This window comes from Armigeres subalbatus, chromosome 2 (assembly GCF_024139115.2).
Source record: "Armigeres subalbatus isolate Guangzhou_Male chromosome 2, GZ_Asu_2, whole genome shotgun sequence".
NCBI lineage: Eukaryota > Metazoa > Arthropoda > Insecta > Diptera > Culicidae > Armigeres > Armigeres subalbatus.
This window is the reverse complement of record NC_085140.1, coordinates 402,631,327-402,919,684: the sequence shown is the minus strand read 5'-3', so window position 1 is coordinate 402,919,684 and position 288,358 is coordinate 402,631,327. Positions and strand designations below refer to the sequence as shown.

Here is a 288,358-nt window from a genome sequence, read left to right as displayed (position 1 = left end):
TTGTTTGCTTGATTTTTGTCAGCGTCAAGGCGCTTAATTTAAATATTTTCAAAACCGACGCCCCCGACGCTGTGACTCTGTTGATTTAAAACATTGAGTGCAATAACGCGTAACTAGGGGTTCCATTCCCGGAAACGAATTCCCGGGAAATCAATTTTCCCGGGATCCCCGATTCCCGGGATGCACACTTTAGTTTTCCGAATATCCCGGGAAATTATTATGTTAAAGTATTAACCAATTTTTGGAGACGACTGTGATCTATGGTAAAAGTATTCTGAAATCCTTTGCTTGTTTGCAAATTTGATTAGGGAGCATCAATTATCTCACTGTATCCATAATGAAATTTCTATTTAATAGCATATGTATTTCATTTTCAAAGTAGATTGCTCCCCGGGCATTACAAAATCGAAATAAAAATCTAGTATTTAATGAAATTTCTCAATAGCAAGAACAAAGTTATTTAATTGTGCAGAGCGACAAATTTTCTCCAGATCGCAAATATTTAAGCAAGGGCAGTGACGGCTTTGGTAGGTATATTGTCAGAGGTTTATGTTAAAGACTTTCAATACTTTTGGATTCAAACCAAAACCAAACAGTTCCAAACAGACTCATATTCCGAACACTCGTTTTTTTTGTTTTGATATATGTCTTTCTTTTTTTCTAAATTATAATGAACTATTGGGAATTTACTGTCTGGATATGTCAGAGTACAAAAGTTAACATATTTTATGTCTTTACTATAAGGTTATTACAACAGTTTGAAAACTCGCCAAACTTATGCAATTTTATGCGTTCCTGGTGCTTGATTTCAAGCAAAGTTTGATAGAAAGAATCATTTAATATTGATTTGTAAGGTACGACCATAAAACGCTCGTCTGAAAGTATTTTTTCGCTTCAAATTCAAAGGCGAAATGTGCTCAAGTGTTCGTATTATAAATAATTTGTCCAGAATAAAGTCCCAGAATGGTTGATGTTGGAACCTTCCGGCAATAAGAGAACAAATCCTGTCAAAGCCGTCTTCTCCTCCATATCAAGGCAGAATCAAGGAATCGTCTAGATACAGCAGATCTTACTCTCTAGCGAGAGCAGATGCTGAAACTTTGCCATCTGATGCTCTTGATATAGTGAACGTTTTGCAGACAAAGCTAACGCTTATCGAAGTAAACAGAGAAAATTTTTCAGACTTTTCAACAACTCTTTAATCATTTTTGCGCTTTGCCACATTGTATCAATCCCTTGAGGTCGAGAATATATTTTTATCCTAAGTTATTATTTCACGCTACGATTTTGGGTTTCGCATATTTGTTTTATTTCCCGGGATCCCGGGAAATCCCGTCTATTATGCATTCATTTATTCGCATAAATCATAAAACTAAGACGATGGAACCTCAATGCCCAGAGAAATTGAGAATATTTCCAACCCAATAATTTTCTAAATTGAACCGGATTGAAGAGGAGTTTCTCACGTTGATAGACGATTTCCTATTTTAAAGTTTTTTTTGTCTGTTATACCACGAATTCCAAGGTTTTTCTGAATTCGTTCCATAATCACTGGGTGGCCAAATGATATCAGTTAGAGCAGTGGTGCTCAGCATTTTGTGCGTTTTTCCCTTTAATTTGCTTGTCACACAATGAAAAAGAGCTTTCTTCTGTCAAGTTAGTACTTGTACGAAAGCTTTCAAATATATCTGTCAGCTGAGGGTATTAAAACGAATATTGGTGTTGAAATCGCTCCGTATGACTTGAACGAAGTAAAATTACACTGCGGCCCGCGGGCCGCACCTTTATTTTGCTTTGATCGTTTCGTACGGAGTGAATTTAACACCAATATCCGGTTTATTACCCTCAGCAGATAGATATATTTGAAAGCTTTCGGCCAAGTGCTAATTTGTATGGTCAAAGCTCATTTTTATTGTGTGAGAAGCAAATTGAGGAAAAAAACGCCCAAAGTGCTGAGCACCACTGAGTTAGAGCATTTCTATTGTGAATCCCTAATTTGCTTGAATTGGTATATATTAAAATCAATTGCATGAACCTGTAAACATATATAACGAGTTATAGTGATATTATTCAGAATTTGAATCGAAAACTTTTCAGGTGACAATCCTGAAGCCATAACAGAAAAATATTCCCCTTTTAGCTGAATAAAATTAAATGTTACTGCAGAATTATCAACCACCACACAAAGGTGACAAACGCATTGCGCACTTTTTTACTGCATATGATCGGCTGACCAGTAACAAATCTTCCTTATTCCATCGGTCCAGCTGGCTTTCGGTGTCCGTGAACAATTTTTGATTTACACTTTCCGTCATGGCCCTGCTACCCAATTTAGGTTCCTAATTTAGATGTTATTTACCTCCCGCCCTTCCCTGATCCGCGTATAGTTCTGCTTCTTCACATGAGCAAAGGTGGCTACTTGCCAACCAAATGCCCTTGAAATGTGTGCCGGTCGCTTTTCGTTGTTCCCGCTTCCGAAGCGCATTGAAGGTAAATCTACCAACTTGAGCAACGGGATGCATCTGCCACGATGCACTTCAATTGGTAAAGTGGTTCGCTATCTAAATGTGCATGGTAAATAGGTCGGAGATAGGGAAATGTTGTTTTCGACCTTTAATGCGTGTCGAACATTCGTTCTCGGTGTCGTCCTTATTCATTCCCCTTCCGAAGTCGAGCGGACAGACACAGATACAGAAGCGCATTTTAGTGGTTTTGTAGCAGATATTTCGGAAGTGTAGACGAGCGGTTGACAGTAAGTTGATACCCCAGTTGTTTCGGTTGGGATGGGCACGTGGTGATGTTGTGCGCGTCGTTGCTTCGAGTGGGTCCTACCAAAGTGATGAGGCTAATTTTCACGACTCAATTGGGCTGCGCTGCGTCATCCGAGATGCATCAGAGTAGTAAAAAAAAAATACAAACATTCTGAAGTACGTAATTCAATGCCTCGATTGTATTTCTACGACCGTGAGATTGTTCAGGCAAAAACGCTCGATTGATGACTTAATTATCCGCATACAAGACACGAGTATTGCTAGAGATGTTATTTTTTATGATTTTGCCACAAATGTAACAAAACCCTGTTGATCTCTTAAGTGTTTCATTAGCTGGGATAATGATTGTTTTCAACGCATGATTTAAGCTATCTATTTAGCATTACAACCTTTGTCAAATACCGCACATCACCCAACCAGAGGATGTAAGATATTTTAAAACTCTGCACTATTCACAGCTACTGTATAAGAATTTGGTATATACAAGAATTGTATAAAAATGAACCTTTTTATTACTTTGGAAGAATTGAAAAGAGTAACTACACTTGTATTGGTGTAATTCAGCACGAAGCAAATTCAAACAATTAAAAGCTCAAAAGAAAACAAACTCAGGTTCCCTAAGTAAAGTACAAATTTTTACCTCCAGAAAAAAAACTAGTTAACAAGAAATAGGGAATACTGCTCAAGTAAATAATCGCTATATTTGAGTACAGTAACATAACCAACGTTTATAATTAACATGAATCAAAGTTATAGATTGACAAATGGGTTGATTTATAAATTTTTCATTCATGATAAAGAGATTGAATTTCAGAAGCTGAAAATTTTTCTAGATTTTTAAGCCTTTGAAAATGTCTTAAAATCATCATCTTCGTTTTTAACCTTTCAATATGCATAACTTCATACCTTTAACCACCCTCGATTCGGTAGTCCACAGTATCCGTACAAAGAAAGGTACCGTCAACTGGGGGGAAGATGATCATTGAGGTGAAGATGATCATTTGATGTGTCAATCAAAAGTGCCAAATTTTTTTATGATAAGGTAGTCAACAATATTCTCCGTTCAAGTAATGTTACCACTAGGTAGAAATCCGAGTTTTTCGATTGTAATCATGAAAATGTATTTTGTGGAAGAAAGAGAGATATAGTCATAAATGATGCTTTTTTCGTTTTAAATATTGACTTCGTAGACTTCTTTACGTAGTAAATTCAACATTCATACAAATAACCTAGTGTATTTTGACTACTAGGTCATACAGATTTTAGTAGAGCTGTCTTGATCAACTTCACCCCAAACCCCATTACTCAAAAAATGTGTGATAATTTAATTTATTTTAATAAATGCGAATGTATTTCAGAAAACTTAAGTTGTTGATTATTGCAACGTATAGCAGTACATGTTTTGAACATATTTGTTTCGATTTAAAATGTAAACACACATTGTTATTGCATGTTTTGTCTTAAAAAGGATCATCTTCCCCCCAGTTGACGGTACTTAGCACATTCCCAATGGAAAACAACACTTTATGACCTTCAATTTCGAGCATCAATGAGAACAAAGAGACCCCACTAAGGAAAATGGTAGCCCATCGAAGCGGAACGCAGCTAAACTTCGGTTGTTTTTAGTTCTGTTGTTCCACCCGAAGACCGACGACATATCGGCAATAAAATCGTAAACCTGCCCGGGGTCCTCCGAGTGCCCACAGGTTCCACGTCCACAGAAGGAGCAAAAACAACAAATCATAGCTATTTACCTGACTGCAATCGCTGACTGCCACGGCTACTACTTCCATGGGAACCTGGACCGCCGAGAAAAAATTAGCACATCGATATTAATTTTATTGTGTTTGCTTATTAATAAATACTGCAAGGTTCGTTTACATCTTGGAAGTCTAAACTGCGTCCGATATATTTTTTTTCTGTTTGCTCATTAGCTCATTCGGTGCTGTGTGTGATGCGATACGACTGCTGCTGTCCACCGATGGATGAGTCGTGATCTCAAACTCGGACCCCGGCTATTGTGCTAATCACACGGGAAGTGGAAAAGACAAGCACAACAAAAAGACTAAAACCTTTGGTCCGACCCTCCTACATGTCTACTTAAGTGTTATTAAAAATTCTTTCGTTTTTATGCTTCTTAACTTTATTGCATCCCATGTGTAAAGAGTGCTTCGGAGCTGTCAGATATGGAAAGGATTTACCTGTGTTAATTCACAATCCGCACCAAAACGAAATCCTGGGAGCAGGTCCTTGCAAGGTTGCGCACGTTGTGCGCCGGGTTTTTTCCTCCGTCTCTTTGAATGGGGATTTGCTGTAAAAACCAGTCCCCAGGATGAATTGGTTAAGGATGGGTATGATGAGGCGGTCACACCAATAATAAAGTAGGTAAGACCGTGCGGTAATGATGATTATTATCCGAGCCAATAAAATCATCTTCTTGAAGGGGTGCGATCGAGAGAACAAAAAGAAATCCCCAAGACATCCGCTAGGAGTGCGTTGGAAGTGCAAAAAGTGGGATTTGAATATATCAATCTCGTGCCTCGTATGGGGATAATTAAGACATTCATCAACCTTTTTTCCTTGCTTCAATAATCGTACGGTCATAAGAAGACGATCAAGTTTTTGCTACATGATTAGCTATAATTGAGAATTTAAATAGCATAGTTGGTAAAGGCACAGTACTATGAAAAAGAAGGTAGTGGTTTCATAAAAAGGAAGAAAATTGGCTTATTACGAACAGGAGATTCTGATAAAACCTCAAGAAGAGCTTGCTGTATTTGATAACAATTATTAGGTATTCCGTCTTACTATTTTCCACAAATGACAACCTGATTGGTTGGCCTTAAAGTCCACAAGGTGTTGATAGTTAAAAAACAGCTTCAAAGATGCATAAGTACTTTCAAAGAATTGAGATACAGTGAGCTTGTTGGATGTTCTGTAACTCGATGTATTCTCTAACTTGATGAAAATCTTGGCTACTCTGAGCGGGTTGTAAATACAAATTTGGATTGGAAGCTCGGGTCGTGGAACTGCAAGTCGCTCATCGACAACTCAACGTGAGTACGACAGCTGTCCAAGTCATCATGTCAAAGTCATCACGACTATTGGAAAGTTCACCGTACAACCGCTGATGAACGAAAACAGTCTACGACTTATTCATTTCGCCGCCTTCAATAACATGGACATTCGCAGCATATACAGTGCAACATCTAGCAGAGCCTTCCGCATCCTACACTTCCTAAACTTGGAGATAACCGCTGCAAACAGAATCACAAATCGACCAAGTGCTGATTGATGGACAGCACTTTTCCGACATTATCGACGACGTCAGGACCAATCGTAGCGGTAGTATCGACTCTGACCACTATCTGGTGATGGCTTAACTGTCCCCAAAACTATCCGTCATCAACAACATTCCATACCGACGTACTAAGGAGCTGGGTTCGTATACTTGTTGTTTCGATGAGCGAAATCAAGCGACTTTCGGGTCGAATGAGAATGTTTTTTCGGAGTTTCTTATGAAAAACATCTTTCTTTCACCGCTCTTGATAAATTCCTTTTTTCGTTTTATCACTTTTACGCCTCACTCACTTTTCGCGAAAATTTTCGGTAAGCAATTAACAAAAAATGTATGACCAAAACGGGATTCGAACCTAGAACATCTACAAAAACGGCAATGAGATGCGGTCTCTATAGCACCACATCGACCACATGTAGAGATTAGATTGTTTGTTCCATAAAGACTACTCTATTTGCAATCGATAATGGCACAAAAAGGAAGAATTTCTAGAATGGAATCTTGAATTCTGCCATCTTGAATATCAATATTTCGCCAAATATCGATTTCCGGCTTCCACTTATCGAACCCGTACCGACTGACTATATTGCATGGGCTTGTAGTCATTTGAGTAAACTGAGAGTAGGTCATGTTGAATTCCAAAATGGCGTTAAACACTGATTTTCGGATTTCACTCATCGAGAGCCCGTTCTGTCAAAACAGGGGAAGCGGATACGAGCCAGCCTAGAGCTAAAAGTCTTCCTAATTAAATAAATAAAAAAATACCGGGGAAGGGTCGTTTGGCAAAGTCATTTGGCCGAATGCCACTAGGCCGAAAACATTAGGCCGAAAGTCATTTGATCGAACGGGTCATCTGGCCGAATAGAACATTTCACATTTGGCCGAACATGACATTTGGCAAAATTGTTCAGCCAAATGTCCTATTTGGCCAAATGAGAAGTGAGACGTCTCACTACTCACTTCTCACAGTGATAAGTGAGAAATGAGGAGTAAGACGTGAAACGTCTCAATTCTCACTCCTCATTTCTTACTGCTCACTGTAAAAAGTGAGAATTGAAAAGTGAGTAGTAAGACGTCTCACCATTGCTACTACTTACTTTTCACAGCGAGAAGTGGGAAATGTGAGAAAATGGAGTGAGAAGTGAGACGTCTCACATTTGGCCACAGTGATAAGTGAGAAATGAGGAGTAAGACGTAAAACTTCTCACTTCTCACTCCTCATTTCTCACTACTCACTGTAAAAAGTGAGAATTGAAAAGTGAGTAGTAAGACGTCTCACCATTGCTACTTACTTACTTTTCACAGCGAGAAATGTGATAAAATGGAGTGAGAAGTGAGACGTCTCACTTCTCAGTCCTCATTGATCACCTCTCATTGTTGAAGTGAGTAGTGAGACGTCTCGCTACCCACTTCACAGTAAAAAGTGAGAAGCGCGAAATGAGACGTCTCACTACTCTCTTCGCACTGCTTACTTTTTACAGTGAAAAGTGAGAAATGAGGAGTGAGAAGTGAGACGTCTCACTATTCGGCCTTTCCTACTCGGCCAAATGTTACTATTGTACTATTCCATCCCATTTGTACTATTCCATTTAATTCCACTACTTCATGGTACCTTTGACAGATACGTATTTCGACCTCAACAGCAAGGCCGTCTTCAGTGTCTCATGCTTGACTGAGCAAGTACGAGACACTGATAACGGCCATACTGTTGAGCTCTCAATACGAATTAAATGAAATAATATAAACTCGTCTTATGACATGTGAATATATTCAACTAGAAGCTTAAAAAAAAATCATTTTAAACTTTCCACGAAAAAATCAATAAAAAGCAATAAAAAAATATAAAAATTTTCATAAAAAAAAAAAGCCATTAAACTGAGAATTTTTCTATAGATGACCCTTTTCTCCAATTTTTTTATAATTCATGGAAAATTTTATCAATTTTATAGCTTTTATGTATTTTTGCCTCTATCGTACAACAAAGTTGTACTGATAGGCTATCATTTTACTCCAAGAACGAACTTTTTATAGAACGCCCGGAGACCCAATCGACTCAGCTCGATGAACTAAGCACATGTCTGTCTCTCCGTGTTTATGTGTGTGCACAAAAGCTAAGAAAAACATTAGACAATTTTTCATATAGTAATCTTTACCCGATTTTCTCGCAACAAGTTTTATTCGACAGACAGCAAATCCTAGTTGCTAACGATCGATCGTTGTGTTTAAAAGTTATAAAGAAAATGTTACATCAAACCGACCCATATAAGGTTGGTGTCTTGACTAAATACGAGAAAGGCAGTATCACTACTCGGTGAATTAAGTTGGTTTTTTTATGAAAATTTTCTTATTTTCTATTGCTGTTTATTGATTATTTTGCGATATTTATAAATTAAGCCGATACAAATATTTAAAAACTATTTTGACACCCACCCTCGGATTTTTTTTTGCCACAAAATTATATTTTGAGGGGGGAACAAAATAAAATTCGGATAATTTTGAGGAATTTCAAAACATTCTTTAACAAATCCGAGGAGTTTTTGATTTTTTTCATTTTAATACCCCCTTTGACCTTTCGGAGTCCAGTAGGACAAAGTGTTAATTAAATATTTGTAACGGCCTTATTTGTGGAAAAAATATGTTTTTGAATTTGTTTTAACTGTTTATGTCTAATATTGATTCATTTATATAAATTTTGTATTTTTCCCGTGAAAAATTTTGATTTCTTTATGGAAAATTCTTTTTTGCTAATTTATTTTTGTTTTGTGGAAAATTTTCATTGATATATGGAAATTTCGCATTACCTATCTGTGGAAATTTTATATTTTTAAATAATTTTGGCAAGGGCCTAATAATACGTAAGATTGGAAGTTATTTAGCCGAATTGAATGTTAGGTAGAATTGGTTATTAGGCCGAAAACTGGTTTGACCGAAAGTGACATATGGTAAGGGACCTTCTGCCGAAATTGTTGTTTGGCCGATCAGGTCATATGGAAGAAAATGTCGATTGACATAAAAAAAAACGTTTGGACGAATACGTCATTTGGCCGAAATTGGTCGTTTGGTAGAAAGGGCCATTTGGCTTAAAATTACTTTTGCCCGAAAGGGTCATACGTCAAAAATGTCGTTTAGCAGAACAGGTCACATGGCCAAAAATGTCGCTCATCCGAGCAATAGTGAATTAGAAAAGTGTGAAGTATTAATGACAATTTTGAAGTGAGAAGTAATAAATGAAGTGAGAAGTGGAGGAGTGAGAGTGTAAATTGAAACGTCTCATTTCTCATTCCTTCTTTCTAACTGTGAGAAGTGAGAAGAGAGATAATGAATGAAAAATCACCCAGTCAACATTTTGTTACCTATAACTCTTGATATAGGTTATTATATAAGAATAATATGATTTATTATACGATAAAATAAACTGCACAGATTCGCTTTTTATGTTCCATCTCCCTAGTGCCTAGGGTGTCCCAAAATTGCACAAAGTTAGGAAAGTGGCTTAGAGCGTAACAAAAGAAAAAATGTTCTATGACAACTCTAGGAAATGACGTTTGGGGGCGGCCCCGACGCTTTTGGTTAATGCAAGAATGTTTATTTGGTTCTGGAAAACACCTTCGTGGGGGTAATTCCTCACTTCGACTTGTTCACTGCAGATAATTAGTTGGATATAGTGTTTGTTTCTTGGTTAATGATGGCCTGTTGTTTATTGAGTTCTATTACAGGTTTTTATAGAGTACACCTGAAAGGTATTTGATACATTTTGAGATGAACACAAATTCTATTGTAAGGTACACCGGGGCAAGTTGAAATGCGGGGTAAGTTGAAACGGAAGCTGTAATTTAGATCAGCAATGACCGAATGCCCCGATTATTTTTTTCAACAAATTACTCCCCTAAACGCACCTTCTGACTGCCGTTCCCGAAAAATTGCAGCTACAAAAAGCAATCCCCGCCATTGTTTATTTTTCGCCCTTTGCAAAATTCGAATCAACTTTTTGACGTGCCAATGAAACAGGTCTTAAAATGATGTTTAAAAGTGTTTTTCCATCAAATTTTCACGGTAGGTAATCATTTAATGTTGAATAAACATAATGATTATGAAAAATCGATGGAAGATACGTTTTAATTTTTGTATTTTGGTAGTTTGATATTGCTCCGCATTTTAAACCCATCGGGGCAAATAGAAATGCGTGGTGCGGGGCAAGTTGAAACAACGATTCAAAACGTCACCCTCGCAATTAAAATTTCCAGAATTCAACATGGTCCGTAAATACATTCGGAAAACAAAAATTAATAGAAAGGTCCAAAACTCTGAAAATTAATTTAATAAATTTCTGCCCATTCCGTCGTGAATGCAACCCTCCTACAATCTCAACTGAAGAATAGAAGTTTTGAGATTCTTAATCTACTTTGCCTCGCTGTGAGCACTGGCTCTCAAAAAGTAAATCATAGAGCATGTAAACATTTCGTTAACTCCATCTTCCACTTCCCCAGCCCCGCTTTATCCAATCGAGGGTCTATGAAAGATACGCTGGTTAATTAATGTGAATTTAGGCCGATACAAATATTTAAAATCCATTTTGTCTCCCCCCCCTCGGATTTTTTTTTGCCAAAAAATGATATTTTGAGGGGGCAACAAAATAAAATTCGGATAATTTTGGGGATTTTCAAAACATTCTTTAACAAATCCGAGGAGTTTTTTTGATTTTTTTCATTTTAATATTTACTTTTTATTATCCCCCCCCCCTTGATCTTTCGGAGACTAGTAGGACAAAAAGTCAATTAAATATTTGTAACGGCCTTATGAAGAAACAACAACCGATTTAATCAAGCGTACAATTCAAAGAAAATAGTATAGAGTATCAAAATATGGAATGTGACTTTTATGCGAGTAAATATCAAGATGAGACAAGTGGGATTTGATTTTCAAATTTCTAGTACAAAGCCTACTATTTTATCAGGGTTTTAGGAGACAATTTTAAGCTAATTTCTGAAAGATAATCAAAATCGTCAAAAATATACATGGGACTATTATGCGAATTTTGGCAGTATAGTCACCTTTACAACCTCGTGCATCTTGAGTAACACTTCGTACATATATTTTGTTTTTGATACGGTACAGTTAGTTTATGTTTGTATACAGCGCAGTATTTCAACTTACCCCAATATGCGGGGCAAGTTGAAACAGAGCATATACAAAAATAATTTTAGTATGCAAAATATTTATAAAAAAGTTTGGTACGGTTGCTTATTTTTTATGTATAATCTTTGGCCCGAACTAGCAAACACCGCAAACGGATTCAAAATTTATCAAAGGGTGATTTTTTTTACAACACTTCAAAGTTCAACTTTGAAAAAACTTGCTCCGGTGTACCTTACACTATTGTTTACTTATACTATATTACAATAATAGATGAAGTAATGAAATGTTCACTATAGAATGATGGCGCAGATATACATGTGTACACTAAAGTGGTTTCAAATTGCTTATGGTTTGCCCGTTATGTTGGGATATGGTTACTCGGAAGTAGTGCGTAACGGTGTAAATTCGGCCATATCGTCAGGCTCGGTACACCACTGAAGCTGACAATATGGCGTTCCTAACCCCGAATCCAAGTGGTGCCACTCTGTTGCAGGACGGGGTGAACACCATACTGAATGAGGATTGTGTTGTGAGATGGCAGCATGGGGTACCTCCTGCAGAGTACCTGTAAATATCGTATAATCTGCATTGCTTGCTTACTTCATATCACCTACTGGGTCACTACAACAGCGTTGGTGAGCAGTATCACTGGAAACTTTCGATGACATTCAGAACTTCTGGTTGATATATTCGTTGCTTTTGAGGATGATAACTCAGGAATACTGTTCGGCAACGTATAGGCAGCATCAATGATCATGCGTAGGATGGAAAACAACAAGATAACTCTGGTTGTTGGTAAGTTGGTTTGGATAGTGGACCTTGCTGCAACAAAGATGTTCGCTGGTTGCTTGGTAGCTCTCATAGTTGGTTGAGGTTTAGTGCTACTTCTGTTGGACGTTGTTAACTGGATCCCTTCTAAATGAGTGAACTGTATATTGCAATGCGATTCATTTGCCTCTTATGCGCTCCTGTGGTTTTCCAAAGTAGCCGAAGACGTTTTCTACCCATTCATACTGGATGGACGGTTGCTACTTTGGAACAATTGGAATTGTTCTTCATTGTTGAACAAACATCACAAATCCTTTCTCGCGAGCGCTTAAGAAAATTATGTCCCTTTGTTTTAGCAGTTAGGCGGTCCACTTGGAAGTGGATGGAACTCCTGGGCGAAGAAGCGATAATAAATCCTACTACTAAACGGCAAAAGGACGAATTCCACCGATTATGGTGGAAGGAACTCTCAGTTGGTGGCGATATCGGTGGTGGAGATATAATGATTACGTAGTCCAAAACAGTAACATTAGTTGCATAGATTCCAAGACTTGACTTTCACATGATGATGATCATAGTTTGGTTGCGGTCCATGATAAAGATTAGGCCAACAATTTGATGAACGAAAATAAATTTATTTCTTATCGAAGGAAATTCTCAACAAAATGGCAGATTGGCAAATATTCAAAGGTTTGGTCAACCTGGTTTTAGTTCTCCAAACTTATAGCACTAGAATAGCATGGGCCCATAGACACAATTTGGAAAATGTTTGATATCCACGGAAAATGTTTGGTATCTTCAGCAGTCTCTCCGACCACTTTCATGACGTCATGAACTGGCGATTGCCACACAAATCACTCGAAAGCCTGCTTCTGCAATTGATCCTACTATACACGGACTGGAGACACACGAAACATAGGCAATTGTTCTTCATGAAAATACGCTTCTCTTGGGATTTCATTTGTTTGAACTCCGTACACTGGAGAAGGTTGTGGAAGCTAGTGCACACTAGACACTTGAGGATAACTTCCACTTTTAAGTCGCACCTTGCGATGTTTGTTTTCACCGACTCATCTTGCTGGTTTTATCGATATCTCGAACTACTACTCTGATGAGCTTGTTGGCTTCCGGATTGAAGGCAACTTCTGCTGATAGCAATTCCCGTTGCATGTTGGTGGCCACCTGTGACCAAAGCCGCAAAAACTCCGTTTTAATTAGTACTGTCTTTGTGCTCGGTTAGTAGCACAAGATGGCGTCTAGGAAACGCCACCGATAGTCTTCACATCGTTGAGTTTGGGACGCCTGATCCACTTTCGACAAGCATCTTCGGAACTTGGTTTCTGCACAGACGACTTGAAAGTGACGACTAATGTCCGGTGGCAACGTTTGTTCTAGTTTGCTCACTGGTGGTGCCCTTTCCATTTTGGATGAAGTAGAAAATTCATTAAGCATGTTTGCAATAGGGTGGGTGTACCAACTGTCGCCATACATAAGAACAACTATTTAAAAAAATAAGTAAAAGGCATGTGGGTGGACTTTATATATCAAGCGAAAGGTTTTACTCCCTGTTCCTTAGAACAGCTGTGAAAACCACAATAAAATTTGTTATAATCCTCAAAATTGATTAATCCATAATAGGAATCACGCATACCAGGAATGACAATATTATGAAACTAAGATGAACCTCCGATCTGTTTTCACAGGGTTCTAGTACCAATCATCCCATTTCAGGAAATCATTCGATCAAAATATTCTATCGGTGAAAACTTAAGAAAATTAGGTTTTAGGATTTTATAGGGGTTAGACATAAAGGTTGAGATAGGAACAAAATTGTCGTAATTCAAACTAGCATAACTTTTCGTAAAATAATTCACTTTTGATAAAAATGAAACCATTGGATGTTAAATGTTTTCTAGGTTTTACTTTAGATAAAATTTCATATCGGTCTGAAGATAGCGGAGATATTCCGGAATTCCGAGGTTGGCGGAAAATGCATTTATTCCACTAATACTCTTCATTATTTGAGACGTAAGCTTTGAATATTGTTTATGCCTTCTTCAGGAACTAGCACTAGTCCAATGCGGGCTATATGTCGATAATCCGCAAGAAATTCTCAGATGCCTATATGGTTGTTTCCGTGGAATTGATTAAGGGAATATGAACGAATTGATAATCGAAATCATGGAAAGTCGTTGTTCAAGACGATTATTACAGAGATCTTAAGGATCTTAATGTGTACTGACTTTCTTAGAATATGTTGGGGGAATTAATTAGTTTTAGAATCAATCGGAACCATGCAAATGTGGATTAGGTATCGTATTTTTGATTTTGTGCAATTTGACGACAGTGCAATTTGACTGCTGATTGATAATGCTGGTTATTCTTTTATGTAAGTCGCGTCGCATCACATTTACTTTGGCTTGCCCCTAAGACAATGACTACGTAGAGATTTTCTAGACCGTGAGATTTAATAGCCACTCTGTAACAGGTTTTCGGTGCTCCAGAATTGTGACAATTGAACCAAGGAAATATGACCAAATTGCTGACGAACGGAATTATGTTAATATGGGTATCAAACTTTCTATTTATGCGATTCGATGACTATTTAGACTTTTCGTTTTAGATTTTTCAAGATAATAATTATATCTGACTATCCATTAGTTGATTCCAGATTCGACAAGATTGCTATTTTATGTTTTTTAAACTCAAGTTGCATTCAAAACAGAAATATTATGACCGTTGTTGCTTATATGTTTTTCATTTGGTAAGCAAACTTGGCAATTACTGATTTTACATTTCTGTGGCACCTGGCAACTGATAAAGATTAGTCAGTGAGTTTTACAGTCGTGAAAATCAAAAACCAGAGCAGAGGTAATAACATACATACATATATCATAACTTGATATTAATAAATGATACTCTTCATAGATAAGTTACAATGACTGTGACACGGACTTTATTAATTTATATGTAAGTTGCTGTGGCCAAATCGGTCTGAATTGTGTTGATAAGATGATAAATATCTCAACCATGTTGTTATTGTGTACTATACTGCCGTCATACGCATATTTATCCCATGTTTGCTGGGATTTCCTATTTACATGGGACAATTATGCGTAGAACGGCAATATATCCGTATTATGATAACTGCATTTGATATTCGTAGAACATGGTTACTATTTCTGGTTATTTCCGTTCTATGCAAAGCTCTCGCAACCCATAGATCATTGCAGTAGAAAGTATTGGATATTAAAGTGTTTTAAATGTATTCCCTCTTGCTCTAGTAGTTATCGTTTTCAAAATATGAAAGCTAATATTATATATGCATGGTCTCGGTCAGTGTAAAGCTCTCCACATAGCGGTGATGATGCCTTTCTTGTGCCTTTGTAAGAGTTAAAAAGCATTCAAGAAAGGTCCAAAATATTACTGATAGGTGGATAGGTCCTTATTTTTGAATCCGTTTATTTCCATTTTAAAATTTCACGTCGAGCGCAATTTGTTTCGGGTACTTCGGATGAGTTCAGATGCCAGAAAAGTGAATTTTCTATACATTATTATTTTGGCCATAACTTTCAAGCCCATAGTCCGAAGTATGGCGTATTTTCAATAGGAAATAATGGGGATGATGAATACCACCCTTTTCAAGCCAATCGGATAACACAACACTGAGTCATTTCACGAAAAATTATGCTAAATTGAATTTCGACCATTTTTCCTACCTCAACCTATATATCTAAACCCCTGCAAAATCTTGAAATCTAATTTTCTTAAATTTTCACCGATAGAATATTTGGATCGCATGCTTTCCTGAAAGGGGATGATTAGTACTAGAACCCTGTGAAAACACATCGGAGGTTCATCTCAGTTTCATAATATTGTCATTCCTGGTATGCGTGGGAACGCATGCACCAGTTGCGGCACTATTTCTAATTTTTCCATTGTTTTCTTATGGGATTGGCCAAATTGGGACCACTAGTGCGACAACTGGTGCAAAGGACGTCAAAAATTAAGCAAAATCATTTTTTACAATTATGGTGTGCTTTTTTGGAGGAGATCAAAGGTGTTATCATATCATATGAATATGCTTTATCGATATGAAATTGGTTTGCGGTGATTTGATTGGCCATTTGGTATATAAAGCACTAGTGCGACAACTGGTGCTAGAGCTATGACTGGTACATCTAGCCTAGTCCGTTTCGCGCGCCGTGAAGATCAAAACTATCAAAACCATTCTTTACATTTTGTCGAATACACTCACAGGTACTCACTCGCACGGCTCACTCGTTTTGTGATCTTGTTCGTTCGTATTAAACACATTCGAAAAAGTTTCTCTTTCACTTTACATCCCTAGTAACATTTTGGTTTTATGCTGGTTTTATAAAACTCTTGAAGAGTAAATTATTCTTACAGTTCTTACAGTTTACATTTTTTTTATAGAGCATAATTACCTGGAAGGTATTAGATACATTTTGAGATGAACACAAAATCTATTGTACACTATTGTTCACTTATACTATATTAAAATAATAGATAAAGTGGATGGATTGTTCACTATAAATATACATGTCTACACTAAGATGGTTTACGGTGATACAAATGAGGGAAAAACGGCGCAAACAACTTTGATACAGCATGTTTCACGTTTGCATATTTTTTCCTGATGTTCTAAATTACCTGGACTTATAAATTTTTCTACACATTCTGTTATTTAATCATAAAAAATCATTTAATCATAAAAATGCGTATTCATTATTATGCTTTTGAAAATTTACACATATAGAAAGATGAGAGTTTTTTATAACAAACAACTTAGCTGAAAACAGCAACCTTCTATCTCTATTCGTTTCTCAGTTATTCACGATTCAATGCAGATTGGATGAAGCATTTCTGCCATTCTGGATCAAAATACCTTGACGGCCGCTCGTCAACGGACCAGATCTTTACTGTACGGCAAATCCTTCAAAAATGCCGTGAATACCAGGTCTCAACGCGCCATCTGCTCGTTGATTTCAAGGCGACATACGACAGTGGATGGTGTGCAAAACTGTGTGAAGATTTCGGGCGAACACTCCAGTTCGTTCGAATCGCACCGGGGACTAAGACAAGGTGATGGACTTTCGTGCCTGTTAATCAGCATTGTGCTAGAAGGTGTCATGCGGAGAGCTGGGTGTAGCAGCCAGGGTACGATTTTCAACAGATCCAGTCAATTTATTTGTTTCGCAGATGACATGGACATTGTCGGCCGAACATTTGCAAAGGTGGCAGAACTGTACACCCGTCTGAAACGTGAAGCAACAAAAGTTGGACTGGTGGTGAATGCGTGAAAGACAAAGTATATGCTTGTGGGCGGAACTGAGCGCGACAGGGCCCGCCTGGGAAGCAGTGTTACGATAGACGGGGATACCTTCGAGATGGTTGAGGAATTTGTCTACCTCGTATCCTTGCAAACGGCTGATAACAATGAAGAAATACGAAGACGCATCATCTGTGTAAGTTGAGCCTACTACGGGCTCCAGAAGAAACTGCGGTCAAAAAAGATTTGCCACCGCACCAAATGTGTCATGTACAAGACACTAATAAGACCGCTTGTCCTCTACGGACATGAAACATGGACAATCCTCGAGGAGGACTTGCAAGCACTCGGAGTATTCAAGAGACGGGTGCTTAGGACCATTTTTGGCGGTGTACAAGAAAACGGTGTGTGGCGGCGAAAAATGAACCACGAGCTCGCCCAGCTCTACGGCGAACCCAGTATCCAGAAGGTAGCTGAAGCCGGAAGGGTACGATGGGCAGGGCATGTTGCAAGAATGCCGGACAGCAACCCTGCAAAGATGGTGTTTGCTTTCGATCCTTCCTCGATTGGAATCGAGTGAAGTATGAGATCAGTAAAAGTTTCAAAATGATCCAATTATATGGGATCGAACTACCTTGGCTTAGGGGTCGTCAGGCTTCGGAATTTTCACTCATATGAATAAAAACCTGCGATTAGTCCATTAAGCGGAGTGTGATTTTTCATGGTCCCCCTGTGAGGAAGTATTCTCACACAACATTTTTATCCGGATAGAATGGCGGGTGATAAATTCGTGAGCGCCGGATCGCCGGATAATTTAATTTTAATCCACAAATTTTCCTTCTCGTCGCCTCACCAGATAAATTTTACAAGCATATTTACAAAAATTTAGGACCGCAACGGGATTCGAACCCAAAACAATTTTAAAATGTTCAGAGCGCCCACTAAAACCACGCCACCACATGAATTGATTGAAAGCGAGGGGAAAAACTGCTGTATTGAACCTTCTGCTTATCGTGGCGCATCGTCAGATTCAATCAGCTTGGAGAGGCAAAGTAAGCAGCATTTGATTTTCGCGAAACATGGGAAGAAGGATAACAATTTTTCGCACCATCGCTTGTGCCGGAGTTTATCGCACTGTAATTTATCCGGATAAAATGCATGGTGGAGTGATCAGTTATCGCGTGAGTGAGTTAGAAATCCGAACTCTGGGGGTCATACACTAATTACGTAAGCATTTATGGGGGGAGGGAGGTCTGCCGGTTTCTTACGCTTCATATCACTGGCGGAGACAGAGGTGGGGCAACACACGTTTCAATCACATTATTGTTTTCATAGACTATTCTGCCCATGATCGCATATTTGTAACATTTGCATTTTCGGCTATTTTGAGTTAAGCTTAGGGATCGTCCCCAAATTGTTAGTTATTTAAGCTGACTAAGTGAAATCAGAAAGTTTGTTCTAGAAAACCTAGAAAAACCATCAAGTTGTTTTGTAACATTGAGCGAAGTGACCGCATATCGGTAACACTGGGAAATTCTATCGCCGGTATGCCGTATTCCTTGATCAAAAAAATTCGCAATTAATTTGTACTCAAATAGCAAGTAATGTAAATGATGCTATGGGAAATTTCACCTGAAAAAAGTGTTTCTCTAATTTTTGATGATTTTTAGAAATTTAATTAGATTTCCATACTGATGCATATCACAAACTTAAACGTTCAATTTCTCCCATGCCTACTTTTGTCGATTGTTACAAATATGCGATCATGGGCAGTATTGTTCTTGCGCCAAATGGTGCCATATCAAATAACAATAGCAGTGCTCCATATAAATAAAAAAAATATTTGAATGGGTGAAATTTAACATGGGGGGGGGGTGTCTGAAAAAACCAGAAGAATTGCTTACGTAATTAGTGTACGGCCCCTTATGACAAGAGTGATTTTCTGTTTTTCGGGAAAGGCAAAACTTTGAATGCCATCGTGTTTTTCAATCATTAGTCTAAACAGTACACAATGATATGCTAATGGCAATGTTTACATGTAGTTGACTGACACATTCAATCAAATCAACCATCAAATCTGTGATATCTGATGAAATTTTTGAAGGCTTAATGCTGATTCAGCGCTAATCGCAGTTTGATGTTGGTCACTATGACTCAAACAAGCTTTTTTCTGATTTCATGGAAACGTTCGTCATAATTCATCTGAACATTGTTGCAAGCGATTCTGAGTTAACCCTTTTGTCGGCACTAAAAACTCATTTCAGTTGCGTAATCAAACTCATAAAGAAAATCAACCTAGAAATTAGTGCTCTATGCCAGAGACAGATAGTGAAACGTTCTGTAGAGCATCGTTTGAGATAAATCGTACTCCCATAAAAGCAGGTGGAGCAAAAAATGACAACAGTTTCCCAGCGGGCACTTGGCTGGACGGAATCGTTCTCATTAAAGAAACGACGCCTATTAGGGGCGCGTTGGGCTTCAGAACGAATTCGACGGCGACGGTCGTCAGGCGTTCCACCCCACACGCCAACAGCCGGATGGCCGCACAGAGGACGAGTTGCTAACTAACCGACTCACTCACCGTTTTTATCGGCCTAGATAGCGAGTGATCACTCGCGCGCTCACACACGATGAGGACAACCAAGACGGCCCCGGACGGTGAGTAAATTAACTGAAGCAGAAGTAATGGCTAGCAATAACATAACATTTCCGTCTTATCAGCACAAGTCCATTAGGTTTGACCACTGGATGACAGTTTTATACGATATTTCATGGTGGATTAAAAATAACGTCCCGGGAGCGTTCCCTGCGTCTACGTGGCAACTACTCTGCTGCATAACGACGGCGCGATGTGGTGTGGATCGTGGGATGGCAGGACCCGCGGGCACCTTGCAGTAAGCTCATACTTTCAGTTAGAGAGCAAACCGAAGGAATTGCAACCTAATGAGCTACCTTGTGCTGCAGTTGTGTGTTTTACACGCACCCGTTTTCGAATTTCTCTGACTAAAGAAATGCAATACGAAGAACAAACTGTGTCGTCAGATTTGCTTGTTTATTAAATTTCCTATCTAGACACTGCATTGGCATTGTCATACTGTATCCATTGATCATTTTTGGCTGGATTTCCATTGTTTTCTTCAAATTACATACTCATTATATAACACGAATCATTACAATAAAATTATACACTACTAAATAAATGGTTGTACATATACATTAAAATATGTAAAACTGGCATCTCTGGGACCGAGGCAGGCACTATCACTTGTTGCCTCCACTCGTTCTCCGTGATCCGCTTAATTGGCTCTACATGCCACCAAGAGGATGCCATATAGGCAAATCCCCGGTGATGATAAGAGCGTCGTCGCCGTCTTCAGTGAACAGAGGATAACACCAAATGAGTGCGTCTTCGTTTTGTAATAATTTCTGTATTTATTAAAAATTACAAATTAATGATAATATACAGCGGGAGAATTAAGTGATAACATGTGAATGGAAGCTTGATTCGTGGGCCTGTGGTAGCCAAATGACTGTTCGGTGGGGCTTGCGCTATCGTAAAATTGCAATTTAATAGACCGGATTTGTGGTTGGTTGTGGCCCATAGCAGCTGGCCCGGCTACGGATTGGCATCCGTGTGGTCCTGGAAATCAGGTTCTTAAGCCGCAAGCGAGTGTCTTCATCATCGGCTTCTTTCGGAACGGTGGAGAAAGAGATGCATGCCATCATTTGCAAGAAGCCATCGTTTTCGTTGTCTTCTGGGAGGTGTTGGCGAAACAGGAGAATCAATTAAAGATTGAAAAGCAGTTCCCGTGGCAAGGCAGTGCCGGGGTAGCTACAATACACCATAATCGCGTGTGGGCGTTCGATAAAGTGGTTCGACTACTTCGCGGTTGGTCCATCACTGACTGCATTGACCGTGATGGTGGTGGCTTATGGTAATGCCGCATTCGCTTCGGTGATAAAACATGGTGTTGAAACGATGAAAACAGCACGAATGGAGGTTTATAATAGTGCAAAACTGGATTGTATCAGGGTGCTTTGAATAGATGCATAAGTGTATTCATGTGGCTGTGTGCCATTTTGGTACGCCATGTGTTGACGCACTTGTAGATTTTCTATGCTGAAATCTTAAACTTTTTATCTTGCAGGATGGGGCGGTGAAACGAACAAAGACATCTTTTGAACTTAACATCTGTTCAAAATTATTAGTACGACATGTTTTACAATATTTAAATAACATAAACTGCTGTTTATGAATAATTTAATGCCAACTTCCTTTGTTAAGGTCACTCCTGAAGGAATCCAAGTTTCAAAGTGCTCGCGTTTTCGGGGGCACACCACTCGATACGGAAGCAACGTACAACTGTCAGCTTTAGCTACCTTCTGGAAACTGAGCTCGCCGTAGAGCTGAGAGAGCTCGTGGTTCATCCACGGCACGGTGTAAAAAAATGGATTATTATCGAAGTTTCATGTACCTCTGATTTTTTTTCACAGAAAGTTAGCCAAGGTCATTAGAAATGAGGTACGGGGTGTTTTAAAATAATTCATCGGCGATTTTTTGAAAAAAGTGATTTTTATTATTTTTTTTTTCTTTAATACACCGTACAAAAAGTCAATTAATAACCCAACACAGGATCAATCATTGTAATTAATCCTTAAAATTGAAAATGAACACATTTGTAGACTTTTTCAGTAGAAAACCTATCTTGAAATAGATCAAAATATTTGAAAAATATCAATTTCTGTAATTCAAGCCTTCCTAAACTATGTTTTTATTATTTATTTTTTATATTTTTGCGTTATTTTTTTTTAGCAATTATCATCTTTTTCCAGCCCAAATATGGATCTCTATTGAATGTTGTACTCACATTTCTTTCATTCGACATTCGCACTATGAGACCAGCCCATTGTCAGTCTGCCATATTTTAAAGGGTTCATATTTTCCTCTAGATACAGTGTCTCATCATTTGTGGGGTACATACCATGTACAATAACCTAATATTGTTCGCAGCACATTTTGCTTGAAAACCTCAAAACCTTACTGGCCTGCTTCTTATAATTACCACGCTTCATGTCCGAAATAGACTATTGGATGGAGTTATACAGAGCAAACTCCATATCCGGTTGCATGTTACGTAAGCTATATTGTTGCTACAAGCACTTGATTGATTCCATATTTGTGTAAGTCATTCATACTTTTATGAGCAGTAATCTGGTAAGCTGTAAAAAACCGTTTTTGCATCCAAGTAATAATTATGATTTTATAATGTTTTTGAAGATAGCGATTTACTCTTCAGGTGTGCTATGAAACCATTATACATAAGTAGCTACAACAATGTTACTAGGGACCCCATTTCACAAGCATTCCAATGTGAAATATTTTTTCAACGCCTCCAATCACCTCCTGTACATCCTCTTATTTTTATTTCTATCCGTAACAATGTACTTCTTACTGGTAGTGTGAATAGATATGTCCTTTCTCATCTTCCATCTCAATCTTCAGTGAGACAAAAGTCTCCGCCACTACTCTGCGATCGTTTCATAAGGAGCTTAATTTCATCTGCAAAACCTAGGAGCATATGCATAAGCTCTGCCAAGATGAAGTACATGGTTACATGCAGAGACAGAGATAAGCTTAGTGTTGTTTGTGCTAAGAAAGTAAAGGGGATATGTTTAAAGCTGTATAAACAAAATTAACCTTCGAAATGCTGACAAACATTGACAAACACTAACAATGCTGTAAACACGGGCAATGACGTTTTCTATGAAGAATGTCTGCTTTAAATAGGGTTAGCTCTGGCGTACATAACCAGTTTTAAGTCAAGACAAAATTTTCAAAACGACTTATCTGCTTTTGTAAACAAAGATTCAAACGACGATTTGACGAATCTGATAGCTCTCCCACGCAAACCAACACCATCAATAGGTAGGTGAAGGATTCCGCTATCTGTTGGTGGTGTTGGTTTGCGTGGGAGAGCTATCAGATTCGTCAAATCGTCGTTTGAATCTTTGTTTACAAAAGCAGATAAGTCGTTTTGAAAATTTTGTCTTGAAGTCTAAGTTTGGTCTCGTCAGAGAATAATATAGATGTCATAGATAGATTATTGTTTCAGCAAAGATTTCAAAACAAAAAATAACACTAAAAATAGGGTTTCTTACCCCATTCCCGGCCTAACATGCATGCGACTGCATTATTTAATTGATATTTATGACAGGAAGCAACTTTTCCTAAATTTCGTGTGCCGTGCAATACTGCAATGGGGTTCACTTCTGCTTAAAAATAGCTTTTCTTGGTAAACATCGTTTGAAAAAGCTTTTATTTGATTTAAATTAACGAGGTCCAGCACTAATTTCAGTCATAGCGATTTCATTTCCGGCCCACTTCCAAACCGGTTCCCGGCCTAATCAAAATTTCGCTCAATCTCTCAACACCTTACTCTCATTCTCTTTCGGGACGGTAGAAAATGCGACGAAAACAAAAATAAGCACGTTCAACGCCGACATGATGCCAGATGGTAATATTTATAATAATTTTTATTTGGTTGAAAAGATATATTCACTCATCCAAATTACTTCCAAACGCTTAAAAACTATATTTTTGTCACTTTTTAAAATCGAGAGCATTACAAATAACATGATACGGTCAACTATTGAATAGTTTTCCTATGAACGTTGAAGGATTTTGTTCATACTAAAAAAGACTCCTGGCCTGCTGGCAGCACGGTGCGGCTAGAAGTTCTTAGGCCGAGGTGAATTTTTGTTCGGTTTGAGGATATATTTTTAAATGTATTCTAATATGTTTATATTAGTTCTAGTGAAACAAACAAATAGAAAAGAATAAAGTGCGTGAGTTTGGAATTATTGTGTGGTGATTAACAGTTTCAAGCAATGATTATATCGAGAACTGTGACGATTTTCAGGTAGGTGTTTATATGAAAATACCGTTTTGTAAAAGTGGAAAGATTCACTCCGGCTCAGTGGTGTAGCAACGGAGAGTGATTGTTCGGAATGCACATTTTTATTTTCTATAATTGGACCAATTAGGAGTGAAATAAATGGTTGAAAAATATTGAGTATTGTGCGAAATAAATGGGAGACTTTTTTAAAATTATCAACCATAAACCTACGGCTTCCAAAAAGTGTAAATCCTTAGTTTTCTGTGCAGTGAGCCGGGAATCGGGTCCAGAGGCCCAAGTAGTGATTTACCCTACTTTAGGAACGCTTGAACTTTAAAAATGTTTTTTAAAATTTTATACCCGTGTCAAGATAGGTTAACTATATAGATACGAGAGCGGCAAAAAGGCTTCAAATGTGTATATAATCAATTTTGAGGGGTAAATTAAAATGATTGATCCATTGTTGGGTTATCAATTGACTTTTTGTACGGTATATTAGAGAAGAAAAGAATAAAAATCACTTCTTTTTTTCAAAAAATCGCCGGTGAAATATTTTGAAACACCCCGTATCTCATTTCTAATGACCTTGCCTAACTTTCTAACCTTGCCTAACTTCGATAATAATCCATTTTTTTACACCGTGCACCGTCACATATTGTATTCTTGTATACTGTCAAAGATGGTCCTAAGCATCAGTCTCTCGAATACTCCAAGTGCTTGCAAGTCCTCCTCGAGCACTGTCCATGTTTCATGGACTACCGGTCTTATCAGCGTCTTGTATATGACACATTTCCCGGGTAGAAGTCGTGATATTGATAACAAAACATGATATTAACTTGTTTGAAATAAGAGTAAAAATAACAAGCGGAAATAACAAAAATTTGCACCGAAATATCATAAAAATATCAGGTTTTGCTATTAACAAGAACAAACTAATAGCTCAAGATATTGTTAAGTTCTTGTTAATGACAAAACCTGATATTTTATGATATTTCGGTGCAAATTTTTGTTATTTTCGCTTGTTATTTTTACTCTTATTTCAAACAAGTTAATATCATGTTTTGTTATCAATATCACGTTTTACTGTTAATGAGCAATTATCGTCTACCCGTGTTGGTGCGGTGGTGAATCCTTCTTGACCGCAGTTTCTTCTGGAGCCCGTAGTATGCCCGACTTCCACATTTCACGATTAACATTATTATCAGTCATTAACAAGGATCCAAGGTAGACGAATTCCTCGACCACCTTGAAGGTATCCCCGTCTATCGTAACACTGCTTCCCAGGCGGGCCCTGTCGCGCTCGGTTCCGCTCACTAGCATGTACTTTGTCTTTGAGGCATTCACCACCAGTTCAACTTTTGTTGCTTCACGTTTCAGGCGGGTGTACAGTTCTACCACCTTTGCAAATGTTCGGCCGACAATATTCATGTCATCCGCGAAACAAATAAATTGACTGGATCGGTTGAAAATCGTACCCCAGCTATTACATCCGGCTCTCCACATGACACCTTCTAACAGACGGTGCGTTGGGACCTGGTATCCACAGCATTTTTGAAGGATTTGCCGTACAGTAAAGATGTAATCCGTTGTCAAGCTGCCGTCAACTAAGCCGGCTTGATAACTTCCCATGAATTCATTCACTAATGGCGATGGATGACGGACGATGATCTGGGATATCACTATGTAGCCGACATTAAAGATGATGATCGCTTAAAGTTCTCACACTCCAGCTTGACGCCTTTCTTGTAGATGTAACCCCTTCCTTCCACTCCTACGGTAGCTGTTCAGTATCCCAGATTATGACTATCAATTTATACAGGCAAGTGGCCAGCTTTTCCGGGCCTGTCTTGATGAGCTCCGATACCATCCTTACCAGCTGCTTTAGCTGTTGGATGGCATCCTTAACTTCCCTCAAGGTGGGGCTGGTTGGCTTCCATCGTCCAATGAACTGACGTAGTCATCATCTCCGCTGACGTTTAAATGTTCCTCGTAGTGCTGCTTCCACCTTTCGATCACCACACGTTCGTCCGTCAAGATGTTCCCGTCCTTATCCCTGCACATTTTGGCTCGCGGGGCGAAGCCTTTGCGGGATGCGTTGAGCTTCTGATATGACTTGCGTGTTTCTTGAGAACGGCACAGCTGTTCCATCTCCTCGCACTCTGCTCTAGGTCGTACCGCGGCGGTCGTCGGTACCGAACATTGTTGATGACGGATAGTTTTGGGCGAAAATTAGTCCGTGTCGATTTTAGCGCCTGACGTCGATAATATCGGAGAAGTGCCATCCATCAATCAGAACGTGGTCGATTAGTGATTCTGTCTGCAGAGTGGAACTCCAGGTGCACCGATACGGAAGGCTGTGTTGGAAGTAGCTGCGAATAGCTATATTCTTGGAGGCGGCGAAATCAGTTAGTTGTAGGCCGTTTTCGTTCGTCAGCCGATGAAAGGTGAACTTCTCAATAGTCGGTCTAAACTCCTCCTCTTGGCCAAACTGAGCGTTCAAATCTCCTATGATGATTTTGACGTCGTGGCTTGGGCAGCTGTCCAACTCACGTTCCAGCTGCGCGTAGAGTGCGTCCTTATCATCATCAGTGCTTCCGGAGTGTGGACTATGGACGTTGATTATGCTGAAGTTGAAGAACCAGCTTTTGATCGTCACCTGCACATTCCCTCATTGATCGGCCACCACTCGATCTTGCGCCTTTGCCTATCTCCCATCACTAAATATGAAAGCTGTTCAGTGTTCCCAGCTCGTGTGCGTTGCCGCAGCTCTGGTAGATGGTATGATTACCTCTAATCGTTCGCACCACTATTGATCCTTTCCAACAATCCTCCTGCAGCACTACGATGCCGAATCAACAGTCCTTGAGTACATCGAGATGTATGCGCTGCATCGGCGAGTATGCGTGTGCCGAGTTTCCAATCGCTAGTCCCTTTTCGTCTCAGTGATCTTGGCCGATGGTTCTGGTCCGTACTCTCTTGTTGATTATTCGTAAGTTTTTTAGAGGCTGGCTTGCAGGGCATGATGCCACACCCCCTAATTTCCGGAGGACCATACCTCCTTTTTCCGGTGGACCATTGTGCACAGTTTCACTGTTTCACTGGCACTCGGACGATGATCAGCTCTCAAAAATCCCGGCAGTGTACATCACGCGTAGTCGAACGCTACTGCTTAACATTGGGCGGCTGGACGGCTAACAAGAGACCAGGACTATGCACAGCCGATGGAAGTTGTACTTCCAAAGTTACCTTTGTTTGGGTCCCATCTCACTGCTCAATCTACGGCAATGAGAAGACTCGCTGGCAAAGGTGGGCACTAGGGTGGTTCAAAAAATCGATTTTGCTCCACAGTGCTCATCTGATTCTTTACCATGTTCTGAGTGTCCTCTGAAAATTTTAGCTCATTTGGATTAAAACTGATTTAGCACAAGCCGTTTCAAGTTTGCATGCAAATTAGTATGGGGAAATTTGTTTTTTCATTATACTGTTAATGACGTTTCCCCATTAAACGCAGGTTCAAAGAAAACCTACAAAGCTAAAATGGATACTCAACAGCTTTCACCCAACGAAAACCGCATGTTGATTAATCGTCCCAATAATTAGTAATCGATTTTAAGACAGCTTGCAAATCTTTAGTCATGATCGTTAAATTACTTTGAGGGCATCACTGAAATGTGCAGTGCAACATAGTAGCCTGAATTTGTGTGTGCTATCTTTCGCGCCATGAGCAGCAATGTTGCCTGTTGATGAGTTATGCAATTAGCTCCAGAAAACCACGGTATAGATTAAATTCGATTACTAATTATTGGAATGATTAATTGAGATGCGGTTTTCACTGAGTGAAAGGTGTTGAGTATTCCTTTTAGCTATGTAGGTTTTCTTTCAACATGCGCTTGATGGGGAAGCGTCATTAACAGTTTAATGAAAAAATAAATTTTCCCATAATAATTTGCATGCAAACTTGAAACGGCTTGTGCTAAATCAATTTTAATCCAAATGAGCTCAAATTTTCAGAGGACACTCAGAACATGGTAAAGAATCAGATGAGCACTGTGGAGAAAAATCGATTTTTTGAACCACCCTAGTGGGCACACAGGAAGGTAAAGTTTATGATAGACAATACTCGAGCAACGAGTTTTTCCCATTAGTCATTAGAGGCTTCATTCGCGTGATGTCGAGACTTATGTCTAATCACTATTCACTAAACGCACGTCTGTACAGAATAAACCTTGTCGATAGCAACTTATGTAGGTGCGGAGCCGGTTATGATGACATCGATCACGTAGTTTGATTCTGCTCGGAAAACGACGTCTCCAGAGAGCAATTATTGGATACCCTAGTGGCCCAAGGTTAACAACCCTTCCAGAAGATAAGATGTGTTTTGGGGGACCGTGATGTGGTATATATGCAAGCCATTTATAGTTTTCTTTGTTCCTCTGACATAAAAGTCTAATACCTTTGTTTTTTTTCCTTTTTCTTCAAAGTTTTTTTTTGTTTTTCTCTGTCTTTCTGTACCGTAGAGCACCGTAGCTCCGGCCATCCGGAAGATGCTACCAGTCGAACCATTCGTCCCCGACGCCAAATGACCGGATGAGCTGCTGAAATACCTTGATTATGATGATTCCCTGATTCCCTGATTCCCGAATCCTAATCCCCGTCGATCCTTAAACATTGTAAACCTAACCTCGAGTCACCACGAGTACGTTGGCTTATTTCCCTCTTTTACTAGTTTAATAATAAGATTATGTCGATTGTACATATCACAAAGAAACGTGGCTCCGTAAAGTGTTATACACGCCTGAGACTACCAAATAAACGAACTTGGAAAAAAAATTACCCAGGTTTCGGAGAAAAAGGTTCTGCCGCAGGTGTGGATGGAAGGGCGATAAGCTGGATTGCAGCAACCGCTGCGCAATCACATTGCTGAACGCCGCCTACAAGATACTCTCCCAAATGTTATGCAGCCGTATAACAGCAAGAGAGTTCGTGGGGCAGTTCCAGGTGGGATTCATGAGCAAACGCTCTACCACAGACCAGGTGTTTGCCGTACGCCAGATATTGCAGAAATGCAGCGAATACAACGTACCCACACATCATCTATTCATCAACTTCAAAGCCGTATATGATACAATCAATCGGAACCAGCTATGGCAAATAATGCACGAATACCGATTCCAGATAAACTGATACGGTTGATCAAGGCGACGGTAGATCCGGGTGATGTTCGTGGTTCGAATTTCAGGGGCATTCTCGAGTCGCTTTGAAGCCCGCAGATGGTTACGGCAAGGTGATGGTCTTTTGTGCCTGCTATTCATCATCGCTTTGGAGGGAGTAATATGAAGAGCAGGGATTAAATTTGGGAAGATGGAGGAAGCCTACATCAGACTGGTAAACGGATTGGACTATAGTCACAACACGTCGAAGACGAAGTACATGATAGGAAGAGGTTCAAGTAAAGTCTATATAAGTCACACACCACGAATTTGAATCGCTGGTGAAGATATCGAGGTGGTTGAGGAATTCGTATACTTGGGCACTGGTGACCTCCGATAACGATAACCAGTAGAGAAATTCTGAGTCGCATCATGGCAGGAAATCGTACGTACTTTGGACTCCGCAAAACGCTTCGATCGAATAGAGCTCGCCACGGACAATCAACGGACACGAGACTCTGGCATTGCTCGTGTAGGATCAACGCGCACTTAGAGTTTTCGACAGTGTTGCGTTCCGTCCATCTAGGATGGGCATGCAGAAGGAAGACATGGAGGAGGCGAATGAACTAGGAGTTGCAACAGCTTTTGGGAGAACCATCCATAGTTCACATCTGCGGTGGGCCGGGCACGTAGCCAGAATGTCGGACAATAACCCAGTGCAAATGTTTCTCGACAACGGTTCGACGGGCACAAGAAGACGAGGTGCGCAGCAAGCAAGGTGGCTGGATCAGGTGGAAGATGATTTGCTGACCCTCCGCAGACTGCGTGGCTGGCGACGTGCAGCCTTGGGCCGAGTGGAATGGAGAAGACTCTTATTTTCTGCACAAGCCACTCCGGCCTTAGTCTTAGAAATAAAAAAAATAAAATTAAAAATTGTAAAATTGAATTAAAACTTACAAAAGGGAAATGACTCCAAATTTAATAAAGTTTAAAAAAAAACTTTTGACCTGGAGTGTCATACAGGTATCTAATAAAATCATTTTTATTATTTGAGAATATCGTAATTTGGACTGTTCGAAGGTTTAGACAGCTGAAGGAAAAATGTTAATTAAAATTTGCTCGAGCCTTCTTTGTACGAAACATTCTGCGGCAGCTTTATATGTCGCATGGCACGTTCAATTGTGTCTCACAAACCCATTCTTATCTCTTGTAAATACGCATTACCCCATTCCATTTTGTGTGATTTTTCATCCCTTAACTTCCAAGGGCTACATAGTCGACATCTACCACAAAGCACACGAAACTAGCAGTGTAAGCTTTTTCTTCTCGTCACGTAGCACATCCTTGATGGGTGAATCACAGCACACTCTCACTTTTACGGACATGCAACTCTCTTTCAAGGGGTAATGGACCAAAATGCACCTTTACTTTTACCTCGCTCCCAGGCTGGCGGATTTCCACATATTTTTAAACCACCCGAGCCTACGGACTGAGGCCTTTTGTTTAACACAAAAAACCTGGCTAATTGTACACAGTATACGCGAGGTTAGATTTGTAACTAAGGAATGCGTACGTGTTGTCCATATAGTACCTCACATAGAGATGATGATTTCGTCCCACTCACCACAGTGCATTTTGAACCATTGTTCCTTTACTGGGAATCTGAGTCGCGTGGCATATCTTCTCCGTTGATGTTGATGATGGATGCGGCGGGTGGTGGTGCTATGATTGATGCGTGCGCTATTCGATGAAAAGTTTGTCACTCTGGTCGTGTATCAGCTGGGTGAGGTTTTGTTTCGATGTTTATTTTAACGTTTTGAAAGCGGCACAGAACAAAGGTTCAGACCTGGCGTGCTTGTAGGTATACCGTCACACAGTAAAGCTCGGTTTCGAAGGCATATTATTGCTTAATTTATTTGATGGATGCGGTGGCGGTGTGCCCATTATATAAAGAGTAGTAAACAGTTACAAAACTTGAGTGAAACAAATTTTCCTTATCAAAAATGCAGTGTTGGGAAAAATTTAAAATCTCAAAACTCATGAACGATTCAAATCAATCGCGAGTTGAAACGCATCCAACTCAGCACCTAAAAGTCATGCTTGAGTTGAATCATCGTAGTGGCGTTTGTCGCATGTCGCATTTCACCAAAATTTTAAACTCTTTTTGGAGCGAAATGATTTTTGGCAAATGACTCAAACGATGCAATTTGTCATGAAAATCTCTGGAGTGAGTGAGGACTCGATGATTGATGAGGATGGACGAATATCATTATTGTACATATTCTAATACTTATGAAACATACCATATTAACATTATAAATAAACTAAAAATTTAATCAAGGCTTCAGTTATTTCCAACTTTAAATGCACGATATAATAAAATTTGAGCACATTTGAATAAATTTTCAATAAATCATAAATCGAAATAGCATCAATCGATTGAATAAACCATCTTCATGGATCCCTTGCCCACAAGATTCATTCCCATCGAAAAGATTTTGAATATGAGGATCGAATGCTTGTTTCTCGGATTGGCAAAAAATATATAAATTTTCCTATAAATATTACTTTCAAGTCGATGGCAATCTGGAAAGTTGCATAAGAAACCATACGATTACTCGACCATATTGCATTCCAGCAATTTTATTTGCCTCGCAAACTGTTTGGTAAACACTAACAATTAATCTCACCTCACCGCACTCGAAGAGTTGGCCACCAGAGATGGAAGGACTGTTAATGTGTTATGATTCAATTAACCAGAAAAATTCAAATATTGATAGAAAATATATCGACACCATGCGCTCGTATGATCGACCGGTCGGAGCCAGCACAATCTCAACAATGAGGGAAAAATGGTGAAAGGGAGAAGTTTGTTTATAGAAAACACTTAAGAAATTAAATATGACTGTGTTCTATCGCTTACTTTCATCTCCATAAATAACAATTTTATTAACTTAGCATCGCCTTAGACTGGATTGCTGTCGCAACACTTCTGTGTGTTTACCTCTTTTCGTTTTGTGTGTGTTGAAGATACACCTCACTTGTGCATGTCTGTAAAAACAGATAAACAAGCATAATGCTCAGATTTGATGCCTCGCCTAGCATTACTACCATTTTTCGTAAATATGAATAAATGAAAAGAATGGGTGATGTTTGATATAATATCATTCAAAATTCAGAATACCAAGTTAATAATAATAATAATTCAATTGATACGACGTACATACAACTCAAATAAATAAACTTAACACGGTTTATTATATATAAGTGAATTTATATTCGTATTGAACTGTAAGTAAAGTTGTTTCATTGATAGTTTGCTCTCTAGGTTAAAATTGTTAATTTTGGATAATCATCCAATTAAAACTTTATTCTTATTGGATGGGCTGCAGCTCTTTATCGACAAGCCTACGCTAAATACGTTTTCCACTGGACTCGCGTTTTAAAATGTCTTCAAAAGTAATATCATCGCCAGTTCATCCAACGACTGCTTGACAGAACGAATCATCGATTATGCTTGCCTAAATTTCCCCAAATTACAATCTAACGATCAGCGTCTGGCGCTATCGCCCATCGTCATCCCAATAAACTTCTAAATCGAATGAATAGTTAAGCGATAGATAACACATGTGCCCACACGGTGTGATCAATTTCCAGAATGGGGTGGAATTTTTTTCCAAAATTAATAACACCGAAAAAATGCTTATCGCTCCTGACTTGGTGCCGGAGGCGGGCAGGTGCCCGCACGATCAGATCCAGTCTCCCAGCTGGAGTCACACTAATGGCTGCCAGAATAGGTTTTCGTCGGATAGACAGGAAGCGCGAGATAATTAGGTTAGCGCCACCACTTTCGTTCGGCAGAGAAACCGTCTAGTCGGTAGATCATCATCAACAAGCGGCTCGATTAGCGTAAACTGTGAACAAATTCGGGCGGCGAAGGTGGTCGTCCAATGATCGTCGTATCTCCATCTAGAAGCTGATAAAATTGTCTCATAATTTAGTGATTTTATTGAGATAACTGAATGCGGGAAATGTCTGTCCTCACCGACGCTTCTAGCTTCAGTTTCTGAATATGGTGAAATCGAAAGTGTTTCAAAGTCATTTGAATTTTCTCACATCAACCATTTTTATTGTACTTGCCAAGCTCTACTGATAACGGCTGGTGTGCTTCTTGGAAGTAAAACGTATCCTCAGGTATTAGACTTTATTCATATCCATATTGGTTTTTGATGTGCCTCTGAGAACCGGTTCCTTGGAACATGTGACTTTGTTTTGTGTGAGTTACGAATTAGTCAAAAATGTCAATAAGCAAAACATTCCCATGACGCTGAAAAGTCGGATGTCTACACGGTCCCTATAGGCCGCGACAAGTGTTCGTTCGTTCACACTTGGTGATGCATTTATGGTTGGTAAACAATGCCGCGATGGAGGCAATGATCTCATTTCCCTTTTGTCAAATAAGGCACACGCACTCCATGTAACCGGTCGGAGCGGAGGACGGGCGTGACATTGAGAAACAGGAAGTGCTCACCTCGATTTGTTAGCGCAGAGGAATCCTAGCGTTTCGTGGAATTTCTCAGATGGAGACTAGACACAACTTACGGATAGGAAAACGATTACGGTGACAAATAGTTTAAGCAGCAACGCGGTGAGTAAAATAGTAGTTTGCATCATAGATTGATGAATGAAAATGAGGTTATATTAAAAGTAAAGGTAAACTGCCTACAAAAGCATAACTGTCTCATATAAATAGCAACGATGAGGCAGTTATGCTTGCAGCGGCGGTAAAGATTGTAACTTCTTAATAATGACTCCATGGCTATTACATTTTTCAGTCAAGTATTTGGAAGCTATTCGCTTCTGAGTGAAGAACTGATTCAATACCACGTAAATGAAGATGGGTCATTCCATACCAAGTTACCGAACCACTTGTAATCGACTTTCACCGATTTTAATTAAATTTCGTGGATTTGTTTATCTATCTATTATATGTAAAAATCCAAATTTATTTGATGATTGGACAACCCCTCGACAAATGGGAGCACCCCCCGTTTTTGACGATTTGTGAAAACCATATTTTTGAACAACTCATATCTCGGACAGTTTTTAAGCCACAAATAACTTCTTTTTATGCATTTTGAAGAGAATTCTTCAAACTTTTTGAGAAAAATATCGATTTTGAGTAGAAGTGTTGCCAACTCTATTGTTTTTGCGTTTTAAGTATAAAATCGTATTTTTCTGCCAATGAGTATATTTTTATTTGGAAAATAACACCAGCATCGTGTTCTCCAGAAAATTTTGTGTAAGAAACACTCGAAACCCCAAGGTACTATGAGCCGTTCTCGAGTTATGGAGTTCTGAATATTATATGATTCATATGGAACTTATCAATCACATAAGATTTTGTTATGCATACCAACCTTTGCCTTTTATGGAATTGCCAAGAATTTGAAGATATTGTTTTCTTCAAATAAATTGTAAAACATGTAGCTTGAGCCTTTGAATAGAAAATAATGTACTTGGCAACGTAGTCACTTTGGAAGGAATAGCTTTTCTGTATTGTTGTAGAGCGTACTATTAAACTATTACTCACATAGATACTATATTATTTCACCTGCTAAATTTAATAAAACATTTATTAGTTTCGAATGCTCTCGGCTCATATGCCGTTGAGCGTTACGGAGCCGAAATCTTTATACATAGAGTAGAGTGGGGCAAGAGTACGCACTTAGTTTTCAATCGATCATGTGGCCCTTATGAAACAAGCTTCTGCATATCAAATCAGTGTCGTTGATTCATATACTCTTCCTTTATGTTACCCAGTGGAAAAAATATTGAAATTATTGAGATTCGTTTTAGTAGAACCCTTATTGCAAGACAAGTGAAAAACGCACTCTTGCCCCATCGGTGGGGTAAAAGTGCGCATCGGGAGGGGTAAGAGTACACATATATCCAATCATGTGCTTTAAGTATATATTAACACAAATAAGAGTTAATAACATTTAATTGATGTTTAATGAGCATATATTAGAGAATGTTTAAAGATTACGTAACTCTTAAAGGGGGAGGGGTTCCTAAAAATGTGCACTTTCATACGAAAAACCATTGTTTTTTATATATACAAAAAACTACAGAGCCAAAAACATATATCAGGTTTCGCGTGGCGTATACAAAGGCATTTTCCTTAAAGAAAGTCCACCAATCACGTAACGTGAAATTTGGCTATTTCATCACCCCTCCCCCCCTATCTTACACTATTTGTATGAATCCTCTAAAAATTATATGGATCGTCGCACATCTCACAACCCCTCCCAGCTAAACGTTGCGTAATTTATGAATGTTTCTTTTGATTAAATGAAATTATCATTTAGATGAAATTGTGTTTTCGTACTATGTTCAGGTGTACAACAAGTCCTAATACAATTTCATTATTTCGCTTCAGTGCTTTGTGCTAACAGTGCTAACAGCAAATTACTTCAACTTATTTCAAATTCTGTCCCTTTTTTCTTAGTTGTGGATCTTTATGCTTTGGAAGAAGTCTTATTTTGGCCGAAGATACGGGTTTGACATCATAACTTGAAGATTTATATGCGTACTCTTGCCCCACCGGTTCCTGCGTACTTTTACCCCACAGTCCCAAAAATTATTCAAGTAATGGTTTTGACTTCTTGGAAAACAAACCGGATTGGTATTCTGTACCATAAACAACTCTATACAATAGGTTATCGAAATGGTATAATGTTCACCTGATTGAACGTATATATGGCAATGAAAAACTAGTTGCGGAAATCCAATTATTTTTAGCAAAATGACCAAAAAGTTATCTAACTCCATATCTCTCTTGTTGTTTATTCAAATCGTTTACAATTACACATGATGATAGTTGGCCAGAATACCTGTCAAACTGATGCAGTGCTGCTAGTTTATCTTTTTTTATTACTTCAAAAAATCGAAAACGTACTCTTACCCCACGCGCACTCTTGCCCCACTCTACTCTACTATTTTATTCTTACAAAATAACGTTAGATTAAGTGAACCGAAAGACTCGTGTTTCAATCTGGATTAGGGAATACAGTATCACAGTAGGGGAGGAGGAAACGAATAATACTAAATTTATGACGATGATGAAAACATTGATGAAGTTCTTGTTTCATTACTGTTACGGGACATAGAAATGAAACAAGAATTTCATCACCGTTAACCAAACATTTTCTTAAAAACAACAAAGGAATAAAATATGAGAGGCAATTACGACCAAAAAAAAAGATATGGTTATCTAAAAAACCCTGATTAATTTACCTAGCGGAAATGGTGCCTTTCTCGTGCATTATGGAAATAGTATTTTGACCATAACTTTCGAGCCCATAATCCCAACCAGTAAAATTTTAATAGGAAACAATGGACCAAATGCAACAATGCAATGAAACAATGCAATTTTCAAACGTATTTTGTAGCTATATAAAAGGGAGAAGAAGACCTTAATGTCAATACTAGTCCACTAGAGCATTATCCACGAAAAGTTTTTATCTTACTACTACTTTATTAAACCCACACTTCACAGCACGCAAATGTGATTTGACGATAGCCATGAGCTCTCTCACTCACCATGTAATCAAAAATTGTCAACTGTGTGTGTATATTATCAGAGTATGAAAATAGTAGACCAATAACAACCATCATAAAAATGGTCTTCTTTGAGATAATGATTTTATTTGCTGAATTTTGAAAATAAATGGATAATATTTGCTGTTTAACGGCCAATATACTTCCGTTATATTTTTTGCATTTTTTACTCCTAGAGAATTCAGATTTTCGTAAACCATGTGACATATTGTTTTAATTTTTAAAAATTGACCCTAAGGATGCCGAAAATCTTTGCAGAAGAAGACGACGCCTTGCTGGAACGACGACCAAAATTGTTTATTCTACCAGATCTGCCAAACTACGTGTACCAATAATTCAACTAAGTGTTATTTCAAAAAATTTAATCTATTAGTGCTGGGGAACAAATTGTAGTTATTCAGATTAATTTTTAATGGAAAATTCCGGAAAGAGAAATGGTTTTTCCATCTAACAAGAACAGTGGGATCAAAGCCCACTGAAGGGGCGGTTACCCTCCAATACCTTTTCCGAACTAAATCTATCACATGTTGTACATACGCATAATCAAGTTTCAGACATAGTAAGGACAGTTGACCAGATAGTGCTGGCTGAAACATTGATTTCTTGCATATGATCTCAACAATCAATCTTCAAAGCGTTGTAATATTTCCAGCAATGCTTATTCTTCAGCAAACTCTTTCAGCATCTCTCAGTATTGAGTCAGATGATTGAATTAACGATAAAATAAAGCCGCTAGGAGCAAAAATGCAAAACATACATTTTTCCATACTAATCTCCATATAAATTTCAAACGCGATGCTGTAAGTGGGGAAGCAACCAATCGAGCTGTGTATGTGTGTTATGTATGTGTCATTGCGTATATGTGTGTACCGTCAACTGGGGGGAAGATGATCATTTTTAACATAAAACATGCAATAACAATGTGTGTTTACATTTTAAATCGAAACAAATATTTTCAAAACATGTACTGCTATACGTTGCAATAATCAACAACTTTAGATTTCTGAAATGCGTTCGCATTTATTAAAATAAATTAAATTATCACACATTTTTTGAATAATCTGGTTTGGGGTGAAGTTGATCAAGACAGCTCTACTAAAATCAGTATGACCTAGTAGTCAAAATACACTAGGTTATTTGTATGAATGTTGAATTTCTTACGTAAAGAAGTCTAAGAAGTCAATATTTGAAACGAAAATAGCGTCATTTATGACTATCTCTCTCTTTCTTCCACAAAATACATTTTCATGATTATAATCGAAAAACTCGGATTTCTACCTAGCGGTAACATTACTTGAACGGAGAATATTGTTGACTACAGTTTCATAAAAAAAATTGGCACTTTTGACTGACACATCAATTGATCATCTTCACCTCAATGATCATCTTCCCCCCAGTTGACGGTATGTTCGGAAATAAGTAAAAAAAATCTACAATGTTCACAGTGAAAAAAGGACTTTCCATTTTTAAAATCCTGTATCTCAAAATCGGAACATAGTACCTCGGGGTTTTAAGCGTTTCCAATGTAAAAATGGTCAAAGAACACGTTGGTGAGGTTATTTCTTGAATAAAAATATACTCATTGGGTAAAAAAAGCATTTTTCACACAAAAACTTAAAAATTGTTCATTTGGCAACACTGCACATCAACATTATTTTTTTTTATAAATTCCTTGAAAAATCTTCTTTCGAATGGTTAGATTCATTATAGACCTCATAGTTCCAGAGATATGTACAAAACAATATGATGAGTTTCATACATTTGTCCGAAAAGGGGGATGGTCTTATTAATCGTGTGGAGGTCCAATTACCATGAAATTTTGGTTTTTGGGGTATAACCCATACATAAACAATTGGTCAAAATTTCATTCAATTCTAAGAAAGTCGATAGCACGTTTGCATTTTTTCTCGGTCACTTCATATGGAATGACCCAGATTTAATAAAATATTCGGAATGTCATCACTTGTCATGAGACGCGTTTATAGATCCCATTCATACCATTGGTACTTCTCGTACCTGAAGGAATAAAAAAGAACCAATCTCGCGGTCCTTAGCCTCTTGCCCACCAACTTCTATCCCTACCTCCTCGTTGTGCTGGCTGGGATACGAGCAACCTTAGGGAAGATCGGGTAACCAATCCCGGCGGGAGCTATGGTCGTATACTAGCAAATGGGTTTCCTAATCCAGCGTCTGTTCTTAAAATTAGGAGCGGCTCCGAGTGCCAACGAGTGCCAGTGTCAGTGTGCATTGTGTTCGAGGAACTGCAAATCTCTCAACTTCATCGGGAGCACACGCGTATTTGATTATAAAAATCATGACGTTTGAGGTGCACACGACATATTTAGACTCAATTTAGGTAATGGCCATTTCGAAGGTCCCCCGGGTTGAGCCCGAGTGGCCTCGGAACGCTGGAAATATTATTCCCAGCATTACTTTTTGAAATCATGAAGTTTGAGGTGTTTCATGAACTGTTTTAACTTGACTTTGCAAATGACCACTTTTTCCGGGGACACTGACCCTAACGGATTTTGGAATAATTCTGGAACTGTACTGAGGATTACCGAAAAATTGGGATCCAACCAGTATGAATCGAAAATTGAAATCAATCCGGATGAGATGCAAGTTGTTGCGAAGGAATCGGTTGATAAATGTGATTTTTACTGCAGTTTTAATTTGGCAGCCAAAATAAAATTTCCCTAAAAAATTAAAAAATTTCCATAAAAATAAGGAAATTGCCAATAAAGAAATATAAGGTATAAACAACAAATAAATATAAAGTTTCGACAAATAATGCAAAATTTCCATAAGCAATTAAGAATTCTCCACAAAACAAAAATAAATATAAGAAAATTATTTTGAGCTTTTTAGTGGAATGTCTTCACTTGTCATAAGACGAGTTTATACAATCCCATTGAATTCCACCACTTAATTGTATCTTGACAGATACGTATTTCGACCTCAACAGTAAGGCCGTCTTCAGTGTCTTGTACTTGACCACAATTAAGTGGTGGAATTCAATGGGATTGTATAAACTCGTCTTATGACAAGGGAAAAATAAATAATCACTTTTAAAAGCAAAAATTGCAATTATAAAAAAAGAAATTTTCCATAAAGAAATCAATATTGGCAATGAACAATATCCAAACATATCCACGTTCATTATAGATTCTGCCACAATCTACAATTAGGTGGGCCCGATTTTCTCCACACACCTGGCTACGTTCTTAGAAGTGTTTTTATGTTATAATTGTCCTATCATCTGCTCGTATATCATGAGGCTAGCACGATGATACTGATCGAAGTGTGCCGCGCTCAAGATAGGTTGCGAAATTGATTCCCCTGTCAAATTATACTTTCCCCAGTAGATTTTTTGTGTGAACTAAAATTCTTTTTTTAACCATTTCATTTATTTGGTAGGCTCAGTCGTGTGTGACACTTTGCGGAGCCGCAATTCTTAAGTATGATATCTTTATAATTTGTATCATCTTATCATTAACAGTTAGTAGGGAAGGGACATAGACCATAATACTCGTGGTGACTCAAGGTTATATTTCACTTAATTCAGGATGGACGGGGTAAGGATTTGGATTTAGGTTATTCCAGCTGCTCATCCGGGCGTTTGCGTTGAAGACGGTTTTGCATGGCGTCGTGCTCGATTTTGATTCAGCAGGGAGCATCTTCCGGATGGCCAGGGCTTCGTGGTACACGGAACAGAAAAACAGAATCGAACAAGAGAAAAAAACTGAGAAAGAGATAAACACGGGCATTAGACTTTGATATCAGCCGAGCAAAGAAAGGCATAGATGGACTGCATATAAACCACATCGCGATCTCCCAAAACACCTCTTATTTCCCTGTAGGGTTGTTTACCTCGGGCCCCAAGGGTATCCAATAGTTGCTCTCTGGAGGCGTCATTCAACGAGCAGAACCAAACTACGTGATCGATGTCATCGTAACCGGCTCCGCACCTACATAAGTTGCTATCGACAAGGTTTATTCTGTAGAGATGTGCGTTTAGTGAATAGTGATTGGACATAAGCCTTGACATCACGCGAATGAAGCCTCGACTCAAGTCCTCACCTCTGAACCACGCTCGCGCAGAAACTTTAGGAACTATAGAAAATAGCCACCGTCCAAGTTCGTTGTGTGACCAATTCATTTGCCAATTTTGAAGAGTACTCTGACGGACTAATGGGAAAAACTCGTTATTCGAGATTTGTCTATCATAAACTTCACCTTCCTGTGCGCCCACCTTTGCTAGCGTGTCCGCTTTCTCATTGCCATAGATTAGGCAATGGGATGGGACCCATACAAAGGTAATCTTGAATGATCTTTCGACCAAATTACGCATCTGCTCTCTTATTTTTGTAAGAAAGTAAGATGCGTGCTTAACTGGTTTCATCGACCGGAGTGCCTCGATAGAACTAAGACTATCCGAGAAGATGAAATAATGGTCTACGGGCTGATCGGAAATAATCCCCAAAGCGAAGTTAATTGCTGCCAGCTCAGCAACATAAACCGAACACGGTTCCTGAAGTTTTCGGAAGGTGGTTGAATTTACATTGAAGACACCGAAGCCAGTGGATCCGTTGATGCGAGAACCATCAGTGAAATATCTGTTGTTGCAATTGACATGTTCATATTTTTCAGAAAAAAATGGAGAGAATAGATATTTGTCGAAGATGATCTGGTATTCCTTGAAAAGCGTGTTTCATGGACAGATCGTATTCAATGGAGGAACTGTCGTTGATGAAGTTAACTCGAGGTGGATTATAACATGGAAGACAAAGATCTGACGATATGTAGTTGAGGTAGACCCTCAGGAATCTTGACTGACGAATCAGTTCAAGCATATTATCGAAATTTTCTAAGACAAGTGTGTTACTTGTCCCACATTTGATCAGTATTCTAAGTGAGAGTTCCCAGTAACGGTGCTTTAAAGGAGTGACCCCAGCAAGCACCTCCAGGCTCATGTTATGCGTTGAATGCATACAGCCGAGAGCAATACGCAAACAACGATATTGAATACGTTCCAATTTAATTAGGTGGCAATCAGCTGCTGAGAGGAAGCAGAAAGAGCCGTACTCTAAAACAGAGAGAATAGTCGTTCTATAGAGTTTGATGAGGTCTTCCGGGTGAGCACCCCCACGTTCCGGATATAGAACGTAGAAAATGTATTCTTTTCCGGCATTTATCTATCAAATAATCAATATGGGTTTTCCAGGTACATTTGGAATCAAACCAGACCCCAAGGTATTTAGAAGATAAAGATTGGTTGATGTCATCATTCAACAGCTTTAGTTTCAGTTGAGCTGGGTTCCGCTTTCTAGTAAACACAACCAATTGAGTTTTTTGCGGTGAAAACTCGATCCCTAAATGTCTGGCCCAAACAGTCAGATTATCTAGGGTACTTTGCAATGGTCCTTGCAAGACAGCTGCACATGGACCTCGTAGAGAGATCACGGCATCATCTGCAAGTTGTCTGAGCGTGCATTGTCCTTCCAAACAATTGTCAATATCTTTAACATAAAAATTATAAAGCAAGGGACTTAAACATGATCCTTGGGGAAGGCCCATGTAGCTATTTCTGGAAGTTGTCAGGGTGCCGAGAGTAAAATTCATATGTTTAACTGACAACAAATTGTACAAAAAATTATTTAAAATGACTGGTATTCCACTACTGTGCAGGTTTTCCGACAGTACTTCTATGGAAACTGAATCAAAAGCGCCCTTAATATCCAAGAATACTGAAGCCAGTTGTTCCTTGTGCGCATAGGCCAGCTGTATATCTGAAGAGAGCAACGCTAGGCAATCATTTGTTCCTTTACCTTTTCGAAAACCAAACTGAGTATTTGAAAGCAATGCATTTTTTTCGACCCAATGGTCGATTCTTGAAAGAATCATTTTCTCCAATAATTTTCTCATGCATGATAGCATGGCAATCGGTCGGTACGAATTGTGATCAGACGCTGGTTTCCCAGGCTTTTGAATAGCTATTACTTTCACCTGTCGCCATTCTGGCGGTACGCTGTTGTACTCCCTGAAACAGTTGTACAGGTCAAGTAATCGTCTTTTTGCGATATCAGGAAGGTTTTTCAGAAGCTTGAATTTAATGTTATCGCATCTCGGAGAAGAATTTTTCAATAAAAGAAGAGACATAGATAGTACCAGAATTGAAAATGACCCACCCAAAGAACCGGGATCAGATGATGATTCTGTAAATAGCGGTTGAGTTGGTACGGAATCTGGGCAGATCTTTTTTGCGAAGTTGAATATCCATCGATTGGAGTATTCTTCACTCTCGTTGGTGGAAATGCGGTTCCGCATGTTGCGGGCCGTTTTCCAAAGTGTTGTCATTGAGGTTTCTCGTGATAGTCCCTCGACAAAACGTCGCCAGTAGCTACGTTTTTTAGCCTTGAGAAGATTTTTGAGCTTTCTTTCAAGCCTCAAATACTCTTCGAAAAGCTCAGACCTTCCGTGTTTACGGAAAGCCTTGAAGGCATCAGATTTCTCGGAATACAACTTAGTACATTCATCATCCCATCCAGGAGTGGCTGGTCTTCTTATGACAGATGTACTTGGAACGCGTCGTTTCTGAGCTTCTAGTGCGCTTTTATGAATCAATTCGGTAAGGAATCGATACTCATCCAGTGGAGGAAGAATATCAGTTGATTCAATACCAATTTTTACGATGCAAATTTTTGCCAGTCAATGTTTTTCGTGAGGTCGAAAGGAACATTAACTGGCTCAGATTGTTGATAGCCACTCTTAATTGTGGTGACTATCGGCATATGGTCACTACCATGGGGATCTTGAATTACCTTCCACGTGCAATCTAATGATAGTGAATTTGAACATAAAGACAGATCAATACGGCTTTGTTGACCATTTGGTCCTATTCGAGTTACTTCACCAGTGTTCAAAATATTCAAATTAAAATCGTCACACAAATCATAGAAAATAGGCGCTCTATAATCGTCATATCTTTCGCCCCATCCAATACCATGTGCGTTCATATCACCCAATATCTATACTGGAGATGATAGGAGGGAGACTGCGCTCCAAAAATGTCGACGATTAATAGAGGCATTTGGAGGAATGTACACTGAAGCTATGCAAAGATCTTTATTCTTTACATTTATTTGGCAAGCGACGATCTCTTTAACGAGGCCATTAACAGTCGGAATGGGAATTCTGTAGAAGGAGTAGCACTTTTTGATCCCCAAAAGAACGCCACCATAATGATCATCCCGATCTTGGCGAATAATATTAAAATCGTGGAAGTTGATTTCATCTTCAGAAGAAAGCCATGTTTCACAGAGTGCAAATATATCGCAATCGGAATTGCGAATCAAAAACTTGAACACGTCTAATTTATTTTTCAGACTATGACAGTTCCACTGCAGCACAGTGATTGTATCTTGCAAGGCCGTATTATCCATCGAAAGATACAATTTCTGCAAGAAGGGGCCATGAAACAGTCAATTGCTTCAGATAACTTTCTACTGTTGGTATAAAGAGGTCAATGAGTGGCCTCAATGAATTCGGAATATTGAACAAATTCAGAAAACGGTCCACGAGGTCCTTAAAGGAGATCAATCCTCGCTTGGACGGAATATTTTTTCTGGAAGTGCGAATTGCATTTTTTCTTTCATTGATTCTCCTAACCGGATGTTTCTTGGAAACATCGGTTTTAGGCAATGGCGGGAATGTCTTGCTGCAACTAGGATCCAAAGGAGCAGTTAAGACAGATTGCTTCGGGATTTTAAATAATCCCCCATTACCTTCAGATTTTGGCAAGCTTTTATGGATGACTTTTGTTCTCTTACGGCGCGATCCAGGGAAGACGGTTGCTTCCTCTTTTCGGGCACGTGTACCTCGAAGAATCATCCATATCAGCTACGTCGGAGTCAATTCATCAGTGGCAATAGACTCGTAGTCATCACCTACCCGAACGGCAGCTGAAATAGCAGCCGTGGCGGTGGTTGTGGCGGATGTGTCTTGCGACTTAACCATTTCCGCATACGACTGCTTGGAGCGCTGTACCAACGAGCGCTTCACTTTTTGGGTGCGCTTTTTGTACACCGGGCATTCTTGCAAACCATGGGGAGGATCCATGCCACAATAAGCGCACTTTGTAGCTTGTTGTTGACAGGACTCCTCCCTGTGCTTTTCAAAACATTTGCCACAACGGGGCTTGTTGTCGCAAAACTCGGCAGTGTGCCCCAACTGTTTGCAGTTGGTACAATTGAACACCCTCGGCACAAAAAGACGCACCGGAAATAACATATTTTCAATATCTACATATTTTGGGAGAATCGAACCGGCGAACGTCACCCGAAGCGAGCCTGACTTAGAATACACTTTCTTACCATCTACCATGGCTGCTGAATGCAACTCTTTCCAGAATATCCACAGTAGATTGCAGGGCGTTCTTAATACGACCTTTTCCTGCAAGTACATCCTTGCAGGTCAGGCTCGCTGCGTTTATCACACCTTCGATTTCGACCTCCCGCGAGGGGACATAAACCAAATATTCAACATTGTAGGCCTTGTCTTTAGCGATTTCGTTTGCATCCTTGTATGTAGGTGCGGTTATGCGTAGTTTGTTCCGATTTACCTGATGGAAATCAGTTTTCGGAAAACGACGCGTCAAATCTCGCTTAATGCCGAGAAAATCTAGGCCTTTCACTTTCTGCCGAAAGTAAACAACCCAAGGCCCAGGAGAAGATGCATGGTAGAATCGTGTGCGACCACCATCTTTGGGAGGCCCACTGCCCTCCGCAGTCTCCGCCTCCATTATCACCTCGCAAGGTGTTGGAAGTATAGTTATTACAAGCTAAGAACTAATAACTATTAACTAATTAGAAAAAAAACTAATAAAAAAAAAACTAATTCAAACTATTCTAATCAGACCCACTCTGTGGGAGAACAATACAACAATCTTTGCCACTTATCTGCGGCTGCTGCTGTAGGTAGCAGCAGTAACAATAGCCTGCTTCACTGGCGTCGCCAGAAGCAGCTACTTCCCCTCGCCGACAGTGATCGCCTTGGATCCGTAGGTAGGATACGCACCACACAATAGCACTCGCACTACCGAACACAATCCGCGATGAGACACAGCACACACGTCTGGCTCGTTCGAACTATCGGCACGGAATGTATGAATGGGGTTCCAGTTAATTGGTCTAGCGAAGCTAATTATTTAGGACTTCTGCTAGATCAAAAATTAACTTTCAAAAATTACATTGAAGGTCTTCAAGCCAAATGTAACAAATATATTTAGTATCTATATCCACTTATAAACAGAAAATCAAAACTTTGTCTTAAGAACAAACTTTTGATTTACAAACAAATTTTTAGACCTGCCATGTTGTATGCTGTGCCAATATGGACTAGTTTCTGCAATACCAGAAAGAAGGCACTTCAGAGGATTCAAAATAAAATTTTGAAAATGATTCTGAAGTTGCATCGCCCTGAAATATTAGGTAACTCATTTAAATCTTGCAATTAAGTTGGGGTTCAAACACATTCTAATGATCATTCATTCAATTTCACAGATAGTCTTGGTTTTTCATAATAAAGAATCGTATTTCTTATGTTTGAATCACAAAACATCTATTTTGGAGATCCGGAGAGCCTACATGTATAACATAATTATGGTTATTTTATGATTCAGAGAGTAGATTAACCGAGTCGTGCTCAATTCATCAAGGAGGGTATTTTCACTGGGTACACTGATCCCACATACATGGGTCACTTTGTAACAATAATTAGTCACTCCATTTTGCATGTTGATCAAATGGAAGTGACCCATATTAGTGTGTGACCCATGATTGTGGGGTCAGTGTACCTATGCCTGACATGAAATACTAAAAATCTTAAGCAGTTGAAACCCAATTCTAAATCCCCAAGTATTCCGATTCCAGCTACATCTTCTTGATTATCCGATGAAGATTGTCTAAGAAAAAATCATCATGCGTTATCAATAGATATGTCTCCATCTCAAAGCAAGTCTGTCTGGTTAGCACAAATATCTGCGTTGTATTTGTAGCCAGTGCCATATATTCCAAACACTTATGTAGTGATTAATAGTCCATCAAGCCAATGACAAAACACTTGGTTTTTCTTCGTTTCGCGCCTATACGCCATTGAGCATTTTTCTAGAAAGTCCCGCTCTCAATCAAAATAATCTCTGGTCAACCCGCTACAATGAGGGTCATCATTGAGAAATTTTGGAAAAGATCAGTTTACATAATTCTCGCCTTCTGTCAAAATGATACATAACTTTTTTCTCGTAATCTAGTAACCAGTACAGTAAATTATCGAGTTAACTTACGTTAAATTAACGTTGAATTATCGAACTCCGATAATTACTGAGTTGATGCATCTTTATCGTAGCAACCGATAACGTTGAACACAATTAACTTTATCGGCGATAACGATAAATTAACGATTAACAACCCTGCAACAAATGTCCAACAAAATAATTTCCAATTTTAGACAAAAATCGTTGCAATCTTCTATTGCAACGATTAACTCCTTGTACACTTAGTATAAAATAGGTTAAGTTTAGTTTAAGTTGAAAACATTGTAATTCCTACATGGTTCAATTCAACCAGAGGAAAAATTCTAACTGCCAGAGGCAATTGAAATGTATTAATAATAACTAAAAAGTAACATAGCAAATAAGGATGATAGTTTTATGGAAACACGGAACACCTAGTCTAAGAGTTGAATGCATGTATAAGATAATTAGCAAATAAAATTAGTTTAAAAAAAAGCTTTTCATTATCGAACGTTGAGTAACAAATAAAACTCATCATAAAAGAGCACAGTTTCTTCCTTGCTCTTCATTATCGTACTCTGAATAATAAAATACCCAATTTTTGAACAATCAGTGGGGACTTCCACATGATTCGGAACATCCACAAAAGTTATCAATTCAAAAAAAAATTATCCCAAAAAAGAGTATGTAAAAAATCTTTCAATTATCGTATTCTGAGCAAGACGCGAAACAATGTCGTATAGGTTTTACTTAATTTTCAGGTATTGACAATTAGGGGTGGAAATTAATTGCTATGTTTGAAAACTCGATATGAGTAAATACTAATTATTAGTACTAACTCATCTTATAATAAACAAGTCGGTATTATCGGCAATTGTGGAATATTAAAATCATCATTTCATTCAAAATGGTAGGTATTTGGTCCTATTTTCTTTGTCTCAGAAGCCTACAGCGCAGAGAAGCAACGCATCTAATTGATCACGCATTCGACTTCAAGAATCCATTCGATCCGTCTATACAGACGGCCATAGCAACATAACTGTTCATAGTTCATAATGAACCATCGTTCCTCCGGGCTCATGGAGGAACGAAATATTTCTCACGACCACCAAAGGTTGTCAATCTTTTCAGTATGTCAACATAGCTTTATAGACGACCGACACCGCGCTGCTGGGCAAGCAATTGTCCACCACTCCCACAAGGTGCGAGCTTATGGTTGGCCTACGGACTCGAAAGAGCTTCACAAATTTATCAACAAGTACATATTGACACGTTCACGTGTTAGTCTTATGGTTGGGATGCACTTTTGCTTTCCCCGTATGTTAAAGTACGCTGAAAGGCTGTATAGTCTGATAGGATTTTGGTTTTCGATAAAGTAAGGAGGGCCCATCATCAACTGTTCATTGCTATAACATCCCCTAGCTGCAACATTATCACTGCATACCTTTAGTTCTTTAAGTTGTTTAAGTTTAAATATGAAAGCGCTTTATTAACATGTTTTTAACAGTTTTCAACCTCAATAAGCCTTAGATACCAAAACAGTGTCTCAGAGCAGTCCCACTTCAATTGTACAAATTATGTGACACGATGAAAATGTTGAACTAGAATCTGGCATCACTCATATAAAATTTGCATTTGCTTGAAATGCGTCATGGATATTGGGTGGATTGATTCAGATGGTTTATTTAGTTTTATGGCCCCAATAGACTTAATATCCGAGAAATTGTGAACGGCGTATACAAAACATGGTAGGTATAAAGTGTGGAAAACTACGAGTTAATTCCTTGCGCGACGTTAAAAAAAACAAACGGGAAATAACTCTTTCGGGACGAAAAGATATGTTTACATAACGGAAGGCAATGGAAAAGTTTAATTAAAGTTTTTATGCACTTTTCATCATCGACTGGAATTGTTATGTGGCTAATGCCGCTGAGAGCGACTTTAATGAATCGGCGTGAACGAAGAGGTGTACCCATCCAACAGCTGATTTGATTGCGTAAGCAGTCATAATTTTTGCGTTAAACTTGCAACCGCCTGTCATCAGCAGATCTGGATCGGAAGCAACAATCAGAGTCTGCCATCGGATGGCAGAACTACATTTCGGCCATCGAGGGGACGCGTGGTTGGACGATGCTGGAACAAAGAACCATAAACGTTTATTTCGTCCCAGAGGGCCGAGCATCGTCGTGGTCCATCATCCGTCTGCACCGGTAGTCAAGGAGTTTGAAGGCAATTAAAATTTAATGTCTCACATGATTCGGAAATGCGCTTTGTCGGGTGACAGGGATGTGAACACCATAAAAAGAAACATTCCGCGTTGGTAGGAGTGAGCGAAAAACTGCGTTTATTTTCGTATTTGGTTGGTATAGGAATGGCAGCTTAGATCGAAGTGTAGTCTACGCTAGGTGAAGTCTATGAATACAGAAGGGTCCTGGACTGGACGGTAGACCATCGTTACCGTGGTCGAATGTTACAGAAGATGTAAGCGCTTCGTCGCAATTTAATTTTGATTTTCATTCGGGATGGTTACGATAAAAATAATCGGAAAATGGACGCGCCACAGTTTTATGTCAAAAGGCGAAACGGTGGTATAAAATTACGGATTTAATGATGGAAACACATCTGTGAATGGTATTTGACAGGAATTTTGATTTGGCTTGATGGTATCAACGATTTTATTAGTATTTAAGGTATATCTGATAGAAAAAATATCGGTTAGATTCCTACCTTCAAGGATATATTTATTGAAACATTTCTCCATGTTTTGCTCGTTTATTGAAAGCTTGGCGGATTCAGATTTTGTGTTAATCTTTATTACCTTTTTTAATTTGAAAAAAATACTAACTTCCTCTTCTTATTGGCATTACATCCCCCACAGGGACATTGCTGTCTCGCAGCTTACTGTTTATTTAGCACTTACACAATTGTTAACTGCGACGTTTCCAAGCCGAGTAACCATTTTTGCATTCGTGAGGCAAATCACATTTATACATTTATGCCCAGGTAGGTCGAGTAAATTCCCTAACCGAAAATTTCCGACACCGGACCGGGAATCGAGGCCAGCTACCTTCAGAATGGTCTTGCTTTGTAGCCGCCATCATACCGCGCGGCGAGGGATGGCTCCTAACTAATACATAATATTCTTCTTTTCTTCTTATTGGCATTAACATCCCCACACTGGGACATAGCCGCCTCGCAGCTTAGTGTTCATTAAGCACTTCCACAGTTATTAACTGCGAGGTTTCTAAGCCAGGTTACCATTTTTGCATTCGTATATCATGAGGCTAACACGATGATACTTTTATGCCCAGGGAAGTCGAGACAATTTCCAATCCGAAAATTGCCTAGACCGGCACCGGGAATCGAACCCAGCCACCCTCAGCATGGTCTTGCTTTGTAGCCACGCGTCTTACCGCACGGCTAAGGAGGGCCCCTAATACATAATATTAGTTCTTCATAATAAAGTAAAACAATTGTTGGGAAAATGAGGCTGTGGAATGTGTGTAGAATACATGAGAGTTGTAAATATGTACTAGTTTATTTCGACAAGCTTTCTATGCTATACGTTCTTTGAATTGTAGTTAAAATTCTCGAACTTTTTCTTTTACAATGTATATCAGCACTTTATTACAAAATATCACTTTTGTTTTATGGTATTAGTAGATCGCGATAATAATGCCGCAGGTATTTACCACCTGACTTCTCCACGTGGATCTTCTGTCGAGATGTCACACAGCAATCACGCATCAATAATTTCTCCCTCTTTTGTCGCACAAAGAGTTCCACATGCAGCATCGCAACATTTATATCTGATGAGGGTAAAGAATAAAATGCACGTTCCATTACAATTTGTGAATATGTAAAAATTAAATGATCTGTGTTCGAATCCACATAACTTGAAGACGGCTAGATCGATTTTTTTCATTCCTTCATCAAAATGCAGGACAACGTCTGCCGGGTCAACTAGTCAAGAATAAACATATAAAGCAAGGTTGGCAGAGGTGCTTGAAAATTGTGATAAAATAAATTAGAAAAATCTTTTAAAAACTTTCAGGCTGTTTTGACGTAGGACTTCTTATGTCTTTTCTATATTGAGGTACACTTTACGAATGCAAAAATCGGAGACCGTCAAGAAGATATGATAGACTTTGAACTTGAATATCTCAGCCGTTTCTCGATGGATTTCCAATTTTGTTGGACCATTCGATCAAGTCAACGCTTCTTTCTATTTACATGAAAAAAATATTTTTTTTCAATTTATTATCGATAATAAATAAAAAGTTTGAAAAAAGGTAAAGCAACTAATCACGTACATGCATCACAAGCACAGACATCAAAATCAAGTAACTTGAGGGTTTGGATCTAATCCTCAGTTTGAACAAGATTTCACGCAAAGCGGACGCATCAAAGCGATCGCAGCGGAGCGGACACAGCAGCACGAAGGCGCTGGTAACATTTGCAACGGAAAACCACCGCATTGGTGGTGATCGTCGGCGTGTTGCTGCAGATCATGAACCCGCTGTTTATATGAAGAAAGGGTTGACTTCAAAAATAGCACTGTTGCGATCCCGCTCCACCAGTGGCGATGCTGAAAATTTATTACAAATTTTGACGTCAGTTATTTATTGGAAAGGAAATTGGTTCTACACAGGACCAGTATTTTATGGAAAGAAAGGGTCAATTGCGAAAATGGGCTGTTTCTGTGGCATCGGCGTCTGGCATGGTAGCTTGGTTTCTGTTAGTGATTCCATCCATCTTATGACAAGTGGTGGCTTTTGTATAAAATCGAAGAAGATGCCAACTTAGTGGAAAATATTTACATTAATCTCCCATCGGCGAACGTAGCTCGGACCAGTGTTGTAAAATGTCATTTGCATTCGTTTGTATAATTTTCCCAGAACTTTTTTCAGAAGGTAGCTATCAATTCATGTTGTATGACGGACTTATAGCGGTTAAATGGGCCTACAACTTTGTCTAACGAGACTTTGCTGTAAATATGTAATCTGGGGCGTGGGAGGCAAAATGTCATTCAAATGACATTATGTCAAATGACACGTGACATTTTGGAGAGTTTTCACTCTCCAGCCTTTGATGTTATACTTAGAGCAATGTACCCTTGGACAAAAATATAACCCTACTCAAGCGTTATGAGTACATTCAAAATTATGGAAGAAATTTTGCTTCTAAAGAAAGTTATGAACAAATTAGTCAAATGACATGCATATGACATTTTACAAGCCTGGCTCGGACATACAGATACAAAGAGATAATGTTTTGTAATACGAAAAAACTTCGTCTTCAGTCAAATTTGTTGTTCTTCTCAGCAATACTTACTTACTTGATGGGCTACAGCTCTTCGATAAACCTACGCCGAATGGAGTATCCTTCTCCATTGGACTCGATCCTGGGTCAATCGCTTCATGCTGCGCCGCCAGATACCGTTATCCTATTTACCGCCGAGTATTGTCCGCAGCGCCTTACGCTCAAAAACTCCGAAAGCTCTCCAATCAACCTCCTTTAACGTCCATGTTTCATGGCCGTATAAAGCCACCGGAAGAATCAGAGTAGTATACAGCGCGAGTTTTGTTTTCGTTTGCAGACTACGGGACTTAAGCTGGTTACGAAGTCCGTAACAAGCCCTATTTGCAGCTGCAATACGCCTTTTCACCTCGCGGGTAACATCATTATCACACGTCACTAATGTTCCAAGATACACAAATTCTTCTACCTCTTCAAACTTTTCACCATCCAGCACCTTTTCGCTACCACCACCACTAATGAACCCACGTTGATTGCCAGCAACCATATCGTCGTTTTGCTGGAATTGATCGTGAGTCCAATCCTCGCTGCCTCTCTCTTAAAAGGGCCAAAAGCCTCTTCCACGGCACGGCGATCAATCCCGATAATATCGATATCGTCCGCAAATCCCAGGAGCATATGCGATTTTGTGATAATGGTACCGCTTCTTTGCACAGTTATTAAACAGTAGATTCGAGAGTGCATCACCCTGCTTTAATCCATCTAAGGTAACAAATGACGTCGATATTTCATCCGCAACCCTTACACTTGATTTCGATCCGTCCAACGTTATACGAATCAGCCGTATCAGTTTCGCCGGAAAACCATGGTCAAGCATAATTTGCCATAATTCATTCCGTTTCACTGAATCGTACGCCGCCTTGAAATAAATAAACAGATGATGTGTCTGCAAGTTGCACTCCCGGAATTTATCAAGGATCTGTCTCAGGGTAAACATTTGATCCGTCGTTGATCGGCCCTCACGAAAACCTGCTTGGTATTCGCCGACGAAGGACTCTTCAAGCGGTCTCAATCTGTTGAACAGAATACGGGACATAATTTTGTACGCCGAATTAAGGAGGGTTATTCCTCGGTAATTGGCGCACTCCAGTCTGTGCACTTTCTTAAAGAGAGAGAGCAAATAAGGCCGTCCAACCAGCTAGCAGGCATTTCCTCGTCTTCCCATATTTTTGACATAATATGATACAGAACTTCATAAAGCTGCTCAATGCCACGTTTGAAAAGTTCAGCCGGGATCTGGTCCTTCCCCGCAGCCTTATTGTTTTGCAGCTCTTTAACAGCTTTTTTAATCTCATCTAGTGTAGGCGACTCCACAGCTTGTCCATCGGTTAGCGAATTTATTCTGCTCACCGATGCACCGTCTTCCACTCTTCCACTCAGCAAGTCTCGAAGTGTTGCTTCCACCTAGCAGCCACTTCGGTTTTATCTGTCAGCAAATTCCCTTGTAGGTCGTTGCACATGACGGGAGATGGCGCTGTCTTTCTCCGCACGCCATTGACAGACTCATAGAACCTCCGCATATCGTTCTGCTCCATTTTTTCCTGCGCCTCGCTAATCACTTGTTCTTCATATTCTTTCTTCTTCTTGCGGTGGGTTCGTTTTTCGGCTGCTCTTGCTTCCTTGTACCGATCTCTATTCGATCGGGTACCCGACACCAACATCCGGCTTCTGGCAACGTTCTTCTCGTCTGTCACTCTCTGACACTCCACATCGAACCAACCCGCCCTGGGTTGCCTCTGTGCAGCGCCTACCACTTCTCGTGCTGTTGTGCTCACAGCTCCATGGATCGACTCCCATAGATCGTTGATGTTGTCGCTAACGTTGATTGCACTTATCCGTTCGTCGAGCTTCTGGCGGTACACAGCCGATACTCCTTCCGCCGACAATCGCTGGATATTGTAACGCATTGTTCGTTGTGATCTTTCGTTCGATACAGTTGACAACCGTGATCGAATTCTACTGACAACGAGGTAGTGATCAGAGTCAATGTTCGGACCTCTGAATGTCCGCACATCGATAACATCCGAGAAATGGCACCCATCCACCAGAATAGCAATACGCATCTTAAATAACCAACAGCTCATAACAAATCTCACGCACAGGATCATTTCATTCATTCATTTATTTAGTTAACATCTAAACAGATAACACTGAATCAACAATTTGACGCCACAATGCACGGTTCGAGGCCGCATCTCTCCATCCTCGGATACGCCCCACGCTCGCCAAGTCGTTCTGCACCTGGTCTGCCCATCTCGCTCGCTGCGCTCCACGCCGCCTCGTATCTGCCGGATCGGAAGCGAACACCATCTTTGCAGGGTTGCTGTCCGGCCTTCTTGCAACATGTCCTGCCCATCGTACCCTTCCGGCTTTAGCTACCTTCTGGATACTGGGTTCGCCGTAGAGTTGGGCGAGCTCATGGTTCATTCTTCGCCGCCACACACCGTCTTCTTGCACACCGCCAAAGATGGTCCTAAGCACCCGTCTCTCGAATACTCCGAGTGCTTGCAAGTCCTCCTCGAGCATTGTCCATGTTTCATGTCCGTAGAGGACTACCGGTCTTATTAACGTCTTGTACACGACACATTTGGTGCGGTGGCGAATCTTTTTCGACCGCAGTTTCTTCTGGAGCCCGTAGTAGGCCCGACTTCCACAGATGATGCGCCTTCGTATTTCACGACTAACGTTGTTGTCAGCCGTTAGCAAGGATCCGAGGTAGACGAATTCCTCGACCACCTCGAAGGTATCCCCGTCTATCGTAACACTGCTTCCCAGGCGGGCCCCGTCGCGCTCGGATCCGCCCACAAGCATGTACTTTGTCTTTGACGCATTCACCACCAGTCCAACTTTTGTTGCTTCACGTTTCAGGCGGATGTACAGTTCTGCCACCTTTGCAAATGTTCGGCCGACAATGTCCATGTCATCCGCGAAGCAAATTAATTGACTGGATCTGTTGAAAATCGTACCCCGGCTGTTACATCCGGCTCTCCGCATGACACCTTCTAGCGCAATGTTGAACAACAGGCACGAAAGTCCATCACCTTGTCTTAGTCCCCGGCGCGATTCGAACGAACTGGAGTGTTCGCACTCCGCTTCTTCCAGGCGGCGTTTCTTCTCCTGAAAAAGGCGGGTCTGCTGTCTCCGCTTCCGTCTATAACGTTCCACGTTCTGCCGGGTACCTTGCTGCAGCGCGACCGCCCGCGCTGCGTCCTTCTCCTCCTGAATCTGTCTGCACTCTTCGTCGAACCAATCGTTCCGTCGACTTCGACCCATATACCCGACGTTGTTCTCCGCTGCGTCGTTAATGGCTGCTTTAACTGTACTCCAGCAGTCTTCAAGAGGGGCCCCATCGAGCTCACCCTCTTCCGGCAACGCTGCCTCGAGATGCTGCGCGTATGCAGTGGCGACATTAGGTTGCTTCAGTCGCTCTAGGTCGTACCGCGGCGGTCGTCGGTACCGAACATTGTTGATGACGGATAGTTTTGGGCGCAGTTTAACCATCACCAGATAGTGGTCAGAGTCGATGTTAGCGCCACGATATGTCCTGACGTCGATAATGTCGGAGAAGTGCCGTCCATCAATCAGGTCGATTTGTGATTCTGTCTGCAGTGGTGATCTCCAGGTGTACCGATACGGGAGGCTGTGTTGGAAGTAGGTGCTACGAATGGCCATATTCTTGGAGGCGGCGAAATCAATTAGTCGTAGGCCGTTTTCGTTCATCAGCCGGTGAGCGCTGAACTTTCCTCCTCCTCTTGGCCAACCTGAGCGTTCAAATCTCCTATGATGATTTTGACGTCGTGTCTTGGGCAGCTGTCGTACTCACGTTCCAGCTGCGCGTAGAATGCGTCCTTATCATCATCAGTGCTTCCGGAGTGTGGGCTATGGACGTTGATTATGCTGAAGTTGAAGAACCGGCCTTTGATCCTCAAACTGCACATTCTTTCATTGATCGGCCACCACCCGATCACGCGCCTTTGCATATCGCCCATCACTATGAAAGCTGTTCCCAGCTCGTGTGTGTTGCCGCAGCTCTGGTAGATGGTATGATTACCTCTAAACGTTCGCACCATTGATCCCTTCCAACAAACCTCCCGCAGCGCTACGATGCCGAATCCACGGTCCTTGAGCACATCGGCGAGTATGCGTGTGCTCCCGATGAAGTTGAGAGATTTGCAGTTCCACGAACCGAGTTTCCAATTGCTAGTCCCTTTTCGTCGCAGTGGTCTTCGCCGATGGTTCCGGTCCGTACTCTCTTGTTGATTGTTCGTTGCTTATGATTTTTTAAAGGCTGGCTTGCAGGGCCTGACACCAAACCCCCTAAATTTCCGGTGGACCATGGTGCACAGTTTCACTTAGAGTCCCTCGCTGGCACTCGGACGATGATCAGCCGCCCCTAACATGGAGAACAGACGCTGTTGTGAGCCGATCCTGACATGGAGAACAGACGCTCAATAAGATTTGCACCTCCGGAGAGGAGCAAACCCCCCCTTCCCTGTCAGCATACGACCATAGTTCCCACCGGGGTTGGTTACCCGATCTTCCCTAAGGTTGCTCGTATCCCGGCCAGCACCGCGGGGAGGTAGGGATAGGAGTTGCTGGGTAAGAGGCTAAGGACCGCAAGATGGGGTCTATTTTATTCCTTCAGGTACGCGAAGTACCAATGGTACGCTTTACCCAGCATTTGCCGTGCCGGGATCATTTCACAGGATGCTTAGAATTTGTCATTCTCTCCGATGCTTCGAGAGAGCGGTCTGCTTTCTGCGGAATCCCGATCAAAATAACTCGCGCGCGCCGGAAAGCAGCTTTTTTATATCTAATGAAATAATCCTATTAGCTACGCCCTTTCATTAATTGTTATGAGTGCACATTATATTACCACCCATATCAGATCACAATGGGGCGGGGCTAACGGGCTTTATTTATTGAATACAAGAAAGCTGCTTTCCGGCGCGCGCGAGCCATTTTTATCAGGATTCCGCAAAGAGCGTCCACTCCGGACACAGCAGCACAAAGGCGTGGGTAGCACCAGTGGCAATGCTGAAAATTTATTCCAAAGGGTGGAGACTTAGCGAAAAATCATCGAGTGGCTGTCGGACAATTTCAACGCAAGGTTCCGACAAGCGTTTGGATGCAGTTAGTTATTGGAAAGGCGCATTGGAAAAAGATTAGGGTAGATTGCAAAAATGGACTGTATCGGTGGCAGCGGCGATTGGCGTGGTAGCTTGGTTGCTGTGAGTGATTCCATCCATTCAAACAAATTATTGCATAATCCCTTCTGTCGAGCGCTTGTGATTCTGCTATCGAAGGGTAACTTTCTGTCGTCGCCAATCGTTTTGCACTTACAAGCAAGTATGTAAACGATCATTAAGTAACTTGCGTTCGATCATTTAGTAGTTTGTCAATAACACATTCCAGAAGCTTAAATTCGAAATATGTTGTATGGTGGACTCCTAGTGCGAAGGTTTTTCTACAACTTTACCTAATGGTTCGTTATTAGAATTCAACTAATAACGGAGTTAGAGCGCTAGTTGCAGTAACTTAAACTAAATGATTGGAATTTTGTTATCATTTAGTCCAAGATACTGAAACTATAGCTCTAACTCCGTTATTAGTGGAATTCAAGCAACGAACCATTAGGAAGAGTTGTAGAAAAACCTTCGCACTAGAAGTCCACCATACAACATATTTTGAATTTAAGCTTCTGGAATGTGTTGTTGACAAACTACTAAATGATCGAACGCAAATTACTGAATGATCGTTAACATCTTTGCTTACAAGAAAATTTATCTCGGATTGACCTTTTTGACGTAAACTACGTCTAAGGGGAAGACTCGGATACAGGGTGACAAATGAAAATTTCCAAATTCGAGACCGTCACGAAATCATGTAAGATTTTGAACGTTAATAGCGCATTCATCTTTCGATGGATTTTTGAGATTAATATATCAATCGACTCGGAAACTCTCCACGAATTTTCCAGTAATATTGAAACATTTGATTATCAACGTTAAAGTAGGGTATTGGACCATTTTGGCAGCACCACTTTTTCCCGTTCGCAACGTGAGTCTCATTCGGCCGTCGTTCAGTGTAGTTGATTTTTGGGCTATTCTTTTCGTGCGGTACTTCGCACCAGTTTGCCACAAAAAGTAGGACCACAGCAGTGACTGCAGTCGGCGATATACATAGGGGAACTGGGGGTAGGACGCCCACGTTAAGGAAAATGCCATTTTTATCAATGAAAACCACCATTTCAGCCAGTTTTCATCAGCGCATACTGAAGAACAGCATATCTGCGACTGACTACCGATAACAGATATCTAATTGTCCATTTTATTGCACAGAAATTTGATTTTTAAAAAGCACCCGAAAAAAAATGATTTTGAAACCATGCGGGGTGAGATGCGCCAGTGGATGGGTTAAAACGCGCATGTGCTTATCGTACTGATTTTCATTTTAATTGCCTACATTAAGGCAATTAACCGAATGTTTCAGCTGTTTCGGTCATACGAAATTAGCATGGGCGTAATGCCCCACACCGACCTCAGAAGTTTGAAGGCCCATAAAATCGTTTTAAACCCATTTTTGACGACGATTTCGTGTGGAACATAAAGAACACGAGTAAGCAGCATGGCTCATGGCTCAATTATTAATTTATCAATGTATAACAGCGACAGAAAGACTGAATTCCACCGAGCTAGAATTGCATCAAAACACGCAAAAATCGTTTTTTCGAGCTTTTCATGTATAACTAGAGAAAAATCATGAAATATATGTATCCAATGGCAATATTTTTCATTGCTTTATCGTATAGACTATTGAAAATAATCAAAATGGGGATATTTAACCTTATTCAGTGGTGGCGCGTTTTAACCCCTATGGGCGTGCTACCCCCACTTCCCCTACAAGCGCATGTTTGTGCAAGGATAGGATGATCGATTGTTAGCAACGGCAATGCAATGTCATAATGCGATAGGGGAAGGGGGGGCAATATGCCCTAGCTAAGCAAACACTGATTTATTGTCTTATTTATAACGCTATTCATGGGTATTTTTACATTATGCAACAGTTAAACAAGATAGCTAGTTGATGCCATTCAAAAATTGTCAAAATTCTCAATCATATTGATAATATGTATTCACATTTCAAAAATGTGGGGATATTCTGTTGCCGGAAAACTCATGAGGCAAAACGCCTTTTAGCGGCAGCTCCTAGGGAACAAAGCACCATGCGTCGGCGAATCAGCATTCTGGTATGGATAGTGCATGGAGACGCATGTACATTGTAGGTTAGTGCCACTAGGGCGTTTTGCCTCGCCAAAATGTTAGATGTTTCTCCAAAATGTGGAAATTTCCGGTTTTTCCGACATTCCCATACACTATTTTGAAACTTTTTTCGCCTAACCTACATAATTTTAGATCTAGTTTTGTTACGGCCATCTAAATGACGGTAAATATGATGGAAACCACAAAAGGCGTTTTGCCTCGGGGGGGCGTTTTGGGGTCTCTTCCCCTAATCGCAATGCAAATGAATGTAGTGTTGGCAAGTAAGTCTTAGAAAAATAAATAAATAAAGTTAAACAGTATATTCCGATATGTATTAGAGAAATAATAAATATATAATTATTATTTTCTACTTGAAATTATAAATGGAAAATCGACTAATTATTTCATAGCGCCCATTGCTATTTGGTAAACATAATTGAATGACGAGACGTCATACGAACGAAAGGAATGATACAAATCCGAATGATTGATTCGTCAGCCATGCATCACTAGTGCTACATGTTCATGATAGGCATAGTTGTGAGTGCATACAATGAGAAGGCTTCAGTTATACAACGGATGTGTAGAAACGCATCGACCTGGGCATCCCGCAGCCAGAGCCTACAGGAGTAGGCCCGAGAGGAGTTCCCAGTGACAGTAGTAGACAGTGAGTAAGCGGGTGGCACCGCCCTCTGCTGGTTGAAATGTCACTGGAGGAAGCAGATTACCAACATCAATTCAAGTAGAGAGCAGTGCTCTTACTTGAATTGTCGTTCGGTGGAGAAAGCATCAGCTCCGATGGCGAGTAACGGGTACACCGCTCTCTGCTAATCGGAGCGAGGATGCTTCGATCGCGACATGGCGCAGCCGGTAGCAAAAAGAAGGAAAAATGTCCGAGTGGCGTACGACATGAGCTCTCACTCTGCGGACCATAGCTCGGTTCCTCCAGATCCAGAAAGAAAGTGAAAAAATAAGAAAGAAGCATGTAAAAAAAAAGAGAAGCATGAAAAAAAAGAAAGACTGAGTGATTAAAGGCCATGTTAGAAGCTCCGGTGGAGATAGACGGAGCTTCAAAGAATTAAAAAAAAAAAAAAAGAAATGCAAGACAAAATGTACTTTGACGGAGATGGGCGAAGTACTAAAAAAAAAAGATATGAAAGGCAAAATGTACTTCGACGGAGATGGGCGAAGTACTAAAAAAAAATAGACGGCCGAAAGTATGTTCTTCGACGGAGATGGGCGAAGTACTTAAAAAAAAAGATAGCTAAAACAAAATAGATTGTTGATTTGCATAAAGATTTTGCATTATGGTTTTCGATCCGAGTTCAACATTTGTATTGGAGATTTAAAAATCGGAGTGAAAGTAGTGGTTGAATTGCAAACTGATTGAAACTTTGCGAGGAATGTAGAACGAGAAGTTGAGCTTTAAATAAATTTGAAATAATTATAAGAATTGGAGAAATTAATTGGAAATTTGAACATGAAAAAAAAATAAATAATAAGAAATTGTGTTGCATTTGCATTTGTATTGATTTTGCAAAGCATTCATGTTTATGATTACAGGTAATACATAGACGATTAGTAGATATTTGGGTTATAGTTTGAATACCTTTCATATTGAAGAATGCGATTGAAAATTTGAACAAAAAAAAATATTGACAATGTAATTGGAAACATGAGATAAACATTTAAATTTGAGATTTGTTTTAAAGAATTGGCGTCAAAAAAAAACACGCAGGGAATTTCTCGATCGAGTGTTCAAATTGGATGATTAGATACGGATAAGAACTATGGATTAATGATGTTTTGAGATGTGGAATGAAATGGATTAGCACCAAGATTAGCGCCGATAAGAAATTTTATATTGAGATTCGAATTAAAGATAAAGATTATAGATTTGAGTTGGAGATTTAGACTACAGATTTCGTATGAGTATTTCCAATGTTGACGATTTGATTTACGATTTTCATGTGGTATTTAGACTGATAGCTGTATATCGCAAATGTGTTTGAGGTGAATCTTAATAAGAAAACACGATATTCATTAAGGGATTAGATTTAAAAGGTATCCGAGGTACCCATCCGAGTTTTGGATGGAAATTCGAATTTTTGATTCGAGTTCCAAGTTTAAAAGCAAAAAATTAATTGGAGATTTATTTCAACTTGGACATTCGAAGAATTGAGTCAGATATTGAAAACTTTTATTGAATTCTAAAAACGTAAATTTGTGTTTAAGGCTTCAGATTTGCATAGTTGAGCTTGACTTTGACATCTGGATTATATTTTGAAGAAATGGATTGTAGATTTAATACTTCATAAAGTTTAGTTGGATCTGTATTTCAGATTTAAATTGAGGAAAATGGTTTGAAATTTGGATACAAAATTACTGGAATCAGTGCTGTTAGTAGAGATTCGTAACTAAGATTCGGATTGAATTATTGGAAACAGATGCAGATAAGCATATCAGATAAGAAAATTAGGTCGGAAGAAGATTTGGTTCATAGTGGTAATTGGTTTGTGAATCAACGGATCGAATGCAATAGTATGACCATAGTCTAAGATCGAAAGTTTGGATGCGAAATTCAGATTATAGATTGATATGCACGTGCTTAATTCACTATACGGATTTGAGATATGGATCGGGAATTCATAACAAAGATTTGGATTGAAGAATTAAACTGGAGATAAAAAACTGTATAATTGGCAAAATATTTTCGAAGTTGATGTTGACGTTCTATGTTTTTAAATTGAAGATTTCCATTATAGATCAATAAGCCTGCAAAAACAAAGAAAGAAACGATCTGAACATGAATTAAATTGCTAAAGCTGATGAAACATCAGATGAATTATATATTAAATTCAAAGACTCGTTTTGGATTCAAAAACGAATAAAACTTGACTTCTGTTTTGGATTGGATTACAATGTGGAATGGAATCAGAGACTTTTAATCGTAGAACTAATTTTGTGTTTATAATTAGATTTGCATACGATGATAAAATTTAACATTTGAATAAGGTATTGGATTTGCCAATTGAATTTGTAGATAAGAATTGAAGCCACGATTTCACTGGTTACACTTGCAGATTGAATTATATTTTTTTATTTTAGATTTTGAAATACGTAGATAAAATAATAACTCCATTATTGATTGGTTTTGGAGGAATTTGTGAAAAAGAGAAATCAATATGAGAATTTGGTAATAGGAATCAAAGATACATTCATATTTTTTTTGGAAAATTTGATGTTACATTATAGATTGAATTCAATTCTTGAATTAGATGTTAGATCCAAAGATTATTTCTGAATGTACAAATATTAGGATAAAATTCGAATTCTGTTTTGAGTTGTTATGGAGATTGCATATCATGGTATCAGCTCATATTCACATCAGCTATCTGAATCGAAACTTGGATATGTGGAGTGGCGTTGGAGATTCAAACAAGAGAATTAATTTAAAAATTAGATTTCGTTCTTTTACGAAAACAAGATTTGTAGATTAGATTTACAAATTAAAATTTCCATTGAATTGGGATTGTATATGGATTGGATTTTGTTTGGTTTTGGATTTTCATTACATTTGGATTGGATTTGGACTGATTTTGGATTTGATTTGAATAAGACTTGGATTTAAATTGAATTTCGATTGAATTTGGGACAGATAGGATTCGAATTAGACTTAGATTGAATTGGATTTGGATTAGATTTGGAACGGATTGGATTTTCATTAGATTTGGATTGTATATTAATTGAATTTGGTTTAGATTTGGAACGGATTTGGATTGAATTTTGTTTGGTTTTGGTTTTTTGGATCTGGACTGGATTTGAACTGATGTAAACGATTTAATCTAGATTTAATTTAGATTGGATTTCTAAATATCACATTAGATTTGATTTGGATTGGGTTCTTCTTCTTCATTGGCATTACATCCCCACACTGGGACATTGCCGCCTCGCAGCTTAGTGTTCATTAAGCACTTCCACAGTTATTAACTGCGAGGTTTCTAAGCCAGGATACCATTTCTGCATTCGTATATCATGAGGCTAACACGATGATACTTTTATGCCCAGGGTAGTCGAGACAATTTCCAATCCGAAAATTGCCTAGACCGGCACCGGGAATCGAACCCAGCTACCCTCAGCATGGTCTTGTTTTGTAGCCGCGCATCTTACCGCACGGCTAAGGAGGGCCCCTTGCATTGGGTTGATTGCATTTGAATTAGACTTGAATTAGATTTGGGCCGGATTTGAATTGGATTCACATTAGATTCGAATTAGACTTATATTGAATTGAACTGGATTTGGATTAGATGTGGAACGGATTTAGATTGTTTTTTTATTGGATTTGGATTGAATTTGGTTTGGCTATTAAAAGAATTTTAATTGAATCTGGACTGGATTTGGATTTATGTAATCGATTTAATCTAGATTTAATTTAGATTGGATTTCTATTACATTTGATTTGGACTTGGATCGGGTTGGATTCGAATTGAACTAAGACAGGATTTGAATTAGACTTGGATTAGATTTGGGCCGGATTTGAATTGGATTCGAATTGGACTAAGATTGGATTTGAATTGGATTTAAATTGCATTTGATTTGGGTTGGAATTAATTTGGATTGGATTTGGATTTAATTGGATTGGATTGAATTAGAATTGGATTTTGAATGGATTTGAATTGTATTTGGATAGGAGTCGATTTGGATTTTCACTTGATTTTGATTGGGTTTGTGTTGGATTTGCATTGGATTTCCATTTGATTTGAATGGGATATTAATTGAATTTGGATTAGTTTTGAAATGGATTTGGCTTCGATTTCGTTTGGTTTTGGATTTTCACTACATTTGTATTGGATCTGGATGGGATTTGGACTGATTTTGGATTGGATTTGTATAAGACTTGGATTTGAATTAAATTTCGCTTGGATTTGGATTGGATTTGAATTCGATTTGAGACAGATTGGATTCGAATTAGGCTTATATTTAATTGAACTGGATTTGGATTAGATGTGGAACGGATTTGAATTGTTTTTTTTATTGGAATTGGATTGAATTTGGATTGGATATTAAATAAATTTTAATTGGATCTGGACTGGATTTGGACTGATTTAATTAAGGTTGGATTTAGATTGGATTTGGATTGTATTGAATCGGATTGGTTTTGAATTGGATTTGGAACGAATTTGTATTTAAATTGCATTTAATTTGGTTTGAATTTGATTAATTGATAAAATTAAATTGAATTGGATTTAGATACGGTTGTACTGGGTTTGTGTCGGATTTGCATAGGATTGGATTTGGATTTTAATTGGATTTAAATAAAACTAGAATTGGATTGTTATTGCATTTGTATAGGATGTCAATAAGATTTAGACTGGATTGATTTAGATTTGGATTGGATTGAATTTTGATTGCATATCCTTTAAATTTATGTTTGCTTTGAATCGATGTTGTATTGTTTTTTGATGTTCAATTTGGAATTAAGCTGCTATTAAAGAAATTGGAAAAATAAATGATTGAATTGATAGAATTTAAAAAAAATAGAATAAAAAAAGAAATTGAAATAGAATTAAAACAAATGTGGAAAAAGTAAATACACAAGAACATGATATTTTTTAAATAATGTATAACTAAATCAAAAATAAGATATAACGCCACGTGTTAGAGAGTAGAGGTGAGCGGGATTGTAGTGTTGGCAAGTAAGTCTTAGAAAAATAAATAAATAAAGTTAAACAGTATATTCCGATATGTATTAGAGAAATAATAAATATATAATTATTATTTTCTACTTGAAATTATAAATGGAAAATCGACTAATTATTTCATAGCGCCCATTGCTATTTGGTAAACATAATTGAATGACGAGACGTCATACGAACGAAAGGAATGATACAAATCCGAATGATTGATTCGTCAGCCATGCATCACTAGTGCTACATGTTCATGATAGGCATAGTTGTGAGTGCATACAATGAGAAGGCTTCAGTTATACAACGGATGTGTAGAAACGCATCGACCTGGGCATCCCGCAGCCAGAGCCTACAGGAGTAGGCCCGAGAGGAGTTCCCAGTGACAGTAGTAGACAGTGAGTAAGCGGGTGGCACCGCCCTCTGCTGGTTGAAATGTCACTGGAGGAAGCAGATTACCAACATCAATTCAAGTAGAGAGCAGTACTCTTACTTGAATTGTCGTTCGGTGGAGAAAGCATCAGCTCCGATGGCGAGTAACGGGTACACCGCTCTCTGCTAATCGGAGCGAGGATACTTCGATCGCGACAATGAAGAAACATTTTCGATTCAAAGATAACTTAGGAAAATGGTGAGCCATTTTATGATAAACTGCAAATTGTTAATTATATTTTTATTATGAAATATGCGCCAAAATCAAAAGAATTCAATTTTAATTCAGGAAGTTTGAATGCACTTCAGATACTCTGTGGGTACAATCATGCGGGGCTTATTGTAGTAAACGGCTATAGCTTCGGAACGCATACTTTACTGAAACGAACTATAGGTTACAATAGAACTATTACTTTCTAGCTCCCGGATCTAAGATTCTTGCAATTATATTAAAAATATGGTTGCACGAGTATATTATCCATAATGCCACTGCCAGATAATGGGAGTTAGATTGTAATAAAATAGCACAAATACCCTATTCTCGTCCGCAGCGTTTACTATACTCTGGCGCATCTCAACCGAATGGCTTGGTTTTTGGTACCGTTCTGACTCAAATCCCGAATATGACTCATATTCCGAACACTGGCGTTTTAGCGCCCTAAAACTAAAACTGTCATTGATTTTCCGCACTGAGGATCAAGATAACAAACTCCTGTGGAGAAAATTACACGAATAAAGTTAAAATGGGCATTTAAAAGCTAAAGTTCGGAATATGAGTCATGTTCGGAATTTGAGTCAAAACTGTACATGGCTAGTATTTGTTGATTTCTAGTTGGCGCAACCGGGTTTTATCGACTCGCGCTTCTTTGTCGGACTCAACAATACGACTATCCCTTCTCTGCCAACTATTCCTCGTCACTCCAAATAACAGAAGGCGGAGATTCTGCCAAAGGTCCAAGGCTCGTATTCTTCCACCAGTGATGACTCGATGCTCTGACTACCATTGGACAGAGGCACCTGTTTGTCCGTAGCCAGAGCATAGATTCTTTGCAAGGTCCAGGGCCGATGCGTATCGTCTCGCATCTGTCGTAAAATCGCTAAATCGTGGTACACACACTCACCGGTCACCCCCAGCAACAAACATATAGCACAGTAACTTATATATGCCCGAATTCTCTCACAATATGGTTACTGCAACAAGATTGGCTCAACGTGTGCTGCTTGGGATATCGTAACCATGTAACGCTAGTGAGTTATTTTTATTTCAGAATAGTACTATTTAACAGAGTGTAAAATAATCGAAAATTTTTGGTGAAGTCCATTTTTCTTCATTTGTCAGTTCACTTCCGACACATTCATAGTCGGCTCTGGACAGTCAATATTCAGTTGAATATTAGTCATTGAATATTTATGCACATTTTACAAATTGATAAATTATCTGAAATCTGAGCATGTTTCAAATGAGTAAAGTAATGTATCACATAGAACTGAATCCGATTTTCATCCGCGAGGCACTTTCGACGGTAAACATCAACATAAACAATGCTAATTATGTTTTTTTCTGCACATAGTAAACACACTCAGTGACAGTCGAATGAATGAGTTCGTGGAGTAGTCGTCTGACTATGTCATTCTATGTTTTGAATATTCATGCGATGTTTGTCAATATTCGGACTGAAGTTGCTTCATGAAGATGAATATTTTAAGCTCTGCTATTTAATAATCATACTCCACTATTTCCACCTATATACTACTACAAATAAACTAGAATTGTGGTCTAAAATTTGGAATGAAACTGAATCCCTACTAATTTTACTCTAAGTCGAATGCAACAGTTGGAATTGCGAAAAGCATTATTACCACTTGGGGTTTTAAAGTTAAAATTTTAAGTTATCGTACCGTCGTCGGGGAGACAACGGGTCAAATGGGGGTGAGAATGGGTCACTGCTTCAACTACATATAATGCTTGTAGAATAGATTTAATGTATCTGAGAACAATAAAACTGAATTATAAGTGACCTTTTTGAAGGGTTTTGTTATCCGAGCTCCAGACTGTCGGTGAGGGCTCGGACGTCACCCCTGACTACAGTATCCAACACTTTTTTATATTTTAAGTTATTGTAATTTTGTTCTAAACCAGTGACATAAGTAATCAAATGAGTTATCTTAAAATATGACTACATTCCTCAATGCACCAAACTGTTCTACGTAGTTTACGTTGGGCGGTCGTGTCTTGTACATAACCCTTCAGATTTTTTTGTATGAAATGGTGGCCCGCAAAAAATTCAATTCTTGTGACTAACATAAACAAAACCAAATAATTTACCCAGCCAGATATCCGATGACAGCCTAATCGATGAAGACGCCAATACCTCTTCTTGGATAAAAAGTTCGAGTCCTAAAAAGGACTGTGTGTAATTAATTCTTGAAGTTCTCCTTAATATGCCAGGTACGCTTCCATTGCGGGCGAAAACCAAACGTTGCACATAAATATATTTGCGTTTGGTTTCACGCCATTTCTGATTCTGCTTATTTCTTATTTATTTCGGACATTTTGAGGACACCATCCTCAAAAATGGCCGAAATGAAGGAGAAATAGCCACAATCAGAAGTGGCGTGGAACCAAACGCAAATATATTTATTTGCAACGATTGCTTTTCGCCCGCGATGGAAGCATACGTGGCAAAGTAAAGATTGCGATGTCCCCAACTGAAATCCAGTCGAGTGGCTTCAGCGGCCGATGAGTCATGTTAATTCCACGGTTAGGGACTCAAAGTCCATCCAACTGGGAGCAACTATTCGACTTCTTGATTCAGTTGACCTCCGAGCAGTTTGTTAATAAATGTTAATAATGTTAATAAAGAGACACAAATTATTATGGCAAATACCATCAATTTCGAATAGATACGTAGTCCTATGTCGCCTCTGCGTACAACCCGATTGGGCTGCACCTTTACTTAATGACGTGCTATCATCAGTGGCGAAAGGTTTGAATATGAAGAAAGCTCCGGGTCCGAATGGAATTCCAAATGAGGCTCTAAAATCCGCGATTTTGGCGTTTTCGGACCTGTTCAGGATGGTGCGGCAGAAGTGTTTAGCAGATGGTAATTTTACGGATACGTGGAAGATCCAGAAACTGGTGCTGCTGCCGGAACCAGGAAAACCGCCGGGGAATCCAGAATGGTATAGGCCCAATGTAAATAAATACTAAGGTATGGAAATCCATATATTGTGTGCATGCCTTTTGTGTATGGCGAAAAATCTTTCACTACTACATTCGAACGAGCTCCCATAAGAAGCCGTGCAAATATGTACGTCACCATTTGTTGTTTACATTTTTCATCATCCACTAATACACTTGCATTTGGTCTTCTTCCTCACCTTCTATTTATTCTCATTGGTATAGGCCCATATGTCTGCTGGATATACTGGGGAAGCTTCTGGAAAGGGTTATCGTTTCCTTAATAGACTTACACAGTTCACGGAGATTGAGACTGGCTTATCGGAAAAACAGTTCGGATTCCGTAAAGGCTGATCGACTGTGGATGCAATTAGGACAGTCATTGAAGATGCAGAGAGGGTATCCAAGAAGAAGAGGAGCGCCAATCGGTTCTGTGCGGTAGAGACGATTGACGTCAAAAACGCGTTCAATTGTGCCAGATGGGAGGCCATCGCCGCAGCGCTGCATGGAATGCGAATCTCCGACTTCCTGTGTAAGATCCTTGTGGAGCTATGTCCCCCACTTTCTGAACCGGATTCTGGTTCACGACACGAACTTGGGGCAGAAGTCGATCTTACACGAGGTTTACGGCGGGCGTTCCACAATGGTCCATACTAGGCCCAACGTTATGGAATGTGATGTACAACGGGGTACTGACGCTGAAGTTGCCCAAAGGTGTGAAGAATTACGCATTCGTGGATGATGTCATCCTAACGATAACCGGTGAGTCACTGGAGGAGGTGGAAATGCTGGTGGCGGAAGCGAACGACGCAATAGAAACCTGGATGAAGGGAGTTAAGCTGCAGCTGGCTCCCCACAAAACGGAAGTGATGCTGGTCAGCAACTACAAAGTAATTCAGCGGATGCAGTTTACCATCGGAGGGCACGACATCCCGTCGGTGCGGCCTTCAACACCCACGCAGACTATTCCTGTGAAAAGGCGGCTAAAATTATCAGTGCGTTTGCAAGGATCATGCCGAATGTCGGCGGTTTGAAAGGCAGCAGTAGGCGTCTTCTGGCGACAGTTTCATCCTGGATACTAAGGTATGCAGTTCCAGCTTGGGGAGCTGCGCTCAAGACAAAACGTAACCGGAGGAAGCTGAATAGCGTGTTTCGTCTAATGGCAATTCGAGTCGCGAGTGCGTACCGAACCATTTTGTCGGAGGCAGTTTGCGTTATTGTAGGGATGATTCCAATCTACATAACCCTAGCAGAGGATATCGGGTGCTACCAATGGAGAGATACCAGAAATGTGAGGAAGGAGGTGAAACTGGACTCTATGGTAAAGTGGCAGCAGTAGCGGGACAATGCGGATAATGGAAGGTGGACCCATCGGCTCATCTCCAATGTGTCGACGTGGGTGAACTTTTGCCTTACACAATTCCTGTCCGAACACGGATGTTTCCGCCAATATTTGCATCGGTATGTCCATGCGTCATCGCCATTCTGTCCGGCGTGTATCAACGTAGAGGAGACTCCAGATCACGAATGCCAGCCATAAGGGCGGACAACATCGCAGAGCGAATGTGTTGCGATGAAGGTACGTGGAATGCGGTAAGCAGAGTCTGTTTTTGGATGATTCTGCATACATGTTTGCATATAAACTACCAACGAGTTTAGCACTGCCCAAACGTTGACCGATTTGGCTGAAATTTTGTCCATAGCATCAGGGCATCAAATAGAACCGAATAAGAGGGTCCATCGAAAAATTTGGAAAAAGTTTTTTTAAATACTAATTTGAGCCACCCTACTCATGATATACGAATGCAAAAATGGTAACTTGGCTTAGAAACCTCGCAGCTAATAACTGTGGAAGTGCTTAATGAACACTAAGCTGAGAGGCAGCTCTGTCCCATTATGGGGATGTAATGCCAATAAGAAGAAGAAAAAGAAGAAAAAGTGTCTCCGGTTCTCATTTAAAAAGTTTGTTTTTGGAGCGATCATATAGCCTTTACGTATATTTAGTATACGTTAAAGGTTTAAAATGTGTATGTACCCAGTTGCTACCATTTGCATATAATAACTGAAAATATTAAAACTACATCAATTCAGGTATAAGGCTTCGAAAACCATCTGCCTAAAATATGTTTAATTAGTTCTGCCAACTCGCCATTCATGTTTTGATTTATCCTCATTGTATCATTCTATATCTTTCTCCCCTACCAAGAGCTTTACCATCCCTTGGCTAGTACCGCCACATCTAGCACACGCGCGTGCTCATTCATTGTTGCGTGTAACTTGTTGGTAGACATCTCCGTACCTACAACCGGTGTTTCAAAATCAGCTTCAAAGCTGTGCGATGTTTTCCCGCTCCTTGCAGCACTATAGCGCGCGCTTCGAATTGCGCCCCGTTTGTTGTGCCGTCGTCCCTCGAATCGATGCACTCGCCACATGCTGGCTGCTCACCCGCACATGTCGCTAGCGTAGCGGTCATCATCAGACGCTAACAAGCAACGGTCCAAGCGAGAACAGTCGCCCCCAGTGGCCACCATCAAAAGAAGCAACGAGGGTGGCATGCTGTGCTGCCGTTGTTAGACCACGATAGGCGAAGACCGTTCGGTTCGGTAGGACATTCTGCTTCCGACACAGGTTGCTCGCGAGTGATTCCCATTGACTGAAGCTCCCGTAGCTGGGGGTGTTTCGGAGTGAAAATAAAAGTGAAATTAATTGCGGAACTTTGAGCGTAGAACCGGTTTTTCCGAATCGGGAGGGATGCAATATTCCTCGCATGTTTTGAGAAGCTAATTTTCCAGCTCATTCGCTTCCCAGAAGATGGGCCATTAGCATTTTCGCAAATCGAAGCACGGATTCCGGTGGAGTGTTGAAAAGTGAGTTTGAACTGTTTCCTATCAAGGATGCTGAGTCGGCGTGTTTTGTGAAAGCATTTCCATTCGACGAGTGCATAACGATAAACTCGTGCGTGAGGTAGCTGTGAATTAGGTGCTACTGCCGATAAGTCGCGTGGAAGACAATAAACAGTTAGTGCAAGGAATGTGAGGAAAAGCCATCAGTAGCTAGCCTTTTTCAACAGTTGGTGCTGCAAAGAATTCGTCTTACGAGCATGTACAATGGGTTGATGTAGCTGAAAATCACCATCGAAAGATTCTGTGCAAGGAAACGAAATGTGAACTGTGGGGAGCTCGGTGTTTTAGCCCTTGCACATTATCCTGGCAGTTGGAGCACGGTGTGGCGCTGAAACTGATTCCGTTCTGTTGCAACATTGCTCGACACATGAGCGCAGGGTAATATGAATTCCATGGCAATAATCATGCCATTACGCGATCATCGACAGCAAAATGACAAAATCGCCAAGGGAAGATTATTCGACGCTGGCGTACGGTCGAGAATAGACAGTGTTTCGTCGGTGCGTCGTTCCAGTGACGGTGATAATCGCTAGGTCCGCAAACGAGCGCATTAGTTTTCGTTTCAAGTTGTGCTTTGAATTGTTGGATTTTCAGAAGGCAACTGTGTACGGATATCTTGTGTCCATGGAAGGCTTCAGGAGGAAGATGATTTTGTATGGTGTGCTTTTGTTCAGTGTTATGTGGTGCATTAGTGAGTGCAATGATATCATTATTTCGAATGGGTAAGTTTATTCAAGCATCAAAAACATCAGTGTTTATTAAATTTGATAACATGTAACAAATTGAGCTGTTTTTAATTTAATAATCATGAGCTATTATAACAAATATTGAATTGAATAGATTTTAATACCAAAACTACGACAGCTATTCCAAATTTGCGTTTTTATGACTATCCTACACACGTTGTTACCTTCACTGTGGAGCGTATCCCAAACGTGTCTATGAGAAAAAAATGTTTTGATTATTATGAAAATGGCTTTAATTAAGTTTAAGACACCATCCAATAATAACGTTAAAGCACTATTTTCTCAATTATTTTATTTCTACACCATTATTGGTTGAAATTGTCACCAAATTGCGTACATTAATGTGTCCTTCAACATTATAACATGTTGGCAATTAATTCAAAAGAATTAATCTCTCAACATTAAAAAAAATGTCAAATATAAATTTTGTTTGAAATATCAGGTATTGAAAAGTGGGGAAAATGTACATGGACCAAAATGCCAAAACTTTAACCGATTACTGGCACACCTAACTTGTGAGCAATTTGCTTTCTTGTAATTGTTTGTGGTATTCAAAAGAGATTACTTTCTCATAGTGTTTTATTAAAAGGGCCAGCTGCTAGAATTACGAGCCTCAAAGTTATGATCAAAATGTATTTTATACGTAAAACACAGTTAAAGAAACTCTCTTACATTTTTGGACATATATTCTTAACAAATTTGCTCGCTACAAGAACAAGTAGCATATAACAAGGAATCCAACAATTAATATACATCAAATAAATAAGTCGTATCTACTCATCGTTATTAATGCTAACTCAAACTAAGGCTGAAATGCCCTTTGCAGTACAAAAGCTCTGTACCCCGCCTTCTTGTTCCCGTCGGATCGTTGTCAAGAACATGTTTTACCGGATTACTGTCTGAAATTCTGGCTACGTGTCGGTGCTCCGCAATCGCCGGATTTTCACGGAGTGAGCGATGAATGGTTCACCCAACAGCTAATGCAACTCGCGGTATATTCACCTCCAACACTAACCGTCCGCCATCGGCAATCCACCATAGATGGTATGCAGAACTTTCTTTCCAAAAAAGCCAAATGCGCGTTGGTCCTGCACTAGCATCGCCCGGGTCTCGTGTCCGAGGAGGACTACCGGTATAATGAGCGTTTTGCAGACAGTCAGTTTGTTACACGAATTCTTCAACCAGCTAGGTTTCGTCACCACCGATACAAATTCGTTGTGGATTGCTGACGTTGTCCCCTCTTGAACCTCTTTCTATCAGGTACTTCGTCTTCGGCGTGTTGATGACTAATCTGTCCGCCTTGCTTCCTCCATAAGACTGATATAAGGTTCTGTCATCTTTTCAAAGTCATCGGCGGAACAAAAAGGCTGAACGGACTTCGTGAAAATCGTGCCACTCGTGTCAATCCCTGCCCTTTGTATTACTCCCTCTAACGCGATATTGAATAGCAAGCACGAAAGATCATCACCTTGCCGTAACCGTCTGCGCGTACTGAAAGAACTTGAGAATATCCCTGAAGCTCGAACTACGCACATCACCCAATCCATCGTCGTCTTGACCAATCGTATCAGATTATCCGTTCGTGCATTAGCTGCCATAACTGATCTCGATCGATTGTATCATATGCGGCTTTGAAGTCGATGAACAGAAGATGTGTGAGCACGTTGTTCGCGCGGCATTCCTGCAATATTTGGCGTCGAACACCTGGTCCGTGGTACAGCGTCCGCCAGGAATACCACCTGGTATTGCCGCACGAACTCACTTTTAATTGGTGCTAGTGGATGACATAAAACTTGGGAGAGTACCTTGTAGGCGGTGTTCAGCAATATGATTGTATGGTAGTTGCCACAATCCAGCTTACCGCCCATTTTGTAGATGGGACACACGACACCCTTCATCCACTCCTGTGGCAGAACCTTCTCCTCACATATCTTAGTGACAGCGCTTTAACCAGTGCCTCACCAGCATATTTAAATAGCTCTCCTGGTCAACTCCTGGGGATCCAAGATTTCGTGGAGATCTGGATCTAGAAAACGTATGTCTTGCGCGCGTGCTCCAAGGTTCGTTACTATACCGCCATTGATGGGGCCACATTGCCATTCAGGTATTCTTCGTGGTACTGCCATCTCCTCTGGATCTTTTCACGCTCTTTCGTAGTCTTGCAGAGTAGCGCTGCCTCCGGAAGTTCCTCCTGGAATTCCTTCGGAAGTTCCTCCTGGAATTCCTCCGAAAGTTCCTCCTGGAATTCCTCCGAAAGTTCCTCCTGGAATTCCTCCGAAAGTTCCTCCTGGAATTCCTCCGAAAGTTCCTCCTGGAATTCCTCCGGAAGTTCCTCCTGGAATTCCTCCGGAAGTTCCTCCTGGAATTCCTCCGGAAGTTCCTCCTGGAATTCCTCCGGAAGTTCCACCAGGAATTCCTCCGGAAGTTCCACCAGGAATTCCTCCGGAAGTTCCACCAGGAATTCCTCCGGAAGTTCCACCAGGAATTCCTCCGGAAGTTCCACCAAGAATTCCTCCGGATATTCCATCAGGAATTCCTCCGGATATTCCATCAGGAATTCCTCCGGAAGTTCCACCAGGAATACCTCCGGCATTTCCACCAGGAATTGCTCCGGAAGTTCCTCCAGGAATACCTCCGGAAGTTCCTCCAGGAATTCCTCCGGAAGTTCCTCCAGTAATTCCTCCAGAAGTTCCTCCAGGAATTCCTCCGGAAGCTCCTCCCGGAATTCCTCCGGAAGTTCCTCCAGGAATTCCTCCGGAAGTTCCTCCAGGAATTCCTCCGGAAGTTCCTCCAGGAATTCCTCCGGAAGTTCCTCCAGGAATTCCTCCGGAAGTTCCTCCAGGAATTCCTCCGGAAGTTCCTCCAGGAATTCCTCCGGAAGTTCCTCCAGAATTCCTCCGGAAGTTCCTCCAGGAATTCCTCCGGAAGTTCCTCCAGGAATTCCTCCGGAAGTTCCTTCAGGAATTCCTCCGGAAGTTCCTCCAGGAATTCCTCCGGAAGTTCCTCCAGGAATTCCTCCGGAAGTTCCTCCAGGAATTCCTCCGGAAGTTCCTCCAGGAATTCCTCCGAAGTTCCTCCAGGAATTCCTCCGGAAGTTCCTCCAGGAATTCCTCCGGAAGTTCCTCCAGGAATTCCTCCGGAAGTTCCTCCAGGAATTCCTCCGGAAGTTCCTCCAGGAATTCCTCCGGAAGTTCCTCCAGGAATTCCTCCGGAAGTTCCTCCAGGAATTCCTCCGGAAGTTCCTCCAGGAATTCCTCCGGAAGTTCCTCCAGGAATTCCTCCGGAAGTTCCTCCAGGAATTCCTCCGGAAGTTCCTCCAGGAATTCCTCCGGAAGTTCCTCCAGGAATTCCTCCGGAAGTTCCTCCAGGAATTCCTCCGGAAGTTCCTCCAGGAATTCCTCCGGAAGTTCCTCCAGGAATTCCTCCGGAAGTTCCTCCAGGAATTCCTCCGGAAGTTCCTCCAGGAATTCCTCCAGGAATTCCTCCGGAAGTTCCTCCGGAAGTTCCTCCAGGAATTCCTCCGGAAGTTCCTCCAGGAATTCCTCCGAAGTTCCTCCAGGAATTCCTCCGGAAGTTCCTCCAGGAATTCCTCCGGAAGTTCCTCCAGGAATTCCTCCGGGAGTTCCTCCAGGACTTCCTCCGGAAGTTCCTCCAGGAATTCCTCCGGAAGTTCCTCCAGGAATTCCTCCGGAAGTTCCTCCAGGAATTCCTCCGGAAGTTCCTCCAGGAATTCCTCCGGAAGTTCCTCCAGGAATTCCTCCGGAAGTTCCTCCAGGAATTCCTCCGGAAGTTCCTCCAGGAATTCCTCCGGAAGTTCCTCCAGGAATTCCTCCGGAAGTTCCTCCAGGAATTCCTCCGGAAGTTCCTCCAGGAATTCCTCCGGAAGTTCCTCCAGGAATTCCTCCGGAAGTTCCTCCAGGAATTCCTTAAGGAATTCCTCCGGAAGTTCCTCCAGGAATTCCTCCGGAAGTTCCTCCAGGAATTCCTCCGGAAGTTCCTCCAGGAATTCCTCCGGAAGTTCCTTCAGGAATTCCTCCGGAAGTTCCTCCAGGAATTCCTCCGGAAGTTCCTCCAGGAATTCCTCCGGAAGTTCCTCCAGGAATTCCTCCGGAAGTTCCTCCAGGAATTCCTCCGGAAGTTCCTCCAGGAATTCCTCCGGAAGTTCCTCCAGGAATTCCTCCGGAAGTTCCTCCAGGAATTCCTCCGGAAGTTCCTCCAGGAATTCCTCCGGAAGTTCCTCCAGGAATTCCTCCGGAAGTTCCTCCAGGAATTCCTCCGGAAGTTCCTCCAGGAATTCCTCGGAAGTTCCTCCAGGAATTCCTCCGGAAGTTCCTCCAGGAATTCCTCCGGAAGTTCCTCCAGGAATTCCTCCGGAAGTTCCTCCAGGAATTCCTCCGGAAGTTCCTCCAGGAATTCCTCCGGAAGTTCCTCCGGGAATTCCTTAAGGAATTCCTCCGAAGTTCCTCCAGGAATTCCTCCGGAAGTTCCTCCAGGAATTCCTCCGAAGTTCCTCCAGGAATTCCTCCGGAAGTTCCTCCAGGAATTCCTCCGGAAGTTCCTCCAGGAATTCCTCCGGAAGTTCCTCCAGGAATTCCTCCGGAAGTTCCTCCAGGAATTCCTCCGAAGTTCCTCCAGGAATTCCTCCGGAAGTTCCTCCAGGAATTCCTCCGGAAGTTCCTCCAGGAATTCCTCCGGAAGTTCCTCCAGGAATTCCTCCGGAAGTTCCTCCAGGAATTCCTCCGGAAGTTCCTCCAGGAATTCCTCCGGAAGTTCCTCCAGGAATTCCTCCGGAAGTTCCTCCAGGAATTCCTCCGGAAGTTCCTCCAGGAATTCCTCCGGAAGTTCCTCCAGGAATTCCTCGGAAGTTCCTCCAGGAATTCCTCCGGAAGTTCCTCCAGGAATTCCTCCGGAAGTTCCTCCAGGAATTCCTCCGGAAGTTCCTCCAGGAATTCCTCCGGAAGTTCCTCCAGGAATTCCTCCGGAAGTTCCTCCAGGAATTCCTCCGGAAGTTCCTCCAGGAATACCTCCGAAGTTCCTCCAGGAATTCCTCCGGAAGTTCCTCCAGGAATTCCTCAGGAAGTTCCTCCAGGAATTCCTCCGGAAGTTCCTCCAGGAATTCCTCCGGAAGTTCCTCCAGGAATTCCTCCGGAAGTTCCTCCAGGAATTCCTCCGGAAGTTCCTCCAGGAATTCCTCTGGAAGTTCTTCCAGGAATTCCTCCGGAAGTTCTTCCAGGAATTCCTCCGGAAGTTCTTCCAGGAATTCCTCCGGAAGTTCCTCCAGGAATTCCTCCGGAAGTTCCTCCAGGAATTCCTCCGGAAGTTCCTCCAGGAATTCCTCCGGGAGTTCCTCCAGGAATTCCTCCGGAAGTTCCTCCAGGAATTCCTCCGGAAGTTCCTCCAGGAATTCCTCCGGAAGTTCCTCCAGGAATTCCTCCGGAAGTTCCTCCAGGAATTCCTCCGGAAGTTCCTCCAGGAATTCCTCCGGAAGTTCCTCCAGGAATTCCTCCGGAAGTTCCTCCAGGAATTCCTCCGGAAGTTCCTCCAGGAATTCCTCCGGAAGTTCCTCCAGGAATTCCTCCGGAAGTTCCTCCAGGAATTCCTCCGGAAGTTCCTCCAGGAATTCCTCCGGAAGCTCCTTCAGGAATTCCTCCGGAAGCTCCTTCAGGAATTCCTCCGGAAGTTCCTCCAGGAATTCCTCCGGAAGTTCCTCCAGGAATTCCTCCGGAAGTTCTTCCAGGAATTTCTTTGGAAGTTGCTCCAGGAATTCTTCCGCAACTTTCTCCAGGACTTCCTCCGGAAGTTCCTCCAGGAATTCCTCCGGAAGTTTCTCCAGAAATTCCTACTGGAGTTTATCTAGGAATTCCTCCGGCACCGGGAATCAAACCCAGCCACCCTCAGCATGATCTTGCTTGGTAGCCGCGCATCTTGCCGCACGACTAAGGATGGCCCCACTTCCACATGTGTATATTACACGTTGTGGAAGTGTTAGCATGACACATGGATTGCGGGTCATTTGACTATGTGTCCAATTTGGGAATCTCAAGCTCATTCAGTAGCCGCTAGGTTGCGAAGGCCGACGGAGGTCCTTCGTAGCTTAGTTGATTTAAACAACTGTCTAGCGAGGGTCGTGGGTTCGAGTACCATCGAAGGGAAAGTGGTTACCTCCAATACATTTTTCAAATCATTATCTTCCACATAATGTACATAGTCACATATGAGTGTTTAGAATATTGTAAATTATTTGTTTTTTTACGTAAGGTATTTTTTCCACAACATCATACCTTGAAAATAATCATCCACTGCTCCAATACTAGCATTTGTCAATAAATATCAATGACTCCGTAAAATTCTGATTCTAGGTATAGGAATAGAATCGAAAAACATTAGAAAACGACTGAAAATTTAAAAAATCGGTATATTTTATCTTATAACTGCTGTATATTAGAAATGGTAGCACTCTGAAAAAATACTGTACACCTTTTCCATTGGAAATTTAACACACTTTCATAAAATCGGGTCGATAAAAACGAAAAACAAAATATTTCCACCATTTTTGAGAAACCAATCAGTTTTAAATAAATATTACTTTTTTGTCCATAATTTCTCCATTATGACTTATAGTGCAAAAAAATAAATATATTATATGCTACAACATATCAAAAAATTAAAAAAAACTTGAGAAATTCGTTTTTGAGAAAATCGACTTTTAAGTTTGTTTTGGAAAAAAAACCCTGTAGGTATTTTCTGGAGGAATCTGCAATTGAATTCCCGTAAGTATTCCTAGAAAACATTCTGGAGATCTTCCCGAGAGAAAGGTGGGAGTTGGGTAAGGGATTCTTTATAACATTCGAAGTGAGTTCAGTGGAAATTTCTTAGGAGTTCTCCAAGTAATTCATGAAGAGTTCTGGTGCACTGGTGGCAACTGGTGCACATCCGTAAACATCTAAATAATCCCCAAGTAAACTTCTGGAGGAGTTCACGGGGAAATTTCGTAATCGCTCCTATGGAATTTCCGGACCCCAGAGAAAATTTTAAAAGGAATTTGGAGGAATTGCTTCAAGAACTTCCGAAAAATTTCCTGCATGAATCTCCAGAGTAATTACCTGAGAGACTTCCGGAAAAAACTCCTGGAGGAACTTCCGAAGAAATTCTTGAAAAAACTTCCGGAGGAATTTTGATGGTACTTTTGTAGGAATTCCAGGAAAATTCTTCGAGAAGCTTACCGAAGAGCTACTGGAGAAGCTTCCCAAAATAAATCATGGAAGAATTTCCTAACAAATTTTTGTTGGAATCTTCGGAAGAATTTCTGCGAGAAATTTCGGAGGAATTCCTGGTGGAATTTCGAGAGAAAATCTTGGAGGAATTGATGACCTTTCCCGTCAAATTTTTTTATTCGTTCGATCGATTCTTTGACTTATTTAAGGACAACTTTCCCAAAGAGCCAATATTTTTTGACGCCTCTATGTATTTTTAAAATTTAAAACAAAATTCGAAAAATGCTGTTTTTTTTTTAAATTGGCCCGATTTTGAACGAACATTGGGTGAATTTTTCAGGCCGGTTCACACGTAGAGCACTTTTTCGGTTTTTGTTTTCGATTTCAATTTCGATTTCATTAAGCCAAAGAATCGACTGAGACAATAAAACGATATAAAATTTTTGACGGGAAAGGTCAATTCCTGGAGGAATTACTGAAGAGCAATTCTCTGTCAAATCATGATTTTTTTTGAGATTTCAATTTTGTATTTTTTGATTTCTCTGAAATTTTGCATATACATTCTTTGTGATCAAAAAACATAATTTCTTCCATCTTCCTGCTTTTCTTTTTCTTCCTTCTTCCTTCTTCATTTTTCAATCTACTTTCCTTCTTCCTTCTTTCTTCTTCATTTTTCAATCTTCTTTCCTTCTTTCTTCTTTCTTCCTTCTTTCTTTCTTCTTCCTCTTCCTTCTCCCGTTTTTCTCTTATTTCTTCCTTCTTCCTTCTTCGTTTTTCCTTCTTCCTTCCTCTTTCTTTCTTCTTCAATCTTCCTTCTTGACGACGTTTACAAGAGAAGGGACTGCATGAGTATTTATTGTCTGAGTGAGGTTAAGAGATAAATGCAATTTTAGATCAATATCATAAATATGAAATATCGTAAAATATGGAAAATCGTGTTATAAGAAACAAAACAAGTACCTTAACTACATGCAGAAGTGGTATCCATTATTTTCTATATTTGAAATTGGTTTTGCCAATGACCGCTAGCTGTATTCTTCTACGCATGATGTGTGCAATTATTCGACAAACATTCATAGAACTCAGCTCTACTCATCTAATGCCCAACATTATCCATCAACGTTGACCATCGAATGTCGACAAACATACAGTTATTCCCCATATTTGCCCATCGGCACTTACTCCCCTCATTCTCCATCACCTCATCCGTGCTGCTCATTGTTTTCTCAATGAGTCAATTAGCTGCCATCTCTGGCTCCACAGCGATGAATTAATTAGCAAAACAAAACTGCATTTTGCAACACCACATTTCAAGGTTGCTGATCCTTCTCTGTCGTTCACTACGTTAATTGGAAATGCCGTTGTAGCTATCAACCGTACAACATACAAAAGTACCTTTACTCATTGTGGCTTTTCGCTATTGGCAAATTGAGCAATCCTTTCCATTCATCCCTATGCGTGGTAACCGTGAATGATGAATGAGTTCAAACAGACTTGTTACAGAAGAGGAAGAAAGCTATGTTAATCAATGATATTCTTCGGTTTGGAGGCACGTTCAAGTGAATAGTACTGCCGCAGACTTTGGTAAACATTTACCCACCGGTAAAATGCTTCTCATTCACTTGATGGCCTCAGAGCAAAGAAAGAGAAGCCATATTGTTCATACAACGTTCTAAATTTTATAAAATAAACTGGCTACAGGTATAACATTTTTTATAACTTAAAAAAATGGTTGTGAAACGAAGCTTTTCCCCCTTTATATTTGAATCAATTGTAAATAATTCCATAATTGGCTCAAACAATTTCTCAATGCAGCTTCATATAAGACTTGAACAAGCCATCATCTAGCCATTCATGCCAAGCCGCTTGAGTAACTGCTATACACCATTTGGTCATGTGATATCATATCTGATGTGCAGGATGTGATGGTTCTTCAGCGTGTATGCGGCAAGTTTTTTCTATAAATATTTTCACTTGACTTGTTCTTGTTGTGATTTTTTCCCTACATTCTCAATAGGATAGACGCATTCCAATGAATGTAGCCTTCGCGTACGTACGTAGCGCGATGTATTTTCCGACAATAGAAGCATATGGAGCATATTAATGCAAATGGGGCTTATTATTCCTGAGATTTAAACGGTAGGTGAATCCTTACCAGTCAGCATTCCATGGCAATGGCAACCGATGCACGGTAGGTACCCGGCTGACCAAAAATAAAAACTAGCGATTCAATCGGATATTATTTTAAATTTGTAAACCAAAAATAAACATTTTTTACATGTAACAACATGCATAAAAAGTCCATGCAACCATAATATTTACAGTAATAAAATATTATTGCTGAAGGTATAATTTCCTTTGGGGCTTTATCAGGAATAGCCAAATGAAGTTCTTTGCTTTCCTGCTATAGCCCAATATTAATGTAAATTTCGTAATCGAAGATCTACGTGTATTGCATGCTGACTACCAAATCCATTCCGTCGACGATTACTATTTCCTGCAACGCCAACTGGAACATTAAACCGTATGATAGTCAATCTAGCCTAATGTACATACGACGATCACTTTTTCTCAATATATAAATTTAATTAGATTCGAGTAAACGCTGTATGTATGTACGTAAGACTTTCAAAATCCAGGGCTTAATCTTCCAGACGGCTGATGAGTTTTCTTTCATTTGCTGCCTGAAGATCCTCTTTTGCCGCTGTCGGTACTGGAATACGCGCTGTTTGGAACCTCACCCTAGTATCACACATGTTACTGGGTTACATAGGTTACTGCAACTCCTTTATGACTAGATTTAGTCACAATCAAGTTGCTGTGACCTGTTTTGTCTGTCTTTTGCACCTCGGGCAATTATATAAATGGTGCAAAACAAACTGAGTAGAACGAAGAACGATGCGCACTACTAATAACTCTGCGTAGGCTATCGTGCCGTAGTGGGGGGATCACTTTATCATGTCTTATTTTTATTATGCAAGAAAATTTTTTATTTTAGTAAAAAACGGCTACTCAGTCTAAATTTAGTAAAACGAGTATGTTAATTACCCAACGTTTCGACACGGGGATTGTGTCTTCCTCAGGGGGAACTGTAAATTTTTACTATTACTATTTGTTTTACATGTTTGTCAAGTGGAACTTACAATATTGTCGTTTTTTGTCTATTGTTTGGTCTTGTTTGGTTTTTACTTAAATACAAAAGAAACAGTCGTCACACAAACAGAAAAATTTTTAGTAAGAAAAATATTCCGAAAATTCTTTGGATCATTGCATTAGGCTATCAATGAGCTCCCAATCAGTACTTCATTTAAAAACAAAAAATAAACCTTTGATTCAATCAATTTAAGAAATCGTTATAATAATTTTAAAGAATGTTCAAAAGTCTTAATGTCTTTATTAGAAGCTTCACATAATACAGCAATAAAAATCTTTTGAAAAAACTATTTTTAACCAGCTCTTTCCATTAAATGGCCCTATAGTGTACTAGCGGTGGAACATTCAGCTCTCCGTACGACGTGCGATTGTCATCTAGGTTAAATGAAACAAAAACAAAAATATTTCTATTGGAGTCACTTGTTGAATTAAAATCCCTCTCATGAACCGAAACCACCACATTAGCCGCACACAAAAGGAGACATCATAATAGAAGAAACCTTGCTCCAACTCAGACAAAACCCATAAAATAAATAGCGGCAATTTTTCGGTTATTTTCTCAAATATGAGAACTGTAACCTCGGACCATGGCGTTTTGCGAGGGAAACAGCACACTGAACGATGAAGAGTTCTAGCAGCGAGTGTCCTGTAGCCACCCGAAAGCCAACCGCTAATTAAAAGCATTCCAAATATGGATACATACCGATCGGTGGTGTTGTCGTTAAAGAGGGATTATCATTCCTCAAACCGAGTAAAAATCAATTTAAATTCCACCAAACCGTCGTCATTACTGATTTAAATATTCATAAATTAATTAAAATATTTGTCATAAAAGTCGCCCACATTTTTTTCATTCAGTCGCTACTGGAACGATACAGTTTAAATTGTTTTCGGTATACACAAATACAGGAGCCTATTTGATTCAATGAATGAGGTGTATCAAACTCTCTTGAGTTAATGCAATAACTATATGCTGGCGATGTTAAGATTAATTCAGGAACAGTCATTTACAAAATCATGTGATTTGTTCAATATGTTATCTTTCCTTCATGAGTATAAAACCTATTCCTAGTGCATTTCTCAAGCGAAGCGATGGTCCCTTCAATATCGAGTAAGGGAGTTATCGAGATAAGGAACACATTTATATTATTTTGGAGTACTTTTCAAAGCATGTGGAAATATGGTTTAAGGTTATTTGGCCGAATGGGTCATTTTTGGAAGAAAGGGTCATTTTGCCGAACTCTATTTGGCCGAATGCCGCTTGGCCAAAGAGTTAAAATTGTTTCCTAATTAAGTGAAGAAATGAGAAAGGAAGGAAGGAAGTGAGAAATGAGATGCTAGAACTCAGTTCAAGGTAGTGAGAAATAAGCAGTGAGAAGTGTGCAATAGCAAATGATAAGAAAGTAATGGGAAGGGAGAAAAAAGAAATGAGAAGTGAGTGGCAGCGAGATGCGATAGTTGCGAAGCAAAAATTTAGTAGAGAAGTGAGTGGAAAGAAATAAGACAGAAGGATAGAAGAATAAATTAGAAGGAAAAAGAAAGAAGGAAGAAGAAGAAATAAGAAGGAAGAGGAAAGAGTTAGAACAGCGGTTCTCAACCTTTTTCTTGGGAGGTATCCCTTAGTACTTTTGCATTAATTAAGGTACACCCTATTTTTTTCTCGCGAAAATAAGCGTTATTTTGTTATTCCGTGTAAGTTTTCAATTCAAATTAAGTTCATACATCAAGCTTCTTACAAGACTTTGATGATTTCAAAGGCTTTCGAGCCTCTTGAAAGGATGCCATTGAGCTGTTTGATCTGAGCCGATAGAAGAAGGCTTCTGAGCCCCTTGAAAGAAGGCTTCCGAGACTCTTGGAAGGAGGCTTCCGAACCTCTTGGAAGAAGACTGCCGAGCCCTTGAGAGGATCTCCCGAGCATCCTAAAAGGAGGCTTTCGAGCCTCTTGAAAGGAGGCTTTCGAGCCTCTTGAAAAGAGGAACGAGGCTTCTGAACCTATTCAAATAAAGCTCCCGAACCTCTTGGAAGGAGGCTTCCGAGCCTCTTGGAAGGAGGCTTCCGAGCCTCTTGGAAGGAGGCTTCCGAGCCTCTTGGAAGGAGGCTTCCGAGCCTCTTGGAAGGAGGCTTCCGAGCCTCTTGGAAGGAGGCTTCTGAGCCTCTTGGAAGGAGGCTTCCAGAGCCTCTTGGAAGGAGGCTTCCAGGCCTCTTGGAAGGAGGCTTCCGAGCCTCTTGGAAGGAGGCTTCCAGGCCTCTTGGAAGGAGGCTTCCTGAGGCCTCTTGGAAGGAGGCTTCCGAGGCCTCTTGGAAGGAGGCTGAGCCTCTTGGAAGGAGGCTTCCGAGCCTCTTGGAAGGAGGCTTCTGAGGCCTCTTGGAAGGAGGCTTCCAGGCCTCTTGGAAGGAGGCTTCCAGGCCTCTTGGAGGAGGCTTCCGAGGCCTCTTGGAAGGAGGCTTCCGAGCCTCTTGGAAGGAGGCTCTGAGGCCTCTTGGAAGGAGGCTTCTGAGCCTCTTGGAAGGAGGCTTCTGAGCCTCTTGGAAGGAGGCTCTGAGCCTCTTGGAAGGAGGCTTCCAGGCCTCTTGGAAGGAGGCTTGAGCCTCTTGGAAGGAGGCTTGAGCCTCTTGGAAGGAGGCTTCCAGGCCTCTTGGAAGGAGGCTTCGAGCCTCTTGGAAGGAGGCCTGAGCCTCTTGGAAGGAGGCTTCTGAGGCCTCTTGGAAGGAGGCTTCCAGGCCTCTTGGAGGAGGCTTCCAGGCCTCTTGGAAGGAGGCTTCCAGGCCTCTTGGAAGGAGGCTTCCGAGCCTCTTGGAGGAGGCTTCTGAGGCCTCTTGGAAGGAGGCTTCCGAGGCCTCTTGGAAGGAGGCTTCCAGGCCTCTTGGAAGGAGGCTTCCAGGCCTCTTGGAAGGAGGCTTGAGGCCTCTTGGAAGGAGGCTTCCTGAGCCTCTTGGAAGGAGGCTGAGCCTCTTGGAAGGAGGCTTCCAGGCCTCTTGGAAGGAGGCTTGAGCCTCTTGGAAGGAGGCTTCCAGGCCTCTTGGAGGAGGCTCTGAGCCTCTTGGAAGGAGGCTCTGAGCCTCTTGGAAGGAGGCTTCCAGGCCTCTTGGAAGGAGGCTTCTGAGCCTCTTGGAAGGAGGCTTCTGAGCCTCTTGGAGGAGGCTTCCGAGGCCTCTTGGAAGGAGGCTTCCGAGCCTCTTGGAAGGAGGCTTCCAGGCCTCTTGGAAGGAGGCTTCCAGGCCTCTTGGAAGGAGGCTCTGAGCCTCTTGGAAGGAGGCTTGAGCCTCTTGGAAGGAGGCTTCTGAGGCCTCTTGGAAGGAGGCTTCCAGGCCTCTTGGAAGGAGGCTTCCAGGCCTCTTGGAAGGAGGCTTCTGAGCCTCTTGGAAGGAGGCTTCCGAGCCTCTTGGAAGGAGGCTTGAGGCCTCTTGGAAGGAGGCTCTGAGCCTCTTGGAAGGAGGCTTCTGAGCCTCTTGGAAGGAGGCTCTGAGCCTCTTGAAGGAGGCTTCCTGAGGCCTCTTGGAAGGAGGCTTCCGAGCCTCTTGGAAGGAGGCTTCCGGGCCTCTTGGAAGGAGGCTCTGAGCCTCTTGGAGGAGGCTTCTGAGCCTCTCTTGGAAGGAGGCTTGAGCCTCTTGGAAGGAGGCTTCCGAGCCTCTTGGAAGGAGGCTCTGAGCCTCTTGGAAGGAGGCTTCCTGAGCCTCTTGGAAGGAGGCTCTGAGCCTCTTGAAGGAGGCTTCCAGGCCTCTTGGAAGGAGGCTTCCAGGCCTCTTGGAAGGAGGCTTCCGAGGCCTCTTGGAAGGAGGCTCTGAGCCTCTTGGAAGGAGGCTTCCGGGCCTCTTGGAGGAGGCTTCTGAGGCCTCTTGGAAGGAGGCTTCTGAGGCCTCTTGGAGGAGGCTTCCAGGCCTGAGCCTCTTGGAAGGAGGCTTCCGAGCCTCTTGGAAGGAGGCTTCTGAGCCTCTTGGAAGGAGGCTTCCAGGCCTCTTGGAAGGAGGCTTCTGAGGCCTCTTGGAAGGAGGCTTCCTGAGCTCTTGGAAGGAGGCTTGAGCCTCTTGGAAGGAGGCCTGAGCCTCTTGGAAGGAGGCTTCCGAGCCTGCCTCTTGGAAGGAGGCTTCCGAGCCTCTTGGAAGGAGGCTTCCGAGCCTCTTGGAAGGAGGCCTGAGCCTCTTGGAGGAGGCTTCCTGAGCCTCTTGGAAGGAGGCTTCCAGGCCTCTTGGAAGGAGGCTTCCGAGGCCTCTTGGAAGGAGGCTTCCAGGCCTCTTGGAAGGAGGCTTCCGAGCCTCTTGGAAGGAGGCTCTGAGCCTCTTGGAAGGAGGCTTCCAGGCCTCTTGGAGGAGGCTTCCGGGCCTCTTGGAAGGAGGCTTCCAGGCCTCTTGGAAGGAGGCCTGAGCCTCTTGGAAGGAGGCTTCTGAGCCTCTTGGAAGGAGGCCTGAGCCTCTTGGAAGGAGGCCTGAGCCTCTTGGAAGGAGGCTCTGAGCCTCTTGGAGGAGGCTTCCTGAGGCCTCTTGGAAGGAGGCCTGAGCCTCTTGGAAGGAGGCCTGAGCCTCTTGGAAGGAGGCTTCGAGCCTCTTGGAAGGAGGCTTCCGAGCCTCTTGGAAGGAGGCTTCCTGAGCCTCTTGGAAGGAGGCTTCCAGGCCTCTTGGAGGAGGCTTCCAGGCCTCTTGGAAGGAGGCTTCTGAGGCCTCTTGAAGGAGGCTTCTGAGGCCTCTTGGAAGGAGGCTTCCTGGAGCCTCTTGGAAGGAGGCTTCTGAGCCTCTTGGAAGGAGGCTTCCGAGCCTCTTGGAAGGAGGCTTCCAAGCGTCTTGGGAGGAGCCTTCCAGGCCGCTTGGAAGGAGGCTGCCGAGCCTCTTGGAAGGAGGCTTCCGAGCCTCATGGAAGGAGGCTTCTGAGGCCTCTTGGAAGGAGGCTCTGAGCCTCTTGGAAGGAGGCTCTGAGCCTCTTGGAGGAGGCTTCCGAGCCTCTTGGAAGGAGGCTTCCGAGCCTCTTGGAAGGAGGCTTCCGAGCCTCTTGGAAGGAGGCTTCCGAGCCTCTTGGAAGGAGGCTTCCGAGCCTCTTGGAAGGAGGCTTCCGAGCCTCTTGGAAGGAGGCTTCCGAGCCTGAAAGAATAAGGAAAATAGGAGAAAGGTGGATGAAAACGGGATAAATTACAACCCACTTCTCATTTCTTACTTCTCACTTCTTATTTATTACTTCTCGCTTTTTTCTTTTCATATCTCACCTCTCAACCCTTACTCCTAAATTTTCACCTCTCACTTCTTGCTGCTCCCTACTTACTTATCACTTAGCACTTTTTACTTCTTACTTCTGACATATCATTTCTTACTTCCCCTTTCTCCCTTTCTTCTTCTCACTTTTCATTTCCCACTCTCATTTTTCATTCCTCGTTTCTCGCTTAGAATTTCTCATTTCTCATCTATGAATTTTCACTTCTCTCTTCTCACTAATCACTAATCACTACTCACTTTTCCCTTCTCAATTCTTAATACCTACTCCTCACTTGTTTCTTTTCACTTCCCACTTGTTTCTAGCGAGGATAGAAGGAAGAATGTGGAAGTAAGTAGAAGGAAGAGGGAAGAAAGAAGAAGAAATAAGGAAAAATGTTAAGAAAAAAGAAACGAAGTAGAAGGAAGAGGGAATAAGGAAGATAAAAGTAAACTTAGCACTCCTAATTTTTTTAATTTTTCTTCTCCTTCTTACTTCTCTGTGAAAGTGTGAAGTAAGTAGAAGGAGTTACTTACTTCTCACTTTTGATTTTTCGCTTCGAATTTCTCATTTATCATTCCCATCCCAGTTTGCATGGTTTGCTCGTTCCGAGTCGAGGTGCGCAATGCCAGCCCAGGGTAAATATAGTTCGAACCCTATCTAACCAAGCAAGACCAACAATAGAGCGCTCCGCCTGTGAATAGGTCAGATTATCGCTTATAGCCGCCTTCTCTTCGGCTTGGAACTAACCTACCTTGCGCACCGCAACCTCAACGTTACCATGCCACCGACCAGTACTTGTGAGTTGCTTCTGCTCTAGTACACACCTGCCGATGCCGTCTGTGCCAAAGTAGCCATCCTAGCATTCTGTCATTGTGAACTGGCACTCCTATTCAGCCACCATGAACAGCTCCAAACGCAACGTTTTCGAAGAGAAGCCAATTCAGAGGCACTTAGAAAGTCAGTGACAGAACTCTTATATGGCGAAAACAGAAACACAGGTTTATGGTTGAGCCTGTTTAATGTCGTGGAGTTGGAATCGGTGGCATCGATCCCAACATCGTCATCTCTGTCAGGTTACCCAGTGTTTGCAATATCTTTTCCGCCAAAGCTGCAGTGGTTTTCATCGCAACCATGTACATATCGAAGAAGCCGCTTTTGGTCTAAAGCTACTTAGACAGCTTAGGTATCCCTGGAACCAGAGCATTCCCGCCAACCAGCTAGCTCTGGTACAGTACACAACGATAACTGCAACTAGGTCCTCCCCAACCAATAAATAGTAACTTGTGAACTATCCGTTTTAGCTCATTTCTTCGAGACCATGACGTCCATGAATATTATGGTTCGAATATTATGAATATTATGGTTACCATGAATATTATGGTTCGAGTTGAAGTCGCTCATACAGATCTTGATATGACCATTTGGAATTCTATCTACGACGGCATTGAGTTGGCTGTAGAAGCTCTCTTTGGTTGGCGCATAACATTGGATTATAGGCCTGGGCAGTAAGTCTGAATCTAACTCCACGATGCCTGGGAGCGTGTTCACATCGTTAATCAGAGTATAGCGAAATTTGTCCCGACGGCATTCTGTGTTCTGAAAATTTTGTCCAACGTACTTCACTCAGTCCCAGGATCTCAAGCTTCATGTGGAGTGTCTCATTGGCAATTTATGCCAATTTACCCTGCTGGGCTAGGGTTAAAACGATCCACGATCCTATTCATGTCCGTAGTTTTGCGCTAAGAGTAGTTGCCGTAAAATCAGTCCGTATTCTTTCATTATCGGATTCTCGAACAAATTGTTGTTTCAGGGACAGCAGGTTGTTTGTCCAAGGTTCCCTATCTACCGCCCAGTCAACACAACATCGCATGTTGTATGGGAACAACCTATATCGCCTCCACTTTAGCATCTAATACTGCATCATATACGATCTTGTGGCGGGATGGAGCTGCTATCTTAGATAAAGCTTTCGCTGGACGCCTGAGACACTGAGACACAGACACTGTTGGAGCCGCATCTCCTTGTTGAACAGATGCTCGATCGGTCGGGTCAAATTTGTTTTAAGTTCCACCCAACACCAGGACTTTGCTAGTGTAATTTGAGTGGCACTCGGTCGCTTTGAAAGTATCTGCTTGTGGATACATGCAGATTTTTATAGAAGTTCAAGAGCCCATTGTAAAACTCCACCACTTTCTAGGCAGACCTTACAGGACGCACTCTCTCACTCTAGCTAATGTCAGAAGGCCTACAGTGCCCAGGTTACACTACCAGCTAAGTACCCAATCCTTAACTGGGGGTCAATTGTCATCGCAAGTCCCGTGAAAGCGTAAATATTGGAACATGTGAGGACCAGAGTTATGTTAAACACTCCTTCCCGAATATCAACTCACCATTTCGTAAGCCTGACGGATGGAAAAATATTTTTTTGTCAATAAGGTATGTAAAAATTACTATAGTCGATGAATTTTAAATCGGTTCATGAGAAATACAATCCGTTACTCAAACATGTTCCATTAATACGAAAAACATTTTTGCTTCTGAACCGGTTTCCGTCCCACTTGAAGTCAGGCAAAAAGATTACCTAATATGTTCGAGAATAAATATTTATTTTCTTAGAATTTTATTTCAAAACCGAAAATGAAGAAAGTTAGGGCTATTAGTTCGATTGCACGTTATCTCTTTTTTACGATCGCTTTCTAGTTTCCTATGCTTCTGCGGCGGAAGATAATAAAGACAATCGTGGGTGTAACTTGTAAAATCGCGGTTCAATCACACATATTTGAAAACGACAATTCGGCTAGAGCGGCGAGATGTTAATTAATATAATTGATGGCAAGTAGGAAGCTCGCTTGACTTCTGCTGGACCATGATGGATGCCCTATGATGGGGAGATATCTATATTGCTGTGGGAAACTGTGTGAATTGGATAAACAGTTAATGTTTGGTAGGCAGTTAATATTTGCCCGGACACACAAACCGTCATATGATAGAATAATATATGCATTCCGATTGATATGTACTCAACGAGGTTTACCTAATCCGTAATTGTGTTGATCAATTTATTATCCATGATATAAGATTGAAATAAACATAGACTATTGCCTTTTTTGTTATGCTGGTTTTGTGAGCATCATTACAAACAAGTGTTTTAGTAAGGGAGTGAATATTATATAATGGAAATGAAAAATCATTTAGAGCTGTTTCGCAAAATACCTTTACTGGTCATTAGATGAAATAGTACTATACCATTTAAGTCTATCAATTCCGTCAAATGATGAGTTGAAATGGGATACTGCATGATAGTACTAACACGCCTGAGCCTGAGGGGCCATCATACGTAAGGTGAGTGTACCGGTTTTGGCCACTTTAGTACCTAATTTGGCCTACCCTGAAAATGCATACTCTCCGAGAATTATAGGTCAGTTTCAACAGCGTATGAAAAACATATCTTCTAAAAAAACTAATAAAATTATCGTAATTTTTTCTCGGATTTATTCGCAAAATTTGCCAAATTAGGAGATCTGGCTTAAACATTCTATGGTTACCTTAAGATTGTTTATTTAAATTACATACTTTATTCAAGTGATTGTTCTTCACCGTAAGATTTTTTCAAACAAATTATTTATTATAGAGCATAAAAAAAGACTGATCCCTCTTCCCCCATACATAATAAGTGCACGCAAAAAAAACGTTCCCGAATTCGTGAACCAGCAAAAATACACCGTGATTTAAATCATGGATTCAGGAACACTGCGAAATGGTGAGTTGACATCCGGGAAGGGGCGCCTAACATAGCTCTGGTCCTCACAAGTTCCAATACTCACGCTTCCACGGGTCTTCCGATGACAATTGACCGCCAGCTAAGGGTTGCGTACTTAGCTGGTAGTGCAGCCTGGTCACTGTTGTCCTTCTGACATCAGCTAGAGTGAGAGGGTGCGTCCTTTGGGGTCTGCCTAGGATGTGGTGGGGTTCGACAGTGGGCTCTGTTGAACTTCTATAAAAAGCTGCATGTGTCCCAAGCAGGCCCTATCAAAGCGACCGTGTGCCGCTCAAAGCGCACTAGCCTAGTCCTGGTGTTGGGTGGGACTTTAAACAAATTTGACCCGACTGACCGAGCGTCTGTTCACCAAGGAGGTGCGGCTCCAACAGCGTCTGTTCTGGCATCCAGCGGCTGAGTATGAAATGCTATTCCCCGGAAGCTATACCTAAGATGGCAGCCCCATCCCGGTGGATAGGGAACCTTGGGCCAACAACCTACTGTTCTCGAAACATCAATTTGTTCGATAATCCGACAATGAAAGAATACGGACTGATTTTACGGCGACGACTCTTAGCGCGAAACAAAGGAACATGGAACGTTTTAACCCTAGCCCAGCAGGGTAAATTGGCACAACTTGCCAATGAGGCACGCCGCATGAAGCTTGAGATCCTGGGACCTAGTGAAGTCCGTTGGCCAAACTTTGGAGAACACAGAACGCCGTCGGGACAAGTTCTGCTATACTCTGGTTTACGAGGTGAACACGCTCCCCGACATCGAGGAGTTGGCTTCCTACTAAGCGCTCAGGCACACTCTGCGCTTATGAAGTGGGAACCTATAAGTGAAAGGATAATCGTTGCCAGATTTAGAACACGGGTCCGAAACCTTACCATAATCCAATGTTATGCGCCAACCGATGCTGCCGACCTGCAAGACAAAGAGAACTTCTACAGTCAACTCAATGCCGACGTAGATAGAACTCCGAAGGGTGATATCAAGACCTGTTTGGGCGACTTCAATGCGAAGATCGGATCCGACAACTCGATCCATGAGCGCATTATGGGACGCCATGGTCTCGGAGAAATGAGCGAAAACGGAGAGCTGTTCGCAGATGTTTGTGGTAATAACGACATGGTGATCGGGGGATTGCTCTTCCCTCATCGACCGGTTCACAATGTCACGTGGGTCTCCCGTGACGGCTTTACATAAAAAACCAAATCGACCACATCTGCATCAGCCGAAAATGGAAACGGAGCCTTCTTGATGTACGGAATAAACGTAGTGCCGATATCGCATCTGATCATCACCTCCTCATCGGCGAAATACGCCTGCGCATTGCGAGGATTCGTCGGCAGGAGGAAAGAGTTGGACGACGATTCAAGACACGCCGACTGGAAGATGCCTCGGTGAAACGGTCCTTCGTTGAAGAACTGGAGACGCGTGCTGCAGATATTCCGGAAGGTGGCAGCGTGGAAGACCAATGGACCGCCATCAAGAATGCCTTCTTCGCCACCAGCGAGAACAATCTGGGCGAACTACGCACCCAGAGAAAACAATGGATCACCGATGGGACCTGGAGAAAGATAAAGAAGCGAAGGGAAGCCAAAGCCGCGATAGAGCGATCGAAAACCAGAGGAGCCATCCAGAGACATCCGCTCAACTACTGCATCGTTTATTTCGTAATATCTGGGACACCGCAACTTTCCCGGTCGACTGGATGCAAGGTATCTTAGTGAAGGTGCCCAAAAAGGGTCACCTGACTGTATGCGATAACTGGCGAGGCATTATGTTGCTGTGTACCGTTCTCAAAGTTCTGTGCAAAATTAGAGAAGATCGATTCAGGAGAAGATCGATGCGACTCTCCGGCGGCAGTAAGCCGGATTCCGTGCCGGAAGATCCTGTGTGGACCACATTGTCACGCTCCGCATCATTTTGGAGCAGGTCAACGAATTCCAAGAGTCCCTTTACTTGGTATTCATTGACTACGAAAAAGCTTTCGACCGTCTCAATCACGAGAATATATGGGGCGCCCTGAGACGCAAGGGAGTTCCTAAGAAAATCATCGGCCTCATCGAGGCACAATACGAGGCCTTCTCGTGTAGAGTGCTGCACAATGGGGTCTTGTCCGACCCCGGGTCGTAGCTGGTGTGAGGCAAGGATGTATTCTATCACCGTTACTGTTCCTCATCGTAATCGACGAGATTCTGGTAGATGCGATTGACCGTGAACCAAACCGCGGGCTGTTATGGCAGCCTATAACCATGGAGCACCTAAACGACATCGAATTGGCTGATGACGTTGCACTCCTCGCACAACGGCGCTCTGATATGCAGAGTAAGCTCAACGACCTTGCCGAGCGCTCCTCTTCGGCAGGTTTAGTCATCAACGTCAACAAAATCAAATCGTTGGATGTAAACACGGTGACTCCTTCCAGTTTCACAGCAGCCGGGCAACCAGTGGAGAATGTTGAAAGCTTCTAATATCTTGGTAGCCAAATGGCGTCAGACGGCGGTACCAAGATCGACATAGGCGCACGGATCAAGAAAGCAAGGGCTGCCTTTGCGAGTTTAAGAAATATCTGGAAAAACAGGCAGATAAGTGAACGCACCAAAATACGAATTTTCAACTCTAACGTGAAATCTGTGCTGTTATACGCTAGCGAAACATGGTGTGTATCAGTGGAGAACACTCAATGGCTGCAGGTGTTCATTAACAGATGCCTGCGGTATATAATTCGGGCTTGGTGGCTTCACAACTGGATCTCAAACAACGAGCTCCATCGTCGTTGTCACCAGAGGCCAATAGCAACAGAAATTCGGGATCGGAAGTGGGGCTGGGTCGGCCACACTCTACGTAGGGGCGGAATCGAAATCTATAAACAAGCATTAGACTGGAACCCAGCGGGACATCGCAGCAGAGGCAGACCCAGAGGCTCATGGCGGCGAAGCCTCAAAAAAAGAAATAAAAGAAGTCGACCGAAATCTAACCTGGCAACAGGTTAAAGCGATAGCCGGGCAACGCTCAGGATGGAGATCTTTCAAGTCGGCCCTTTGCACCACCGGAGGTGTACAGGATCCATAAGTAAGTAAGTAAGTATTCAGGAACACCAGTCACCAGTTACGTGTGTAAGATCAGTAGAAGCATGAATACTAGAACGCTAGTGGCGCTGTAGCTATTTTATGCGTTTTGCCAAAATATGCTTCATTAACACGTCCAACATGTTTAACTTGGCCGTGTGTTTTGCATCATGTTATAGTAGGGTAACTGTACCAGCTTTGGCCATGTTCCTAATTCGGCCAGTAGAACTCCAGAAATAAAGCAATTTTTGATTGTTTTATTAGCTCTAACAGGAGATATATTTCTTATACTTCTTTGCTGTTGAAACTGATCGATAATTTTTGAAAATTATGCATTTTTCAAGTTTTACACTTCAGTGTCTCGTACTTGACTAGACGACCTCACAGTTAAAGTCGACATACGTATCTGCAAAGTTACAAAACATGGTGGAACTAAATGGGAAGTATTAAACTCGTCTAATGACAGTTAAATATGTTAAGCTTTTTCTCTTTAAATTTTTTTATATATTTTTCGAAACATACATTGATAAAATAATTGTAGTGAAAGAAAAAGTAAGAAGCAAAATCGAATCAAACGTTCCTGTTGATAAAATAATTGTAGTGAAAGTAAATGTTAGTAAGGTTCGTTTTACTGAGCATGTCTCAGTTACTATCGCTAAGGCCAACCCTATGCTCGGATTCTTACGGCTTAAAACAGCACAGTTCGATGATATCCATACTCTTAAATCGCTGTATTGTGGAATAAATCGTAGCATCGTAGCATGGAGTACAAATCTGGACAAATCTGTACCATTCCATTCAAATCGACCGCATCTAGATCACATCTTTGTGAAATCATATTTTTTTCGAGAATTCAATTTTTTATTTTTTATGTATCTGAAATTTCGTATATAAATTTTCTGTGATCATAAAACATAATTTGAATAATTGTTTTCCATTTTGATTCTAGCTTAACTTTTGACAAGGGCCTAAGCAAAAAAAAAAATACAGTCGCCTCTCCACATCTCGATATTGGAGGGACCATCGAGATAGGGAGAGATCGAGGAATGGAAGGAAAATTTAAATGGGTACTAGATCCAAAAAAGCTTGTTGCTATGAAAAACGACAACAAAACAAATGTCATTTCTTATTGTTGATGTGTTTGTTATTGTCCAGAGATGGTCTAGTAGCCTAAAAATTTAAACATATCGACATAAGGAGAGTGAATTCAGAACAAAATATCCTCAGAACACATCGAGATAGAGAGATATCGAGATAGGGAGGTTATCGAGATGTAGAATGCCCGAATGTATGTAGTTTGAAGGGACCGAGCAAACCATCGACATAGGGAGAGATATCGAGATATAGAACATCGAGATGTAGAGAGTCGACTGTATAACTTTTAAACGGCTTGTCCGGTCGTTTTGGTGTCTTCGGCAATGTTATAGGTAATCATTGGGGCTATGTGGAAAAATATACACTGAGAATGAAAAAGTTCTATCAGTAAAATAAAACTTAAAAATCAATTTTCTCAAAAACGAATTTTTCAATTTTTTTTCTTTTATATGTTGTAGCAGATAATATATGTACTTTTTTGCAATATGGGTCATAATGGAGAAATGATGGACAAAAAAAGTTTTTTTTTTAAATGAGCTGGTTTTTCAAAAATGGACGAAATTTTTCCAATTTCTTCCGAATTTTTTCGATTTTTTTTCCACAACCTCATACTTTGAAAATGGCCAACCACTGCTCCATAACTAGCATTTGTCAATAAATATCAATGACTCGTCAAAATTTGATTCTAGGTTGAATAGAATCGAAAAACATAAGGTAACACTAATAAAATTACAGTACACTTTTTACATTGAAAATTTTACGTACTTTCATAAAATCAAGTCGATAAAAACGTGAATTAACTAACGGACAAGCCGTTTTCAAGTTAAATATGTTTGAAAGTATTCAAGGTGTTTTTGCTTAGGCCATTGTTAAAAGTTTTAGGCTAGAGTCAAAATGCCAAACCAATGATGCAAATCATGTGTTTTGATCACAAAGAATGTGTATGCCATATTTCAGAGAAATAAAAAAAAAAAAACAAAAATAAATGGACCTTCGATTTTACAAAATTGTTCTCTGAAGAACACAGAAACGCTTCAAACGCCTTGTGCCGAATACCAACCTACCTCAATACCAAAATCGTAGTGCTTTGATTGACTTGCAAACATTAGCAGACCGTCGAGGGATGCTTCAAAGGATGTTTCGTCGTCATAATGTTCAACATCGACTACATAGTTACATCCGGGAGAATATTTGAACCGTTTGTTTGAGAAACTGCATATGTAACATTTTTGTCCAAAATGAGTTTTTTTTAATATATTCTGAATCCTCGTCTAAAAATACGTATTCTGGTAAAAAAACGAAAACAAATTGTTGTTCAGGAATGTATGATTTTTTTTTCGTTTGTTTGAAAAACTACATATGTCCACACTCTTTGGAGAGCAATTATGAATTACTGCTTACAGTTTTTGCACTGGAGGGACCCCAGGGTGTAGAGTTTTGCCAAAAACGATTGATCTGTATCGAATAAATCGAAAGATTCGGTGCCAATTTGTTCAAAAACAGTTTTTTGTCGTTTTCTCGGTATTGTGAAAAATGGATGTATGCAGTTTCTCAAACAAATGATTCATTTAATGGCATGCACCGTTTCGTCAAATCAGAAATCACCAACTGCTATGGATCTGTGGCCACCGCACTCATTATGGTCAAAATAGGGAGGGAGTGCTAATGGACCTTTTAAGGCTATCTTATACCTCGGGAAAATTTTCCGCCGGATTTTGGGCCCCGTGTATTTTAAATGGGGCCGGGATTTTGATTTTCCGTGCCCAAATCCCGAAAACATCGCATATGTAAAAATACATGGGGAAAAAGTCCGTGAACCAAATTACTTCAGTCGCTCTACTAGAGCGAGCCTCTAATTGTAATTCTAACTAATTGTAATTCTGCTGCACCAGATGACAAGCAACAGGTATCAGCAACGTGTTTCGTACATTGAACTTGCCTAAACATACATTTGTAAAACTAAATCAAACATTTTAAAATGATGTAGCTAGTATGACTATTTTTACCACCCCGAGTCCATAATACGCAAAAACGAGTTTGTTTATATACGTATTATGGTCCCCCTATTTGATATACATATTCCTTGTGCCTATTATGGACCCCCTTGTGTGCTAGTAAAGATATCCTCACATCTCGGGAATTTTGTCCACGGATTTTTTCCGCATGTATTTTTACAAATGCGATGTTTTCGGGATTTGGACACGGAAAATCAAAATCCGGGCCCCATTTGAATTACACGGGGACCAAAATCCGGCGGAAAATGTTCTCGAGGTGTAAATTAGCCACAATGGACCCTTTAGCCTATTTACATTTACAAATTAGTTAATATAACTGCATTTCTGTTTTCCAGTCCATAACAATTGTATGGAACTGCTGTCCTGATATATGAAGCAACTTCATCCGAAGGAAGTTTGCAGGAAATCGTCGATTCCAGCGTTTAATTTGGATTTTGATTAAACGCACGGGGTCCATTACTAGCACTAACTCCCTAATCCATTAGATATGATTTATGCCGCAGATTATTCAATAAAGTATGATGTTTTTCGACTTCAATGTTACCAAATTAGTTTTGGCTTTCTCGTATGCTAAGTAATAATAATAATAATAATAATGGGATCACTCCAAAACCAAACTTTTGATAAAAAACTCGAGGACCCATAGTGTTATATACCAATCGACTCAGCTCGACGAATTGTGGTGATGTATGTATGTGTGTGTACACACAATGTGAGACGCACTTTTTTGTACTTAGCTTTATCCTAGTTGCTCGCAACAGGTTGCAACATTGCGTTTCGAAGGTATTATAAAAACATTGCTTTTTCTTGCTTTTTCGGAAGCATGCAAGGATTTTTTTTGTTCCAAACTGAAAAATTAATTACAAAAATTACTGCAATACATTCAAATGAACGCAAATGAATGTGAATTGATGGAAATAACTGAATCTATCTCCCTAAAGTGCAATTATATAAATGCAATATATAAATTTAAGACAATCAATAAATAAATAAATAAAACAATAAATAGAGAGAGAATAAATAGAGGAGAATTCTCCAAAAACCCCTACTTCTAACTTGTTATTTTCAGAGAAGCTCTTTTTTATAGACAATCAAACTAATCGAACACACTCTGGCTGCGTCCTTTCAAATGAACCTAAGCTCACCGAAAGCCCATGCCATTGACCGAAAAGCTTCACTTTCAACTTTTTATAGCAGCACATGTACACCACAAAGTTTCCAATTAAGCTCGCCACAAACGAGCTTACAAACTTATTCTATGTTTTAATGCTCTTTCCATTTCTTCCATTCGTCCCGCCAGAAATGAGGAAACATCGCTCCCGGCGAAAAACACCGTGATGGCCGTTTTCAGCCCGATGACCAAATCTCCCGGTCCTTGCCGGTTCCTCTCGGGCACTCGCCGGCAGAACCATCAATGTCGCCGTGACACAGGCCTACCGGATGCAATCAAGGAAGCGCGGCGGCTTGCCGTCACTCACTGCGAAGAGCAGTTCCGCTACGACCGTTGGAATTGTTCGATCGAAACGCGAGGAAAGCGAAACATATTTAAGAAGGTAATCAGCTTTGTATTAGCAAAAAAAAAGTTAGAGATTTAATGATTGAATCAATCAACCTTAGTTTGAATACATTCATATTTAAAAAAGCAGTAACTTTGATTACATCTTGCGTTTATTTGCGTGTTCCAGATATGTTCAGTTTTAATTACAAAATATTTCTATCTGTGTATATCGCCTATTCTTTAGCATCTTATGTGGCATGATATACGATTCTATTTTGACTGGGATTTGTTTGCGGTTATTTATTTTACCCTACGAGAACGCTTTGTCCATCTTTCCGTGATGTTTCACTTTCGTTTTGCCTGACCACATGTTTCGCTATTCTTTTAGGTATATCGCGAAACAGCATTCGTGCACGCTTTGACTGCGGCAGCCATCACCTACTCGGTGGCCCGTGCTTGCGCCGAGGGGAAGATGGCCAAATGCCAGTGCGCGTCGGAGAAGCGTCCGGAAGCCACACGGCTGGCGTGGAAATGGGGCGGCTGCAGTGATAACATAAAGCACGGCAAACGAGTCACGAGAAATTTTCTGGAGCTCCAACCAGCTGATGGTGATGCGGTGGCAGAGATGCTGCGACACGATAGTGAGGTATTAATGATGATTATGGGATTATTACAGAGATGAAAAGACTGGCTGCTCAATTGAATAATTTGCAGGTTGGCATACAAGCCGTTACGACAACGATGAATGATCGCTGCAAATGTCATGGAGTTTCCGGTTCGTGTTCACTGAAAACATGCTGGAGGAAATTGGGAGATTTCAACGCCACAGCCGCCATGCTTAGAACCAAATACCATCATGCCATTCGGAAAATTCCGATTAATAACAAGACCTCGAGAAGGGCGGTGCCAAAGGAATTCAGAGAAAGGGTTTGTGTCTTTGTGTTCAGGGTCTTCGGCTCAACACTTTGGACTTAGTGGTATTCAGGATAATCATTTTAATAATCCTCAAGTCTAAAGATTGAGACGGGACCCCGTTTTTGTAATTCGAAAACGAGCTTCATGGATGATTAATTTTAGGACGGAAACTACGACCAGTTGTTCTACTTCGAGACATCACCCACGTTCTGCTCGGTGACACGCGGAAGAAGATGTCTCCATCCGGACAATTGCGCCACTCTGTGCTGTGGTCGTGGCTACACTACAAAAGTGATTAAAACCATTGAAAAATGTCGCTGCCGATTTACGAACGGACGGTGCTGCCAGATAATTTGCGATTATTGTGAGAAGTTTGAAGATAGATATTACTGTAAATAAACATTGAAATCCTGCTCATGACAAGTACACAATTCTGATATACTTAATTATTATGTAGCTATTTATTAAAACTGTAGTGTAGAACTCTAGTTGCAATAGACCAGCCATTCCATAACAAAAGTACCTAAATGTATTAAAATATTGGAAATCTTTGTTTTCGTCGAACTATCAAACCTTGAACTTTTTAACCGTAATGGCCAAAGTAAAAATATACAATTACAGGAGTTTCAAAAAAGAAATAAACCAACCAAATATATTACAAAATTCTGTGGAATTTTTTGTCATAGAATCGCTGGAAAATTGGAAGAGTAAAAACATTTGATGTGCTTTATTTTAAGCATGAGCAATAAATATTTCATGACATAGTTTTACGTATTACGTTGCGCTAAACTTCTCTCAAAAAATTTTCAATCAAAGTTAGTCTACTCGTTGTTTAACTATATATGCAATAAATCCAGTACCTAGACATAGAATAGCATTGAAACGAAGTAGAAGTGAAGTCATTTGAGTTGTTCTTTGCGTAGGATTAAGGAAATACATACAAGATAATGCACCCAAACATACGATTGTTGAATGTAACTCAAACTAATTGTCCCACTCATAGGCCAATAAATTTTCATGTCTGTAGATAGAAGCCAATTATTCGTTGTTAATTATTATTAATTGATAACCACACCACACATTGAAATTATCAACAAATGATTAATGGACTCCTAGCTCTTGATCAGAAGGTTGAGGTTGTCATCATCCCCTAAATTTTGATCTTTGATGTTTGGCCTGTTTCTCCACAGTCAGGCAAATGAGAAATTCTAAATAAATATTGTACTTCAGAAATGAATAGACTATTTCCTCTGCTTTCTTTAAATGTTGATCCCAAAATTCTTTCTGAAATTTCATCTTCAGAATGCTAGACCCGTCTCGGAACACTAGAATGTTTTGAAACTTGTTTGGTTTCCTTCAAATGTGGAGTTTTCAGAATTCCTACGAAACGCTTAATAGACCGGTAGTTCTCTACGGACACGAGACCTGGACGATGCTCGTGGAGGACCAACGGGCACTGGGAGTTTTCGAAAGGAAAGTGTTGCGTACCATCTATGGTGGGGTGCAGATGTCTGACGGTACGTGGAGGAGGCGGATAAACCACGAGTTGCATCAGCTGTTGGGAGAACCATCCATCGTTCACACCGCGAAAATCGGAAGACTGCGGTGGATCAGGCACGTAGCCAGAATGTCGGACAGTAATCCGGTGAAAATGGTTCTCGACAACGAACCGACGGGAGCAAGAAGGCTAGGTGCACAGCGGCCAAGGTGTGCGGACCCTCCGAAGACTGCGTGGTTGACGACGTGCAGCCATGGACCGAGCTGAATGGAGAAGACTTTTATGTATTGCTCAGGTCATTCCGGCCTTAGACTAGTAATAAAGAAAAAAAAATCAGAATTCCCATCAACTCTCTGTTAGCAACTAAACGTGTATGATTGAAACGTTTGATGATTAAAGCTACCCCAAATTGAAGAGTCAAAAAACTCCACAAAAAAGATTTTAAAAGCAAGTTCAAAATTATCAAATAATCAAGAACAACAGCCTTTTACGTTCTACGCGTAGCAGTACTCGTTTTAAAAATATGAAAAAAAGCTATGATTTTACTTACGGGGGAAATATATATACAAAACAATAATAATAGTTACAAAACAAAAAAAATAATCAATGTTCCCCCGGATTCCGGTACTTATTCTTACTCTTTGTTTACCTTTTATAACACAGAACTCAAGTCAAACACTGATCTCGGAATGCAGTCATGCAGAGCTTACTAGGCTCTAGAACATACACCTTGCATCAAAATCAGAAAAAAAAAGTCTATTCTACCCAACTCTTTGCATACTTACTGTTACTCTTTGATTACGTTTTCTAACACAGAACCACAGATAGCAGATATTTAGGCTAGAACACATTTTATTGAAAATCCTATGTAAACTTTTGAATTCATATACGTTGGCCGCTACTGCCATCTACTCAACTGATTGCGGCAGTACACACGGACACAGCTGATTAACAACCGTCGAACGCAGCCAATGCATTTGACAATCGCATTCGTGCTGCGTTTGCAATAACAATGATCCTTGCGCCATCTCCAATCGATTGCCAAACGCGGTCCAAATTTAAAATACATTTGAATTAACGGTTGCGGATGTTTACACACGTATCGGATGCCAGCCTCGATATCTGTTATCTGTGACATAACTTAAGTCAAACACTGATCTCGAAATGCAGTCATGGATAGAGCTTACCAGGCTCTAGAACATTAATCTTGCATCAAAATCAAAATAAAATCATAAACATCATTCTATGCAACTCTTTGCTTACTTATTGTTACTGTTTGCTTACATTTGTTTACACTGAAATTAAGTCAAACACTGATCTCGGGATGCAGTCACGGATAGAGCTTACTAGGTTCTAGAACATCAATCTTGCATAAAAATCAGAAAAAAAAATCATAAACAACTTTCTACGGAACTCTTTGCTTACTTATTCTTAAACTTTATTTACGTTTTCTAACACTGAACTCAAGTCAAACACTGATCACGGAATGCAGTCTTGCATCAAAATCAGAAAAATGAAATTATAAACTGTTTGCCTACTTATTCTTACTCTTTGTTTACATTTTCTAAACACTGTGGAACACTGCAGTCATGCAGAGCTTACAAGGCCTTAGAACATAAACCTTAAAAAATAAATCATGAACAACATTCTATGGTACTCTCTGCTTACTTATTCTTACTCTTTGTTTACATTTTCTAACACTGAAGTAAAGTCAAACACTGATCTCGGAATGCAGTCATGCAGAGCTTACCAGGTTCTAGAACATCAATCTTGAATCAAAATCAGAAAAAAATCATAAACAACTACGGAACTCTTTGCTTACTTATTCTTACTCTTTTTTTACATTTTCTAACATTGAACACAAATCAAACACTAATCTTGGAATTCAGTCATGCAGAGCTTACTAGGCTCTGAAACATAAACCTTGCACGAAAATCAGAAAAAAAAAGTCATAAACAATATTCTCCGCAACTCTTTGCTTACTTATTCATACTCTTTGTTTACGCACGCTTAAAATCAATAACACAGAGATGTGTTTGCATCACACAAAACGGACCTAATGCGGAACATCCCCTAGATGAGCGATAGTTACAGAGCAACAAAAATAGCTCGTGTGGTTTTATTGAAGCTTGGATTTCAATATTTGCAACAGTATTTGGTTCCTCATGAAACAAGGAATCTGTACAAACGTTTACATGTTGAAAAGGACCGTTATCACGACCGTACGAGGCATTTTTGTGCCTGTGTAACTGTCGCTCATCTAGGGGATGTTCCGCATTAGGTCCGTTTTGTGTGATGCAAACACATCTCTGTGTTATTAATTTTAAGCGTGCGTTCTCTAACACAGAACTCAAGTCAAACACTGATCTCAAACATGCCATCATGGAAAGAGCTTACCAAGCTCAGAGAAACCATCCCGGGGGAATGATTGTTTACCCTATCAGGGATACCCTCTCAGGGAAATATTTATTTACCTTATCAGGGATACCCTCTCGGGGGAATGATTGTTCATCCTCTCGGGGAATGCTTGTGTACCATCTCAGGGGAATGATTGTTTACTCTATCAGAGATACCCTCTCGGGGGAATTCCTACAGTTGGTATCCTTTTTCAAACACTGCTGTTGGTGGCGATTACTAAATACGATGAATCCTTAATTACCATAACTTATTGCCCTAGCTCGAAAAATGGATTATGGCCCTGTTTGGTAGATCTTTTAAGGTAAAAAGCAATGACGATCGATCTTGTGCCAGGCACTGAATTCCAACGAACGATAAGCGGAAAGGGTTTTACCATAAACGCGTTGCTAAAACCGTTCCCGTTTATGTGGGAAAATCCTGACCTCGTGACAATCAATGGTTCAGCAGAACCACAGTTGAGGATAAACCTGTATGAATTGAGTCCCTGAGGATCGTTCAAGCAGACCGAAACGTTGGACAAGATTAAATAACAGTGTTTTGATTTTGTCAAGACTGAAAAGCCATCTAAAAAAAGAGTACATACGGCCGAAAGGGAAACAACATTTTCGATCAAATGGCCCTTTTTGCCAACCTACTTTTTTGGCCAATGGATTTTTTTCAAACGGCATTTTCGGCCAATAATCTATCCGGCCAAACGACTTTTGGCCTAATGGCCTTTGGCCAATTGGCTTTCATTCGTAAGACTTTTGAAAAGAAGGGCTCTTCTCCGACTATCCAACAAGATGATATTTTGAAACGTCGATGGGTGTGTAAAAGTCCCTTCGGGTTGCTATGATGGCGAACGTGTCCAGAATGTGTCGCAATGAATCGTACCTTTTTCGGAGGTTTCTGCTCCTAATCCGATGGCGAAACAAAAAAGGTGCGAATATAATCACCGCACTTTGATTTGTCGATCGAAACAGATGGATAAACCTCTAAATAAGTATGAAAAGTTGGCTTCAATTAACATTAACTTGACAAAATATAATTGAGATAATGTCCGTTTGTCGACGGCTCTCTCACTATGTGAAATGAACTCATCGAAAATCGTCAGCCGTCGGTTACTCTGAAATAAGTAACATGCCAAATACTCATAATATGTGTTGTTCCAGGAAAGCCCCGTTTTGTGTGTCGGCGTGTATTTCTCGTTTTTAAGTGTAGGTTCACAGATTTCCAGCACTAGCAACCGACAGTGCACATAACTTAGGATCACCAAGACAACCTTTTATGTATTAAGTAGTAAACAAACAATGAATATCGAAGAACATTTAAAAAATAAGGAGAAATTTGCATGTTTTCGTAACTGCTTTAAATTGATGGGTTGATCTTTTGATAAGCTCAATTGAATAAAGGTAATCTTTAATCAACTTCAAAGTAAATCTAATCTGAATATCCAGAATATATCCGAAGAGGTTCGAGTTTTGTATTGAACGTAAAACGATCGTGTGCTTATTGAAAAGTCCGATTCTGCTATGCCAGCGTGTAAATTAATAAGAAAGTAAAACCAAGCGTGGGCGCAGCACGATCTTGCAGGAGTGCGTGATTGGACGCGTTCGAGTTAAAATACAGAATAATCGCGACATCCGGGCTTGCTATGTTTATTTATTTATTCAGAAAAAGTCCGAAGTGCTCTGTGCAGTACATACAAGGGGCAACTAAATCTAAACTTTCGACAGTATCCAGAAATACTAATAAACACTTGTCTTAGCACATGCACAGCCAGTATTGAAAAGCATCCTGGAAATCTCGGTTGTATTCCCGAGCATTTTCTTGTCTGCATTAATATTTGCAGCATATCATAAATATGACACAAGTATTAAAACGGTCAGGCCAAGCGTGCAGGCTTAAATTTGGGAGAAAATCCAGAACTCCCCGGCAATCAGATTATTTAGAAATAAATAACATGATCAACGAAGAGTTTTGAATCTACGAAAGGAAGAAACGGGGACAGCCGTACCAACCGTTTCACATTCAGGGGGGAAAGATGATTGACGAATCGTTGGGAGTGACTTTGCTAAGAAGATTAATGAACACTCCATGGGTCCTCGACGTCTTGGGATGGGACACAATTTTTAGTCTAGTGCCCTGGCTTATACACTGATGGGCAAAAGTATTCGCATAAATTCAGATAGATTACTATGAAAGCATGACGAATACTTATGTATATCAGTGTACATATAGGCCTAGGTTTGAGCGCCATTACTCGCTCTATGGAACGAGACAAAGAAAAAGAAACAAAAGCGATGAAAATCAAAACACAATTTATTGAAATTGCTTACCACAGTTTCGCGAAAAGTGAATTAGGAGTGAAAATGAAGAAACGGAAGAAAAAATCATCAAGAAAGTCGATTTTCGTTTACCTCCCTTCATTCAAAAGAAAAGAGGAATGATTCAAAGATTTTTTCACCACAAACTACGAAACATTCTCCATCGACCAGAAAATTGCATGATTTCGTCTCATCAAACGAAAAGTACGAACCCTGCACAGAAGCAAATAACTCTAGAAGCTTTTTAAATAATGTATTTATATTGAAAAATGTCCTCTGCAGAACACAGGGACATGACATTCCTACAAATTTTTGTATATATCAGCAACATTCGCCAGTAGTAATTTTTTAGAACCCAGAATCATTATACAATGTGTTGCAGTAGCAAATGAATGTTTCAGCTTCGGTACGGTACGGTTCACAGTACTTTTTAACTTTACTTTTGTACTTTTGTAGAATACTTGAGACAACGCAAAACAAAGTCTCAAAAAATAGGGTAGATAATAAAAAATGATCGTTGAGGAATGGTAAAGACACTATATATACTATAGTGTCTTTAAGGAATGGCATTGCTGGCAGAAGATCAATATTTAAACACACATAATGGGCGAGGCCGTGTGAACAAAAGAAAATCACGCGAATCTTGGAAGGTTTATATACAACTGTTTAGGTGAAAGAGTTTTCAGGTGAAACAGAATCTGGTGAGCATATATTTTTTTCTATAGAAAAAATAGTTACAAGACATGTTCACTACATAATAAAAATATTGCAATACCTATTGAATGACAAAAGAAGTCATAGGATCAAATGAGTAAACGATATTGATGCCCTTTCTTAATATATAGAGCAATGTTATTGTTTGAAAACTAGTAGGTACTAGAGTGTATTGCACACCTGGAAAATGTGTTTGGTTGTTGTAAATAGTCGATATCGATACGAATAATTATATGAAGCTAAATTATGGGATTATTTATTAACAATTAGTAAAACTGGTTTGATCTCACCGAACATCTGCATGTGGCCCTTTTGCGTTCCAGAATCTACACGATGCAGCAACATCTAGCTTTAAACAAGAAACTTTATGGCTTGATCATCCGATCCTTAATTCTTTCCGCATTGCGCCAGTTAACAAAAAACAAGACTTAAACGAGCATCTCTCCAGTGCCGACCCACATATATGGGTCACTTTGTAACAATAATTAGTCACTCTATTTTGCATGTTAGTCAAATGGAAATGACTCATATTAGTGTGTAACTGTTTTGTTGTAACTGTGTAACTGTTTTTGAATATTTGTATTTTTCTTTGACAAGAAATTTTTGAGAGCAAATGCTTCCTCAATTTTTTTTTTACAAAAAAAAATGAGAAAACATTAAATTATAAAAGCAACCAAACTGGTGAACATTTTTAAAATCTTCTCACGGCACTATCTCTCTCTCTCTGCGCCGCTCAAACATTCTAATAGCATTGCAGAATTGGTTCAAAGTCACGGTTATTTCGGTACCGTGATCCCATATGCGTTTTGACAGATGGCACTGTATCAATCACGCTGGAATCACACTGTTTGTACAAAATTTAATTTATCGCATTGTATTTAAGGATAAGTGGAATAGCAGTTCAAAATATGAAATCTATGTTGTGTGATCATGAACTACTTACCACCGGTACTTACCACCGCACATTTACTTACTGTCCATGTCCATATAATCGAAAACCCGGGAAAATATTTGCTGCGCGCTCGATGTGTAGACCCAAATACTTCCGCCCTTCGGTTTGCTGAACAACAAGTGATAGCGATGCGAGGAGGTTCTTCTTGCGAGACAGGATTCTGTTGTCACCGGCTTCATAACTTCAGCCACAACCACTTTCCTTATTCGTCGTCGTAACTATCGTTGTGATCGTTATGATGACACCAGTAGTGGCACTGCTTGTAAGGTTGATCTTGCTGACCAGCTAGTATGGTTGCATCCTTCCGAATTTCCACCATTTCAAAAATTGAATTGTTGAACTAAATTTAAAATTTTCGAAAAACAAAGGGAAAAAATGACGCGTGAAGAAATTTTTGCGACCTATTTCTTTCGTGTCCCAGAAATACTAACAAACACTAGCGAAAAACTACGTCTTATCTATGGTAAATTGATCGAAGAGCCCTGGTCCTGGTAGGGAAAGCATGAAACACAACGGCACCCAGTCGATACAGTCCACCCAGTTTTTGGCAACACATGATTTCAGTATCCTTTTAATTTTAAAAAAAAATCACTGAACAACTATTTCTAATACTATTACTTTATAAGCCATCTTTAGGGTCCATGTTTTGGGTTGATGGCATTAGAATTATAGAATGCGGTTTGAAAGTATTCTAGAATCTGTAGAAGGTAGAAATCAGGTGCTTCCAATACGGAGAGCACTGTGTTTCACTAACTGACAAAAGCTATAACACCCGAACTAGCAACCGTTTCTTTGTTTGACGAAAATCATACATACTAGAAATATCACGAAATACTGTTGCGAGACAGAGTAATATTTTCGCAAAGTTTAGAGTTACTTGCCCCTTGAGTACATAAGAGTCTTCTTCATTCGGATCGGTCTATGGCTATACGTCGCCAACCACGCAGTCTACGGAGGGTCTGCAAGGGTTGTGCTATGTGCGATCGATGAATAAAGAGTGCGTGTTTTTAAGAAGTACGCAGAACGATCGCGCGATCATCCGAAATAATGTGTTCTGCTTTTTGCGGCTGGTTAATGAATCAATTAGTGCGTGTTTGTATTTCGAGAAGTGCCCAAGAATTTGTAAGCTTTGTGTGTCACACGGAACAATTTGTTCTGCTTAGGTTACACGTCGGTTTGATAGATAGAAACGTGAGTGGAGTATTTTCAATGCGCGTATTCATATCCCATCTCATAGATTGCATCGCTTACCGAATCCAGATAGATGCAGCAGAGGTATACTCGATCTCTAGTAGCAGCGAGAGTCGGATTAACAATCCTTTTTTTTTTTCTTATATGACCGTGAGGACGTGACCGGCGTCGTTATTGACTAAAAATATTTGAGCTTCCGAAACGTGTACATTGAAAATGGATAGCTAATCCCAAGCTCCATTCAGTTGGTTCTCTGAACAATTTCGCAAGTCCTGGTCAATCACGGAATAGCAGCTACGAATAGTACGGTCATAATGCTCATGGTCATGCTCTCTGAATATCCAGAAGAATTCCAAAGAATTTTGATGACTCAAAGCTCTTGCAGAACAACAGATTCGAGTACAGAGGCTCTAGTGGAAAAATTGTTCCGTTTTGACGAAATAAATGACGATAGATGTATAATGTACATAACGAAAAATAGGCGTTGTTACAGAGCTTCGAGAACCATCAAAGACATTTTCGGACCTTCACAATTATTTCGCAGCTGGAACCATGAACCATCAAAGTCCCACGTGTATCTTCATAGACCTTCACAGAATTCCCTGAGCCCTCGCGAACCTTGCAGACCTTAGAAGACCTTCATAGACTTCCACGGATCTTCGCGGATCTTCTTGAAACTTCAAAAACTTTCACAGGCTTCTGTTTAAGGCCTTTATTCATGGAGTTTTTGTAAAATCTAGAACGTTCGTGAATCATAACAACGAGCTCGCTCAGGTTTACAGCGAACCCAATATCCAGCAGGAAGCTAAAGCCGGAAGGGTACAATGGGTAGGGCATGTTTCAAGAATGACGGACAGCAACCCTGCAAAAATGGTGTTCGCATCAGGCCCGGCCGGTACAGACTGACCAGGTACACAACAACTTGGCGAGCGTGGGGCGCCATCGAGGATGGATAGATGCGACCTCGGACCTTGTATTGTAGCGTCAAATTGTTGATTTAGTGGGAAAAATATATTAAGCTTTTAGTGGAATGTATTAAACCGTCTAAGACGAATTAAGTACTGTCCATTTAATTCCACCAGTTAATTTTCGTTATCTTTGCAGATACGTATTTCGACCACAACTGTGTGGTCGTCTTCAGTGTCTTGTACTTGACTCGACTCGAAGTCGTTTTGTGTAAAAACGTTAACATTCTATGGAATTATTCCTTTGTTTACAAAATAATGCACGCCCAAATCGCAAAATAGTCGGTCAAAACCTCATTGTGGCGTTTAATACAGATTTAGTTCTATGTTTTTTTGTAGAATGTGTTCAAAAAATTGTTCGACAAAATCTAGAGCGTGAAATCCAAAATGCAAAAACCGAGCAAAAAAAAATTTTTTCAGAATATTGTGTTTTGAGAGTTTGCTTTTTGAGTTTGCTAAAGATACTGTATTTTTTCTTCCTATTTTTAAAGGTTGAATCGTTGTTTTTCGATACTGCTGTCTAAAACTCATAAAAAATCGATTTTCAGTAATTTTAAAATAAATATATGTTGTATATTTGTATATAACACGTTTTATAACACATAATAAAAAAAATGGCACTAATATACGATCGTTTTCAAATAATATGGTCTTTCTGATTGAAATTTCAGTCAAATAGAACGGTTTTATTGAAAAAATAGGCTAATTTCTTGATTAAATATCAGCCTTAAAGGCACATTTTGGCGGCTAGATTTCCGTTATTCTAAAAGCTGATTTTGTATAAAAGAAGCCAGTGGCTAAAACTCAGTTGGGTCTGATGAGGGTCACTGATTTTTGTTCCAATTTTTATAGTTTTCGATAAATATTCCTCTTTCTCATCATATACTCATTTCATCGGCCTTATTGTGGATCTATTTATTATTTCTATGAATAGGGTGAGCGTACCCTTTGCTTATAATTCAGTGAAACAAGAAAATCAGTATACTTATATTTTACTTACTTATTATGCCTGAGCGCATATTTCTATCTTCCATATCTTAAGGGAAGGGGAATGCTCTTTGTGAGCGGGAGCTATAGCATTTTTAGTACTATTTTTAGTACAAACTGGATACAGGTGAAACACAACCTATTTTTTTTCGAAAATAACACTTATAAAATTGGAACAAAAACCAATGAGCCTAATCAAGACGAGCTCGGTGGTCTAGTGGCTATCGCTTCTGCCTTATAAGCAGGAGGCCGTGGGTTCAATTCCAAACTCGTCCCTTTCCTACTTTGTATTTCTATCTTAGTTCTTTCTGTGTTTCACGTTATACCAAAACGATTCCTACTGTTATAACCTTCCACACAATCCCAAAACCTCCCGTGGCACCTATGGAGAGGTCGTAGAGTTCTCTGCATCTTTCTTAAGTAGGTGTCCAACAAACCATCCTTCCCCTTCCTCAGCATTCGCAAGGACGTGGCCAGGACAGATCTCGACTTTTGGAGAGTGCATTGCTTCCATCTAAGAGTTAGTGATTAGTCCCAAATCAATATCTGTGGTAACGGATTAAAGTGATACTAGTCTCATACAATAGTCTTGGCTTGTACCACCTACGAGTTTGTGCGAATTGCTCAATGCTAATGCTAATGCTAATGCTAAAAACCAATGAGCCTAATCAGACCCAACTGAGCTTTACCCACTGGCTTCTTCTATATAAAATTACCTTTCTGAATAACGTAAATCTAGCTGCCAAAATGTGATATTTTTACATGAAATTGACCTATTTTTCCAATAAATGTGTTCCATTTGATATAAAGTTAAAAAAAGGCCATATTATCTTCAGAAAATCGGTTGAAAATCGATTTTTATATTAGTTTAAGACTGCAATATCGAAAAACAACGATTCAACACTTAAAATTAGGAGAAAAACACACAGTAACTTCAGCAAAGTTTCTCAAAACACAATATTCTAAAACATTGTCAAAAGCCCGAACAAAAAAAAATTGTAGAAAAAATTTTGTTTTTGCTCGGGTATCGCATTAAAACATAATAGTGGATTTCACGCTCTAGATTTTGTCGGGCAGTTTTTTGAACACATTCAATAAACAAATCATGGATCTAAATCTGTAATAAACGCCACAATGAGGTTTTGACCGTCTTTTTTCTGAGTTGTTCCAATGTGGGCGCCATCGAGGATGGATAGATGCGGCCTCGGACCGTGTATTGTGGCGTCAAATTGTTGATTCAGTGTTATCTGTTTAGTTGTAAGTTAAATGAATTAAATAAATGAGTGAAGTACGTTGATGCATTCAATAAAAGTGCATTTTGGACCTTCTTTACGATTTGAGCGTATATTTTTCTCGAGTTTGTGCTAGTTTCTGCTAAAACAAGCATTTTATGAGAAAATTACGTAATTAATATGATCTAATAAGTAAGTTAACATTCTATGGAATTATTCCTTTGTTTACAAAATAATGTACGCCCTAATCGCAAAATAGGCCCGATTTTAAAACGAGAGAGTAATTTACAAAGTTTCACCTGCTCTCTATATTCAACCTCATGTTTCATGCTCTGACATAGGGATGCATTCGGTCCATCCTCAACATCAAAGTTTATGCTCCATCCATCATGTTGCATGTGCCTCTATTTATATCGACAGATGCTGAGATGAAACACAATCTATTCTAGCCAGAACCTACACTGTTCTTACCGCCTCCTAATATTCGCACCAACGAGAGAAGCCATGCCGCGAACTTTTTTCGATCAGAACGCGTACAAGTGACCTGGATTATTGTTGGTCAGACGCACAGAGGACACGATAGGGCATTTGGGTAGGACCAGTTTTATGTTTGTTTTTGTTTTGTTTTTTTTTTGTCACATTTATGCGTAGGCACTCATATGGGCAGCATCCACCAGGGTGACATTACACAAAAACTGAGAAGTGAATGGCAAGGCTTGTACTCGCCTCAGGGGAGTTGTATTTTGCCGGATGATAAAGCTTAACATGCTACCTACCACCAATCGGTTCGATGCCAGAAATGGTGGCGCTCTCGAAACGTCCGTAGCTGATCGTAATTGATTCATTGGACTACATTTTAATTACGAGCAAGTGAACGTGTGCCTCTATTTAACAAGTTCTATGGTTTAGGTTATTAGGTTTTATTCTTTGATGTAGATATAGAAATAAGATAAAAATCCAACTTTCAACAAACATTGTCATTCAAATTCCATAATTACATACAATCGTAATTATAATCGTATTATATAGGATACTCACCATGTTATACGTAGCACAAAAATATTGTAAAGAATGTTAAGATATAGAGTATAGCCAACAATATTTTTTAAATTGCTTTGTTCGATTATTGTAGATTTTTTCAAACTTTAGGTTGTCGTATGGATATGTTGCAGTTGTGATGTTGATGATATCATTCCAAACATCAAATTAACTTGGGTTATAACCACGTTACTTCTTCTGCTATTTTCAAATAGTGATTGAAGTGCACTCATATAATTAGATCTCTAAAATAACAATCTTCAGAGTTGAACCACCATACAATTTACTAGAATTAATACATTAAAAATATGAACGAAAATGTGATTCATTGAAATTAGTTTCTTTTCTTCTAATTTTGTAATAACCAATGGAAATGATGGAGACCCATGGTCGCCCTTGTCCAAACATCGAAGTGTCTATACATAAAACAATAAAAGAGAGCGAGAATCTTTCGCCAGTTGGTTTAGCGACATTCTCAAATCATCGAAAATATTGCGAGCACACTTTCGCATGTTGAGATTTCAGACGAGAGTTCAAAATAATGCAGCATAAACACCTCCCCATACCAAGATCAGCCAGCAGCCCGTCCATGGGTGTCCATTCGGTATGCTCCATTCACTTTCGGTGCCAGTAAATGCATAAACAGCAGCGCGAGAGGGAGAATAGGTGGTTTCGCAAACAAGCTGACAGAAAATCAAACACACGCTCGGAGCCAGTACCGGAGAGCCGGAGAGCAGATTTTCCTCCAAAGTAGAATCACATCGTCATCATAGGTTCTAAGGGGCTGGTTGCCACCGACCAGCCTTATTGTGTTTTTTCATTCGCTGTCTAGTGCTACGGTTTTTCCGTTTTTGCTCCGGGTGCGGAGAAAAAAAAAAGTTTGGAAAGATCTTAAAGAAGACATAATCGTGCAGTTTTTCCTCTGATTAGGGGAAAGATCGAAAAGAAGGAAGCATCTTAATATTCGTTATTCGTTATTAAAGGCTATTAAAGGTTGTGTGCTTCATTGCAAATATTAGCGTACAGTGAAATTGTCTAATTACGAGTGTAAAATTTTTGTCTTACGCTATTAGTTATAGAAACAAAAGTAAATGTTTGTCACATGTGTGAATCAAGTTAAGTGAATGAAGAATTACCGAAACTAATGTTGATGAAAGAACCTTCAGTGAATATCAGTGATGCAAAAACACCAATCGCCACTTCACTTTGGATCGAAGCTCTAATTTAATTAACGTAAGAAAAATCGGACATACGATAGCATGGAAAACCTATTCTTCTCTTTGCTTCCTTCCCCATCTAATTCAGTGAAAAAATGGGGGAAAATCGACCCCCAACCGTGACAAAGTACTTACGGGCTACCGAACCAGATGTCGTGGTACATGCCTTCTAATCAAGTATCTAATTAGACGTTTGACGATAGCCACCACTTTGGGTGATCTGATAAATGATAGGCCATTAACCATACCACAGATCGTCATTTGATGGAGCCCAGTAAGAGATGGTGACCCACCTGTAAAAGACCGACACGAGGAAATCTCTTGAATGCCTGATAAACCTAAATACATATATGTGTGCGTGTGGCTGGATGGATAAAATAGATCTGGAAACAGTGTTCTTTTTACCGGGAAATTGTTTGCATTGACTTCCAGGAAGGATTGTTTGATGGAGATTTTAGGGATCCCAGACAGGGTTGCGTTTGGGGATTCAATTTACTGAACGTGGATAAGTCATCGATTTGTCTTTGCATGAGCAACAGTTGATTTGTATTGAAATGATGCCTTTCCCTTTTCATTAAAAAGGTTGATGGAAAAGCATATTTCAAAGATTTATATTGATACAAGGCCCTTTATTCTATTCATTTTTTTGTTACATTCATTCAAATACATCAATTATTACCATGTGCTTCGTATTTCATAACTAATTCTTTGACCACTGATTGACTTTCAGTCTACTTTCAAGCATGAAACATGCGTTAAACAAAAATTTATCTGGGCAAATATGTGTACACTGTAGGACCACGATATTTCGTCACCGGCAGCAAATTAAATGTTAAAAAGAGCTCACAATGATTTATGCAATTATGGGTTTACTAGCTCCAGGATAAAGCAAGAAAAAAATATGAAAAATCAACAAACTTACGGTACAATGTCTCAAATGATATACAAAAAATGGAATCCATCATTATGGTATTATAAAAGGCTTCTATTTTGAAACAACATAATGAATGATGCAACCTTCATCATTAGATACTTACTTCAATCTATTTCCATTTGAGCCGTATCATGACTCCAAAAGATCTAACCTTGAATTTGTACAGCCTCGGTGACATTGCTGTTGGCTGCACAACCTTGCTACGAACGATACGAGTTTGACGACACATAGCGAGCGTAGGCTAAGCTGAGACAAGAGTATATGTAGAAAATGCTATCCATGAGAAACTGCGTCGCTGTAACGAAAAATGAGACCTGTTGATGATAGCCATGTGGTAGGGCCAAGTACTATCATTATAATCACACTGCTGCTGCTATTGTTGATGGCAGCTGTTATCATTATTATTTTCGTGAAATTACAAAGCTTTTTTGCACAGAAAAATACTATCCGGCATCTCCCGAGCAGGAGAAATTACCTCAATAATACCTCATTCTGGAGGACCAACTTGCGTTATACTTTGTTACACTAAAAGGTGAGGGAGGGATGGGTACCACCTAATGTAACGCACAACGTGAATAAAAATTTATTTGATTTTTTAAAATCACTAATTGAAGTAATCGCTGACATGTCTTGATTCAAGACTATGAATACTAGAGTGGGGCGTCATGGTCATTTTTTCAAATCAATGGTTTTTTGAAGCCATTCTGGGTCCTGAACAACTGTGCAGAATTTGGGACCGATAGGTTGCTTCCTCGCTTTCCGCATCGCGTTTGAAGTTTGTATGGAAATTAGTATGGGAGAACGCATATTTTTGCATTTCTACTACTAGAGGTTGCAGTTCATCGCAAACCAAGTGGCACATTACGTTAAAGTATAACCCAAAGGATGCCGAAAAACTTTGCTGAAGAAGGCACGTTGCTGGAACGTCCACGAAAAAAGTTATGACGCTTCGAAGATTGAGTGTTCAAACCATATGTAAAAAATCATTTATTCTGCCAGCACTGCCGAACTACGTGGAGCAATATTTTAACTATGTGTTATTTCAAAATTATTGATTTTATAGGACTTTGGAGCTAATGGGAGATATTCAGAATGATTTCACAAAGTAAAAATTCCGACTAGAAGGAAAATGGGGTTTGCCCTCTGACAATTACAGGTTGTCCGGCAGTGCTGGCAGAAACATTGATTTTTTGCATATGGTTTAAACAATAAATTTTCGAAACGTAATAACATTTTTTGTAGGCCTTCCAACTGCGTACCTTCTTCGGCAAAGTCTTTCGGCATCTTCCAGGCTATATGCTAACGTATTGAGTCACGTGATTGATGATAAATTGAAGCTGCTATGAGCAAAAATGTTAAAAAGTACGTTTTCCCATACTAATCTCCATGTAAAATTAAAACGCGATGCGGCATGCGAGGTCGCAACCAATCGAGCCCATATTTTGCACAATTGATTGGGGTCCCAAAACGATTCAGAAAAACCTTGATCTCACTTGATCGGACGAAGTTTGCGTTTTTCCATACAACTATGCCCCACTCTAATGAATACGCATCAACCTACCCTCTTCACCACCATACTACCCAAAATTATCTCATGCTAGTCTTTGTAGTTTTTAATGTTTTATCTCAGAGCAGGCTATTTTCATGTAGGTATTTTAATATTGAAAATTCTAAATGACAGCGAGCTTTCAGCTCAACCACTTTATTCTTCTTTTTTTTTTTTTTGTTAAATATCTTGGCTGTGCATATGCACAGCACATGTTTCGAAATGGACAAATTAATATAAAAACTTGCGAAAAAGAATCCACCTGTCTTGGAGGGACTCGAACCCTCAACCTCCTACTCTCTACATAGGCGTGATAACTCCTACACAACAAGACCACTTAAAGGTCACGTTTGCGGAAAAGCCATCAGAAACCGAGTACCCATCTCCACCGCGGTTAGCTCTCTTTTTTGCAAATTGAATATCTTTCGGATGCTTGATTTGTTCAATCTCCACATGTGCTTTACTGTTGTATATCCACAGGCAAGCGAGTGCACATTGTTTATTAAACGAGAGGATCGCACTCTATGCCCCCAACAACGGGCTGGGCGGACTGGCAGACTGGCGGACTGGTATAGAATGCGAATCAATCGCACTCTGCTGTGCCAAAGGCTTGGCCAAAGCACTGTTCCGTTGACCTATACTGATAAAAATCATAGGACTTTTACCAGTTCTCTTGTTGTTAAGTCCTTTTTCGATTCTTCTACATATTATTGGTATTACATCACCCCGCAGCTTGGTGATCATTCAGCACTCCCACAGTTACCCGAGTAGACAAAAATAGCTCAATAATATCAAATGTTGACAAGATAGCAAAATCAGATATAGATATCAGATATTTTTTTTTCTTTTTTTTTTTTTTTTTTTTTTCACCTAAACAAAGAATTAAAAAAAAATAAAAAAACAGATATTGACATGATTTATATAATAGACTAAAATATCATGAGGAGGTTAAGTTATGCTATTTGTAACAAGTGATCAATTAATCAATATCATGTGGCATTCTTCTTCTTCTTCTTCTTCTTTTTCTCCTTACTGGCATTACATCCCCCACTGGGACATTGCCGGCTCGCTGCTTAGTGTTCATTCATCAATTCCACAGTTATTAACCGCGAGGTTTCTAAGCCAAGTCACCATTTTAGCAATCGTATATCATGTCTGTTATCTGTGGTAATATGGTCGAAAGTATATACCCGTTTGGCCAAACAACATGTATGGCCAAATGGCATTTCTGCCAAACGACCATTTCGACCGTGTGTCCATTTCGTCCATTTTCCAAAATTGTCGGCCAGATGAGTTTTGGCCAATGGTTTGTTCGGCCAAATGACATATTCGGCCAAACACCTTTCGGCCTTGTGTCTAACGACCAAATGGCCCTACCTGTCGTTTGGCCGAGAGTCATTCGACGAAAAGCCATTTATTCAAATAACAGGTAAGGCCAAAAGTCATCTAGCCAAATTCCATTAGGCCGAACTAAACGTTTGTCGGAAACGATTAGGTCGAAAATGGTTTGACCGAAAATTACATTTAAAGGAAAGCGACAAACAGCCGAAAGATTCATTCTGCCGTATTGGTAATTTGACCGAAAAAGTTGTTTGCCCTAACAATTTATTTGGCTGAAAACGTCATTTGGCCGAAAAAATCATTTGACCGACTTTTGGTCGATCATTTGGTCGAAAATGCCGTTTGGTAGAAAGAGTCATTTGGCCCGAACAAACATTTCACCCAAACGGCATTTTTTGCTAAATGAACTATTCAGCTAAACGGCTTTTTTGGCAAAATGACCAATTCAGCCGAACGACACTTTCGGTCGAATGCCCATTTCGGCCAAACTACCCATTCGGCCAATTAGGCTATTCAGCCAAAGGAACTGTTCAACCGTTCAACTAAAATACATTTTCGGTCAAATAATTTTAGACTAGATGGGCTTCAGCCAAATCTAGTATATTAGGCCAAACAACTTTCGGGCAAAAAGTTTTCTGGCAAACGCTCTTCTCCGTTCAAAAATTTTATTTCAACGATATGTTTTTTGGATTACAACTGGAAAATGCTTGAAATGTTTAATGATGGCATTGTCTGAAGCTCTAACGAAATGTTCTATAGGGATCTATCGGAAAATTCTGCGGACTTTTTCAAATTTAAATCGGCGTGGAAAATTATAAACCACCGGCGCGTCAAATTTAAAACGGTAACAAATGTCGGCAGCGGCGGCGTGCCAAAAACTGTCGGCGGCGGCGGCGTGACGCGTGACTGTACTTATAATATTTCGGAGGAGTTCTCAAGGAAATTGTGAAGGAGTTCTTGAAACATTATTTCTTGGAGGAATTTTTAAACAAATTTCTGGAGAATTAATTTCAAGGATTATGATGAACGACTTTCCGGGAGAATCCTTGAAGAAATTTCTGGACGAGTTCCCAGAGTAGTGCGCAAGATTTTCTAGATCTAGATTTTGCAATTTAATTTCCATAAAAAGTACTTCAAGAATTCCCGGACATTTTTTCAGTAGAATTCCCGAGAGGCGGGTGTAGTGGAATTTCGTATGAATTCAAAAAAAATATCTAAACAATCGTTTTGTAGAGTATGTGAAGTAATTTATGAAATGTTCTTGGAGGAGTTTTTGGAGGAATTCCAGAGAGAATTTTAGGAGCAATTCTTTGAGTAATAATTTAAAAAGTTACAGGACTTTTCGAGGATTTCCTGAGCAAATATTCTGAAGCATTCATATAGGAACTTCCGATGCAGTTCCTGAACATTTTTTTGAAGGATTCACTGGAAGAATTTCTGAAGGCACCTCAGTAGAAATTCCTGGAGGAATTCTTGGAGGAAATTCCGAACGAATTCCAAGAGGAATTTCCAGACGAATTCTTGAAGAAACTACTGAAGGAACTCCTGGAGGAACTTCTGGAGGAATCCCTGGAAGAACTTCTGGAGGAACTCTTGAGGAACATTCAGAGAAACACCTGGAGGAACTTCCGGAGAAATTCCTGAAGGAACTCCTGGAGGATCTTCCGGAGAATCGCCTGGAGGAACTTTCGCAGGATCTTCCGGAGGAACTCCTGGAAAAACTTCCGGAGGAACTTCAGACGGAACTCCTAGAGGAATTTCCGGAGAAACTCCTAGAGGAACATTCAGAAGAACGCCTGGAGGATATTCCGAAGGAACTCATGGAGAAACTTCCGGAGGAACTTCTGGAGGAACTTCCGAAGAAACTCCCGGAGGAACTTCCAGAGAAACTCCTGGAAGATCTTCTGGAGGACCACCAGAAGGAACTTCCACAGGGGTTCTTTGAGGGCCTTCCGGAGGAATTCCTGAAGAAACCTTCAGAGAAATTTCTGGAGTAATCTCCAGAGGAATTCCTGGAGGAACTTCCTAATAAATTCCTGGATGATCTACCAAAGTAATTTCTGGAGGAAGTTCCGGAGGAATTCCTGGATGAACGTCCGGAGGATTTCTTGGAGGAACTGCCGGAGGAATTCCTGGATGAAGTTCTAAAAAAAATCCTGGAGAAACTACCGGAGAAACTTGCGGAGGAATTTCCGGAGCAATTTCCGGAGCAATTTCCGGAGGAATTCCTGGAGGAACTTCCGGAGGCATGCCAGGAGGAACTACTGGAGGAACTTGCGGAGAAATTCCTAGAGGAACTTGCGGAGGAATTCCTGGAGGAACTTGCAGAGGAATTCCTGGAGGAACTTGCGAAGGAATCTCTGTGGAGGAATTCCTGGAGCAACTTTCGGATAAATTCCTGGAGAAAATACATGGAAGAACTTCCGGAGGAATTCCTGGAAGAATCTCCTGATGAATTCCTGGAGGAACCCTGGATGTATCTCAGGAGAAATTTTTGGAGAAACTTTTGGAGAAATTCTTGGAGGAACTACCAGAGGAAATCTTAGAAAAACTACTGGAGGAATTCCTAAGGAACTTTCTGAGGATTTGCTGGAGAAACTCCTGAAAGAATTTTCGAAGGAATTCTGGGAGTTACTTCCGGTGTAATTCCTGGAGAACCTTCCGGAAGAATTCCTGAAGGAACCTTCGGAGGAATTCCTGGAGTAACCTTCGGAGAAATTCTTGGAGGTACTTCCGAAAGAATTCCTGGATGATCTATCAGAGGAATTTCTGGAGGAAGTTCAGGAGAAATTCCTGGATAAACTTCCGGAGGAATTCCTGGAGTAACCTCCGGAGAAATTCTTGGAGGTACTTCCGCAAGAGTTCCTGGATGATCTATCAGAGAAATTTTTGGACGAACTTCCGGAAGAATTCCTGGATGAAGTCTTGCAGGAAGTTCTAAAGGAATTCCGGGATGAAATTTCTGGAGTAATTACCGGAGGATTTTGGGGAGAAAATACAGGAGGAACTTGCGTAGGAATTCCTGGAAGAAATTGCGGAGGAATCTCTGTGAAGGAACTTGGGCAGGAATTCCTGGAGGAATTTGCGGAGGAATTCTCGAAGGAACTTTCGGAGGAATTCCTGGAGGTGCTTTCGAAGGATTCCTGAAGGAACCACCGGAGAAGTTCTTGGAGAAAATTTTGGAGAAATTCTTTTTCGAGGAACTTTCAGAGAAATTCCTGAAGGAAATTTTGGAGATATTCTTGGAGGAACCTTCGAAGAAATTCCGGAAAGAACTTCAGGGGGAAATCCTTTAGAGGAACTTATGAATAATTCTTGGTGGAACTACCAGAGAAAATCTTGGAAGAACTACTGGAGGAACTTTCTAAGGATTTGCTGGAGGAACTCCTGAAGGAATTCCAGGAGGAGCTTTCGGAGGAATTCCTGGAGGAACTTCTGGAGGAATTCCTGGAGGAACTTCCAGAGGAATTGCTGTAAAAACTTCCTTTGGAACTCATGCAGTAACTTCTAAAGGAATTCATGGAGGAACTTCCGGAGGAATTCCTGGTGGAACTTTCGGAAGAATTCTTGGAAGAACTTACGAGGGAACTCCTGGAAGTTTCCAAAGAATTCCGCAGATTTTTAAGCAAAAAATTAGCCCACGCCGACCCACGCCGCCGCCGATCCTCAATGGCGTGACGGCGCACGCCACCGCCACTGGCTGAACATGATCTATCACGCCGACTAGTTGTCGCCGTCGCAACGATAAAATCGCTTAGGTCTGGGGTAAGGGTATATCCCGTTAGGCATAGATACTTCAGGCATTAGGACATTACGCATAAGTACGTTAAGCAGGGGCCCTCCTTAGCCGTGCGGTAAGACGCGCGGCTACAAAGCAACACCATGCTGAGAGTGGCTGGGTTCGATTCCCGATGCCGGTCTAGGCAATTTTCGGATTGGAAATTGTCTCGACTTCCCTGGGCATAAAAGTATCATCGTGTTAGCCTCATGATATACGAATGCAAAAATGGTAACTTGGCTTAGAAACCTCGCAGTTAATAACTGTGGAAGTGCTTAATGAACACTAAGCTGCGAGGCGGCTCTGTCCCAATGTGGGGATGTAATGCCAATAAGAAGAAGAAGACGTTAAGCATAATGGATGTTAGGCATAATGGACGTTAGTCATAAATTGACCGAATTGAGAGCAAACGCACTGTTCCAATTTGGACACTGCGTCTCTTTGCCTCCATGATTGCATCTAAAGGATCTTTGAAAATACTCATCTTTGTCAAAAAATGAATTTCTTTCAATGTAATTTATTATTACGTTTTTCCAAACAAATACTAGCGCCTTCTAAATAGTAGCAGTGGTAGTAGCCGTCCCTTGCACTAAATTTACAGCTATACTAAGTGCAGATAAACAAGCAAATAAGCATTAGTATATTAGAATGACAATCAAACCTCCCCACGGACGGTTGGTCTTGTTCTTCCTTTTCATTTCTGGCATTACATACCTAGCAAATGGTTGTCGCTCCATAGCTTCACGATCATTGTTGTCTATATAAATACTAATTGCTATGTTTTCAAACTCTCTATATATCCTTCCGAAAGGTATTCACCAAACCAGGACTGAATGTATATCTCAAGTATGGTTTGATTCGTACTTCTTACCTCTGAGTCACGGAAGGCCCCTTGTTTGGCCTTGATTATAACTTCAGAATGGGAAAGGTTTTACATTCGAGAGTACAATATGAGACATAGTAGGGTTGTGGCAGGATTACTCCTACTGTTGGGAAAAAGTTTTTCGTCGACATGAAACACGCCCGCAAGATACTTTTGCTTGAACAATTTTATAGAAAAACTTCATCAGAACAGGTCTTTATAAGCATCAACCTCAACCAAAGCAAAGTCATCGGTTCCGCTAGATGTTTTGTCCAGTACAATAATCGCGGTTGCATTGTTCAAAGCGATGGCTGTGATGTGTGAGAAATTTATTTACTACATTTTCCACTGACAGGATGAATGAATGTGATGAGATTTGTGTTATCAGCGTGTAATTAGTCGAGCATTTTTCTACGGAAGAAGACAATGTGAGCTATGAATATAAATCATCTTGATGGTCTCTCTGGTTTACCATTACAACTATTCCAGAAACATTGATTGCAGTTTTGTGCTACAGTAACAAAACTAATGGAACATTAATTTGTATACCTATTACGAATATCACAGGCTTTTATGACATATTACCATTTTTGCATTTTACCCATGACATTTTTGCCATATTACCATATCAATTTATTTTCATTGATATAACGCCAAGTACAATCAGGGGAAATTTTCACCATTCTGCTTGATTCATAGCTAAACGTCGCTACCAAATCTATTTATCTTGCTCGATATTATCATTTATGCAACATAGCTTAAACAGAATTAAACTGTTATTTATACATTTCTTAAAAGGAAGATCAGTGCGTTGCCAAATTTTAAGCATGTGTGATAATAGAAACCCCTCCACCCTATCCTACAACAGTGCTGACGAGCGCGTACGTATAAAAAAGTACTCCACCCACGCCAATTAGCAACTCATGCAAACATAAACCCGTATTTATAGCACTCTCATTGTCCAGAATCTGGTTTATCGCAAACAACGGGATGCTATCGTTGTTTCGAATCACCGAAGAAATTTGGTTAGATCATAACCCAGCCGTGGAGGGCCTGGTCGGTCGGTCTAGCCAACCGAAACCTGTATCCATCTTCGTCGAGATTACAGCAGAACAATTTCGACGTCATTTCACAAACCACATCTGACAACTGTGTCGCATCAAATTCATAATTGTACACGCGGGTCCGAAATTGGTCCACACGCACGACCGTTTAAGTTTTGTCGTTTAATCCACTTTATCTGGCGACGCGAGAAGAGGTAGACATGAAACACAATCAGACACATCACATCCGCGCAGTTGGACCTCCAATCCGAAATAATTTGCACCGAGATAAACGGAAGGCGTATAAATTCTGTTATCATGGGACATTAAAATGAGATCTGTTTTTCGTCTTTGAACGAACCTTGACATTGTCGCGAACCTTACCCAGATGAATGAATCGCAGTAGAAAACTGTCTTCATAGCATTTTGGTGAACTTTCGTGAATCGATTTCATGTCCATAATAATAATTATAAACGACAATGGCCATTTTGTTCTATGGAAAACAACTTTTCAGGGTATGGGTTTTGGAGTAGAAGTCTTCTGGATTTTTTTTGTTGTGTCACGGATTCTTTAGCCCCGAAATGCCGAGACAATAGTAATCTCGTTCATAGTACTCGCTCTAAGTAAGTCGTTTAATTTTTAATGATCTCAGGCTTTTATCAAAAAGGATTAGAACGACTTTCTTTCAATCTTGTAACAGCCATGCTACATCGCTAGATTATTTTTCGCTATAATGGCCAAACATTATATCTGTGAGGAAGTGCAATGTTTTGCTGACGCAACAGAAAAAGCAATATAAAAGATACACGCATGCTTACATCGCTGGGGAAACCGAACGTTGCAAATAATATTAAAAATTTGTGTTTTGTTTCGCGCCGCTTCCGATTTTTCCTTTTTTACATTTAGTGGATGGTGTCTTCCGTGATGGGATTCCGATGTCCTCAACTAAAAGCCAGACGAGTGGCTTAAGCGGCGATGCGACCGATGAGTCGTTTTAATCCCTTTTCCACGATTGGAGACTCCGAGTCCATCCAACTGGGAGCTGCTATTCGTCTTCTTGACTCGGTTGACCTCCGAGCAGTTTGCTCAATGTTGATAAAGAGAAACACACTATGATGACAAATACCATCCATTTCGGATAGCTATGCAGTCCTACGTCACCTTTGGGTGTAACCCGATTGGGCTACTCCTTTGAGTTTTATTTAGGGTAAAACGACCTATTATGGAGGGGTTAAGCACCGTGTAAAAACAAAATTGATTACAAAAATTCTTCAAAAATTACCTGTAGGTCGATTTCCACATTATAGTAGTTGAATAGGATGCTCGTAATCTATAGTTTCGTAAAAATTACGTCCATTGTGCTGAACTTATGTTGTTTTGTTTTTATCACAATAAAAACAAACTACCGCAATAATAGGACGCAGTTGCCTATCGTTGCGATATTTTTTGAAGGTCAGTCCTATTGTTGCGGTATTGCTTGTAATTCTTATGGAGAGCGATACCGCAACAATAGGACCTCAGCACTACCGCAATAATAGGCTCAAAGGATTCAAATTTTTAACGAAAAATGCTGATTTTTCATCATTTTGAACGGAATTTTGTCAAACAAAAGCTGTTCTAGTGGTTAATCCGAAGAGTTTTAGCGTACCAACAATTGTTTTCAATGGTATTATATCCCGAATGGACTACTTTAACACTACCGCAACATTAGGGCATACCACAACGATAGGACGTTTTACCCTACGTGGATCCCTTTTACGCGATTTTTACCCGGATTTCGGGGTTTACCGACTGAAAACCGACTCCAGTTAGTAAGAATATTTATGCATAATTATTTACTGTTGAAAACTTGATAACAATCGGTTTCGGCAAATCAACCAATCACATAAGCATAAATCAATCCCAAACATATACGTCAAATTAATACAACTTACACAGATAAAAATATGTTGTGATTTTAAATGTATTTTCATGCACATATTTGGAGCATGCAAATAAACGTAACATTCAATCGATCTCGCTATTATTTTAAATCGAAATAAATTTAAACGGTGCTTGCTTGTAAAATTCAATCAAATTTAATTGAATATCGAATGTTAATTCGTTTGATGCGATGGGCTTTAATTTTACACGTCGTTGAATTTTCAAAATTATTTGCTGTGTACAGGGCCTTAAGCTGATTTTTTGCTAACATACACGCGCGTTTTCTTCCGAAAGCATGGGGCATTTGATGACAGCTTTTCGCTTACGTTTATCGCTGCCAGTAGAGGCGTTCCAAATCTTCTTCGTTGCTGCAGTGGATGCGTTCCGGGAAACTTTTCTTCGGCTTGTTTCTGCTAATTCCTAGGTGTTCGCCGGAGTAATCGCAACCAAGATGAATACACTACTAGGTGCTGCAATCTGCCAAGTTCGTTGAAGAGAAGAATTCATTCATTTATTTAGTCTACATCTAAACAGATAACACTGAATCAAAAATTTGACGCCACAATACACGATTTGAGACCGCATATCTCCATCCTCGAATACACCCCACGCTCGCCAAGTCGTTTTGCAACTGGTTTGCCCATCTCGCTCGCTGCGCTCCACGTCGTCTCGTACCTGCCGGATCGGGAGCGAACACCATCTTTGCAGGGTTGCTGTCCGGCATTCTTGCAACATGCCCTGCCCATCGTACCCTTCCGGCTTTAGCTACCTTCTGGATACTGCACAGCAAATAATTTTGAAAATTCAACGACGTGTAAAATTAAAGCCCATCGCATCAAACGAATTAACATTCGATATTCAATTAAATTTGATTGAATTTTACAAGCAAGCACCGTTTAAATTTATTTCGATTTAAAATAATAGCGAGATCGATTGAATGTTACGTTTATTTGCATGCTCCAAATATGTGCATGAAAATACATTTAAAATCACAACATATTTTTATCTGTGTGGGTTCGCCGTAGAGTTGAGCGAGCTCGTGGTTCATTCTTCGCCGCCACACAACGTCTTCTTGCACACCACCAAAGATGGTCCTAAGCACCCGTCTCTCGAATACTCCGAGTGCTTGCAAGTCTTCCTTGAGCATTGTCCATGTTTCATGTCCGTAGAGGCCAACCGGTCTTATTAGCGTCTTGTACATGACACATTTGGTGCGGTGGCGAATCTTTTTTGACCGCAGTTTCTTCTGGAACCCATAGTAGGCCAGACTTCCACAGATGATGCGTCTTTGTATTTCACGACTAAGATTGTTATCAGCCGTTAGCAAGGATCCGAGGTAGACGAATTCCTCGACCACCTCGAAGGTATCCCCGTCTATCGTATCACTGCTTCCCAGGCGGGCCCTGTCGCGCTCGGTTCCGCCCACAAGCATGTACTTTGTTTTCGAAGCAATCACCACCAGTCCAACTTTTGTTGCTTCACGTTTCAGGCGGGTGTACAGTTCTGCCACCTTTGCAAATGTTCGGCCGACAATGTCCATGTCATCCGCGAAACAAATAAATTGACTGGATCTGTTGAAAATCGTACCCCGGCTGTTACACCCGGCTCTCCGCATGACACCTTCTAGCGCAATGTTAAACAGGCACGAAAGTCCATCACCAAAGTCTTAGTCCCCGGCGCGATTCGAATGAACTGGAGTGTTCGCCCGAAATCTTCTCACTGTTTTGCACACCATCCACCATTGCTGTGATCAGTCTGATAAGCTTCCCAGGGAAGCTGTTCTCGTCCATAATTTTCCATAGCTCTACGCGATCAATACTGTCGCATGCCGCTTGAAATCAACGAACAGATGAAGCGTTGGGACCTGGTATTTACGGCATTTTTTAGGGATTTGCCGTACAGTAAAGATCTAGTCCGTTGTCGAGCGGCCGTCAACGAAGCCGGCTTGATAACTTCCCACGAACTCATTCACTAATGGTGACAGACGACGGAAGATGATCTGAGATATCACTTTGTAGACGGCAATAAGGATGTTGATCGCTCGAAAGTTCTCACACTCCAGCTTGTTGCCTTCCTTCCACTCCTCCGGTAGCTGTTCAGTTTCCCAGATTATGACTATCAATTTGTGCAGGCAAGTGGCTAGCTTTTCCGGGCCCATCTTGAAGAGCTCAGCTTCGATACCATCCTTACCGCCCAGTAAACAACAGATCGTATATGAAAGTATATATTTGATCGCATATATTGCAGTTTTCTATCGCACTCGTAAATGATTACTTATAAAAACAGCCCAAATATGATTACTATCGTATGTAATACTTGCATATGGAATATTTACGATTGTGTTAAAAAAATCGTTAAATTATATAAACAATATGCGGTTAATCTGCTTGAATCGCAAATATAGTATATCCACATACGTGTTGTCATAGAAATCGTATACGATTGTGCGTCGTACGTAAATAGTTTTAACTCCTGCGCGTTGATCAAAGCCCACTCTATCTAAGCGATAAAATAAATTTCATTTCTACTTACTTCAGTCTATCCGATGCGATTTAATTCCATTGCATAAATGCTGTTCTCTTATCTAATTCCGTTTTATAAATCCTGCCGATTTGTGCTCCGTTCCACTGCCAAACAATAAAAAAAAATTCCAACAAATGAAAATAACTCAGTACTAGTGATAAACACGGCGAAATGTTGATGTTGACATTTCATCATCGTTTATATGTGAGCAGAATCGCTTGAAATGCTGCGTAATCGTTTTATGTATGAACATTATCGGAACAATTACAAGCAGCTTCTATATAAGACTCAAACTACATTTGTATGTACAACAACATAGTACTTGAATCGTATAAATGTGATAGACATCGTATACTGTAATATCCTGGTCAACACTAGAGTTTAATCCAGATTATAATTGTCAAAAAGTAGCTGCTTTTCAACAGTTGCTGTTTAGCGCATCGGTAGAGCTTTAGCCTTTAGATCTAAAGGTCAAATATTCGAGACATGGTTGTTTACAATATTTTTTTTGTGTGTTTACTAGATCGTAATAATGCTAACGAAAACTCAAGAAAGTCGTTTATTAGTATGTATATGGCCTCCACTTTAGTAGGTATATAGCGATTCAGTGCATTATATACAAGTTTGCTTGCTTGTATATGACAACTTATACCAAAAGCTATACGTATCAAAATGTTAGCTGGGCGGCTGCTTTATTGGTCTTTAGATGTTGGTTGGCATCCGTAACTTCTCTCAAGGTGGGGGCTGGTTGGCTTCCATCGTCCTCTGAACTGACGTGGTCATCTCTTCCGCTGCCTTGACCTTCACTGCCTGTACTCTCAGCGCCATTCAAATGTTCCTCGTAGTGCTGCTTCCACCTTTCGATCACCACACGTTTGTCCGTCAAGATGCTCCCATCCTTATCCCGGCACATTTCGGCTCGCGGCACGAAGCCTTTGCGGGATGCTTTGAACTTCTGGTAGAACTTGCGTGTTTCTTGAGAACGGCACAGCTGTTCCATCTCCTCGCACTCCGCTTTTTCCAGGCGGCGTTTTTTCTCCTGAAAAAGGCGGGTCTGCTGTCTCCGCTTCCGGCTATAACGTTCCACGTTCAGCCGAGTACCTTGCTGCAGCGCGACCACCCACGCTGCCTCCTACTCCTCCAGAATCTGTCTGCACTCTTCGTCGAACCAATCGTTCCGTCGACTTCGTCCCACATACCCGACGTTGTTCTCCGCTGCGTCGTTAATGGCTGCTTTAACTGTATTCCAGCAGTCCTCAAGAGGGGCCCCATCGAGCTCACCCTCTTCCGGCAACGCTGCCTCGAGATGCTGCGCGTATGCAGTAGCGACATCAGGTTGCTTCAGTCGCTCTAGGTCGTATCGCGGCGGCCATCGGTACCGAACATTGTTGATGACGGATAGTTTTGGGCGCAGTTTGACCATCACCAGATAGTGGTCAGAGTCGATGTTAGCGCCACGATATGTCCTGACGTCGATAATGTCGGAGAAGTGCCGTCCATCAATCAGAACGTGGTCGATTTCTGATTCTGTCCGCAGTGGCGATCTCCAGGTGTACCGATACGGGAGGCTGTGTTGGAAGTAGGTGCTGCGAATGGCCATATTCTTGGAGGCAGCGAAATCAATTAGGCGTAGGCCGCTTTCGTTCGTCAGCCGGTGAGCGCTGAACTTTCCAAAAGTCGGTCGAAACTCCTCCTCTTGGCCAACCTGAGCGTTCAAATCTCCTATGATGATTTTAACGTCGTGGCTTGGGCAGCTGTCGTACTCACGTTCCAGCTGCGCGTAGAATGCGTCTTTATCATCATCAGTACTTCCGGAGTGTGAGCTATGGACGTTGATTATGCTGTTGAAATACCGGCCTTTGATCCTCAACCTGCACATTCTCTTGTTGATCGGCCACCACCTGATCACGCGCCTTTGCATATCGCCTATCACTATGAAAGCTGTTCCCAGCTTGTGTGTGTTGCCGCAGCTCTGGTAGATGGTATGATTACCTCTAAAAATTCACACCATTGATCCCTTCCAACAAACCTCCTGCAGCGCTACGATGCTGAATCCACGGTCCTTGAGCACATCGGCGAGTATGCGTGTGCTCCCGATGAAGTTGAGAGATTTGCAGTTACACGAACCGAGTTTCCAATCGCTAGTCCCTTTTCGTCGCAGTGGTCTTCACCAATGGTTCCGATCCGTACTCTCTTGTTGATTGTTCGTTGCGTGAGTTTGTTTGGCTGGCTGTCCTCCTTATTTCCGCTGGACCATGATGCACAGTTTCACTTACAGTCCCTCGCTGGCACTCGGACGATGATCAGCCGCCCCTAACATGGAGAACAGACGCTGTTGTGAGCCGATTCTGACATGGAGAACAGACGCTCAATAAGATTTGCACCTCCGGGGAGGAGCAAACCGCCCCTTCACTGTCAGCATACGACCATAGTTCCCAACGGGGTTGTTTACCCAACCTTACCTAAGGTTGCTCGTATCCCGGCCAGCACCACGGGGAGGTAGGGATAGGAGTTGCTGGGTAAAAGGAAGAGAAGAAGGTGGGGGTGAAAAATCTATTTTCAGTGCAAAACGAAAACAAACCCACTGGTTCTCCTACACGGAAGAAATAAACTACCCAATAGTGAGTTCAATTCACCCATCCTCGAACATCCGTACGGGAAGCCAAAATTGAGTAAATGGGGTCGAAGTAGTTTGCCTTTACTCCCATGCTATTTTAATGCAATAAGGGTCAGACAGACAGAAATTCATTTTTATATATGTAAAAGAAGAAGATTTATGCCCTTCATATGCGCCTCGCTGAGCACATAGACATCGTCGGGAAACGGTTAAAACATCTTGAACATCAAGCGGAAAAGGATTGATTGACCCTAAATACTTCAAAGTTTATGTTTCTACTGACGGTGACGATCAAATTTTCTGCCAACTAATAATCCAAAATGATTCACAGTTGCTCTATATTAAGACTAACCTGACTTCCCAAAGCCGAAAGGGTGAAGAGAAGCAAAGGAAAGGTTCTTCTTTATTGAACAAATTATTATTTTCCCCAAAGTGCCTCCGAAGATTAAAGGCAACCATCAATCGCAGGGAAGTAAACTTTTCCTTCTCATTTCTCTTATTTCTTCCAGAAGCATGAATCAACATCAGTGGACCGCCACATTGAACTTGAGAGCGCAGTAAAAAATCAATCAACTGTATTACGCAATTTTCTGTTGGCAGCTTCTGTAAATGGTTTAGTCACAGTCTTTAGCACGCGCTTGTCCATCTGAAGCTTCCAGTTATTTTAGTAGGTGTTTGCGTTCACGAGAAATTAAATGAAAATATTTTACCGAGAAGTAAACATTTTTCGTGAATTCATAAAGAAAGGATAATAAATAGGTGGAAGCATAACATTCGTCTCTTGGGATGGAATCTGTCCCAATCTGAGTCCGGTCAGATGATGAAGTTTATGTCAACAGTCAGCAACAGTGCCAGTGACCTGACCCAATAAAACCAGATATTTGCCGGTAGCTTGCCCACTCTCTCGGGAAAAAGTCCATAAAAGTGGAAATTAAATACACAACCGTGCAGCGCTGGTGGGTTGAAGTACAGCGAATTTGCAGACTAGAGGGAACCGGTTGGTTGAAATTGGATTGTAGCACCCGCTTAATTTCAGAAGGTAAGTAAATTTAGTCATATGAATTTCAGTGTATGAACAAGCAAAAATCTTTGTGACAAACCATCCCTTCGAGACACAATACTATTTCGCGATAAGTGTATTTTTTATGCCAATGATTTCAATCCAAAAATGGATTCTCTTCACCGAAGCAGTGAATTTCTTTGCAGTTAATCACCTGAATTGCATTCATTTACACAGAAAAAATTTTCTTCCAAGAGATACGCATAAGTTAAGTCAATATGGTCGAGTTATGGCAAAAATTTGGAGATCATATTTGATTTTCATTTATTTTGAAACACGCCGGAGAGGCAAGTGCTGCACATAAAACATTTCTTTATTCCGCTCAGTCCATGGCTATACGTTGCCAATCACGCAGTCTACCTAGGGTCAGTCGTTTGTATTCCACCTGATCGATCCACCATTTTAGAACCATTTCACTGGATTATTGTCCAACGTTATGGCTTTATGTCCGGCCTACAGCAGTCGACCGGTTTTCGTGATAAGAGCGATGCATGGCTCTCCCAACGTATTATAGACACCACTGCCTACCACAGCAGGCTGTTCCCATTTACATCTCACTGAAGTTCAGTGACTGAACAGTGAACATAAATTCGTCTCATCACGAAAGAAAAAACCGTTCCAATCTGCGTGCTCACTGTTAGGCAGAAAAAATTACAAAAAATCCGTAGCTTTGTTTTTGATGGGATGAACATCGGAACAGTCAGTAACATCGGAGCTATGAGATGAAGTCCAGGAGCAATAACTCTATCATAATTCAAGCTCCTGTCAAATTTTAATAACAGTTGTTCGGGTTTCTATTAGAATTGATGACCACTTTCATAATTATTATTATTTATTCAGACTAAGGCCGAAGTGGCCTGTGCGGTATATAAGAGTCTTCTCCATTCGGCTCGGTCCATGGCTACACGTCGCCAACCACGCAGTCTACGGAGGGTCCGCAAGTCATCTTCCACCTGATCGATCCACCTTGCCCGCTGCGCACCTCGCCTTCTTGTGCCCGTCGGATCGTTGTCGAGAACCATTTTCACCGGGTTACTGTCCGACATTCTGGCTACGTGCCCGGCCCATCGCAGTCGTCCGATTTTCGCGGTGTGAACGATGGATGGTTCTCCCAACAGCTGATGCAATTCGTGGTTCATTCGCCTCCTCCACGTACCGTCCGCCATCTGCACCCCACCATAGATGGCACGCAGCACTTTCCTTTCGAAAACTCCGAGTGCGCGTTGGTCCTCCACGAGCATCGTCCAGGTCTCGTGTCCGTAGAGGACTACCGGTCTAATGAGCGTTTTGTAGATTATCAGTTTGGTACGGCGGCGAACTCTATTCGATCGGAGCGTCTTGCGGAGTCCAAAGTACGTACGATTTCCAGCCACTATGCGTCTCCGAATTTCTCTGCTGGTGTCATTTTCGGCAGTCACCAGTGAGCCCAAGTACACAAATTCTTCTACCACCTCGATTTCGTCACCACCGATGCAAACTCGCGGTGGGTGGCTCACATTGTCTTCTCTTGAACCTCTTCCTATCATGTACTTCGTCTTCGACGTGTTGATGACTAGTCCGATCCGCTTAGCTTCCCTCTTCAGTCTGATGTAGGCTTCCTCCATCTTCTCAAAGTTACGTGCCATAATATCTATGTCGTCGGCGAAACCAAATAGCTGGACGGACTTATTGAAAATTGTACCACTCGTGTTAATCCCTGCTCTTCGTATTACACCTTCCAAAGCGATGTTGAATAGCAAACACGAAAGACCATCACCTTGCCGTAACCCTCTGCGGGTTTCGAAGGGACTCGAGAATGCCCCTGAAACTCGAACTACGCACATCACCCGATCCATCGTCGCTTTGATCAACCGTATCAGTTTATCCGGAAAACCGTGTTCGTGCATTAGCTGCCATAGCTGGTCCCCACTTTCATAATATATAATATTATTTATAAGAAAGGCTTCTCTCTAATGCAAAATATTACAAAACAGTAATTTCAAAACAGCTCACAGAAAAATGAGCATTCTCTGCACAATATAAATTACTTAAACAAATGAAAATACCGAAAATTGAGTTAATCCAAAATCCAAATTACAAACTGTTTCGTACAATGCCGAGAAAATCTGTTTGCGGTTGAATTTCAGGAACAGTAATCTATACTTCATTTAATTTCACTGTTATCATACTTTATTCGTCTTATCTCATTTCGTTTCGCAGCGACATGAAAAATAGCATATCGCCAAAATACCCTTATTATACCAGGTGTTTTTTTCTCCTACGAAGATGAACGGACTAGAAAACTTTCCATTGTCCTTTGTCTGCCATGACCAGAAGCATCTTTAACTTTCTGATGGGACACTCATCGGATGGGGAAAAGACGCTGCAAAAGTTTTAGTCAATTCTGAGAACCTTTCAATCGATAACGGCGACAACCATAAGCACTCAATTACTGGGCCAGACTTTTCATTCACAGTTACTGGAAGCGATTATAATAGAAACATGAAACGGATTATCAAAGATGGTGCTTCGGCTACTTTACAAAGTGATAGGATCTAAGTGAATAATTTATAGGATGGCAGAAATATATGAAACTCATTTAACATAACAAAAAGCTTAACTGAATTAGTACTAATTCAATAAAATTATAATGAATTGAACGCGTTTCACAAATTAACATAATTTTTTAATAACATAGTAAAGCAATCTAGGGAGTGAGTGCTAGTAATGGACCCCTTAACGACGGAAACTTACTTCAATCGCTTCGCTAGAGTAAGACTCATGACAAATTGCCATTCTGCAGCACTAGATGACAAGCAACAGGTATCAGCATCGCGTTTCGTACATAGCACATGGTAAAACATTCATTTTTACTACTAAAATATGTATTTAAAAATTATGTAGCCAGGTTGCCTATTATGGCCACCCCCGGGTCCATAATACGCAACATCGAGTTTGTTTACATACGTATTATGGTCCCTCCATTTGATTTACATGTTCCATTTCCACATGTTCCTGTTGCCTATCATGGACCCCCACCCCCTTCTGTGCTAGTAATGGACCCTCTAGCGCGTTTACATTCATAAATTAGTTAATATAACTAAATTTCAGTCTCCTAGTGCAAAACAATTGTATGGAACTACTACCCTGATAAGTGAAGCAACTTTATCCTATGTAAGTTGGCAGGAAATTGTAGATTCAAGCGTAAACTCTAGGTTTTTGTTCAGGGGGTCCATTATACGCACGGGGTCCATTACTAGCACTCACTCCCTAACTCCGTTTCAATGTGTATACCGTTTTACCATAATTCGCATCAGATTGTACAGTAGGGTGGCTCAAGGTAGAAGGGGACAAACATGTTTCAAAATTATAGCCCAAAATAAATCGTTATTTATAACCATTCTTAAAATTTCAGAAATAGCCTTTTTGCATTTTTTTTTTCTGGGACCCAAACATTAGTGAAAATTTTAATGTAATTTGGTGTTGAAAGCATTTCCGAGTTTTAACAAGGAAAGTCACAGAAGAAATAACACTTTTGCTCTGGACAAAATTTCATCAAATCGGTCAACATATGTGTGGTGTAAAACTCTTTAGAATTTAGTATGGGAAATGAATAGATAAGCATCGATATTCAGTATTTTTGGTGCTTGATGATCTTATTTACATCAATCCAGCTGTTAAAAATTTAAAACACAATTGTTGAACCACCACACTGTTTAGGGTACATGTACACCATATAATGAATCCCATTAACCTAATCACGGACAATTATCCAAAGCAGGTTCTGCAGAGCAGATATTTAATTAAAAATTGATTGCCACTGTCTTTCAAAATCCTCTCTAATTACAAAAGCTTACTTTTGATTACTACGTAGTTGCTATACACATCCATCAAATGGAACCAACACACTTGCTCACAGCACCGAAAGTGATCTGAAAACCAATAAAGCTGGTCTGGCGTGGTTCAATGGCAGACATTACCACCGGGCGCACTTCGAGTGAGAACGGTCCTGTCTGCAGTCGTCGTCGCCATTCGAACTTTGCTTTACCAATCAACAGGCCAAGTATAGAGTGATGTCGTTTGCGATCCAATCTCAAAAACTAGACATTTGCAACCCGCCTGATGTAGGTCTGCGTTGCCGTACGCATATTGATCGACGGAAATTGATTATGGTGACATTAGCAGCATATATGGACGGATATAAGATTGCCATTAGCAGTTGGTACTTGGTATTGAAAAAGATGCGTAAATTTAAATACTCAATCATTTACAGTAAGATACAGTTCTAAAATAAATGTATAGTGTTTGAGCTAATGTGAATTTTTGTTATTTGGTGACCATGTACCCTGCGAAATTATCTTGTACTCATACTGGTTCTAACTTAATTTCTAACAACATAAAATTTGTGCTCCAAAAGTGTCTTCTGTTATGGTACTTGTTAACAATCGCCAATCGCATAAACATAGACAGGGTATGATATAATAGAAAACTGTCAGAACGTTCTTCCGATTTAGGTACCATCAGGACCGAATTTAGCCGGAAGGGGGCCCCGGGGCCGACGGTATGTGGGGGCCCCAAAATGTCCAAAAAAGGTTGGTTTTGGTACATAAGATTTGTGGGGGCCCGGGGCCACGGAACCCCTGCCCCCCCTCCATAAATCCGGCCCTGGGTACCATCTATAAATCATTTTGGCACCTGACAATAAGCATCGTAATAACGAAAGCTTTCGTTTTCAGAGAACAAGGCACGTGCGAGAAAAAAAATAAATATAGAGGAAGAGCAACAAATAGAGCATTGGATGAGAGTGTCGCACAATATTGGACTCATAAATTATTTAGGAGATATCGTTTGTTGATGGCAAAATCACATTTCTTTATTTAGACTTGTTTCTATGTATGCCTACAATTGAATAATGAACAACAAATTTACATTTCTTAGTGGTCATTCCACGTCGAGCATCCGAGCGAGACGGTTGTAAGTCCGCGTACGGTCTGCTTCTCTTTTGGTTTTTTTCCTGAAGTACAGGTAGAGGTTTTTTTTCCGAAAGTGTTTTGAAGCATAGTGCTTGAGTGGAAGTGGTGCTTAGCTGAAGCAGTTAAGTAGCCATTTCGTTGCTTTTGCAAGACAACGCAAAGTTTTGCAGTTTCTTCGGCGTCCATCGCAGGCGCAGGCACCATCGCCCCACCCACGCCGACAGTCATCATCCATCGTGCGTCTCCACCAACACAGACGCTGCCGTCCTGCCACCCAGTTGCAGTGTTGTCTGCGGCAAGAACACCAACAACAGCGTGGTTCGCTTCGACCGCACTACCACCCCGGCGATTATCCATCCAGTCAGTGTGTGCTGCCAGAACCGTTAGCCGGCGACACAGCAGTGTGAACGCAAGTATTTACTTGAGCTCCCTCTCGTTTTCCTCCTCTCTTCTCCATCTTATTGGAATAGTTTTTTTTTCCTTTTTCTTTAATTCGTCTTCCCTTCTCATTAATTTGTGTGTGTGTGTGGGTTTTGTTTTCTGTCCTTGTGATAATTGTTTGGTTTTAAAGTAGATTGTGCCTCGCCGCAGCGGCGCATTTCGTATCCGCAATGCGCGAAGGCGAAGTTGGCGGGGGTACTTCGTATTCCATGTCAGATGTTTCGTTGCATTCGGGTGTTCCAAACCAAAACGAAATGAACACCAGCAACACTAAAATTTCCTCTACCAGCCCCCGTCCCAAGGTCTATCCTCACGACTCTAGTGGGCCGTATGTTGTTTTCTTTCGACCCAAAGGCAAACGTTTGAATATCAGCCAGATTAGCAAGGATCTGGAAAAGCGATTTTCGTCTGTCACGACCATTGACATGGTTGGGTCCAGTAAACTCCGTGTCACGGTCAGTGATCGCAAACAGGCCAATGAGATTGCCACCTGTGAGCTTTTCACTCTCGAATATAGGGTGTATTTACCGTCAGCAGTGTGTGAGATCGCGGGGGTGGTGACGGAGGGAAGTATGACATGCGACGATTTGAAACAAGGTTTCGGTCGTTTCAAGAACGTTTCTTTGCCTCCTGTAGCGTTACTGCATTGCAAACAACTGTATTCGGTGTCGCAGGAGGAGAGAAGCGGAGTTATTCCCGTCTGACTCTTTCTGCGTCACTTTTCCGGGTCCGCACTGCCTGACTACGTAGTGATTGGCAAACTTCGTCTACCTGTTCGGCTGTATGTACCGAAGGTGATGAATTGTGTTAATTGCAAGCAGCTGGGCCACACCGCTCAGTACTGCTGCAATAAACCTCGCTGTGCATCATGCGGAGAGAAGCATGTGGAGGGTGCGTGCAAGACGGCACCGAAATGTGTTTATTGTAACGAAAGCCCTCCACATGCTCTTGAAGCTTGCCCAACGTACATACAGCAGCGAATACACCAGAAGCGGTCTCTTCAGCAGCGTTCTCGGCGAAGTTACGCCGAAATGTTGAGGAAGGCCGCTCCTCCACTCGTTTCTGACACCATCTACTCGTCTCTTCCTTTGGACGATCAAGGTAGCTCTGACTCCGAGGTTGGAAATGGGGTTCCCTTTGTTTTCAATGGCTCAACGAGGAAGAGAATAAAACAGAGCCAGCGACCCTCAAAAAAGCCTAGAAAACAGCCTCAAAGTGAGCCCCAATCCAACATGGTCAAATTCAAAGCGGGTGGAAATACTCAAAAACGTTCAACTTTTGTGGTTTCACATCGGGATGATCGAGAGTTTCCACCGCTTCCGGGAACATCTAAAATCCCAGATGCCCCATTTTTTGCGATTTCTCAGCCAGAAAGAGAGCATACAGAGCGAGCAGAAGAACTCCCGAGCGCTCCAATGTTCACACTTTCTGGCATCGTGGAGCTCATCCTCAACTTCTTTGATGCTTCCGACCCCGTGAAGAACATGGTCAAAACTGTTCTTCCTATTCTGACTCCTCTCCTGAAGCAGCTGGCTTCGAAAATGCCCCTCCTCGAGTCATTTGTATCCTTCGATGGCTAACTTAGTCAATAAGGGTAACATGATTTCGATTCTACAGTGGAACTGTCGAAGTATTCTTCCAAAATTAGATACTTTTAAAGTTTTAGTTAACAAATTACAATGCGATGCTTTTGCTTTATGTGAAACATGGCTAACACCAGATGTGAACCTTCATTTTCCTGATTTCAACATAATCCGCCGCGATCGGGCAAATCGATATGGAGGGGTGCTTTTAGGGATAAAAAAAACAGCACTCCTTCTATAGAGTCGATCTTGCGCCGATGTCTGGCACCGAAGCTGTCGCATGTCAGGTGACTATTCGAGGAAAAGACCTCAGTATCGCCTCGATATATCTTCCTCCAAACACCGCGATATCTCGAAGAGATCTCTCGCACATCTGCTCGGTTATGCCCGAGCCACGGTTGCTCCTGGGAGATTTTAACTCCCACGGAACAGGCTGGGGGGAACTGTACGACGACAACCGTTCATCAATGATATACGACCTCTGCGACGACTTCAATATGTCAATTTTGAATACAGGAGAAGTTACACGAGTGGCTCCTCCAGCAAGAGATAGCCGTCTAGATCTTTCCATTTGTTCGAGCTCATTATCGTTGGACTGTACTTGGAAGGTGGTCCAAGATCCCCATGGTAGTGATCATTTGCCGATCGAAGTTTCGATTTCCAATGGACATAAGCAATCTGCTTCCATTGATCTTTCATATGACCTAACGAAGCACATCGATTGGGGCAAATATGCGGACGCCATCAGCGATGGCATACAGTCGATAGAAGCGCTTCCCCCGCGGGAAGAGTACAAGTTTCTATCGCAGTTGATTCTTGAAAGCGCTCTTCAGGCACAACGTCGGCCGGTGCCAGGAGCTTCGGTTCGTAGAAACCCTACCGTCCGTGGTGGGACATCGAGTGTACGCAACTTTATCGCGAGAAATCCGCCGCGTTCAAAGAATTTCGGAAACACGGGGCGATCGTTCTTCACAAACGATACACCGCGCTCGAAATCCAGTTCAAGAAACTGGTCAAAGTGAAGAAGCGCGGATATTGGAGCACTTTTGTAGAAGGTTTGTCGCGCGAGATTTCAATGAAAACTCTGTGGACCGTCGGGAGAAGAATGCGCAACGCGTCGTCCGCAAACGAAGATCGTGAAAGCTCGTCGCGGTGGATACTTGACTTCGCAAAGAAAGTTTGTCCGGATTCGGTACCGGTGAGGCAAGAGCTACGTGATGCTTTTGCTGACAGGGATGATATGGATCGTCCCTTTTCGATGATTGAGTTCTCACTTGCTCTCCTTTCATGTAACAATTCCGTTCCAGGGATGGATAGAATCAGGTTCAATTTGCTCAAAAACCTCCCAGACGTCGCGAAGAGGCGCTTATTGAACTTGTTCAATCAGTTACTGGAGTGCAACATTGTTCCGGATGATTGGAGGGAAGTGAGGGTGATAGCCATCCAGAATCCCGGAAAACCCGCGTCGGATTGTAATTCGTATCGCCCCATCGCGATGCTGTCATGTCTTCGGAAGCTGTTGGAGAAGATGATTCTCTTCCGGCTAGACAGATGGGTTGAATCGAATAGTTTGTTGTCAGATACACAATTTGGTTTCCGCAGGGCAAGGGAACGAACGACTGTCTTGCGTTGCTTTCTTCAGAAATTCAGCTTACTTTCGCTAAAAAGAGCAAATGGGCTCAGTGTTTTTGGACATTAAGGGGCTTTTGATTCAGTTTGCGTCGATGTCTTATCCGACAAACTCCACGAGTGTGGACTTTCACCAATTTTGAACAACTATTTGTACAATTTGTTGTCAGAGAAGCGTATGAGTTTTTCTCATGGTGACTCGGCAACTTCACGAATTAGCTACATGGGTCTCCCCAGGGCTCATGTTTGAGCCCCTTCTTTAATTTTTACGTCAGAGACATTGATGAATGTCTCATGCCAAATTGCTCGTTGAGACAGCTTGCAGATGATTGTGTTGTATCCGTTTCGGGACCAACAGCGATTGATCTGCAAGGACCGTTGCAAGATACTCTGGACAATTTGTCCACTTGGGCTACGAAGCTGGGTATCGAATTCTCTCCGGAGAAAACTAAGATGGTTGTCTTTTCAAAAAAACATAAGCCGGCAAAGTTCCCGCTCCAACTGATGGGTAAGACAATCACTCACAGCATATCTTCTAAATACCTCGGGGTCTGGTTCGACTCGAAATGCACCTTCGGGAAGCACATTGTGTATCTGACACAAAAATGCCAGAAACGGATCAACTTCATGCGATCAATAACCGGAACATGGTGGGGAGCGCATCCCGAAGATCTTATGACGTTGTATAGAACAACCATTTTGTCGGTCCTCGAATACGGTAGTTTCTGCTTCCAGTCCGCGGCTAAAACACACATGCTGAAGCTTCAAAGGATTCAGTACCGCTGTCTCCGTATCGCGTTAGGATGTATGAATTCGACACATACGATGAGCTTGGAGGTACTTGCGGGAGTATTGCCACTAACAGATCGTTTCGCGGAATTATCGCTCCGGTTCCTCATCCGCTGTGAGGTTCTCAATCCATTGGTCATTGACAACTTCGAGAAGCTGCTCGAACAAAACCCTCAATCTCGATTCATGAGTATTTACCACTGGTACATAACGCTGGAGGTAAGCCCTTCTTCGGTAGATACCAATCGTGCTAACTTCTTAGACTCTTACAGTTCCTCTGTTACTTTTGATCTGTCCATGAAGCAGGAGGTTCATGGAATACCAGACTTTCTGTGTGCGGAGGTCATACCTCCATTATTTGCAAGCAAATACGGGCACGCCAGTGAGGAGAGAAGCTTTTTTACAGACGGGTCAAAAATTGATGACTCCACTGGTTTCGGTGTTTTCAACGTTTTTCATAGCGCCTACTTTAAGCTCAACGAGCCTTGTTCCGTGTATACTGCTGAGTTAGCAGCTATACACTATTCACTCGAGCAAATCGCATCCCTACCTCCTGACCACTTTTTCATCTTCACCGACAGTCTAAGTTCCTTGGAGGCTGTTCGGTCAATGAAACCGGTTAAGCACTCAGCGTATCTTCTGAATGGGATACGGAAAGCTTTGAGTGCCTTATCACAACGGTCTTACACAATCACCATGGTTTGGGTCCCTTCTCATTGCTCGATCCCGGGAAATGAGAAAGCGGACTCTTTGGCTAAGGTGGGCGCTATGGAAGGTGATATTTACGATCGGAAAATCACCTTCGATGAATTTTTCACATTAGTTCGTCAGGAAACCTTGAACAGCTGGCAACAGAAATGGACAAATGGGGAGTTGGGTAGATGGCTGTATTCAATTCGCCCGCAGGTGTCGAAGCGTCCATGGTTCAAAAAATTGAATATGGGACGAGACTTCATTCGAACCATGTGTCGTCTAATGTCCAATCACTACACTCTAAATGCACATCTTTTCAGAGTGGGGCTCTCGGAAGGAAATCTCTGTGTTTGCGGCGAGGATTATCAGGACATCGATCATGTCGTGTGGGCGTGCGAGGAGCATCGTGGCCCCAGATCTGCGCTAACTGAACATCTCCGGGTCCGAGGAAAACAACCAAAGCCTATTAGGGAAGTGTTGTCGGGCCTTGATCTCGAGTACATGTCCCTGATCCACCAATTTTTGAAAGTTGCTGATGTAAAACTGTAATCATTGTCTGCCCATTCCCTTGTCTGTCGTACCCCATATCGAATGTCTTCCTCTTGTTGTACATTTCCATGTCTGTCGTTAATCCCTTCCGTATGTCTTCCTCTCGTCGTTGTCTCCCAAAAAAGTTTGTTTGTCCCGTTACAGATGTAAAAATGCGAGGAATGTCAACTTTGTGAACATCAGCATCGTAATTACTTAAGCACCCTAAAATCCTTTCCTTTCCTACTGTATTATTGTATTCCCTAACCTCGACTAAACCGCGAGTCTTTCGGTTCCCCAAAACTAACACTATGTATAAGAATCAAGAAATGTATTGTTAAACTTGATTTCGCGCTTCACGGCAAATGAGCCTTCCAAATAAACGAAAGATAAAAAAAAAAAAAAAAATTTCTTAGTGACATATGTACATTGATAATAATCTATTTTCATTATAATAATGATTCAAACTGTATTCGTATTCCGTATTTATTTATGGTAACGTATGTATCTTTTTAACAAATGGGTGAACATTTTAAAACAAGAAAAGTTCAAATTTCGTCATTGTGGTCTCTTGTTGATGACTGGATGGTGACTTTATTTTTCAAATTTTGTGTTTTTACGTTTGAAATGGAAAGAAAATAAAAAATAATCAGTAAACCACGGGGTCAAAAGAAGCCTTGCCCGTCGCGACGCACTTGAAAGTACGCAGTGTAAAAGCGTGGTCAAAACTATGTCAATCATTTTGCGGTTAGTGAATGCATTCAATATGAACAGCAATGTATATTTTTTTTGTTTTTTTGCATTTATTTAGCTATTTAGCTTTATATTGCTATTTGCATTTATTTAGCAGTAAAGTCCCGAGCAACACAAGTCTGACAAAAATGGTTGCAGCAACTTGGTTGTGACTAAATCTGGTCACATAAGAGTTGCAGTAACCTTATGTGAGTCATGTGTGCTGCTAGGGCGTATGACCACTGGCGGCGTCAGTTATTGTTATTTGATGAAGCACTTGGCGCAAGAACTTGGCGCAAGATTTGATGAAGCACTAGCCCAAGACTACGCGCAGCAGCTGGAAGTGGCACTCCCAACGGAAGTGCAGCTAGGCGCAGCATCTCTTGAAGATGGCTGGAGAGATATTCGATCCGCCATTGGAAGCACCGCAACCGCTGCACTAGGCACGGTGGCTCCGGATCAGAGAAACGACTGGTATGACGGCGAATGTGAGCAGTTAGTTGAGGAGAAGAATGCAGCATGGGCGAGATTGCTGCAACACCGCACGAGGGCGAACGAGACACGATACAAACGGGCGCGGAACAGACAAAACTCGATTTTCCGGAGGAAAAAGCGCCAGCAGGAAGATCGAGACCGCGAAGAGACGGAGGAACTGTACCGCGCTAATAACACACGAAAGTTCTATGAGAAGTTGAACCGTTCACGTAAGGGCCACGTGCCACAGCCCGATATGTGTAAGGACATAAACGGGAACCTTCTTACGAACGAGCGTGAGGTGATCCAAAGGTGGCGGCAGCACTACGAAGAGCACCTGAATGGCGATATGGCAGACAACGGTGGCGGTATGGTAATGAACCTAGGAGCACGCGCGCAGGACATGCGACTTCCAGCTCCGAATCTCCAGGAAATCCAGGAGGTGATCGGCCGGCTGAAAAACAACAAAGCCCCTGGAGTTGACCAACTACCAGGAGAGCTGTTTAAACACGGTGGTGAAGCACTGGCTAGAGCGCTGCATTGGGTGATTACCAAGGTTTGGGAGGATGAGGTTCTGCCGCAGGAGTGGATGGAAGGTGTCGTGTGTCCCATCTACAAAAAGGGCGATAAGCTGGATTGCAGCAACTACCGCGCAATCACATTGCTGAACGCCGCCTACAAGGTACTCTCCCAAATTTTATGCCGTCGACTCACACCAATTGCAAGAGAGTTCGTGGGGCAGTACCAGGCGGGATTTATGGGTGAACGCTCTACCACAGACCAGGTGTTCGCCATACGTCAGGTATTGCAGAAATGCCGCGAATACAACGTGCCCACACATCATCTATTTATCGACTTCAAAGTCGCATATGATACAATCGATCGGGACCAGCTATGGCAGCTAATGCACGAAAACGGATTTCCGGATAAACTGATAAGGCGACGATGGATCGGGTGATGTGCGTAGTTCGAGTTTCAGGGGCATTCTCGAGTCCCTTCGAAACCCGTAGAGGGTTACGGCAAGGTGATTGTCTTTCGTGTCTGCTATTCAACATCGCTTTGGAGGGAGTAATACGAAGGGCAGGGATTGACACGGGCAGGGCAGGGATTGCCACCCACCACGAGTTTCTATCGGTGGTGACGAAATCGAGGTGGTTGAAGAATTCGTGTACTTGGGCTCACTGGTGACCGCCGATAACGATACCAGCAGAGAAATTCGGAGACGCATAGTGGCTGGAAATCGTACGTACTTTGGACTCCGCAAGACGCTTCTATTGAATAGAGTTCGCCGCCGTACCAAACTGACTATCTACAAAACGCTTATAAGACCGGTAGTTCTCTACGGACACCAGACCTGGACGATGCTCGTGGAGGACCAACGCGCACTGGGAGTTTTCGAAAGCAAAGTGTTGCGTACCATCTATGGTGGGTTGCAGATGGCGGACGGTACGTGGAGGAGGCGAATGAACCACGAGTTGCATCAGCTGTTGGGAGAACCATCCATCGTTCACACCGCGAAAATCGGAATACTGCGGTGGGCCGGGCACGTAGCCAGAATGTCGGACAGTAATCCGGTGAAAATGGTTCTCGACAACGATCCGACGGGAACAAGAAGGCGAGGTGCACAGCGGGCAAGGTGGATCGATCAGGTGGAGGACGACTTGCGGACCCTCCGCAGACTGCGTGGTTGACGAAGTGCAGCCATGAACCGAGCTGAATGGAGAAGTCTTTTATGTGCAGCACAGGCCACTCCGGCCTTAGTCTGATGATAATAATAATAATTGGCGCAAGAACGCTGCTTTTGAGAACTGCAGCTTGCTTTTTTTAATTAGTTAATTTATTTGGTAGGCGCAGTCGTTTGTGACACTTTGCGGAGCCGCAATTTAAAGTATGATATTTTTTACAATGTATATAATCTTATCTTAACAGTTAGTTGGGAGGGGACATATACCAAGGTTAAAAATTACTTAAAACAGGGCGGATTTGGTAGGGATTTTGGTTTAGGTTATTTCAGCTGCTCCTCCAGGTGCAACAGTGTGTTTGCGACGAGTGGTGTCCGATTGTATAACATTTCGCCGAAAACTATTTAGCGGAATTCATTTCCGCGGTTGAACATTTCGCGGAATAACATTTGGCGGTTTGTAACTTTTCGCGGTACGACATTTGGCGGTTTGTACCATCTCACCGAATGACTTTTCGCGGAATGTACCATTTCGCGGAAGGCACCATTTCGTGGAATATTAATAATAATAGCTTAGTGTTCATTCAGCTTTTCCACAACATTACCTGCGAAGTTTCTAAGCCAAGTTAACATTGTTTTGCATTCGTATAGCACGAGATTATTACGTTCAAACTTTTATAGCTTAGCTTAGCTTAGCTTAGACTGACTGTACATATCAATGGTTGCTACCCAAGCAGCACGCGCAACATCTTTCAAATAGATGTTTGTTCCTAATAAATTGCATTGAAGACACTGGCAATACATCGAGTCACATTAAAGCCACTTTCCAGTTTCAGAAAATCACAATGTTTCATTTCCGTTTAAGTGGCGTCGCAATATTCTACTCATCTGACTTCTTGGGTGGTTTAAAATTCGATGTGTTCCATATCAGAAACAAAACAGATAAGTTGCAGAATTAATAACCCTTCGGTTCATTGCTGTTACGACAATGTTTCTGATATGTTGCAAAACACTTTGAGCTCAGCTGAGCAGTATTTTATTTTTGACAGTCCCCTGCATGTTCCGTATAAGGTACAATGAAGTTACAAATGACTTTGTTGTTTATGTAGTGCACTTGTAGCAGAATCTCCAAATAGAATTGTTGGTGTGATGGTTATAGTAGCAGGTTGCAAATCTCAAGGTCCATGGTTCGATTCCCGGTTGGTTTTTATGTTTTTATTTTCATTGTAGCCGCAAGATGTTGCAAATAGGCTCCACCTCTTGCGCTTTTTGTGTCACAAACGAGTTCCAAATACGAAGCGTTGTGCATAAGTCAGACCTTCAGTAAGTCACACCACAGTTGTTGTTACTCACTGAGAAACAAGAAGTGTTTCTTGGGTACTCCGTGATTGATCAGAACTGGTGCAAATTGCACTACGATCCAAGTGAATAGTGGTTGGGATTTACCAACTATTCTCGAAGTGCACGTTTCAGCAGCTCGCAAACGTTGATCAATAACGGCGCCGGCCAAGTCCTTACAGTCAGTTGGGAAAGGGAGGGAATGTTAGTGTGTGGTAATTGTTGCTACTAGAGACCGAGAATACCTCTGCATCTCCACATTTACCACGGGAAGGAAGTAGTGTTAGTTGGGTGGGGTAATCAGTAACATAGATCGGGATTCACCATGGAAAGTGATGTGACCTATGAAACTTCTACACAGCAGTATTAGCATTTCCTTAATTTGTTCAATTGTTCATTCTTCGCGAGAATAAACAATCAACCGCTCAAAGTGAGCGATTGTTCATTTGAATTTCGGATTAGGCGCCCGCGTTATCATTTCATTAACGTAAGAAAAGTAAAAAAGAAACGGGATTTAAATTGAAAATAATTGATAGTAATCGGAAAGCTAATGTTATTCAGCAACCCTTATTTTATCAAGATTATTACGTTCAAACTTTTATACCTAAAAAAGTCGAAAAAAAAAGTTTCGATAAATTTCCTAGACCAGGCCAGAAGTTGAACCCAGCCTCATTCAGCATAGTCTTGCTTGGTAGCCATGAACTTCCAGCACGGCTAAGGAAGGCATTATAGAATATGTAGAAGTAGTTTTCAAACCTTGAATTGCCCCTTACAAATCCTTTATAATATTTGGTAGACGGAAAATGAATTGAATTATCTCCTCTCTTCACTTTGTTACGGATAGACGCTTTTATGAATAACCCTTTATTTCTTCCTTTCGCCTTATACCGATAAAACGTATTCATTTAAATATGGCATTACATTCTCCCTTCGCTTTGTACCGGACAGACGCTACCATTTAAAGAAGGCATTACCCTTTCCTTCGCCTTATACCGGGCAGATTCGTTCTTTTAAAGAAGGTTTTATCAACTCCTTTCGCCTTATACCGGGCAGATGCATCCATTTAAAGAAGGCGTTACCCCTCCCTTCGCCTTATACCGGGTAGACGCGTTCTTTTCAAGAAGGCATTGTCAACTCCTTTCGCCTTAAGCCGGGCAGATGCATCCATTTAAGGAAGGCGTTACCCCTCCCTTCACCTTAAACCGGGTAGACGCGTTTTTTTTTAAAGAAGGCATCATCAACACCTTTCACCTTATATCGGACAGATGCATCCATTCAAAAGAGGCATTACCCCTCCCTTCGCCTTATACCGGGCAGACGCGTTCTTTTAAAAAAGACATTATCAACTTTTTGCCTTATACCGGGCAGATGCATCCATTCAAAGAAGAAGCTGCTCTTTCCTTCGTCGTATACCGAGCAGACGCGTTCTTTTAATAAAGACATTATCAACTCCTTTCGCATTATACCGAGCAGACTAGAGATGGTCGGATTCGGGTTTGAAAAATTAGTACAATATCGGGTTCGGGTCGGGTACGGGTTTGTGAGGTAAAAATAAATCGGATCCGGATTTACGAAATAAAACACTGAATATTATTTTATTCAGTTCTGTTGATTGTGAGGCTACTTCATTTGGGCTTACGTTTTTTTTTTCAATTTAAGAAACGTACAGATCTAGTTTGAATTTTCGGGCAAAACTTTAATACGGGCTTAAATAATCAAATTATGTGGGTTTGGGTCGAGTACGGGTTTACGAATGCAAAAAATTTCGGGTAAGGTTCGGATACGGGTTTGATAAAAAAAAATTATTCCGGGTTTGAAGGAAATTTACAAATCGCGTTCGGGTCGGGTTTGGGTTTGCAAAATGTGAAACTCGACCATCTCTAGGACAGATACATCCATTATCTTTGCTCTTTACCGGGCAGATGCGTTAATTCATAGAAGGGACTACCTCCTTTCTTTTCTTTATACCGAGCGAACGTGTTCGTTTCAAGAAGACATTATTTACTCACTTTGCATTATACCGACTGGATGCGGTCATTCAAAGAAAGCATTACCTTCTTTCATTATTTAAATATTGTGGATTTACTTGACCAATAGATTCGAAGGTCGGTTCACTTGCCTATTTCAAACGTTCTCCTATCCAGCAAGGTTTGCCAAACTCAATAAATGTTTGGTAGATTACCTTGTTTTTTGCTCCTTGTCTATCAAAACAGATGTCAAAACATCGGAAAAAGAAAGAGAAGTCCGAGGGTAACAGCAAAAAGCACGTGGCAGACTTGTCAGTTTTGATAGATTTTACTATGAAGACGGGTGTGACGGTGTAAACGGCGATTTCAACGACCGTTCAAGGAGCGACTATTTCGGGTCGGGTCCAATAGGGAAATCCACGTACAATAGCAATCCAAAAGAATTTAGCCCGGATTGTTTGTATTGTATGTATTAAGCAGAAATCGGAAAATATTTCAATGATATGAAAATTATTTTAAGCTTTTAGTGGAATGTGTCATAAGACGAGTTTGTACAATTCCATTTAATTCCACTACTTTATTGTACTTTTGACAGATACGTATTTCGACCTCAACAGTAAGGTCATCTTCAGTGTCTCGTACGAGTCAAACTTGTCTTATGACGTTGCTCTTCTCACTTTACGCAGTTAGAATTTATAAGTGAGAAATGAGGGATGAGAAGTGAGAAGAGAGGCGTGAAAAGTGATAAGTCAGAAACGAGGGTTGAGAAGTTAGACGTCTCACTTCCACTCCTCATATCATTCTTCTCACTGTAAAAAGTGAGTAATGCGAAATAAGTAGTGAGATGTCCAATTTCTCACCTCGCACAACTCACTTTTCACAGTGATAATTGAGAGATGAGGATTTCCCATATCTAACTGTGAAAAGAGAGAAGTGCGAAGTGAGAAGTGAGACGTCTCACTTCATAATCCTCTTTTCTCTCTTCTCATTGTGAAAAGTGAATAGTGCGAAGTGAGAAGTGAGACGTCTCACTACTCACTTTCCACAGTGAGAAGTGAGAAATGAGAAGTGAGTAGTGACACGTCTCACAAACGTCCTATTCGGTCAGATGTCCTATTCGGCCAAATGTCCTATTCAGCCAAATATCCTATTCGGCCAAATGTCCTAATTGGCAAAATGACCTATTCGGCCAAATTACCTTTTCGTCAGGATGTACCGTTCGGCCAAATGACTTTCAGACGAATGGGTTTCGGTAATATTAAATGGCAAATCCAATAAATACAAAATGCAAATCAACCGTTTTATTTCTCAATAACTTTTTCATCTAAAAGATGCGTATGCCTTTAACGGATCAGTGTATGTGTTTATCAAAGTCTTACTCTTCTTTGGAAGCGAAACCAATGAAAATCATGATTATTTTTTTTGCCTAGCTATTTAAGCAAACTTCACTATTTTAAAATTAATATAAAAATAAAAACACGATGAAATAAGAACATTCTACATGCACAATTGTGATAAAACTTTCATTGAAGGTTTGATGAAGTTTTGACAGCCAGCATTGCTAAACAATATTGTTTCAAAAATCCGATGACTATTTGAAAGTACAAGAAAAAAAAAATAAAAAAAATTCTATGATTTTTTTTTTACTTTTCGGATTGAAAATTGTCTCGACTTCCTTGGGCATAAAAGTATCATCGTGGTAGCCTCATGATATACGAATGCAAAAATGGTAACCTGGCTTAGAAACCACGCAGTTAATAACTGTGGAAGTGCTTAATGAACACTAAGCTGCGAGGCGGCTATGTCCCATTGTGGGGATGTAATGCCAATAAGAAGAAGATAGGAAGACGTTAAACGAATACGATGAACTACTAGTTTTTTACTTAATTCATTGATATCAAGGTCTTGAGGTCAATACGCGTAATGGAAGTTTTTTTGCTCCTTTTCGAACCAATTTTGATAAGAATTGAATGCATGTTTTATTCCAGGCCATCCAAGGATTCTAAGAGTTGGAGTACAAGCTTTGAGGTCAATACGCGTAACGAATGATCTGTTTCTCCGCACAACAATAACTCAGAAATCGCATATTTATTTTATTACGGAAAAACAATTACGACTAGACACGATCAACTTATCCTACCCTGTGTGATGAAAAAACTACCGTATAAAAGATGGATACTGCATTATCTGTGTAGATAGAAGAGCTCTGCACCGGCAGCCCTTTTTTAATGCGTGTAGACCGTAAGCCATATACTTCAAATAAATCTTTGATGACGGAACAGTTATTGAAGGCGTATCCTATTTGATGCTATGGATTAAAAAGACCATGGATCATTTTTAGAAAGAGATAGCAGATCTTCGGGTACACGTGTAGACCGCAAGGCCCATACTACAAGGAATTCTCGGATGACTTGGAATGGAACAAGTTCGGTACATACTTCGTTCTTGGCCTTAACCGGTCTCAGCCCGGCATCAACATCGCATATACCAATATAATGAATCCACCAAACAAGAATGATTTATTTTTACTTAATTTTACAAGAAAAGTTTTCCATGATAGTTTAACAACAAGGAATATCTTAACTCTTAACTTACTGATGAAATACCAGGCACAGAAAAAGCAGACAATATCTACATTGTATAAGCATAAATAAAAGTCATTACTCTACTACATGGATAACGCTTTACAGACTTTAAAGTCCATAATAGCGTGGACAGGGGTATGCAATAATATCAAGCTTTCATTACACTGTTTGATATATGTGTTTTGTATATTCTGCATGTGACACAAAGAAAAAATGCTTTTTCCACAGTGAAAAGCAGAACATCTACACACTCCCTTATCTTCAGATTCGTTCATGTAAACCTTGCGTGACTATATTGCTCATAAATCTTTCATAACCCGTTCATGTGAAAACTACTCCATCGTGGCAGATGTGATTCGAACTGTGGCTGATGAAGCTAATATTTTCAAGGATGCCCCATCAGCGTATAAGAATATCATCCCGCTCCGAAACGAATAATGTGTTCCTCCTGGTTGATCATCGCCATTCAAAACCACTTACTTTGTCGTACACTTGCAATGCACTGCAATCAATGTTTATTTTCGAGACGAGGTCAATATGGTTCGTTTGCCGTGGATTCACGACTTCACGAGTTGCGAAAGATGCTGACACAGCTGCTCGAGCAATTTCTCTGGAAAACCTCCAAAGGACATGCAGCAACTCATCTGTGTAAGAGTTGCATCTGCGCCCACTCCAAAGGAAGGAACAACCAACGTTAGCGCGATTCATGCAAAAAAAAATTGAATGTAAGGATGCACCCCGGCAATTTTCACTAGACGAGTGGAGCTGAGTGTTGTACTGAACCACTTGGACGGTACTGTTCTGAGCCATATTCGCCACGAAGTATTAGTTGAAATGTTCCACATATTCACATCACACTTGACGGGTAAAAGCCTTCTGCCACCCTTCGCTGGACTAAAGTGGAGCAGCTTTTCGACACGATACGATGGGAAAAGTTAAGCTCCCTATACCTTAGCATGGCATATAGAAATCGATAAACTTTAGATTGCTCCTTCTTCTTCTTCGGATGAGCTCTCGCATGTTTACGCTCTGGAATAGATAAATGTAAGGTTTACAAGCGTGATCATATACGGAGAATCAGCAACTGTGGTAAATCCTTTTTAATAACATTATTTTCTCGGATACCTACAAAGTATCAATAGGGTACTCGTCAAGGGTAATTGTTTTTCGAGTTGAAAATTTTAATTTCTCGCCAATTCAATAAATGTTCTGCCAAGGAACTAAAACTGATGCAGATGGTTATGAGCATGGCATTCATTTTGAAACACGGATAATTAAACACAAAATAAAAAGGCCGTTACAAATATTTTATAAACATTTTGTCCTACTAGTCTTTGAATGGTCAAGGCTGTCAATGTCAATGTCTGTCTGGACCTTATAGACTCGGAAAGTATTGAACCGATCGGCGTGAAATGTGTATGCAGAGGTTTTTGGGGCCAGGGAAGGTTTTTAAGATGGTTCGAGGCCCCTCTCTCCATTGGAAAGGTGGGCTCCCATACAAATGAAACAGAAATTTCGACATAACTCGATAACTAATCAGAGTACAAATCGATTTCAGGCGAAACGAAGTTCGTCGGGTCTGCTAGTAAAAAATAAATATTAAAATGAAAAAAATGCAAAAACAAACTTCTCGGATTTGTTAAAGACTGTTTTGAAAATCCTCAAAATTTTCCGAATCTTATTTTGTTGCCCCCTTAAAATATTGCTTTTTGTAAAAAAAAATCCGAGGGGGGGAGACAAAATATTTTTCAAATATTTTTATCGGCCTAATAATAAAAGAAAAATGAAAATTAATAACAGTGCTTCCTGAGACTGGGGTAACAAAACTAACACTGAGACTTTCCAAAATTGAGAGAAATAGGGAGCGGGACCATTTGGGCAGCACCCCCTATTCCCGTCCGCAACGTTAATAACTCGACCGCGTTCCAACCAAATGGCATGATTGTTTGTACATCACTAGATATCGACAGAAACTAACCATGTACTGAAGAACAAGTAATTCGGTTGTAATGCGCTCGAGTAATGAACGCTGCTGACGGCAATAGGGGGTGCTGCCCAAATGGTTCTCTACCCTATCTAACGCGAGATAAAACGTATCCGCGACATTAACCTACCATGTGCGTCGTGCCTCCACGCACCTTCCATACCAAAAAGATAACAACGGACGCGTGTGGTGTTGTTCCCCTATCGAAATGTCCAAAACATATGATGATATTGCGAACCATGTTCTCAGTAATACAGATTTAGGGAAAGGGCAATATGTCCTAGCTTTTGTTAGTCTGTCTCGAACACGATAAATATGAGGGAAACCGAGAATGGGAGGGCGGTTTCGTTAAGGGTTTCTATTCGCATATTAGCGGAATACGCAAGTCGTAACACAGTTAAATCACGAGCCAGATGGCAGCTCGTTAGGATTGTCTAAGTCTTATAAACATCTTCCCTTGCTACAATTTTCACATACAATCTTGATAAGCCTAAGCATATTTGATTGATACTTGATTGGCTACAGCTCCACGATGAGCTTACGCCGAATGGAGTATCCTCTTCCATTGGACTCGATCCAGAGCCAATCGCTTCTAGTGGCCCTGGACATTTAGTGCCCTCACCTCAGGTTATCTTTTTGCAACTACCCATCGTGTCGCGGCCTACCACGAAGCGTACGACTTCATCTGGGTTCTCTACTGAATATTATCTTCCCTTACACTTGATTTCGATCAGTCCAAAGTAACACGAATCAGCTCTTGTCGGAAAACCATGTTCTAGCATAATTTGCCATTATTCACGGCTTTAAAATTAATAAACCTATGATGTGTCTACAAGTTGTACTTTCATATTCGAAATTTTCGATGGCTTTTTTCCGGTGAGTACATACGCACTAAGCTCAAAGTAGAAGGAGCAATCGAAAGTAATGAAGAACACAAATGAAAGATATCAAGTGAGCGACAAGTATGAATTTTTTTCTTTATAGAAGGTTAACACTTGTGCAAGGGCCATCAGTGAACAATATTGATTGAAATCGCTGTTATTTTGCTCACTTGCGATATCTTTCATTTCGTTCTTCATTACTTTCGATTGCTCCCTTCTACTTTGAGCTTAGTGCGTATGTACTCACCGAAAAAAAAGCTAACGAAAATTTCGAATAAGAATCTCACGGTGATGAATCCTCCCAAACAAAGTTGTACTTTCGGAATTTAACAAGGATTTGTCTCAGGGTAAACATTTGATCCATTCACCTGTCATAAGACGAGTTTATACAATCCCATTGAATTCCACCACTTAATTGTATCTTGACAGATACGTATTTCGACCTCAAAAGTAAGGCCGTCTTCAGTGTCTCGTACTTGACTCGACTCAAGTCGAGTCAAGTACGAGGCACTGAAGACGGCCTTACTTTGAGGTCGAAATACGTATCTTTCAAGATACAAATGGTGGAATTCAATGGGATTGTATAAACTCGTCTTATGACAGGTGAAAACATTCCACTAAAAAGCTCAAAATAATTTTCTTATCATTTGATCCATCGTTGGTCGGCTTTCGAAATCTGCCTGCCTGGTATTCATCGACGAAGGAGTCTTTACGCTGTCTCAATCTGATGAACAAATTACGGGACATAATTTTGTACGCCGAATTAAGCGCATCTCGCACGACTAAGGTGGGCCCAAGTTAAATGACTGAAAGTCATTTGGCCGACTAGGTAATTTGACCGAACGGGTCATTTGGCCAAACAGTTGATTTGGCAGAACAGGTCAGTTGGCGAACAGGTAATTTGGCCGAATTGGTCATTTGGCCGAACAAGTCATTTGGCCGACAAGTCAACAACAAGACAACTTTCTTTGCTTTTTCCACTTTTCACAGTGAGAAGTGATAAACGTGAGAAATTAGGACTTCTCACTTCTCACTGCTCACTCCTCATGTTTCACTTCTCGCTTCTTACTGTGAAAAATGAGCAGTGCAAAATAGTAAAAAGTGCGAAATTAGTAGTGAGACGTCTCACTACTCACATCGCCACTTTTCACAATAAGAAGTAAGAAATTAGTAGCGCGAGGTTGAAATTAAGACGTCTCACTTCTCACTTCTCACAAATAATTTCGCACTTATCACTTCACTCTGTGAGAAGTGAGAAGTGCGAAGTGAGTAGTGAGACGTCTCACTTCTCACTTCACAATATACAATTACATTTTTCACTGTGAGAAGTGAGAAGTGAGAAATAATCAGTGAGATATGAGAAGTGAGACGTCTCACTTCTCACTCCTTAATTTACACTTCTTACTGTGAAAAGTGAGAACTTTTGAGGAAGTGAGAACAAAACACTTCCCACTTCGCACTACTCACTTTTCACAGAGAGAAGTGAGAAATGATTAGTGCGAAGTGAGACGTCTACCTAATTGGCATATACTACCAAATAACCTATTCGGCCAAATGACCTATTTGGCCAAATAACTTATTCGGATATATGACCTGTTCGGCCAAATGACTTTCGGCTAGATGGGTTTCGGTCTAATGGTTTCTTCGGATTAGTGGCATTCGGTCAAAAGGCTTTCAGCTGAATGGGTTACGGCCAAACGACCCTTCCTCCAAAATGTTATGTCCATACTGCCCTTCAAGGTCGATAAATTATTTATATTTTGTTATCAAAGAAATATGTCCATTAGTGCACCGCTTCAGGTTTCAGGAGGCGAAACACTGGAACAAAGTTCTTCTACATAAAGGGCAGCTTTGTAGCCCATTCTGCCTGCACCCATTAGTTATTTAGAAGGGCTGCCAAATGCGACACAGTTATCAGATATCATTACAATCTTCGTCAACTTTTTTGGGCATTTGATGATGACGTGGATGGCTATCCAACTAGACTTGGCATTTGTTAGCAACGTAAATGAAGCTAAGCTCATCAAAGCGCCACCCACATTGTTAGACCTGACCATCATCAAAACCGTTTGTTTTATGTCCAGACATACGACGATCTATGGATCGTTCTAAAAACATCAGGAGTTTAATTTCGCCCGCTGTGATTACAATACTGTTAAATCGGAGCTTGACTCGCTTGATTGGCATCAAATCGTAGGCGGAACCGATGTGAATATGGCCATCACTGCATTCTACAACACTACATATTTTTGATCCATGCGTAGGTCATAGGTAACCCTGGTGGAATGCCCATCTACAGACGGTGCTAAAAAACTGGGATTCCGAAACTAGAATACTTGTTTCCACTGCATTTCATAACCACATTCACCGTGTCTAAGATGTCGTCAAATCGAACCCTTCATCCTACTGGAGGTTCATAAAAACCAATAAAAGCTCTCAGCAATGTTCCTATTTGTGTCCGTTGTTTCGCGCTAAGAGTCGTCGTAGTAACATCAGTCCGTATTCTTTCGTTATCGGATTCTCGAACAAATTGATGTTTCGGGAACAGTAGGTTGTTGGCCCAAGGTTCCCTATCCACCGGGATGGGGCTGCCATCTTTGGTATAGCTTCCGGGGAATAGCATTTCATACTCAGCCGCTGGATGCCAGAACAGACGCTGTTGGAGCCGCACCTCCTTGGTGAACAGACGCTCGATCAGGCGGGTCAAATTTGTTTTAAGTCCCACCCAACACCAGGACTAGGCTAGTGCGCTTTGAGAGGCACACGGTCGCTTTGATAGGGCCTGCTTGGGGACACATGCAACTTTTTATAGAAGTTCAACAGAGCCCACTGTTGAACCCCACCACATCCTAGGTAGACCCCACTCCAATACACAAATCCGGTAAAATTCATAATATTCAAAACTAGTCCCTTGTTTCAATATTGTGCTGCCTCGCCGAGACGCGGGAGCTCCTAGTTCATGATATACTGGAAGATCCACCTTTGTCAAAATTAGTGCTGCAAGGTCTGACACTTATACGACGCCATCCGGAGTACCACTGGGAAGCCACCTAGGTCCGTTGGACTTCGTTCCCACCACTGACGATCTGAAAATATTTCGCAAAGTAATAGACCTGAACGCTAAATACGTGAAACAACTAGTTTTAACAGATCAAGGACGCAAAACGATGTCAACTACTCAACAGGTGGGACATGACTGGACCGTGTTGTTTCCATAAATGATCTTGGTGTAATCATGGACAGAAAACTCAATTTTAGTTAACATCTGTGACTGTGACCACCACAAAAGTAGGATATTGGAGAAGATTTCCGTGGACTGATCCTTGGCGGTTGGCTTGACTGAGCGTTGTCAGCTGATAAGTCTGGAAACTCTCCGTCGAAGACGTGTATATCTGTAGAGAATGTTCGCATTCGATTAATCGATTCATCGTTGTGATAATCGATTAATTTTAAATCGATTATTACCCAGCGATGAATCTATTCAATAAGAATAAATAGTAATCGATTAGTTACTAATCGATTATTCGGGATTTTAAGACATCTCTAGTAGCGTATGACGTCAGATTTGCATTATGTGAAATGATTGGATGCAGAGAATAGAAAAATAGCTTCACGCTGCACTTCTTTTGACATTAACATTCAACAGCGTGGTTGCATACCATGTGTGGTGAAATCTCAATTATTAAATAAAAATCAGTTGAAAATATCGATTTATGAAATTTAGAAATACTTGTTTGGATACACGTGGAGACAGACATAATTATACGCATATGAAACTACAGACCAGATATTTTAAATCCTGTGGGAATTTTCTTGCCCCAATTTGCTCCTCTGTTGCATATGAAGTCTTCAAATATTACTATTTTCGACCTTAAATCGCCAATAACAAGTCATGTTTGCAAAAAACATCCCTGGTATCTTCCAGAAAGTGGTCTATTTTGATTATATATACATTTTTGTAGAACATTGTATTGACCTGAAACTGTTAGTTTCGAAAATATCTTTAAATACAGTTTTTTTAGGGTCGGTCCATAAAAAACGCCCGTATTTAAAAAACGATGATAGTTTATTAAAGAAGTTACATTTTGCAGCGCCACCTGTGGCAAAAATTGGAACTACAACTTTTCGTCATTCGATGCGCCATATTTTTCTAAAATTTATTCCCGAAGACACCGATGCCAAAAAATAACACCCTGAAGTGGTAAAAAAAGTTCACGATTTTAGCCAAACGCACCACTGTGCGGTGGTCACAAGGCCACGTCAATATTTGGTCAAAACCATCTCTTCGAAAGATCTTCTAATTTACTTAACAATGCATTTAACCGATTTTGATTTTATTGTTAGTAGGACTTGTTTCAATGTAGAATTAGGTGTGTATTACATGAATTAATTTAACTTGCAGCAGTATGTGCAGCTTTTTCACCAATAAATCTATACACATAAAAATGGATTTCTGTCTGTCTGAACCTTATAGACTCCGAAACTACGAAACCAATCGGCGTGAAAATTGGGATGCAGAGGTTTTTGGGGCCAGTGAAGGTTCTTAAGATGATTTGAGACCCCTCCCCCTTTTGGAAAGTGGGGCTCCCATACAAATGAAACAGAAATTTCTGCATAACGCAAGAACTAATCAGAGAAGAAATCAATTTCAGGCGAAACGAAGTTCGTCGGGTCTGCTAGTAAATAAATAAAAACTCGTCGTATGACAAGTCTGCTAACTCGTCTTCAGACAAATGAAATCATTACACTAAAAAGCTCTAACTTATTTTCTGATTTAGATGCTTTGCTCAGGGGATGCAATTATATTCTAAAAATATATATATGAAAACTTCAATTAATGATTTTCGTGAAATCAGAATCGAAATTGCTGAGAATTCATTGATTTCGTAAATTTGTAGTCTACACACAAAAAACAATGCATTTTCTGTATGCAGAACTGTATTATAATCTGCCATCCACTAATTGGATATATAATTCCAGTTTCGGGTTTTGTCAAAAAAAATCACTCACAAAATTAATGGCAATAACAGTCAGTTGGCATTTCACACTTGTTTCCATGAACATACCTCCAACCAAAGGCGCAAAACAGTAGGTATGCGTTGTTTGGTTGTTTCCATTCCAGAAAAACAGTAAAAACAAATCTCCATACCAACGAGTCTCGTCTGCCATCTGATAGACAGTCGGAAAACACATCTTTCACTCCTTTATTTCCGACGTAACCTCGACGATGAGATTCCATTCGCGCTTCATTTGATCAAAACAGTGAAGAACCTCATCACCCACTCCAAGTTCACAGTGGCAGACTTTCGAACAAAATGAAGAACCGATATTATTATTTTCTTCAATGTTAGATGGGTTTGCGCAAACTATATTAATACAAGATAATTTGAATTAAAAAGCATTTTTTGTTATATAAAAACAAACTAGAATATAGGTTTAAATCATGGTTAAGTTGTTGTTACACAATAAATAGTATATTGATAATAATAAACAGAGATTTGAAAAATTAAAAAATAATTTTTTACCGTGTTTCAACATTTTTTTAAAATTTAGATAATATAAGAAACAAGATCCCATATGACAGTTATCCTTTATAAAGAATATAAAAATAAAACAAAAGGTTTTTCCACCCGCACACTGCTATGCTACGTGCTACGAGCGGCATATTCAATCCCAGTTGGTAAGGTAACCCCCATTTTCCATGTACTCCCATTTCTCTCGAGTAACACGAAACCGATGGAAATCAAAACAACATTCTTCTCGCCTAAGGGCATCGTTCGGTGGAAAATATTTTTCTCGAGTGCGCATACGTTGTATTCGCACCCAGCCCCACAATGTGAGAAACAGCTGATTTGCAATACATGTGCATACTGTATATAACCGTTTTTCTACAGTGCAACTCACACTCGCTCACAAACGCCGTTTCGCAGACAAAGAACAGGAACAAGGTTCTCGTTCTTGGACGTTTGCTCTAGAAAACGACTGTCGGTTAGTCAGGCGATGACTGGGTGGTAGGTGCATTCATGCTTTCCGTTGGGATAAAAACTGCCAAACACAGAGACCAACATACAGACGGATTTTGGTTGTGATGCTGGCCCGTTAAATGTGGACCACTGAGCAGGCAACATAGAATAATATGCAAAATTGTTACAGAACTGAGTCACACGGTGAGAGAACTGATAATGGGAAAGAGCGTTTACTGTTCCGAATCGTTGTGGTGGGTGGTAAAAGTCTAGCATGCAACAAATGGAGCGCAACGGTTTCAAATGAGGATTAAGGGGTAAAAAAGCATCACAATTAGAGAAACCCAGAATAATCCACCTGATGTTGCCTTTCAAGTGTATTATAAAATGTAGTGAGTAAAACATATAAGAGGGGTCAAAATTGTACATACTTCAGAAAGATAGATTCAATTATTCCCACCAATTCACATTTATATACGTTGCGTTCATTTGAATGCATTGCGGTCATTTGTAAGAAAAAAATAATCTTCGACTTTAAATATTTTTTTTCAAGGACCCTTACTGCCGCTAACCGCAAGTCGAGCACATCTGTATATGGAGCCCCATATACAGATGTGCTCGACCTGCGGTTAGCGGCAGCTTAGTAGAAAGCACATTTTTTTATTAACTTCAAAACGCAATGACCGAACGGGCTAATTTTCAAAAGCGAAAAACAATCTTCAAATGTAACGTATTGCAAGCAAATCAGATAATATTAAGTATCAACAAGTGTGTCAAACATACATCTTCTTCTATGGCTCTACATTCCAACTGGAACTTGGTCGGCTTTTTATCTTAGTATTCTATTGGCACTATGCCCAGGGTGCCGAGAAAGTTTACCATTCTAAAACAGCCTAGACCGGATTAAGCATCGAACTCGCTATCTCCGGATTGGCAATCTTACGCCTTTGCTCGCAAGGATATATGTATACTGGAGATTCCAAACATACATGATACATACAACACCTCAATTCGTCGAGCTGAGTCGATGGGTATATAACACTATGAATCCCCGAGCCTTGTATCAAAATTTCGGTTTGTGATCCTGTGGCCTGACCGTATACTCAGTGTACAAAAAATGCAAAAAAAAAATAAGGCCCACAATTTTGTTTTTTTTTTTTCAATATTGTGACAATTACGTTATGAATATTTCTTTTTCCTCAACATCACCCGAGTAGTTATATAAAAATGTAAAAAATCTGTTAAATGTCTTAACAAAAACAACATATGGGAATGGAGCATAGCACTCATATGAAATGTGCAGCGATGTAAATCAGATATATGATTATAAACTCCCCAATATTTGAGTCAAGAAGTTCCTTGACCACGCGAAAAACACTGGGACATATTCAGAAAAAAAAACTTTGTAATGCCTAATGACGAATATGTAGCCAACAGCCTTTTCAATACAAATATTCAGAACCATTTGGCACCTCATTCCCCCCGCCCTGCCGAAACATTCTCCACCACCAACGCGCACCATCTGTCGTCACAGCCTCATCGATCCACCCCAGCCACCACGAACATTGCCACACGTCCTTATTTCACCTTCCAGTGAGAGGTAGCAGAACACGTTGCTGTAGTAGGTATTGCTGTAGCTTTGTAGTCTGTGCTGATAGCGACCGCTAGTTGTAGAACAAAACTTTCGCGCATAATCTATGGGCATCATATGAAAAGGGGGCGAAGAAATGGGACAGGAAAGAAGCAGACGATTCAAGGGGTGTACGATATTGGATATCTAGGTTTCGCAAATTCCGTTAATACATTATCTTTGTCAGAGGCATAGCGCAGTGGCGTAGCCAGAACATTGGTCAGGCGGGTGCTGAATTGCGTTCGGTGAATAAATTTAAATGTGTCATCTGTGATACTGGCTATGTGTGGCAATTACCCAGATACGAATCCACAAAACTCATTGATGTTGGGACACCCCACCACTTTAAATCCCGTACAATCCGCTTCAAACGGAACAGCGCCGGATCGCGAAAGATCAATTTCCTATTTTCAAGAATATAAAGGCACATTTGGCATATATTATGCAAGATCATCACTATTTTATTAAAAAGCTAAAAATAAACCAATTCGTATGCTCTTCTTCCATTGTGGAGTATGCGAGAATGTTCATCCTTTTTATAGATATTGAATAAATTATTGAAGGAACTGCAGTTGCCCATCGTTGAAATGCTGATTTTAAACAAAACGGCATGAATTCTTATGAAACAGGATATTAAAAGCAAAATAGAATCAAGCGAACAGTGATTTTTAATTCGAACTAACTGAACTATTTAAGCACAACATTATCATAAAGAGCACGTTTGATGTATACAAAATGAGCCAGCGGACGATACTCTGTACTTTGCGAGATACAAAAAGTCAAACGATCAAATTTAGGTCAAATAGATAATTATTAGCACATAATTATTTAATTTTTTAGGGTAAAAATTTATAAAAATTTAAGTAAATTTTGTAAAAAACAAATGATACAAATGTATTTATTTAATTCAATAACTTAAATGTAGCTGTACGATATGTGTTTTTACATTAAAAGTATGCTGGTCTTCGGTATTTTGGTCTTGAGGCGACAAATCAGGTTACAACCTGAAACAGCGCTAACTCGCCTTATAAGCAGATGACATAATTCCATTAGGGGAGACTGGGTTGACTTGATCCCCATTTTTGATTTCCGCTGTATCACAGCCAAAAATAAATAAACATACGCGAGTTCCACACATACTCTCTAAGAAATATAGTATTTAACTTTACTGATGTATGAAAGGACTGTCATATTATTGTTGTTATTGATACACAATCGATTTTTAAGAGTGCTGTCAAAAATCTACTTTTAAAATATTCGGGGGAAATTGATCCCTCTCCAAGAACTTGCTTTGATAAAATTAGAAAGGTGCTCTCAGATTTTTTAAATATTTTTCCTTCAAAATACGCGCGATTTTCGAATTGCTGTGCGTACACATGAACGATTTTTGTTATTGAATTCGACTGCACATGCAATTTTAAAATTTGGGGAGCCTTGATCCCCTTTCTATGATATCTACGCAATAAATAATTTTTCCTGCCAACCCTTCATCAAATCTGTCAAATCTACAACAAATTAGAAGCCTGAGAACAGATTTATATTTTTTTGATTTTTTTCGCCAAATTTTTGTATGGGTTACTAATGGGGGATCAAATGTCCCCATATTGAGGCAATAACTTCAAATCCAAATATCCTAAAACTTTGATGGAATGTTGACATTTTCATCAGTACAAATTATTAAGCATATTTATGGCTTTGTGCTGTGAAAAAACGAAAGCATTTGGTCATTGTTATGAAAAGTTATTCAAATTTTGCGTGGCCAATTAAAAAAATCTTTAGGAAGGTCAAAACATACAAACCGCCCTGCAGAATAAATAAGGTTGTCAATCCAAAAAATAACTCACCACATAAAGGTCATTTGTCTAAAGGATCATTACTAAAAAATACAAAAAATCAAGTCTCCCCGGGGATCAAGTCTACCCACCTTCCCCTATGCCATATGGTAAATATCTTGGGCATAAAATATTCACTTTCATTAAGCACATTTACTCTGAGTTTTGACAATCGTGTTTTGATTATTCAAAACATAGAACGACTTACTCAGTCTTCTTCTTCATAAATTGATTACCACTGAGTATGGTAACTGCGCGCGAGAAAAACATAATTAGCCTTGATTATACTGACATTCGGCGCTAAAAATGCCCCTCAATTTAAAATAAAAATAAAATAAATACTTACTGACCCATATGCATTCCGAAAATTGACGGTGCAGAGCCGAATATGAATATGTTTAGAAGTGAAGTGACAAAGAAGGCCGATGGACTTCATAAAAAATAATCGAATATTTAAAGCTCTGATCTTGACTGTGCATATGCACAGCACATGTTTTGAAATGGACAAATTGATATGAGATTTTCGAAAAAGAATCCACGTGCCTTGGAGGGACTCGAACCTTCAACCTCCTACTCTCTAGATAGGCATGATAATCCCTACACAACAAGACTACTTAAAGGTCACTTTTGCTGATGGCTTTTCCTAGCTTCGGCTGGACATATACTAAAATTGGAACGATACAGAAAAGATTAGCATGGCCCCTGCGCAAGGATGACACGCAAAATCGTGAAGCGTTCCACATTAAAAAAACACACCGATATACACGCAAGTATGAGATTAGATTAGAAGTAAACTGAGTAAGTCATTCTATGTTTTGAATAATCAAAACACGATTGCCAAAACTCGGAGTGAATGTGCTTCATGGAAGTGAATATTTTATGCTCTGCCCAAGATATTTACCATATGGCATAATGTTTTTTGTGTGCATAAAATTAGTTACTAGACAAAGTGGTGCTGAATAACCCAGAATGGTCAATATAACAATGTTCAATAATAATATTATAAATACATAATCCTTTCGAAGAGAAAGAAGTAATGGTAAATGTTTTATCTCTATTGGAAATAAAGCATCCATCGGGACGCATTTGCCAGGGTTAAGGCAATAGTGCATGTGATCCCTTCTTTAAAAGTAGGCAATGGTGAATGTTATCCCTTTTTTTGAAGTAAGCGCTTACCCGGATTAATGCAATGGTTGATGTTATCCCTTCTATAAAAGTAGGTGCAATTTCGAATTAAGGCAATGGTGGATATGATCCCTTCTTTAAAAATAAACGCTAATGTTGAAATGAATAAAAACTTAAGCTAGTTGGTTATGGCCAACGGTATGGAAAGAGTCGAGTATCCGATGACGAAATACGTCGACTGGTACGTTGAAGTCAAACAGGTCGAAAAACTCGTTGAAGCGACGGCTGAATTGCAAGTCTGTGATTCTAGATATAGAAAAGAAAGTTGACGAGGAGGTCTTTCAGGTGCATACATATTCAGTGGCGACAGTAATTTTTTAAGTATCAAACGACAACGTTACTCGTACGGTGGCAAGTTCGTCGGGTCGCGCCATCTAAGAAAGCGGAGAACGTATTTCACAAACTTTCGTTGGACGGCTTCAATTCTTGCGATCCATGTGACTTGGAAAGGGCACCAAACAACAGTAGATGATACAAGTATTGATCGCACGAGGGAGCAGTGAAGTACTCTAAAGCAAAACGGATCACGGAACTCGTCGGTGATTTTGAAGATGAAGCTCAATTGACGATTCGCTCGGGCGACAATATCATCGTAGTGAAGTCTACTATCTAGGATATCTAGGATAACGGACTATTTAGGATAACGCCAAGATCCCTGATGTGCTGAACTCGAGCGAGCGATTGTCCGGATAGGACGTAGTCAAAGATGATTGGTGCGTTTTTTCGATGATATGAAATGATGTTGCATTTTTCGATACTTAAGCCCATCAGATTTCTCGAGCACCAGTCTTCAAAAGTACACAGCATGTTCTGTAGGTCGGTGCAATCTGTCATACTTTTTATAATGTAATACATTTTCGAATCGTCTGCGTAGAAGAGGCGGCAATCTGGTGATAATAGCAGAAAAACATCAGATCGAGAACAGCAGAGAGCCCAGGTTACTGCCTTGAGGTACTCCCGAATTGTTTGCAAAGGCTTCAGATTCCGATGTGCCAATCTTAACCCGTACCAGACGGTCCACCAGGTATGACCTGAACCAATCCACAGCCGTTGATGAGACGCCGAGTATCGTCAATTTAGCAAGCAAAATTTCGTGGTCTACAGTATCGAATGCGGCTTTCAGATCCATATACGCTGCGTCAACTTGCCATCTAAAATCCATACAACGAATCAAGGATAGCGAATCCACATGCTCACGTATAATTGTGCTGTCGTTTTTACGATCCGGAGGAAGGTTAACTGCACCTACGGAGAGTGTATCTCGTGAAAGTTCTACGACAATCCAAAGCTGTTCTAATAAGCTTGAGACAGGTGAAGTACTCAGGTAGCTGGTTAGCCTTGTAGAAACGGCAATCAGAACTCCGCCACCGCGCGATTTGTGGCTATTCAACATAGATCGGGCTGTTCTGAAGACGTTGCATAACGAACCGAAAAGTTGCGAAGAAATAATTCTGTCGTCCAACCACGTTTCTGTTAAAGAGGCATTCCACGGGGGCATGTCAGTCGATCCTGAGCGACCATTTCGAAAATATTTGAAACTCTGCACAGTTTTTCAATTTCATCTAAATCGTCATTTTTCGATATCAAATCTTCATATTGAGTCACGACTAACTTTTCAAAAGGGTGTATGTGAAAATGGTTCAAAAATATTTAAAAAGCTGCACAGCAAAAACGGAATGTTCGATTGTTATGATTTTTTCAGCAAAGTTAGACAACTAAATGGTGATTATTAGGAAAATGTGCACAGTAAAAAAAAAAAAATTTTTGCCTTTAAAAATATCATTTTTGTCACAAAAACTCAAATATCTCAAAACCCTATCTTTTTCGAACGTAATTTTTTAGGAAAACGGTCCATTATATTAGCTATCTACCATAAAAATTGGTGATGGTAAACTAATAAACAAAAAGTTATGACATTTCAAACATTTCACAATTTTCACATTTAGTAAAAAAAATTTTTTCTGTGTAAGTTATTTCGAGAATTGCAGTTTGATGCAGATTTTATTGTTAAGGGACGTGATTTAAACAAATTGTTTTCATGATATTTTGATTTAATTATTCATAGCATCTATAAGAAACTTAGACACGATCCAGTGTTGTGATCAAAAGTATTGATAGTGTCATAATTTTCATTGCACGTGACTGGCGAAAAATTCTTTTAATAGTGTTGAAACCTGTTGATAATAACGTTGATAGAAACATATCAGAAATGTTATTTTTAAGACAAAAGCTGCAAAATCAAAGATTTATATACACGTGTACGTCTATAGTTTACCTGCAAAAAATATACCTCTTAGAGAATAGACTTTATGATCGGGAGGAAACGGGTATCTTCAACAACAACAAATGCATGATAGGTACATACCATGACAATGCTCACGAAAAAGCAAAAAATTACTACTACTAAGGTTGTTAAAGATCTTATAGTAATTTTTTTCTTCAGTCAAGCAAATGACACCAAACTAGTCAGTAAAAACTTAAAAGTGATTTTGTTTATTGAAATATTACGAACAACATGAGTAGCCGCTTTCTCAACTGTTGTAGGCCGTTTGATGGAAAAAAGTGTTCAAAAGAGTTACGAAATCTCACCGAAAGCACCATAGATAAACTGAAAGCGACTGGTTATGCTCCAATGTCCACATTGAATACAAATTTACGCATTTGCACGTCCTGCCGTCTAAACGTTGACAAAAGAGCAATCTGTATATCATCGGTTGAGCAGAGCGCAGGAAGTTCGAAAACGACAGCAACAGAGGAATTGCCAGATGTATGGACAACAACTGAGGAATTACAAGAAGTATTAAGTGCTGAGAGCCTTGCCACCGTACCCTCAGCGAAATCTGCTTCAACAAACCAATCGGAAGACGAGCGTATCCAAAACGTCAACACCGAACGCTTTAACGAGGGCATAGCTGGGATAAAAGTGACCTGATTAAATGGAGTAAGATGGACTACGTTTATTACCCGGAGAAAAATACCGTGAAATAAACGAAGCTGTACGAAGAAACCTCTTCAAATTAGGGACCTGATGATGTGGAAAATACAGACTACGATGAGGTAATTATAAATATGAAGGAAAGGTTCTCGAATGCAGCCACGACAAGGAAAGAAAAATTATTGATTTTGTCGATGCTGCCAAGTTCGTGGTCTATTCAGGATGCCATTGATGAGTTCAAAACCAATAGAAATACAGTAAAAGAGGCAAAACAATTGAAGAATAACTGTCTTTCAACCAAAAATACTAGGTCTAGTACTGCATTAACAGATGAGTCAAAAGAAATAGTAGTTCAATATTTTGAAGATGATGAAGTAAGTCGAGCTATGCCTGGTCAAAAAGATTATGTATCAGTAAAAAAAGATGGAAAGCGTCAAGCAATCCAAAAACGATTAATGATGACGACTTTGAAAGAAGCGTACACACGCTTCAAGGAAATTCACGATAATATTAAAATAGGTTTTTCCTCATTTGCAAGCCTTCGGCCAAGGCAATGTAAGCTTCTTTCCAATTCAGGAACACATAATGTGTGTGTGTGCACAACCCATGAGAATATTAATCTTGTTTTACATAGTTTGAAAAGAATCAATTTAACAAAGGATATTAAAATGTTAACTGGTAGTCTTTTGTGTGAAAATACAACATCAAATTGCTATCTACGATCTTGTTCGGATTGTCCAGATTCTTCATCATTGGAAAATACTTTATTCGCTGAGTTTGAAGAAAAATATATTGATCAGTTATCATTTGAGCAATGGGTGACCACGGATAGGTGTGACATAGAAACTATTGTAAAACCTGTAGATGAGTTTGTGTCATATTTTTGCTTGAAATTAGAAAGTTTAACCCCTCACGATTTCATTAAAACAGAACAATCCAGCTTTTTAAAAAATACGAAAAATACATTACAAAATGGTGAATTTTTAGTCATTTGTGATTTTTCTGAAAATTACAGCTTTGTATTGCAAGATGAAGTGCAGTCCCATCACTGGAACGTACAACAAGCTACAATTCATCCATTCGTTATTTATTTTAATGGAAGTACGCAAATTGAACACTTAAGTTTTATTATAATTTCCGAAGATTTAAGACACGATTCAGTATCCGTAAACTTGTTCATTGAAAAAATGATTAACTTTTTACGCGTTGATAAGCATAAAGAAGTCAAAAAGATATATTTCATGTCTGATGGAGCAGCGTCGCAGTACAAAAATCGTAAGAATTTTTCGAGCCTATGTCAATTTAAATCAATGTACTGAATTGATGCAGAATGGCATTTTTTTGCTACATCACATGGCAAAGGTCCTTGTGATGCTATTGGAAGAACAATAAAGCGCATGGCCACAAGAGCAAGTTTAGCCAAAGAACGTGAGCATCCAATTAAAACTGCGAAAGAACTTTTTGATTGGGCAAATCGTAGAAAAGAAAAAGATTTAACCAAATTATCATTTTGTTTTACTACTACTGAAGAGTACGAAATAAAGGCTTCAGAGCTCAGCGAGCAATTTAATAACGCGAAAACGATCCAAGGAACCCAAAAATTTCACTGTTTCATTCCATTGTCGGAAAATAAAATTAAAGCAAAACTATACTCAAACTGTGCTGATAATAATTCAAAAGTGTTCGATATTTTAAAAAAATTGAATAAAAATAAATAAAAAATAAGTATTAATAAACTGTTTTCATGATATCATAACCCATACCAAAATTCAAACCCAAAACTCTTAGAGTTTCTATAACAACATTGTGTAACTGCCACATTTAATTTAATACTTAGGATAATATTAATTCATTTTTATTTATTTATACATATAATATTTATACATATAATATACATAATATCGATGAATACATATGAATACAATAAATATGGAATATCATACAAACAACTTGTTTAACTCACGCAAGGCCCTTAACAATAAAATCAGCATCAAACTGCGATTCTTGAAAAAAAAATACACGGAAATTTTTTTTTGTTTACTATATGTGAAAATTGTGAAATGTTTGAAATGTCATAACTTTTTTGTTTATTAGTTTACCATCACCAAATTTTTATGGTAGATAGCTAATATAATGGACCGTTTTCCGTTTACGTTCGAAAAAAGATAGGGTTTTGAGATATTTGAGTTTTTGTGACAAAAATGATATTTTTTTTTTACTGTGCACATTTTCTTAAGAATCACCATTTAGTTGTCTAACTTTGCTGAAAAAATCATAACAATCGAACATTCCGTTTTTGCTGTGCAGCTTTTTAAATATTTTTGAACCATTTTCACATACACCCTTTTGAAAAGTTAGTCGTGACTCAATATGAAGATTTGATATCGAAAAATGACGATTTAGATGAAATTGAAAAACTGTGCAAAGTTTCAACTCAATAGAAAATCATGAATTAAAAATTTTCTTAAATTTTGATGCTGTTGCTTGGAATCGCTCTAAAACGATTGAATCAAATTCGGCATCAGAAACTTCCAGAAAGAACGAATCGATTTTGGTCTTCAATCCGCGAACGTTCTGATAATAAATCCGTAGTCCGTTTGAGCGATGATCCGGAGAGCTGCAAATTAATGGGGATTCAGGCACCGAGAGTTCCAAATTATGGTCAGACTTGTCTGGATATGCCGGCTGGAAGGCCTCCTGACATAAGCACAGGTCCGGGACGACTGTGGAGCGCTGGCGGGAGTGGCTCAACTGTGATGGGAGGATACAAAGCTTTCAAAGGGCGGATGTTTGTGCGTCCCGGGATAACGTCTCTAGGCTGACATTCTTTGTCAGAGTTGGATCTGGATGATCCCTTCTTTAAAAATAGGCGATTTCCCGGATTAAGGAAATGGTGGATGCAATCTCTTTTTTAAAAGTAGGCGCTTGCTCGGAATAAGGTTATGTTTGATGTGACCTTTTCTTGAAAAAATGCGTTTACTTGGCATAATGTGATGCCTTCTTTGAAAGTAGGCGTTTGTCCGGATTAAGGCAATGGGAGATGTAATACCTTCTTTAAAAGTAGGCGTTTGCCCACAATAAGGCAATTCGGATTTGATCCCTTTTTAAGAAGTTAAAGTGATTCCTTTTATGGAAATAGAAGTTTGTCCAGAATACGACAATGATAGATGTGGTTCGTCCTTTGGATGTAGGCTTCTTCCTGGAATAAGGTGGTGAATTCAATCCCGGGCGTTGGCAATGGAGATTCCCGCTTTGAAAGTAGGCGTTTGCCCAGATTGAGATAATCTTGGAAAGTAGGTGTAGTAGTCTACTCTTGAAAAGTAGGTGTTTGACCGGAATCAAGCAAGGGGAATCAAGATTCTTTTTCGGATGTAGGCGTTTTCCTGGAATAAGTTGATGACGGATGTGATCCCTTTCTCGAGAGTAAACCTGCTACTTCGTTTGTCCGTTCCTCCGAAAAAAGTCCATCATCAGACTTAACCCATCAGAACATATCCCCAATCTACTATAGCTATGTGAAACAAAAATCAAATAATTCTTCCCCCAAATTATGCCAAATGTCCGTTATGCCACCTCTTTGTTACAGTTCAAAATTATTCCAATTGTTCGTTATGCGAAATGACCAGATCCATCGTTTTCTATTGCGCAGTGGAAAAGTGAAAGGAAGTTCAGGAATTAATTACTCACAGTGATTTCAGGACTACAACTATTTGTTTAAGAAGAGGAATTGACCGTTGGAAAAAAAATCCTCACTCAGACAAACAGCCTATTCAGCTTAAGTTTTCGATTTTATCCGTTTAAATCACATTATGATTTTGATTTTCAAAAGATCCTTTATTTTCAATAATCAGCCTTTTCAAACACTGAAGCAGCTATGCGAAAATTTCTGCTAAGGTGACATCTTCATCGATTTAGCTGTCGTTAGCGGAAAGAGCGATTTTCTGGCAAGATTCTTTGGTTTTGTTTCTGTTAATCATTTTAAATAAAATCGATTTTTCAGGAGTCACCATTTTATACAAAAGAAAGTTGATCCGAAATGAATTTTCTTCAAAGCCTAAGACTTAATCATTTGGCGACGACTGAATGTTGCCCTTCGGTAGCTCAATCACGCGCGCTGCGTTACAAAGCCAAACGCCGATGCCACCGAAACAGTACATTTTTGCCATCAACGCTTTTTGTTCAGGAAATTTTGGTCCTGAGAAGAACCAATTTTCTTTCCTCATTGCGCCTTTCCAATAATTAACTGCAACCAAACGCTTGTCGCAATCTTACGCTGAAATTTCACTTCGTGCTGTTATTCTCCAACGGCCATTCAATGACGTGATGCCACAATCCGGAATAAATGTTTAGCATCGCCACTGACGAAATATTTGTAATGAACCATTTCCTCACAAACAATGCTAGTTCGTTGCGGTTGAGTGATCTGCAACAATCACGCCGACGACCACCACCAATGCGATGGTTTTCCGTTGAAAATGCCACCTGCGCCTTCGTGCTACTGTGTTCGCTCTGCGTGAAATCTTGTTCGAATTGAGAATCGCAGACGAGTTGGCTCACGTATGAGGCATTGATGATTGAGATTTGAGTATGATGATCGGTTTTCGAGGAAAAATAAAAATAATGGAATTGCATCTCATGAGAAAAGAAACTTGAAATAGCTCAGCGTAGGGGATTTTTGTTGAAAAAAATCCTAAGTAATAAGGTTAAGTAGATTGCATAAAACAAGGAGGTGGTTGTCGACTGTAATTGGCTCGGAGTATTGATTATCGGTTATGCTGTCTGATGATCAGCTAAAACGTTATATTAATACTGATCCAACGTTTCGGTACCTTTATTGGTCCCTTTTCAATGGATTAAAACGCTGAACCATTTTAATCCATTGAAGAAGGACGAATAAAGGAAGTGGGTTTGCGCAAACCTCCTGTTTCGTCGGAAGGCCGTCGTATCAGGTCTGTTTAGTGTCCCATCAAACACCAATACTTGGGCTAGTGCGCTATAAGCGGCAGACGATTGCTTTGGGTTAGGGACAAAAGGTCGAAAGGACAAAAGACCGAAAGACAAAAGGTCGAAGACACAAATGGTAAAAAAAAGACAAAAGGTCGAAAGGGACAGAAGGTCGAAAGGACAAAACGTCGAACGGGACAAAAAGTCGAAAGGTCGAAAGAGATAAAAGGTCGAAAAAAAACAAAAGGGCGAAATTATTACAATAAACTGAAACGGAGAAAATCAATCTCGCAAAATAAAACTTTCATTTATTCCTTGAATCAACAACCTTTTTTATCTCCAACAGAACTAGCTAGATATTCTTCTTTTTAAAGAAAATCTGTGTTATTTGCCAGTGTCATCTATGTTAAAAATAAGTGTTTTCCAAAATAATGTACCACAAATTTTCAAATTTGACAGTTATTGTAAGACTAAACATTAGACAAGGAACAAACATAATATTTTTCCCCTGATGAAGACACCAACCCCGTGTCGAAACGTTGGACAAATATAAATCTTGATTTAATCCTTAAAGACTGCGTAGCCGTTTTAAGTTAAAATAACAATAAACAGTCGATCATTCGAAAGTTGTAATTACTCCTTCTTTAAAAATTGCTCATTCTTCGATCTTCATTGATGAGATGAGTGTATTACTTCTGCTTGAAGTTAAATGCATTTCACAAACTCCTTTGGAATACACTTCACTTGTTATCAACTTGAACAACTTTTTGTCCCTTTCGACCTTTTGTCCTTTTCGACCTTTTGTCCCATTTGGCCTTTTGTCCCATCCAAACTTTTGTCCCTTTCGACCTTCCGTCCCTTTCCTTTTGTTCTTGCGACCTTTTGTCACTTTTGTCATAGATTCGTCGCTTTTGCAGAGTCTGCTTGCAGATACATGCAGCTTTTTATAGAAGTTTAACAGAGCCCACAACTCGCAGTGGCCTGGAGAGGGATCGTCAAGCCCTTAGACATAGTCCCTGCTGCCCCCAAAACTTCAAATGATGGTTTTCCTCAAATACCCTTGCATACAAATCTTCACGCCGATCGATTCATTATTTTCGGATAGACAAACAGAAACTCATTTTTATGTACACCAAGTTCTTTTTTTACACGGGTGGGTTTTAGTCGATTATAACCTTTAGCGTTGATGAAACTATGAGTTAATCCCATGAAAAAATTCACAAAAAATCAAAGAAAATTCAGGTGGTATTTAAAAAGCTGTGAAAAATCAGGTTAACCTGGGAATAAAGAATACCAACCGTGTAAAAAAAAATTTTGTGTGTATATAGATGGGGTCGCTTTTTTTTGCGTTTTTTGACGCGGGTCGTTTTATACATGGTTTTTTACGCGGAATTAGGAATTTACTTCTTAACAAGCAAATTCAATGAATCTCATGCTTATCTGCGGATGCTCGTTTCCCACCATGTTGAAAAAATAATTGTTTCTAATATCGCGTACCCCTAAACGAGTCCAGTAAAAGTAGACAACGGCTCATAACCTGCAACAATTAGAAATAGACATAAAACGAAGCAAAACATCTGAAACATTGATTGTAAAGGACACATCATTAGATCGTAGTATTGACGTCTAATCTAGCAACGCTATTGTCAGATAATTGCCATGGATTGAATGCGATTCGGATCGGGATTATCACTACCTTACTGCTCGATGCATTACTGTAGAGGCAAATCCGTTTAGCTGAAGAGCAGCAGTAGCAGCAGCAGCGTCGACGGAGACAGTGGAGCAGAGCGGTATAGACATCGTTGGTCGTAACAGCTCTAAAACGGGCTCCTGTTTGGTGGGCGAACGGCGTCGGCGACGACGATTTCCAAGTTAGTTAGCCACGCGACACTCGGCACGAGCGGACGTACATACGGCGGTCGTTTGCGCGTAGACAGGATTTCGAGTTTTCCTTTCTTTTTCTCGGTTTCGGGAGGGAAAGCATTTCCTGCTTTCTCTGCTTTATTGGTTTGGAATTTTCTTCCAGTTTTCCCTATGCGTTCTAGTTTGCATTACGTTGGGTCGATCGAAGATGTGTGAATTTTTCGTTCTTTTGCTGATGAACAATTTTCTAGGAGCTGGCGGTGAGGAAATTCTTGTTTTTGACGAAGGAAAAATCAGTTAAAAGGAAAAAAGTGTGCCTTTAGTGATATGAGAAATTGCAAAACAAAAGCTTAAATGCGACGAATAATTTGAAAAGTGGTAAATACATATATATAAATGGAAGATAGGAACACAGTAAACAACTTCCTGATAACATGAATAACAATGTTTAGTCTACTTGAAGTTGTAAAATCTATTTTAAATTACAAAGTTGATGAATGAAAAATGGTGGTACTAAACTGATAGCCATACAGTAAGGTAATCTCCGCCGCTTGTTTGTTTGTGATACCAGACCGAGTCTCAAGTGGTATCCTTTCTTTATCTAATAGTGAAGGAGATATCAGTTCATCCTCGCCCGCCTTTCAAGCAAATAATCGTTCTCCACCCGTTCGCGCACCATCACAGGAAACCCCCAGCCAACAGTAGTGGAATCCTGACAAAGTCCCAATCATTCCAGACGATTGTTTGTGCACCCGACGCATCATCGGAAGCCGATAGTCACACATTGCGAATCGTGAGGCGGTTTCGTTCCTGAACCACGAGAAAGTACAATCGTCAACAAATCCACCACGCGCTTCCTGCCAAGTACGGCACGGCAGTGATAAAGCAGCCATTGTGCGAAGGATTCTTTGGTAAACAGCGCGCAGCTGCCGGTGCAAACAATCCAATCAAAGCGCACACCCACCCGGTGCAGGCCCAGAAGAAAGGACATTCAAGGGGGACACAATCATTTTTTGGGAATAACGATGCTTGTTTAGTTATTTTCGGTCGATGATTGTGGAGTTAACGATTAGGGGGATGTTAGTCTGGTAATAGGGTAATATTTGATCGTGTTGAAAGCAGCCTTCGTTTGACACCTGGAATTGGATAGGCAAGATGAAGGATAATAAGCGGTTTTATATAGCCAGGTAAGTCATTGTTGTTGCTAACGTGTCCTCAAATCATATTTTAGTTTTGTTGATCATTGGATTCATTATTTTTTGGAAAGAATTAAAATGATCAATCCAAATTTCTTCATTGGCTATTTTCATGTTTTTATGAAAAATTTCTTATTTTACAAGGAGCGTTTTTAATTTAGTCATATGCTAACCGGGGCAAACTCCCACGTGAACAAATATATTTTTTTTCACTTTTGGAACAATATTTCTTTCCAACCTTTAACATATGACATGGAGCGGCACGAATAACCCACCCAACGGTTGCGTGGTGTTATTTTTAACATGCACATCTTTTTATTGGCCACAGTGTAACGTGTGCGAAGCGGGCGGTCAGCTCCACCCGGCTCCTCGTAAGTGGTGTATGCGTGACCGGAATGCAGTTTTTGCAGTTTTCTATTTTGTTTTCAATGCAGTTCGTTTGGGCCGTAGGTATACTCGTTAGCTCGTGAGTTGTGAGAGACACCTTCCTTAACGTATTTAATTGCATTGGAAAATGACGATGATTAAAGTGATGCGACGGCAGTGGAAACGCTAGTCGTTGTATACACCTGAATAGATCTGATGAATTTTTGGAACAATTTTGATGTCCTTACGTTTCATGTTATATTTTCATGTGTATGCTTTAGCTTTAGAGAGAATTTCCAGCAATCATTGAGAGAGCTATGAAAAATCAATACAAATATATTGCATAACGTTTTATCTCTAAGTTTAATGCAATTAAAATAAGATCTACCCAACAGAAATTCTGGGGAAATAGTCTCCAAAGGAAATCAATCGCAGGCATGAATACGCAGGCTTAAATCTAAAAAGATGAAAAGCAGAGTTAATGAATGGAAAGAGAAGGTAATGATTTTTGATTGTATTTTTGACTTCTAAAACAATTAACAATCATAGCTAGCTAATGCCATCTCAAAATTGTAGTAAATCTCAATAATTTTGTTACTATTCACATTTCGAAAAAGTATGTTCTGTTCCCGGAAAACGTATGAAGGGTTAACAACTTTCAGCTCTCAGGCAACAAAACACCACGCGTCGGGCAATCTTTTTCTGGTATGGGCAGTGCATGGATGCGTGAGAAAACGCGTGGTACATCGTTGCATAGTGACGCCAGGGCCTTCCCAAGTCGTTAGATATTACATTCAAAGGTGGAATATTTTTATTATTTTGACACTTTTTACACGTAACGTACATATTTGTAGTTTTATTGGCTGAATTTCCTTTACGACAAATTTGGGAGGATACCCGGCCCAGCGTTGTGGGCTGTGTGTTATTTACTATATGAGCATTATGGGTTTTTCCCATAAATGAAAATAGTAGAAAGACACTTTTGTGCACACACTAGGCAATATTTGCGGCCGAAATATCACCTTCATTGATTTTTTCACATTGGCTCGTCATGAAAACAATGATCAGCTGGTAACGGGAATGGACAAATCACGTTGAAATATTTTTTTCGGATGTCCTAGTCTGTCCAAACTGTGCTGGAGTACATATCCTCGAATGTATCAAGGAATATGTCTAGAAACACAATGTTTCAAGTCGATATATAGGTCCAAAAATAGCTATTTGATCATAAGATTACAAAATTATCGCGTTTCGAAAAAACGTTAACTAATTCAGGGTCTTCAAAATGTCCTGGAGTTCAGAACATACGATCTACCCGTTCAACCGAGTACTGAATAATATATTCGTTCATCGCTAAGCATCCCAGCACGTCCATTGGGCCAATAGAATTTCAATTATTACAGATCATCCTGGAATGTTTGAACTACCCGATCAACAAAATCCGTGAGCGCAGTTCTACGCTCCAAAGAAAAAAAAGTGGCTACATTTGAATGAACATTGCACGACTTAAGCACCTCCTTAGTTATTGTGCATCTGGTAGATACTTTGACGTAACTCAAGATCATTTTGGAAGACCTTGGACATTTCATGTTCATGGAATTTATTTATTTATTTATTACCAGACTAAGGCCGGAGTGGCCTGTGCAGAACATAAAAGTCTTCTCCATTCAGCTCGGTCCATGGCTGCACTTCGCCAACCACACAGTCGGCGGAGGGTCCGTAAATCATCCTCCACCTGATCGATCCACCTTGCCCGCTGTGCACCTCGCCTTCTTGTTCCCATTGGATCGTTGTCAGGAACCATTTTCACCGGATTACTGTCCGACATTCTGGCTACGTGGCCGGCCCACCGCAGTCTTCCGATTTTTGCGGTGTGAAGGATGGATGGTTCTCCCAACAGCTGATGCAACTCGTGATTCATTCGCCTCCTCCATGTACCGTCCGCCATCTGCACTCCACCATAGATGGTACGCAGCACTTTCCTTTAAAAAACTCCCAGTGCGCGTTGGTCTTCCACGAGCATCGCCCAGGTCTCGTGTCCGTAGAGAATTACCGGTCTAATAAGCGTTTTGTAGATTGTCAGTTTGGTACGGCGGCGCACTCTATTCGATCGGAGTGTTCTGCGGAGTCCAAAGTACGTACTATTTTCTGTCATGATGCGTCTTCGAATTTCTCTGTTGGTATGGTTATCGGAGGTCATCAGTGAGCCCAAGTACACGAATTCTTCAATCACCTCGATTTCGTCACCACTGATAGAAACTCGTGGTGGGTGGCTTACATTGACCTCTCTTGAGCCTCTTCCTATCATGTACTTCGTCTTCGACGTGTTGATGACTAGTCCAATCCGTTTAGCTTCGCTTTTCAGTCTGACGTAGGCTTTCTCCGTCCTCTCAAAGCTACGTGCCATGATATCAATGTCGTCGGCGAAACCAAATAACTGGACGGACTTTGTGAAAATCGTACCACTCGTGTCAATCTCTGACCTTTATATTACTCCCTCCATAGCGATGTTGAATAGTAGACACGAAAGACTGTCACCTTGCCGTAACCCTCTGTGCGTTTCGAAGAGACTCGAGAATGCCCCTGAAACTCGAACTATTTACCCACATCACCCGATCCATCGTCGCCTTGATCAACCGTATCAGTTTATGCGGAAATCCGTTTTCATGCATTAGCTGCCATAGCTGGTCCCGATCGATTGTATCATATGCGGCTTTGAAGTCGATAAATAGATGATGTGTGGGCACATTGTATTCGCTGTATTTCTGCAATACCTGACGTACGGCGAACACCTGGTCTGTGTTAGAGCGTTCGCCCATGAAACCCGCCTGGTACTGCCCCACGAACTCCCTTGCAATTGGTGCTAGTCGACGGCATAAAATTTGGGAGAGTACCTTGTAGGCGGCGTTCAGCAATGTGATTGCGCGGTAGTTGCTACAATCCAGCTTATCGCCCTTTTTGTACGACACCTTCCATCCACTCCTGCGGCTGAACCTCATGCTCCCATGCTCACCCAGTGCCTCACCACCGTGTTCAAACAGCTCTCCTGGTAGTTGGTCAACTCCAGGGGCTTTGTTGTTTTTCAGCCGGCCGATATCCTCCTGGATTTCCTGGAGATTCGGAGCCGGAAGTAGCATGTCCTGCGCGCGTGCTCCTAGGTTCATTACCTTACCGCCACCGTTGTCTGCCATATCGCCATTCAGGTGCTCTTCATAGTGCAGCCGCCACCTTTGGATCACCTCACGCTCGTTTGTCAGAAGGTTCCCGTTTATGTCATTACACATATCGAGCTGTGGCACGTGGTCCTTACGTGAATGGTTCAACTTGTCATAAAACTTTCGTGCATTATTAACGCGGTCCAGTTGCTCCGTCTCTTCATGGTCTCGATCTTCCTGTTGGCGCTTTTTCCTCTGAAAAATCGAGTTTAGTCTGTTCCGCGCCCGTTTGTATCGTGTCTCGTTCGCCCACGTGCGGTGTTGCAGCTATCTCGCCCATGCTGCATTCTTCTCCTCAACTAACTGCTCGCATTCACCGTCATACCAGTCATTTCTCTGATCCAGAGCCACCGTGCCTAGTGCAGCGGTTGCGGTGCTTTCAATGGCGGATAAAATATGTCTCCACCCATCTTCAAGAAACGCTGCGCCTAGCTGCTCGTCCGTTGGGAGTGCCACTTCCAGCTGCTGCGCGTAGTCTTGGGCTAGTCTACCGTAGTGTAGCCGTCCAATGTTTTGCCGCGGCGGACAACTCCGACGCGTGTTGTACACCGACGAAAGTTTTGAGCGCAGACATACTGCAACGAGGTAGTGGTCGGATTCAATATTCGCACTGCGGTAAGTGCATACTGGAAAATCAAGTCGTTTTCGGACGTTGCAGTCTTGTAAAGCAGCAAAAACAAGTTTACTTCTGCATCCGACGGTTTCGGTAATTTATTTTATCTTTTTCAAGGATTTGAAGCTTGTTTCGTTGTTAGAATGGTAGTGTTACACACTAATATACTTAGTCCATTCAATAGAAAAATGGCGCCCGCTTCGGTACATAGGTTACAGTTATTTTGCACGGTACTGTATGGTGGTGGCTTTTTTTTGCTATCCGGTCCGATAACCGGTCTATACATTTCCTCCCTTTCTACCTGAGCGTTCATGTCACCGATGACGATTTTGACGTCTCACAGTGGGCATCCATCGTATGTCTGCTCCAGTTGTGCATAGAACGCTTCTTTCTCGTCGTCGGGTCTCCCTTCGTGTGTGCTGTGCACGTTGCTGATGCTATAGTTGAAGAATCGGCCTTTTATCCTCAGCTTGCACATGGCTGCCACCCAATCACGCGTTGGCGCATCTTTCCCAGCACTATGAAGCTGGTTCCCAGCTCGTTGGTGGTGCCACAGCTTTGGTAGAAGGTAGCCGCTCGATGCCCGCTTTTCCACACTTTCTGACCTGTCCAGCAGATTTCCTGCAGCGCCACGACGTCGAAGTTGCGGGGATGTAATTCATCGTAGATTATCCTGTCGCAACCTGCGAAGCCTAGCGACTTGCATTTCCATGTTCCAAGCTTCCAATTGTGATCCTTTATTCGTCGCCTAGGTCCTTGCCGATTGTATCGAGTCGTATTATCTTCTATGTCGTTCGTAATAATTGTTTTTAAAGGCGGCTTATTGGGCCTGCGCAAACCTCCTGCCTCGTCGGAGGGCCGTCGTGTCAGGGCTGTTTAGCGTCCCACCTAACACCAGGACTTGGGCTTTTGCGCTTTGAGCGGCACACGGTCGCTTTGGCGGAGCCTACTTGCGGATACATGCAGCTTTTTATAGAGGTTTAACAGGGCCCACTGTCAAGCCCCACCACATCCTAGGCAGGCGCCACAACTCGCAGATGGCCTGGGGAGGAGTCGTCAAGTCCTAAGACATAGTCCCTGCTGGAAATTATGATCACATGCTAATTGACCCGGATTGGGTATATCCGATGATGAGAACATTGCAGAAGCCATGGTTGATCCAGTAAATTCCCTGGGCTGAACTCGAGAACGTTTCGGAGTACCTTATACGTTTCGTATTCAAGAAAATTTGGTTTACATGATGCGCATATGCTTATTGAATCGGGTTGGATATTGTTTACGAAATTCCACGTGGCCTTCCATAGTCAAAAGGAACGACCGCAGCTTAGGAAACGCCGCACTGCTATCTCCCCAGAGGAATCGTGTATACTACCAGCAAAATGCGTGGTGCGTCGTTTCCCAAGAGAAGTGCTGCTCGTAGTTTTGGACAGATACGACAAATGATGAGGACATTGTAGAAGTCTTGGTTGATCCGGTAGTTTGGACGAAAAATCCGATTAAGTCATACTACCCAAAGTGTCCTTAAGCCGAACAGGCCATACGGCATAAAATGTCGTATGGCGGAACATGTTACATATATAAAAAGGACTGGAGTCGCTTTTAACGTGGTCTCCTTCTTACATGGGTTGTTTTTCACCCAACTATACGGATTTAGGAATTTATGCTATCAAGGCTTGGATAAATGAAAAAATGAATTAAGAACATATGCTACAGCAATAAACATCGTAAAAAGGAGGAAGCTTCATTAGAAAGAAGATTCAAAACGCCGCTGGCTCGGCGAATCATTCTGCGATGCGTCATTCGGTCGAACAGGTTGTTTTGCCGAAAATGCTGTTCGGCTGAAATAGTTGTCAAAATGGGCCGTTTGAGCGAGTGAGTCACACGGCCGAAAATGTCGTTTGGTGAAACAGTTCATAAGAGCTGTTTTCATATTACGTTAAGCGAAGTCGGCTTTCTCAGGCTGAAGTATGAGGAGGATGGTTTTTTTTAACTTGCCCCGAGATTCAAAGAGATTATTTAATATTTTTGTAAGAATCCTAACGCTCGAACTGACACCTCCCTAGCAGCACACATGTTCCACACGTATTACTGCAACTCATATGTGACACGATTTAGTCACAATCAAGTTGCTGCAACAGTTTTTGTCTGACTTGTGCTGCTCGGGCTCCCTCCCCCTACGGCGTTACGTAATTTGATCCAACGAATACCTTCCCCAATATCCAAATCCGTGGTACTTATGAGGGTGTCGCTGAGTCGGGGGCCTCTCGTTAAGTAAGTACTACATCAACACTTCCTTCCCATCCCAAGAAGTAGTAATCCTCATGCTTTTATGATTCTTATCCTAGGTTGAAATCAAGGACCACACCCACCTTAATTTCTGATAGAAATCTGGATAAGGATTTCAAAAGAAAAACATGAGTATCACTAGTGTCCAATCTACGAAGTGCACCGTAACTATGCTATGCTATGCTATGCTTAATTCTGACCAGTAGAGAGATATCAGCTTCCACACTGTTACTCTTCCCTCCCTCTTCAAACGGGAGCTTGGCAGGAGGAAGGTCATGATATTTATACCATCACAAATATTGCCCTCCGCTCGCTTTCAAATTGACTTAAAATATTCTCCATGCCTGCCGTAACCTAATGAGAACTATCAAATCTATACTTTTGCCTTTAATTGGGTTGTATAGCGAAGAAAATTATGAGGTTTTTTATAGTTTAACATAAAGAGCATGCTTTTCTGATCTTTAACATATTTTTATTTTGTTTGTGAACTTTTTATTTACATTTTTGTATAGCAAACAACAAGCCATTTCAATCGATAGAATGACACTAACATTCATAGAATGACAGTTGGCCCATGCAGCATAAGAACAAATTTGTAGTCCCATATAAATTTAAAATTTCAGAATATGTAAAAACATATATACCCCTAGAGGCGATTCAAATATGTCCACTACTTTTTGGGATTTCTAGACCCCCCCCCCCCCTCTGTCACGCTTTTTTGTATACCTAGTACATGTACTGTCACAAAATCTTAGACCCCCTCCCCCCCCTAAAACCTGTGACATCATTTTTGAACGACCCCCTAAACAACCCAATTCTATCATGAACATGTACGTCCAAGTTTGGAAGATGATATTAGAATTTCCATATCATTATAAACAGTTTTTTGTTCAGTTCAATCAAAGTTAATGAATTATTGGCAGTGGCTAATTTTCTACTCGCCGCTTCCACATCCAGGCGCTATCGTATATGCGCAAATAGCCAGCATGCGTTAACCGCCAGAAATTTGTATGGCGAAAGACATCTAACGCGGGTTTTCTCAAAATTAGAAACTTTTCATGAAAAACTATTTGGTACCGGTTATGTAGGAAGGTGTCCGCTACTACGCCTACCAAATATTTTTTCGATGAAGGTGCCTAATTTTGAGATATCGAAACTTAGATGATACTGATTTCAGAAAGATAACTCCTAGTGTGCCGCTGTAATTACGCTCAAAGCAGGCGATTCATTGCCTATTTCCGGGGATTAAACCACCCGACTTAGACGTTAATTTATAATGTTATGAAAACTCATATGTGAATATGTACAATATGTGGAAGACATTGATTTGGAAAATGTATTGGAGGTAACCACTTTTCCCTTCGATGGGACTCGAACCCATGACCCTACAGTACGCTAGACTGGTGCTTTAACCAACTAAGCTACGAAGGACCTCCGTCGGTCTTCACAACCTAGCGGCTATTGAACGAGCTCGAGATTCCCAAATTGGACGCATAGTCAAATCACTCGCAATCCATTTCTCAAGCCAATACTTCCACATGTGTATAGTACACGTCCGCATTAGAGGAGCGTGAGTATTTAGAATGATTTTTGTTGTTTTCTCAAAATTGTGTAAAATGGATATACATATGCAGTTTCTCAAACAAATGATTCAATCAGTAAGAAGAGAAACCTCATTTCTAATTTCTCACTTCTTATTTCTCCCTTCTTATCCTCATAGAGAGAAGCAAAACGTGTCACTCATCATCCCTACCTTCTCATTTCTCTTTTTATTTCTTATTTCTCACTTCTTATTTCTTACTTCTCACTTTTCAATTCTCATTAATCGGTGTCTCACTTCTCACTTATTATTTTAATTTCTCACTGTAAAAATATTAAGTGAAAAGTGAGAAATGACGTTTGAAAAGAGAGAAACCTCGCTTTTCCCTTCTTTGTTCTCATTTCTCACTCCTTATAGAGCTTGCTGACGATAACTCATCCTTCTCTTTCAAGCGCATGGGGAGGATAGGATTTGTTTTCATCGGGAAACGCTTCGGAAGCGTTTCCCGATGAAAACAAATCCCATTCCTGCTGTGCGCGTGCAAGAGAAAGATGACTAAACGTCAGCAAGCTCTATAGTGTTTATTGCGACTTTCAGCCCCAGGCTGGCTCGCCTCCAAATGTTCATTTGGCTCTTTTTTAGAAAAAAATAAATATATTAGGAAAATTGTTAGGAAATTTAGCAAGGAAACAGATCGTCTTTGTTGCGAAATGATTCGATGCTTGCCTAAAAAGTTATTTAGGAAATGCTGAATCATGGGAAATTAAATTTTACATCAAAAAATCAATCAATTTCAAATCGAAAATTGTCGCGATAAGTGAGTGGTGGAGGTGTAAGTTCGATTCCCGCCCGGTAAGGAGAAAACTTTTCGTGATCGAACAATTCTCCACTCGTCCACTGAGTGTTATGTGTCTTGTCCGTTGTCGCATGCTAGGTTTTTAAGTGTTCAGTCTGTAGGACCTCTGGTCGAAGACGGTGTTCCGGTCTTTTGTATTTTACAAAATATTCTCCCTTGCTTGGAAATTCGGCTGATATCGTTTCATCAAACCAGAACTTAATATTTATTTCGAGTTGTAAGTCGTGTTGATCCCAAAATGTACTAATTTCTAATGATTTTGTACTGTCCGATAAACCAACCACTGAACCAAAACTGTTCAGCAATTGAATAGAGGTTCTTCTACTCTAGATGCCAATCACTTTAGACCCAATGTTTAAACTACAGTTTTTCAAGACCACAGTTTTAAAATATCCATTGGCGTAACTAATAAAAAATTCTACGGGGGGTTAACCTTTTTTAAAAGTTTTCTATTTTAACACTCATAACACAGAAAGTTTATCATTTTAGCTCGATTCAACTGATGTTTATTGTTGGTCTACCAGATATCAATAGACGACTTAAATATTTCAAGTGAAGTTCGTCGACGCTCAGCCCTGTTACAAAAATCTAGGATTCCCAAAATTCTTGATTGGTTCAGAAAACCTAAGGTGTTGCGCTCGCCGTAAATAGAATGTGAAGCACGATCCTGATTTTTGAAGGATTTTTTGATTTGCTTCGAACCTAGAATACATTATAAATTAAATATTGGATGAATTAGTTGGTTGAACTCTTTGCGCCAGCTTTCAATTCAGTGGCCTGACAATTCCTTCGAGCTTTTAAACGGCGATCTGACCACAACTAACTAACCTCTCTTTTCTGTTAGAATAACTTTTAGGATGATTTGAAAAAAAAAACAGTTTTACATCCCAATACAAATTATTGGTCGTTAATTTTCAATTAAGTTAAAAAAATTGCAACAAATTAACTCATAGGAGCATTTGTTTGCACATAGGAACAATTAACACATCTTTTCTCTCAGTAAGTCTGTTTCACGCCTACTGAGACATTTTCACTGGTTTCATTGCTGCAGCGACAATAGACCAATGCAAACTCTAACTTAACCTCACTTATTTTGATAGTTCACAGAGCTTGTTTACAAGGTGTTAGAAGAAAAATCGATGAAGGGAAAATTAAAATTTATATTTTTAGTTTAAAATTGCTGTGATCCGAATATTTAAGTGTTATTCTTTGCATTCAGCACGAAATCAATCGCAAAGGACATCTACATGCGAATAAAATGACGAAACAATTTTATCAGAAGCTGCGCCGGAGGCTAAGTCCCGGAGAAAAAGCTCTGTGAACTGTCAACCTACGTCATCATGCACTGGTCTATAGGAGTTTAGAGAATTAAATAGTATGCGGAGTTTCTGAAAACCCATCCGAAAGAATACAAAGTTCTTTCTTATTCAACTTTTAGTTACCTCTACTTGAAATCTAAGAGTTTTACCGAACCTTTCTCAAGAAGCCTACAGTGATAATTAAAATGCGCTGCAGCTTTTAGAATTGGTATTAGTTAGGAAGGTTTAGATCATACGCTCGATTTAGATAACAATTACAGTAATATCCCGATTTTATCACCCCCCCCTGGTGAATTTTGGGGTGATAAAACAGGGTATGTGACAAAATTGGAAAAAAAATATTTTCATTTTTTTAATTCATTCCACAAATATGAATCATTTTATGCCTTGGAAAGGCCAAATGCGTGAACTATACCCGTTATTTCTTGTTGAAATTGCTTACAGATTATTTCCCAGGTACTCAGAAGTCTTTCGTAATAAACTACAGGCGGTGAAAGTTATTTCATGAAAATCATTGCTGTTTTTGGTATTATTTACGAAAATAAAAAGAATGACAAAAATTTTTGGGGTGACAAAATCGGGTCGAAAACGTGACAAAATCGGGACGTGATAAAATCGGGTCGAAAACGTGATAAAATCGGGGGTAGACAAAATCGGGGAGTGACAAAATCGGGTCAACACTGTACTCACAAAACCTGGAAAAACTTGAAAATCTCAAGGAATTGTCCATTATCCATTAAGTACTTGTAATACCAATGTTTTTACGTCGTGTTGTAAGTGTTGCAATTTTTTTGTCGCATGTGCGTGAAACGTTTCAACTAGACGCATCATTTCGACGTATCAACAATGCAGCGTACGGAGCAGCGTAACATTTCGACGAAAGTAGCATGACCTCGGTCTTGTTGACTTATCAAACGACGTTTGTGATTTATCTGTAGCAGAACGTTGTACCATATCTAGACCAACATTTGAAAAAGGCGTAACAGCCAAAAATTTTTTTTTCTTCTTTTTCATGTAACCCGTTGGCAGTCTCTCGACTCAAACTCTACTCCGGGTCCATCCCTGTTATTCCCCACGGTAATTAAATTTGCTTCTATGAGCCTCTATTTTAGATCAATAACAGACGTTCCTAAGCCACGTTGCTCAAATGGTCACTGTTTTAGGCCTGATCCAAATAGTTTTATTAAATAGTCCCCTTCAATAACATGATCACTGTTTTCACCATTATAACTATCACTCATCACTCCAACTTAACACTAGGTCTATTCCCTGTTGATCCGGTGATTAAATTTGCTTCTACAAGCCTCTATTTTTGATCATTAACAGACGTTTCTAAGCTACGTTGCTCAAATGGTCACTGTTAAGGCCTGATTCAAATAGTTTTCTACACAATAATCCCGGTAGCATCACTTATTATCGTTTTCACCACCATCACTATCATAATTACTATTGTCCCTGTTATCACAAATATCTTATTTACAGTCATGAACACACACACAATGAATCGATCTTCGAGCGCTGTTATATATCATACTAGTCGACCCGGCAGACGTTGTCCTGCATAGTAGGCGTAAATGCGTATGCAAAATTTCCATACGAATCTTAATTTTAGTATTTCACGATTTACTCAACCTTATTCGTAATTTTCGCATGAAGGAATATCATATAAACCCGTCGGAAACGATAATGAACATATCTGCTGAAGTAAAGAAGAAAATCCATCCAGCCGTTTTAAAGTTATGCGGATACGAACACAGACCATTTCATTTTTATATCTATACTAGTCGACCCGGCAGACGTTGTCCTGCATAGTAGGCGAAAATGCGCGTTCTGAACTACTCAAGCGAAATTCCTATATAAATATATATTTTAGTTTTCTCATCCTTAATCGTAATTTTTACATGAGGAAATATCGTATAAACCCGTCGGAAACGATAACGAACATATTTGCTGAAGGAATGAAAAAATCCATCCAGCCGTTTTCGAGTTATGCGGATACGAACACAGACCATTTCATTTTTATATATATAGATAAGAACCGACACTTCTACTAGCTTTCATTGGACATGTACCGAATATTTTACATTATTTCTAGTATAATTATAAAATAATTCCCACTTCTAGCACCTCAACTCAATATTGCAATTCATTCTTCATGCTCACTGCGAACATGTTCCCATCCCAAATCAACTTTATGTTTTACCTAGCTTCTTCTGTCACTATGTCTACACCACCAATACCAACTTGTGTATTAACCTTTTCACTAACACTTGCATAACCACACAACATCACCATTTTCATATCAACAACCATTGTTTTCACAATTTCATCGAGATCAGCAATTATCACTACTATCCCTACTACAATGTTAACGCAAACAAAAACTAGTCAGTCATTGAAAAAAAAATTTGAAAAAACTTTGCAGTTTCCATCAAACAAATGAAGCTCAAAAAATAATAAGCTTAAAATCTATCGCGAGAGTCAGTCTTATTGTAGATATGATGACAAAGAGAGAAAACTCGAATAGAAGTGCATTTTGAAACAATAATAACGCACTAGATTTTGATAAATATGACTCGTTTAAAATTTATTTTGGAATCTATTTAGTCTATTTACCAGGCCACACTTCAGTACCGTGCGCCCAGCAATCATCAAAAATTCTCAACTTAACAACATCGAATACTGTTGCTATGGGCCTGTTGGTCTTCAAAAGTTTCGAAATCGCCTCCGAATAAAATTCAACAGGTAATAATTTTACAGACATTTCTTGAGCTTCGAATTTTTGATAGGCTTAGGAAGTCTTATAATAGATCTTTATGTCTATGGATCTACTGTTAATCTAGTCATAATTATGTCGAATGTTTCGCACTTTGTCATTATTACTCTGTCTGTCTTAGTTATCTTATATTTCCTACGTTATTCAGTTCAATTCTATACTTAATGTAGATTATGTTACGTTTTGATGTCAGTTCATTGTCTCTATTGCTAAAGGTCACCTCCTCTCAGACGAGTATCCTAGTTCAAGCGTATAAGTAAGCACCGCTTAAGAGTTAAGCAAACGTGAAAAAATGCAGAATGTCTTGATGATATTTTCTACTGGTTAATTCCTACCTAGCTATGTTTAAGCGTGGCTACGACTCATCATCATCAGGGATCGCCTCAGAAAAGTATTGCCGCATAGCAGAGATCATCATCACTGATGAAAAGGACCTCTACCTGTCTGCATCACTATTCAAGGCTCCAAGATACGATGTCCGTTGAATCACATGCACATGCGTAAAATCAGTGCATCAATGCCAGATTATATGTGACGCGGCATTAAACAAAAACAGTCAACATGTGATATCACCACGACAGGATATGTCTTTGGTTGCCATATCAGTGCTAATGGCGTAAGCCCACCCATCGCGGCAAGATAACCTATCCGAGGGGAGGGAGAAATAATGTAAGAAAAATGCTTGAAAATATCATTTCAAGACCAAAGTCTCAAAACTACCCATACGCTGCTGCAAACAAAGACCCAAACGACGACCCGACGAATCCAACAGCTCTCCCATGCAAACCAACACCATCAACACGCACGCGAGGGTCTCTGCTACCTGTTGACAGTGCTGGTCCGCGCGAGAGCGCCACCAGACTCCCGAAATCGACACTCGAGCTCGAGTCCCCGCCCACAAAGACAAGTCACTGTTCAAACGAATGTTGCCTTAATTGACTCCCCCAACCCGGGCACAGATTCTTCCCGAAGGATACTCAATATAAGTTCCACCGGGAAGCCAAGCACCAGAGATTAAGGAAAATCAGATAATCCAGCATCAGGCGTCTCGCGTCTGTTATTTAAGCAGAGAAGATGTTATAGGTGATATTCTCAATACGGCCGTTCAGAATGGTTCAGCGGATGCAAATTATGGATCATTATTAGGTCTTGTAATTTTGAACAAAACATTCTGAATACACGCGATAAACTATGAATATTATTATATCGGAGTTTTCAATTAGGATCGCGAATCAAGTAAAAAAACTGATAAGTATAAGTTTGTAATTACTACCGACATTGTATTTGTGATCAAAACTGACATTGTGTTTTTAGTTAAAACTCAAGTATACTAAATACGTAACGGAATAAAGTAGTGTTATTAAAAAAATTATAATAATTTACATTATAAATTCTGATTAATATCAAGATACTGATCCAACATCACATCTTCAAGGGCTCCTCACAAGCTACACATTTCATTCAGGCACTTTAGAACGTCCATGTAGTAACTTGTTCACACTTGAAATCTGCCTCGACCAAGTTGGCAGAACGCGTCCTTACCCTTTCTGAACCAAAGGGCAGGGAACATTTGAAAAAGGCGTAACAGCCAAAATTGATTCCTTTTGATTCCTCGTTTGCATATACATATAGCTATATATGTGGACGAAGAATGAAAAGGAATAAAATTTGGCTGTTACGCCCTTTTCAAATGTTGGTCTAGATATATTTTTATCATAATAACTGAAATGTTGACATGCAGTGCAGATTTCAGAGTCAGTGACGATGAACCTTTTCATAATGTATCGTTAAGGTGTATTCAATTGCAATAAAAATGATTAGTTTCTAAATAGAAATAAAAATAAAATCTGAAAACTTCCAAGCTCATTTTCTCAGCTTGATCAAAATGTTACATACGCCGATTTGAAAAAGTTCCCGAGATTTCATAAGTTATAACGTGTTTTGATGGGTCCAGATGTTGGCGTGAGCAAGCCTTATAACAATTGCAATCGAAGTTCAAAAACTTGAGCGAATAGATTCAACTTGCTGTAGTGTATCAAAGAGAGGGATTGGATAATGAAGACAATCCTTTCTCTGCATTAACCCCCGTATGATCAATGGACTAGATATGTGCAATACTTATACAAAGTAACAAATTTTCTAGGGGGGGCTAGCCAGATCCTAGGTGGGGCTATAGCCCCTCCTAGCTCCCTGTAGTTACGCCAGCTAACAGTTTATTCATGCTAACAAAATGATTTGTAATTTAGGAACTATTCTTTGTGTTATATTCAACACATGGGACTTGCGATTGATTTGTTTTTCTAATATTCAATTCACGAAGGCAAGCTTATTGGGACTCTGAAGTTTAAACAATCAGTATCAATCGCCAGCACAAGATAGAAGCGTTATGCTACATCAAATTAACATCGATTCTCCGTTGTTTGCGCTGGTCAGGAGATGAACAAAGAAAATTTATGCATGAACTGTGAACAAGCTCTGATGGCAAGTATAAACAAACATCCATGGATGCACGACTCCGGGTAACCAAGTTAAAATTTTCATATTTTCAACAATTTTTAATAATTTTTACGACTTTTGCTATTTTGGAAATGAAAACTTTGATCGTTGTTATTCACTGGATGTTCTGAATTATTCGCAAAAATGTAAATCCGACTATTGGTAACCACTAAACTCGATACTCAAAAAACAGATATTTTACCGTTTCCAATCCGCCCGCTATTGTCGAAATCACTTGAATATTGTCATATCAATTTCTGGATAGATACCTACTTTTGTAATTCCATTCCTTTTCGTTGCTCACCCAGTTCTTGTGTCGGGCGGAACCAGAAACGGCTCCCCGGCGAGACAGGAACGTCGCGCAGGCCTAAAAAGTCACCGACACTGTTGGAAAAATAAGTACCTTGTTGGGGACTTTTTTTTATTGCATCTCACTCCCTTTTTCCTTTGTTATCAGTAAATGAATAGCAAAACTGCCCAGCAGCGGTACCGTCATCAGGGGTAACAATATGGGCCTAGGGGGTGAGATTGTATCATCGCGCATATTGATTAACTGGACTACGACAACGAAATCATTGAAAAAAGGTCTCTTATTATTGCTTTTTCTTTTCCTTGGATGCATTACATGGTTGAGGATAAGTGCCTAATAATAAATAAGTGAGTTTTTTTGCGCACCTACATACACCCACATACACCAGTTCGTCGAGCTGAGTCAATTGGTATATGACACTAAGGGTCTCCAGATCCGGAGTTTGTTTTTGGAGCAAACATTTAGCTTTTACGTATACTTATTAGTATACGAGAAAGGCAAAAACTGAAATTACTTCTCGTTTCAAATTAATTTTAATAAAATACTACGATTCAATTGTATGCTATTACTATTATTATCAGTCACATCATCATTCAAAACTAAGATTAGTCACACGCCATCAGTTGAAAAACAAATAAAGTCGGAAAGACTCAATAAAAATCGTCATCACGTGAGCCAACCTATTTAATAATTTCCGCTCGTTCAAACGGCAATAAAGCATGATCAAATGAAGCTCATAGTTGATTATGCAGCAGGTAAATTAATATTTTTCATGCGTAACGGGTTCATAATTTGCGTTGGTTTGAACATCGTTCAAATTAAAAATAGTTCAAAATAGTGCATATGGAATCGAGAAAAGAAAAATAGAACATCGTGAAATGGAATGCAGAATCTAAACAAACCAGCAAAGAGAGCAGCCAGAAATCAGTTTTTCTGATGGTCATAGAGTAATCAGAAGTTCAAATTAAAAATGAACCCCGTTAAATTGAATGTGGTACCGTTCAAATTATCGGGGGTCCACGGTATATCATCCGTAAGCACACAATTCCTTTAATAGCTTTCAGACATACATATGTCTGGTAAGTTATTAATGACCTACTATTTTACAGGGCCGAAATAGTTGATGACAATGCTCCTCTCCACGCTATTCCTTAAAATAAAACTGAATGCCCAAAACAGTTCAACACCACATCCATCCTTGTCTGGTAGGTCAGCACTCTACCAACACGAATGAATTAGTCTGTCCACGATTCTACTCGCAACAACAAATATCTACCCAATATCGAATCATGAATTCGTTCGGCAAAATCTTTTGATCACCCTCAACCTCAACCAGGCGACAACCGTTGTTGTTGCATTGCATTTGCCACAGAGCAGATAAACTTCTGCATCGTCTTTTCCGGGCGCTTGCTCTTTGTTTCAGCGCAATGCTATCGGCTGGCGCTCGAACAAGGAACCGCAAGAGAACAATGAATGGTGCATTTCCTTCCAAACCTGGAGTCCGACCTTCCTCCAATGGCAACGCTGATCTTGCCGCCCACCCCACGAAGAGTTCAAGTGCAGCCATTCACCTTCGGTTTTAGTCTGCTGCATGTTTACATGCAGGCAGGTGCATTAGACTGATCCAGTTTAAATTGAAGACGTTTTTTTATCTTTATCAAGGAGACTTTCAGCCCTAGGCTGGCTCGTTTCCGGAAATTGAAGACGTTTTTTTTCGTTCTATGACAAAATTTTTTTTTTAATTTTGGATGGGCAATTCTAATTATTTGGAGCAATAAGCATCGTATGCATATACATATTTGCTTTCTAGACGTTATTAGAGCAGCATTTTTGGATTTAATGTGAATGGCCATCCCAATGATGTTTGGGAAACATCTTCATACAGATCTTTACTGCCGCTAACTGCAAGTCAGTCCACTCTGTATATGGACGCCATAGACAGATGGGAGTGACTTGCGGTTACCGGCAGTTTAGATCTCGTACATTCGATAAGATCCGACATTTTCAAAAAATGTTTTTTTCTACCATCAGAAGGTATGTTGTTAAAATGAATTCTGTAGAATATCAACCAGAGTACCAAGTTAATCTTTTTTCAGTTTTAGCGGATCAGTCTAAAGTGCATACAGCGAATCACTTCACACTTCGTAGACAATGTTCTTTGCTCTGGATTGCATTCGAAGTTGTAGTGCTGAAAGGTGGCACATACAACCTCACTAAACGTGAGGGGAAAGTCTATCCATGCTGTGAGTACATGCAGTCGAGTAATCATATTACATGTTTGCCAACTCTTGAACTGACCAGACATCTTCCGTTCGTATGATTTCACCGCAAATATCATTGTGGTCAATGATGATTGGCGATCCATGCCACATTGCAATGCTGAATGCATTTTTTAACTGTCTGACGCGGATTTATCGTCATCATGATGACTTGCGTTTTTTAACTAAAGAATTGATGGAATTTTAATTTGTTTTGCGAACGTTGATTTTTATTGGTTTACGTCTCTCTGTCCAATGTCGTTCGGGCTATTTAGTATAAGCTCGTTTGACATAATAATCCATTGGTTCAACGATTTTTTGAGTTATGGTTATTCGACATAATAACTGGTTTTAGTGCTCATTTTAATAAAATTGTGAAAACAGTTTTCTTGTAGTGAAAAAGTGCTCGCAAAATTTTCTAAGAAGAATTTATAAGGGAATAATGTGCATGAATACATTACAACAATGGCAACATAAACAAGTTATGATAAACAATATAAAAGGTATTAGAAATATGATCGTTTTTATCCTTTTCTGGGGAAATTAGATCTTCACGGGAAATTGAAATTAAACTTTTAAATTGAAGAGAAATAATTAAGACATATATTTAAGAAAATTATTTTGAGCTTTTTAGTGGAATTTAATTTGTACCTTGACAGATACGTATTTCGACCTCAACAGTAAGGTCGTCTTCAGTGTCTCTTACTCGTACTTGACTCGCGTCGAGTCAAGTACGAGACACTGAAGACGACCTTATTGTTGAGGTCGAAATACGTATCTGTCAAGGTACAAATTAAGTGGTGGAATTGAATGGGATTGTACAAACTCGTCTTATGACAAGTTCAGAAATTTATGATTTTGGGGAAGATTTCTTAATTGACCAATTGAATTTTTCGTCATTGCAAGAAAAATGTCACTTGTCATAAGACGAGTTTGTACAATCCCATTGAATTCCACCACTTAATTGTATCTTGACAGATACGTATTTCGACCTCAACAGTAAGGCCATCTTCAGTGTCTCGTACTTGACTCGACTTGTCGAGTCGAGTCAAGTACGAGACACTGAAGACGGCCTTATTGTTAAGGCGAAATACGTATCTGTCAAGATACAATTAAGTGGTGGAATTCAATGGGATTGTACAAATTCGTCTTATGACAAGTGAAGACATTCCTCTAAAAAGCTCAAAATAATTTTCTTAAGAAAAATGTATTGTAACCAATGAAACAGCTCTCACTTCAACACATATGGAACATGCTCTTTCAAGTTTCGAAGGTATACTGATTCAATTATTCACGCCCAAGAAATAATAATAAGGTACACCGGGGCAAGTTGAAACGGTTTTTTCAAAGTTGAAATTCAAATTACTGTAAAAAAATCACCCTTTAATATATTTTGAATTCGTTTGCGGTGTTTGGTGGTTCGGGCCAAGTATTATACATAAAAAATAAGCAACCTTATCAAACTTTTTTATAAATATTTTTTATATGTAAATTATTATTTTATATCCATCGTTTCAACTTGCCCCGCGAATCGGTGATGCTTGATTTGTCCAATCTCCACATGTGCTTTACTGTTGTATATCCACAGTTAAGCGAGTGCACATTGTTTATTAAACGAGAGGATCGCACTCCATGCCCCCCAACAACTGGTTGGGCGGGATGGTATAGAATGCGAATCAATTGCACTCTGCTGTGCCAAAGGCTTGCTTGGCTAAAGCATTTGATGAGGTCATTCGGTCATTTCCTATCTGAATTACAGCTTCCGTTTCAACTTACCCCGCATTTTAACTTGCCCCGGTGTACCTTATAAAAAATCATAAGAAACTTGAATCGTACGTTTAAGGTTCAGAACCACACTGCTGCGTAATGGATGACGAGATACATGTGAGGGCGTGTATAGAAACGTGTATGTGACTGTCAAGGATAAGTATGATGTTCCCGAGAGCCTCCGGACACAGAAGATGTCGAAGTTCGCCAAGAAGATATTAATTTGACAAAATTGGCTTCTGAAACCTCTCCTAAAGGCTCGAGACGGTCCGACGAACTTCTGGCCGGATTTGACATGTACATAATTAAATCCCTAACTTGATTTTTTCCAACAATCAGTTCAGCCTGGGAAAACGGGCACCGAGTTTTTTGTTTAAATAATTGCTTGAAAAGTTGCTTCCGTTTCATACAGTTTAGCCTCACATTACGGACTAACAGACATAACACTTGAGAAATCTCCATCGTACATGGATTTACTGGTCAATTTGAATAATCATTAGTTGACCAATCAATCACTCGTGACGCACGAATTGGTTTTGCTCCAGTTTGACGTTTGCTCACTACCTCTATCTGGTTCGTGATTTGCCTAATTCGTTGAAACCAACAGATGTCGTTTGTGTGTTTGTGCAACTATGAATTAGATGAGTAAATGTTTGTCTATTTGTCTGTGCTCAAATGAGGGGAATTCAAGTCTTTCAATCATCTGTAGGGTAAAGTTGATTTTGTTATACTTCTGAGACTGCTATTGATAGCGAATGCAGGTCTATTGAGGGATGGGTAAGAAAATGTTGTCGTGATACTCGTTTTGATGTTAGCAGATGAGTCATCTGCACTTCCACGAGACATCACTGGGATGTTGGATATATGAGGTAGGATGTATAGCGAGGTTCGTTTTGGTAAACGATACGCTGGGTGTAACGTGCAGTTAGTTTGACCGCACAGAGCAGAACAAAATATCGCGGATCTCGAGATCGTTCTGGCTTTCCATACACTTTCGATCGCGCTCTAATTAACTTTCTTTTTGACCGCACAAAGCAGAACAAAATCCGCAGATCTCGATATCATTCTGCGCTTCCAAAACACGTTCAATCGCACTATTTTTTTTCGACCGCGCAATGCACGTTGGAGTACGTAGTTTGAAATCGTGGCCAAAACTATTTCAATCATTTGTCGTCTTTAAATGCATACTATAAGCAGTAAATCATATTATTTTTTGTTTTTGTGCTCTTTGTATTGATGTATCAGTGATATATGACCACTGGCCAGGTCAGTTACTGTTATTTGATAGAGCATCACTTGGCACAAGAACGCTGCCTTTAAGAACTACAGCGTGCTTGCGACGAGTGGTGCCCACCTCTGACTCCGCCAATGAGTATGATTTTTATGTTAATCTTCATTCTTTAATTATTACTTACTAAATTTTCCGAAAAGATGTACTTTGTTTGTTCACTTCGACTATATAAATTTGTCATCGGATAATGTTAAAGTTCCTGGATAATGCATTGATATTACAATCACTGGAGCAGATCAAATAAATTCGAAGTGCAAATCAATCGCTTAACAACTTTTTACATCCGAAAAATGCGTATGCTTTTTATGGATCGTTCATCAAAGTCTAACTCTTCTTTGGAAACAATCATTTACGTGAACTTAGTCGCTAGATAAAAAAATAAAAAAATCTAACTTTTTTAACAAACTTCACTATATTTAAATAAAAACAAGTCACGATTGCGAGAGGATGCGTGAAATGTTTTTCATGGAGCTTATTAAGGAAACTTCAATCTTTCCAACGCTGACAAATTTGTTGCTTGGTCGTGTTTGGAACCTAATCACAATTTATTTTGTAAATCATATTTTTGTAGAAAAGGTAGAAACAAGCTACCAATTAATATCATCATTAAGGACAACCTGTAAACAGTTTTAGATCGAATCATGCTTGAAAACGTTTTACATACCCTCATTATAGGTACCTATATTGATTTTCATCTTGAAAATCATTAAAAATCCAGAAAAAAACCAAAAAGCATAACATTTTTTAATGGACAATTGCGATAAAATTTGTATGTGAATTAAGGTGAAGTTTTGGCAGCCAGCATTGCTTACAATTAATCAAGATTGTTTCAAAATTCCAATGGCAAGTTAGTATTACTATTTGAGAGTACAAAAACGAAAAATAATATGGGAATATCTAAAAATTTTGTTTTTGACTTTTGGCCAGGATTTGGGCTGAAATACTACTCAGTGCAACGTAGCAATGCAAAATAAGGCGGTTCTCGAGAACGTTCTGCGCTTCAATACACTTTTGATCGTGCACTAATCAATTTTCTTTTCGACGGCACAAAGCAGAACAAAATAATCCGGATCTCGAGATCGTTCTTCGCTTCCAAAACCAGTTCCATTACGCACGATTTTTTTTCGACCGTTCGAAGTAGAATAAAATACCGCGAATCTCGAGATCGTTCTGCACTACCAAAACACGTTCAATCGCGCACTTTTTTTACGACCACGCGAAGCAGAACATAATCCCGCGGATCTCGAGATCGTTCTTCGCTTCCAAAAACACGTTCAATCACGCAGTTTTTTTTTCTCGACCGCGCGAAGCAGAACAAAAGAATGCTGAACTCGATATTGTCCTGCACTTCCATACACGTTCGATCGCGCACTCCACATTTATTGACCTTGTCACAAGGTGTAAGTGATTTTAATTTGAAAGAATAATGTGATAAAAACATACTAATTTTAAATTTTACGTGATGAAAAAAAGCTACCTTGTCCGTTTGCCATGTTTACTTATATGGAGATGAGTGTTTGACTGTGATATCTGTAATTTTTGTTGGTATATTCGGCTGTGCAGTCTAGAACTCTGTCAGAACGATGATTTTATGTTGGTCCCTACGTTTCGGCACTGATTAACACTGATAACGACGAACAAAACTCATGAAGATGGTACTAATCAATGTTTTACTTACGGATACCAGTAAGATTTTTTCTCTCGCCATGAGTCTTATCGTCTTCAGGATGTAGATGATCTCCCTTCTTTACACCTTTGCATATCGACGTCAGTCATCCATTTGAACTTGAATTTACAGTTCCACTTGATTTTGGCTTAATTACAACACAGGAAGCTTCTTAAATCCAACTTACAGCTTTTGATCCAATCAATCAAATGTACAATCACCACTACATCTAAAAACTTCATGCGACCTTAGAATTTCTTCTCAGAAAAAATGGCGGCGACAAAGTTCAAAATTCTACGAAGGAATTTTTTTATAGGAGCAGAAAAACAGTAGAAGCATAAGCTCTGGAATGCTAGTGGCGCTGTAGTCATAAATTGTATTTTCCTGAAATAAGGATTAATAAGCGAAACTTGGCTTTTTATTAGGCGTCATGTTGTAGGGAATGTTTTGTTTTATCACCTACGTAAGTTTGACACTTCTAGTACCAGTACTTTGGCTGCTAGGTCGCGGCGAACTAGATGTTGGTCACGCAAAATGGAGCGACATATACTTTTAATCAACTAGAAAAACACAGGACGAGAAAAATTTCACGTCGCCTTCCGTACAAAGCACACTTAGATCCTCACTTCTGAGACTGCTATTGATAGCGAAGACTTACGATAGAACATATAACACGCTACGTAAAAGTGATCTACCCAGCGATACAAGAACGCCATGAATGATAGTTAATGGAATGTTTTTTTATCACCAAATGTGCTGCTTGGCTTTTGTACATTTCTTTATTATATTTTCGTTATTTTTTTAATGTTCTATGGACATTTCCTAATTTTCAGCATTGAGCGTTCTTTTATTTTAGTCATGTTTTTAAGACGGAGACAGAATCACCGTCTTCGACCAGAGGTTGCACAGACTGAATACTTAACATTTATGTAGCATGAGTACAGGACTATCACACAACACCAAGTAGACCAGTAGCCTTACGAAAAGTTTTCTTCTCACCGGGGCGGGAATCGAACCCACACTCAACAGCACAAGCGTCTATACAGTTGACATGCAAACAGCACGGCCACGAACCCCACGTCCTGTTTGTGGGGAACAGAATGTACATCACAAAACATACGATTTGTGTTGTTACATTTTCGATAAAGAGATTTCATAGTACAGTCGACTCTCTACATCTTGATGTTCTATATCTCGATATCTCTCCCTATGTCGATGGTTTCCTCAGTCCCTTCAATCTACATACATTTGGGATTTCTACATCTCGATAACCTTCTCTGATCATATTTTGTTCAGGAATCTCTCTCCTTATGCCGATATGTTCAAATTTTTAGGCTACTAGACCAGCTTTGGACAATAACAAACAGCAAACGACATTTGTTTTGTTGTCGTTTTTCATAGCAACGAGCTTTTTTTGATCCAGTACCTATTTCAATTTTCCTTCCATTCCTCAATCTCTCCCTATCTCGATGGTCCCTTCAATATCGAGAAGAGGCGACTGTAAAAATAATTAAATAAACTAAAACATTTTCAATTGACAATAATAAACAATGATAGCAAATTTGAAATCCAATTATAGTACACCCAAAAAAATCTGCACGTTGTTTCCACCTGAAAAAGTACGTAGATTTGATCCACCTGAAATTCACGTAACTTTTACCTGATTTTTCGATAGAATTTTCATTCTACGTGAAAATCAGGTAAGTTCTACCTGAGTTTTGGATAGAATTCACCGGACACGTAAGTTTCACCTGAATTTTCTGAAGCATTTGCAGCTATACGTGTGCACGTAAAATGTACCTGAAAATTCAGGTGGAAACAACGTTTAGATTATTTGTAGTGTAGGTACCTATGTGGAATGACAGCACACTACGAAGCAGATGAGAAATATTTGAAATTCAATCTCAGTAGGCAATTTAGGGTGCGAATGTAATGTATGGGAAAAAAATGTCATCGAAATTTGAGCTCAATCGGACATATTTTAGGGGTTTTCACTAGCAAATTTCCTGCGGAAGAGTGAATCGAGCGAAAATTCGTTCGGCTGCGACAATGTTTTATTGTTTTATTGATCCATATTTATGGTTCTTTATGACGTCCAAGGGACTGGTTTAGGTAATGATTGCAACATAAACTCAATATGGACTTGGTTAGATATGCTTTATTCCCCACTTAGACGAACAAGCCTTCCTTGACGATTCACATCGAAAATTTCCAACCAGCCTATTTCTAGATTAAATTATCGAAGACTGATTTCATTTCCTCATTGAAGTATGCCACGGTGTGTTAGTTCTCCCTCTGTTGAGATGTATGACTGGTTACTTTGTTGGTTACAATTTAATTATTTGTATTCCATTAGGGCCTTCCACAACATGACGTTTGGTTCAAATCTTATTTCGGTTTAGGAAATTTCCTTACGTAGTACGTCTTTCATAGTATGTGGCTGCAAAAATGGAAACCTAGCTTAGAAACATCGCAGGGCAAGCACAAAACGAATACTGTGCCGCGAAGAAGCAATGTGCGATTGGAAATTTAATACAAATTAAGCAGACAGATATTTTCTTCCCGTTGATGGATGAGCTGTGGAAACACTTATGTAAATATGTTAACATCTCAAAAGCCACATTTTTTTTAGCGCAGCTCAACTCCATTAGGTCAGTAAATTCTATGGATCCTGTTGCTTCTCCTCGCAGGAATGTTCTAGTAAGCAATCAACAAAGGTTTATAACGCATGACATGCAACAATCATAAAGTCGACTGCAAATGATTGAATACAAATACATAAATACCTACTACCTTCTACAGGCAAAACACTTATTTTTTGCAAGAACTCTGGAACCATTCCAAATAATGATTTATTGAGCAATCTACAATCGACCAACAGACGACTACAAATAGGTTAGCCCACTCTGACTAAGGATTTATCATGACAACAGCCATCATGTACGGCTATTCAGCAAAAGCCCGATCAGAAATGGCCAATCTGTTGAGTGTTTTGACTTCCTGTGTGGACCGGTAATATCTGCTATCGGTAATTTGATAGGAAACTCTACAGAAAAGCGACAAACATCAAACTAAGAACCAGACCTCCGAAAACGATGGAAGGAAGAAAATTAATGTGCGCAATTTTTGCGGCGAATGGAAGGTTTTCCCCAAACAGATCTACTAGATACAGATATAGATAACATTCCATTTATCAATTCCATCCCATGACGCTCCGGAAGAACTCAACGTTTCTGCTGTCACGTACTTGACAGTTTTATTTAGAGTTACTAATTGCATATTAGCTACTAGCCTTTGATGTTGAGAAATACAACTTCCATTCATCGCGAGAACTGGCACTAGTTGGAAACGCGTTCGGCATCTCAGATTGATGCAAACAAGCACTAATTATGAGCCGGACGTTGGTTTATTACCTGTTTACTGGATTACTCACGTCAGATGAAGAATATTCAGAGATCGCGATAATTAAACGAATGATAATAAGATGTGCCCCACTCAATTCAAAACTATCGTTCCGTGCCAAATTCGGCACACTCAGATGTGATAATTGAAAAAGTAAATATTGATCATATGTTTTTGTTTCTTCTCTCAATTTCAGGTAAATATATAAACCGATAGGAACGCATTTACAGGAAGAATTGATTATTTCAAATCGAAGCGTAGTGAAGTTAAGTCGTGATTTCAATGGTATATTGGTACTATTTGTTTGGTTATTTACCAATGTTGTTTAAAAGATATTCAAAGGTATACAAGCGTTACTGGCATGGGTAAGTACAGATCTGATCCGTAGAATATTAACAATATCGACAAAATTGCTGTCGGGCACAGGACATGGAGAATCATGGTTTCAAAAGTGTTCACACCAAACGAATGGATATATTGAAACTACAATGCGTTATCATTCAGTGGTGAGAATGCCTTACTCGTCCAATAATTATGTTCATGGCAAGATTTTTTACCGAACGTCAAAACTGTGTCGCAAATAACAATGCTATGTTTGAAAAAGTGTTTCTAAAAAATTTAACTGGCATTCTAAGCAAATATCCTGAAAATAATCTGTAATCCAATTTTTCAATTGAATCCATTCGTGATCAAACTTGATGCTTTCAAATGTCGCACAGCACTGCCAAGCCTCTGAGTTCCGCTGGCCCTTTAGAGGGTTGAACTCCAAGCCGGAATCATCATCATGTGTCTGAGGTTGATCACTTAATTGAATAACTGGAAGATCCCGCATCAAATCAACGGCACGAGATCTACTCGACAGCACGAGATCAGCCATAATCTCCTCTGCCCAATTAATCACGCATGCAACAGTGCATTGCATTGATAAGTCGGCTCAGTTCCGGTCAGACCTCGGTTCACAGCCATTCAATTGGCGCCCACCATATCTCTCGATGAGTATTGTGTCGGCCGTTGCCAACATCCGTACGTATATTGAATATTACAATATGCAACACGTCATTTAATGCAGAGGTCGCGTTCACATGTAGATTACAGATCAAACCTAATGGCACAAATAACCAGAGAAGCCGGTGATAGTTAGTGAGATTTTTTCTCTATTAGCAACGGAAGAGGCTACACATCTAATGATGTGATGTTGCATTGCATTGGGGCGAGCGATCGTGGCTCTTCGCAGAACTTTTAGCTAACCATCGGTGATCAGTTGATATTCACTCGTGGGCCAGTCCGGAATGTGGATGGTTCGTTGAAAGCTTCGTGCGGGAATCGCGTTTTCGATGTTCGTTCCGGTCGTTTGTTATTCATAAGCATATTTTAATCATGATATGAAGATATTATTTTTGATAGTGCATTTGATTGAATATTCTTATTATTTTATATGTATAGTGAATAAGATTCAGAAAAAAAAACTCTTAAGGACCGATGTCCACGTAGCGGTTTTTTAAGCTGCGTTAACGCCGCGTCCACGCAAGGTACCCAGCATCAAATAGAGTAATGCACACGTATACGTGTGTATGACTACATTTGATGCTGGGTACCTTGCGTAGACGCGGCAGATTGAAAAAACCGCTACATGGGCATCGGCCCTAAGATAGGCTAGTTGAAAAACTTCATATAATTTGTTCCATTAATCTTCTAAATTAACACTGACCTGTTGTTCTCTATATATGGATTCAAGTATAGTCAATATAATCTCACAATTACCCAAGTAACCAAAAAGCACTATATTCCGCCAAATCGGCCATATAGTGCTACTATAGTGGCCCTGTATGGCGGTTTGGCGTAATATAGTGCTAATGGTTACTTGGGTAGTTCAGTTTGAGTAAATTCAACTTTTCGGTATTACAACCTACCCAGAATTTTATTTTAAACACCTGCATTCATAGTAACAATTGAATCTAATAGACTTCTACTAGGTTCAATAGGAATTCTCATTTTCCCATAAGGACCTCAGATTTGTCCTAAAAAATCTCTTAAAGTAATCTGAGTCTAGAGATTTGTTAAGGGATGGAACATGGGAACTTATTTCAAAAATGTATAAATTAATACGTATGCGTCTTGCATAATTTTAATTCATCTAACAATGACAATAATTGTCAAATTGTATGCAGAAAGTATTTTCCAATAATTTGTGTGATGGTATCGCCCTGTAGAAAATGTGGAATATTTCTAAGTGGAAACATGCTCGACTCATAGCTATATCAATCACCATTCAAATATTGATCACCTTTCAAATATTTTCTTGACTTCCCTGGGCATTGAAGTATCATCATGTTAGCCTCATGACATACGAAAGCAAAAATGATAACTTGGCTCTGAAACCTTGTAGTTAAAAACTGTGGAAGTGCTTAGAGAACACTAAGCTGCGAGGCGGCAATGTCCCAGTGAGAGATGTAATGCCCATAAGAAGAAGAAAGAATATTCAAATATTGAGCAACGGCATTAAAACCGTCATCAAGTAAGCATATGTTACCAATAGGTGAACTATCTATATTTGTACTGCAACAATAATAACCACCTAATAAAATTGGACTTGAGCCGCGTTTATTAAGCCTAGAGCTAGATCAATGCATGTGTGTTTTACATTCCACTTGACGTATTCGGACTACTTGCCGTGCATTGCACCACAATAAAGCGTTCGCAACTAAACCAGTTGGACAGCTATCAAAGATTGGAAGTGGGAGTTTATTTATATATGTACACCTGCCTGATAGTGTTCGATCTTTATTCAAGGAATGCACAAGTCAAATTGATAAGCACCGAGCAAAGAACTAATTCAGTGTTGTAAATAGGACTTGTGGGCTAATACTTGATTCTTTCTTGAATTAGAAAAGGATGATAATTGTGCGTTATAGCACACGCTACTTGAACCAAATCCGGTAAAGTCCCACTGTAAAGTGGATATCGAAATCTAACGAATTGATGTTATAGAGAGAACGACTGTATCGGAAGTATGCTATTCGACACACCTAAAAATAGTCAAACTATTATCAATTTCAGAATAACGCGAAGAATTTTGGCAAAACAATATTCATCACAATAGATTTAGAGCTTGTACCGGTAATGAAACCCCTACCGGGAATACCGATATCTACCCTATTGTCTATTTTGCACTATCGCGTTAGACTTCTTATTCGATGAGGGTATTCAGTTTACTACCAAGTAGAGGTGCCTCCCGAACGCGCGCATTAATCCCCCAACAGAAAGACTGACTCGAGTGTTTCTGTAAACAACTACAACTCCTGGTGGGTTGTGATGAAAACTCTTCTGACTAATGAAACTGCCACAAGGCTTGTTTCCTTATCAGTGAGCATAGTGTTTGCGAATGACTGAATGAATGAGTGACCTAGCAATCATCTGGGTCAGGCCTCGTTGACACCATGTATGTAACTGCGAAGGCCTTAATTTACAAGAGCTAGATTATCTTGCTTAGTTTATTGCCTCTGATGAGATTCATCAAACGAACTGGAAGCGTAAATCGGTCGAAGAAACAGCTGTTGAGGAAATGCTCTACCTCAACAACCAATGCTAACCTACTTGTTGTTTCCTGAAAAAAAAAATGAATTACTAGCGCACGCTCAAAATTCATTTGACGATTTTCCTGTTGTGATAACGAACAACTCCTCGCTTGTTGTCTATTATTCGCTAAGCCAATAACATCGCGTGTAGTCGTAATACATCCAAGTGTTATCTCCTTAACTCTATTAGTTTAACAACTGCTTTCTCTATCGATGAAGACGAAAACCCTCGGTCAACAACAAACATCATCTTTATCAGTAGCTCACCATCAACAAACGGCAATTATTAATGATGATCACCAGCACTGCTTACAGTAGTAACTATAAAACCATCCAACGGAAGGCCGGTATTTAATACCGCACGACACGCCAGCTACGACAACATCAACTAAACAAAGTGAAGTGATAAGTTAGTGATAGTTCAAGTGAATTTCCTATCGCGTATAGCTCAACGTACGCTGCGTCACGCAATGTCAGCTGCTGCAGCAATCTCGATCGGTACATCCGCAACCATGGACGACAAGTACGGAATAATACAGGTTTACTATCTTGTCAAAACTGTTCAATGGTGTAATACAATTTTCTTTTGGGGATCAAGGACACCTTATTATACATATCAACATAATATTATTTTTCGACTGTAAGGGAAATGACGGCTTTGGCAGGTTTTGTTCCATTATTGTCTAACTAAACTAACAAAAATCAATAACCATGCCGGTCACGTTCTTACAGCCAGTTAGCAAAAAGGGAAGAACATTATTAGGTGATTTTCGCTATTTAGAGATCGTGTTTACCTCTGCGTCTCCACAAAAATCACAGGAAGGAACATTCGTTAATGGGATTCACACTGACAAGGGATGTAACCGTCAAAGCTTTATAAACATTAATACGAACACAAATAAAAACGATCAATCACGCCCTCACAATCAAAAGCGCAGTAAATAATTAATTTACCGACCGCACAAATCAGAACGAAACAATACGATTATCCCGCGATCATTCTGCGTTAAATTTTCTAATTAATTTTCTCACCCGCACAAAGCAGAGCCAAACACTTATATTATCGCGCGTTCGTTCTGCGTCCAATAAAAAATGGAAAAATAGTCATTTGGCCGAACAAGTCATTTAGCCGAAAAGGCCGTTTGGTCGACATGGTCGTTTGGCAGAAAAAGTCATTAGAAATGGACATACGGCCGTTAAAGTCGTTTGGCCCGTTTGCCCGCACGGGTTGACATTTTTGGCCTTGTTATTCGTCCATTACGGCACAACAGCATTTTCGGCCGCATGACCTTTTTGACCGCACGACATGCTAGGGCTAATGACGTTTGCGGCCAAGTTACCAGTTCGGCCGTATGCGCTTATGGCTAAATGATATTTTAGACCAGCGGTTCTCAACCTGGGTTACATGTACCCCTGGGGGTACCTTCGCTGGCCGTAAGGGGTACCTCGGACAAAAATGCGTAATGGCGGACATATAACAACTTCAATCAAAATTCATTGATAAAGTTTTGATAATTGTGTATTTTCTATTCCAAAAATATATATTGTACATAATATGTAATGAGATCAATAAATCCCAATTGAATCCTGCCTTCCATAACCAGCACAATGTATGAAGGGCTGCGGAACAAAAGATCAAACTAACAAATCGTCGAATGAACAAAATGATTTTTTTTTTCACTAAAACTCGGTGGCTTCTTTGCAAGAGGATTTGAAGCATCCTTTTAGCCTCTCGGAAGCCTTCTTCCAAGCAGCTCGAAGGTTTCCTTTCAAGAGGCTCGAAAGCTTTCTTTCAAGTGGTTAGGCTGCCTTCTTTCAAGAGGCTCGGAAGCCTCCTTTCAATAGGTTCGGAACCTTCTTTCAAGAGGTTCGGAAGCCTCTTTTCAAAAGGTTCGGAAGCCTCCTTTCAAGAGGTTCGGAAGCCTCCTTTCAAGAGGTTCGGAAGCCTTCATTCAAGAGGTTCGAAAGCCTCCTTTCAAGAGGCTCAGAAGCTTCCTCTCAAGAGGCTCGGAAGCCTCCTCTTAAGAGGCTCGGAAGCGTCCTCTCAAGAGGCTCGGAAGCCTCCTCTCAAGAGGCTCGGAAGCCTTCTCTCAAGAGGCTCGGAAGCCTCCTCTCAAGAGGCTCGGAAGCTTCATCTCAAGAGGCTCGGAAGCCTCCTCTCAAGAGTCTCGGAAGCCTCCTCTCAAGAGGCTCGGAAGCCTCCTCTCAAGAGGCTCGGAAGCCTCCTCTCAAGAGGCCTGGAAGCCTCCTCTCAAGAGGCTCTGGAAGCCTCCTCAAGAGGCTCGGAAGCCTCCTCCTCAAGAGGCCTCAGAAGCCTCCTCTCAAGAGGCTCGGAAGCCTCCTCTCAAGAGGCCCGGAAGCCTCCTCTCAAGAAGCCTGGAAGCCTCCTCTCACGCGCCCTGGAAGCCTCCTTTCAAGCGCCCTGCCAGCCTCCTCTCAAGAGGCCTGGAAGCCTCCTCTTAAGAGGCCTGGAAGCCTCCTCTCAAGAGGCCTGGAAGCCTCCTCTCAAGAGGCCTGGAAGCTTCCTCTCAAGAGGCTCGGAAGCTTCCTCTCAAGAGGCTCGGAAGCCTCCTCTCAAGAGGCTCGGAAGCCTCCTCTCAAGAGGCTCGGAAGCCTCCTCTCAAGAGGCTCGCAAGCCTCCTCTCGAGAGGCTCGGAAGCCTCCTCTCGAGAGGCTCGGAAGCCTCCTCTCCAGAGGCTCAGAAGCCTCCTCTCCAGAGGCTCGGAAACCTCCTCTCCAAAGGCTCGGAAGCCTCCTCTCGAGAGGCTCGGAAGCCTCCTCTCAAGAGGCTCGGAAGCCTCCTCTCAAGAGGCTCGGAAGCTTCATCTCAAGAGGCTCGGAAGCCTCCTCTCAAGAGTCTCGGAAGCCTCCTCTCAAGAGGCTCGGAAGCCTCCTCTCAAGAGGCTCGGAAGCCCCCCCTCAACAGGCCCGGAAGCCCCCTCTCAAGAGGCTCGAAGCCTCCTCTCAAGAGGCCTGGAAGCCTCCTCTCAAGAGGCCTGAAGCCTCCTCTCAAGAGGCTCGGAAGCCTTCTCTCAAGAGGCTCGGAAGCCTCCTTTCAAGAGGCTCGGAAGCCTCCTCTCAAGAGGCTCGGAAGCCTCCTCTTAAGAGGCTCGGAAGCCTCCTCTCAAGAGGCTCGGAAGCTTCCTCTCAAGAGGCTCGGAAGCCTCCTCTCAAGAGGCTCGGAAGCCTCCTCTCAAGAGGCTCGGAAGCCTCCTCTCGAGAGGCTCGGAAGCCTCCTCTCGAGAGGCTCGGAAGCCTCCTCTCTAGAGGCTCAGAAGCCTCCTCTCCAGAGGCTCGGAAACCTCCTCTCCAAAGGCTCGGAAGCCTCCTCTCGAGAGGCTCGGAAGCCTCCTCTCAAGAGGCTCGGAAGCCTCCTCTCAAGAGGCTCGGAAGCCTCCTCCTAAGAGGCTCGGAAGCCTCCTTTCAAGAAGCTCAAAAGCCTTCTTTTCTAAAGGCTCAAAAGCCTCTTTTTCTAGAGACTCAAAAACCTCCTTTCAAGATGCTCGGAAGCCTTCTTTCAAGAGGCTCGGAAGCCTTCTTTCAAGAGGCTCAAAAGCCTCCTTTCAAAAGGCTCTGAAGACTTTTTCCAAGAGGATCGGAAGGCTCCTTTCGAGAGACTCGGAAGCCTCTTTTCAAGAGGTTCGGAAGCCTCCTTTCAAGTGGTTAGTTTGCCTTCTTTCAAAAGGTTCGGAAGCCTGCTTTCAAGAGGCTCGGAAGTCTACTTTCAAGTGGTTCGGAAGACTCGCTTCAAGATTCTCAGAATTCTTCTTTCAATAGGCTTGGAAGGGTCCACGACGTTAGGCATAAGTACGTTAGGCATAAGGACGTTAGGCATAAGTACGTTAGGCATAAGGACGTTAGGCATAAGTACGTTAGGCATAAGTACGTTAGGCATAATAGACGTTAGGCATAATGTACGCTAGGCATAATGGACGTTTGGCATAATTCAGCCTTCTTTATGTCATGGGCTGTTCTTTAGGTCATTTTATGCCTATCGTCCATTATGCCTAACGTACTTATGCCTAACGTCTTTATGCCTAACGTACTTATGCCTAACGGGGTATACCCGGCTTGGAAGCATACTATCAAGAGGCTCAGAAGCGTTCTTTCAAGATGGAACGGAAGCATCCTTTTAAATGGCTCGAAAACCGCCTTCAAGAGGCTCAGAAGCCTTTGATAAAGAGGCGCGGAAGCCTACTCCTAAGGGACTCAAAAGCTTAAAGGAGCTTCCCTTCAAAAGGGCTCGGAATTAAGTTTTCAAGAGGATTGGAAGCCTACTTTCGAGAGGGGGTACCTCAAATCATGCAAAAGTTCGAAGGGGTATCTCTCAAGAAAAAGGTTGAGAACCGCTGTTTTAGACTAAACAGTTTTCAACCTATTAACTATTTCGACCAAACGTGTAATTTGGCTAGCTGATTTTTAGCTAGTCTGTCATTCGGCCAAGTAGCATTTGGAAAAATAGCTTTCCGCCTAATTAATTTCGACCAAATGAAAACCAAACAAATTATTGAATTCGACAGCACAATTTAATTTTTGGGGAGACTTGATCCCCTTTCTATGATATCTACGCAATAAATATTTTTTCTGCCAACCCTCCATCAAACTGTCAAATCTACAAAAAAAAATAGAAACCTGAGAACAGATTTATATTTTATTGAATTTTTTGCCTAAGTTTTGTATGGGTGACTAATGGGGGATCAAGTGTCCCCATATTGAGGCAATAACTTCAAATCCAAATATCCTAAAACTTTGATGGAATGTTAACATTTTCATCAGTACAGATCATTAAGCATATTTATGGCTTTGTGCTTTGAAAAAACGAAATCATTTGGTCATTGTTATGAAAAGTTGTTCAATTTTTCCGTGGCCAACAAAAATATCTCTAGAAAGGTCAAAATAAACAAACCGCCCTGCAGAATAAATAAGGTTGTCAATAAAAAAAAAACTCACCACATGAAGGTCATTTGTCTAGAGGAACTTTACTAAAAAATACGCTAGAACAAAACTACTTTATTTCTCGATAAAACAGGAGGTGATCAAGTCTCCCTGGGGATTAAGTCTCCCAAACTTCCCCTATCATCAAATAAACACCTTCCTGAAAATCGTAACAGTGCTCGATACAATCATTGCTTGACCACACCATAATACTAAACCCACGCACTTTAATCTATTCTATTTGTTCGCATCACTAGTACTTATATAAACATATTAGGATACATTTGAAAATGTATACTCAAACTGAACAAAAAATCACCTCCGCTTAAGGACTTCTTGCCACACCGTACTGCCAAAGTGCGGCCAAGAGTATGAAAGTGATCCTTCATCTTTCATAGGAAACCTGTCAAATATGTTGACGCTATCATGTTATTTACAATTCTCTCGATTTCAAATAGTTAAAAAATATAGTTTTCAAGTGTTTGGAGTGAATATATCTTTTCAACTAAATAAAAATTATTATGAATAATAGCATCTGGCATCACGTTGTCGTCGAACGTGCATATTATTGTTTACTTTGCATTTTCTATCGTCCCGAGAGAGAATGAGAGATTACGATGTTGAGAGATTGAGTGAAAATCGCTTATGCCGGGAATTAAATTGAAGATGCCGGAAAAGCAATCGCTGTGACTGAAATACGTGCTCCACCTCGTTAATTTACATCAAATCAAAAGCTTTTTCAAACGGTGTTTAGCATGAATAGCCATTTTTTAAACACAAGTGAACCCTATTGCAGTATTGCACTGCCCACAACATACAGGGAAAGTTGCTTCCTGTCATAAATATCCATTAAATAATGCAATCGTACGCATGTTAGGCCGGGAATTGGGTAAGAAACCCTATGCCTTTCGAAGATCATTCTTATTTTATTTCCAGATTTCCTTTTCATTAAAACTCAATATTCTCGATGAAGTTTATTTGCTACGAAACTTGAAGCTTGCATTTATTTGAATCTTACATGAAGTTAGTATCTTCTAGCTTATTTCAACTAGAAGCGAAATTATAGGGATACCGTGTTAACTCGACAACAGTCGGGTCGGGACACTGAAAATAGCTACACAGTTGCGAACGAAATACCTACGCTGCCTTCAACCGCTTTTTTGTCCCATGTGAATAGGAAACCCAGCAAAGATGGGACATTTATGCGATTACAGGCAGTACGCATCAGTAAAGTTGTCAATCAAGTAGTGGAATTTATGGAATGAAGCAGTAATAACTCGTCTTATAGCTAGATAACGTAAGATAAGATACTTTTAAAACGAAGATCAATAAACCTTCGTGTTCTGATTCTGATCGCTGGTGCAACTCGAACAGACATTTTATCGTTCCATCGTAATCGAATTAATATCTATTGCAATCACTTACTTATACCGTAGTTCAGTTCCGATTTTTAGTCATCATCATACAATGATCAATGTAGAATATACATTGTTCAATTTGCAAAGCTATTTTGCGATTTCATTGAAATGCATATAAAATTCTCTGAATGAAAATTAAACGGGGAGGAAGAGGCGCAGTGAAAAATTACTTTATTTGCAATTATAGTCTACTGATTAGTTGTACGGGATGATAAGCATTACTGTCGGAAGCTGTTGTGCTTTTGAATGGAAGTTGACACGTTCAACGAATAATCAGATCAGAATCTGATTCAGTATGAATTAAAATTTCTGGAGTAAATAAGTAAATGCAATACAAATACCATTTAACGACGCTTGTGGCGATTAATGAATTTATATTTAATCCCCGTCATCATTATGAACATTTTCCATAACTAAAACGACCCGACCCAACTAGCATAAAAAGAGAGCGTTTTTTATCACCAATATAATAAACTTACTTCTACTTCATACACCCTCTAAACTATTAAACCTCACCTCTTGCATGATTGAAATTATCATTTTATCATAATTATCGTCATTATTGTGGCCACTAGTATAGCCTCCACAGATGTAATATCTGATGTATATAACGAGCAGAAGCTTGCGATAACAATTCCCGTTCGTAGCACACTCCGGCGATGACGGATGCACATTTGCATCGAAATATAACACAATGCGTTATTGGCCATGCAGCCCGTGCACAGAAACAGCTTCCACCATAGCCTACGTGACATTCCAGGAAATATTCTATGAAAATAGTCTGTCTGGAACAAGTAGAATGAATGGCGAAAATCACCCCCATTGCCGTCATCACTATGGGAAATCTTTCCCATCCTCGAACAATAATTGTCACCCGTGCAGGAAGCCTGGGAAATGTCATGGCATCTAATTGTGCTTGGGGCTTCGCCTGTCCTCCATGTTGCAAGCGATGCAATGTGTCGCAGTTGCACTGTTTCACTGGCTGCTATAAACAATGCACAATCTAAGAAAGAGGAAACTGTATGGAAATTAGAATATGTTCGAAAACCAGACTGATTCAAGAATGTTTCGGGGCGTGGGAGGGCCGTCCAGATCTCTCGTGTGCTGAAACGTTGAAAGCGCTAATTGTCTAGTTGAGTGGTGCCTCATAAGATAAAAATTCAAATTAGGAAGAGCTTCTCTAAGGAATTTATAGTTGATTACTATCAACTGTGCCTCGGGGGAATTCTTCTCTATATTTAGCATTTTTGCAGTGCTTGAGCGATCATACTATTTGTGATCAACTAGACCATGAATTCTATTCAATTTTTCAACAAAGCACTGTTTTACGCGTTAAGTTTTAGAATTTATGGCAATTTTATGAATCTATCTTGTTCTTGTTCAAAAATATAATTATTCCAAACGCTTACATATTTCATAACTTTCCCATTTCAGACCTTGGAAAATGGATCACGGTGCCGTGGACGATGAAGCACCTATAGATCCCCGACTCAAGAACCGCACATTCCCCGAGGACCCAGAATATGAAGGTATGTACGGATTGCAGATGAACTGAAACTCTGCACAAACACGTATTCACATGCAAAATATGATTTTGTTAACGTAAATGGGTTTAATCATCAACCGATAAGGATCAATATCCTTAGTGGAGGTAGCACTAATAGTAGAGGTAGAGGGGTTTTGAAAAGATTTATCATAATTATATACTTTACGAAGGTTTCAGTGGATGCATCGTACTTTGCGTAACCTATTAAATACAACTTACACTAAGCTTTAAAAACTAGTGAAAACAATGGTTTTCCTTAATAATATTAACTCCCTTGCACCTAATGGTGCAACTGTACCAATAGTGGCGAGTTTCATAAGAAATCAATGAATTGTACCGCCACTAAAGGAAAGGTGTACATAAAAAACTATATTTTAATCCATAAAACCTCAAATTTTCGCAATTTTTATCTTGATGATTATCCATAAAGTGATATGATCCATAATCTTGATTATTTGATCCACAGTTTTGGTGATATGATCCATAAATTTGATCATATGATCTATAACGCTTAGAAAGAAGGATGTATTAATCGATCCACATTTTTTTTAAATCTAAGGATCATATCACCAAAATTATGGATCATTTGAACAAAATTATGGATCATCATTGACGGAGCCAGCTATTGTTATTTGGTGGGGCACCGCTTGGTGCAGGAATAATAGCCGTTGAGAACAATGGTGTGATTGCATCGTGTGGTGCCCCACCTCTGTCTCCGCCAGCGTGGATCATATTACTAAAATTATGGATCATATTACTGAAATTATGGATCATTATCCCAACGAATATTGCGCAAAATCGATATTTTTTTATCAAAATATAGTTTTTTATGGATCATTTTCCAAAAAATTTATATATTATTTGTCATAGTTCATGAGAAAAAATCAAGAATTTTATTGTTTTTCTTGACCATGTCTAAAGGAACATATTTTTCTATTAATTGCTAAATTTTAGCTTAGTTAGAGATCATTAAATTATTCTTTATGGGGGCTCCCGCACTATTCTATGGATTTATGGTAGCGTCTTACAAAACAATCAGGGATTAGTTACGGGTTATTTTAATTTTATTTTTTTTTATCATTCTTTATTGTGTATACCTATGCAAAAGTATCTTTTGCCCTGACGGAAGTCCTCCGTAGCGTAAAGAGCGATCTTGTAGACAGCCAACTTATTTTTCAGGGATAATGACAGTGGATGCAATAGTTTGAACAAGACATTGAACTTTGTCAATGGTTTGTCAATCTGTTGCCTTGCCTGTCATAAGGCTTTGTGCACAAATTACGTAACGCTTGACGGGGAGGGAGGGGGTTGAGCAACCGCAACTTTTTGTGATACAGGCGGAGGGGGAATTATTAATCGTTACGAAACAAAATGTCTCAGTGAGCGTTACGTAATAAACCTTCCGGGACTGGCGCCGTTGTAAAAAGTACAACACCTTCGAAAAAATCTCGCTTGTCGCTCACAAGACCGCCCGGACTACATGAGTATAGACGATTTAATTCCGCCACGTAGTAATCTTTACAGATACCTATTTCGACCTCAACAGTAAGGCTGTCTTCAGTGTCTCGTAATTACCTCCACTCGACTTAATAATTTTCTTACCCTCGCTGTTGCCTGAAAATAAGCTTGTTGTCTAGGGTCAAGCCAAGATAGTCGTCCTCATTGATCCATTCCACTGCGATTTTACAATCCACAGCCGAAGTAAGCCTGAGAAGTTTTGAGTAAAGGAAGGGTCTTCCCTGCTTTGATACAGATCTTTCAGTTTGAGAGATATTCTGTCAGAACATTCAGGCCTCGTTGGAGTTTTCCCACGATTGTTCTGATCACTCTACCTTTGTAGACGACAGAGATGTCATCGGCAAACATTTGGGAGTGGAACGATACTTCGCAGGCTTCCGAATGAGGATAATTTGCTGACTTACACGACGATGGGATGTAGCTGGGTCAGAGACATTGATTGAAGAACAGCGAAAAATGCTCGAAAAACGGAGCACTTTTGTGACTGAGTACGAAGTTTAGGTTGTTATCGAAGCCTGAGGCCTTAATGTTTACCGATGGTTTGATATGAGCTGATGGTTATGCTATCTTCAACCCCTACAAGAAGTTGTTTGAAGTCAAATGGATGTTGTCCGCATGTTTATTATCGGCTGCTCCATATGTATTGACGATGTTCTGTCGAAAATTGTGTGAGCTGACAAAGTGGCGACCTATTTCGGCGGTCTTTTCTGCAGGAGTTATCAAGCGATCCATAGAGCCATTGTTACCTATTTGGATCAGAGGTGGAATTGATCGAGATTTGAGAAATTTAATTAATTTCCAGAACGGCTTAAAATAGTCAGCAACAGCGCAGATCTAATTGAGGAAATCACTATTTCTGAGGATCACCATTCTGGCTTTGGTAGCTTTTCTTTCGAGAGGTTCGGAAGCTTCCTTTCAAGAGATTTGATAGTCTCCTTTCAAGAGATTTGGTAGTCTCTTTTTAAGAGACTCGGAAGCCTCCTTTCATGAAGTTCGGAAGAGATTTGGAAGCCTTTTTTGCAAGGGGCTCGGGAACCCCCTTTCAAGAGGCTTGGAAATCCCCTTTCAAGAGGCTCGGAAGCCTCCTTTCATGAGGTTCGGAAGTCTCCTTTCGAAAGATTTGCCTGCTTTCAAGTGGCTTGGAAACCTCTTTCAAGAGGTTCAGAAGCCTCCTTTCAAGAGACTTGAAAATCTTCTTTTAAGAGACGCGGAAGCCTTCTTTCAAGTGGCCCTGAAACCTCCTTTCAAGAGGCTCGGTAGCCTAATTTCATGAGGTTCGGAAGACTCCTCTCAAGAGACTCAGAATCCCCCTTTCCAAAGGCTCGGAACCTTCTTTTCAGAGGCTCGCAAGCCTTCTTCATAGAGGCTAGGAAGCGTCCATGCAAAATACTCAGAAGCCTAATTCTAAGAGCCTCGGAAACCTCTTTTCAAAAGACTCGGAAGCATCCTTTCAAGAGTCGCCGAAGCCTAATTTCAAGAGGCTCGGATGGCTTTTTTTAAGAGCCTCGGAAGCTTCCAAAAGTTCTCAAAGTATGTATAAACCTAATTTGGATTGGAAAGCTTCACGGAACATCGAAAATTTCAGACAAGTTTTTGGAGTGCAATAAACTTTTACTTTTAAGGCCCTTATGTCCAGAGCAGGATGATCAGCATCCAGGGAGATGAGAGATTCGATGGCTTCGGAATCAGTACAAGTTGAATTAGCCACATCGTTGGCGATGACGAGACCTAGAAACCGATCATTTCTATTGGGTGAAACTCAGAAACAGAGTTATTGAAGTCCTGTTTGGAACTAACCCAACTAATATAGTTCTGGTGATCCTAAATGCAATTTATATCGCAACGCCGATCTAGAGGTAGATATATTACTACTATGCTAACCAATCGATCTGTCGTAGAAACTCTAATCCATAGCTGCTCCAATGCTGTGCTCATCAATGTGCTATCAATACTCCTCCTCCTGGAGATTTAGTACTGTTATCGAAACTACAATCTGTACGGAAAATCGCAAACTTAGGACGGAACAGCTGTTAGTGGAAGATTCGTTCGTCTAGCCGAAAATTCATTAAAGCGTCAATAAGTTTAAGTCTGTCCAAGCGATGGAACCGTGTCGAGGTGGTATTTCTCGTCTTGTCGTGACGAAGATTTTGTGGATGGCAACAGGTCACAACCCTCCCCCTCGGAAATGAGCTCCTTCTCATTCATATTATGGAACAATGTCTTAAGAGACTTCTTGCGGAGGAATTCATGAATGTAGTACTTATACTTGTGCACCTGAAGGAACTAAACGACCGGCTTGTGGTGACCCTTGTTGATTGGCATAATGGCATCACCTTCACATCTTCTATGCAAAGCCGGGACGTGCAGTTTAGGCCTCTGGCAATCAGTTGGCGGAGCTTTGGGCGCAGGTTCGACAGGTCGACTTTGATAAAACTGGCGGGCGCTTGTGGCAGCTATCACTACTGCTTCTTGCGCTTTTTCGCCAACGTATTTTCGGCGTTATCATTGCTAACTAAAAGCTGTTTGGAGAGGTTGTCCTCGCCTCCAACGACAGTGCGCTTCGGTATCTTGCTTGTACCTTCTTTTGTTTTCCATTAACTTTTCCCCATTTAACTTTTTTCCATTAATTTAACCAATAACTTCTGAACTCCTATTCTACCAAATTGGAACCCATATTCTCTATCCTTAGGAGACGATTATGCAGAGGGGGTAGGGTAGGACCAAAATTGGAACACATATTCTCGATCCTTAGTATTATTTATTATTTATTCAGACTGAGGCAGAAGTGGCCTGTGCGGTATATAAGAGTCTTCTCCATTCGGCTCGGTCCATGGCTACACGTCGCCAACCATGCAGTCTACGGAGGGTCCGCAAGTCATCTTCCACCTGATCGATCCACCTTGCCCGCTGCACACCTCGCCTTCTTGTGCCCGTCGGATCGTTGTCGAGGAACTATTTTCACCGGGTTACTGTCCGACATTCTGGCTGCGTGCCCGGCCCACCGCAGTCGTCCGATTTTCGCGGTGTGAACGATGGTTGGTTCTCCCAACAGCTGATGCAACTCGTGGTTCATTTGCCTCCTCCACGTATCGTCCGCCATCTGCACCCCACCATAGATGGTACGCAGCACTTTACTTTCGAAAACTCCAAGTGCGCGTTGGTCCTCCACGAGCATCGTCCAGGTCTCGTGTCCGTAGAGGACTACCGGTCTAATGAGCGTTTTGTAGATTGTCAGTTTGGTACGGCGGCGAACTCTATTCGATCGGAGCGTCTTGCGGAGTCCAAAGTACGTACGATTTCCAGCCACTATGCGTCTCCGAATTTCTCTGCTGGTGTCATTTTCGGCAGTCACCAGTGAGCCTAAGTTCACAAATTCTTCAACCACCTCGATTTCGTCACCACCGATGCAAACTCGCGGTAGGTGGCTCACATTGTCTTCTCTTGAACCTCTTCCTATCATGTACTTCGTCTTCGACGTGTTGATGACTAGTCCGATCCGCTTAGCTTCCCTCTTCAGTCTGATGTAGGTTTCCTCCATCTTCTCAAAGTTACGTGCCATAATATCTATGTCGTCGGCGAAGCCAAATAGCTGGACGGACTTGAAAATTGTACCACTCGTGTTAATCCCTGCTCTTCGTATTACCCCTTCCAAAGCGATGTTGAATAGCAGACACGAAAGACCATCACCTTGCCGTAACCCTCTGCGGGTTTCGAAGGGACTCGAGAATGCCCCTGAAACTCGAACTACGCACATCACCCGATCCATCGTCGCTTTGATCAACCGTGTCAGTTTATCCAGAAAACCTTGTTCGTGCATTAGCTGCCATAGCTGGTCCCGATCGATTGTATCATATGCGGCTTTGAAAAAGACGAATAGTTTATGTGTGGGCACGTTGTATTCGCGGCATTTCTGCAGTACTTGGCGAATGGCGAACACCTGGTCCGTGGTGGAGCGTTCGCCCATAAAACCCGCCTGGTACTGCACCACGAACTCCCTTGCAGTTGGTGCTAGTCGACGGCATAAAATTTGGGAGAGTACCTTGTAGGCGGCGTTCAGCAATGTGATTGCGCGGTAGTAGCTACAATCCAGCTTATCGCCCTTTTTGTAGATGGGACACACGACACCTTCCATCCACTATTGCGGCAAAACTTCCTCCTCCCAAATCTTGGTAATGACCCAGTGCAGCGCTCTAGCAACCGTGTTTAAATAGCTCTCCTGGTAGTTGGTCAACCCCAGGGGCTTTGTTGTTCTTCAGCCGGCCGATCTCCTCCTGGATTTCCTGGAGATTCGGAGCCGGTAAGATTATGTCCTGCGGGCGTTCTCCCAGGTCCATTACCATACCGCCATCTTCGTCTGCTACATCGCCATTCAAGTGTTCTTCGTAGTGCTGCCGCCACCTTTGGATCACCTCACGCTCGTTCGTAAGAAGGTTCCCGTTTATGTCCTTACACATATCAGGCTGTGGCACGTGGCCCTTACGTGAACGGTTTATCTTCTCATAGAACTTTCGTGTGTTATTAGCGCGGTACAGTTGCTCCGTCTCTTCACGGTCTCGATCTTCCTGCTGGCGCTTTTTCCTCCGGAAAATCGAGTTTTGTCTGTTCCGCGCCTGTTTATATCGTGCCTCGTTCGCTCTCGTGCGGTGTTGCAGCAATCTCGCCCATGCTGCATTCTTCTCTTCCACTAACTGCTCACATTCGCCGTCATACCAGTCGTTTCTCTGATCCGGGGGCACCGTGCCAAGTGCAGCGGTTGCGGTGCTACCAATGGCGGATCGAATATCTCTCCAGCCATCTTCAAGAGACGCTGCGCCTAGCTGATCTTCCGTTGGGAGTGCCACTTCCAGCTGTTGCGCGTATTCTTGGGCTAGTCTAGCGTCTTGTAGCCGCTCAATGTTAAGCCGCGGCGTCCGACTTCGACGCGTGTTATACACCATCGAGAGTTTTGAGCGCAGGCATACTGCAACGAGGTAGTGGTCGGATTCAATATTCGCACTGCGGTAAGTGCGGACGTTCGTGATGTCGGAGAAGAATTTACCGTCGATTAGAACGTGGTCGATTTGGTTTTCCGTTTCTTGGTTAGGTGATCTCCATGTGGCCTTGTGGATATTTTTGCGGGGAAAGAAGGTGCTTCGGACTACCATTCCGCGGGAGGCTGCGAAGTTTATGCATCGTTGGCCGTTGTCATTCGATACGGTGTACAGACTATCCGGTCCGATGACCGGTCTATACATTTCCTTCCTTCCTACACAGAAAGAAAAATCATTAATGAAATCAAAACCATCAAAAACCATTGGTTAAAATAAAAAGTTTCATTGGTTCTTTTTCGTAGAGAGTTGCGAATGTTTAAAATAAAAGTACGCAAACTTTTGTTACCCCCATTGTTCAAAAGTTGCATAGCACTCTGAAATTAAAAGTATGAACTTTTAAATTAACTTTGTAGAACTATCTAATCAAGAAGATCGAAACTAAATATAGAAAATGAGAGTGGAATATTTTTATTCTAAAACGTATGCTATTTCCCCAAAACAGTACCTCCCACCTTTTACCCACTAGTAAAGTTTTTCTTTTAAATTGATTTTGAATGAATAGTCAAGAATAGTATAACTTTTTTATTTCATATCTGTTCAATTGGATTATAAATACAACGACGACAGGATGTCATGTTCCACATCTGAACATTGAGTAACTTTTCTTCAATTAAGTGCATCGTAGACATCTTAGCGATCTATAAATTGAACCACAGTTCTCATGCCAGTCAGGAATGAAAAAAACAAGCAATTTATCTGTAAAAATAGAAAAACGGAAAATCTTGTAAGTTCTATGATATCGAACATAGTGTGCTTTAATTCCAACCAGCTGCACCAATTTCACGCCATAAAGTGTGGGTGGGTGGTTTGCTCTGTGCACTCGAGTCAGGACATACCGCGGTATTAAATTTCGTTTATTGTCAGATTCGTCACTTCCACTTTGTTGATAATAAAATTATGACTTACCTATAAATTCCATATGCAGCTCGATTTATTCCTGCAGAATGAATTAAGGAGCTCTTCCAAATTCTGCGAAAAAGTAAATCCCGGCACCACCGAAAAACTCTGTAGGGAAATTTCCCGTTCAAAGAAAATATCGGTCGTGCCATTGGTTTGTGCTTTTTCGAAAAACTAGCGGATGACTGCTACTGTCAGTCAATCAGCTTTTCGCATGCATATTGACAGTTTAACAATTTTATACTTGAAAAGATGAACTTTTAAATTTACACTCAGAAAAGATGAAAAATACTGTGAAATTAAACATATAACTTTTGATTAATCAAAACTAACTTTTATTTTAAAGATAATTTCGTACTTTTTTGTGCGTTCATGTCACCGATGACGATTTTGACGTCCCGCAGTGGGCATCCATCGTATGTCTGCTCCAGCTGTGCGTAGAACGCTTCTTTCTCGTCGTCGGGTCCCCCAGTTTCCCAGCACTATGAAGCCGGTTCCCAGCTCGTTGGTGGTGCCACAGCTTTGGTAGAAGGTAGCCGCTCGATGCCCGCTTTTCCACACTTTCTGTCTTGTGCAGCAAATCTCCTGCAGCGCCACGACGTCGAAGTTGCGGGGATGTAATTCATCGTAGATCATCCTGTCGCAACCTGCGAAACCTAGCGACTTGCAATTCCATGTTCCAAGCTTCCAATCGTGATCCTGTATTCGTCGCCTAGGTCCTTGCCGATTATATCGAGTCGCATTATCTCTTATATTGTTCGTAATGATTGGTTTTCTAGGCGGCTTATTGGGCCTACGCAAACCTCCTGTCTCGTCGGAGGGCCGTCGTGTCAGGGCTGTTTAGCGTCCCACCTAACACCAGGACTTGGGCTTGTGCGCTTTGAGCGGCACACGGTCGCTTTGGTGGGGCCTGCTTGCGGATACATGCAGCTTTTTATAGAGGTTTAACAGGGCCCACTGTCAAACCCCACCACATCCTAGGCAAGCCCCACAAAAATCGATCGATCCTTAGCAGACGATTATGTATTATGTCCTCTATAGAGTAGGTGGGATGGACATAGGGAGAGGGAGGTTTCTGGGTGGTGTAGAGTACGAGGTAGTGCTTATCGGGACTGACTTGCGATTTTGGCGTAGTTTATTTTATAAGCCAATATTGGAAGGCAAATTCCTGCTGGAGCAAGCATTTCCTGAGAAAACCACCGTCTATATCCGACAGAATAGGCTTTCCTCAATCAGATAAAGGAATTCGTTTAGGATTTAAATGTTTTCATTCTAAGGTTTCTATTAAACAATGTTTGTTTACGAAATAAGTTACGCCCAAATCGCAAATCATTCCCGATATATATGTTAAGCATAATAGCTTTATTCATAAAGTACGTTAGGTACAATGGATGCGGATCTTTAAGTACGATTCCTTGAAAACCTTGAAAAACTTTGAAATACCTTGAAAACCAATTGCCCAAGTTTCCCAAGAATAGAATATCCTCGACAATAACATTTTTCGGAAAATAAACATTTTCCCAAGACGTTTCTCCGAAAATGGGACTTTGCCGTTTTCCAGCTTATTAACTGCGAGGTTTCTAAGCCAAGTCTTTTTTGCATCTGTATATCATGAAGCTAACACGATGATATAACCATCCCTAGGCGTGAAACCAGGGAAGACCAGAAAATTTCCTAGACCGGACCGGGAATCGAACCCAGCCACCTTCAGCATGGTCTTGCTTTGTAGAACACTATCATTTTCTAGAAAATAACAAAAAAATATTTAGTGGAGTCAATGTTTTCAAAAGAGAAGACTGCCTTCTTTTAATCAAATGATGAAGTATTAATACACAATTATCCTGCCAATCAACTGGTTTTATAATTATTTGATTGTAAATGGCAACTCCGGTCAAGGCTTGGTACATACAGTTACAGCTTGTATCTTGGCTTGTATCATTACGCTCATTTACATGAATGCTTATTCACACTTGATATCGCATTTCGCATTCATTAATAAAACTCATTGCTAATGAATAAACCACCTACGCTTTACATTCAATCGGCTAGAATTAAAACAATTTGTTCTAGGCTTCCCATTGAAACGCACCCTGAAAGGAAACTTCAAGGAAGTATGCTTCCTCCGTATCAGTTGAAGATAGCTAGGCGTTTATTACCTACGACAGCAATCAAAACCTTCTGCGTGACTAAACCAATAAAAATCACATGCAGCCTGTTGCCTCTGATACCGGTGCAATAATGGGCGAATATTTATTGATGGATGGGTGGCGCTAAACTGAGTGAATGATTTGAACGTACCAATGTTATCGATCAATCACTAAGCGCCGCCCATAACCCATTATTTTCAAATTTGATACGAATGATGATTAACTCAAATTCTTATCTACCAATGTGAAGCAATAAAACTTGAATTCGTATACCCAGTATTGATACATTCTGGTAAATGGTAATTTGTGGATTGGTTGATAGCTTGATTTATTCGAATTAATAAAATATTGACAATTGTAAATTTGATATTTTCAGGCATTTCCATTTTGTGGTTCGGTGGTGAGCACCCTTTAAAAAAACTCGTCTAAAAAGGAGAAGCATAAATGGAAACCGCTTAATAATTTATTTACTAAAAGGCACTAAAAAATCCATATAAATTCACATAGCAGTGATAAAACCATTCTCTTGCTTAGGTAGACAATGAAAACAAGCATCTAAGTTTCAAAATCTGCATAATTCGATTTTCAATAGCAAGCAATGAGACCAAATCACCCATCGAATGCAACTTGTTGTGCATAAATCGTTGCAAAAATCAACACTTTGTTTCAAAAAATGTGTAAACAATGGCTAGAAGTGCATAAAAAAGGATAAACCCATTATTTATATTATTTATGTCTCAATAATTCTAAAAAGCTGCCTAAAAACGCCCTTATAATAAGTTTGGTGACAATTATCATAAATATGAAACGATTTGTCAATAAAATGGAAGTGCACACACATAACCGATCCAATAAGGGTGCTCACAACCGAATTTAGCAGCGTTTTTGGAAAGTGATGAAAAAATTTTATGAGCAAGTTGAGTAAAAGTCCAATATTGGACCCCTAGAGGAAGTGCTTCCCAATACCTGTTTTTATATATTTCAAATAAGACGTTCGATATAAGCGAAAACCACACCATTTCATAGATTAAAGTCATATTAAAGAAATGTAATTTCGAAATGGGCATCAGATATTTATAAACCGCTGTGATTTTCATCTTTTTGAAATGAAAATATACTTCGTTTTAGAGAATCCAACATATTTTGGAAACCCAAATGCACACATTTTGGACACCCCCAATTTAATCTGTTCAATGCCGAATTGTAGAATTGTCAATTGAGCTAAAGCAAAGTAGTATCTTTCGATTGAAATGCATCAAAAAGAATATTCCAGAATAAATCAAATTCTCGATATGAGCTGATTGTGTTCTAGGAATTTTACCAATGTATGCATTCTAACGCTTCCCTTCTTGAACAAACTGATTTCATTAAAATTTTGTCTAAATACCATTATTTTCGCACAGGGAACTAGTCAAACAAATGCGTAGCAATCTTTCCTTCATGCAAACAGGGCGAGAATCAGCAGCGGTATTGATTTTAGTTCAGAAATCATAAAAATGTCGTCAGGAGAATCGAAAATTTGTTGGGGTCCAAATCAAGTTACCCTAGTAGTAGTATTGTTCAATTTCTAGTACGATCGAGGGGATCTTGGAGGTTGATAATTCTCCTGTATTATCTGGGTGATGTGTGAACTGAATAGAAAACATAGCTCAGCAAAAGCTCTCAACTAATAGCTATGAAAGTTCATTTACATTAAAATTAAATTAAATTGAGAATAACTAAATATAGGCCAATTTCCATAAGCAATAAGCATGTAAATAAAAATCCTTGAAGAATAAGTGAAACAACGCAGCATAAATCAACGTCATCCGTTGACAAGCAGAACTCTAATATAATTCGATTCAATAATATTGCTTCACTCGCATGATTCAATGAGTATAATATTTAAGGCCAATGAATGGTCTACATTGAATAAACGGTTTACTGGTCGCTCAAGAAGTATGCTTCCAATCGTTTTTTATTTAGTCCGCATTTTATCTGTCAAAGTTAACGATAAATCAAAAGGGTCATGGTGTCCTCTATCTTTTAATCGCAGTTCCCTCCCATATATCCGTAGATAACAGGCTGCTAAACTGAGTAGATTGTTTGTGAACTCATTTTGTACAGCCGGTCGACACACACACCCACGAACAGTATCAAAACATATTAATCTACGTGGGTATGATGTTGATTGAATACGATTACTCCAGTTCACTCAACTTTTCCCACGCGTCAGCTGTTACCTGGAATGTTTTAATCGATTAGCGTTAATTGAACGTTAATAGATAATGGCACTTTGCACTTTATCTACATTGTGGAGGGGTCTCTTCCCTTCAATTTGCTTGGGACAGGACAGAAAACAAACACCTTCAAATAATTACTAAGGAAATGCTTAGTTTTTCTTAATTGATGACTTGTGAGGGAAGTCAGATTTTTACTTTTTTTTTGGAAGAGATGTTTAATTTTGATATATATATATATATATATATATATATATATATATATAGTCAAGTTTGCCAGTTTAAGTTAAGTTTGATGGCAAACTTAACTATGTGTTTCAAAATTAAACATCTTTTCCAAAAAGGGAAATGCTTATAATAACAATAAGATGGAAGTTAGGACTAGTTCCAGCAAGAACGTACAGCCACAAAAGAATATTAATTAAGAATGTTTATGAAACCCACATCATATAATTAAACAAACGCAACCATTAACAATTACTGTCGAAGTAGTGTTATGTTTCTCCACGTGTGTCCAATGATCATCAATTAAAACTTATATGGATTCACTGCTGAGCCAGAAACACGTTACGTCTATGATTTAAAAAGTGTATAAACTTTTCACAATCTATTTTATTGCAGGTCATCGAGCGCACACGGTTTATGTCGGTGTCCACATACCGGGTTCATCGAGGCGCCACTCGCAAAGGCGTCGTCACAAGCATCACCAGCAGAGCAAGGACAGCGGCGACAAGAGCTCCGCCAGTACCGAGTCCGACCGACCAGGTAAATAGCAAAGTTTCCTTTTAGTCATCGGGCATGCACGCGTCGGCAATCGTCACGGATAATGAAATTACCCATTGACCAATGTGGATTCAAAATTCAACCGTGTCGTGTTGAGTGAAAACAGAAATCGTAATTGGCTTGTTTAATCGTAATTGAAGGTGACCTTTGTGCTAGAACGCTTTTGAACACTCGTTCGAATATCGATAGGGACGTGTCATCGTATACCATGAAAATCAATTATTGATCACTTCCTGTAATTTTCATCTAATTGACGACAATTATTCTCTTTTAATTCGTATCTTTCCTTTCTCTAAAAATTGCCCAACCAATAATTCCAACTAATAAAATAGCTATCCCTAAGCCTCACGTTGTCACACAGCGGAGAATCAGCGTCGTTGATGACGGGGAGACTTGTAAGATACCTTTTTGTTCTAGCTTTTTTCCATTTTCACTATTTTTTACACGTTTGTAGTTTTCAAGAGAATCGTTAGTTTCGAAGAATTTTAGCCATAGTGAAATATATTGTCTGATTTCTGCTGCCCACAAATCATTGCTTTTCCATTTGAAAACAAATAAAGCCAAATAACCTCACATTTCAACTCATATCTATTCGGAAGCATTTCAGTTGGAAAAAATTACAACCGAAACACCTTTCCGGTAATCGCTTATATTTGATTGAGATAGTTGTAGCAACACTAGCCATAGAAACATATTTACATTATAAAAATTAAATTAGGTACCAGAAAGGCAGGCTATGAAAAGCTGACTAAATTTTGGGAGGCAAAACGCGTTCGTGACGCTAACCTGTGATTCGTCTTCATATGCCTTCATGCACAGGGTGGCAATTGAATGTATGGTAAAAATTTTAACATCGAATTTAAACAATTCAAAAGTTTCATCTCCTCAAAAAAAATCCCATGCAATATATGAGCTATATTGGACTTCGTTAAGGGTTTGGCCGAAGCGGTCAAAGTTTGACTTTTTAAAAGACGAAAGTTTCCCGATTTTTTTTGACGCCCTATGTCTTAGAAATGCATAAAACGTCGAATTTTTATATGTCAAATGTCTTTAAAAAAATGTTTTAGAGATAACACCAGATCTCGACGTTTAATGCATTTCTAGGACATTTGGCAACCAAAACAAATAGGGTTTCTTACCCCATTCCCGGCCCAACATGCGACTTTTCCTGCATTTTATGGGCCGTCTAATACTGCAATGGGGTTCACTTCTGCTGAAAAAACGTTTATTTGATTTAAATTAACGAGGTGTAGCACGTATTTCAGTCACAGCGATTGCTTTTCCAGCATACTTAAATTCTATTCCCGGCATAAGCGATTTTTACTCAATCTCTCAACATCTTAATCTCTCATTCTCTCTCAAGACGGTACAAAATGCGACGTAAACAAAAATATGCACGTTCGACGACAACGTGATGCCAGATGATATTATTCATAATAATCTTTATTTGGTTGAGAAGATATATTCACTCATCCAAATTCCTTCCAAACTTGATCGGTACAATTGCTGATGAAGAATGTGTATAGCCGCCAGACGTTCTAAACACTCACGCTTCTCTAATGTGAAAGTGTACTATACACATGTAGAAGTGTTGGCTTGAGCAATGGATTGTGAGTTATTTGGCTATGCGTCCAATTTGGGAATCTCGAGCACGTTATGCTGCGAAGGCTGGGTTCGAGTCCCATCGAAGGAAAAGTGGTTACCTCCAATACATTTTTCAAATTAATATCTTCCACATAATGTACATATTCGCATATGGGTTTTCACAACATTGTAAATTCATGTCCAAGTCGGGTGGTTTAATCCCCGGAAATAGGCAATTAATTTTGATCGAACTAAAACAATTTTTTTTTTCACTTTTTGAAATCGAGAGAATTAGTAATAACAAGATAACGTCAACGTATTAGACAGTTTTCTTATTAACGATGAAGAATTATTTTCTTACTCCTCTTGGCAGCACGGTGCGGCTAGAAGTTCTTGGGCCGAGGTGATTTTTTGTTCGGTTTGAGGATACATTTTCAAATGTATCCTAATATGTTTATATATAAGTTCTAGTGATACGAACAAATAGAAAAGATTGAAGTGCGTGAGTTTAGCATTATGGTGTGGTGATCAACAGCTTCAAACGGTTTTCAGATAGGTGTTTATTTGATGATACCTTTTTGTAAAAGTGGAAAGAATCACTCCGGCTCAGTGGTGTGGTAACGAAGGGCGAATTTTTTAAATCTACATTTTTATTTTCTATAATTGGAACAACAGTAAGACGCGCGGCTACAAAGCAAGACTATGCTGAGGGTGGCTGGGTTCGATTCCCGGTGTCGGGCTAGGCAATTTTCGGATTGGAAATTGTCTCGACTTTTCTGGTTTCATCGTGCTAGCCTCATGATATACGAATGCAAAAATGGTAACCTGGCTTAGAAAACTCGCAGTTAATAACTGTGGAAGTGCTTAATGAACACTAAGCTGCGAGACGGCTCTATCCCAGTGTGGGGATGTAATGCCAATAAGAAGAAGAAGAAGAATTGGAACAATTAGGAGTAAAACAAATTGTTGAAAAATATTGAGTATTATGCGAGATAAATGGGAGACTTTTTAAAAATTGTCAATAATAAACCTACTGCTTCCAAACAGTTTAAATCATTAGTTTTCTGTGCAGTGGGCCGCGAATGGGGCCCATAGGCCCAAGTAGTGATTTACCTTATTTCGATTTTTCGAAATTTTCTTTGTTCTAAAGTCAATTTTTTCGAGTTGACATCAGATCTCGACGTTTCAGACATTTCTAAGACAGTTCAACGTAACAATTCTTAGTTCTCACTCCTCAATACTCATCATGAAATCAATACGTCATCATATAAGATAACCTTCGCGTAAGATAACCTTCGACATAGCTTTGTTTGTGTCGAAGATAATATATTGTTCTGATAAAAGCTTGTTGAGAGATGCGTTTGTCGGTAACAGGCTCAGTTGATTACAAAGTCATGCTCCCTATTTCTCATTCCTCATTGTGAAGAATAAGAAGCGCGAAGTAAGGAACGAGAAATGAAAAGAAAAAGAAAAGAGATTTTTCACTTCTCATTTCTCATACTTGATTTCCACTCTCATTCTCAATGCTTGTTATGAACTAGTGAGCCTAGTGAGCCTAGTGAGAAGTAAAAAGTAAGAAGCGAGATGATAGACAACTCACTTGTCACTCTTCATTTCTCACTTGTTATTTCTTTTTTCTAATTTCTCACTTCTTACAGTGAGATCGCTGGTGATAATAGATATTGAATCAATATGATTTAGTCAAAAAAAACTAATCATATAATATGGCCGACATAATAAAGTACCCAAAGGCGATTTTTGTGCTGAAAATTTTATCAAGGTTCAGATATATCTGGAATTTTTCCATACTGTATTCACAGGATAAAAAAAAATATTGCAATAAAATCATTTTTTTTTCTCTCATGAATATTGAATTTTAAATGATTTAGAAATTTAATGGGACATGTTCAGCGCATTTCAGTAATGCATGAAAATTGGTTCTAGTGCACCTTTACTCTAAAAGCTGTAGTTTTCAAAATACTTGAAAATCAGTCTTTTGCCAAGAATATCATAACAATCATGGATTAAAATCATACTATGCATTCTATTCATCCATTAATATTCAATTTTTATCATATCACTTTAATACACCTACAAACTTATGTTAAATAGTAATGGTTTCAACAATTAGTATGTACCGTGCTGTGCCCTTATTCAGTTCACCTGATACAATGAACTATGTCTAAGAACTCTAAAAATAGTATTTTGAAGCTGCAATTTCGCTACATAGTGTCATTTTCTATATGCAATTAAAAATAAAATATGTTGGGATGCATTCATAGACTTAGGTTTCATTAGTTAAACCAAACTTGAGCAATTCTGCGGTCCTAATTCCAATTATCTGAAATGGCATTGTTCCTAATTCCGTTCATTCGTGTTCCTAATTCCAATCACCCGAAAAACATCAGGAGATGACATCAGATATAATATCAGACAATTCATTCAGACATATCAGACATAATTTTTCTCACAAATAGGCCACAATAAAACGGGTTGTGCTGTTTGAAACTGTCCGTGTTCTTCAGAAGCTCTGTTTTAACATTGTCAAGCAACCACTTGACAATTCGTCATTCACCATCAACTAAAAAAAACTGCGTTTTCCCGGCATGAGCTGAAAAACGTTCTCATAACCATTTTGCGTAGAGTTGTAAACGGAGTTCCTTCCGGCCTGACTGCTTGCAGGATAGAATTTCTAAAGTTCATCATTCATATGGCTTCATTAATGTACGATGTACCTTTTCTTACTCATAGATTATATTCTCACAAATGGAATTTTCGGAATCCATCCTCCAGACCCATAGAACGGAATAAGGAGCAAATTGATTTAGATGTACCCTTATTCTGGTCAAGATATGTTTCACTTTTCAACATTTTATATCGGCAAAATACAAATAACGATAAGGTAATACACTACAATGTTACCTGTTATATTGCTTTGTTACAAATTCAGGGCAAATTTTCGCCTAAAAACGCTTAAATATTATGACAGACGTTCCTAGCAAGTGTGTTAATGAAAACAATCAAAATTGCGCCTGTAGTGACGACCAACAAATTTTGTTGAAATTTTCACTATTTATCGCTAAAAATGATGCTGCTTTTCATTTCATTTCATGCATACATAACCAAAGAAAAGTACAAAAATATGTGTCTGTTATTTTTATACAAAAATACTTCATTATTTATTATTTTGTCTTGCGTGAACGGAATTAGGCGCTCGCAAGGTACTCGATTGTTTTGCTGTTCGTATCGTAATACACAGTAAAAACGGACAAACAACAAATGTTGAAATAAGCCTGGTGGCGAATGACCTTGAAGATTGCAAAACACTCAAAATTATTTTTATGACTTCCATTTGTTTACTTGTAAAAATCATTATTTTCCCTTCTTTTTATACTCTTACCTCTCACAGATTATAATAATGAGTACCGTCGTTCGGGGTGATATTGGGCCTAGGGGGTAAGATTGGGCCAAAAACGAAAAATGTTTCCACCCTGAATATCTCAGAAACTGTTACGCACAGGGCCGGGTTTAGCCGCAAGGGGGCCCCGGGACCAACAGCTTCTGGGGGCCCCAAAATGTACAAAAAATGTTAGTTTCGGCCCCCTCTAAATCCGGCCCTGATGCATCTTGATGAAAACATAAAATTGTTCGAAAGATTATTAATATTCACATTTCCTTTTGTTAAGTATCCTGACTAGAAATTTAGTAATGTATTTCATTGTAAGCCAATATCTTGATTAAGATACCAAGGTTGAATTATATATGAAACTTGAATTCTTAAGGTGATTATAGAATAAAGCCAGAAATCGGCCATTTTGTAAACCAAAACCAATATTTTTTTCAAACGCACGAGATGAAAGAACCATAACGCGTATGGGGCTGAAATAATTGCTTAGTTGGGCTGAACAATCATAATTTGAGTTTCGGCACTGTACGAAACCTATTAGGGGAAATGTTCCGATCTCCATCTCACTGTACATATATCCATCTCATCGCTAAACAAAGAAATACGCACCAAATTTGTCGCTTCTTTTTGTCAACATGCGTGCTCACTGCTGAAAAAAATCATAAAAATAATAAACAAATCAAATTCCTTACCATACCATGGGATGGAAATAGGAGCTATGAGATGAAGTGGCGAACCGTTCCCCTACTACAGATTTTTTTTTTTTTTTTACAAGGGAGAATGCATTTACACGCTAACCCAGTACACGTGCATTGTAGTTGCCAAACTACCACACGGAAGTGTACTGGAGTGTCGGACTCGACCATACCGGTAATACCGACTAAACTCCCTTGGGCTCCACCATCGTTTCCCCCAGGAACTACCTCGCAGTACTACTTCTGGGGGGATGGCAGTACTAAGCGTACTCGCTCATTATCGCTCACACAGGCACTCGTCCCACGCGAGACTGACTTGGGTGCTCGCACACCATTCACTCCATTTGAGTCTTACTTGGATGCTCTCCCGGGCGCTCCGCTGCCATGCCTCGAGGTGTCAATAGCGGTAACTGCCTGGGCCTTCAGATATTACGCTACGACACTCCTGCCTCAGCACGAGCAGATCAATCACACCACTGCCGAAGCAGACCACACGCTACCCTGCCGAAGCAGGGACACTCCCCATGCACCACATGTGCACAACTGTAGGTGTGTGGGTACAACCCACTGCTACCCTGCCGCCGAAGCAGCTTCTCCAAAGACCATTCGCTCCATGTGACCCTTTTTCGGGTGCTCACTCTAACACTCCACTGCAATGCCTCGAGGTGTCGATGGGATACCTCGACTCCTACCTCAGCATGTGCAGTCCATACTCAGACTTCTGCTGCGCTTCGAGGTGACAATAGCGGCGGCGACACGCTATGACACTCCTGCCTCAGCACAACCAGATCACTCACTCCCTGCCGAAGCAGCTCACGCGCTACCCTACCGAAGTAGGGACACTCCCCAACTCACTCTAACACTCCACTGCCATGCCTCGAGGTGTCGATAGCGGTATGTATGGACGAATCAACGATACTACGCTACGACACTCCTACCTTAGCATGTGCAGTCCATACTCAGACTTCTGCTGCGCTTCGAGGTGACAATAGCGGTGACGCGCTATGACACTCCTGCCTCAGCACAAACAGATCACTCACTCCCTGCCGAAGCAGCTCACGCGCTACCCTACCGAAGTAGGGACACGCCCCATGCCCAATTGGCACTCCCTGGGCTTGTGCTTTTGAAGCGGCACACAGTCGCTTTGATAGAGTCTGATTACGGGCACTTGTGGTTTTTTGGGAGGGATTTTAGCAGAGCCCACTGCTAAATCCCACCACGCCCTAGGCAGTTCTCCCTCACTCGCAGACAGCTGGGGAGGGGTCGTCAAGCCCTTGGACATGGTCCATGCTGTCCCTGCTGTCCCTGCTGCCCCCCCTACCACAGATTTGGGCTATTGGAAATGTACAGGGGTTAGACAAAAAGCACATAACATATGTGTAACTCGGGAAGCAAAAGTTGTACCCATATAACACTTTGAATTTGTTATACGGAACATCGAAACGTCAAAGGATAGTATAACAGTACTTGATCTAACAAGGGGTCACGCGACTGATGTTGAATACGATTCACTTTGAAATGGGAAATCCATTCGCGTGCTACGGACCAATAATTGTTGAAATAATGTTGATCGTTACACCCAACCAGAGATTGCAACATTTTATTGCAATCTCGCATTAATTCCGCGCACAGTTTGCCATAATTTGCGACATATGCACAGATTGCATAAAGTAAACGGCAGGCCCTTGCATTAGGTCCCCGGTCACGAGAAAATAAGAACTGGTTATGTGTTTGTGTCTACATTAAATCTAATTTTACACTCCCATCGAGGAGTGAAATGCTGTATACTTCGACAACCTCAGCAACCTTACAAAAAAGTTCGGCTAAAGACGGGTCTTGAACCTGGACCCTCCACACTTGGCGTAACTCGACTGACTAGCTAACCATCTGGATGATCCAGATCCATCCAGATGAGGAAAGTCGCGACCAAAGGCTGTCATAATCCACGTTTCATGCTATGTGGATGTGATAATCATAATATAATGTCAAGTGGAAGGGTAACAGGGATAGCAATGAATGATACGAGTGGAATAAGCTCCATACAAATTTGTGTCCTTTTCCGTCATCAAATGAAATCGATATCAAAAGCATCGACAATAGAGTAAATATTGCTTCCAATGTATGATGAAATTTTCATTTAATTTTCTCTATTTAGTGATTTTTGCGCATCATTGACAAACATTGATGGGTCCCTCGTCATCCTTTCGAAAAAACCGAAGACTGCTTATATAAAGATTCGTCTCAAATGTAGAACAGTTCTAAGTGATATAATTTTCTACACATGTTGAAAATATGTAGATTTTTGCCATGCTGACATAAAAATATTAAATCATTTTCAGAGGAATTTAGTTTTTGTTATAATCAACCGGTTATAATGGATAAAAGTTAAAGATAGTTTAAAAATCGCCTGAAAATAGCAGCTCACCCTGCAAATAAATCCAATTTGACTTCATCATTAATAGGAGAGGGCTGTTTTGGATGCAATCCGTAATTTTTCAAAACATGCAAAAAAAATATGTTTTAAAAATAAATTCCGTTATTCATCGGGTATAGATCTTGCTCTTTGTAGTCTTGTAAAAAAGTGTTTTAATTTTCTGATCATACACTGTTAGAACGTTAGCCGTGAAATACGAAGGCGCATCATCAGTGGAAGTCGGGCCTACTACGGGCTCCAGAAGAAACTGCGGTCGAAAAAGATTCGCCACCGCACCAAATGTGTCATGTACAAGACGCTTATAAGACCGGTTGTCCTCTACGGACATGAAACATGGACAATGCTCGAGGAGGACTTGCAAGCACTCGGAGTATTTGAGAGACGGGTGCTTAGGACCATCTTTGGCGGTGTGCAAGAAGACGGTGTGTGGCGGCGAAGAATGAACCATGAGCTCGCCCAACTCTACGGCGAACCCAGTATCCAGAAGGTAGCTAAAGCCGGAAGGGTACGATGGGCAGGACATGTTGCAAGAATGCCGGACAGCAACCCTGCAAAGATGGTGTTCGCTTCCGATCCGGCAGGTACGAGACGGCGTGGAGCGCAGCGAGCGAGATGGGCAGACCAGGTGCAGAACGACTTGGCGAGCGTGGGGCGTATCCGAGGATGGAGAGATGCAGCCTCGAACCGTGTATTGTGGCGTCAAATTGTTGATCCAGTGTTATCTGTTTAGATGTTAACTAAATAAATGAAAAAAAAAAATGAAATGAACACTGTTAGAAAAAAGTACCTAATATTAGGTACTTTTCACTCAAATCGGGGGTTCAGTGTGGGAACCCAAAATTAAGTATTTTTTTTCTTGAAATTAAGTTAAATTCACTCAATATTAAGTAAAATATAGTTAATTTTAAATACAACTAACCAAAAGTTAGGTAAATTTTACTCAACTTTTGAAAACATGGGATTACCCAACGTTGGGTTCCCACACTTTAATGCCCTTGTTGAGTGGTTTTGCTCTTCATTTTATGACAACAAAGGGAAGAGGGAGGGAGATGCAAGAGAAAAAAAGTACCTAAAATTAGGTACTTTTTCCTAACCGTGTATGGCATTTTTTTACACTTGAAAATGACAGAACGACGTTCCTTTTCTTCGTTATAACAGTTTTGGCTCATCAAAAGGGGTCAATTTTTGGATTGGATTTTGTTCGAAAATCCACTTATGTTATGTGCAAAAAGGTTGAGATAGGTTAAATTATGTCGAAATTCAAATCATCGTAACTTTGCGTACAATAACCCGATTTTGATAAAGTTAGGACCATCAGAACCGGACGCTTTTCTAGTATACTGCCCCCCTGCAAAACCTAAGATTGGTCCTTGGCCACCGTAGATGTTCCGGGTTTTCCGAAGGTATGTTCAAAATGCATTATTTCTACTGCTTGTCATTTTATGTGACGTTTACTTTCATCATGCTTTCTCCAAAAACTAGAACTAATATGCCGGCCAATCGTGGCTGTAGATCGAGAATCCATCAAAACTACGCAGAGATATGGCCATTTTCGTAAAAACGGTTCCTGGAACATGATGAAATGATAACAGATCGGAAAAATGCAAATATGTGTATCTATGTTCACGGCTTTGCGAGACGATGATTACAGAAACATTTTCAGAGTGATAGTGTCCACTGCCTCCCTTATAGCAGGTTCCAAGGGTCTTCCAGGAGGGGCCGGTTTTGGCACCATCTGGAACTATGCATATATGGGTGTCAAAATTCATGTTTTCCCAAGACGATGAATATAGGATCTTTATTAAAGATACATTATGGTGACTGTAAGACTCTCTGGCCAATTTGTAACAGGTTCCGGGTGTTCTGCGAAAGTGACATTTTTTCAGGGTGTATGGACAATCTCATACCGATTTTATGAAAATGGTTATATCTTTGCGTATACCAAACGAATTTTCGATCTCCAGGGAGAGTATAAAACATGATGGCAGTAAACGTCAGATAAAACGACAAGCTGAAGAAAAAATGCATTTTTAACATATCCTTGGAAAACCCGGAACATCTCCGGTGGCCAAGGGCCAATCTGAGGTTTTGCATGGGGACAGTATACTAGAAGAGTTTCCGCGTCCGAAGGTCCCGGTTTCATCGAAATCGGATTATTCTACGCAAAGTTATGCTGATTTGAACTTCGACAAAATTTTGCCTATCTTAACCTTTTTGTCTAACCCCTGTATGTAGATAAACGTGTGGTGAATTTGAAACTCACCACGGGCTTCACCTTAAAAGATTTGATCGTTGGCCTTTCTCATCAAAAAATATTACGGTCAACTTTACCGAAGAACGCATAATTTGACACTTCCTACTATTTTGGTAATTAAAAAACCACCTAACGGAAATAGATGTGATTTGCGTTAACCTATTCGGCCAAACGACATTTTCGGCCGTTTGTTAATGACATGACATTTTCGGTCTAATGGTTTGTTAGGCCGAATGGCACATTCCTCCAAACAACTATTGGCTGAATTTTCCCGTAGAATCTGAGAAGAATATCACGTGGAGAATTTTCATAGAAATTCCGAAAAACTTTTCGATGCAATTCTGAGCAATTTTCTTCGCAATAAATTCACTCTGAAAATAAACGATATTTCCGCGGAAATTTAAAATAAAATTTTGTACAATTTTTCTTGAATACTCCGAATATTTTTTCTTGGGATTTGCTCGGTATCTTTGATATTATTATCAAAAAATCAGTGCCTCTGCCAGCTTAATTCTAAAAAAGGTCTATTGGGGATTCATACATTTAATAAAAAAAATGTTCTTTACACCCGATGGAAGATTTTCGTTCACCCATGACTTGAAAAAGGAGATAACATTCTTATCCATGATGGATATTTCAGAGATACTGTTTTTTAAATAAAATTCTAATGGAAACACAGTACATATTTGAAATTTAAAAACCCACAATAACCACCAAGCGGTGATCATGCCACCACCGAGAATCGAACTCACCATCACCGAGTTGGCAGTCCTACGTCTTTGCTCACATGTCTAACTGGAGACCCAAAAAATTTGGCAAACCAAATCACGCTAGATAAAGCTATTTTCTTGAGATATCTGCTAAAAAATCCGGTATAAATAGTTATATGACTTTCTAATAATCGACAGAAAAAATAAATAGAGAGAGACTTTCTATTGGACATCCGACGTTTTCGAAAAACAGGTATAAAATTGCAAGATTCATTAGCATTGAACAATACGCACAAATTCGTAGACTACATGCCTGGAGACTATTATATGAGAGTCGCATTACTGGCATGCAAGGACATTTGTATAACAACCTATCAGCATATGATCAATTTTTATACAAATTCTGTAGGTTCTTGTGTAGAGTTATAAAAAATCTGACAAACGCTGGTTGGATGTTTTTGCCCGGCTGAATCATGTATACAAGAAAAAATTAATGCCATCACAGATTATTTGTATGATTTTTTGGATGCTGAAACGTGTGACCCATAATATAAAAGCATTTTTTGTCAATCGTTCAAACGAAAATCCAAACCTGTTATAAATACGACTCGCACCGTTCATCAAGCTGACATTTATATCGTATTGGCTGAGCACATTTCATCGCACGCGATATACATTTATACTGACAGGTTCACACTTAATAGCTTCCCGCCTTCCAGATTCGCATTCAAATTTTGCCCCAGACATATTTTTACATTTTCAAATAGAATAAATGTTGACAGTTTTTCAATTCCTATTAATGCGCATTTCTCTATTCCTCACCGATTCTATAGTAACGCCACCCGCACAAAGAGTCCAGTTCATTCTCGGCGGCGAAGTCGGTGACGACGGAAATCATGAGTCACACCCCCTTTTCTCCGAAATGGAGGAGCTGGTCAAGGAAGGCGACGAGATGGCCTGGAAGGAAACCGCCCGGTGGGTTAAGTTCGAAGAGGACGTCGAAGAGGGTGGAAACCGGTGGTCGAAGCCGCACGTGGCGACCCTCTCGTTACATTCCCTTTTCGAGCTGCGAAGTCTGCTGCTGAACGGTACCGTCATACTGGATATGGAAGCCGTCAGCTTGGACCAGATCGCCGAACTGGTCTGTGAGAATATGGTCAATGCTGGCACGTTGCCCATGGAAGCGCGCGACAAGGTTATCGACGCGCTTCTCAAACGACACAAACATCAGCACGAGTTCGGCAGTAAGAAAACCAGACTGCCACTGATCCGATCGCTGGCCGATATTGGCAAGAATCACTCCAGCTCCAAGAGTAAGTACTGTTTTTTATTATTCTTTCAAGTTGATGAATCAATTAGATACAAAATCTGTTGGACTTATGGCATCCTAGCGCTGACGGAATCTAAGTATAGATTTATTTGAAACTAAATATTTGGTCAAAAGCGAAATAGCAATAAATCAATCGTTCCAATCAATCTCACAGTGTATGACATCGAAAATGGAAAATTCAAATTTTCACCAATTTGTTCAGATATGCGTCGATCATCCACCGCCAATTCATACCCAATGCACGTCGTCTCTTCGGCACCGGGGATGCACGATGACATCTGTGAAGCAGCACCGTCACCGCAAACCGCACTTCTCGGTGGATCTTCCAAAGATCAGCGGGGTCACTATCTAGCACTGCCAACAGGTATCTATACGAATGACGAGGGGTCGTCTCACAATACTATTTCTTCTTTCTCAACTGCGGGACACACGAGAAGCACCTCGGAATGTGTGATTTCACCGATTTTTCCTGTTCTGTTTCCGACCTCTCTCAGTAATGCTAACCCCACGTCACAAGAGCTAGCACCATCTTCAAAAAACGCTTTTCGCTTCAACACTGGTGGAGGAGTGCCAATAGAATTAGAATTGTATATGCAATAACTGCAAATTTAGTTATAAAATAGTGCTTGCACCAAGGGATGCGACTCATTTCGGGAACGTAACAAATGTAAGATCCAATTCCTATAATCTTAATTCCGCACCAGCTAACTGAACACCGGTGAATGTTTCAACAATTTGTACATTAGTAGTAATTAGCTTTTGCGCAAACTTCAACGCTTCGGATTTTTGTCTGCCAGGTATCCATAAAATAAAAATTACTTCATATTTGATTATATCTTCGTGTTGAACATCATCCTCACTTTACGGACATTGGGCTTGACAGTGTAATATCAACCCGTCATTAATCATTTCCGATGAGCAAAAATGAGAAATTACGCCACCATGTGAAAAATAGAGACCTCCCACCTGAAAACGTAATTCGATAGGACTGCACCCACATACATAACCAACTCTGTGAGGAGCCTTTAAGTTCGCGTCAAATTGAATTGGTGCTCTTCTCCACGAGAACCAGTCAGAATCGAAACACAATCTATTTTTCGATTTTTTTGCATTATGTATTCAGTAGCTATTCAATGTGATACTAGCTCCGGTGTCGATTCGATTCGACTTTTTAATCATGGAGGCGCCTAGAAGTTCACTTCTATATAAATGCGTACATATGACTAAGCTTTATATCTTAATAGTCTACGTGGTGATATTCTTAAGGCATTTCTTTACATTTACTACTGTTTAGCAGACTGACGCTTCCTTAGGAAGGAAGCCTACCATTTCAAGAAAAAAAATGAATGAAAGCTAGACCAACATTTGAAAAGAGCGTAACAGCCAAAATTTATTCTTACTGATTTAAAATTTCTTAAAATTTATACTGTCGTCGGAGGTGACTACGGGTCAATGCTTCAGCAACTTATAACACTAGTAAAATGGTATTTTATATAAGTAAACATCATTAAATTTAAGCTTGGGAAGATTTGTACCATTTGCACATAACATATAAAAAGTACCTTTTTGTCATTTTGTAAACCCTCAACTTCAATGTTCACCATTTATCACTGCGGAACTTTAGTTATTCGATCACAATGAGAACTTACGTTCTTACGAACCGAGTTATTAAATGCAAAGGAAATATGCACGTCACTTGCAATCCTATTCGGAAGTGAAGAATTGAACTCTCCTCTTACTAAGAGCGCTCCAGCAAGAGCCTGATTTATCTCGAATCGAACAAAGTTATAAAACACATGAACATAATCAACAAGTCACATATTTTATAAACTATCACCTTAATGGCTACAGCCAGTTCCAATCGATTCAATATGTGCCACTTTACCCGGAAATGACTCCAGCCATATAAATCTCGACCTATAAATAAAATAATCCTGTACGACAGCAGGTTGCTTCTAATTTATTCCCATCTACATATACAAGTTCATAATAAAAGCCAATTCCCCTCGGACACCGCCCATCCTTTCTCTCTGTGTGTTTCTTTTCCACCTGTTGTTATAGGTGACATATCACCAACGCCGTCCCATGGTGGCACTAGTTTGGCGCCCGCTTGCGGTTCCACTTCAGCTGTCTCCGGTTCGGGCCTTGGAGTCACCACATGGTACCATGCCGGTGCATCCAGTTCAACGCCGGCGGCAACAGCATCGTTTCCTCTGTCCACGTCGATGGCACCTTCGGCGACAACGGCCACAGTCATTCCGTTATCATCAAGAGGTTACCACCCCCGATATATGTTCATTTATAAATAAACATCTCTCTACTCTCTATGTCAATGTACCTTTCGATTTGTTCTCACTTTGCTCTGTTCGGATTTTAATAAACAATTCATATCTCTGCGACCACACTCGTGGTTTCGATTGAATGTTATTCCTGCACTAGTTGCTATATTTATAATCGTCTGGTGTTTTTCTACTGTGTCTGTTTTGTCCGATGGTTATCGCACCAATCGATGTTTACAATAATATAACAATTATTTAACGCGTACTTTCATAGCTAAAGATCATTTTCGTTTGATGAAATTCATGCATCCAAAATCATACAACATCATGAAATAATTCATCTCTCTATTTCATTTGCTCATCGTATATGACCTCTCGCCTAAAAACCCACCAAATGCATGATAACATTGATTCATGTACATCACATTCAATCTTTTCGGAGAATTAAATGTCAGAGGAGATAAAATAAAACCGAGGAAACTAGATCACTGTCACATGAAGCAACATAGCTCCAGCTGTGGGCTGAAAGCATCCACTCAGCATGGATACTTCTACAATTTCATGTAGGGTGGTACATCCTATTATGCCCAACCAGAAAATGCTTGGTTCAAATAACATTAGCGTGTACACTGTACAGTAATGGTTGGAGCATCATTGGGTGAAATTACTTCTAATTTAATCAAAAAGACCCAATTAGGAAACATCATATGTAGAGAGCTGAAATCAACAATATAGATCATACATTTACAACCAAAGTGATATTACAAAATACCCATACGAAAATCTTTTTAGGTCATTAAAATTAATTAAATGCTGCTCAACTGTTAGATGTGCCTGACAAAAAATTATATAAATGTTTTGTATATAATGTACTATAATGTTTTGTAATCCTCCACATTGCTGTAATCACTTTCTTTGAAGGCTGACTATAAGTCGTGTACACACTTTTAGTTTCTGGTGAGAAGCCCACACACAAACCAAGAGTTTTTCGATCGTGTCAAACAAATAATTAAATTTCAACAGCTCAATTTTGGTGCCTTGCCGTTTATGTGGACTTCATGGTCATTTGGTTAGTGTCGACAGACATTCAATCACATTGTGCTGCGGAGTATGGTTTCGATTCCCACCTCGGTCGCAAAACTTTTCGTAAGAAAAAAGTGTTCGGTTGAGCCAATGGACGTTGCATCCTTCCTTCAAAGAACGAAATGCTCACTGGAAGTATTAAACGTGTAGTGTCTTTATCTTCATCATGATTCGATTTTTTTTTTAAATCATCGAAATCAAATGATTTTTTATTTTATTTTTTATTTTAACAGTATAAATTGATGTACGTTGATTTATAAAATAAAAACAATTCAATTAATGCAAAATAAATATTTTGGGCGTGTTACCAGAATCAAATAAACTCTATCTTCTAAAACCATCGATGCCACTATCAATGTATCAACCCTGAACAACATTGCCGGCACTCTGGGTATTTCAAAATAAAAAGGCGGGCATTTTTTTACTATTAATTGAATTTGGTTTTTATAGCCAGTTCATCACAATACAGTTTTTTCTCCATTTGTTAAAATTTCTAAAATATGAACGAGGCTAGAGCCAGAGTGGTTTGTGCAGTGGGGGAGACCGGAGTTGGTAGGCCGAGCTTTGCTTTCGGATCATCTGGTTAGGCTTTTCGAAAAACGGTTTCCGCTGTCATAAATATACATGACTTTATGCACATTTATGATTCTTTTCATCGATGAAGAATCAGGAAAAAAGTTATATAAAGTAAAACGACCTATTATGGAGGGATTAAGCACCGCGTCAAAACAAAATTGATTCTAATAAGGCTCCGAGATCCATAGTGTTATATACCAATCGACTCAGCTCGACGAATTGAGGTGATGTCTGTATGTGTGTGTGTGTACAAAAAATGTGAAACAAACTTTTTTGTGCTTAGCATTATTCGATTTTCTCGCAATAAGTTGCATTCATCGCAAATTGTGGTCAAGTTAGACCCTATTGAAAAACTACCGCAGTAATAAGACGCAGTTGCCTATTGTTGCGATATTTTTTGAAGGGCAGTCCTACTGTTGTGATATTGCCTGTATTTCTTAAGGAGAACCAGGGATTGAATCCTAAAGAGAAAGAACAAGTCTTTCACTTATCATCTCTGTATACATATATGATATGTAGCATACCGTGAGAGACTTTTTTCGCAAGCTGTCATGATAGAGAACTGATTCGGGATGCTATACCCCATGATAAATGTCTTTTAGAAAGCTCCATATCCGGGGAACACTAGCTCTAATGATGCATTTCAACTTGCTCTACACCAGGGATGCCAGATTTGAAGACATGTCTTCAATTTGAAGACATTTGAATCTCTGTGAAGACATTTATTTCATGAAGACATTTTGAAGACTTTTCAAAATATTTGAAGACCTACCTTCTTATTTAAAGATACTTGAAGACAATCAATAAGCCATTATAATTTGATTACAAACTTATAAATTTGCGACTTCTAAATGCAGATAATATAAATATTACAAAAGTTATACATAATAGACTAATGTTTTGGACTTAAAATTTCTAACGTAAAAACATGTTTACACTAGCCGGTTGATAAGGTTGTTAATTGCAACACATTTTAGACATCCAACGTACATTTTTTAGTTATGTGCTGGTTAAAAAATTCCCTATGGCAACATTTGTTTAAATTTTCCTTGGTAAAATGGCGTTTTCGGAGTGTCTGGTTAAAAGGTATTTCGATCATTGTATCAGAACGCAATGATCGATCGAATTTATTTCAAATGAAAAAAAAACAGAATTCTATTATGACTTTTAAGGCTAGAGCCAATTTTAAAAAATTTCTTCATAATTCATCTGATCTTTTCGGTATTTCCAGAATACCCGTCGAGAATGAGAATAAATTTAGAAAAACTCGATGAATTTTTCGTGGATTTTAGAAATAATTTTCAGTGAAACTTTGTTTTAAAAAATTAATTCGTGTAAAAAAGGGAGTATTAACCATGAAAATTCTGAGGAATTTTTCATGAAAATTCAAGAGAATTTAAATTGAAATTTTTTCCCAAATTATCTTGGAAATTTAGAACAATTTCAGTACGGGCAAATAAAGGGGTTCCCCCAGAAATTAAACGGGAAATTCATATTTGAATCATTTGTTTGAGAAACTGCATAAGTCCATTTTACACTATTTCGAGAAAACAACAAAAAACTGTTTTTGAACAAATTGGCACCGAATCTCTCGATTTCTTCGATACAGATCAATACTTTATGGCAGATCTCAACTAAATGTAAGCAGAACTCCACAATTGCTGTTCAAACTACGTGGAGATATGTAGTTTCTCAAACAGAAATTTTTTTCATACATTCCTGAACAATAATTTTTTTTCATATTTTTTGCCAGAATACGTATTTTTGGACGAGGATTCAGAATTCAGATTTTCAAACAAACGGTTCATTTATTTCCACAAACAAATTTCTAAGTTCTTACGGGAAAATCATCTAAACTTCCACAAAGAATTGTACTCCGGATTTGTATTTGAAATTTTAGGGATGTCTCTTCGGACTTTCCATGTACCACATTTTTACGGAAAGTTCTAAATTTTCACAGGAAATTATTTTCTATTTCCTCAGAAAATTTTCTTTAGTTCCATAGAAAATTCTTACGAATGTCAACAAAAATTGAAATTGTTTTGGTTTTTAATGGATATTTCTCAGAACAGCCACGTTAAATTATTTTCAATTTGTACAGGAAAATCGTTTGAAAAAAAAAAAAAATAGAAAAATTTCATAAACAAATCCGCCAGAGTTTTTATTAAAGACTCAATATAAACTCGTTACACTTTCTTATTTAATTTTTCCTTGAATTCCTTTGGTATTTTTTCAAGAAATATCTTTGGGCACTCTTCCAGTATTTTAACTGGAAATCCCTCTATGAATTTCTCCAGTAAATCCATCTCTGGAATTCTTTTTGAAATTTCCCTTAAAGTTCAGGGATTCGTCCAGCAATTCCCTCGGAGATTTTTAATAAAATTACTCCCGAATTTCCTTTGGAAGTACATCTAGGAGCTCCTCCATAAGTTCGTCCAGAAATTTCTCCGTAGGATCCTTCAAGAATTCCGTCGGAAAGTCTTCCAGTCGTTCCAGAAATTCCTTAGTTTGTTTTTTTCATGACTTTTTCCAGTAGTTCTTCCAGGAATTCCTCTCGAAGCTCCTGCAGCCATTCGTTCGGAATTTCCTCCAAGAATCCCTTCGGATGTTTCTCCAAGAATTCCTCTTGATGATGCTTCAAGAATGTTGCCGAAAGATTCTCCAATAATGCCTCTGGAATTATACTCTGGAATTTCTCTGTTATTTCCTCCAGGAATTCTTTCGGAAATTCCTGCAGCAATACCTCAGGAAGTTCCTCCAAAAAGTTATCCAGAAGTTCCTTCGGAAGTTTCTTCAGAAATTTCTTCAAGAACTTCACTGCAAACTCTTTCAGTAATTGCTCAGGAAAATCCTTTAGAAAATCCCTCAGGAATTCCTCCTGTAATTCCTCCAGATGTTCCATTAGCATTTCACCTGGAAGTTCCTCTAGAAATTTATCTGGAAGTTCCTTCAGAAAATCTTTTGGTTGTTCCAACAGCAATTCCTCCAGAAATTCCTTAAGGAGTTCCATTAGGAAGTCTCCGAAAAATTCATCAGGAATTTATCCTGAAGTTTCTCCAGAAATTTCTTCAGAAAATCTTGTGGAAGCTTCTTCAGGTATATATATATATTCCGAATCCCTACAGGTAATTCTTTAAAAATAAATTCAGAAGAATTCCACAAAGAAATTCAGTTAGAAAAATCCGTTGGAATTATATTTAAAGACTCATTAGAAAATCCAAGGGGAAAGGATCGTCCTTACTCATGAAGATTTAAAGAATATTCGAATGAAGATTTAAGAATAAACGATACATAAAACAAGGAGATGATTGAAATTATAAACCTATTGGATTTTGAATTTTTTTCACTGATAATCATAATTTTGATATTGAAGACATTTGAAGACATTTTTACTCGACTGTGAAGACATTTGAAAATATCCCCTGGCATCCCTGCTCTACACAGCTGTGCAGTAACCAACACGAAAGGAGTGAAAACAACGCGAGAATCACAATTTTGCTGTGCGGGCTGCCAATCCGATTACCAGAATCTTGTACTTGTATACAAGTTTGATAAATTTGTTATCATGGCTTGTTATGATTCGGAACAGTTTTTGCCTCTCTTTTATCGTTGTTCGTTATCTATCGAGAGCGATTTCTGCAAACCCTGAGGTGAACGATACCACAACAATAGGACCTTAGCAATAATAGGCTCAGAGAACGCATTTTTTTTAATCAAAAATGTTCATTTTTCAGCATATTGAACGGAATTTTGTCAAACAAAAGGTGTCCTATTGGTTGATTAAAAGAATTTTAGGACATTAGGACATTAGGACATACCACAAAGATAGGACGTTTTACCCTAAAACAAACAAATGCGGCAGGAATAATCAGCCTACCAACCCCCGGGCTGAGGTTGATTGATAAATATTCTTAACTAGTCGACCCGGCAGACGTTGTCCTGCATAGTAGGCGAAAATGCGCGTTGTGCACTGCACAAGGGAAATTTCCATACGATTCTTTATTTTAGTGTTTCACGATTCAAACTACTTTACTCGTGATTTTCGCTTGGAAAAATATTATATAAGCCCGTTGGAAGGGATAATGAACATAGTTGCTGAAGAAATGAATAAAACCATCCAGCCGTTACCGAGTTATACGCTTACGAACACAGACCATTTCATTTTATTATATAGATAGAAGATAAGTTTGTTTGTAAATAAGGAATACATATTTTGTATATTTTTTTACTTACTTTATTAGGCCGATACAAATATTAAATTTATTTTATGTCACCCCCCCCCCCTTCAACTTTCCAAAAATATTGAGGGGCGAAAAAAAATTTTTTTTTGCACGATTTTAGTTTTCTTTTAATTTTGAACATTATACCTACACGGTTTTTATCTTGGTACGAAATATATCATTTATAGACCATAAATTTGTCACCAAGAGTATTGTAATTGAAAATACGAGCATATATCTCTATCGGCATAAATATTCTATATCCTATCAGGCCTCGAATATTAAGGTAGCCCCAGCTTCTTTGACTCGTACTTCCATGTCGATCTTAATTTCGCCGTCTGATGATATCAGACTTTCAGAATACTGAAATCCTCCAAACGTCCGGCTACTGCAAAGTTTGAGGTGCTGTTCCCGTTGACACTCAGCCACCTGGTCACCCAAGTAACAATTAAGGTTGTATCAGAGTTTTATAGCTTTCTTCAAAACCTAATCTCAAAACCTTCCATGCAGCCCTCGCAGTTTCCACAACCTCCTGTAGATTTCTATAAAACCATGTTACAGCCAGTTGGCCCAGTTTTATTGCAATCATTAAAACCTAATATGCGTTCCAGTTCAGAACCAACGGTTTTATAATATACTTCAAGTCTCACATAAAACATGCAACATAAAACCTCCTCTAGACTTGGTGGTTTTGAGAACCACTATATAACCATGATACAACCACTTCATGACTATGATACAACAACAAATAAGCCGATAATGAAACAGTTGTCAACTCTCAGGTTGATTATTTGTTTATTGTTGGTACTCGAAAAAAATATGCTTTTCTTCCTGCAATACATGGATTACATATCAACCACAAAAATAAAAGAATTATTTTCAGCCAGTTCAATAAAAGTTCATATCTGGCTTTGAGTGTTCTATGCATGTTTGAAGGCATGCCAGGGATTTTTCATGGTGAAACCATGATAAATAATCAGTATTTTAACAACGCGCTTCGTTAATTTGTTATAATTTAGAATTTTTCAAGTTTAATTAATTGCCTTAGTTAATTACTTTAAAGATAATTTCAGTGAATAACCACTTTGGTTGATCAAACAATCAAAGCATTGTTCCTAAAACTTATTAGAATGTCCAATTTTTACCGTTTAAAAGGTGAAACAGAAATTTGTATGATATTTCGATTATGAAATTCATTTTTTTTTTCATATCGGCGACATTTTTTCGAATAAAACTTTGATTGCATAAAAAATGCCTCTATATAACCATCACTCCTGAACTGGCCCTATCTTGGCATTTCAAACACCTAGAGGTTTTATCTTGGCCTTTTTCAAGACCATGTTACGACTAGCAAGTTTTATCTTGGTCAAACCTAAAGCTTGGTAGTTTTATATATAATGACAACATGACAATGTAGACAGATATAAAAAAAATCATAAACAAACTTTTTCTGCCCTCGGCATCGAATGCAAGTACTTTTAAAAATAAGTATTTCAATTAAAAAGCATATAGTGACAATTGTTAAATGGTATATTTTGTACCATAACAGTGTTTTACTCGTGTTAAATTGGCAAAGCATGTATGGATTAAATACATATTTTCATACCCCTCATGAGCAAATTCTGTTTGAACAGTTTTTTCAACGACTTAAATATATAAGGGAACTGCTCCTTGATTTCAACTCATGGCTCCGATGTTCATCCCATTGAAAGCAGAGCAATGGAAAGGTATTTGATTTGTAATTTTTTCAAGCAGGAGTTCGCATGTTGACAAAAAGAAGCGAAGAAATTCCGAAGCGATAAAATGAATGTATTTTCAGTGTGTGAGATGGAGATCTGAACAGCTCCCCTACATAATTCACGACATAGAAAAAACTGCTAATGTTTTTTTTTTCATTTTCGACTGAAAGCGAAATGAACATACTTCCGTGGGTCAAACAATTTGTGCTGAAAATTTAGTTTCTATCCATAGTAGTAGTTTCAAGCTTCGCATTCCTATGCAGGTCTTCTTCAGGAGTAAAGGTTATATGTGGGTTTTATACAGGACTCTACGAAGCTTGGCAGCTTTTATAAGTCTTGATCAAAACCAACATATAACTTAACTGCTGGCTTTATGTCAGTTCCATTTTTTAGCTCTGAGGAGGAACACAGGAGCATTATAAAACCTAAAGAGCTGTGGTTTTATATTGGAATTCAAAACGTAGTTCTCAAGTACTCTTGCGGATCTAATTAAATGACAACTGAATAAAACCAAAATAAAACTTTAAGCATTTCTACATGCCATAATAAAACCTCTATAAAACTAGTATAAATCTTCGAAGCATTGAGATTGTTACTTGGGCATGTTGGCGTTGAGACCCGCCGCAAAGAAGCATACGGTTAGCTCGTTGTACTAATATAGCTTTTCGTGATCATTAACCAAATCAGAGTCGTCTAGATGTTCCACAACAAAAAACTGTCAAAGCAGCTCAAGGTATGGTACACAATTAATCGCACCCACCGATTACGCTGAGAAGTAATAGAAATGCAACCTTGCCTCACATCAGCGACTATCCGAATAGGGTCAGACAAAGCTCCGACCCTATCTGAAAATCCCTTGCATCCCTGGGTGCCACACAGATTTTCGTGACTCAGACAACAAAAGTCCCTTCCGTAGTCAATAAATTGCAAATAAAGGAACACTTCCAACTTGTTGACCTACTCCAGAATGATGCGGAGTGGGTCAAAATATTGCGTAATAGTTGCTACAACATTCGCACAGACAGCATAGGGTCAGCCCTGAACACCTCCACCGACAGCCGATCGACCTTGGGGGACCCTTTAGATTTCATGCTTCGGATGGCTGCTTTTTGAAGAACACTGGCTGAGACTTGAAGAAACTATTCGAAGTGCTCGAACCAACATTTCAGCTGTCCAAGTCAGTGAGTAATTGATAATCTCCGGTTGTTTAAGCCTTTCTGTCCTGTCCTGTCTGCAGCAGCACCCGACTCCCACTTACAGAGACACATACCGTTGACTTTACTCATCTGATTCTTTCTGTTCCTCAATCTTTGCTTCTCTACGCTCCTCAATCTTCCGTCGGGTTACATCTCTGTAATCCGTTCTTTTCGCTGAGTGCACAGCACACTCAAGTTGTTGTCGCCGGTTGCGATAAAAGCATTCTTCGTCGCCCACTTCTCTTCTTCAACGAACGACAACTGGATCTTCTAGTTGGTCTATTTTGATTCGTCGCCCGTACCTCCCGCCGCTGAATCCGAGCAATACGTTGTCGGATCTCGCCAATTAGAAGATGATAATCAAATGCGATTTCAGCGCTGCGTTTATTACGGGCATCGTCTCCATTTTCAGCTGATCCATTACCAGAGGAGCCAAATACTAGACCTGTCAACTAAAAGCGGCTCTGGAGAAGTAAGTCAAACGCTGTTGGCAGCAGATGGGAGAAAACGGCGCAGGTGGACTCCCCGGCCGACGATGGGAGGAAAGCCGAAACAACCGGCGATTATAGCCTCCTCTACGATAAATATTTCACGACGCATGATTAAAGCAAGGACTAATCCGTGGATGCCAGAGACGCGACATGTCAGTCGCTCACCGATCCAACTGATCAGCTGAAACGTTGGCTCGACCACTTAGAACAACTTCTTCAAGTTTGGATGACTTATCCTAATTCGGATATAGGGAAAGGTTGACAATTCTCCGACGGCAGCAGGCAGGATTCCGCCGCGCACGATCAAGTCAGAGCCATTCTGTCACGCTTTGCATCATCGTTGGATGTAAACAATTTCAACTGTGCGGTAGCCGGGCAAACAGTGGAGAAGGTCAAAAACCAAAACTAGCCTACAACAGGCGGCGAAACAAAATCAACAACCAACAAGGAGGTCCAATCGGTTCAGGCAATGCATTAAACCCCGAATACGCAACTCTAACGTGAAACCTGTGATGTTCTACGCCAGTGAGACTTGGTGCGTAGTAGCAGAGATCACATAGATTTGTGAGTATTCATCAACCGATGTCAAAGTCCATCTAAATCTGATATCAACAGCATCTCCACAATGTGAATGGACGTAGGCCAGTCACACACCACGTAAGAGACCTACTTCTACTTCACATGTATTCCGTATAGTCCGGAAAGTCTGCAATTCCGAACCAATGCAAGAACTTCATAAAACAAGTTCAGACAACACGTCTGTGATTTCAAAAGTACTTCTGACTGCCAAGCTTATAATGCTGGCAGTACTTTAAACAGTTTGTTGTTATTGATTCAACAGTTTAGAGTCCATCAGCAAAACCAGCACTTTTCCAAAAAGAAAAAAACAAAATATTCTACAGAAATAAGTTCCAGTATTTTTTTAAATTAAAAGTTTGGGCTATATTCACTACTGGATATATATTATATTCATATTCTTTGCTATCATTTTCCATTAAAATTTTAAATTTTCCATGAAATAATTTCATTTTGGACTTTTTTGTTTCCTTGTTATTTTTTTTATCCCCCCTCGTAATTTCCGAGACCTGTTGAACATAAAATAAATTTAATATTTGTGTCGGCCTTATAGGTAGTGATTTTTTTAATTAACTTAAGTTCGTCACTATGTAGATACCTACATAAATAAATTTCAATATATTACTTTTCCGTCTGTTCAACATTTTTCGTGAACTTTTTACAACTCTCGCTATCTTATTTCCTCCAAGAATGTTGATTCTTGTTTATTTTAGCATAAATTTACTCACTAGCGCCGAAAAAGCTACAAACGTGCCCCTGTGTATAAAACATAAAAACACCTGTAATTACGTCCGTACATGGGCGACCTGATACCCATCCAAAATCACTATAAGTGTCGTCACTGCGCCAATAAGCCCTTTTCACAAAAGCCACTCTGTTAACTTTCCCCTTCGGCCAACCAGCCCCGGTCTCCCCTACATAGAAGCTGATCGGCTCGACCACCTGATCAACATACCTTGCTCGCATTTCGCCTTCTTGTAACCGTTCCCTTAACCACTATCACTAGGTTGTTATTATCCAACATCCAAGCTACGTGCCCGGCCCACCCCAGTCATCAGAATTGCGCGGAATGTACCACACTGAATTAATTGTTTGCAGCACTTTCATTTCATTTGTCCAATTGTCATGTTGATGTAAAACTACTAGTCTAATGGCAGTTTTTTAGATAAATTTAGTACAAAGGCGAACTCTATTCAATCGAAAAGCCTTTTGGAGCGAAATTAAGCACGATACCCTGACATGATGCTTCTCTGAATTTCTCTGTTGCATGGTGGGTGGTAATATTGTTTTGTTTAGTGTCTATTTCTATCAAGTACTTCGTCTTCGAAGTGCCGATCCACGTTGTAAATTTTCTCCATCTTCTACAATCAACTACATACCATAATCAGTGATGAAAATCTATGAGTCTACATCACGGAACGAAAAGTATGCAATCGAAATACTCACAAAATAAAAGAATAAAAATAACGAAAAAAATTCGTGAAGGCTCGCGAATCATTAATATTGAATTGGAATAATACGAGGATACGTGTTTCCTATTCCAAAAAGTTCTCTAAACCGATATCGGTTTGCCAGATGCGGTTCCTAGCCGACAATAATGTTTTCATTGCATGGAAAGGATGATAAGCGTGCAAGAGGTGCTAATATTCGCCCACTAATACCCACATTTTTGTTTTCGCTCAAAATCACTATTTTACTTTCTAAAATCAATCTGAACACCCCTAACACCCTAGTCGAGTCAAGTACAAGACACTGAAGACGGCCTTACTGTCGAGGTCAAAATACGTATCTGTCAAAGGTACAATCAAGTGGTGGAATTAAATGGAATTGTACAAACTCGTCTTATAACAAGTAAAGACATTCCACTAATAGCTCAAAATAATTTTCTTACATTTAGGACAATTAAATTTTTTTTCTGCACATCCATCAATTTCACATTTCACATTTTGAAAATTTTGCTTTTCTAGTTTTTTATTAAAAAAAACTCGTTTCTGTTCTTATTTTTCAGCATATTAACAGTAAAATTGAAAATTTTTTAATTTTTGGGGTTTCTTTTTTATTTCACGTGTTAGAAGTTGGCGATATATTTAAGAGTGTATTATTCACCACAATAACGTCCTATTGAATAAGCTTAGTTGTGAGAAAAAAACTACAAATATTTCACTCTATATACGAACGAAAATAAGGAGGATAAAAGGAATACTCAATTGTCAATATTTTCTATAAATCTTGGTATTGGACGTTAGAGGATTAATTTTTTTAACATTTTGTTCTTGACGAATTGGGCGGATTCGCGGTTTTACAGCACTTCTAGAATCATTTCGAATTCTTCGTATAGAAAAGCCAATAACAGTTCCAAAATATGCGAAGCAATCCTAAGCCTTCCTCTGTCTAGCCCAGAGAGAAAAAGATCCCCGTTTCTCTTTGTAATTTTTCTATTAAAATTTTGAACTAACAATCTTCAATGTGCAAGTGTTCAGGATAGGCCACACTGGCGCCTGCCGCGTCAGAATGCATTTTTTGTGCTTTACAATAAAGCGCGTCAGAGTGTAATCAATGTGAGGAAAAGGCTCGCCCACTGCACGCCGAGAATGTCTCTGCACTTGCCACGAATTGATGCGGTATAAAGAATTTGGGAGTTAAGTTTTGTAGCAGAGATTCATTTCGGTTAACGAATTGTGGTAGGGAAGAAAGAATGTTATTCCAATGAAAAAACTAGTTTTTCGTCCATTTCCAATTCTATATAGAAATTAAAGAAACTTTGCCCCCGTTTTTTCTCAAAAGTAAGTTTTTGTCACTTACACCCCTCTGCGTTTAACCCCCTCACCTGAACAAACTTGAAAATGAACCCATTGAGAATGACCTGAGAATGAGAATGACCTCTTGGGAATTCTGAAGGAATTTCCGAAGGAATTCCACAAGGACCTAAGAAATTTTTGAAAGAATTTCAAAAGACATTCTGAAGCAATTCCCGAAGAAATTTCCGAAGCTGTTTAGGAAGGTATTTCAGAAGAAATACCTCAAAGAAGTTTCGTAAAAGCGCTGAAACAATTTTTGTAAAAGCGCTGAAAGAATTTCTACAAGCATTTCAGAAGAAATTACTAAATAAATTTGTGAAGGAATTCCTAAAGGTATTTCCGCAACAATTCCTTAAGAAGTTTTCTATAGTTTCGTAAAGATATTTCCGGATGAATTCCTAAAAAAATGCAACGAAATTTCCGAAGGAATTGTTAAACAAATCTACGGATAAATTTCTAAATAAATTTTCGAAGTTTTTTCAAAAGAATTTCTGAAGGAACTCCCAAAGATTTTTCCGGAGGCATTTCCGAAAGAATTTCTAAAGGAGCTTCCAAATGAATTTCAAAAGACATTTCCGAGGAAATTCTTAAAAGTGTTTCTAAAGGAAATTCCAAAGAAATCACTAAAAGAATTTCTGAAGGAATTGCAGGATTTTTCTTAGCTTATCTTAGACTGACTGTACAGTTGGGTAGGGTAGATAAACTGGAGCATAGATCGAGGATTCACCAAAACAAGTGATGCAGTCCATGCCACATTTTTTAATAGAAACGAATCCACGACCTCCTGCTTATAAGGCAAAGCGGTAGTCACTAGACCACGAAGGATAAGGAGAAGTTATGAAAGAATTCGTAGAGAATATTTCGATTTTTTCTGTTTTAATACCTGAAAAACTGCCAAACAATTTCATGACGATACAATTAAAATTTCATTGAAAATGCCTGAAAACGTTTTATCTGATTAAACTAACCCCATTGTTCTTACTGCTGTTGTCGCCAAATCAATATAGAAATTTCGCCAAAATTAGTAGTGTCTCATCATTACCAGAACTATAGCTTTGCCAGTGGCTTAAAGTGAGACTATATTTTTGTATTCTTCTCCTTTCTTGTCCTTTTTGACAATCAATACCTCGTTAACAACTCATAGACTTGAAATTATGGGAGCTTTGAAAAATTAATTTCTAAGGAAAACATTTTGGCAAGAAAACCTATTCTCTGATTATTGTCCACCTGATACCCCATAGTGGTACAGCTTTATGGCGCTAGAGAAAAACTTTTACTGCTGGTATGCCCGGCTGACTTCGGATCTGGTACATACCAACTGTTGCGATGAGTCAAGTATCTGCGGCGGAAGTTGTTTGACAAATATAAATGTTGCAGACATTTTCTTTTATTACACAGGGGAAAGGCCAACTTCCACTGCCGTATGTAACTTGCAACGGAGATTTAACTTTCATTGATATGCTGCTCAAAAACGCATGTATTCCACATTTCTCCTATGCAAATGGGACTGATATGCGGCCGTACACTAATTACGTAAGCAATTTTTCTGGGTTTTTCAACTTCCCCTCCCCCCATGTAAGATTTTTCCCATACAAATTATTTCTTATTTATATGGAGCATAAGAAAATGTCAAATCCCCCCCCCCCTCCTCTCCCATAAGTGCTTACGTAATTAGTATATGACCCCTATGTAATCGTAGACAGTAATACAGGATGGGGAAAGATTGCTCAACTTATACCTCAACAATACTCAATACCAACTCATGTCATACCAGCAAGACTAAGCTGCCCCACACGGCGAACCACGGACCATATGCTTATATTCATTAGTCCAAATTTGAAGACTAAGGACAACTCTCTGTATAACATATATCAGATTGAACTGAACTTCTTTGGAGTTTTTTCCCGAGTCATTCTTTTCATTCCACTTTTTTAGTTGCCACCCGTTAGGATACACTCACTACAGTCCACCCTCCATGAGTCGATATTCAAGGGGCCATCAACTCTAGGAAATATCGTGATGTAGAACAAAAGTTCCTTGCAAAGCTGTTCGAAAAGACCATTACAGTAAAAAAAGATAATATGTTTTACTGCCGACGGAAGATAAGTTGTACTGTGGGTAAGCAATGTGTCAGATATATTAAAGCAGCGAATTTTAATGTATCGAATCGCACATCAAAAATCGCGAGTTTTTTTCAAAAACTCAAGTTCTCCTTTATCAATTTGCAACATACACTTGATTTTCTTTTTAAAAGAGTTGCTGTAAATGTAAACATTAATTTTGTTCGACAACTTCTTTAGATTTACGTCACTAAAAATATGTGATTTTTTTTATTGCATCAAAATGTAAAAATTGTAATTTACATTACATGTTACTCAAAAAGGCACTAATCCATTACTTCACTTAATCATTAATCAATCATTTTATTTATTTTCTACGCTCATCTAAATACTACGGGACTGTAACATATTTAGATGTTTCTTGTTGCCATTTCTTCTATCAATAATTCAGGAACATGTCTCGACAAGCATTTGAAAAGGGCGTAACAGCCAAAATTTATTTCTTTTGATTCTTCGTCCACATATACAGCTATATATGTGGACGAATAATCAGAAGGAATAAATTTAGGTTGCTACGCCCTTTTCAAATGTTGGTCTAGATGTAATGATTCCGTATACTGAACGTAGTTCTATTATGATACTCGAACGTATATTTCTGGTACAAATATAACATTGAACGATCTCACTCATCTATTTATTCAAAATCATTTTTTGCATTTGTTACATATGTAGAACACTAAAAACTTATACAGTAGATTCATTTTTTTTGGAAATACGAATAACTAACCTTTCGAACATTCTACAATATAATATTCGACCGATTCTTACCGGATTCTTTCACTCTGAAAGTTTTGCATTCCCATGCGCAGCCCAACTGTATATCGCTTCTCTAACAGCTTTCCATCCCTTACATCTGTATATCCCACCATCTGTTCTTGCAGTTGACGATCATCACCAGCATCAGCATAGCTTACATTCCGCCTCCCAGCCGGTCTTGAAAAGTGCCAGCAATAGTAGTAATATTAACGCAACCCTCCCAACGACCCGGTCCGGCGGTAACAATAATGGAAAACATTTGGCCGTACCTGGAAAAGCCACCGGTAAAAAACAATTCCAACTATTTACAAGCGCGCACACTGACACACACACGGCACACCTTAACCACCGTTCACGTTTGCACGATGCACCGGGAATATGCAGTTTTATTTATTTTTTGCTTCGTCGTGTTGCAGTTGGGTGGTTGTTTATTTTGTGTGGAAAACGGGAAACGTAGGTAGATTCAAAATCGTTAAAAAAAACAGAACTTTATTCAAACACCCAGAGGTCTAGCGACATAGTGTACCATGTTTTTAATATAGTTTTTAATGTAACAATTTTGATTTTTTCTAAACAGTAATGTTCAAAATTGGAAGAGTTTAACTAAAAAATCAAAGATCCATGGTTTTTATATACATATTTATAAAAATTATAAAATATGTGAGATATAATTCCAGTACCGGAGGAATACGGAGGACTGGAGGTCCTGGAATTTAAATGTTTGCTGGTAATAATATCAGTTGTAGCTTTATTAGCTAATGTAGTATTCAAATCAACTGAAATCAGAATTTGTTATCCATAGATTTACTGAAAATTTTGCTAAAAGTGAAGAGTAAAAAATATGGGTCTGGATTTTTAACAGCGGTTGAAGTTATTTTTCTTGAAATTACTGTGGATCCTCTAATAGTTATTATTGATGAATTGTTTCTAAAGGTCCACTGTTCTTGAGTGATAAATATAATGTTTCCTAATGATTGTATAATAATTCTTTTTAAAAAATAGCAAAATTTCTCCATGCGCTCCGTGAGCGCCGTCACGGACGACAGCTTTTGACATCACATTGCCAAGCAACCGGTGGCCACGTAACAGCTTCAATAGCGCCTGGAATCTCCTGTATGATAGGCCAAAAAGAACAAAAGCATCATGAAAAAAAACAAAAGTTCGATATGCAACATTTGATTTTGGTAACATAAACGTTTCGAACGTGTTGCCAAAATCGAATAATGTCTGTATGGGGGCCATTTTACTTACGAACATTTACTGACATTAAAAGTATTTTGTGCAGTGAGAATAGGTGCCTCAAAACGATTTCACCGAGGATGCTAAATGTTCACTCTACGGCTCAGATATGCATAACTGGCCAATTGGATGGTGTTTTTCATTCAAAATCAATAACGATGCCGATCACAGTCAATTTAAAATAATGATAGTAAAATTAATTCAATACTCATTGCCACAAGAGATCAAGGAGTCCTCTGCATATCCGTGAGCGCCACTGGAAAGGAAAAGTTTGGTTAGTTTGGAAGGTAATTTCGAAATAATTCCTTCTCACTTTGCAATTTCTCTAACGCGGATTTCGCGAATCATCTGCGTACTAATCAGAAATATGATCAACGCCCACGCGCAATTAAGTTACATCGCGATCACACAAAACAGAACAAAATCAGATCGCGTGAACCTGTTTCGGTCCGGACAGATTACTTGTACGATTCCAATTAAATTTTAAAAGAAGAAGCATTATCATAGTGTTCTGGGTCAGGTGCGGTGTTTTTTTACGGTCAATAACGGAATTTTCTTTTCTGAAACGTAAGGAAAAATCGATTCCCAAAAGTTCCAATTGGGTCCAAAACTCAGAATGTAAAATAATCGAAAATGTTTGGTGATTGCCGCCTTTCTTCACTTGTCAGCTCACTTCCAGACACATTCGTAGTCGGCTCTGGACTGTCAATATTCGGTTGAATATTAGTCATTGAATATTTATGCACATTTTACAAATTGATAAATTATCTGAAATCTGAACTCGCTTCAAATGAGTAAAGTAATTTATCACATAAAACTGAATCTGGTTTTCATCAACGAGGCACTTTCAACGGTAAACATCAACATAAACAACGCTAATTATGTTTTTTTCTGCACATAGTAAGCACACTCAGTGACAGTCGAATGAATGAGTTGGTGCGGAGTAGTCGTCTGACTATGTCATTCTATGTTTTTAATATTCATGCGATGTTTGTCAAAATTCGGACCGAAGTTGCTTCATGAAAGTTGCTTCATTTAAGGCTCTGCCAAAACTATCAAAAGTTCATCAGTTGGGTCAATATATATAAAAATTTTACTGGATGCTCTCGACTTTTAATATATAGAACCAAGAACTTCGCAATCACCTTGACGTTTCAATGGACTAAGCCATCTTTTTCAAGCGTTAGAGAGGAACGTTTTCTAACCCTTTAAAACCGCCCATTGAAACGTCTGACAAAGTAAAAAATTTCGTTTTCATTGCAAAAGTGACTACAAAGTCGAATGAATTCAATAAAAAAAATATTCACCTCCCTGAAAAACCAGGTTTCCAGGAAATCTTCCGAATTTGACAAATGTGTCTCCAATAAAAATTTCATGACAAAACCTGGTTCCCAGAACCACTTTCTCATGTGGTCATTAGCATTAGCATTGATCATTTCGCACAAATTCGTAGGTGGTACAAGCCAAGATTATTGTATGAGAGTAGCATCACCGTTACCACAGATATTGATTTGGGACTAATCAATATCTCCTAGATGGAAGCAATGCACTCTCCAATAGTCGAGATCTGTCCTGGCCACGTCCTTGCGAATGCTGAGGAAGGGGAAGGATGATTTGTTGGACTCCTACTTAAGAAAGCTGCAGAGAACTCTACGACCTCTCATAGGTGCCACGGGAGGTTTTGGGATTGTATGGAAGGTTATAACAGTAGGAATCGTTTTGGTGGAACGTGAAACAGAGTGTCAAATATTGAGCTTGTTTTTTCTTTAATCCCAAGTTTAATCCTAAAGTTTGATATGTCATAAAGCTTGAACATAAGTTTTCAGTATCCTAGGAACCAGACAACAATCAGACAACAATAATTGAGCACAGTTGTATCAACATTGTGGGCAATTTTGCTTAATTATCAATGGAAGAATGACTCGTTTTTGACTACACCTGATCCACACTCCCTCCCCCTTATTAAATCCAACCAAATGAATACAATGGTCAAATCAATGCCTCTACACAAGAAAAGTACACATGCAGATGCATCTTCTTAGAAAATGTCAAGGAAATCAAACCAAAATGAGCCTATACGGTTCTAGTTCAATTAAATTCAACTTAGTTTTTAAACGTTCGTTTATTCGGAAGGTTTATTTGCCAAGGAGCGTTATGGAACCGAAACCATATTTTCCAATACTTTAAGCATTGTTATTTTGATACTTAAACTTTAATGTTAGTTTTGGGGAACTGTAAGACTCGCGATTTGGTCGAGGTTGGAAAATACAATTTTAATTAGGGTACTTAAATTAGGACGAGGCACAATATTGAAGCTTTTGCTCAACGACATGAATTGAATTTGTGAACAGTATAACAGAAAAAGGGATTGGCGAACAATGATGACAGTTTAACATCAGCAACTTTGAATATATTTGTACACAGTACACAAGCCTTGCAATAATGTTAAACTTATTGTGCTTCACAGTGGCGCTGGGAGTAGGTAAGACACGTAGGACATGTCCTACGCATGGATATTCCTGGGTGGAACGGTCGAAGCAAAGTGGTAAAGACAGAACATCGATTTCACTACAACACTGTTTGTTGATTGTAATTTTTATATCATTCAAATATTAGACAGATTAGCTGACAAAAAGAATAATTCTAAGTTTCGGAGACGAGCCAGCCTAGGGATGAAAGTCTCCTTAATAAAGACAATAAAAAAATAGTTATTCAGAGCTCAAGCATGGAGAGCACTGTTTCTTTTTCGAAAAATCTACTGATTCCAAAGGAGCTCAAGAATAGTTTCTGAGATCCTGACGAAAAGTTCTATTTCTTAGACGAATTAAGTACTGTCCATTTAATTCCACCAGTTAATTTTCGTTATCTTTACAGATACGTATTTCGACCACAACTGTGTGGTCGTCTTCAGTGTCTTGTACTTGACTCGACTTAGTCGACTAAGTCGAGTCAAGTACAAGACACTGAAGACGACCACACAGTTGCGGTCGAAATACGTATCTGCAAAGATAACGAAAATTAACTGGTGGAATTAAATGGACAGTACTTAATTCGTCTTAGACGGTTTAATATATTCCACTAAAAGAGCTTAATATATTTTTCTTCTATTTCTTATAATCTACTGAGTGCCCATGAAGGCTCCAACAATTCTTTTTGTACTTTGGAAGTTTTTCAATACTTTCTCGTATTTTGTTAAACTGTTGAACATTTTGGGGAAGCATATTATGATTTCTGGTAAAACAGACATATTTTTGGAAGCTAGAAAGAATTTTTGAAATTCTGTAAAAATTTGCAGACTGACAGGTGAATTAATAAACATCAAATATGGTTTAGGGTAATTTGGCCGAAAGGGTTATTTGGCCAAACGCTATTTGGCCGAATGCAGTTTGGTCGAATAGTTTAAATACGTTTCCTTATTAAGTGTGTGAAGTGAGGAGTGAGAAATGAGTAGCGAGTAGTGAGTAGTTGTAGTGGGATGTGAGAAGAAAGAAGTGACAAATGAGAAATGAGTGGTATGGAGTTATTAGTAAGAAGTGAGATAGCGAGTAGCGAGTAGTAGATAGTAGTAGAAGTGAGATAGCGAGTAGGAAAACAAAAAAAAAGAAGAGGAAAAGAGGAAGAAGAACGAAAAAGGAAGAAAAAATAAAGAAGAAGGAAGAAGGAAGAAAGAAGAAAGCCAGAATAAGGAGGGACGAAGAAATAAGTTCTCTGTTTTCAGATCTCAGGTCTCAGTTCACTTTTATCTTTCCAATTTTCACTTGTCACTTCTTTTTTCCTACTTCTCTTTACTCACTTCTCATTCGACCAAATGGTCTGACACCATTAAAAAACTTTTGAAACAAACTAAAAAATCATTAATATGTACCTGTAAATGTGATTGATTGAAAATGTCTTAAAAGTTGATAGTAATTGACCTTTCCCGTCAAAATCTTTTATTCGCTCAATCGATTCTACATCTTTAAGGTAAGCTTTACCAAAGAACCCATATTTTTTTACGCCTTTACCTGTTTTTGAAATTTAAGACAAACAATCTAAAAAGGGCTGTTTTTTCAACTCGGCTTGTCATTCGCCGGATTTTAAACCAACTTTATGTTTATGTTTTCGATTTTGAAAATAGTTAAACGTTTCAAAAAATATTCGTTGAAATTTTGTCATTTTTAAGAAATTTAAGTTTAAATTATTAGGTTAAACTTGGACAAAAAATGCAGACTTTTCACAACTAATATGCTTTGCCAAACACCACAAGTTCAAAATCTGCTTATTATCTTTCGAATGAGCCGTGAAGATCGCAAATTGGGTATAAGTGTACAGAAAGTTTTGAAGGGTAACCCCAAACTTACGACTGGGAGTGTATGTCGATCGTAAATAACACCTTCTATGGCACCCATCTTTGCCATAGAGACCCCTTACCCATTTCCCAGCGCAATGAGAAGCGATCCAAGCCATGATGATTGTGTATGATTGTTTTGATGAAGTACTTAAAGCTTCTCGTATCCCATTCTTAACATACTCCAGGGAACTTAGGCTTTTGGTGAAAAAGAAAAAGTGGTCAAGAGAATGCGATGTGATTTGCACTAGTGAATCTAATGTATAGGTTTATCTAAGGAGATTGGTGTCAACAAAAGATGAATACAATCTAACGCGATACGTATCCATTGAAGCATTAGCATGCATGTTTTAACCGTGGACCGCATTCGAGGACCGACAGAAAATGGAATTTCTAGCTCATTCAGATCGAAACGGATCATGCGCGCTCATAATAAGATTATATGAAAACAAACTACAAATACCAGGGTCGCCATTGAAATTCGATTTTCAATTTCCCGTTTTTTCCCGCATTTCCCTATGAAATTTATTGCATTTTCCCGATACTACTCGGAAACCTGTCAAGATCACATCATTAAAATGTTGAAGTCATGAACAAGTTTTCATTTTGATTGGTGAAATTGAACTGAAATTTTACTGGATTACTACCTCCAGAAAATACGTTGACCAGCATATATGTATTCTATTCAGAATTCCATTCAAACTTTTTTTCAGAATCGCAAACAGATTCTGTTCAGAACCTTCAAACGGATTCAATTTAAAATCGCAAACAGATTATGTTAAGAATCTCAAACAGGATCCTAAACGGACTTATTATTATTCAAAATTTCAAACGAATTCCGCAAGGATCCCGAATCTCCAAAGATTTCGACCGGAATTTTGTTCAGAATCTCGACCGGAATTTTGTTCAGAATCACGAACGAGTTTTTATCAGAATCTCAAATGAATTATGTTTAGAATCCCAAACGGATTCTGTTCAGAATTTCAGACGAATTCCTGAGTGGATGCTTCTTAGAATTTCGACCGGATGCTGCTTAGAATCCAATTTTTTTTCTGACCCCCTTTCGTTATTTTCTACGACAATTTATAGTGAACACTGAACAGTAAAACTCGAGCGTAATAAACCTTAGATCGAAGTTACGGAATCGAGGCGACAATGTCCCAGTGGGGGATGTAATACCAATGAAGAAGAAGATGATTCAATATAAACTGAAAAATGTTGCAAAAATACTGCGGCCCGCTTTAACAGCTCAAAATTTCTGTGTGGCCCTTGATAGTGAGCATGCTGGGGACCACTGCTTTAATTAATAGGCACACAATTGTCTCTTGATATAAAGTAAATTCATATTTATTAGGTCCCACTTGCCCCGTGGTACCTTACTTAAATAAATTTTACATTATTACATTTACATTTTACATTATAAAATTTTACAAATTTTACATACATTTTACAGATTGAATTATAGAATTTTCTTTCCTATTTCAAAGCTTTTTATCAATTCAAATAAATTCTTGGAGTTATTATCAAAAAGCTTGAACGTTCCCATTCAATACTAGAATGTATTAAACAAAAACACGTATCACAAAATATGTACGCACAGAATAAATCAAGTACAATATTTTGAAGGAAAAATATTTAAAAAATCTGAGGGCACCTTCTAATTTTATCATAGCAAGTTCTTGGAGAGGGATCAATTTCCCCCGAATATTTTAAAAGTAGATTTTTGACAGCACTCTAAAAAATCGATTGTGTATCAATAACAACAATAATTTAAGGACTGTCATACATCAGTAAAGTTAAATACTATATTTCTTAGAGAGTCTGTGTGAAAATCGCGTATGTTTATTTATTTTTGGCTGTGATACATTGGAAATCAGAAAAGGGGATCAAGTCTACCCAGTCTCCCCTATGTACTTAAATCAAATAATTCAGTTAGAATGCGACTGAGTTTTAAACAGCGTTGCGTTTGACACTATAGAGCTTTAAATATTCGATTCTTTTTTATGAAGCCCATCGGCTTTCTTTGTCAATTGACTTCTGAACATTTTCATATTTGGCTCTGCAAATTTCGGAATGTCACAAATTATTAAATAATCATAAAACTGAAAACATGAACTAATTCCGGCGTTCAATTGAGGGGCAATTTTAGCGCCAAATGTCAGTATAGTCAAGCCTAATCGCGCGAAGTTACCATACTCAGTGGTAATCAATTGAATGAATTTATGAAGAAGTAATTTAAGTAAGTAATTTTATGTTTTGAATAATCAAAACACGATTGTCAAAACTCGGTGCGAATGTACTTTATGAAAGTGAATATTTTATGCTCTGTTTGACAGTTTTCCAATGGAAAATCTGTCAAATGCAAACGTATTCTATGTTCAAGACTCTTAATTATTGGGGGCATCTATAAGAATTTCGATTCTGAAGTGAAAACGTTGCTCGGGATCTCGGGATCAGCACTTTTGCTTTCGAATGTCAAATATTTCAGCACCGCACTTTAGATTGATTTATGTACATTATATCTTGATGATTTCTGAACGATCTAGAACGAATCGAAACATGCATAAATCATGTAGATCGGCCAAACCGTTCATGCAAACTCATTATTATATATAGAGAAAGAAAAGAAGATTTACCCTACCCCCTCCCAGCACTTGACTTTTCGGAGACCAGAGGGACATATTTTTATTAAATATTTGTAACTGCCTAATTGTTGCATAATAAAGTGACTGATTAATCGTTTCAGTGAGATCCGAAAAAAAAATGTTGCGTAAACAATAAATATTCCTTTTTGGCATGTGTAATTTAGTAATGTCTATTCATACAAATAAAAAGCCACAATCTAACAATATACCAATTTTGTATTTTAAACCTGCGCTGCGGCTCAGAGCAAAAAGTATGATTGAAAAATCACTCTATTATTCTGATATCACGAGAATGTGCTAAAAATGTTGTTCAACTCATATTTTATTTTTATATTGAGCTTAATATAAATCTTAAAATTGTTACAGATTGTAACCCGATTGAAAAATTGAACTTTAGTATAGATTCACTACACAACACAAATTTAATTACACTTTGACTGTTTACTTTTTAGTACATCATCAAAATGTGAAGGATCATCCGGCAGACCACGTATTTATATTTTAATAAGATTTTTCTTGAATAAGGTTTTTAAAACAAGATAAGCCTTTCTGCCCTTTCTCTTGGGCCATGCTGTTTTTAATAGACTAAAATGATTTAATGCAAATTCAAGCCTCCTAAATAGAACACTTCATTCAATCAATTTTTATTTTATTAACAATTAAAAAAGTTATTTATCAGTTTGAAGTGCATGACAAGCCTGCTACAATGCTGGAAACAAATAATTCAAAAATAGTTCAACGAGGTCTCCGGATGACCCTTAACTCATTACGTCATGTAGATTTCGTACATTCGCTTTTTCCCATTTGAAGAATGCTTTGGCATGTTTAGGCGAGCTCATCCTCGGTATTTTGCGCATCCCCTAGCAACACCCTGGGAATCCCCAGCAATCATATGTAGATCGGTAGCAGTAATGTAGACATAGTATGACATTCCTACTAATTTCTAATACTCTTGTTCACCCTTCGGAATACAGAACGTTTGTCCCATTTTTAAACTTGTACCAGGATTGAACCATCGTGTCATTGCCCTTCGCTAACAGTTTGTTTGCCTACTTGCAGGGGAAAACCTTATTCAAAGCCCCAGCAGCATCTCGATGGCCCGCAACACCAGCTCCGGTGAGCTGCAGAATGGCGAACACAAATCCAACACGAATTTCATGCGAAAAATTCCACCGGGTGCCGAGGCCAGCAATATTTTGGTAGGAGAGGTGGATTTCCTCGACAAGACGCTGGCTGCTTTTCTTCGCCTGAACAACGCAGCTGTGATGGGTGATTTGACTGAAGTCCCTGTGCCAACTAGGTTCGAAGGCTGAGACTACATCCGTTACAAAATCCACTACTTATCAAGAAACTTTTTTTTTTCAGATTTATCTTCATTTTGCTGGGTCCACCGGGAAGCCATGGAAGCTTCCATGAAATTGGCCGTGCCATGGCGACTCTCATGTCGGATGAGATTTTCCACGAAGTCGCATATCGTGCCAAGAAGCGAGAGCACCTTCTAGCGGGCGTCGATGAGTTCCTGGACGCCGTTACTGTACTACCGCCCGGCGAGTGGGATCCATCGATTCGAATAGAGCCACCAGCTGCCATTCCATCGCAGGAGATCCGGAAACGACCGCCGGAGAAAAATCCCAAGGAGGAAATCGACGAGGAAGAGGAAGAACAACGGCAGCGCGAAGAGTCGGGCCTTTCGCGAACCGGGCGCCTATTCGGCGGGTTAGTCAACGATCTGAAACGAAAGAAACCTTTCTATCTGTCCGATTTCAAGGACGGATTGTCGCTGCAGTGCGTGGCCTCGTGGATCTTCCTGTACTTTGCCTGCCTGTCGCCGATCATTACCTTCGGAGGATTGTTGGGCTCGGCCACTGGAAACAACATCGCAGCTATGGAGTCGCTGGTTTCCGGATTTGTGTGTGGCCTTGGATATGGATTCTTTTCGGGACAACCGTTGACCATTTTGGGATCCACCGGTCCGGTGTTGGTGTTCGAGACGATAGTCTACGATTTCTGCACGCGCGTCGGATGGGATTATTTGACATTCAGGTGAGTTGTTCGGAGGTAGTGACAAAAATAATTTCTCGTGGAAATTTCCAAACAATCTCCCGAGGGAATACCGGGAAATTTCCTGAGGGATTCCCGAAAAAATCCCGCGGAAACTTCAAAAAGTTTCTCGAAAAGATTCCGGAAAATTTCCCAATTATTTACAAAGAATTTTCCGAAAAAAATCCAAAAAAATTCTCCGTCCAAAAAACCTTTAAAGAGTACCGTTTTGACTCAAATCCCGAACAGAACACTTGTCACGTGAAGATTTATCTGAAATATTTCGTTATTATTGCATAAATAAGCGAATTTTCTTGGCAGGCGTACAGATCAAAGACATTATAATTGCCTTACAATGAAATATCTTTGATATTTTGCATTTCAGTACTTTCAAGGTGGTGTTAAAATTTTGAATCGAAGTGTTTAGAATTTCAAACAATTTTTACTCTGGGTGTTTAGCATTTTAGACAAAGTTCGGCAGAATGAAATCATTAAGTAGTGACAGTAACAATCAATAAAATATAAATATCAAGCGCTTATATGAAAGTTTAATTCTTTCACCAGCTGATGGATACTGTCGATCTATTCAAATATTTTAATTCATGCGCCATAAAGACCTTCGAAGTGAAAAATGTGCTCAAGTGCTCGGAATATGAATCAAAACGGTACTTCCCAAAAAAATAGGAATTTTCCCGAGGAAATTTCGAAAAAAATCCCAATTAAATTCCAAAGAATTTCCCGAAGGAAGTTCGAAACAATTTCCATAAGAAATTCCAAAGAAACTCCCGAGGAAATTCCGAAGAATCTTCCAACGAAATTTTGAAGAATTTTTCGCAGAAACTTCGTACAATTTCCCGAAAATTTTTTGAAGAATTTCCCGACAAAACTTCGACGTATTTCCCACAGAAATTCTGAAGAATTTACCGAGGAAATTCCGAAAAAAAATTCAAATTTTTTTCCGAAAAAATTCCAAAGAATTTCCCGAGGAAAGACCAAAGAATTTCCCAAGGAAATTTCGAAGAATTTTCCGAGGAAACTAAGAAGAATTTCCTAAGGAAATTCGGAAAAATTTTCCGAGAAAATCTCAAAGAATTTTGCGAGGAAATTCCGAAAAAAATCCGAGGAAACTTCGAAGAATTTCCTGACTTCGTACAATTTCCCGAGAAAATTTTGAAGAATTTCCCGATGAAATTTTGAAGAATTTCCCGACAAAATTTCGAAGAGTTTTCCGAAGAATTTTCCGAGGAATTTCCGAAGAATTTCCCGAGGAAATTCTGAAAAAAAAATTCCGAGGAAATTATATAGAATTTTCCGAGGAAATTCCAAAAGATTTCCCGAGGAAATTCCAAAAAATTTGGCTCCGAAGAATTTTCCGAGAAAATTCCGAAGAATTTCCCAAGAAAATTCCATAGAATTTTCCAAGAAAATTCCGAAGAATATTCCGAAGAAAATCCGAAGAACCTTCCGAGAAATTTCGAAGAGTGTCCAGAAAAAATACCGAAGAAAATTTCGAGAAAATTTCGAAGAATTTCCCGAGGAAACTACGAAGAATTTTCCGAGAAAATTTCGAAGAACTTCCCGAGAAAATTTTGAAAATTTTCTCGAGGAAATTTCGTAAAATTTCCCAAGAAAACGTTGAAGAGTTTCCCAACAAAATTTCGAAGATTTGCCCGAGAAAATTCCGAAGAATTTTACGAGGAAATTCCGAAGATTTTTCGAGGAAACTCCGAAAAATTTCCCAAGGAAACTCCGAAGAACTTTTCGAAAAAAATCCGAATAGTTTCCAGAGGAAATTTCGAAGAATTTTCCGAGAAAATTTCTAAAAATTTCCGGAAAAAATTTCGAAAAATTCCGGGAAAAAAATTCGAAAAATTTCGGAAAATTTCGCGTGGAAATTTTGAAGAATTTCCCGTGGAAATATGGAAAAAATTCCCCAGAAAATTTCGAAAAATTTCCTTAGGAAATTTCAAAGAATTTCCCGCAGAAATTTCGAAGAAGTTCCCGATAAAATTTCAAAAATTTTGAAGAATTTTCCAAAAAAAAAAAAACATGAAGAAATTTCCCGGAAATCCCGGAGAATTTTTCGAGCAAATTTCAAAGAATTTTCCGAGGAAATTCCGAAGAACTTTCCGAGGAAACTTCGAAAAATTTCCCGATTTCGTACAATTTCCCGACAAAATTTTTAAGAATTTCCCAAAAAAATTTGAAGAATTTCCCGACAAAATTTCGAAGATTTTCCCGAGAAAATTCCGAAGAATTTTACGAGGAAATTCCGAAGAATTTTCCGAGGAAACTCCGAAGAATTTCCCAAGGAAACTCCGAAGAACTTTCCGAGAAAATTCCGAAGAATTTCCCAACGAAATTTCGATAATTTTCCGAGGAAATTTCTAAGAAATTCCCGAAATAATTTCGATGAATTTCGCTGGAAAATTTTGAAGAATTTCCCGACGAAATTTCGAAAAATTTTCCGAGGAAATTTCGAAGAATTTCCCGACAAAATGTCTAAGAATTTCCCGAGAAAACTTCGAATAATATCCCTAGACAATTTTGAAGAAATTCCGAGAAAATTTCGAAGAATTTCCTGAGGAAAAACCTCGAATAATTTCTCGAGAAAATTTTATAGAAAGTCCGAGAAAATTTCGAAGAATTTCTTGAGGAAATTCCAAAGAATTTCCCGACAAAATTTTGAAGAATTTCCTAAGAAAATTTTGAAGAATTTCCCGACAAAATTTCGAAGATTTTCCCGAGAAAATTCCGAAGAATTTTACGAGGAAATTCCGAAGAATTTTCCAAGGAAACTCCGAAGAACTTTCCGAGGAAATTCCGAAGAATTTCCCAACGAAATTTCGATAATTTTCCGAGGAAATTTCTAAGAAATTCCCGTAAAAAAAATTCGAAGAACTTCGCTGGAAAATTTTGAAGAATTTCCCGACGAAATTTCGAAGAATTTTCCGAAGAAATTTCGAAGAATTTCCCGAAGAAATTTCGTAGAATTCCCCCAGAAAACTTCAAATATTACCCTTGGGAAATTTTGAAGAAATTCTGAGAAAATTTCAAAGAATTTCCTGAGGAAAAACCTCGAATAATTTCCCGAGAAAATTTTATAGAAAGTCCGAGAAAATTTCGAAGAATTTCCTGAGGAAATTCCAAAAAAATTCCCGACCAAATTTTAAAGAATTACCCGCGGAAATTTCGAAGAATTTACCGAGGAAGCTCCGAAGAATTTCCCGCGGAAATTTAAAAGAATTTCTCGACGAAATTTCGAAAAATTTATCGAGAAAACTTCGTACAATTTCCCAAGAAAATTTTGAAGAATTTTCCGACAAAACTTCGAAGATTTTCCCGAGAAAATTCCGAAGAATTTTACGAGGAAATTCCGAACTATTTTCCGAGGAAACTCCGAAGAATTTATCGGGGAAACTCCAAAGAATTTATCGGGGAAATTTCGAAGAATTTCCCTAAGAAATTTCGAAGAATTACGCGAGGAAATTTCGAAGAATTTCCTGAGAAAATTTCGAAGAAATTCCTAAGAAAATTCCAAAGAAATTCCCGAGAAAATTCCGAAGAATTTCCGGATGAACTTTTGAAGAATTTCCCAAGAAAATTCCGAACTATTTTCCAAGGAAATTTTGAACAATTTCCCAAGGAAATCCGGGACAATTTTCCAAGAAAATTTCGAAGAATTTTCCCAGAAAATTCCGAAGAAATATGTCGATGGAATTCCGAAGAATTTTTCGAGAAAATACGAAATACAGAAGAATTTTTTCGACGAAAATCCGAAGAACTTCCAAACAATACTCCAGAAAATCGAAAAAAAATATCGAGAAATTTCGAAACATAATCACGAAAAAATATCGAGAAATTTCGAAGCATAATCACTTATTTGGTCCTAAGCGACACTAAGGGTTCATAGGGGCAAAGTGAAAGACCTCGAAGCAAACACCGAGCAAATGCCGAAGAATTTTCCAACTGAGAAAATTCAGAAGAATTTCCCGAGGATTGTCGATTCAAACCAGCTGCTAAAACGGCTTTCGACTTGACGCCAAAAACGACACCACTGACTGCCGCACAAAATAAAGACAAACGCTGACAGTTTTCGGACCGGCACACAACCCTAATCACAATGTTTTCGTGTTTCCTTTTTTCAGATTCTGGATCGGAACATGGGTTACCATCATCCTGGTTATCTTGGTTGCAATCGATGCCAGTGCTCTTGTTTGTTACATCACCAGGTTTACCGAAGAGAACTTTGCCTGCCTTATAGCCTTCATCTTTATCTACAAAGCCGTGGAAAATGTACTGCACATCGGAACAGACTACCCACTGAATACGGCAGGATCTAGGTACGATTGCTCTTGCCTACCACCGGGAAATCAAACCTTATCCCCCGAAATCATCCACGAATGGTCACAGTATGACAAGAAAACCTGCGCAGTAAGCTGATTGTTGCGATTAATTTAAAAATGCCATAACTAATTTCTCATAAATTTGATAGTTACTGAACGGAACCCTCACTGGATACGACTGCTCTAAACCCGAATACATCTCCGATGTCTTCCTGATGTCAATCATATTATTCATCGGAACGTACATCATATCGGTTATTCTTAAGGATTTTAAGAATGCGCTATTCTTCCCATCTAACATCCGACAGTTCGTGAGTGATTTCGCGGTCATCATTGCGATTTTTTCGATGACCATACTGGACTACACGACCAACGTCCCAACTCCAAAACTGGAAGTTCCCCGCGAGTTCAAACCAACCATTCCGGATCGAGGCTGGCTCGTTCAGCCATTCCACGAGAAGAACCCGATCTGGTCACCGGTGCTGGCCGTTTTACCGGCTCTGTTGGGCACCATCCTGATCTTCATGGATCAACAAATTACGGCTGTGATAATCAATAGAAAAGAACATAAGCTGAAGAAAGGCTGTGGCTACCATCTGGATCTTTTCGTGCTAGCCCTACTAATTCAACTCTGTTCCCTCATGGGACTACCATGGTGAGTTGTACGAAATTCCTATTGCGTGTCATGCGTTCTATCATTTCTTCTCTTTCGGAAAAGGTTCGTCGCTGCTACCGTGCTCAGTATTAATCATGTCAATTCACTCAAACAAGAATCCGAAACGGCAGCTCCTGGCGAGAAGCCCCAGTTCCTTGGAGTTCGAGAACAGCGTGTAACCCATATATTGATCTTCTTGACGATCGGCTGCTCGGTGCTGTTGACACCACTATTGTCCCACATTCCAATGCCAGTATTATACGGCGTATTTTTATACATGGGTGCCGCATCGCTCAAGGGCCTCCAGTTCTTCGATCGGCTGATGATTATGCTGATGCCCATCAAATACCAACCGGACTACATGTTCTTGCGACAGGTCGGTAGCACTGCCTATGAGTTTGAGAAAATGCGATCTAATTCTAATTTTCCAATAGGTTCCGATCCGCCGCGTTCATCTGTTCACAGTGATCCAGTTGGCCTGTCTAATCATGCTTTGGGTTATCAAATCGTTCTCCTCGACGTCTATACTTTTCCCACTGATGTTAGTCGTCATGATTGGCATTAGGAAATCGTTGGATCTTGTCTTTACGCGTCGGGAGCTCAAAATTCTGGACGATGTAATGCCGGAAATAACGAAGCGAGCCCACGAGGATGACCTCCGACAGCTCGAGGATGGCGAGGTGGGCTTTTATCGACGGTTTATTTCTTGTTGTGTTGGCAGTAAGACTTCGCCCATTACCACGATCAATGTTACGAAAATAGTAGAATCTAAGCAAAACAATAGCACATCGCAGCATACCCCCAATAGCATAACCGCTAACAACACAACCAACTTCAACAACTGCACCACAACCAACCTCAGCACTCCAAACACAACCACCGCAAACAACGCCAACAATGCACAAAACAGTTAGAACAGTTTGTTAGTCCTTCCCAACACATCTGTTGCTCACGAATGGCTTGAAAGTCGTGTCTATCATTGAATTAGTTTAATTTCTCTGACAGTTTCTATTTAGTACATCTATTCCAATTGGTTTTGTTATTTTTAAAAACATTTATACACTCATGATTGTGTAGGAAATTTTTTATCAAAAGACTCAAATTGGAGCTTAGAACAAATGTTTTATATAGGCCTAGATTATGTCGCTACTCCTCACCGAATTATATTTTGTAGTTGCTGGATAACTATTTATAGGTAATGATAATGTATGAGCTAATCACAAGAGGTGCATCTGAATGAATGTAATTTCTAAAATGTCACTATTCTATTTTCATCCACCGTAGATTGGTAGAATTTCGTCAACTGGTTTCATCTTTTCGATCATTTAGTTACCAAACATCACCGCATCTATTCACACTATGCTTCCATAAGATCATGCAACGCTAAGCTACCTAAAACATTGCACTCATATTTGACGAACAAAGTGATTTACTTTTTTACAAATGAAATTCGATTTTATTATACACATGTTTTATTTTCTAGATTATTTTTACACAGCTATGTATTGTATTTGTAGTATGATTTATCGATGTAATAAATTAAATATTTTTTACAGAATCGTTGAGGCTTCTTTTTGTTTCTGTTTGATTTTGCTTCGTATTCAGTGTTTTGGTTCTTTGTCTAGGAGTGGTAATTGGAATTCAATCTTATATTTTAGTCTATTGGTCGAACTATTCGTTGAAACTAGAAAGCCATTACCACTGTACATGCTTCGGGTATCTTTATCAAGACCATAATGCCAATCACATCCTCAAAATCAACATAGGATTTGAAGAGACATAGTTCACTTATAGTAGAAGTAATCGATTGAAATTTACTTCAGACGCTGCACTAGAGTGCGTCGTTATAAGCTACCAATAGTGCAACACATTACCTGTGTGAACTGCGAAGGCATATCACTGACTGCAGCAGAAGATTGAAGTAACTATTATCAATTCAGTGCAAAACCGAATTATAGCCGCTAACGAAGTTGGATTTTTCTCACAATCCATACGTTAAACCTAACTTCGGAAGCAGTGCGCTGTTTTCATTTGGTGATGTGCTATACAGCGCACCACTTTCGAAATCAGGTTTAACGTATGGATTGTTTGAAAAATCCAATTTTGATAGCGGCTATAAATCGGTTTTCTACTGAATTTATAATATGCGAATCACAGCTCTGTTACAAACTGAATTCCAATCCACGAAATCCGCGACTAACAAAATGAAATCCGCGACTGAAAAACCAAAACCGCGACAAACAAAAATAATGGCCTTATCACGTAGAAACAGATTTCAATACAAAATTTCAATACTGTTGTTTTTAATGTTTTTATCGACTTTGATTAGTAGAAAAAATGACATAATTTATGCCGTATGATGTTTTGAATGGTAAAGCAAAAATAATGTCATGGTTTTTAAATAAATGGATCCTTGCATTACTAATAGCTTCAGAGGCGTGTCACAGGGGGGGGGTCTGAATATCGTTCGATGGAGCAATTTCCAGGGTTTTATCTCTGATACTAGAAGAAAAAAGGAATGAAAAAATTGGAAAGAATAAAGATTAATTTCACCATTTTCAACTCCCACATCCCACTTCTCACTCCTCGGTCCTCAGTTCTCACTTCACACTTCTAACTTCTCATTGCTCACTATTCACTTCTCACATCTCACCCCTCACTCCTCACTTCTCACTTCTTACTTCTTCGCCGACACGAATGCACCCTTCTGGTGTAACGTGTCGTAAATACACAAACAAACAAAACAACACTTCTTACTTCTCACTCCTTTTACTTACTTCTTCTCGATTCTAATTTCACTTAAAACTTCTCACTTCTCAATTCTGAATTCCCACTTCATACTTCTCACTTTCCTTTTCGCTCTTTACACTTCTCCTTTTTCGGTTTTTATTACTCACTTTCCACTTGGCACTTTTCATTTCGAGTCTTCTCATTACTCACTTTTCACTACACTCAATGTAAGTATATTTTTAAATATTCCGCCGAATGGCCCGAAAACGTGTATATCGTGCATGTGAAACGTTTCTAACATTGCACAGTGGTCCAGGTAGCAGACAAAGCGGTAAAAGTTTATCAAGTCGAAAATGGCAGAGATAGAAAAAATTTGTTCTACAAAGTTGCTCCTAACGGTTAGGAGCATATTGAGGTTTTCATAAAAATTAGGGTGGGCCACATTTGAAAAAAAAAGAAAAAAAGACAAATAAAACTTTTTTATTTGCTGAAAAATGGGTATACAATGATCCGCAAAGTTGTAGTTCAGCCAGATTCCTAGAATGTTGCTCAATAAATTATTTCTCTAGCTCTTAAATTGACTGATAAAGAGCAATTTTCCCAAGTTTACTTAGGGTTTTGATTTTGTGGTTTATGCTAACGGAAAAACAGCACGACACTAATAAAACGCGACGCGAGACAAGGCATAACACTTATCGTTTTTACACTCGTCAACTAAGATTTAAAAAAATACCTTTTACGTCGACCGGTTTCGGGCGCGATGTTGCCCACCATCAGGACTATGTCCAACTGACTACTTTTCGTACGCTGCTCGTACACGTTCGGTTGCAATTGAAGTTAGGGAAGGTTTGTTTCGGCCAGGCCGAAAAGGTTGCATACGATGGGAGGTTCGTCTTCATTCATCAGCTGTTCTTTGGCATTTGTGATGAACATTGACTCCCAAGCGTTGAGCTGGGAGTTTTTCCTTACTGCCCTGAAGTTTGGAATATACCGAAAACCCACATCAACTGATCGGTACATTACATCCCACTCCAATCATTTTGGAGCCCAGGAACAAGCGGCGTTTTACTCTATGGCGCATCGCCTGTACAACATACCCATGGATAAAGCGGAATTCGAAGAGGAAGAAAACTGGATTTATAACGCAGCTGAAGTCAACGGGTACAGTTTGTAGAAAAGATTCTCCTTAAGCACAAACGTAAAAAACACCGTCAAGAAGTCACTACACTGGAACCAGAAACAGACAAGTGTAGAAGAATAAGTGTGCCATTTTATCCCAGACTAACAAACCCAATTAAAACTGCACTTCGACGACAGGGGTTGCAGATAGTATATAAAAGTGAGAACACTCTACGTGATTTACTCTGCAACCTAAAGGACAAGGTTCCACCGGAAGAGCAGTCGGGAATCTATCAAATTCCTTGTGATGACTGTTCTGCAGTTTACATCGGTCAGACCCGCCGCAAAATAAAAGTACGTTTAAGGGAACATAAAAATGCTGTGGAATCACACAAAACAAGCGAATCGAGCGTGGCTGTACATGCAGTAAACTATGGTCACAACATTAACTGGGAGAATTCGAAACTGTTAAAAACAGTAAGGAAACTGTTAAAAACAGTAAGAAAAACAGCTCAACGCTTGGGAGTCAATGCCAAAGAACAGCTGATGAATGAAGACGATCCTCCCATCGTATGCAACCTTTTCGGCCTGGCCGAAACAAACCTTCCCTAACTTCAATTGCAACCGAACGTGTACGAGCAACGTACGAAAAGTAGTCAGTTGGACATAGTCCTGATGATGGGCAACATCGCGCCCGAAACCGGTCGACGTAAAAGGTAATTTTTTAAATCTTAGTTGACGAGTGTAAAAACGATAAGTGTTATGTCTTGTCTCGCGTCGCGTTTTATTAGTGTTTACTTAGGGTGACCCTTAAAAAACAGTTTTTTTGCTCTAACTTTTTTGATTCAAATTTCTCAGCAATGTGATGTTCAGACCACTTTTTAAGCTTTTAAGGGCGCAACTTTTCATGCACAGCGCATGAAAGAGAAGATCAAGAGAAAATCTGCGACTAATCCGCGAAAAACGCTCGCGAGATCCATGACTTTTGTAACAGCCCTGGAATTAAGGAATTCAAAGAGGCTCCTGGGATCGAACGCACCCTAGATGCTCAAACCAAACCGTGCACATATTGCATAAATGGTCTGCAATATCTGGAACATCGCGACAATTCCGTCTTGGAGATGGTCTCAAAAAAGGAAATCTAACTGTGTGCGACACTAGCGGGACATAATGATACAGGAGAACATAGACACTACTCTCCGGCGGCATCAGGGAAGATTCCGCCCTAATGGATCATGTGTGGACCTTATTGTGATGCTTCGCACCCTGGAGCAGGTCAACGAATTCCAAGAAATCCTCAAAAAAAAATCAAAATCCTCCACGTTCCAATCGTTCTTGTACGACGTAACGAACGTCTAAACCTACCGTAGGGAAAATATTAAATCCGATCACTACTTAATTGCAGTATGCCTGCACTCAAAGCTCTCGACGAAGTACAACACGAGTCGAAGTCTCATACCATGGCTACAGGACGATAGACTGGCCCAAGACTACGCCCATCAGCTGGAAGAGGCACTTTCAACTGTAAAGCACCATTTCTGCACGTCTACAATTCATGAATAATAAAAGATAGTTTCAGGTCTTCTTGTTCCAATCTTCTAACAGAAAATAGATTAAAGATTGGGAACATACAACACAGCTTCGACATAATCTGTTGAACTTCCGTTTTCCTTTGATAAATTGAATCATCGCACAACTCTTATTAAGTTGGATTGTCTCGGAACCAATGACTGCCTCTGGTGACGATTTCAGTCATACTTAACCGGCCTAACTGTCGTTAATAAAGATCATCAGTCAAACTATTTGAGACTACCGAAATTCAGTCATACTTTAATACTTTACCGAAATTCAGTCATACTTTAATACCTTAATCAGAATTCCATCAATATTGTGCAAAATTCATTTTCAGTGCAAAACGTAAACAAACTCGGTGACCCCAACAAAAATCCAAGATGGCTGCCCATCTCGCTCGCTGCGCTCCACGTCTTCTCGTACCTGCCGGATCGGAAGCGAACACCATCTTTGCAGGGTTGCTGTCCGGCATTCTTGCAACATGCCCTGTCCATCGTACCCTTCCAGCTTTATTGATGTATCTGCTTCAATGATGTTATCGATCATTTAGTTATTTGCGTTCGATCATTTAGTAGTTTGTCAATAACTCATTCCAAAAGCTGAATTTCAAAATGTGTTGTATGGTGGACTTCTAGTGCGAAGGTTTTTCTACCACTCTGCCTAATGGTTGGTTGTTTGAATTCCACTCGTAACAGAGTTATAGCTATAGTTTCAGTAACTTAGACTAAATGATAACAAAATTCCAATCATTTAGTTTAAGTTACTGCAACTAGCGTTATAACTCCGTTATTAGTTGAATTATAACAACGAACCATTAGGCAAAGTTGTAGAAAAACCTTCGTACTAGAAGGCCACCATACAAAACAATTCGAAATTCAGCTTTTTGAATGAGTTATTGACAAACTACTAAGGGTCTGTCTCATTTGGAGAATTAAACTGAAATTAAACTTAATAGTGACATTTCAATAATTATCAAATAACCCTGCTCGCAGAGCAAGATTACTTTTGACAGATATCGAATCATTTTGCATCGATGTTTTATTGGAATTGCTGGGTAGCACCAGCCATTCTTATGACTATGTTATTTGCTAATTTTCGAACTGTCACTTTTAAGTTTAATTATCCAAATGAGACAGAGCCTAAATGATCGAACGCAAATTACTAAATGATCGATAACATCCTTGATCTATTTTGTGATTAATCCACCTAGAAGTATTTCAACTTCCGGAAGGATTTTGGATTTCTACGGGAGGTTCTTCTTATTGTCTATAAGAAATTTTTCGAAAGTTCCATTGGAAAACATTTAAAACAGGAAAGGGTCGTCGACCAAATAACTTTGGGCTAGATGGACTTCGGTCAAATGATGTGCTTGGTCAAACTACATATTCGGCCTAACAACTTTCGGCCTTGTGGCTTTCGGCCAAATTACTTTCTGCCAAACGACAAAAATTCTATTTCAGCGTAAATTTTTCGGAATTTCCACTCACAGTTTACGGAGAGGTTTTCGGAATTTCAACGGTAATTCTCAAGGAATTCATTGGAATTTTTAAGAAAAATTTTCTGTGGATTTAACGTGATGATGTGGGGATCACTCGAGAAATTATACGGAAATTCGACTGAATCTTCGAAATTTCCACGAAAAATTCTGCGGACTTCTTCAAATTTGAATCGGCGTGGAAAAATATAGATCTACGGCGTGACAAAATTTTGAACGGTGGCGCGCTGATGCAAAAATGCCGGCTGCGGCGGCGTGCCAAAAGCTGTCGGCGGCGCACACCTATATCTGGAATTTTTCTATAGACGAGTGCACGATGAAAGAAAACCTCATAAACTCCATATAGAGAAATCAAAAAAAAATTGGCTCATATTATTTGAACAATTTCTGAATAAAAATAGAATTTGTTTCGCTATATTGAGCAATAAGCGCAAGCTTTGAAAATAGCATCTCAAAGTTTCAACTCAGTTTACAAAAAAAATCTTTTAGGAAGGAACTAATAGTTTATCAATCAATTATTTTATGGGAAACAAATTTTGATGTATTAAGGTCTATTGCTAGAATCCTTTAAACGACTGGTGAAGTAGAAGTAGAAGTATTTTTTTTTCCTTGGACTAACGGCTTCCAGCCTGGCAAAACGAATCGAGACGCTACGTTTTTTTTTTCAATTTTCAACGTTTCGGCCTGTTGTTGCTAGAACATTTAAAAATGAATTAAATTGAATGAAAGGAGATCAATTGCTAGAAAATCTTAAAATATTTAAGCCCCAGGGATCGGCTACCAGCCATCGGCTTATAACAAATCATTTTTATCGAAATACTTTTAAGATATTTTCATATCCTCAACAAAGCGTTGAGAAAAAAAAACTCCAATAATAAAGTAAAAAAAATGAAATCTCCGAACTGACGATTCAAATCGAACGCGAGTTGAAACCCACCGAACTCCAAGATAAAAATGTCGTGAACGATTTGACTCGTCCGTTTGAATTATTGTTTGCGAATTATTTGATGTTTAGCATTAGCATTGAGCAATTCGCACAAATTCGTAGGTGGAACTTAGCAATGCACTCTCCAATAGTCGAAATGGGTATACCCCGTTAGGCATAAGTACGTTAGGCATAACGGACGTTAGGCATAATGTACGTTAGGCATAATGGACGTTAGGCATAAAATGACCCAAAGAACAGCCCATGACATAAAGAAGGCAGAATTATGCCAAACGTCCATTATGCCTAACGTACATTATGCCTAACATCCGTTATGCCTATCGTCCATTATGCCTAACGTACTTATGCCTAACGTCCTTATGCCTAACGTACTTATGCCTAACGTCGCGGACCCGTCGAAATTTGTCCTGGCCACGTCCTTGCGAATGCTGAGGAAGGGGAAGGATAGTTAGTTGGACATCTACTTGAGAAAGATGCAGAGAACTTTACAACTTCTCATAGGTATCACGGGAGGTTTTGCATTTATTAGTGTGTTAGTGTATAATATTAGGAATCGTTCGGTAGAATGTGAAACACAGAAAGAACTAAGATAGATATACAAAGTAGGAAAGCCTGGAATTGAACCCACGACCTGCTTAAAGGGCAGAAGTGGTTCCCACTAGACCACCGAGATCGATTGTTTGCGAATTATGAGATCTTTGTCACAAAAAATGCTGCGCATATTATTATACTCCAATCGCGCCCCCATTGATTTTCTCAGTTTTTAAGGCAAAATGATTTCTCAGTCAATGAGTGAAACAATGTATTAAAATTTTATGCATGGAAAATTCAAGCGCGATGCTTTCCAGCAAAGCCACAAGTCACGCACATAGGGACCGCTCCATTATTGAGATTTGAGTATTATTTTACCAATGCCTTCACAAGTTAGCAACGGTTTCCAAAATGTGTTATCAAATAAGATTGACGAGTCGTACCTTTAACCATCAATACATTGCGTGCATTTACCATTTCTTACAAAGTTTTACCAATTGATTTTCAGATTCTATAGTCTTATTAACTATGACGGTCAGTTGAAACTCTCATGAGTTAAGGTTTTCTTATGTAGGATTTCTCTCTTCCGTAGCATATACATAGGAATGTAATCGATGTGTCCTCTAGCTACTACACCAATATTTGTGTAATCAAAAAAGTGAATTTTATCCGGTTGCTTGCTCACCTCTGTTCTCACGCTCATATTTAGAAAAATACAGATTTTGATAAGTACACAATTGAAGCTAAAATAAAAATGAACTTTTTTATTCTTATTCCGCCTCATTATCATTTCTTTTTATATTTTCTCTCTCAAACAGGAAAATCATACGCTACTTAACGTGCAAAATACTCAAATCATCGTTACCAATCATTAAACTTGTTTATTTTATTAGATGATCAGTTCAAAAATAAATTAAGTTTGTTTGAATCGCATGTTTCTGAAATATGTAGAAAATTGACTGCAAATTTATGTATGGAGCAAAGTGCATTTGTCAGTATTGTAAAAATCGCAATTGAGGAAAATAAATTCATATAGAAAATTATGATGAACTTTTGAGATAAGATAGTAGAAAAATGAATTGGATAATGTGTAAAAGTTGCGATGTTTTACAATGTTAAAAAAATGAAAAACAAAAATCACACACTTAAAGTTGAATGAAGAAAATAAACTATATATTGGCAATGTGACAAAATTGTTTCTGTTCTATTTTTTTTATTTCACCATTCTACCTAAAAGTAAAATACATTTGCTTTCCCTATCACTTCTTTAAAACTACTTGATATTTCTGTTTGATCTTGGAAATCACGAAAAAAAAACCTTAACCGGCCATCATCCGAATCATCCAAATGACACCATTGCGCCATTTCCGGTTTCCTTCATTCCAAACAGGAGTCGGGCCAGCATTCGGCGGACAATTTGCAGCTACCGTTGGAGAATGGAAATCTCAATTGCAAAGGACAGATCAACATATCGGAAGAAGTGAATCGTACCACTATCTGGAAACAGGTCAACAACTGCAACGTGCTGTTCACTAAGAAGCAGGCCAGCAAAAACGCCCCCAAAAAAATACACAAGCAATCGGACCCACCGGTTAACCTCAATAGTCAGCAATCACAAATGTGAGTTAAATTATTAACCATTATTCATTCCACAATCTGCAACAACGTGGTTAGTCTATCTAAGCCTATTCACAGCCTAAGTCCCATATAGCAGCGGTTCTCAACTTTTTTCTTGAGAGGTACCCATTTGTGTGTTTGTATTCATTCCCGGGCAGAATGACGGCTTTCTATCTTTTAGAAAGGGGGCTTCCGAATCTCTTGAAAGGGGGCTTTTTTCTCAGTTTTTTTCTCCGTTCGAATCTGTTGTTCTGTTCCGTGTACCACAAAGCCCTGCCCATCCGGATAATGCTCCATGCCGAACAAAAATCGAGCACGATGCCACGCAAACCGTTTCCAACGTCAAATGCCCGGAGGCTTTCGAACCACTTCTAAGGGGGCTGGCTGAAAGAAGAATTCCGAGCCCCTCGAAAGCAGGTTTCGGATCCTCTTAAAAAGGTGCTTCCGGCATTGATCATCTAGAAATGACGTCGCTGAACCGTTTGAAAGTAGGTTTCAATGCTTCTTGAAAGAATTACGAGCCACTCGAAAGAAAGTTTCCTAGCTATATGAAAGGGGGTTTCAAACCCTCTTGAAAAGGGAGCTTCCGAGCCACTTGTGGGGGTTGGCTAAAAGAATTCCGAGCCCCTCGAAAGGATGCCTTTTAAAAGGAGGCTTTCGAACCTCATGAAAGGGGTCTTTCGAGCCTCTTGGAATGACGTTGCTGAGCCTTTTGAAAGTAGGCTTCCAAGCTTCTCGAAGGAAGAATTCCGAGCCCTTCAAAATAAAGTTTCAGAATCACTTGAAAGGGGGCTTCCAAGTCACTTGAAAGTGATCTTCTGAGCCTCCTGAAAGCGGGCTTCCGACCCTTCTGAAAAGAGGCTTCCGAACCACTTGAAAGGGGGCTGGCTGAAAGAAGAATTCCGAGCCCCTCGAAAGAGGTTTCCTAGCCTCTTAAAAGGGGGCTTGGAATGAGGCTTTCGAACCGTGTAGAAGAAGGCTTCCAAAAGTTTTTTATTTCTCTTGGAAAAAAGTCTTTATGCCTCAAGGCTTATGAACCTATAAATTCAATATTTTAATTATTTTACTTGGAATGAGGCTTTCGAACAGCGTAGAAGAAGGCTCCCAAGAGTTTTTTTTAAATAGCCTTCATGCCTCAAGGCTTCTGAACCTTCAAATTTAATATGTTAAGAAGTATATTCTTAATATATTCCATAATTTTGTTTCGATCAAGTAGATGGCTTTTGAAGATTTTTTTGATCTTTTGTCCCACAGCCCTTCATACACTGTGTTGGCTGTGGTGAACATGATTTGATTTACGGATTGCTATGCATATTATGTACAATACAAAAACTTGCAATATCAATTTATACAATTATTAAAACTTTACCAATATTTTTGTATAGGAATTGTAATGCGTCCGCCATTACGCATTTTCGTCTGAGGTATCCCCTGGGGTCAGCGAAGGTACCCCCGGGGGTACATGTACCCCAGGTTTTATACCGAAGTTGGATTTTTCTCCAGATACAGGCAGCTGGGTGGCACGACGCCATGTTTTTGTAGCCAACATCTCAGTATAAAATTCATGATAGTATGTGTTTTGTTTACAAACATCACATTTGATTTTCATTGGGATACAGAACTGTCAGTGGGATACGGTTGCGCAATGTTGGCTGCAAAACAAACCTATTGTGTGAGATAGGGATGCCTCCGGGCTGGATACAGGCAACTTTCCCAACTTCGGAAGTAATGCGCTGGTTTCCCCTAAAGATGCGCTAAACAACGCATCAATTAGTTCGACAGATAAAACTTCGGAAGAAAGTTCGGTTCGGAAGTCCGGACTTCCGAATTATAAGTTGGTGCTACGCCGACAATAGTTCAGATCCAAATCATCAGGAGGGTGAAACGCTTGTCACCCGCGGTACAATAGCACTCTACCCAACATCGGTTTTGGTACTTTGGTTTTTGGTACCCGATTTCTAGGTGGTTTACCTTAATTCAGCTGCTCATGTTGGGTGATAGGCTAGTACGTAGTTAATGCTTATTGTCGGCAATAAACTTTTCGTGGCGGAAACTTGCTATCAGTGGGGATTTATCGAGCCATTTGTGTTTATATACCTATTTTGTGTCGAAAAATAGCACGTCAATACGTCTGAAGTTTTGTTATCATGAATTAAACGGAATAATAACAAAAATATTGTTCGCCATATGTTGCTTAAATAACGGGTAGACGAATAAGCCACCTCTTCAGTCCCCTGCAAATCATGCTGTACACGGTGAAACACGTTTACTCATTAATGGGTACTTTTTCTTTGCTATCTTTTTCCATCTGCTGAAAAATTTACCCATTCTGGGAGAATAAGTGGATCTACTCATTTAAAAATGGGTAAATTTTTCAGCATGGAGAAAGAGATAGCAGAGAAAAAGTATATATACCCATTAAAGAGTAAACGATTTTTACCGGGTATGCAACCATCGAACACGTTTTCTGCGCGAAGATCTCAATAAACAGCTTTCCACGTTTTTTTTTTTCAGACTCAGCGAGAGCAAATCCATGAAAACCACTGACATCGACAAAAGACTGTCCACCATGCGGGAAGAGGAGGAAACTAACGCGGAAGATACCAACAACCGTCAATTAAACCATCAGAAACGAACGCAGGTTTAGAGCAAATCACTTTAAAACGTACTCCTTCCATAGCCAAACCCGATTAAAGTGAGACCCTCCCATGAAACACGCTACAACTCGCCATTCTCTTTTATATACCAACAAATAACTACAAATCATCGCGTACACCACATCCATAGGTTTTATGTGTCCACTGTGTGTACAGCTCGATAACCGTGATGTTTTTACTCCCCCATCAGATTCTGTGTAAGATTCTTGACCCACAGCTACCAATATCTAATCTTAATTGGTTCGCAGAAAATCACGCATGTAGTTGCTTGACTAGTAACTAAACTATAGCAGAAACATTTGTCTTTTGGAGTTTTGTATCAAAACATTGTAGTGCCGTCTAATAGGACATTTTGGCTTCTAATAATTCGTGTTCTTCGTTGTTGCATTAGAGAATGAAAACTCAAAAACATTACAGTTGTAAGCTCTATCATACTACTAGCTCATCAGTGCATATGATTACAAATGTTTTTTTTTAACAATTGGATATAAATGCCATATCAAGTTCTGTTACTACATTTAATCAGCGCATTATTGCAACTAATCATTTAATTAGGACCAAAATAGTTTAAATGGTAAGTGTAATGGCTCCAGAAGGAATGAACAAATAATCTAAATGTCAATGGAATAATTGGTTTTCCAGCCGTTATAGTTACTTAGCCAATTAAAATAATTTCATACAAGTTCGATAAAATCACTCACATTCACTTCTCAAAATGCATATATTTAGAAAACATTTAATTTCGTTCATCGTTTTCACTTTAGCATTGAAATGTTGATACGATAATTACAAATAAATCACATATTAATAGAAGCATGACCGTGAATAAATTAAAGAAAATAAATCACTAATCTGACATTGAATACATCCTAATTCATTAAAATCATGCAAACTAATATGTATTCTAATAAAGACCTAATAAGTAAAATGAAGCAAATCTGATGCGAAATTTCCTTTCTTTCATACGTTTGCGTTGAAATATCTACCAACATCATCGTGTCGACATAAAACAAAACCAGAAACTGAAGCACGAGTTCTGGATGAACTCGTCCCGGGGAGGCACCAAAACTGCCAGAATGAAGCACGATACCGAATACCGGGAAGGAGCAGATGCATCCGAGACGCAAGTTTGAGATCTGCAATGAAAGTTATTAGTTTTATAGGGTGGAACAAGTTCCAAATCGACTGGAAAACAAAGGCACAAAACTCAAAAATATTTCCATAGGAAAATCTGGCACTAAGATGCGTCATTCTAGAATAATAAAGATGGTGAGCCGTGAAATCAAGTGCTACCAGCCAGCAGTACCTCTAAGTCAATGTTGTTGATTCAAAATTGTCATCTTTTTAGGAAGGAACGTTATTGGCTTGAATAGCTATTTTACCCAACTAGACAACCTTTTTATAGGCAAGTTAGAGATAATCAGATACATATTAGAAAGTATGTCTCAATTATTGAAACGCATTTTTGTCCATACCTTGGCTGATACACTTATACCGATAATGTAGTGGATAAGACTTAACCAATTGTAAAACATGAACCTGATATTTAATTGAGATAATAAATTGATAAAACATACACTTTCAATTTTATTTATTTACCTAAGTAAATATAATCAGTAACTGGGAATCATTCAATGCATTAGAATGTAATGCAATGTACTAAGCGTTTCTGGCCATCATTCCAGCAAATGGTTATGTAAAGTTATGTTTAGTTGCTCTCTTCAGAGATGCCAACCAAGCGGCACTGTGTATTCATTTTTAAGCGGCAGCTCCAATGAGTTGTCTATGAGTAATACAGGATTACATTGAGATCGAAATACATATCTGTAATGCAACGTACACACCAGTCAAGCAGTTTGACGAACATTGACTCCGCCCCCAAGAAAACGCTTCGGCTGCTGCTTTGTTTGAACGTGTGTGAAGTTGTTCGAACAACCATTTGACAGTTGGCGGCTCGGTTGGAAAAAATTAAAACGGTTTGATTTTGGTTTGAGTTGTCGGGGGTGGAGTCAAGGTTCGCCGAACATGTTTGAGCATTTGTGGTGAAGTTGCACAAACCCCCATATATTTTTTGATAGTTGGTGCTCAAGTTGTCGCTTCGGTCGTTCGTGTGTGATATTGTTGTTCGAATAAATTGATTGTTCGTGTTGCTGTTGGTAAAACTTGATGGATGTTTGAATAAACCAGAGGTGGAGTCAATGTTGGACAAACTGCTTGACCGTGTGTACGTTCCATAAGATTTACGTGGAAATTTGTTGGCCTTGTTTTTATTACGCATTGCAAGAAAAATTTTGAATCCTAGAAAATTCAAAGCGCCTCTAATGAATATTTTCCTGGATAGTGATCAAAGCAAGCTAATGCGAAATTTGCGATGTTATGTTTATATTATTATTTATGACATATTCTTGCGGGCAGCAGGGACTCTGTCCAAGGGCCTGACGATCCCTCCCCATGCCATCTTCGACTTGTGGGGCTTGCCTAGGATGTAGTTGAGTTTGACAGTGGGCAATGTTAAATTCCTATAAAAAGCTGCATGTATACGCAAGTAGGCCCCACCAAAGCAACCGTGTGCCGCTCGAGGCGCACTAGCCCGAATCCTGGTGTCAGGTGGGACACAAAACAGACCTGACACGACGGCCCTCCGACGAGACAGGAGGTTTGCGCAAGCTCAATAAGCCGCCTGGAAAGCCAATAATTACAAGCAATATAAAAGATAATACGACTCGATATAATCGGCAAAGACCTAGGCGACGAATAAAGGATCACGATTGGAAGCTTGGAACATGGAACTGCAAGTCGCTAGGTTTCGCAGGTTGCGACAGGATGATCTACGATGAATTACATCCCCGCAACTTTGACGTCGTGGTGCTGCAAGAGATTTGCTGGGCAGAACAGAAAGTGTGGAGAAGCGGGCTACCTTCTACCAAAGGGATGGCACCACAAACGAGCTGGGAACCGGCTTCATAGTGCTGGGTAAGATGCGCCAACGTGTGATTGGGTGGAAGTCAATCAACGCAAGGATGTGCAAGCTGAGGATAAAATGCCGTTTCTTCAGCTATAGCATCATCAACGTGCACTGCCCACACGAAGGGAGACCCGACGACGAGAAAGAAGCGTTCTTCGCACAGTTGGAGCAGACATACGATGGATGCCCGCGGGACGTCAAAAACGTCACCGGCGACATGAACGCACAGTTAGGAAGGGAGGAAATGTATAGGCCGGTCATCGGACCGGATAGTCTGCACACCGTATCGAATGATAACGGCCAACGATGCATAAACTTCGCAGCCCTCGCAGTG

At 39.9% G+C, this 288,358-nt stretch overlaps 2 protein-coding genes and 1 non-coding gene across 23 annotated transcripts; all 3 read left to right on the top strand.

Annotated features, from left to right (window-relative positions):
- Positions 1–71,324: 71,324 nt before the first annotated feature.
- Positions 71,325–101,691, top strand: LOC134217567 (protein Wnt-4). Its single transcript, XM_062696344.1, has 6 exons — positions 71,325–72,537; positions 72,599–72,726; positions 99,541–99,793; positions 100,127–100,384; positions 100,453–100,665; positions 100,816–101,691. The coding sequence occupies exons 2-6, from the start codon at positions 72,629–72,631 to the stop codon at positions 101,050–101,052; spliced, it is 1,059 nt and encodes a 352-aa protein (XP_062552328.1). The 5' UTR covers positions 71,325–72,537; positions 72,599–72,628; the 3' UTR covers positions 101,053–101,691.
- Positions 101,692–114,774: 13,083 nt separating this feature from the next.
- On the top strand, positions 114,775–286,635 carry LOC134213320 (electroneutral sodium bicarbonate exchanger 1). Of its 21 annotated transcripts, none has more exons than XM_062692286.1 (17): positions 114,775–115,187; positions 132,249–132,778; positions 214,128–214,222; positions 226,732–226,875; positions 227,226–227,288; positions 238,810–239,289; positions 241,368–241,580; positions 257,266–257,424; positions 266,411–266,651; positions 266,717–267,394; positions 271,540–271,825; positions 271,887–272,392; positions 272,456–272,768; positions 272,827–273,072; positions 282,176–282,405; positions 284,917–285,043; positions 286,079–286,635. In XM_062692286.1, exons 3-17 carry the CDS (start codon positions 214,138–214,140, stop codon positions 286,190–286,192), a joined length of 3,885 nt encoding a protein of 1,294 aa, XP_062548270.1. In that variant the 5' UTR covers positions 114,775–115,187; positions 132,249–132,778; positions 214,128–214,137; the 3' UTR covers positions 286,193–286,635. The 21 variants fall into 21 exon arrangements, 20 of the variants coding, with proteins under 20 accessions (XP_062548270.1, XP_062548267.1, XP_062548265.1 ...); XM_062692283.1 differs by lacking the exons at positions 114,775–115,187; positions 132,249–132,778 and adding exons at positions 175,417–175,552; positions 175,660–176,595; XM_062692282.1 differs by lacking the exons at positions 114,775–115,187; positions 132,249–132,778 and adding exons at positions 175,437–175,945; positions 176,017–176,595.
- Positions 165,124–165,228, top strand: LOC134218674 (U6 spliceosomal RNA). Its single transcript, XR_009981437.1, has one exon. It is a non-coding gene; the product is annotated as a U6 spliceosomal RNA (small nuclear RNA).
- Positions 286,636–288,358: the final 1,723 nt, after the last annotated feature.

Excerpts from the sequence above, each read along its gene's own strand:
- LOC134217567 (XM_062696344.1), top strand. The coding sequence starts at position 72,629 with ATGGAAGGCTTCAGGAGGAAGATGATTTTGTATGGTGTGCTTTTGTTC. Across the intron at positions 99,794-100,126 it reads AGCGAAACATATTTAAGAAG|GTATATCGCGAAACAGCATT; the intron begins GTAATCAGCTTT and ends CTATTCTTTTAG. Across the intron at positions 100,666-100,815 it reads CAAAGGAATTCAGAGAAAGG|GACGGAAACTACGACCAGTT; the intron begins GTTTGTGTCTTT and ends GATTAATTTTAG.
- LOC134213320 (XM_062692279.1), top strand. The coding sequence starts at position 206,811 with ATGTCAGCTGCTGCAGCAATCTCGATCGGTACATCCGCAACCATGGAC. Across the intron at positions 257,425-266,410 it reads CGTACCTGGAAAAGCCACCG|GGGAAAACCTTATTCAAAGC; the intron begins GTAAAAAACAAT and ends GCCTACTTGCAG. Across the intron at positions 273,073-282,175 it reads GACAGCTCGAGGATGGCGAG|GAGTCGGGCCAGCATTCGGC; the intron begins GTGGGCTTTTAT and ends CATTCCAAACAG.